This window comes from Spermophilus citellus (assembly GCF_964194105.1).
Source record: "Spermophilus citellus genome assembly, chromosome: 18".
NCBI lineage: Eukaryota > Metazoa > Chordata > Mammalia > Rodentia > Sciuridae > Spermophilus > Spermophilus citellus.
In genome coordinates, this window is record NC_138200.1 from 7848440 (window position 1) to 8091830 (window position 243391).

Below are 243391 nucleotides of genomic sequence, written 5' to 3' on the forward strand. Positions count from 1 at the left end.
TCAGTCTCGCCCCCCCATCCTACCCTCTCCCCCCTACCCCAGCAACCCGGCTCCCCAGCTCCTCTCCTCTGTCCGCATCTCCATCCCTTCATCTGTCTGTCCCTTCAAAGAGGGGGAGGGGGGTACCTGAGTCAGAAAGCAACCCCTCCCTCCCCCGTCCTGCGTCTCCTGCCCCACTCCTGGGCTGGGGGGAGGCCAGGGTCGCGCGGGTCCCCATGGCTGGGGGCTGAGGGCCCGCCCCCCCTCCTCCCCAGCCGCCACCACCTCCACCTCCCTTCCATCCTCGACAAGATGCCTGCCCCTGGCGCCCTCATCCTCCTCGCGGCCGTCTCCGCCTCTGGCTGCCTGGCGTCCCCGGCCCATCCCGGTGAGTCTGTGCGGCCATCCGCCTGTCCAGCGGCCCCCACCCCCACCGCGGCCTCACTGCCTGCCCCGGGCCTGTCTGCGGGGCTCCGGCCGCATCACCTGTGCGTGTCTCTGCAGCCAAACTGGGCCTGGAACTGCCGCGGGGACGGTGTCTCTGTCAACAGGGCCTGGGGGAGGCAGGCTGGGGGCTGGGTGGGGAGAGGGGTCTGTTGGGCAACATGTGAGTATGTGTGCACGCATGTGTGTGTGCGGGTGTGTGCAGGGAGCTGGGAAGGACGGAGGCTCCGGGAGAATTGGGGCAGAGGGGACGAATACTATTTCGAAGGCGGACACAACACCGGAGGCTGTCTCTGGCTTTGGGGAGGACCCAGGTCTTGCGGAGTTCCCTTCTCGGGGGTTTGGTTTGGGGCTAGAGGACAAGTCTGTACTCCAAGCGTCCTTAAAAGAGACAGGTCTCAGCCCCCTTGACCGGGGCGGGGGTTATTCAGAATGGGGCAAGAATCTTCCACCAGCCTGCAGTTGGGGCTCATCCTCTTCCTTCAATGGGGGCTGGGGGGGGTGAAGCTGTCCGTAGGAGCGTATTTTAAATTCTGAGCATTCCAGGCCTCACTACTACTACTGCTTCCTTGAGTCCTCACTGTAATTCGCTCAAGTATGGGGTGAGGGGATGCGGTCGGGGGTCCCAGCTTGGGGCGAGAGGAAAGACCCCACCCCCAGCTCAACCACCTGGGAAGGCCTCAAACTACAATTCCCACAATGCCCTGGGTCATCCGGCTCCTCTGCCAAGGGACCCTAGTTGCAGAGCATCGTGGGAGTTGTAGTCCAAGACTGGCCGGGACGGGAGGGGCTTGGAATCCAGGAGCAAGAGGCTGGAAGCCGGAACCCCAGCCCAGACCTGTGCCCACAGATGGATTCGCCCTGGGCCGGGCCCCTCTGGCTCCTCCCTACGCCGTGGTCCTCATTTCCTGCTCCGGCCTGCTGGCCTTCATCTTCCTCCTCCTCACCTGTCTGTGCTGCAAAAGGGGCGATGTCGGTTTCAAGGTGAGGTGCCTGAAGGGATCAACCTGGGGAGGAAGGCCCAAGCCAAGCCTTTCCCCTCAAGCCAGATGACTGGTGGAGAAGGGATAGAAGTCCAACAGCCCACCCTGGCCTGAAGTTATGGCAAGACCTGGAACCCTGGGATCTGGAAATTGGGCTGGGATGGAGGATGGTTAAGAGAAGCCGGGAGACATACTGAGGAGAATGATTATGGTGCATCTCTCAGTCCTGCGTTCTCCTTCTCACCTCTCCTGGCTACAGGAGTTTGAGAACCCTGAAGGAGAGGACTGCTCTGGGGAGTACACTCCCCCAGCAGAGGAGACCTCCTCATCACAGTCGCTGCCTGATGTCTACATTCTCCCGCTGGCTGAGGTCTCCTTGCCAATGCCTGCCCCGCAGCCTTCACACTCAGGTACTGCTTCAGACCCAGACCAGGATGCCATGGTCCCAGAGGGCAGGGCCGAAGGCCCTGAGTGTCTTCCCTTCAGGGAAGCTAAGACTGGGAAGGCAGAGGTGAGAGCCCTAGGTTCTTGGAAGTAGCCTGTGGGGAGACAGATCATCCTGGTGGAAATCAGTGCTTACTCTAAAACCAGATTTGCAGATTCTTGTGGGACACTGGATGGTGAGATCAGCCTAGATCTCAACCTCAGAGGCAGCCAATGAGAGGCTGCCATCAAGTCATTGGAGCTTGGGATGCCAATGAAAAGGCTGATTGGATGCTGGAATCTTGTGGGCAGCCAATGAGGAGGCTGAGATCCTGTTATGGAATGTTAGAAGCAGCCAATGAAAAGAGATTGGTGTCTGCTATGACCCCAGTCCCCACTAAGTGTTTGGGGGGCGGGGAGGTGGCACCTGGGAGAGAAGAGAGGCTCAGGGGCCTCCCCATCCTACTCCTTCCCCAGACATGACCACCCCTTTGAGTCTTAGCCGCCAGCACCTCAGCTACCTGCAAGAGATTGGGAGTGGCTGGTTTGGGAAGGTGAGTGGGGCTTGGGTGGGAGGTAGGGTGTCCATACAGTCTTAGCCTGGCCTCTGTTCTGTGTCCATCCCCCTGCTCTCACCACTTCTCATCTGCCTCTTGCCTCCCCACCCTTCGCCCCCCAGCCTATCCATGCCCCTCCGTCCACCTCTCACCTGCATCCTCCTTCCCCATCGTCCACATCTGTCGGTCAGCGCCTCCCTCCTCACTCCATTGACCACTCTGCCTCACCACCTGGCTCTCCACGCGTCCGTCCGTCTGTCCATCCTTCCATCTATCCCTGCGTCCATCGGACCTTGGGCCCGTGAGTCTCTCACTCCGAATTGGGTAGGGGAGGGGCGGTGGATATGAAGTGGGGGCTGGACAGGAGTAGGGAATTGGGAGCCGTGGAGAGGCGTGCAGCCGCTGACTCGTGGTGCCCCTGGCCAGGTGATCCTGGGAGAGCTCTTCTCTGACTACACCCCAGCCCAGGTGGTGGTGAAGGAGCTCCGAGCCAGCGCAGGGCCGCTGGAGCAGCGCAAGTTCATCTCGGAAGCTCAACCTTACAGGTAGGGGAGGCTTCTCAGGATGGGGTTCTGGGAGCCCAGACTCTAGGTTTGCCCCTCAGAGAGGTCACATTTAGGAGTGGTGTTGCGATGGCAAAAGGTGCGACTTATGCAGTTGAGGGGCAGAAATAAAGAATGTTCATGCACTTCTGCCCTTTTCAATGCTTTACTCAAATCACTCAATACAATTTCACTCTGTATGTTCTTAATCAAGAAAATGATAATCCTTAATGCTGGGCACTGCAATAGACGTAGTCAATTCACAGCAATCAGTTCTAGATTAGTTCTAAGCACTGCAAACAGCACCTCAGCTACCTGCAAGGCTCAGGACAGACATTCCCTCTGAGTGCTAAGTTCAGGTGTCATCAGATCAGAAGTCCCAAGCCTTAGGCTTTAAGTCCAGCAGATGCCCACCACTCAGACTGCAGTGATCAGGTCGGGAACCAAGGCCGGCTTCTCCTGGGTGGAGCTGACGGCCAGCTGGGGAGCCGGTCATAGTCAAGAGGCTGCTGCAGAGTTTGAGAGCGGTGAGAACAACGCAGAGGATCAGGCAGATGAGAAGAGTGGGGTGTCAGCCCAGGTCCCCCTCAGGCTCTCAGGCTCATGTGCATCAGGGTCGGCTGGCTGAATGTCTCTGTTTGCTCCATCATTTATACTAAATTTGGGGGCTTCTGACCACTCCTCCAATCCCTATCAGCTGCTACTGGGTTTCTCAGTGACATCCTTAGTCCTGAGGTTAAAGCATCTGGTCTGGTGGCCCCGCCCTGATTTTCTTGCCTGTCCCTCTTATCAGGGTGAGGGCAATGTGACAGACACTTCACTCCGAGTTTGTCAGGGTGGGGAGAGGTGACTTGTTTGTGCCTGAGAGCCCTACTGGAGGGCCCCGTAGGTGTGCCTGGTGAGACTGCAGGTTTCAAACTGGAGTTTTAAAATGGAGTTGCTTAGGCTCAGGCCTAAGACCATCCTTACAAGCGGAAGGAACACAGTGTAGGGTCAAACTGGGTTCAGATCTCAGATCGAGTTCTTTCTGGCTGTGCAACTCCGAAAACTTCCCTCCAAAGCCTCAGGTTTTTCCTTGGACAGAGCTGGGGATATGAAGTATGATGGAGGTCAGGAGAGCATTGAAGCTTACCTAGAGGCCAACTCCTCCCCACTCTGAACCTCGGTATCTTCATCTGGCAAGGGAACCCAGGAACCCCTTATATCCTCATGAAGAGATCAGATGGGAAGACGTAAGATGACCTGTATTAAGTGCTGGGTACTTGACAGTGGTTCCCTTCCTAAGGCCCCTGCATGGGTAAGGAAGGACAGAGCCAGAATCACAGACCCCCAGCCCTGGGAAGGCCCCCATGTATCCACTGAGCAGCTCTGCCCTGCCCCCTTTTCCCCTGTTACTGTGAGGTCTGGGAAGAGAGACTCGGTGCCTCTCCTCTTTACCCCCCCCCCACTCTAAGGGCTCCTAGGATGAAGTCTGGGTAAACATTTGCCAGATAATTGTATTGTGAGGTACCAAGTTTCCTGTCACGGAAAGGGTGTGTGACAGAGATCACTTGGGAGGACGGCTGTAAAAGTGGGACTTACCCGGAGAGACACAGACCTTGGACTTTGGCTCTCCCTTGCTTCAAAACTGCTCATGATTGCCTGTTGCCCACAGGACAAGTCCCAGTCTTCCCTACAACCCCCAGGTCCTGCACAGTCTGAGCCTGTCCCCTTCCTGCCATCATCCCCTTGCCCAAGCCACTCCCTCCTCTTTACCAAGCCTCCCCCACAGCAGCCCCTTTCCCTGCGGCAGGAACATGGCTCCTTGCTCATGCACTCCCGACTTTGAACTGGGGGCTCCCTTTCCCTTCTCAGATCTCAGCTCTCAGAATCCTTCCCTCACTCTCCACAGGGACAGCCCTGGGGCGTCCCATCAAGTCACGTCAGGTGTATCCCACTTGGTCGTTAGTTTCTTTACTTGCTTATCACCCACCAGCCAAACGTGGCTGTTTACATTTAAGCTAAAGACAATGAAATCAAATCAGAAGCTCACTTTCCCAGCCACACTCAAGTTTCAAGTGCTCTATGAACATTTTGTCACATGAGCCTTCAACTAATTGGAGAGAAGGCACTATTCTCTAAGGTGGAGGAGGTGACAGGACACAGAGCTGCTTTTAGAATACAGGTGGTGGATGGCTGGGGCTTGGCCTCTGGCCCCAACAGCACCAAGTGACCCTTGCCCCCCACCAGGCCTTTCCATGTTTGTACCCCTGGCGGGACCCGGCTGCTAACCTGAAATACTTCACCCCCCCCCCCAGTTGCAGACCTCTGTGAAGGCCAAGTCCTTCACCAAGCACGTTTTTATGGAGCACCTTATTGGTCTGTGACTGGGGTCACAGTTGTGAGCAAACTGCCCCCATGTTCTTGCCCTGGAAGAGCTTACCTCACCAAGTGGAGGAGACACAAAAATAAGAACTAAATTTTAAGAAGGAAATCAGAGAATAAGTGGCATGAGGAAATAAGACAGTATGTGACAGAGACAGGTTACTTTGGACGGGAGCATCTGAGAGCCAGGCTTGACCGGAGGTACCAGCCATGCACAGCACTGTGGGGAGTGTCCCAGGCAGAGGGAACAGTAGATGCCAAGGTCGGGAGCCAGTGGCCCAGGAGCCACAGCTAGGACAGAGGGTGAAACACAGCCCAACGGGTTGAGATAAAATAAAAACTGCAGAAACAGCTGGGACCTTGCAGCGCAGACCAGCTCCCTGACCTCGTGAAATTCCTCTCCACAACCAGATGAGGGAGCCCCATCTTATAGGTGAGACAAATGAAGGCAGGGACTGGTGACAGGACTTGGCTGAGATGATACCCCTGGGAAAGTTGGAATCAGGATCAAACCGAGAGTGTGAGGGTGGAGGAAGGGCACTGGCCCAGCATGGGGGAGGGCGGTGAGGCTCCCTGGGAGACCGTGGAGAAGCTGGGGCCTGCAGAGGACTTTGAGGAAGCGGGGCATTCTCCAGAATTCTTAAGTGCCAAGGCTGGGAGCCTAAGCAGGGTCTGCCACCAAGTTTGGGAAGATATACACTGGGTGAAGAGGGGACAGGCCAGCTCTAGAGACAGAGGACACCAAAGAGCAGGGCTCTCTCAAGGGCGCTGGGAAGCCACAAAGCACTGTGAGCAGGTGAATGGCAGGTCGGGGACAAACTGAAGGGGAGGGACTGGAGGCAGGCCTGGAGACAGAGAGGCCCAGGCAGGAGGGTAGAGGCAAGAGGAGGCTGGGACTGAGGAGGAATGGGTCACTTCGGGGTCTGGCTTGGGCACTGCAGGCCAGTGAGGGAGAGCAGAGGGACTCTGAGTGGGGAAATAGACCAAAAAGGTTGCCCATGGGCTGGGGATATACTCAGTTGGTGGAGTGTTCGCCTCGCATGCACAAAGTCCTGGGTTCGATCCCCAGCACCACAAAAGAAAAGAGGTTGACTAGGTTGGGTGCTGCGGGGGAGCTGCGGTGGGAGGGAGGGCAGCTCCTCACCCGCAGCCTCCCCCACAGGAGCCTGCAGCACCCCAACGTCCTCCAGTGCCTGGGCCTCTGTGTGGAGACGCTGCCCTTCCTGCTGATCATGGAGTTCTGTCAACTGGTGAGGGTCGGGGTGGGGGCAAGACTCGGGAGCTAGAGGAGGGAGAGGTGGGGCAAACCGAGGACCCCTCCCCCCACTCTGTATCACCATCCCGAGGCGCCCGTGTGGCGGCGCCCCATTCTTGAGCTCGCTGTACGCATGCCTGCCCTGAAGCGGGGACACTGAGGTCGAGGGGCCGACCAGCCTCCTCCTTCGCTTCAGTAGCTGCACTGTTAGTGTCCTGGAGGGGCTGCTGTGCTGACCTGTTCCTGTCTCCCTTTCAGGGGGACCTGAAGCGTTACCTCCGGGCCCAGCGACCCCCCGAGGGCCTGTCCCCAGAGCTGCCCCCTCGAGATCTGCGCACACTGCAGAGGATGGGCCTGGAGATCGCCCGCGGGCTGGCGCACCTGCACTCCCACAACTACGTGCACAGGTGGGCCACGGGGGAGGAGCTAAAGGAGGGAGGTGTCTTGAGTGACGGGCACCCGGGGAAAGCCCGGGAGGCACAGTAGAAAGGGGAGTTGGGGAAGAGAAGGGGCGGGGCCGAGGGGAATGGGGAGGAGGCAGGGGGATGAGGAGGAGAGGAAGAGCCAGGAGAGGAAAGAGGGTGGTCCAGGGGACGGAGGGGCCAGGAGAGGAGGGGAAGAGCCAAAGGGGGAGGAGCCAGGGAGGGGCGGGGGGAGCCAAAACAGGAGGAATTAGGAGAGGGCGGGGCTAGCAGAGGAGGGGAGAGGCCCGGAGGGGAGGAACCAGGAGAGGAAAAGGAGGAGTTAGGGGAGAGGAGTGTTCAGAGGCAAAGCAACCTGGGCGAGGGAGTAAGGGGCGGAGTCAGAGGGAGAGTGGGCGTGGTCCTGCGCTCACTGGTCTCGCCCCGCCCCCAGCGACCTGGCCTTGCGCAACTGCCTGCTGACCTCCGACCTCACCGTGCGCATCGGAGATTATGGGCTGGCCCACAGCAACTACAAGGTGGGGGCGGCCCTCTGCCCGGGCGGGGGGGGGGGCGGCTCTGGGGGTGCCTTGACCCTCCTAACCCTGTCCCGGCCCCTCCCCGCCAGGAGGACTACTACCTGACCCCCGAGCGCCTGTGGATCCCCCTGCGCTGGGCAGCGCCCGAGCTCCTCGGGGAGCTGCACGGGACCTTCATGGTGGTGGACCAGAGTCGAGAGAGCAACATCTGGTAAGGGGCCTGGCTTTGGAGGGCAGGGAAGATGGAAGATCACTGGATGCCTCCCCTGGGGGAGGACCCCTGAGGGGCAGGGCTGCGCTGAGCCCTCTGTGCCTTCTGCTCCCTACAGGTCCCTGGGGGTGACCCTGTGGGAGCTGTTTGAGTTTGGGGCACAGCCCTACCGCCACCTGTCAGACGAGGAGGTCCTTGCCTTTGTTGTCCGCCAGCAGCACGTCAAGCTAGCCCGCCCCAGGCTCAAGCTGCCCTATGCCGACTACTGGTGAGGACCAGGCCCTGACTCCAGGCCCCTAGCCTTGCCTATGCCACCCAGGATGGTCTCAGCCCCTCCACCTCCTCCACACACCACCTACAATCTCACTTGTTCCCAAGAACAGAGAAGTGACCTCCTCACCCCCCTCGAGCCAGCATTTGCCACTTGGAGTGGGTAAACTGAGGCAGGAGGTGGCAGAGCTGGGGTTTGAACTGTGAATTCACTAAGACTCCTTCATGCCCAATTCCAGACTCAGCCCAGATGGAGACAGTGTCTTGGCTCCTTCTTCCCATTGACTTCACTGTCCCTCACTCTCTGGGACCCTGACCCACCTGGAGGCTTCAGGCCCACTCTTGGGGTCTCCGTCCCTGTCTGGGGGTCCCCCTGCTTACGCTTGCCTCTCTCTTTCCCTCCAGGTATGACATCCTGCAGTCCTGCTGGCGGCCACCTGCCCAGCGCCCCTCAGCCTCTGATCTCCAACTGCAGCTCACGTACCTGCTCTCTGAGCGCCCCCCCAGACCCCCACCTCCTCCACCCCCACCCCGAGATGGTCCCTTCCCCTGGCCCTGGCCGCCATCGCACAGTGCACCCCGCCCAGGGACCCTGTCCTCGCCGTTCCCCCTTCTGGATGGCTTCCCTGGGGCTGACCCTGATGATGTGCTCACGGTCACTGAGAGTAGCCGTGGCCTCAACCTTGAGTGCCTGTGGGAGAAGGCGAGGCGTGGGGCAGGCCGGGGTGGGGGGGCACCTCCCTGGCAGCCGGCGTCTGCACCCCCAGCCCCCCATGCCAACCCCTCCAACCCTTTCTATGAGGCACTGTCCACACCCAGTGTGCTGCCGGTCATCAGCGCCCGCAGCCCCTCGGTGAGCAGCGAGTACTACATCCGCCTGGAGGAGCATGGCTCCCCACCCGAGCCCCTCTTCCCCAACGACTGGGACCCCCTGGACCCAGGCGTGCCTGCCCCTCAGGCCCCTCAGGCCCCCTCCGAGGTACCCCAGCTGGTGTCCGAGACCTGGGCGTCCCCCCTCTTCCCTGCGCCCCGGCCCTTCCCGGCCCAGTCCTCAGCATCAGGCAGTTTCCTGCTGAGTGGCTGGGACCCCGAGGGCCGGGGCGCTGGGGAGACCCTGGCCGGAGACCCTGCCGAGGTGCTGGGGGAGCGGGGCACTGCCCCATGGGCCGACGAGGAGGAGGAGGAAGAGGAGGGCAGCTCCCCCGGCGAAGACAGCAGCAGCCTCGGGGGTGGCCCCAGCCGCAGGGGCCCCCTGCCTTGCCCCCTGTGCAGCCGCGAGGGGGCCTGCTCCTGCCTGCCACTGGAGCGGGGAGACGCCGTGGCTGGCTGGGGGGGCCACCCTGCCCTTGGCTGTCCCCACCCCCCCGAGGACGACTCGTCCTTGCGGGCAGAGCGGGGTTCCCTGGCCGACCTGCCCCTGGCCCCCCCCACCTCAGCCCCCCCCGAGTTTCTGGACCCCCTCATGGGGGCCGCAGCACCCCAGTACCCCGGGCGGGGGCCACCTCCCGCTCCCCCCCCCCCACCGCCACCTCCCCGGGCCTCCACGGAACCGGCCCCGTCCCCCGACCCCCCGTCGGCCGTGGCCAGTCCAGGCTCAGGCCTGTCGTCTCCGGGCCCCAAGCCGGGGGACAGCGGCTACGAGACCGAGACCCCTTTTTCCCCCGAGGGAGCCTTCCCAGGTGGGGGGGCGGCCGAGGAGGAAGGGGTCCCTCGGCCGCGGGCTCCCCCCGAGCCACCCGACCCAGGAGCGCCCCGGCCACCCCCAGACCCGGGTCCCCACCCACCCCCAGGGAACCGGGAGAAGCCAACTTTCGTAGTTCAAGTGAGCACCGAGCAGCTACTGATGTCCCTGCGGGAGGATGTGACAAGGAACCTCCTAGGGGACAAGGGGGTGACATCCCGGGAGACAGGACCCAGGAAGGCGGGGAGAGGCCCCGGGAACAGAGAGAAAGTCCCAGGCCTGAACAGGGACCTGACAGTCCTGGGCGGCGGGAAGAAAGCCCCAAACCTGAGCCTCCCCGTGAACGGGGTGACAGTGTTGGAGAACGGGGATCAGAGAGCCCTGGGCATCGAGGAGAAGGCGGCGGAGAATGGGGGCCTGGAGTCCCCAGAGAGAGAAGAGAAAGTGCTGGAGAATGGGGACCTGACACCCCCAAGGAAGGAGGAGAAAGCCTTGGAGAATGGGGAGCTGAGGTCCCCAGAGGCCGGGGAGAAGCTGCTGGTGAATGGGGGACTGGTGTCCCCAAAGAGCGAGGAGATGATGTCAGAGAATGGGAGCCTGAGCTTCCCCAGGAACACGGAGAGACCACCAGAGACTGGGCCTTGGAGAGCCCCAGGGCCCTGGGAGAAGACGCTCGAGAGTGGGGGTCCAGCCTCCACGATCGGGGAGCCAGCCCCAGAGACCTCACTGGAGAAAGCCCTCATACCCGGCGAGGTGGCCTTGCCCCAGAACGGCTTGGAGACAGCCCCTGGCCCCCTTGGCCCAGCCCCCAAGAGCGGGACACTGGAACCCGGGACGGAGAGGAGAGCCCACGAGACTGGGGGGGTGCAGAGAGCCCCCGGGGCTGGGAGGCTGGACCTCGGGAGTGGGGGCCAAGCCCCAGTGGGCATGGGGATGGCCCCCGGCGGCGGCCCCGGAAGCGGCGCGGACGCAAAGGCCGGATGGGTAGACAGCACGAGGCCACAGCCATTGCCACCGCTGCCACTGGAGGCCCAGCTGAGGAGGCCGGAGCCAGCGCCCCAGAGATCCAAGCCGGAGGTGGCCCCCGAGGGAGAACTCGGGGTCCCAGACAGCAGGGCCGCCGGAGACACGGCACCCAGCGGAGACGGGGACCCCCCCAAGCCCGAGAGGAAGGGCCCCGAGATGCCACGACTGTTCTTGGACTTGGGACCCCCTCAGGGGAACAGCGAGCAGATCAAAGGTGAGGGGTTTGTGGGGAGTCTGAGGGCCACTCCTTCCAGGGTGCGAGGTGCAGGGGGCTCCTGGTCAGGAGCGGCAGGCCCGGCTGGCTTGGTGAACGCAGACCCTGGAGCCACTGCTGGGCTCAGATCCTGCTTGTTCCCTTGCTCGTGGCTGTCTTGGGCAAATGTCCAGACGGCGCTGCCCCGCCTCACTGTGTGGTTGTAAGGGCTGAGCCAGGAGTCCATAGCACTCATCCAGTGTCGGGACTCAGTCCCAGCTGTCACTGCAGTCCAGTTAGACCAGGGGTCTCAAGGTCAGATGCCCACAGGGCCCCATGCTTAGGGCAATGGCAAAGTGGGCTAGGGGACTGAAGAGGGGTTGGGAGCCAGTGCCTTGTCTCGAGGAGATGCCACCCTCAGGAAGCTTACCTGGGGTTGCTCCAGCTGCTACTCTCCCCTTTTAAACTAGAGCGCTGGGGTTTTATTAATGATGCTGACCAATCTCAAGGGGGACAGTCAGCCTGCACACACACACACACACACACACACACACACACACACACACGGCCTGTGATCTCTGACAGTAGGCTAAGTTGTCTCTGGGCATACCAGGACCTAGGGGCACTGTGAGCTGAGGGCAGGGAACACCTGAGTGGTGAATGTTGATGGGACACAGGAAGCTTCTTGTCACATGGAGGGCTGTTAAAAGAAGATAAACAGGAAAAATAAGCAGCCCTATCTAGATGTGGACATAGGGACAGTCTCAGCCTCTGGGAGGCCAGATTGCTGATGTGGGAGTTCTAAGGGCCTGGCCTGTTTTACACTGGTGGTCCCCCAGCCACACTGAAGAAGGGTCCCCTGTGGCTGCGTGGGCAAGGGTCTGGAGGGGGTAGCACACAGGCCTTTCCTTCCGCAAGGCCTGTGGTGTCACACACTGCCACCTCCTTGGGGTGGTTGTGAGCAGCATGAAAATGTTGGGGATTAGCAGCTGAGATTCCTCAGCGGATCTGGGTTGGGCTCAGTTGCTGGGTGAGGAGAAGCTGGAATTGGCTTCCTTTTCTCCACCAGTGAACTCTGTTCACCCTTCAAGACCCTACCCCAAATTCCCCTTCCCTGGGAAGGCTTCCTGATTTCTAAAGGCTGTCACCTGTCCTTCCTCTGGGTACCCATGGCCCCTTAGAGTGCTCTCTCTGCAGCAGCCCTCCCCCAACCCCATCACCCTGAGATGGTTGGTCATGGAAGACCTCAGTAAGATGACTTCTGGGCAGTTGTGAAGGAAGGAGGGAGTGAGCCAAGGGGACCCCTGAAGGAAGGGTGTCCAGGTAGAGGGCATCAAGCGGACACTAGTCGGGCATGTTTAGAGAACTGTAAAAGATCAGTGAAAGGTAACAGAGAGTAGGAAAGTAACTGAGTCCACACCCATCCTTCTCCCACCCCATTCCTGGCCCACCTCTTATCCCCAGCAGTGCCCACCCTACCCCCATCCCAGGGCCTGGCACATAGTTCATCTTTGGAGGAATGAGTTGCCCCTGTTCATTTGCTGGTGAGCAAACTCTGTTTGCTCAGAGAGGTGGACCTTCTTATTCAGGAAAACTGGCAAGGGAGCAAGTTAGGCTAAGTCTTCCCTCTCAGCAGACTGAGCCTGGAAAGTCTTAGAACAAAGGGCTTAGAGAAGGGACTTGTAGACACCCAGCTTTGGCAATCAAGGGCCACAGGGGGGAAGTACTTTGCTCACTGTCAAACAACAGGGAACATCATTCATTAATCCCACAAATATTGACTGAGTACTTCTATATGCTCAGGGCCTGGGGATGTGCCACAAATGAGCCCAGCTCAAGTGTCTGTCCGGTGGCGAGGCAAACACTGACCACAATGCTACAGAAACATAGTTACATGCTGAGAAAATCTGTTGGGAGGGAGAGGGGGCCCAGGTATGGGACCCAGCAGGTGTTTCTGACCCAAAGCCCAGAGCTGGAGGAGGAGCAGGATTTGAGCTAGAAAAGGGATTTCCAGGCAGGTGGCCCTGCACCTACAATGGCTCAGAGGTGGAAAGAAGGGGGCGGGCATGTGGCTGGACTAAGAATGAATGCGACAGAGGTGAGAGGTAAGCCAGACCAGGCATTCTAGCCTGCCTAGCCGTGGAGACAAGCTGGGGCTTTATGCTCTGGGTTCTGGGGGGCCATGGGGAGAGTAAGCAAAGGAGTGGGGTCGAGCTCTTTCTCACCCTGCGTGGAGACAGCCTCGGTGCACCCCTTCAGTTCAGGGCAGAGGCGGAAGACCAAGGCCTGCACTATGCCCAGGGCTTACCCCAGGACACAGCTGGGTGGGAGGGCCTGCCTCAGTTTACCTAGGACAGGCGCTTACCTGCTCTCTCCCCTCGCAGCCAAGCTCTCGCGGCTCTCGCTGGCGCTACCGCCGCTCACGCTCACGCCGTTCCCGGGGCCGGGCCCGCGTCGGCCCCCGTGGGAGGGCGCGGACGTCGGGGCGGCTGGCGGGGAGGCCGGCGGGGCGGGGGCGCCGGGGCCGGCGGAGGACGGGGAGGACGAGGACGAGGACGAGGAGGAGGACGAGGAGGCGGGCGCGGCGGCGGGGCAGCGGGGCTCCGGGAGGACGCGGGCAGCCCCGGTGCCCGTCGTGGTGAGCAGCGCCGACGCGGACGCGGCCCGCCCGCTGCGGGGGCTGCTCAAGTCTCCGCGCGGGGCCGACGAGTCCGAGGACAGCGAGCTGGAGAGGAAACGCAAGATGGTCTCCTTCCACGGGGACGTGACCGTCTACCTCTTCGACCAGGTGGGTATCCTCAAAGGTCGCGGGTAGCCTGGGACCGGTCTGCAGGGAGGCAGAACTCTGGTGGGGCGGTGCTGACCAGAGGGGGCGGGGCCTGAAGAGAGGCCCAGCCTCTGGGGCGGAGGCTGACCGTAGGGGGCATGGCTTATAGGATTATAGTATGGGGCGGAGCCTGGGGCTGGTCAAGGGATGGGGCAGGTCTAGAAAGGCAGGATGAGACCTAGCAATGGGGCGGGACTGTGAGGATGGGGCGGGATCTGAGTTGGGGGTGGGGTCAGCCTGAAGGGAGGCCAGACCTCGACTGGGGCGGGGTTAGAAGTGGTGGACCAGCGAGGGTGGAATCTGGAAGGAGGCCTGGTCTAGAGAGGGTCGTGGTGGGCGTGACCTAGATGGGACAGGGTTCGAGGGGGCGGGGCCTGGAGGGTGGGAAGGTACCTGAGAGCAACTGGTCAGGAAATGAGGTGAGACTGGGAAAATGAGACGTGGGAATGGGAAGGGGTTAAGGGGGTGGGCGAATTCTAGAGAGGGAGTTGGAACTGGACTGAGGGGGAGACCTGTGGTGTGGAGGGATATGGAGAGCTTAGAGAGGCCTGCAGAATGTGAGCGGATCTGGAAGAAAAGGGAAGAACTTGGTAGAGGAACCTGGAGAGGCTAAGCAGAAAGTATTGAGCAGATGGGGGCGTGGCCTAGGGGTGGGGACGGAGACTAGTGCAGTTTGGACTAGGCTGACTCAGGGTGGCTGAGATCTTAACCAGGTGGGACTTAAGATTTGGGGTAGGATCAGGAATGGGAGGAACTAATGACTGGCGGGTCATAGAGAGATGGGTTGAGGATCTTGTTAAAAGGAACAGAGGGGGCTGGGACTGGGGCTCAGCGGCAGCGCACTTGCCTGGCATGTGTGAGGTACAGGGTTCGATTCTCAGCACCGCCTATAAGTAAGTAAAATAAAAGTCCATCAACAACTAAAAAAAAATTTTTTTTTTTTAATAAGAAGCCTGTCTGTAATCCCAGTTGCTTGGGAGGCTGAGGCAGGAGCATTGCAAGTTCAAGGCTAGCCCAGCAACTTGGCGAGACCTGTCTCAAATTTTTTTTTTTTTTTTTTTAATTTAAAAGGGTTGGGGATGTAGCTCAGTTGTTCCTAGTTTAGAAGATAAAGAGGAAGGGCGTGGTGGTTGTGCTCATGGACTGAGGGCCTGTCTGGACAAACCTGGGTCAGGGCTGAGGTCATAAGATGAACGAGAACAGAGTCAAGAGCTGGAGCCAGCCCACTTTTTTATCCCCCCCCAAAAGACTGGAACTTGGAGGGCTGGGTTGGGGCCACTTCTGAAGGCGGGGCTTAGGGGCGGGATCATCACCTCCTGGAGCTGGATGTGAACAGGGTGGGGTAGTTCTGGGGTACAAAATTGGACGCCTGCGACCTAAATCTGGGAGATAGGTGGGCCGGGGAAGATGGAGTGGGGCTCACGGAGATGGTTTTGTGTTGGGGCCACGCGGGAAGCAGAGCCGTGAGAAGCAGGAGAGTTGTCCTGCGGAGGCTACGTAGATGTCCTGGGCGGGGCTTAGCTGTGGGCAGGGCTCGCAGGCAGGTAAGGCGCCTCGGGCAGACGGGGGTCCCAGCAGCCTTTTCATAGAGTACGAGTCGGTGACAACTCGGGACACCTGAAGCCCCGGAAACGTCAGCGGGGCTGGTGGCTGGTTAGGGATGCGGTGGGTGGGATGTGACGATCGTGCCCTCTCGGGTGCCCTCATCTGCCTCCTCAGGAGACGCCAACCAACGAGCTGAGCGTCCAGGGCCCCTCCGAGGGGGACACGGACCCGTCAACGCCCCCAGCGCCCCCGACGCCTCCCCACCCCGCCACCCCCGGAGATGGGTTTCCCAGCAACGACAGCGGCTTTGGTGAGGGGCGGGGCGCGGAGGGCGGGGTGGGGCGGGGCGCGGAGTGGGGCGGGGCGCGGAGGGCGGGGTCGGGCGGGGCGCGGAGGGCGGGGTCGGGCGGGGCGAGGGGCGGGAACCGGGGAGACCCCGCGGAGTCTGAGGGCTGGCGGCTCTCTCTCTTCCCCCAGGAGGCAGTTTCGAGTGGGCGGAGGATTTCCCCCTCCTCCCCCCACCAGGCCCCCCCCTGTGCTTCTCCCGCTTCTCCGTCTCGCCTGCGCTGGAGACCCCGGGGCCGCCCGCCCGGGCCCCCGACGCCCGGCCCGCAGGTACAGTGCTCCAGGCCCCGGCCTGCCCTCCGCGGTCTCTGTCCGCACGTTTCCCCGCACCTTGCTCATCCCTGGATTTACCTGCGTCTGTCTCTTCCTTAGTCCCTCTCAGTCACCACGACACCCACTCAGCTGTGGGACGAGTCAGACAGTCCGGCAGACGGTCTTGGGCACTCAAGCCCCCTCCCTGAGCCGGAGATTCCCTTTCTCTGAGGATCACTCACACACACACACACACACACACACACACACACACTCTTGCCCATCTTTGCCCCACCTCTTGGCTCCAACTCCTGCCTGGCACCTGCTGGATCTGGATTCCACTCCGCTGGTGGAGGCATGTTGGTCAGGCAGCGAGCTCCACGCTGGGTAGTAAGGACTGCAGCAGAGAGGAGGTGGCCAGGGAGGCCCACCGCAGTGATGGCAGCTGCTGCTGCAACTACTGTCATATAGACCTCATTGTGCATGCGGCGTTTAACCCACTAGTCCTCACCGTGATCCCATGGGGTCAATTCTATTCTTGTCCCCATTCTACAATAGGGAAAACTGAGGCACAGAAAGGAGTGAGGGTCTGGGATTCGAACCCCCATCGTTGGCCTGAGTCCACGCCTTCTCCAGTATGCATGATTTGTCAGGCTCTTTTCCTGGGCCATTTCACACATTCTATATCGCCCATTCTCAGACTGTCTTGGGAGAAGATGGGGCATCCTTAGTTGATAACTGCGGGAAGCCAAGGCTAGTGAGAGGGCACCCGCAAGTCTGGCTGGCAGGACGGATGCTGGACTGGTCTCTCTGCTGCCCTCTGCTGCCGATCCAGAGAACATCCCAGGATGCCCGTGGCCTGGTGTTCAAAAACAGCTGAGAATGTGCAAGATGAAACTGGGCCTTTTCAGAGAAGGTTCCATTACTGCTCCCCCAAATATTGCCCGAGTCCAAAAGTTGGCCCCACCATTTCTCAGCTGTAGAACTTAGGGCAAGTCACTTTCCCTCTCTGTGCTTTAGTTTCCTCATCTCTAGAATGCGGGTGATAATTAATAGCATCTCCTAAGGCAGTTGAGGGCGTTAAACGGTTTGATCCTGTGTGAGGAGCAGGAAGCCTGACTGTAGCAGTGGTCACTAACCGCCAGCTGTCATTGCCTTAACTAGGTGGACGTTCACTGAGTGCCCTGTGTGCGGGCTGTGTGGGCTGGGGGGACTCAGTGCAGACCAAGAACCTCAACACTGGCTGTGCACCTGGCTGTGCACCCCAACACTGCCTCAGAGTCACAGAGAAAGCAAATGACAAGAGGAAAGGGCTTTGTCTTCCCAGTAGCTGTGTCACTTGACCAGAGACTTGAAGGGCTGGTTGTCATTAACTGGGTGAAAGGGAAGGGGACAGCATGCTAGGGCCATGAGTCGGGGAACAGCTTGCAGAAAGGGCCAGAGGCAGGAGAGAGCTTGGCCGGTTCCTGGAACAGAAGGGAGGCCAGCATGGCCGAGGTGAGAGGGGCAGGGCAGACCACGGAGGCCTGCTGTGGACTGAGTCTGGGACCCCATCCTGGGGATGCTAGGGAGCCATGGAAGGCTGTAGGGAGGGGAGGGCTGGGCCAGCATTGGGTATAGGAAAGACTCTGGGGCCAGGAGGAGTCCACAGATGGGAGAGAGTGGAAACTAGGTGGAGGGGAGAGGCTGGGGCAGGCATCCAGGAGAGGAGCTGGTGAGCGGGGACCACAGGGAGGAGGGGCAGGGCAGAGTCAAGGGCAGAGCAGACAGGGCTGGGCTGACTCTTGGCTGCATTCGCAGGCCTCACCCCAAATGTCACTTCCTCCCTGATACCCCCATCTCAGGGCTCCCATGAGGAGAGGTGGGATAGGTCCAGGGCACAGGGACACCAGCCAAATGATGAGTCAGGGCTGAGGCCAGCAGGGCCAGTCAGCGAGGGTGACCTCACCTTTAGTCACTGGAAATCGAGACGGAGAGCCCAGTCGTGCAAAACCCCAAATCCCTGTACTCAGTTGACAGATATTCCCAGTGCAGCCTGGGCTGGGAAGCTGCTGAGCCCCGGGCCATGGCGGGGCCCACAGCGGGCACCCCCTCTGTGCTCAGTGCCACTCTGCCCACTTCGGCATTTCCTGGGTGCTGAGTGATGCCACATGCCCCAGGTCTCCCTACTCTTTTGTAAAGGAGCTAGAGCTGGGCATGGTGGCACACGCCTATGATCTCAGCAACTTGGCTGAGGCAGGAAAATCACAAGTTCAAAGCCAGCCTCAGTAACTTAGTGAGACCCTCAGCAACTTAGTGAGAACCTGTCTCAAGAAAGGGCTGGGGATATAATTCTGGTTAATTCCCCTGGGTTCGATTCCTAGTACCAAAGTAAAGGAGTGTGGGGCCGTATTTCCCATTTAAAGAAGAAAGCAGAGGACAGGGAGCGCAGAGTGGGAGTGAGTCCCCAGGGAGATGCCTGCAGTGGAGTGTGTGCGGGCTGGCAGTAGCCCTTGGTGAGACCCTTCACATGCTGGCCTTAGCTCTGTGGATCTGTGGGCCGGACAAGGCTTTTGTGTGGCTGGGAGTGACCAGAGGATTGGTATTGGGAAAGTTTGGCCGGAGGTTCCTGGGGAGAGACTTTTCCATGGGGAAGGAGGGAACTTTTGATAGGCTGGAGACACTGACCACTGTGGTGGTCTTCACTGGTCTTACTTCTGCTGTAGAGGGGCAAGGAGACAGAAAGTTCTTCCACAATGACTGGGATGGCCCTGGAGTGAGAAATGTGAAAAAAAAATATTCAGAGGGAAGCAAGTGACCAATTACCCCAGCGGGTAACTACTTGACCCAAAATGGATGGGCAAGGCCTCTGAGGGGCACATTGTGTGAGGGCCTGAGCTACATGGGAAGAGCGTTCAGAGCAGCAGGGACAGCAGAAGCAAAGGCCTTGGGGTCAAGGCTCTGCTTAGAACATCAGAGGAATAGCGAGGAGGCCAGTGTGTGGCACACAGGGGAAGTGGGGTAGTGAGGACAGAGGTGGGGACTCCCTCAGTTTTGTGTTCAATTTGAGTTGGAGGCCATGAGCCTGTCCTCCTGTAATTCCATTTCTCTTTCCTCTCTCTCTATCCTCAGGCCCCGTGGAGAACTGATTCCTCAAAGACCTGACCCCCCTGCACCCCCAGAAGAGGGTTTGAGAGTAGAATCCTCTGTGGACGAGGGAGCCACTGCCACCACGGCAGACGCCGACTCCGGGGAGGTCCCTGAGGTTGGGCCCTCCCCCTCCCCCACCATGTGCCAAACGGGAGGCCCCGGCCCCCCACCCCCCAGCCCTCCGGACGGCTCCCCTGACCCCCCAGACCCCCTCGGTGCCAAATGAGGCAGGAAGCCCCCATCCCTTCCTGGAGAGCCGCCTTTCTCGGAACTGAACTGAACTCTTTTGGGCCTGGCGCCCCTGGGCACAGCGAAGGTCCCACCTCGCCCACTCCCAGCCCCATGCAGGGGCCGCAGGCTTTGGGGACCTGGACCCCCCATCTCGCGCCTCCCTTCCCCTCCCCAGCCTGGCCCCTGGAGGGGCCTCTGGTTCCAACCTTCGCGTGGCATTTTCACATTATTTAAAAAAGATAAAAACAACTTTTTGGAGGAACGTGGAGCCTGTGTGTGCTTGGGAGGTGGACGTGGGGAGGGAGGACACGTGGAGCCGGTGCTGTAGAGGACACCGTTCTCGCGGCCCCCATCGGGCAGATGGGACACCGAAGCTCCCCGCAGCACCCAGGCCCATGCAGCAGAGGGGCCTCCTGTGCTTCTCTCCATCCCTGCCGGAGTCTGGTGGGTGCCAGGCCCAACTTCGGCTGCAGCCTCACCCGATCCATCATTCAAGAAGCCATGAGGAGTCAGCGAGGGTTGGGAGCCACATTTCCACCTTCCCCACCAGGTGGCCTGCAGGAGTGGCCAGAAGCTGCCCCAGGGCCAGGGCTGGGAAATGACCTGCTGACGCCCACACTGGACATGACCCAGATGACTTCTCAGATCACTGCTGCCTGTGCTTAAACATCAGAGTCAACCTCCCTCCCACAGAGGCTCTGCCTCAGTTCATCCTTTTTTTCTTTTTTTAATTTTGAGACAGGGTCTCACTCGGTTGCCCAGGCTGGCCTTGAACTTTGGATCCTCCTACCCCAGTCTCCAGAGTCCCTGGATTACAGGTGTGTGCCACCACACCGGGCCCAGTGTACCCATTTCTGCATGTGACTGTCCACTTCCCAGACACTCTTCTCCTGTCCAAGCACAGTTCCTGGGTTTTGGCCCAGTGCTCCCCACCCGCCTGGTGTTTTCCCATCTCTCCATCCGGGTCCTGCGCAGCCTCCCACTCACTCACTGTCTAATGCTGTTTGTTTCTTTGTCTGAGTTCCCGTCCCTGCCTTCTCCTCTCTGGGTCTCCCTGTCATCTCTCCCTGTGTCGATTATGTCTTTCTGTCTCCTTCCCTTCATTTCTCCTGTTTCTGCCTCCATCTCTGTCCGTTTCCCTGTGACTGGAGCTGTCTCTGTATCTCTGATCTCTTGGCCCCGGGCTGTCCCCCGTCACCTTGAGACCAGGTTTACTAGCATATTGAAGGGAGGTAATTTGGATGAGGGAAGAGAGAAGGGGCAAGGGTGGGTGCCATAGACACTGGCTTAGGAATGAAGGTGGTGAAGGTATTGGGGTCAAATGAAAGAAAGTCCTGGGGCTTGGAGGATGGAGAGGATGAGGGTTTTTCCTCTTCCCCTAACTGCTACTGCCTGTGCCCGTATGGTGTTGCTGGGGGGGGGGGGGGGGCGTGGCTGCATGGCCTCAACCATGGAGGCCCCAGGGAGGAAGGCTGGGCCCTGGAGCCCTGGGTCTGAGGGAGGAGGGACATATTAGTTCACTAGAACTAACATAACAAGTATCTCAAAATTTGGTGGCTTAAACCACAGAAATTCATCATCTCACAGTTTTGGAGGCTAGAGGTCCAAGATCAATGCCAGAGGGTTGTTTACTTCTGAGGACTGTGATGAAGATCTGCGGCATAACTTTCCAAACCTGGCTCTTGGTGGTCACTAGACATTTTTGGGTTCTGTTTGTAAATACCTTCCTCTCCACATGACAGTGTGTCCTTTCATCTAAATTGCTCTTTTCTATAAGGACACCATTCATATTGGATTAGGGCCCAAAGTAATGACTTCATCTTTAATTATATTTGCAATAACCCTATTTCCAAATAAGATCACATTCTGAGATTCCAGGGGATATCAACTTAGAATTTTTGGAAGGTCACAATTCATCCTATAAAAGGGGGGTTAGCAGTTTGGAGTCCTGAATGAGGAAGGAACTGGAACCCAGAGTCCTCAGTCCTTGGGAAAAGATGGATCTGGACAAAACTGAAGGACGATTTTTGGCCTGGCTTGAATGTTGCTCAGGCATCTCCAGCTTAATTCAGTCAAATCTGATGTATTGACCACCCCCACCTCCCGAAAAAAAAAATTCCCTTTGGACCCTCACAGCCAATGGTATTGCCATTCACTGATGACCAGCCTTCAAACGGTGCTGGTGGCTTGTCTTCCAAAACCTCTGTCCTGGTCCACTTTTCCACCTCCACAGCCACACTGGCTGGCACTTGGGAACCTCACTGCTTTTCTCTCACCTCCCTGTTGAACTCCAGATTATTCTCCGTGCAGCAGCCAGGGGGCCCTCCACAACCTCAATCACACTCCTGCCCAGGTCCTTGGGTGGCTTACCATCCTGTTAAGAAGGCATTCAAAGTCCCCGTCTTGGCTGACAAGGGCCCACATGGCCAGCCCACACCTTCCCTCTGCCTTCCTCCCACAGTCGCCAACTTCCAGACACACCTTCCTGCCATCAATCACCCCAGCAAGCCAATCCCCTGCGGACCTCTGCGCATGTCCTCCCATCTCTAGGGCCACCGATTCTCCACACGGTAGCACACGGTACCCATGGGTTCATGCTACAACAGGGGGCACCATGAATGACAGTGATGGGACCCTCTGTTTACTCAGGGAACTCATTTCTCAGGACATGCTTGTGTCGATAACCCCATTTCCCTGGAACCTTTGGAAGAACTTGGGGATTCCATTGAGCATCAGCTCTTAGGGTGGGATTGTAAAACGGTCAGGGCTTTCCCCACCAGATAGGTAACCACACAGCAGCCTGGATCTCCGCCAGGGGCGGGCAGCACATAGCTCACTGGGAAGGGGCCGCCTTCTTGGGTAGCCTTGTAGTTACATCGCTCCGGAGCCCTTGGCGCTGGCGGGTGCCAGTAGCCAAGGGCGGGGCCGGGACCGACCAGAGATTCGGTACATTCCCCATCCAAGCACTCCACCATTGGGGGACCGGAGCTTCCAGCTCAGCGTACATTAGGAACTACAACTCCCAGCAGGCCCCGCGGCGGCAGCCTCGCTCCCAGGGGAAAACACTACGGAGGGCCTGCGGGGAGTGGTAGTTTCCTACGCTAAGGAACACTCAGCTCCCCGGGCGGGTGTGGGCGGGACAATGGAGTCTCCCGCCAGCCCACCAGTCTTGGGACCCGTGATAATTTCCATCGTTGGAGGTACACTTGTTCTTTGAGGTCTCACCTCCTGGGCCCCTGCCTTTTAAACACCACCCCCTGGGATCAAACCATTCTAACTGGCCCAACTATAGGGCAAGAAGGTGGCAATCCAAATCCTGGCTCCAGGCATCTCAAACAAGACCTTCACCTTCAGACCGTCACATTCCCAGCACAGACGTTTGAATTGCATGTTGTCAGCCCTTTGACATTACGTGTCCTCCAAAGGAGGCTAAATGTTGGCAAAGCCTGGCTCAGTGCACAGCCCAGCAACAACGCCTGCCTCGCACACTTCAGCGACGACCCTCGCCACCCTCCACTTGCTGACCCAGGCCTCCTTGCAGTCATCCGGAGAGGTCTCTTAGTGTCCCTGGGCACTCCACATGGTTCCCAGCCCCCACAGGTATTTACTGCCCCTCAACCACAGGTCCTATAGAAGCCATGAACCCTGGCTCTCGCCCCTAGATTTCTGCTCCCACCCACCTTGTAGACCCCATGGGGAGTGGAGGTCAACTCAGTCTAACAGCAAGAACTGCCTCTACGGGAAACCTCCCTTTGCTCCACCTATGAAAATTGGGGTGAAACCAGAAGTGACCCCCTCCAGGGTAGCTCCTTCCTAGGCGCTTGACTGGCTTGGTTCCTGGACCTTGTCAAGGTGGACGGGATGGAGCACCTAGCTCTGCCAACACCAAGAAATGAGGGGGTCTGCAGGCACGAGTGGTTAAATAATTAATAAGATTACCAACAGCATGTTAATTACAAATAATGAGAGAGGAGCTAAAGGTGGTCAATTTTCCAGACAGGAAACCAGGATCCACAGCCCCAGGGCCCAGGGGTCCGGCCACCTGGGCGGGGCAGCTCTGAAATAAATAATGGATTTGGGGGCAGGGGGTCAGGGCTGCTCCTGCTTCTTCTTGACGGAAATCCGCTTCTTCCTTGCTGCCAGCATCTCATAGAAGGGGTCTACACTCACTGCGGCTCTGCAGAGGGGAGGGTCCCGGATGAGAGCCAAGTCCAGGCCCCAGCCTCCTGATCCCTCAGACCCAGGGGTCCAGGACCCACCCTCCCTCAGACCCAGGGGCCCGGCCTCCAGTCCCCTTCCTCAGGAGTCAGCCCAGGCTCACTGGATGGACTTGATCCACTCATCCTTCTCCTCCTGTGTGGGCGCCGAGATCCGGTACACCATGTGGTTCCCTTCAACCACTCGGCCATCTGCCTCCGTTTTGCAGGCTTTGATGAGCTGCCCCTTGTTGTTGGGGATGTAAAGCTCAAAGCAATTCTGAGGAAATGCACGAGGACAGCAGGTAAGAGCCAGCCCTGGGGCCTCTACAGGCCCTCGTGTGAGCAGGAAGGGGCAGAGAGGGTCTCACCGGTTTCCGGGGGTCATCCACCTCACGGATGCTCAGGTTCTCCAGGGGGATGATTCCTCGGGGCTCCTTGTCCTGAACGAGCAAGTCAGACAAAACTCAGACCTGCAAACCTTCCCTGCAGCCCGCTCCTGCTCCCACTCCCCAGAGCCCAGCCGGGCCCTCACCGTTGTGTACTCAAAGTAGTAGAGACAGTTGTCCGTGAGGATGAACCAGCGCCGCTTCCAGGTCTTCACCCGGCCCCCTGAAAGGGAAGGGGCAGGAGGGGGCCTGGGCTCAACGGGGGACAGGGCCTCTGGGAGGGGGAGGGAGAGGCAGAGCAGGAGAGGCGGGACTCTCGGGGGCCTAGGACAAAGCAGGCGGGAAGAAACAGACAAGCAGGGACAGGTGTGCTCGGGCCTAGGAACAGGTCCACACCCAGCTCAGGCTCTGCCCTCTCTAGACCCATCGCCAGCTCAGGCCCAGCAGCCTTAGGGAAGGCACTGGGAGCTGAGGCCAGGCCACCCCCACCCCTCGTCTAGTGTGGGGGACAAGGACGGGCCATGTACCTACCTCCTGGGGCAGACAGCGAGAAAGCAGGCAGGACCAGGTGCAGGAGGAGGGAAGGCGGAAGGGTGGGATGCCCCCAAGAGCCGCGACAGAAATAGCGGGAAGGGAAGGGATGCGTAGGGGTGGGGCAGAGAGACAGACACAGGGAGAGGAACACGCAGAGGGAGACAGGGAGGGAGAGAGAGGAAGACAACCAGTTACATCCACATGGGAGAGGAACGGCCAGACTTCTCCCTCCCAGGGAGCCTGAGGGCTCTGAGCCCAGCATGGCAGCCACTGAGTACCCCCTCACCTCCCTGCTCAGCTCCAGCCCACCCAGGACATGTCTTTGGCCAATTTACCTCCATTGCCATGGTGACCACCCCCACTAGGAAGAATACAACTTCCCTGCTTGGCCTGATGGGGACCTGGGGTCTCAGCTTAGCCCTCAGCTCCAGCACAAACGTGCTGTGTGACCTTAAGGCACTCTCTTGCTCTCTCTGGACTCCCACCTGGAGATTCTGATGGGCCCACACCATCCTGTAGCAAAACGGCCTACTTCTGAGCCCAGAAGGATGCACTACTGACAGTGACAAGGGCATCACAGAAAGTAATGACCACAGAGCACCGAACTGCAGCAGGGTACAGGTGTGCTCTGGACTAATGCCCAGCAGCTGTGGGCCATGGCTGAGCCTCAGTTTCCTCAACTGGAAAATGGAATGCCTGCTGCTGGGAGCAGCCGGGAGGGGCCAACTCCTGGAGGAGCTGCTGTCCTGCCTCTCTCTGGCAGTGCAGGCAGGGCCACACTCTGGAGGAAACTGCCCCAGCCCAGTGGCCTGCCTCCCCTACAGGCAGCAGCGACCAACACTGGCTGCAAAGAGCAGTTTACATCTTTAGTGTTTGTCCTGCTGAGAGGTGATGCCCTGGGTGGAGAGCACAGTTCCACATGGGGGGATGCGGAGGGAAGCCACAGCCACCGTCCCAGCCCCCCAGGAGGCGGGGCCCACTGTGATCCCTCCTCCTTCCCCTGGGGCGCCATTCACAGCCTCTCCACCTCCAGCTCAAGTGCCAGCTGCTGGGTCCCAGGCACAGCTCCAAGCTGTGGCTCTCGACCTTGGCTTTGTTTGTAGGCACCTGGGGAGCTTTAGAAATGACTGACAGGCCCTCCTGCACCCCAAGTCCCCACTTCAGGGTTTCCAAAGTGCTGAGGTGAATCTCACCCACAGCCAAGTTTAAGATGGCTCCAGCCAGGGGCAGTGGTACAGGCCTGTAACCCCTGTGGCTCTGGAGGCTGAGGCAGGAGGATAGAGAATTCACAGCCAGGCTCAGCAATTTAGTGAGGCATGAAGCTACTTATATAAAATATAAAAAGGGCTGGGGACATGGCTCAGTGGTTAAGCAAGCCCCTGAGTTCAATCCTGGTACCAATAAATAAAGGAAGCAATGACTCCAGTCCTCACAATGGCCGTCTCTAGCCCCGATTTTGCTATTATCTATGTTTCTTTTTTTTTTTTTTTGTATCTAGCATTTCAAGGAAGACTGAACCCCATCCCTCCCAGCTGAGGACTCGGGGTTCATATACGCCAGTCCAGGTTGTTCCCTCTGGCCAGGCATCAATCAAACCAGACAGGAAGTCACCTGCAGACTCAGGACAGCATCCTCACTGTGTTAGCCCTCTTCTGCCTATGAGTGCTGTTCTGGGGACAGCAGGACACTAGGAACAGCCAGTGCCCCATTGATGATGAGGCCATCAGACTGTGAGCAAGGGAACAGGTTCCCAGGGGCAGCTGTGTCCCGAGGGACCACTTTTGTACCAGATGTGGGCTGAGCCGCTCATGCTCACAGCATCCTCAGTGCTGAGACCAGACCTGGCTCAGAGAAGGGATCCACAGACACCGGTGGGGAAAAAGGGCCCAGAGTGTTTTCTACACAGCAGACCTGGCTGAGGGCCCCACGCACAGGAATCATCCTGTTTGCAGCCCCATTTTTCAAGTGTGGAAACTGAGGTTCAGAAGGGTCGAATCACTTGCCTCAGGTCACACAGTGGGCATGTGTGGAAGCTGAGTCCTGGGCTTGTGCCCAACAACTTCCCCCTGCAGAGGCAGCCAGCAGGGTCGGGAGGGGACGTACCCAGCTTCAGGAGCCAGCCCTCCCGGTCCGGGTTGAAGAAGGTGTGGGTCAGATCATTCCCATCATCCTCGGGAATCTTGAAGGGCTCATTCCGGATGCTGTCGTAGAGGTTCTGTGGGGTGAAGACTGGGTGAGCAATTCTGGGCACCGGGGCCCTGCTGGGGCTACTCAGGGCAGTGAGACCATGGGAGGTGACCCATCCTGGGAAGAAGAGGAACAAGCTGGGGAGGACAGTAAAGCAGAGGGCAGAGGAATTCAGGGAGGAAAGAAAAGAACTGTGAGAACAGTCAGAAGAGCTTTGTAAGTTCTCAGAAAAACCGACAAATGGAGAATGAGATGACCGAGACCCTGGTGGAGCCAGAGAAGAGAAACCGGCACCGAACCGAGGGCTGGCCCCTGAGAGAGACAGGAGAAAGAGAGCATGGAAACAAGCCAGGTGGGATCACAGGACCTGTGGGAGGGGAGCAGGGCAGCAGGACGGGCCTGGGCAAGGGGCTGTCTGTGGCAGGAAGAGGGCTATGGGCAGGGAACAGTGGGACTGACCCTCAACAGCTCCTCTGGCAGGTCCCCGCCCTCATTGATGCCCCGATTCATGGCCACAAAACGCTCCAAGCCCGGCTTATCCCTGACGTTGGGGTTGTGAAGGCTGGTGTTCAGCATGATCACGGCAAAGGATAGCACATAGCACGTGTCTGCAGACAGAACAGGGGTGACCACATTTTGCGGACCCAGGCCCCCTGCAAGGGATTCAGGGGCCAGCTTCCAACCCTCCTCCCCCAGACCCAGAGGCACAGAACCCAGCCCTCCTCCCCCAGGCCCAGAGGCACAGAACCCAGCCCTTGTCCCTCAAATCCACAGATCCAGCCACCTCCCAGGAGAATGGGCCCCACCTGTGGACTGGAAAACCCCCGGGTTGCACAGGCAGTATCGCTGAGCAAAGGCCTCCATCATCCGGTCAATTTTCTGGGCCTCTCCAGGGAGGCGAAAGCTCCACAGAAATTGCCTGGTTTAGGGAGGAGCCAGGATGGATGTCAGGGCTGAGAGAACACCCTCCTCATACTGTGTCTCTGTTAGGAACTGGCCAAAACGAAATCTAAACCTTCTGGTCTCAGTGGTTGGTTCAAGTATGGACACATGACCCAATCTGACAAATCATTGGCCTCGGGACTCCTGGTGGATCTATACAGCAATAGCCTTTCTTTCTGCAAAAGTTGCTAAACAGGCCTGGCAAAATTTAATTTTGGGTCTACAAAATGTAATTCTAACATGAATTTTGGCAAACAAAACCAAGAGAGTGAGCTGACTCTCTCATACTCCACTTGGGTACCTGGATCCAGCTATGCCTGATGAAGGCCCTATACTTGGACTTCTGTGTTACAGGACTCAACCAATTCCTTGGTTTTGCTTGTTTGTTCTGAGTAGGGTTTGCAGCTCCCAACTAAGAAAGTCCTGACAGGTACATTCCTGCCCTTCCAACACCATCCCCTCACCTGAGGGCCTGCACCAGATTGAGGTCGGTGAACTCATGCAGATCCACAAAAGCATGCAGCACTGCCAGGTTCAGCTCCTCCCTGGGTGGAGAGAGACACAGTCGCACACAGGAAAGGAGAAAGAGGAAGTCAGAGTAGACGAGGACGGGGGCAAGGTGCAGAGGCAGCCACACCACATCTTGTGCACAGCAGCTGCCCCTCTGAGGCGGGTGCAGCTTTCTTCCTGGCCCCATTCCAGGCCTGGACCCAGTGTGGGGAAGCTCAGAACACACTCCTGGAGGAATATGTGCCTTAGGGACCCAGGACGGTTAGATATTTCAACAGGTGAGAGAAATGCACTAAACAGGGCTGGGGATATGGTTCAAGTGGTAGCGCGCTCGCCTGGCATGCGTGCGGCCCGGGTTCGATCCTCAGCACCACATACAAACAAGATGTTGTGTCCACCGATAACTAAAATATAAATATTAAAATTCTCTTCTCTCTCTCTCCCTCTCTCTTTAAAAAAAAAAAAAAAAGAAATGCACTAAACAGGCAGTACATCTACTGTCACCTCTCTCAGATGTTCCCCATACTCCGCTGTGTCTAGACGCAGTCCTACTCCCCAGACATTCACAGACAATTCCCACACACCCAGGTGTCCATAAAACCCTATGATCCTAGACATCAACAGAGGGTCCTCAATACCTAATGACCCAGCCCATGCCCCCCAGGCCTCCAGACAGCCCTCACAACTCCTAGATGTCACAAGGGCCCTAGATCCCCAGAGAGCTGCCAGTGGTCCCCATACATGCCCACAAATAACCTCCCATTGTACAGTACTCAGGTTCACCACTGCCCCCAGACATAAATGGATGCCCCCCCATATCCACAAAGTCCCCACACCCCGACATGCTCTCAGCTCCCCCAGATCCAAGCCAGTTCATCCTGTCAGCCCAGGTGGAAGGCGGGTGTACCAAGGGCCACCCTCATGGAGGCTGCAGAGCAGTTCCATCACTGAGCTGCCAGGGTGAGAGCAGCACCCAGGCAGGTGGGTCACAGAGATGAGTCCCAGCAGGTGCCAAGCAGGTATCTCACCTTTCTCCCAGGTAGTCCCCAATAGCGGTCTTGTTCAGTCCCTCGCCCTTGTATAGGAAGCGGGCAATCTCTTCTGGTGTGTTCTGCAGGAGTTCATTCTCTACCAAGAACTGGATACCCTGGTAGGTGGGGGCCAGGTCTCAGTGTGGAGGGCTAGAAAGCTCCTGTACCTCCCCATGAACCTCAGTGCCCCACCCTCAACAGGGTAGGACCTGGTCCACCTCTCCCACCTCCTGACCTGTTCCCCCTTTCCCTGCCTAGTTAATTCCAGCACCAAGAACAGGGTCTAGCAAGGAATAGGTGCTTAATAAATATTTGCTGGATGACTGAACAAACTCTACCTGCTTTCAGCAAGAATAAAGTAAGAAACTGTTAACAAATAGCAGTCTGTGAACTCAAAGTCCCAGGCTGGATCAGAGTCTCTTTGGCTCTCTCTGAGCCATGAAGACCTCTCCACTACAAACACATTTCACTTTGGATTGTGGCACCTATGTCTAGGTACCCGTCCTGCAGGTAGGACAGGGTCTGACTCTACTCTGGATCTCCAGCATTGCCTAATACAGGGTCAGGCCTTCTGGAGGCCTCAGCAAATGTGTGTGGACAACTGAACATATGTCTTTGCTCCACCTGGTGAACACCTACTCAACTTTCACACCTGACTGAACGTCCCATCCTCAGGGAAGCGCTCCTGACACCACCAGGATCCTTCTTATGGGTGCACAGCAGCCTGGTATCTCCCTCTGCCATGCACTGACTCTCTCCTTTGGGCATATCTCTTTGTTTATAATTCCTATCAGACTTAAGCCCCTCTTAAGATCATAAGTACATTAAAAAATACACGTAGAAAGGGGAAGAAGACCTTCCAGGCAAGGGACACAATATACTCCAGGGTCAGGAGGCTGGAAGACTTGGTCGGTAGTCTCAGAACACATGGGCAGACTGTATCTGAATCCAGGGATCAGGATCCAAGTCTGTCTACCTAGAGAAGACCTGTACCCATAACATTCCTGGAACCTGGAGGTGCCAGAACCCAAAGCCTGGATGTCTACTGGCTGGTCCTAACCCTGTGACCCCAAGCACCTTCTTGGGGTCCATGTTGAATTTCTTCCTGCCCATTGCCATCTTCCGGTTCCGCTGCAAGGTCTTACTGCAGGGGCAGAAAGCGGGGTGGGGGTGGGGAGCCATGGGTCAATGCCTGGGTCTTCTGGCCCTGGCCAAGTCCCATGCTCCCAAGTCCCCTGCCCCAGCCCTCACCTGCCCTCGTTGGCCTCCAGACCCTCCACCTCACTCATAGCTTCACTGAGCTCCTCCCGCAGGCGCTGGATTTCTACCAATAACTCCTGTTTTCGCCTCCTGATGTTTTCCAGCTCCATCCGCTCCTCCGGAGTCAGGTCCGGGGGCTCTGTGGGCCAGGATCAGAGTTTGCAGATAAGTTCTGGGTCTAGAAGCCTAGATTCCTGCAATCTAGGGCTGGGGACCTGGACTCCTTCCCATGTCTGATGGAAGAAGGGGCTGGGGGCCTGGATTCCTCTGTCCAGCATTGGAAGGGCTGGGCCAGGAGTCTAGGGGAGAAGGAACCCAGGCTCCTGAGTCTGAGGGAGAAGGGGGAGCCTGAGTGCTTCCGACTGGGGGAAGAAAAAGGATGCAAGTCAGAACTCATGGATCCATTACTTGGAAAGGGTCTGAAGCCTTGGTTTTCTGACTCCATTACTGGTGGGCTGGCTGGGGCTCTGGAGTGGAGACAGGCCTAGACGTCGGGACTCCAGAGTCCATGTAAAGTAACTATGGCAAGGGAAGCCGCTGTCAACTTGTAAGAGTTGGGAAACCGGAATGGGGCATCGGAGGCCTTCGCCCCCGCCTTAGCGGGATCTCCGTCGCCCGCAAGATTTTTCTCCACCCCCCACCCCACCAGCCCCTCTCCCCGCCCCAGGCAGGCAGTGGGTACTCCGGGCCGCTCCAGCGGGAATGGTTCCGCCCGGGCCTCGCCACCGCCGCTCCATCCCGCCCCCTCCCGCCGCCACCGGAAACAGGCTCAGCCCAAACAATGGCCTGGAACGCCCCGCTCGCGGGCCCCGCCGGAAGCCCGTCCCGCGCCGCACAAAAGCGAGGCGACGATGGGGCAGAAAGGCTTCACGCGTCGCGCGTCGGGAGGGGACTTTCGCCGCGGAACGTTCAGGAGGAAACGCTCGATCCGCTCGCAGCCGGCCCCGCCCCTCCTCGACCTACCATAGACGCCGTCCTCCATGGCGGCTAGGAAGGCCCGCGGGGAGTCCGGGGCAGTCCCGCCGGTCGGGCCTGGATCCGCGTTGGCCCGCGGGCTCGGGTGAGCCCGCTCAAACGCCCCGGGAGCCACCGCCGCCTCCTCAGCGCCAGTCCTCAGCGCTGAAAAGACTCTCCCTTCACAGCCCAACCGCCCGGCCAGTAGGGACCGCCCCTCGTTTTGACACCGTCCAATCCACGGCGGGTCCCCTCGTCTGCTCCGCCCCCGACGCTAACGGATCGTTCTCCAGGACCAATAGACGCACAAGAAGCAGATGTAGCAGTGTCCGGGTGGAGGTAGACGGCCTGTGAGGCCAATCGGAATGAGGGCAGGGCGCCAGGTCCCGCCTCCGAAACAAAAGAAAGCTCTTGGCAGGCTTGTCCTCCAATGAGAAGCCTCAGAAAGGAGTTGCAAGGAGGTAGGGCTCTGTGGTGCAGAGAGGACTGCGTCTGCGCTAGGACTCCGCACTAGGAGACTAGGTCAATTAGACCCCGCCTCCCGCAATACGTTGTTAGGGGGCAGTACTTTGTTAGTCTTGTTGCCTGGGGCGGAGCCTCAACGGTGGGTTGTTCCCGTGAGCCACACCTCCTCACAGGCCACGCTTGCTTTTGACTGCAGCTGTTGCCATGCAACCGCTAGCCTTTCTTTTTGCCTGCTTCTGCGGGTACTTCCCTCTCCTCTCAATCTCTTCTACAGTCTAAACCCCCTTTCCTTACCACCTCCTATGACCTCCCCATCCACCTCAGCCTCTTCAGAGTCAAGGGATGGTGAAATGACTTTGTTTTTTCCAAATGCTGCTTTGCTATTTGGTAATTATCGGAGTGGCACAGTAGTGGAAGGCCAAATATAGTGAAAGCACCGGCTCCGCCTTCCCGGCGCCTTCCTCCCTCTCCCGTAAACTCCTCCCCTTAGCATCTCCCTCCTAAGACTCCTCTCTTCCTCGAGCGTCCTCCCTGACAAGTCCCCTTCCCTTAGCATCCTCCCACCTCTCTGATCTCTTCCCTTCCCTTGGTACCTCTCCAGCTCTCCTTATTTCTGGCCTATCCTTCACCCCTCCCCCGCCTGTCCTCACACTCTTCTTCCAAACTCCTCCCTCCTTCCAGAATCCGCCCACATCTGAGGCCCTTTGGGTTCTTCCCAGCCTCTTTGGGTTCCATGCAGGGAAAGCGGATGCAGGGTCCCAGTTGGGATGGGGAACATGAGCACTTTTGTAAAAGGGACTGAAGTAGCTCCTAGGCCTCGTCCTTGTTTGTGGTCCCTGGGCTGCACAGGTGGGGATTCAGGGCCAGGACCTGGTTAAACTGTCGGATTAGACACGGAGCCTCCTAATCTCTTCACTGACCTTTATAAGTGGCTCTGGTCCTGCCTTCCCCAGTAGAGTCTCAGGCTGTGCGCCAGCCTGCTCCCAGTCTCTCCTTCCAAATGGAACCACCCTCCTACTCCTTTACCCCTAACTTAACCTTCCTCCCCACCTATTTTCTATTGTTCCCCACTGGGTTTCCATTGTCCCCAGTCCCTGTCCCAGGCACTCTGTGCTGGGAGAGCAGCCAGCTAATTAATCCCATCCGGTCATTACCTAGGGATTCTGAAGGATAAAGAGAGTTGGGGAAGCCAGAAGTGGAGACCTGAGTCGCTGCAGCATTTGGGCAGGCTGAGGGCCAGTGACAGTGCCTGACCTGTCTGGAACAGGATTGGGAACATAGCCTTCTCTTGGCACTGCCTCCATCTGCGGCTGGCTCCCACCCTGTTGGGCATTTAGGTGAATGGCAGCATGGACAGAGGCCAGCCCCAAGGGCCCATGCCCTTGAAACACTCAAGACACACCCACCAGGGCTCCCAGGTCTTTAATCTGGGGACAGGTCTCCCCTAAAACACCCACTTTGCCCACAGTAGGAAGATCCCCAGTCCTCTGAGTGGCTTGAGGGAAGTGGGGCCTCTGGCCCTTAGCCACAGCTGCTTGCTGGCTCTGTGATTCAGACACTGAAGTTCAGAGCCAGCCTTTAAGATCATCTCCTATCCCAGCCGCCCTGGAAGGGCACGTGTTCCAGCACCAGAAGGAGTCAGAAAATCTCCAGAACCTACTCCCCTGTTCCATGAAGGAAAGAGTCATCCTGCTGGAAAGGCTCTTGGAGGACTTCAGGTTCCAATGCCCCATTTTCACAGATGGGGAAACTGAGGAAAAGAGGGATATGATTTGCCCAAAATCACACAATAAATTGGGATTTACAGGGAAACTTCCTGGATCCTTGAAAAGGATTCCATTCTAATTAACTTGGCCTCAATTTCTAACCTTGCCATAGAAACCAGGGGGAAACTAGATTGATATCTGTGTTTATATTATTTATATATATATATATATATGTACATATATAATACACATATGTATAACATCTTTAAGAAACAGAGACACATCATTAGGTGTAGTATCCCAGAGCCTTGGACTTTCCCCTTCCCTTGACCACTAATTAGGCCTGCGACATCCAGGTCTCACCCAAACCCTCACCTGCTGGGAGATACCAGAAATGCTACTTAGCAAGTCCTGAGTCCTCTTCCTAGAAGTACCAGCAGCCTGTCTGGAGGTAATTAGAACCTCCAGGCTTTGGGGAAGGATACTCTGGATCCCCGGAACTTCCTTTTTGGCACTACAGAACCACAAGAAGTTAACTAGGATCATCGAGGTTCTCAACTATATTAGGCAATCTTGGACCAGCAAATGGCAAACATCTAGACCACCACTCCTTCTTTGACTCCGTGATCAACTGAGAGCCACAGAATCCCAACTCCTTTGGACATTCTAGAAGGGCACTTCAAACAGAAACAACATTTACAAGTAGTGCTTATCCCTCAGCTGAATGCTCTAAAACCAGCGGTCTAGAGTTTTATAACACCAAGAACTCCCAGTCAGTCACTTTGGTCCTTCTAAAGCCACAGACTCATCATTGTTTCATGCATTCTAGACACATCACTCTGCATCTGGAGTAGTTCAACTCTCTAGGTCAACTTGTTCTAGAATCACCAGTTTTTGCCTCTATGGTCAACAGATTCACAGAACCTTAACTCCCAGGCTTTCTCGAATCATAGGGTCTTTTCTTGACATGAAGTTGCCTTCTTTTCCTTTGGTCAATGGAGATTGAATACCTGGAGGATCCCGCAACCTTCCCTCCTGAAGTGATCCAGAAAAATGACTTGCTTCTCAGTTGGCTGAGTTAAGAAGCAGTAGTCTCTTGACTCTTAGTTCACCCCAGACCTACAGCTCTTGAACTGCCAACTTCCCAGAGGCAGTCTATCCCATTGACTTCTGACCCTGTTCAACAACTAGCCCAATCTCGTAGAGGACTCTAGAACCACCAGTCCTTGCCCTTTGGGTTCAGAATTTCTGGATCCTTCAGCTCTGGTAAGACTCAAGAATTGGGCTCATGAAGGGGTCCCTGGAGGGAGCACAGAAGCAGAGGAATTAAGGTCCAGTAGCATGTCTGTGGTGGGCCCACTAGACATGGCAAAACCTCACCAGCTAATGATTTAACCAGTAGGCCTGTTGGTCTTGGGAAACACGTGCCCACATCCCAGTAGAGGGCCCAACCTCTCCACGGAAAGGGGGCGCAAGTGGGGAAAGGGACATCAGCTTGTATCATGGGGGCAGGGTCAGTGCCAGGGTTGGTGTAAGAACTCGGGGGCTGGCAGCTCCATCTTCTGTCTCTTCCCCAGGCCCCTCCTTGGCCTCCTCTTCCTCCTCCTGGCAGCAGCTCAGAGCAAGTTCATTTTCATAACAAAATGCAGCCAGAGAGCCAGGGAAGCTAGACTTGGGGCTGTGGGAAGCCTGTTCTGCCCGTTCGTCCAGCTCCTTGGCGCTGCAGACAGGTGTCCCTGGGACCTCATAAGTGCGATGGAAGTGGCGATAGTCGACCTCATACTGGGAGCCACGCTGGAAGAGGACTGGCTCAAAACGATGGCCCCAGAGTAGCTCACCAGGGAGGTAAGATGAGCGACACTGTGTGGTCATGGCTGTGGCCTCAACCATGCCCTCGAGGATGACCACTAGCTCGAAGTCGGCCCGGGCCAGCTCGGCCCGTCCCAGCTCATACAGAGGACTAGCAGAGTCGATCTCATGCACGATGGTGATGGGGGACACGAGGAAGATGCGATCGGTGCCTCCGTCAAAGCCCACATCCACATCCTGGTGGTCCAGCGGGATGTACTCACCCTCCGGGGTCACTCGGGGCTGCAGGAAAAGGCAAGGAGCCAAAGACAGAGGGCAGGATCAGGGAGACAGAGAGCAAAGAGCAAAGCCCAGCAGGGGCAAGAAACAGGGGGCGAACATGGATCCAGAGGGAGGGGGACGAAGCCTCAGAGGAGTCCAGAGACCCAGGGAGAGAAGGATGAGGGTTCAGAAAAAGGGGAGAGGGGACAGAGACCCAGAGTAAGAGAGGACAGACACTCAAAGAGGGAGGACGACAGAGGAAGAGAAAGGGAGAAAGGGAGAGAGCGACAGTGGCAGAACAGAAATTAGCCAGACAGCCAAAACCAGAGACATCCAACCAGGGATTGGAGGAGGAGGAGAATAGAAAAAAAAAATGGCTTCAATATGTGACCAGATAAAGATAAACCGCTATCACAGGAGAGGGATAGGACAATCTGGGTCCAACATTCTATATGCCACTGTTGCTTCGGGGAGCCCCCAGGCTGTCCTTATTACCAACTGTCTAACACCACTATTGTGGGGTCAATATTGGTAATTTACTCATCTACCACTGGGTTCTCACCACCTCCCCCGACACGTCACTGTCCTACAGATTTCTGAAGAGGCAGTGTTCCTCCTGGTCATGAATCCTAGTGTCTCAAACTGCCAGGCAGGACACCCAGAAGGGAGGTGGGAACCTCTTTTCTTGCAACTACCTGAGAACACCAGAGGCCTCTGGGAATTACAGTTCCCTTCAACATGTATCCCTGCTCTCACCCTAAGTCCAGCCTCAGTCCAGAATTCTTCAGTGTCTCTATGTGGGCTGGGCGCAATGGTGTACAGCTGTAATCCCAGTGACTGGGAAGGTGGCAGCAGGAGGATGGGAAGTTTGAAGATGGCCTCATCAATTTAGTGAGATTGTTGAACTTTTTAAAAAAAGGGCTTGGGGGGCTGGGGATGTGGCTCAAGCGGTAGCGCGCTCGCCTGGCATGCGTGCGGCCCGGGTACGATCCTCAGCACCACATACCAACAAAGATGTTGTGTCCGCCGATAACTAAAAATAAATATTATAAAATTAAAAAAAAAAAAAAAGGGCTTGGGATGTAGCTCAGTGGGAAGTTGCCCCTGGGTTCAATCCCTAATACCATAGGGGAAAATATTAAGTATCCCTAGTGGGGCAAAGGCATAGTTTATGAGGAACAGGGATGTTTGAGCAACTTGACCACAATTCTGGAAACACAAAGGCCCTGTGAGAAAGCTGCCACCCAGGGGCTGATGTGAGTGGTAACTGTCTTGTTGCAGATTCAAGAGGGCTTCCTGAGAATCATGTCCCACAACTCCACAGCTGTCAGTTGCAGGTAACCTGCATACCACTGCACAACCCCAGGGGACTTGCCCTAAGTCATAAACCACCCATGCTACTGTCTACTGGGAATTGTAACCTGAACCATGGAATCCCCACCACCCACAGAAAAGAGACTTCTCCTCAGACCACTCTATCGGGGAATTTCCCCTGCCCCAAGGCTTCTGGGAACTGGAGTCCTGAGCCTGGATGCTCAGGGATAGACTTCCCACAGTTGGCCTGTCCTGAGCTCTTTTTTGGTGGTACTGGGGTTGACCCAAGGTTGCTCTACTACTGAGCTACCAGCCCTTTTGAAACAGGGTCTCTCAAGGTTGCCCAGATTGGCTTTGAACCCGCGGTACTCCTGCTTCGGCCTCCAGAGTGGCTGGGATTACAGGCGCGTGCCCCTGACTTGGCTCTCCAGCAGCTCTTTGTGTCTCAGGTTCTGTCTGGTTTTCCTAGAACTTTAGGAAAAGCTATCACCACTGGGCACCGCAGTCCCCGCCCCTGCAGGCCCTGGCATCCCTGTTCCTGGGGCCTCAGACTCTGCAACCCCCAGGGCCCTCATCTTCCAGGGCGCACCTGCAGCAGCTGGGCCCGCACATGGGCTTCCACCAGGTGGCTGCGGCGCAGGTTGCCCACGCGCCACATGAGGCAGAGGCGGTGGTCCCGAAGCGCCACCACCGCGTTCTCGCTGAAGACGAGGGTCTCGTTGCGCTTCTTGGGCTTGGCCATCTTGGCCATGACGGCACCCACGACAAACGCGTCGAGCACGCAGCCGGCGATGCACTGCAGCACCACTGCGGCCACAGCAGCCGGGCACTCCTCGGTGACGCTGCGCACGCCGTAGCCGATGGATGTCTGTGTTTCCAGCGCAAAGAGGAAGGCGGCCAGGAAGCTAGCCACCTGCGAGAAGCAGGGGGCCGGGGGCGGAGGGGCAGCCAGGTCACCATGCAGTGATGCGATGAGCCAGAAGGCCAGGCCGAAGAGCAGCCAGGAGCCCAGGAAGGAGCAGGAGAAGAGCAGACACATCCAGCGCCAGCGCACGTCCACGCACGTGGTGAACAGGTCGCTCAGGTAGCGCGCGCCCTGGCCGCCCAGGTTCACGAAGCGCACGTTGCAGTGCCCGTCCTTTTTGACGAAGCGGCCACGGCGTGGGCCCACTGGGGACTGTGCCGGCGCCCACCCGTTGCCACACAGCGCTGGCCCGGCCTCCTCTTCATCAGCTGCCCGGCTGTCCCCCGACTCCTGGACGCCGCTGAGGCGGCGCAGGGCCCTGGCCAGGCCCATTGGGCGGGGGGACCCCCTCCACTTGGCCTAGTGCGGGGCGGGCGTTCCAAATCTGCGGGGATAAGAAACAGGCAAGAACGTCAGGGTGCCAGGAATCGGTTGGCTCGTGGGCCGGCATGCACTCTGTTGGGCCTCCGAGGCCTCGCCTGGCAAAGCGGAACGCAATGTCCATGTTTGAAAAGTTCAGCAACAAAGATGACGGTGATGCTGTAGGAGATACTTGTGTGGTGACAACAGCAACAACCACAATTGTAGCAGACATTTATTCCATACTGAATTTATATAATTTTGTTATAAGAATCATACTAAAATGACTTAGACACTGTTGTAAGCACTTTATGTATATACTTAGCCCCACAGAAAACTTTTGAAGTAGATATTATGCCCATTTTTACAGAGAGGAAACTGGGTACAGGAAGCTGAAATAACTTGCCCATAATCTCACCAGAGTGAGCTGGGATTTGAATGCAGCAGACTAGCTCCCCAGTCTGCACCCCTCAGAGGCTGAGCTCTATTCTCAGCATGAAGAGATGAGCTGGGCTCTGAGGTCAGCTGTTGCTCAAAAACAGTCTGGGAAAGCACAAGCAACAAAGGGAAAAATAGATACATGAGAAACTTGTGCTTTAAAGAACACTTCAAGAAAGTGAAACAAACCACCAATGGGAGAAAATAGTTGCAAATCATGTATCTGCTTTAAAATGTCCAGCACTGAGTTGCAATATTTGCAGAGACAAATTATCCAGTATAAAAGTGGGCAAAGGATCTGTATAATTTCTCCAATGACATATGAATGCCAAAAAGCACAGGGAAAGTTACTTAGCCATTAGAGAAGCACAAATTACCACAGCAAGTAATCCTATTGACTCAGGCAGGAGGAGACTGAGGCAGGAGGATCATAACTTCCAAACCTGCCTCAGCAACTTAGGGAGACCCTAAGCAACTCAGTGAGACCCTGTCTCTCAAATTGCAAAAAAAAAAAAAAAGAGCTAGAATGTGGCTCAAGGTTAAGCACCCCTGGGTTCAATCCCCAGTACCAAAACAAAACACAAACCCCCCACAATGAAGCCAGGAATGTAATTAACCCAGTGGGAAAATGTGTGCTTCACATTCTTGAGACCCTGGGTTCAATCCTCAGCATTAAAAAATAAAAATTAAAAAGTAAGTAGAAACAGCTTCCCACACAATGAGATACTCCATAAATCTAAGATGGTTATTAAAAAAACTAAAATGAAATAACAAGTGTTGGTGAGAATGTAGACAAACTGTCACCCTCATACGCTGCTGGTGGGAATGTCAAGTTGTGCAGCTCCTGTGGAAACCCGTCTGGCAGATCCTTAAGTGACTGAACAAAGAGTTATGTTGTGACCCAACAATGCCACTCCTAGGTATCTGTGTACCCAAGAAAAATGAAAACAAATGTTCACACAAAAGCTTGCACACAAATGCTCCTAGTAGCACCATTCATAAAAGCATCTCATGAATGGATTAAAAATGTGGTATGTTCCTCCAAAGAACAGTACTTGACAATAAAAAGAAATGAGATACATGCAACAATAAGGATGAACCTTGAGAACATTCTAAGGGAGAGGAGCCAACTGCCAAGGCCATGTATGGTATGATTCCATTTATAGTCAGCCCTCTGTAACCACGGCTTCTGCATCCATGAATTCAATCAAAATTAGAGAGAATATATCAGGAAAAACATTTCCTCTGTACTGAATACATACAGACAAAAATTTTCTCTTCCTTGTCATTATTCTCTACGCAATACCATATAACATTGTGAACCTAGAGATGATTTTAAGTACCCGGGAGGATGTGTGTAGGTTGTATGCAGATAGTACACCATTTTATACAAGGTACTTGGGCATCTGAGGACGATGGTATCAGAGGGAATCCTGGAACAAATCCCGTGGATGCCGAGGATGGCTGTATTTAAGATGTCCAAAACAGACAAGGCTGTAAATTAATAAAGCACACTGAGGGGCTGGGGTTGTGGCTCAGTGGTAAACAACTTGCCTGGTACACGTGGGGCACTGGGTTGGATTATCAGCACCACATTAAAAAATATAATAAAGGTATTGTGTTCATCTACAACAAAAATAAATAAATAGATGATAAGTGCCTCATTCTGGGGAAATGGGAGATTAGGACATGACAGAGGACATGGGATTTCTTTGGGGGTGATGAAAATATTCTAAAAATTACTTAGGGGTGACAGCTGTGCACCTGTGAATCTACTAAGCACACCACACAAGTGTGGGGCAAGGTGTGGCATGTGAGTCACATACCAGTGGAGCTGTTCCCACATGAACAGACTAGCGCAGCTATGACTTTCTGATCTGGGGCAAATCTCTCTGGGTTTGTTGAGTTCATTGTAAAATAGAGAAATTTGGACTTCATCCGCCAGAAAGTACCTCCCCATCCTAAAGATCCAAGGCCTGATACCGGGTCAGTTGCTGACCCCTCATGTACCTCAAATCCCTGGCTTCTTTTCTCAAGTTCTTTGTCTGTGGAATGGACTCTCGGCTGAAAGGAAGAGGGGTCTAAAGACCTGGGACTTTTGAAAAGACAGCTGCACGTCAGCCCCAGCTCTTTCCTCCAGGAAATGAAGGGAATCCCCACAGCCCAGCAGGGCAGAGGGCAGGAGAGGCGGGCTGAGCACAGGCAGGCATACCTCACACCCTTCAGCAACTGCAAGGTTAACTAGTAGCTGGTGTGGCTGGGACAAGGGCTACCAGGGGCTAGACAATTCCTACACATTTCCACAAACATTTATCCAGCACCCCTGTACCGAGCTGTGGGCCAAAAGGGCCAGTCTCTGGGGATCCCCATGGGTGTCTTAGCCTGGGACACTCCATCTGAGGACTGTCTGTTTGCTAGCAAGATCCCCCTGCCTCCCAGAGCTCTGCATGGCCTCATTAGGACACCACGTCCCCCTCCTCCTGGCCTCCAGGATCCACCTGGTCAGCCAGAGTGGATGGGGCTGGGCTGCCTCCAGTGCCCACAATGTGTCCCAACCTGTCGCCGCCTCAGCATCCTGGGTGTTAGAGACTGCTCTCCTGGAAAGGGGAAGCAGACTCACAGAGTTGCCTAAAACGCAGATCTGCAGGGTCCACGACATGCCATGCCATCTCCATGTGCAGCGATCTCAAGCCCAGAAAATCCTCCCTGCACTAGTCCCCCTCCGGCTTTTTTTTTTTTTTTTTTTTTTTTAGTCCTTGTCTCAGGTCCCTCGGCCAGGAGGGGGCCAAAATCTAGATTCCCACCCAGGCCTCTGAAGTGCCCAAGTCCCAGCCACACACCATGGCCAGCTTCCTGGGCACTTACAAGGGATGTCTACAGCCCGCCCACTGACAGCCCCCATGGCTCACCTTGACTGCTCAGGATGCTGGGAGGTCAAGTTCATTATCTCATTTCACAGCCAAGGAGCAGAGTGAGGACCAAGGCTCTGCTGGGCCACAGGCTGCAGGGGTGGGAAGCTGCTTTGGGTCCTGAGTCTTTCTGCCCAAGAGTCTGTTCTTCAATCCTGTGATGCCACCTCACCCTGTGGGGCAGATCTGACTATGTCCATCTCACAGGGACGCTGGGGACCTTCACCTCCAGGGGGCCCTGTCTGCAGCCAACATGGCCCAGCTCCCAGGCTGGTGAATGCCACTCAGGCTCAGGACACCACATTCCCCTCCTCCCCCTGCAAAGGCAGGATGGGAGAAAGAAATCCTGAGCCCAAAGCTCCCCCCGAATCCTCCACCTGACCCGTGAGAGCAGCTTAATGTTTCCATATAAAGGAGACAGGGCTTAAGGTGCTTCAACTTCGTGTCAAAGTCACTGTTTAATCTGGGGCTAAGAGGCCCCGCCCTTGGGTACTAGCTTGTCCCCCACAAATGTACACACACCTTCAGCCTTCCCCTGAAACCAAGGAGTCTCCCCCCATTTCCCCCAATGAATGGGGTCTGGACAGCAAGTTGACGAGCAGAGACTGACAGCGAGGAGTGTGGGGCTGAGGGCAGACAGAGCAGCAGAATCAGAGCCGGGCAGGAAAGAGCGTTGAGAAGGAGCCCTGAGACAGACCGACCCAGAGAAGGTGCAGAAACTCAAAGAGGGGGCTGAGTCGGAGAGGGACAGAGAGAGGGTCAGAGACCCAAAGGGAGCAGGGACAGAAAGAGGCAGGCAGACAACAGCAATTGGGGAAAAGAGTATGGAGATCATGTCTTAAGAAACAGAGAGAGATGGGCAAGGAGGGGCTGCCTGACAGGACGGAGTGGTGAGAAGGCAGGAACCAAGGGTGGACTATAGGGTGGGGAGGTTCTCCTGGGCTGGAGCACCCTTGAGATGGTGGGGAGGCATGGGGCGTGGAGGAGGGGTGGGGGTGTTGGCTCTCAGGCCCAACATTGCATGGAGGCACATACCTGGGAAGGCGGCCCACCCCCATGCCCTGTGCTGGGGGCTCCTCTGCCTGGGCTGAGGGGCTGCGGTCTGTTCTCAGCCTCCAGGGCCTGAGCTGGGCACCCAACCTGAGTCCACAGCAGATCAGAGGACTGAGTAGAGGGGGCGGGAGCGAGGCCAGCTCAGAGCTGCAGAGGGGAGGGCAGGGAGGCTGGCCAGGCAGGGTAGCTGGGCTGCAGCCCAGGCAGGCTGGAAAGGAGACGGTAGCCAAGAATGGGTGGGGGGCAGGGAGGCAGCAGTTGGAGCAAGGAGACATGGAAAGACGGAGAGGGAGTACAGCAGTTTAGAGAACACAAAGAAGTAATGAGGTGAAGGAGACAGAGAAGTGGTGGCTTCCTTGCCCCCCTCCTCCCAGGATGAAGCTATAGTAAGTGGCAAAGCATTTATAAGACCTTTCACCCATCCAGAGTGAGTTGCAGATTAATAAAACTCAGGGGAAGCAGAACTGAACAGCACCCAGGGGTGAGGGTAGGACTGCAGGGAGCAGTGTCATCCTACGGCCTCCTCCAGCAGCTGCTGGGCGGGGGGCAGGAAGACCAGCACAGCAGCCTAGGAAAACTGGGTGCCACCTTTGGCCTCTCCAGCAACTTCAGTCTCCTCACAGGGATGGGGCTGGAAGGACCAGATTCTCAACAGCACTTCAGTCCTAATTTGGGTCCTTTATTGCCTCTTTGATCTTCCTCCCCCAACAGTACCAGCCCTCAGCTCAGGGAGGAGAGGGCTCCCTACAGACCCCCTCACTGGAAATTCCGGGCCAAACCCAGCTGGCTGGAAGACACGGTGAAGAAGACAAGGCGCAGAACCAAATTCCACCAGAGGAGCCCATACCTCAAAGTTGGTCCAGCCAAGGTAAAGCCCTTGAAGTCCCTGGGGGAGACCAATAGTCAAAACTAGGTCCTGGGGCAGAGGTCAAAGGGTCAAGCCAGGTGACAAAGCTGACAAGAATTCCATATTCAAGCCATAGTTGGCTAATCAAGTGCTCTGATTGGTGGAAGTCTTTGCTGGAATCATCTTTGGTGGCATGGCTTCACAGAGCCAGGGTCAAACCAAGTCCTTCAAGGGAGCAGAATCCATCTTTTCTGCTCTCCATGGGCCAGTTAAACTAAGCCCTTCTTTTGGGAGGCTACTCAAGAGACCTGAATGAACCCCTTCCAGGCAAACCAACTTCAGCTTCAGTTCCCAGGCAAAAGGCAGGGCTGGAGGCCGTGGGGTTGCCTCAGACGCTGATGGTGCGGAATACGGTGAAGCCAGACAGAGCAGTGCTGACCAGGACCCCCGGGCACTGCGGGTGCCAGTGCAGCTCCTTTAGGTCTGTCTCACCCTGGTGTACGAACAGCAGCTGCTGCGGGAGGGACGCCAGCCCAGGGTCAGCCTCCACGTCGCCTGCCTCAGGGTCCCGCTCCACAGCCAGGTCCCACTGTGTGATCTGGTTGTCTGCACCTGAGGCTGCGAAGACCCCGCTGTCCTGGGGGTGCCACTCAACAGAGGTCACAGGGGCCACATGCTGCTTGAAAGTGGCCACTGGGGAGCCAGACTGCGAGAAAAGATGGGAGTCAAGGGCTTTGAACACTTCAGCCTGAGCATCAGAGTTCACACACGGTGTTTACCCTTAAGCCCCAAGCCCACAAAAGGTAGATGGCACAAAGGACAGCAGCAGTCCCAGGGGCTGTGGCTTCATCTGCAAAGCATTTCTCAGCTCTGGGATACCAGAGCACTGGCCCTGCCCACCCCTCGACTGCCTCATTTTCCCTTCCCATAAAGGAGGGGTGTTTCCTAGTGCTGTCCTCACTGGTCAAGGCCAAGGCCTCAATAGGGCAGTAGCACAGCTCTCCAAAGCTCCAGGCAGTCATCAAAGGATGACAGCACCTGTGTTGGGCAGAGGTGCTACTGGAATGGGCATCTCACTAGCTGGGACTGGTCCATTAATGGCTCTGGGCCTGCTGGCCTGGAAGCTTCCCTAGAGTGATTCTACAGAGTTGATTAAGTTGAAGGGGAAAAAGAATTACGATGTGGTGGTGCAGGAAGGACAGACAGGTGACGCCCTGGCTCCATCTAGAGGGACAGCAGATGCTGCGGTTTCTCCTGCCTAGGGGGCCTCTTAGATCTACAAAGTCAACGCTTAGCTGTGACATCACTTCTGCTCCTGTCCTTTCATTGCCCAGTTTCCTCTCCTGCAATGAGTGAGGCGGACCCCAATTCTTACTTGGCCAATGCTGTAAAATCTGCTAAAACGCAACCCACCACTCCTGAAAGCCCTCACCCATGTGGCCAGCAAAGGTAAAGATAGGCTTCACTCGGGCCTGCTCATCCTGGAGGAAGACTGCCATGGCCTGGGGGTCATCTACTACCTACAGAAACCTGGGAACTTGGGGAGACTGTGTCTCTAAGTAAAAAATAAAAAGATGGGCTGGGGATGTGGCTCAGTGGTTAAGAGCTGCTGGGTTCAGTCTGGTACATCCTGCCCCTGCCAAAAGAGGCTGGACTGGACTATTTTAGGAGGGAAAAACCTACAGATCCTGGTGATTTCTGGGAAAATACCTTGAACTGCCGCAGGTCCCAGACCTTGAGGGCCCCATCATCCCCACCACTGAGCAGAAAGGGCTCCCGGCGACTCCAGCTGATGACGTTGACATCCCCATCATGGGCACTCGCTGTGGTGAGCATGCAGGCCTTGCCAGGGGCAGCCCGGATGTCCCAAATGCGAATGGAGGCATCAGCGGAGCAGGAGGCAAACACCTGAACAAGTAGAATAATTCTGAGTGCTCAGATGTACCTCCAACCCTTCCTGAAGACAGGAACTCATCTACCAGCTACTGTCTTTCCATACGCCCCTGATTAGGGCTTAGCCTACAAACAGAATCTCTCAGACCCCAGTTCAGACCCCTCCTCCCAAGGACTCCAGGTCCCTATCCTGCCCCATATCATCCCAGGCATGTAAGCCCCCAAGTCCTCCCTCACCGTATCCTCAGTTGGGGACCATTGCAGGTCCTCCACGGAGCGTGTGTGGCCCACAAATGGCCGCTGGTCCACATGCCAGGAACCACCATCTGAAGGTGTCCAGAGGTGAATATTCTTCTGACAGTCACCAGTCAGCAAGCGACCTGGGGGAGTCAGGAAACTACCTCACCCCACCTGTCCACAGCTCCCTGCCCTCATTGGAGTCTAACTACCCCCTCCTGCTGTGGACCTTGTTCCCTCACACCTCCCCAAACCATGTGAAAACCCCAGGACTCACCAGGTACCCGGGAAGACCAGTCCAGGGCAAAGCCCTCACCCATGTGGCCAGCAAAGGTAAAGATAGGCTTCACTCGGGCCTGCTCATCCCGGAGGAAGACTGCCATGGCCTGGGGGTCATCTACTACCTGCAGAAGCCGCCGCAGTGCAAACACCTCCACCTGGCCCTTCTCTGACCACACTCCAGCCACAGGTTCTTCACCCAGCCACGATACCTGCGGGAGAGGGGTGCATGAAATAGAGAATAGGAGGCTCAGGGTGGGACCACAAGCTCCCAGCAGCCCTGAGATTCAGAACTACAGTTCCCCAGATACCCCAGGGTTGGCACTACTAACTCCCCAAAACCTTTGTGGGAAAGAGATCACAACCTGCAAGACCAGTTTGTAACTGGATCAACTCCCCAGACTATAGCAGAGGTAGGTAGTGTGGGTGAGAGCACAAAGCTCTGAGACGCCTGGGAATTGTGGCTGGCTAACTCCCGCCCGCTCTAGGAGCGCGATCAGATCTGCTGGGGCCACAATGGACCCAAACTAGGTTGATGCTGCCACCGTGAGGCACCATGGCCAGCTCCAGCTGAGGCTTCCACTCTTCTTCATCTTCCAAATGCTGAGGGATCACAGGGGTCAGTCCTCAGATCATTTTGACCCTGTGTGTTTGCTCACTGGGAGATATCATCCAGCCTCAAGGCTTCCAGCACCCCCTAACCCTGACCTCTTTCCTCTTCCACCAGCTGCAGCCTACTCCCCCAAGTGCTCTCCATCTCAGGCCCAAAGCTTCAGGACTCCTGGCTTCTTCTTTCTCATATCCAATACTCATGCTGGCTACACTAAAAAAGCACACTCCCAACCTGTTCTCTTGACCTCTATTGTTGACACTCACTCTCTAGTGATTTCATGTTTCCCTTGAATTACTCTAACAGCTTTCTCTAGCCCTCAACCTTTAGATTCTACAGCAGTCAGAGGGAGCCTTTTAAAACAAATGTGAGATTCTGTCATTCTCTGCTCTAAGCCTCCAATGGTTTCCAATTTTTCCCAAGTAGAAGCCTAAGTCCTCTTTTTCTTTTTTTTTTTTAAATCATTTGGGTGGTACTAGGGATTGAATCCAGGCCTGCTCTACCAGAGCTATACTTCTAGCCCTTGTTATTTTGAGAAAGAGCCTCACTAAGTTGCCAAGGCTGACTTCAAACCATCCTTCTATTTCACCCCCCAGAGTTACTGGGATTACAGGTATGTGCCCCTGTGCCCAGCCTGAAATCCAAGTCCTATTAATGGCCTAAACCATCTTTATCCTCCGTGCCCCTCCTCCAGATCTTGCAACCATCTCCCAACCACTCTATTCCAGATATCCTGGTCTCCCCAGCTTCCCTTGAAAGCTATCAAACATGACAAAACCAAGTTCTTTTGCACCTGATTTCCAGCACCCCCTAACCCTGACCTCTTTCCTCTTCCACCAACTGCAGCCTACTCCCCCAAGTGCTCTCCATCCCAGGCCCAAAGCTTCAGGACTCCTGGCTTCTTTCTCATATCCAATACTCATGCAGGCTACACTAAAAAAGCACATTCCCAACCTGTTCTCTTGGCCTCTCCTGCTGACACTCCACTGCAAATTTTGCTTGCAAATCTGTTGTAACAGACATCATGGGCTCACTCCTTTACTTCCTGGGGGTCTATTCAAAGGGTACCTGCTCATTAAATGCTCTTAATTATGCTCTTTAAAATAGCAACACTACACCAGAAACACTACCCTCCTTATCCTGCTTAACTGAAATTCTTCTCCACAAAACTTAGCACCTTATGACAAACTACACAGGTATCAATTTCTTCTTATTCCTTTCCCCACTGGCATATAAGTTCACAGGGCCAGAGATGCTCAACATTTATGGGTTGAGGGAGGTGGGAGGGAAGAAGTTGCAAAAGGTGTTTAACATTGTTAGAGTGTACTAGAAAACTTCAGCTTACCCATTAAAAAAAAAAAAAAAAAAAAAAAAAAACACACCTCAACATTTAGGATAGTACCTGAAGCATAGCAATAACTTACTGGAAACACACAGGACAAGTTATGGGTTGATACTGTTCTAAGTGCTCTTCATAGTGTACTATCTCATTTTATTTGTGCACCTATTTGATCACAAGATTTTTAACGGTGAAGCAAACAAACTTCTAAATCCCAAAACCACATCTAGGTAATCACTTAACAAAAAATATCACACATTAAAAACAGATGCTCTTCCAGGGCACTATACATTATTTCATTTTATCCTCACATCAGTTCAATAGGCTAAATTTTATAATTCTTACCATTTTACATATAAGGAAAGCAAAAGATATAATAAATAATACCATAATATAAAACAGTACCTAGCACATGACAATTACAAAGTCACATGCCAAGTACTTTTCTAAAAGTTGAAGGGCATGAGGAGGTGCCCAAAAAATCTGTGCACATGGTGGGGTTTGACATCCTCAGAGAACGCAAAGTAGATTACTGGGACTATCCGTACCCGAACTCGGTTGATGCCACCATAGTGAGGTACCATGGCCAGCTCCAGCTGAGGCTTCCGCTCTTCTTCATCCTCTTCATCTTCCTCATCATCATCATCACTGTCCTCTGAGGATGGGGATTTAGTCCCATGCAGATTGTGCATTCGAAGTATCATCAGTCTGGAGGAGGTATGGGATGAGTCAGGCAGTCAATATCAAGATGTTAGTGAATGTCAAGAATTACAGCAAAGGGCTGGAAGCCTGTCATGCCAGCAGGAAAGGTGAGGCAGGGGGACCATGAATTGAAAGCCAGTCTCAGCAATTCAGTGAAACCCTGTCTCTAAATAAGATGAAGAAAAAAAAAAAAAAATGCTGGGATGTGGCTCAGTGGTTAAGTGCCTCTGGGTTCAATCCCTGGTACAAAAACAAACAAACAAACAAACAAACAAAAAACAAAACAAAGAGGGCAAAAAGGAAGCTGGAAACTCAAGACTCTTGGGTCCCAGTGAGGCAGAAACCCTAACTCCTTGGTCCTGAGGAAGGAAGCTGTATGTGGAAGCTCAGACCCTTGCTCCCAGTAAAGAAAGTCACGGATCTCACTCACCTGTTGCTCTGGGAAGTCTCTGCCTGGGTCCCCGCACACAGGTAAAGTGTAAGAGGAAGCTCTGTCCGGTTGTCTCCCAGGTGATCTCGGACTATGTCGAAGCTGAGACAGGGGGCACCTGGGAATAGAAGGAAAGAGGATTTAGGATGGGACAATCTCAGCCTCCACCTTCCTCAGGGACCAACCATCTCCTGTGTGACATAACCTCTCCTAAACCCAGCTTACTTTGTTTTTTCTTTTTTTTTTTTTTTGTACCAGGGATTGAACTCAAGAGCACTCAACCACTGAGCCACATCCCCAGCCTATTTTTTTGTATTTTATTTAGAGAGAGGGTCCCATTGAGTTGTTTAGCACGGTTGCTGACGCTGGCTTTGAATTGGCGGTCTTCCTGTCTCAGCCTCCCGACCAGCTTTCTTTTTCTGGGCATCTATTCTAGGTTTTTTTTTTTTTTGGTGGTGCTGAAGTTCGAACCTGGAGACTTGTGCATGCAAGGCAAGCACTCTACCAAATGAGCTATCTCCCCAGCCCCCTTTTTAAAAAAATATTTTTATTAGTTGTTGATGAATTTTTTTACTTATTTGTATGTGGAGCTGAGAATCGAACCTATGGCGTCACACATGCTAGGCAAGCGTTCTACCGCTGAGCCACAATCCCAGACCTCTTTTAAGTTTAATGCTCAGGAACAGTCCCTTCCTCAAGACCCAGGAGTCCGAGCCCTCAGTCCTACCAGTCTGCGCACGGTGGTACAGCACATAAGCCTCCTCATCCATGACCAGCTCCTCTCCTTCGCGCAGCGGCGGTCCCCGGCCGGGCAGGTAGACCTGGGGCGGTCCCTCAGAACCTGCGTCCCGGGATTCAGCCTCCATGGGTTCCCCAGTCTCACACGTGCGACGCCTTCCCTTGCGCGCAGCCATCTTCCACCCTTCTCGCTGCCGTCGCGAGGTAAGAGCGTCACTTCCGGGTCTCGCTTCCTACCTTCTAAGATCCGCCCACTGCGCGGTTGCCCTGGAAACCTCGCGGACCACCAATTAGAGGGAGCGGAGCTTTGAGAGACCCATAACTAACACGCAGAGTCCGAGCCCCAGGAGAGGACTCCGCGGCTAAGGAAAAACTGTGTTCCGCGTGACCTAGGGCGCCTTTCCCGTGGCGATGGCAAAGGCTCGTGGGAGTTGTAGTTTTACAGGAGGCCGCCCCCGACCCCCATTTACTAGAGTTCCGAACCCGCCTCCATCTTCCACCTTTCATTCCCAGGGCTGTCTTTCCACTTAATTAATTATTCATCTATGCAAACTCGAGCACTTACTGGCAGGGTGACTGAGTTTCTGCTCCCTGAGGACCCATAAAGCCGGTTTCTTCTTCTCTCCCCGTTATGATGGCTGTAATTTATTTCAAAAGTCTCTAGTATAGACAGGCTGGAAATTATGTGTAAGTTAGTCGGTTAAATCTACCCTCTAGGGACAGTCAATTGCCTAACCAGGCGTTTACACTGCAGCTCTGGTCAGCGAGCACTTACTAAAAAAGTCCACCCTCTGGAGGCAGCTATGACAAGTGCGTTGGCTCTCTTTATTGCCTATCGGTACCAGCAGTTTGGTTAATTGGCGTAATGAAATGTTAGAAATAGATTCTCATTGGTGAGATTAACGGCATCCAAGGGTGGGGATTGGCTGGGATGTGATAAGACTCTCCGTGCTTGCCTGAGCAGGGCATTATGAATCTAGCAAGCCTTGTTGCTTGTGGCCATAGGAAATGGGACCCTGAGTTTGATCCTGAAATGTTTCTCTATACCGGATTTTTCTCACCACTCTTTTGAGGGCTCTCTCTGCCCTGGCCCACTCTCGACCTCTTTCTCCTCAGTACTTTTCCCACCTCCTTTTCCTGGGTTTTTCTCCACGTCCCTTCAGAGTCTGTTCTGATTCTGTCTCCTCTTCCCCTGTGGGACATTTCTCAGTTTGTTTTCTCCAGAGAAGTTAAGGGGAACTAAGGGACAGATACAGAGCTCAGGCTTGGACTGAGGTGGCATAAAAACATGGTTTATTCCAAACACTGCGATGTGGAACAGGAGCGTGGAAGGAAGGTTGGTGGTGAAGTGTGAAGATCCTCCCCTCCACAACCCAGCCCCAGACCCTGCTGGAGATCTGGGAAGAGGAGGCTTTGGTGGGGGGTCTGCTGGGTCATCACTGAAGGATCACAAGGGTTGGGTTTAGAGAGGATGTGGTTGGTGACACTTGGAGTGGTAGGGAGATGGGAAGGGTGGAAGTTTGGGCTTGAGGGGGTTTGGGATCACTGAGGGACAGGGGAAGGTGGGGCTTCCGTTGGAAACAGGTCGTAGGTCAAAGTAGGGAAAAAGCCAACGAGAATGGAAAACAAGGAGGGGTGGGGTGTCAAGGTTTGACATCAAGGGTCACAGTCTGGTTGGGGCACAGTCTGGGGTTCCGGTCACAGTCTGGGGTCGGATGACCATTTTAGGTGTCGGAAGTCACAGTCTGGGGTCAGGGGTTTCTGTGTGGCGGGGCCAAGGTCTGGGGTCACAGTTTGGCGAACGCGTCTCACAGTTTTGAGTCCCGATGGATGAAAGGTTAAAAACGGGCTTCCCCGGAGGCGTGGCTGGGCCGGGGAGCTGCACAGTGATGTGGGGACCACGGCCCCGGGCGTGGGGGCGGGGCGCGGGCGTGGAGTGACCCCCCCACCTCCCGCCCCATCTGGTGACATTAAAAAGCCCTTGTCGGGTTTTAAAAAAAGTCGGGTGGGCTCCATGACCCCCCGCCCCCTCCCGCTCCCTCGCTCTCAGGCTGGGTGAGATCTGGGCAACCAAATCCCCTCTGGCTCGTGGTTCCCCCAATGCAAGAGAGCGCTACTCCAGGCGGGGTACGGTCAGTTCCATTCCTTCCTTCCCAACCCACGCGGGTCCTCTCTCTTGAGCGCGCCCCCTCGGGCCGTGGCCTGCGCTGACCGAGGGGGCAGTGGGGCCCCCTGGGCCGCGTCATACTTCGGACTCGAGGCTGGAGAAGTGCGCCGAGCCTCTGCGGGTGCCCAGATCCCCGCCCCGGTGTCTCCGGTGAGGCGCGGCAGCCAGCGGTGGCCCCCAGTGCGCGGCGTGCGGGCACCGGCGCGCGTGGCGGGAGGGCCCCGTGAGCCTACGCGCGGGGGCCGCGCGGGGACAGGAACTGAGGTCCTCGAGTGAGCGCGAGGTGGGCCCGGGTGGAGGGAGGTCCCAGCCCCCCGCGGTGCGCCGGTGCCGATGGTGATGTGGCGCGGGGGCTGGCGCTCGGTGAGAGGCCCGCGGGCGGTGAGGGTGCGGCCGCGGGCATCCGCAGCGGGCCCGGCGCCGTGGCGGGGGCCCAGCGGCCCAAGGCGGAGGTGGCGGCGCCCACCAACCGCCGTCCAGGCCGTCGTGCGAGCAGCTGAGATGGCGCGGCGGCGGCAGCAGCTCCAGGCTGGCGCAGTGGCGACAGTGCCAGGCAGCTGGACCGCTGCGTGGGGGCAGGTAGTCCCAGCTGCCGGCGCGCCAGCCCCCAAGCTTGTCGACCGACCAGTAGCGGCCGGGTGGCGGCCCCAGACGTTCGGCGTAGGGATAAGGGAAGTCGGCAAACCACCACGGCTCCAAGCCGCCCAGCGATGCGCCGCCCAGGCTCTCCGAGTCCTCCGAGTCCGACGGCGACGGCTCGAGGTCTAGGTAAGGGCAGGGGGGCGGCGCGGCGCGACACGGGGGCGGTGCGGCTGGAGCCCCGCCCGCCGCACCCCCAGCTCCCCCAGTGCCGCCCGCGCCAGGCCCCAGCAGGGGCTGGCTCTCGGGGTCGGAACGCGGCCAGCGCGCCGGCGCCGGCGGGCTCTCGTCCTCGAAGGCCAGGCGGCAGAGCGGTGGCCCGACGCCGGTAGCCGCGGCGGCGGGGGGCGCGGGCGGCGACGGGAAGCCAGGAAAGGAGCCCGCGGGTGGCTCGGCCGGGTCCTTGTCGCGCACGATGGCAAAGTAGGAGGGCGGTGGCTTCTGTGGGGGCTGCGCAGCCGGAGGGGACATCGGGCGCCCGGCCGCACCCCGGGGCGCGGAGCGCGCCTCGCTCAAGCCTAGGCCCTGTGGTTCGATGGGGCCGTAGTACCGGTGGAAGCCGTCGGCCAGGCCCACGCCTCCCGGCGGCCCTGCGCCCTTGGCCCGGCGCCAGCGGTCCACGGCAGCGCGCTCTCGGGGCACGAATGGCGCGGGGCCCGGAGCCTGCCGCGCAGTGGGGTACGCGGGGCTGGGCAGAGGCTGAGGAGGCGGAGGGGGCTTGGCTGGCGGAGGAGCGGCCTCGGCACTGCAGCAGCTGTACATGCCCTGTGTGGCGGGTGAGAGAATGGGGTCAGCGCAGGATGCAAGGACATCTGCCCTCCCTTGGGGGTGCTTCCCTCCTCTCCAGGCCTCTGCCTGGGACCCTTCCACTACCATTAGTCCCTGTCTTTCTTCCCACATCTACGCCTGCGTCACCACGTTCTTCCCTTCCTTCCTCAACTCTGCCGGTACCTCCCGGTCTCCGCGGGTCTCCTCCCGCTGCATACCCTGGAGAAGGCCAACAGGAAGTCCATGCGGTGGGTGGGCCCCAGACAGTGCCTCAGGCGCCAGTAGACCAGGTGTTCCCAGGCGAAGACCAGCAGGGAGAGGCCCATGGCCACTAGGAGCATGTAGAATACACCCGCCATGTTGTCGATGTCCAGCTTACTGCTCATCACCTCGATTTTGTCATTGTGGCAGATCCCAGAGAGCCACAGCCTCTCCAGCATCTCGATCTCATCTGGGGAAGGTGGGGTCAGAGGTCACCTGCTATGAATACCCTCTCAGGATCCTCCCCCCTCTGTTATGGGAGTCCACGCCCCCCAGCCCTTCATCTAGCAGACCCTGGTGTCAAGGTCCCCAATCTCTCCTTCCCCAGGTCCCAGGGGTCCCATTCTCCCGCCTCCCATGTGAAAATGGAAGTCCCTGCAGGCAGTCCCACCATCCCCCAGGAACTGCAGCAGTGCCAGGTCGATGGGCCGTTTCCAGCGGGAGCCCTTGTGCAGGGCGATGCCATAGCCTGTGGTGGCGAAGACCTTGCCGGAGCCTATGGTGACAAGCTTGCAGCCCTCATCCTTGCGGGCCATGTAGTTGAGCACTGCTGCATCATAAATGAAAGCGTCCAGCTTCCTGAGGACAGGGGGCATGAAGGCAGCGTGAGTCCCATTCCTTTGCCATCATGACCCAGCCCAGAAGCTCTCTCACCCCTAACCACCAGTCCCTCCAAATCTTAACGACCTGGAGCTCTTGAGCAAAGACAAAGCTCTCTTGTGCTTTAGTTTCAACCTCTGTAAAATGGGCATAATTGCAATATCTCCAGTCCAGAGTTTTTGCAAAGGCTGGATGATGCTTGATGCAAAGGAGGCGCTGGAGAAATGTTAACTGTGACTTTTGATGAAATAATGAACTGTTTTTAATTTTCACTGTAGCCCTCCTGAGAAAATCCTATATATATATATATATATATATATATATATATATATATATATATATATATTTTTTTTTTTTTTTTTTAAGTAGAAAACCTATTTTTCAAAATGGTTCTAGGGGCTGGGGGTGTAGATCAGGAATAGAGTACTTGTCTAACATGAGTGAGGCCCTGAATTCAACCCCTAGTACCCCTAGAATTTTACAATAAAATAAAATGAATAAGAATTTTAAAATACATAAATAAAAGGGTCCTGCACTTTAAAGAGGAGGATTGAGGCTTCAAAGAGAGAATGATAATAATAATGTGAATGACTGCTTATGTTGCACATAGACTACACCAGGCATGATCTATCTAACCTGGAAATCCAGCTAATCCTCACAACATCCCTCTGAGATAGAAACTATGATGTCCATTTGTTTTCAGATGAGGAAACACAGGCCCAGAAACATACCTTAACATACTTGGGTCCTCCCCCCAGGCCCTATTTTCTAAAACTTGGGGGGATGAGAAGCAGGGGTATGGGATTGGTTCTCATGGATGAGACACTGTGGCCCACACCAAGCATCACTCTTCCACAACTGTGGCCAGTCTGTACTAATCTCCATGATTACTGAACTCATCTCAACCTCTCCCAGGAGACTGAAGCCCCAGGGAGCAGGGTCCCAGTGGGTCTCATTCCCACATGGCCAGGGCACAGTTCCTGACACATACAAGGCAGCTGATAAATATCATCAGAATAAATGAATGAGTGAATAAATGAGTCCAGGCCAGGGAACACTGTGTAACGATTCTGTGATATCAGATAAATGTTTATGATCTGTCCAATGAAGGCATCCAGGATGTATTAACACAAAACTAGCCCTGGAATTCCATTTAGAATATGACCTCATATTTATTTATTTTTTAATGACAGGCAGTGGGGTGAAATTCTGGTCATTTCCTCTGCAGACACCAGACAAGTCCTGAGAGGGAGGTACCCGTCTGTCTAGCCTAGCATTGTCCGAAAGAACCGTCTGCCATTTTGGGATATTCCAGTGTGACTGCCCGACAGGGCAGCCACTAGCCACATATACCTCTTCAGCACCTGAAGTGTGACCAGTGGGATGAAAAGATGGAATTTTAAGTTTATTTAATTTAAAATGAAACAGTGTTGGAGAGTGCAAGGGCCCAGGGAGTACAAGGTAGGCAATGACACAAGCCTGGAGCCTGGGTTGCAGAGAAAGGAAAGGGTCTTCCAGGGAAGAATGCTTAACCTTGACTTTTGAATTGCTAGCCTGTTTTTTCTGTTTTCAGTGGTGCTGGGGGTTGAACCTGGGGCCTCTGAGTATACACACACACACACACAGTTAGGCAGGCTTTCTACCAGAACCCTTAGCCTATCAGCTGGTGTAAATCCCTGTGACCAAAAACTCAGAAAAGCTCTGACCGCACACTAACATGGTCACACATAAATGCCTGAAGTGTGTGGGAATGAGGAAAAAAGGCTGAATTAGTCCATGCCCCCGACCCGGACAGGGGAGACAGACTGGGAGCAGCTGCCCCAAATTGAATGGACAGAGCAGAAGCAGAGTTGGGGTGGAGCAAAGAACACAGAGTTTGAGAATTAGCAGGGTCTCGGGGAGAGCAGTCACTGTCCAGTCCCGAGGCTGGAGAGTGGGGTCTGGGTTGGTTTTCTGTAGATCCAAAAGGGCAGGAGATCCCTGCTGGCATCAGAAATGGACGTGCAGGCAAGAAAAATACCGCCACTGCCTGTGGGCGCTTTTGCCTTGCAGGGAAACTATAATTTCTCTCTAGGTTTCTCTTTGTTTAGGAAAATGCCCTTGGGGGCGAAAGGTGAATTGCACTCCACTTTTGAGTGGGAAGAATTTGGAGTTTCCAGAGTCAGCCTGAAGAGGAGGAAGGGAGGGGCTATGGACTAGAATGAGATGGAAGGAGATCGTCAAGGGTCCTTAAGGAAATGGGGGCAGAGGGAGAGCCTGAAGAGCCTTTAGAGAAAACTAAAAGTTAAGGCTTTCAGTGGTGGAAATAACTGAGGGAATTTTAGGAAGGTGGAATCAAATGATGTTCACTTGTTTTTTGTGTTTTGTTTTTGCTTTGGGGATGGAACTCAGGACCTTGAATATGCCAGGCACGCACTCCACCACTGAGCTGCACCTCAGCCCAGCATTCATTTTAAATTGTTTGCTCAGTTGTTCTGGGATCTAGTGCCTAGCCCCTACCACCTCCCAAACCTAAATCGGTATTAAAACTCAGCTATTTGCCAGGTGTGGTGGTGGCATGCCTGCATCCCAGTGACTCAGGAGGCTGAAGCAGGAGGATTGCAAATTTGAGGCCAGCCTCAGCAATTTAGAGAGGCCCTAAGCAACTTGTCTCAAAAAATAATCTCTGGGGATGTGGCTCCGTGGTTAAGTGCCCCTGGATTCAATCCCCAGCACCAAAAAACTAACCCTCAGCTGTTTCCTACAGCTTTGGTTGGGGTACAAGTTTGGAGAAAAATAAAAATTCCCTGCCTCTCTCTTCTTCAGTGTTTATTTCCACTCTGTCATCTTCGATCTAGTGCCTGTCCCTCCTCAGCTCACCACCCTCCCCTGACTCTCTACCCAGTATGACTTGAGTTATTTGGGCTTCAAGGCCCAGGCCATTGGACATCTCCTCACCCCTCCTTACCCCTCTGCCCCCATGCCCCTCCATTGCTTTGGGCGAGGCACACTGGTCTTCCTGCTGTACCTGGAACAGGTACAGCTTCCTGCTGCTTGAGGGCCTTAGCACGGGCTGTTCCCCCTGCTGGAACATTCTTCTCCCAGATAGCCACTGCCTCAACCCCTCACTCCTTCAAAGGTCTGTTCAAAAGACACCTTCTCAAGCCCCTTACCTAATACTGCAGCCCGTAGCCCCCTCCCAGGTCTTGCAAACGCTTTCACCCTGCCCTGACTTGGTGATAAGCACTTAACCCCTATGCCTCAGAACACGCCAGCCAACGTTTTTATCTGTTCACTGTACTGCCTGTCTCTCCCCACTGGATTTTCATCCCACGAGGGCAGAGACTTTGCCTTTCTGGTTTAAAACTGCATCCACAGGGTCTAGAACAGCATCTGGTATACATGAAGTACTTAATAAAGACTGGCTGAGTAAGCTGGGCATGGTGTGCTGTCGGTCCCAGCTACGGGAGACTGGCAGAAGGATCTCTTGAGCCCAGGAATTTGAGGCCAGCCTGGGCAACAGAGAGATCCTGTCTCAAGGAAAAAAAAAAAGCGGCTGAGTGAATGAATTCAGGCTGGACGGTGGGCTGGGCCCTGGAGCGGAGAGGTAAGACCTCATTCCATGGAAAAGTGGCCAAGAGGAGTCCTCCTCAGAAAAAAGCAAGAGGAAAACAAGAGACACTTTCAAGGAGTGTACAGGGAAGGTGTGTGTGTGTGTGTGTGTGTGTGTGTGTGTGTGTGTGTGTGTGTATTTGTGTCTTTCCTATTTTAAAAGAAATAAAAATAATGCCTGCTTTAGGGAAAGGGGACTTGAGGTTTGTGCAGCTCCTTTGTGAGTGGGGAACTGAACATGGCTCATGGATGGGCCCCGGGACAGGCTGGGTGCTTTATTTCCTGGTAGGAGATGCACATCCTTCCTCTCTTGTGAGGTCACGCGCCCTCCCAGCAGCCAGAGCCCTTGTGCCTTGCTGGGAGGGTGGCACTTTCCAGTGCTGTCCACTGGGGTAACCACTTGCCACATCTGGCTATTTACATCAGAATTTTAATTAAAAATCACATTCCTTTGTCACACCAAGCACATTCAATAGCTGGGGACTGCCCGTGGGGCTGCACAAGTCTAGAACCTTCCCATGGTTGCAGAAATGTTCTGTCTGTTGGAGATACCTGCCTGTCACTGGAGTCTGCTCGGGGCACACACGTGCCTGTCTCCTAGTCTGGAATGAAAGCTCCAGGGACTTTGATCTGTTCACTGCTAGACCCCAGCACTCTGGCTTAAGAAGACCTTAATGAATATTTACTGGGTGCACGAATGAATGCCTTTTAACTTCCATGTCATTAAGGGTTATCTTGTCAAGGAGATCATGGCTTATTATTTTCTTCTTTGTTCCTCTCTATATTAAAAAAATATATATCCCAAGGGCCGGGGTTGTGGCTCAGTGGTAGAGCACTTGCCTAGCATGTATGAGGCACTGGGTTCAATTCTCAGCACTGCATATAAATGAATAAAATAAAGTCCACCGACAACAAAGAATATACCAAAAACTGTGGGGAGCCATTCTGACACGTGATTGGGTGACTCCCGTTAAGGGCCTGAGGCGCTCTGGCTGTGTCGGAGCTATCCCGACCCTTTCCTGATGAGAGAGTGTGGGGGTGTGCCTGACCACTGACCCTGGGGACCCAATCACTGACCCTGACCTTGGAGTGCAGCCCCCCCTCAACCTTCATTGGATGGAATTCTCCCCTGAATCTCTTGTCCCCCAAATAAAAGGCTCTCTCTCTCTCCTGCTAGCCCTGAGTAATCCTCGCTGCCCTGCTGGGCGGCTAGAGGCGGGAACCAGGGAGGCGAGCCGTCTCGGACCTAGCAATGTAAAATAAGGTACTGGTTTGTGTGTTTTATTTTGATCTCTTCTAACTAACTTAATGCCTAGAACCTCATTAATGAAACCACTGCGCAGGCTGCGTGGTAGAAAAAACTACGTGTGTGTGTGTGTATCCCAAGAAAAGACAACAAAAAAATTCCCCCCAAAACACCATCATTGGAATTCCAGGAAAAATATGGTTTAGATCACCCTACAGTAAAGTTCAGCAACCCTGCTCAGCACTCATAAGCTTACCACTTCCAGAATTCTAGACCTCCATTCCCAAATGGGAACAGATACAGAGGATTACTGGACATCAGATAAAGATACAAAATGGATAAATGGGGGAGGGGGAGGGAGCTTTGGTGGAAACAGTGAAGATGAGAAAATATCTTAAAAGTAAAAAACTATAATGTCAGAAAAATAAGATACTACAACTTTGAACCATGATAGGATTCTGTAAAATAGCATAATATGAAATTCACAAAATACTATAAAAGTCCAGAGACCAAAAAAAGAGTTGTTAAAAATTAATAATATACTTGACTGAGGATGTTGCTTAGCAGTAGAGTGCTTGCCTAGTATGTGTGAGGCCCTGGGTTCAATCCTTAAGCCCCACCACAAAATGTGTGTGTGTGTGTGTTGTATGAAATAGTAGAAATGAAAAGCTTAATAAAAGGGTAAAAGAAAAATGAAAATCTTGTAGGAAGGATCAGAGAAAAATAAGAAAAAGGATAAAAGAAATGGACATTCTGAGAATTTAATATCAAATTAATATGAACCAAAAAAAAAAAAAACAGGGAAATGAATGAGAAGGAAGAAACCGTTCATAAAAGAATTCAAGAAAAACAAATTTCCTCAAAACAAATGGCATGAGAATACAACTGAAATGCAAACAGATCAAGGCATGTTGTTAATAAATGTCAGTATCTGAGGACAAGGGAAAGAACGAACAGACCATACACAAAGGCTTGGAAGTCTGAATAATTTGGGGTTCCTCTCCAGTAATACTGGACAGTAGAACACAATGGAGTCATACTTCCAAATCCTTAGAGGAAATGATCTCTACTGCAGAATTCTATACCTAGCCAGGCTGTCTACTCAGTATGAGGACAAAGACTTTTCAGATATGCAATATCTCCAAAAATATTTCTCCTATATGCCTTTTGTCTGGATGTTTAAAAGCACAAGGGAGCAAAACCCAGGTAAAGTAACAATCTGTGATTCCACAGAATCCAAACTAGGAGCAGGCTAGAAGGCCAAGAGAGACCTCTTCAGTAAAAGGAAATTAAGAGAGCATTTGATGCTTCTGAACATAAAAAGAGATTCAGGTAGTTAACAGAGAATTTGGGTTTGAATTAATTAAGCACAAAGAAAACTCAGCCACTAAGCAACTGAAGGGGGAAAAAAAAAGACAATTATTAACTCCAGAAAAAAAAAAATCAAAGAATTGTGTAGGAGAGGAATGTAATCATGGTTTACTACTTGTGGCAGCTGGGAGAGCATTTACATAGTCATAACATGTAAACACTGAATATTCATCTAGTCAGAATCACAATGTGGGAGGCTGGAAGGATTTAAATAAGAGCATGAGTATGTGCCTTCCATAGTGAGAAGTGGATGGAAAATGCCTAAAACTGAAAAAAAAAAAAAATCTAGAGGTAGCAGTACAAAAATGGTATTTAGAGAAATAGCAAAATGTTACAATGAAAAAGGTGAAAGCAAATTCTTCCAGGTGGGGGACATGGGAGGTAAGCAGATGGGGGCCTGTTGTTTTTCATTTCAAAAAATCTTATATTTTACTTTCTAAACTGTGTGGATGGACAACTGATAAAAATAGAACTAAAAATTAGAAAAAATGTAAAAGGGATACTGGGGGAAAAAAAAGAACTCAGCAGAAGCAGGAAATCAGAGCAAGAGGTGACAATGAGAAACACAGAGGTGTCCTTTGTGAATTGGGAGGGGGCAGGGGAGCAGCTCTGGGTTTCTCACTGTGTACACAAGGCAGTGCAGCCCAGAGGCTGGGAGCCTGGGCTGCAGAAGCAGCTTAGGGTTCAAGTCCCAGCCCTGGTGATTAGCAGCCGTGGGAATCTTGCTGTGCTTGTTTCTAATAATATTAATCTAAAATGGTCATGAAAGAGGCAATCAAATTAAAATGAGGGGCTGGGGTTGTGGCTCAGAGGAAGAGCACTTGCCTAGCATGTGTGAGGCACTGGGTTCGATCCTCACCACCACATAAAACTAAAATAAAGGTATTGTGTCCACACACAACAAAAAAAATGTTTAAAAATTATTTTTAATTAAAAAAAAATAAAATGAGGTCACAGGGTGGGCCCTAAATCAATAAGACTGGTGTCCTGATAAAAAGGGGAAGTTTGGACACAGAAGCACTTAAAAGGAAAATAATCTGAAGAGACACAGAGAGGACACAGCCACCTGTGAGCCAAGGAGAGAGAGGCTTGGAGGGATCCTTCTCTCCCAACCCCCCACGATACCAGGACTTCCAGCCTCCAGAATGACAGGCCAAAAAATATGCCATCACAGTAGCCCCAGCAAACTAATCATGAGCTAAAATGAGTTAGAGCAGACTTGGAATATAATAAACACTATAGTAAATTAAAAAGACAGTGGGAATGAGACCAAGGGTTGGCAAGGATGTGGAACAGGTGGAACACTTGTACTGCCCATGAGAGTGTGAGCTGCCACAAGCACTCTGGAAAACACCTGGCAGAATCCATCACAGCTGAGCATGTCCCTCCCTTGACCCAGCTGATCCATCGATGGGAGCAACCCCCCCCCACACAAAAAAAATGAAGGTATACATCCTCCCAATACTTACTATAGTAGCCTGTTCATAATGGCCAAACTCTAGAAATGACCCAAATGTCCTCTAACAGCAGAATGGAAGAGTTTGTGGTATATTCACTTAAGGGTATACACAATGGCACACACAGCAAAAAGCCAGCGACCAGGTAACAATGTTGAGAAAAAGACACAAAAGACATTATGTACCCTGTTTGATTCTGTTAAGATGATGTTCAAGCCAGGCGCAGTACTGTGCCTGAAATCCCAGTGGCTTGGGAGGCTGAGACAGGAAGATCAAGAGTTCAAAGCCAGCTTCAGCAACTCAGTGAGACCCTATCTCTGGTAAAATATAAAATACAAAAAGGGCGTGGGGGTGGGGGGGCTCCATGGTTGAGTGCCCAGTTCTGGTACTGGTTCAATTCCCAGTAAGAAAGGAAGGAAGGAAGGAAGGAAGGAAGGAAGGAAGGAGGGAGGGAGGGAAGGAGGGGAGGAAGGAAGGGCAAAGGAGAGCTTTTCCGGGAGCTGGAAAGATTTCCATACCTTCCTCTGGTCCCATGGGTGCATGTGCATGTATAAACAATCAATGGGTGGTCCACTTTTTTGTAGTTTGCTCTTCCTCACTGTATGTATACTATATCTCAATTTTAAAAAAGGATGATGATAATCTATAAAAAGACATGGAATGAGGTCTCCAAGCTATTTTTACTCAGTAAAAGCCGGGAATGTGGTTGACATTTGTATGGGGACAGAGGCATACAGGTATCCTTGGTTCTCCAAAGTCAGAGAGGGGGACAGATTCATTTTGTGAGATGGGCAGTTTCCCTGGCTAGTCACTTTCTCACTCTTGCTACCCAAAACTCAGGAACCAAGTGGATTTGGAAAGTGGGGTCTGAATTCTTGCTCCCTAAGGCCAAGGACAAAGTGTGAGGCATCCCTGTGGATGAGAGGAGGCTGTTTGTAACCAAGCCTCCCCCTGGCAGGTGCTAGTGAGGTCAGGGTGGCTCCGTGAGCAGAGCTGGGAAAAACAGTCTCTGCTTTGCCCAAGAGAGGATCTGGGATTCCCAGGAGCCTTCCAGGAGGGAGGAGCTGGGGAAGGAAACGGTAGAAGTGGGAAGCAGGGAGATGAGCAATGAGTCAGCGCTGGCTGGGGAGAATACTCTGGGGGGTGAGTAAGGAAGTGAAAAAGTCTCCCAGGGGCCGGGGGTGGTCAGATGCCTCTCATGTCTTCTGTTTGTGATGACCACTATGACACTTTTCATTTAGGTAATGCAGACCTGGGCTGTCTGATGCGGTGACCTCACACTGCCCGTGGCTCTGAGCACTTGAGACGGGAGGTTCTGGACTGGTGGGTGCTGTGGGTATGAAATGCACACTGCATTTCAAAGACTGCATGTGAGAAAAGCTTGGGTAAAAGGTCTCAACCATGTTGCATTGATTATGTGTCAAAGTAATATACTGGACATATTGGGACAAGTAAAATATATTATGAAAATTAATTTCACCTGCTTCTTTTTATGTCTCTTAATGTGGCCACTGGAAAACAGCACTACCCGAGGCTTGTGGCATATCTATTGGCCAGTGCGGGCAGAGCTTGGCCAGTCTTCAGGCCCCTCCCTGTCTCCCCACCACACACAGTGGAGGCCTTCTGGGTTCCAGTTCTGGTTCATAGATTCTGAACTTGGGATGACACACTAGGACCAGTCAGATGGTCTAAGGAAGTGAATTAAATCAGCAAAGAGGAGCTTAAAGCCAGGGTGAACCTGAGAAACCCAGGAACTTACAGAATTCCCAGAAGCGGGCACTGGAGACAATGTTATATAGGTCCTGAGGAGCTTGGAAAAACTTTGGATGAAATCTGAGGTTGGGGAAGGAAAAGGAAGGAAAGAGGAAGAAGTACAAGTAAGAGAAAGAGCAAGAGAGGGTGGGGGAGATGAGAAGAGGAAGGAAAGTAAAGAGAAAAAAACAATTCTAAATGGGTACTGTCCAACATGACAGCCACAGACCAGATGGAGCTATTGAGCACCTGCACTATGGTAAGTCCAAGTTGAAGTGGGCCTTGAGCATAAAATACATACTGAATGCACTCCCCCAACATCATCTCAATGTTCATACCAATTGCACGTTGAAATGATAACATTTTGAAAATACTGGAGTAAATAAAATATATTATGAAAATTACGGGCTGGGGCTGTGGCTCAGCGGCAGTGCACTTGCCTGGCACGTGTGAGGCACTGGGTTCAATTCTCAGCACCACATATAAATAAATACAATAAAGGTCTATCAACAACTAAAAATATATTTTAAAAATATTAAGAAAATTAATATCATCTATTTCTTTCAGTGTGTTTCCAAGAAAATTTTAAATTGCAAACCGCTCCTCAGCTCTGTTCTAGAAAAAAGAATGGAAGGAAACAACACAGACATTAAGAAGGAAAGAGCGATTTTCACTTTAACCACAAGCAAGGGCAACCAAAGGAATCATTTAGTGAGAGGGGAAAAGAGAAATTTAAGAAGGGAAACTTGGTTCCCAGGCAGCCGAACGTGAAGGCTAAGAGCCCTGGACAGAAACAAACGTGTTCTCGCTGCACCCCTCCATCCTTCTGTTCACTAGGTTTGGAAACAGAAGAAAAGGCAGAAACCAGCGTAGGAAGAGTGTTCTGGAAGGAAAGCTAGGCTTTTCCCCAACGCAGGTGGCCGCACACCTGGGAGAACCTGCCCTGACGTGGAAAGGGCAACGGGACAACCACGTGACCAGGTCCACCCTGGGTGTTGCTGATTGGGCCTGATGTGGGCACCTGACCCTAGCTGGACCAATCAGATCCTTCCTAGTGGGAACGTGAAATTGAACTGGTTTCCCAGAGCCGCTTGACCCCCGCGAGGGATCCTTGACCCATTTTATGGTGGCAAAAATTAATGTTCAGGACCTGAATTGTGTGCTCCAGGGTCGGCAGCAAGTAAGGGGGATAGCTCTTTCAAACCCAGGACTACGTGGTTCTGAAACCACTGCTGTTAGGTGTCCCCAGGATACTGCGGGACTCCCGGGCCTTGGAGGAGCGCTGAACGGGGAAGGTGTAGGAATGCGGTCTCCAGGGAGAAAGGAAGCCGCTGGGAGCAACATGGAAGCAAGCACAGCTGCGGAGGAAGATGGCCAGAGAGAAAGTTCCTGTGACCAGAGGCTCAACGCTGAGGCACTTTAGAGGCCTTGGGTTTTAGACATCTGTGGGTTTGCAGCCTACCCCACTCCAGCAGAAGCTTCAAGTCTACGGGAGGCAGGCATCTGGCAGAGCGCCTGACACATCAGAGGCTCTCCACGAGTACTTGGCGAATGAATGGATGGATGCACTATGGAAAAAAACTTTTTCCTCATTCTGTGCTGTTTTTTTTTTTTTCTTTAAGAAAGTGAGAGAGAGGGAGAGAGTGGGAGAGAGAGAGAGAGAATTTTAATATTTATTTTTTAGTATTTGGCGCACACAACATCTTTGTTGGTATGTGGTGCTGAGGATCGAACCCGGGCCGCACGCATGCTAGGCGAGCACGCTACCGCTTGAGCCACATCCCCAGCCCCTGTGCTGTGTTTTGATACCTGATTCCCTACACTCTATACTTCCCTGAGAATTTGGGGAAAGGGGGGTGATGTTCTGGGTTCTTTTTTTTTTTCTCCACGTATGGGGGGATTGAACCCAGATGTTTTTATTTTATTTTGAGTCAGTCTCACTAAGTTGCTTAGAGCCTCCCTTAGTCGCTGAGCAGGCCTCAGACTTGTGATCCTCTTGCCTCAGTCTTTTGAGTTGCTGGGATTACTGGTGGGTGCCTCTGCACCTGGCCTGGGTTCCTTTTTTTGAAGACTTCCCCTGGGGGCGGTGCCCACCCAGGATCCACACCTCACTTCAAGAATATGCCCTGGGAAGGTGTGGTAGATGGAATGGTGCCCCCCACAAAGGTATCCATTCTCTAGTATCTGGAACCTCTGAATATATTACTTCACTTGGCAAGACACTTTGCAGATCGAGCAGTGAAGGATCCTGAGGTAGGGAGCTTATCCTGCACCATATGGGTGGCCCAGGCAGTCATGTGGGACCTTAGAAGAGGAGGGCAAGAGGGTTGGTCAGAGGAGGAGATGAGCTGATGCAAAAGGAGGTCAGAATGATTTGGGGCCATGAGCCAAGAGTGCAGGCAGCCAGGAAAGGCAGGGACTATGATGCAGTGGAAAGACAGTGAGTCAGGTTCTCTCCTGCGACCCTGAGAGACTTTCTTTTTTCTTCTTCTTTGACAATCAAACTGGGGATGGAAACCAGGGGGTGCACCACAACTCAGCCTTTTTTATTATAAATTTTGAGATAGCCTCACCAAGTTGCCCAGGCTGGCTTCGCACTTGTGATCCTCCTGCCTTGGCCTCCCTAGGATTACAGATGAGCACCACTGCACCAGCTGATCCGGGCTTAACTTGAACTTAGTAGCTTTTCTGATGGTTAAGAAGGTATATGTGTCCAGGCAGGAGGCCTCAATACTAGCTTGATTCACAAGGTTTAAATAGTTACATATGGATCCAGTCTCCACTGTACTCTTGACCAGGCCCTAGAAAGGTTTGCAGTGCATCTCCCAAAGCCTTAGTAACAAAGAAAAGTCTGTCCCCAACAACATCTTGTCAACGGACCTTCAAGAAGGAAGGACAAGAAGAAAGGGATGCCCTAAAGGGCTGAAGTGGGGCTGCAGGTGTGATGAAGAGAAGCCTAGAGAGAAAGCGCTGGGCTGGGGTACAGCTCAGCTGGCAGAGTGCTCGACTCACATGCACAAGGCCATGGGTTCAAACCCCAGCACCCCGCCCCCCCCGGAAAAAAAAATGTTGCTGAAGTTAGTATCAGAACTGAAGAGGCTTGCAGGTTTGCACAGAGCAGACAGGCAGAGTTTAGGAGCCAAGAACCCATGTGACTCCCAGAAATTGAGAGAAAGGTTGAGAAGAAAAGTGCAAGAGAGAACTTGCTTGGTGGCAAAACGCAAACTCCACACAGGCTGGGTTCATGTCTCCATTTCTGACCTCCTCCCTCCACCATTTTCTACAAGAGAGGCTGGGTGGCTAACACAGTTAACTTCCCAGCTTCCCTGGCAGCAAGCAGTGGCCATCTGATAGGTTCTGGGAAATAGCCAGAAGTCCTCGTGATCAGCTTCCCCAACATAAAAGCAAAGCCTTCCCAGAAGCAAAACCTCCTGTCTTTCACCTTTTCTCTTCCTTGCCTGGAACTAGGTAGGATGTGCCCCATGTAGGGGCAGCAGCCTTCTTGAGACCATGAGACAATCAAAAAGAGCATGAAGGTCTATGCTGCAAGCTTGGGAGAACAAAAAAAGAGGAAGAGTTCAGCCTGTTGGCCGTCTCTTTGAGCTACCCTGCTGCCCTGGTAGCAGGAGAAAGAAACCTCTGTCTGTTTCGAAACTCCTGACCAAGGCTTGGGTTATGGCTCAGTGGCAGAGCCACATAAAAAGAAGTAGATAATATAAAGGTCCATGGACAACTAAAACATTTATTAAAAAAAAAAAAGAAAAACGAAAAGAAAACTCGTGACCCATCTGGGAAGCTCCTTATTTTGCTGTTGTCTATTGTGATCCAGGAACTGTACCTGGCGCAGAGTTGGTCTCTTTATTAAGTTCTAAATGAATGGCTGCCTTCTCTGCTGAAGACTGGTTCCGAGACCACCTGAGCTTTGTGCTGAGCCGCCCCTTTTACTTAACATGCACTGGCTGGTTCCTTTTCTTGCAGCCCCAATTCTAATCAAGACAGAAGGGTAACAAAGATCCAGAGGGGTGAGCAGAGGATGGGCCTCAGGGAAGATTCTAGATGCCGTGATGGTTTCCCCACTTACTTAGGGTCCCCTCTGTCCTTTTTCCACACGGGAGCAGACAATTTAGAGACAAATCAGATCTTGTCCTTCCCTACTCAAATTCAGGTCCACCCTGATTGCCCCCTTCCCTCCTTCAGCATTCTGCTCAAATGCCACCTCCTCTGAGAAGCCCTCCCTGAACATCAGGTAAAACTATTCCCACCCAGCCATGCTGCACCCTTCCCTTCTGAAAGCATCTTGGTGCACCCCCTCCATTCTTCTGTTTGCTTATTTAATGTTCTGTTTCCTACCTCTAGATGTTAAGCCCCCTGAGGGCAAGAATTGCTGCTCACTGACTGGCATAGGTGGGGTAAGAAAATAAATGCCTGCTATGAGGGCTCAGTGGCTATGTCTGTGATCCCAGTGACTTGGGAGGCTGAGGCAGGAGGATGGCAGATTCAAGGCCAGCTTCAGCAACTTAGGGAGGCCCTGTTTCAAAATAAAAAATAAAAAGGACTGGGGATATAGTTTGACGGCAGAGCACCCCTGGGTTCAAACTCTAAAAATTTTTTAACAATGCATGTTGAAAGGCTAAATACTTAAGGGATAGGGACAGGGACAGGGACAAGTTGCTGTTCTCTCGGCTCTTTTTATTCTTTTTTTTTTTTTAAGTAGTACTGGAGATTGAACCCAGGGCCTCGCCCATGCTGCCAAGTGCTCTAACCCTGAGCTGTATCCCTAGCCCTTTTTATTATTTATTTTTTTGAGACAGGCTTCGCTAAGTCGCCCAGGCTGGCCTGGAACCTGCATTCCTCTGGCGTCCTCCCAAGGAGCTGGGACTGGATGGGTGACGTCACACCTGGCCGGCACTCAGCTTTGTTGTGCTTGTGGGCTGTACTTCAGGGACTGAATTTAACTGTATCATGTGGGAAACTGATGTAAAGATGATTAAAAATAACAACCCAAGTATTGCTTCTGTTGTTCAGATCTAATAATGATGATAACAATGATGGTATCAGCAAACACCTATAGGATGCAGGACAGGGTTCTGCATGGATTAACTAACTAACTTACAATGACCTAATGGTCGTCATAATGGGGATGCTCTTGTTATCTGTATTTTACAGAGGAGGAAACAGGTTCAGAGAGGTTGAGTAAGTTGCCCAAGATCACAGAGTCAAAGAAAGGGTAGAACCAAGATTTGAGTCCCAGGAGTTGGGTCCTAGAATCCATAATACTGCATTTCTGAAAACATCCCAGGAACCCTCCTAGAAGAGGGAGTCCATGGGAGCCCTCCAAGACCTCCGCCCTCCAAGTTGGCCCACCCAGTCTGACTGAAGAGTGAGCCCTGACCCCAGGCATCTCTGAGCATTCCCAGCCCCGCTCCCTGCCCCAGCCCCAGTCTGAGCTGACCCTGCCTTGAGCTGCGTGAGTGCTTCTTCCACGCGGGGCTGGTTGTAGCGCACCATGTAGCTGTGCATGTCGGGATAGTTGCTGCGGATATTCTTCTCCGTGGACCCGTTAGGCACGGTCCCAAATTTCAAGGGTGGGTACTGCTCCTGTGGCCGCTGGAACTGGGGCAGAATGCAGAGTTATTAGGATGCCCCCTACCCAGAGACATCCCCAACCCAAGTGCCCCATTCTGGGGGACACCTGCCAATTGGCAAATACCCCAGTCTCAGAAGCGTTTTTCAGATTTGCTCACCACAGCAGGTAACACGGTCTCAGTCCTGTCCAGCAAGCATGGCTGCAGACAGGTAAACTGAGGCCACTGGCCACAGAGTTTGAGAAGCTAGAAGCTTCTAGAGGTCCCTGATGTGCCAGGCATTAACCCTTAACTTGCTGGGTCAGGGGTAGTCCCAGTGCTGGGGCTGAGGGCAGTTGCTATTTACCAATCTATTCAGAAATTTTTCACTGTTTTAACAACAGATGTAGCCAGATGGGTGTGGGCTGGCTCAATGGCAGGTGTGTTTATGACTAAAAGTTTCATAAAACCATATTCCCCTTTGCGACATAAGGTAGAGTCAACACATTCTCCTATGCTATTCTAGTCCATTCCGCTGGGGGAAAATGCTTAGAGTTGATTTATCAACCTTCTAATAGGTCATGACACCGGTTAACCACCTTGGTCTTAAAGTGTGCCCTGCAGACTGCCTGTCCCTGGTCACACTGTGGCTACAGTGAGGTAAGTGCAGCATCAAGAGACCATTTGGAATGAATTGATAAAATAATTTTTGTCTATTGAGTCTAATACATAAAAATCTGGGGTTAACTTTAGAATGTCTTGGTTTTATTTATTTATTTATTTTTGGTACCAGGGATTTGAACCTAGGGGCGCTTAACCATTGAGCCATGTCCCCAGCCCTTTTTTATATTTTATTTAGAGACAGGGTCTCACTGAGTTGCTTAGGACCTTGCTAAGTTGCTGAGGCTGGCCTCAGCCTCCCGAGTGCCACTGTGCTTAGCTAGAATGTCTGGGTTTTAAATTTTATTTTACTTTCCTAGTAATCTGTTGCTATTGTATTTTACAAAAGCATTGCCCCCGATGGATTAGAAGTTTCAAAACCTAGTCCTTCACTATAGTCTGAGAGATGCTCTGCTCTGGAAAATTCCATTCGGTGCTGCTGCCCCTAGAACACTGGGGGACAGACACCCTCCCCAGGAAGACTTAAATAGTCCATTGAACAGACATGTCCTTTCTCTTTCCAAAACATCCCATTCTGCCATTCTGAAATTCTCCTTGGGAAGAGATTCCCCTGGGACTCCTCACTGCCGTGCCAACTCTGCCCTCCAACCCAACGGCTCCCTTCCGCACCCACACACCTTGCGGTCACTGAGTCCAGACACAGTGTCCACGTATTCTTCCTGGATCATGAAGGCGGCCAGGTTGGCTGTGTAGCTGGCGAGGAAGATGACGGCAAAGAAGGCCCACACCAGCACCATGATTTTGCTGGTGGTTCCCCGGGGGTTTTCCACGGGCACCGAGTTATTGAACACCAGGGCCCAGAGCAGCCAGATGGATTTCCCAATGGTGAAGGTTGAGCCACCAGGGCCTGCAGGGCGCCAGGACAGGCTCATGGACCCCAAGTCCCTTCTGCTCAATGAGGGAGCATAAAAAACCTACAAGCCCCCAGGACCTCGGGCATGCCCCCCAAGACCTCGTTCCACCCCCATGGGCTGCTGGGAAACTTAATTGCGTGCAGTCAAGGCAGGTAGGGTAACGGAGGGAGGGGACTCACGCTTGCCCGTGGCCAGGCTGCGGTTGTAGCCTACGGGACTGAGGTACTCAAAGATGAAAACGGTGACAGCGACCACAGTGAGGCACATGACGAACATCATCACCCACACAGCGGGGCTGTAGGGCTCTGGGGACAAGGGAGGTGTGGTCATGGCTCTGACAGGCAAAGGACTGTGGGGACCACAGACATGTGCACATGTTCCCTTCCATTCTGTTCCTCAGGCGAGGTGCACTGCTCACACTGAGCCCTGGAGGCGGGCGCCCCTCAAACAGCCATCGCAACCCCTCCTAGATGCTGCCTGAGCCCAGACCCGCCTCCACTCACCCTCCAGGCCATTTATCATGTCCCACGCTATGCCCACACCAGCTCCAGGCTTCCCATTTGGGGAGTCCCACACCAAACAGTCCCCCTTTGCCATGCCTGCCCTCCCTCCCTCCCTCTCCTCCTCCTGCCACAGCCTGAAGCACAGCCTGCTCCTGCTCCTGCCCTGATGTCACTCCTGTCCTCTCCCTTCTCACGCCAACACAACTCAGGCCTCCTCCCCTCCCCGGCATCATCTCCCTGGCCTCCTGACACCGGCTGTCTGGCTCCAGCCCACCCCCAACGTGGCCAGAGATGACCCTGTCCCTCTCTTGTTCGTCGCCTCCCATAGCTTCCCAGCACCCCCAGGACACTGTCCTGTGGCTCAGCCTTGTCCCACCCTCCTCTTTGGCCTGCTCGTCTCTCAGTTACCCTTCTTTGACCAGCTGGTGCTCACAGCACCGCCCCATCAAGTCACAGCCTCTCTGCCTTGTCTCCTCAGCTCCCTGCCAGAGGCGCCACCTGACCTGTCCATCAGCTGGCCTCCCATTCACGTGTCCCCTCCTTACATTCCATAACTGTTGCCTCCGGTGTTCACTGACAGTGAGCCAATGAGTATCAAGTGTACCTCTCAGGGCCAACGGAGTAGAGCTGCCAGGACTGTCCCTGTTGCAGCAAGGTCACTACCCTGGACTGTCACTGCAGCATCTGGGGACATGCCTGTTGCCTCTGCTGGGTAACTGGAGGAGACCTTGTCACTCCCCTGCTATGTACCGCTTGAGGCAGGGGTCCCACGCAGTGCTCCCCGTGTGCCCTGCAGAGACCCTGGTGCAAGGAGGACACTGTGGACACTCGGGTGTGGAAAATACACAGAAAATAAATCAGAGGCCTGTGTACACTTCTGTCTTCTCCATCTCAGGAAATGGAATTTCTACCTGGTCTACCACAAAGCCACCAGCCCAGCTGGAGGCAGCTTCCTAACCACACCTTGAATCTGTCCCCGTATCCCACCCCTGCCACCTCCCGGCTGCACACCTCCATCCTTTCTCTGGATTAACTTTTGCAGTAGCCTCCTTGCCAGCCTCTAGCTTCCGCAGAGCCCCGGGGGCTCCCTTCTGGAGGAGAAGTCTCGCCTCTGCTGTACATGAAACCCGCATCTCCTACCATAGCACCCAGGGCTCTGAGAGATTCGCCCCCTCCCCATCAGCCCACTCCTTCCACCTCACCCACCCTCGCGGCCCCTCCAGTCACACAGGCCTCTGGCAGGTTCACAAATATACCCCGACCTCTGCCCCTGCTCTTCCCCCACCTGGCCAGCTGCCTGCAGGCCTGGCCTCTCCTCTGCACCCACACCAGCACAGGCTCAGCTCCTCCCACCTCCTTCACCCTGGCTTCATTTTTCATGGTATCTACCACTACATGAAGTGCTCTTGTCTGTGTATCCCTAGAAGTTTATTTTGTCTCCCCATGAGGCTCAGAGCTCCTGGCAGGCCGGGACTTGTCTGTCTTGTCCACCACTGCGTTTCCATCAAGCCCAAGGCCTGGCACATATAGGTGCTCCATAACACTGACAGGTATCTGGAGCTAATCTTTCCTCTTCATCTCACATCTACAAACCTGGAAAAACTATAGTGTCTTGCTTTTTTTTTTTTTTTGATACAGAGTGTCCCTATTTTACCCAGGCTGGTCTTGAACTGTTGGGCTCAAGTGACCCTCCCACCTCAACCTTCTGAGTAGGAGGGGCTAAAGGAACCTGTGCCATTCTCAGGTTTTGTGGGGCCTGAAGCGTATACAATTTGGAGGTCTCTCTTAAAGAAAAAAGAATAGGGCTGGGGATGTGGCTCAAGCGGTAGCGCGCTCGCCTGGCATGCGTGCGGCCCGGGTTCGATCCTCAGCACCACATACCAACAAAGATGTTGTGTCCGCCGAGAACTAAAAAATAAATATTAAAAATTCTCTCTCTCTCTCTCTCTCTCTCTCCTCTCTCACTCTCTCTTTAAAAAAAAAAAAAAAAAAAGAATACAACTCTGAATACACAACTGGGAGCTGAGCATACTGGGAAGGCTGGGGCAGGAGGATGGAGAGTTGGAGGAAAGCCTTGGCAACCTAGACCCGGTCTCAAAAAACAAAACTGGGTTCCCAGCCTTGGAAAGGCCACTATAAGGAAGGGCCACTATAAGGAAAGGCTCCTGAGCTCGGATTCTAGCTTCCCGGTAAAAGCCTGATATGGGGAAATTCTTTCTCCCATTTTACAGATAGGGAACTGAGGCTCAGAAGTGACTGCCACTTCACCAGGGTCACACAGACAGTACAGATGGTCCCAGGATAGGAACCCAGGTTTCGTGACCCCAGGGCTCCAGCCTTGCCTAGGTCTGGCTCTCTATCCTGGGAACCCAGCTCACCTAGGAAGGCAGAGGGGGACACAGTGCCATTGCTGCGCGCCACCATGACGCTGATGCCCGTCTCCACGAAGGGGACGGAGAAGTCCACGATTTCGGAGCGCTCCTCGTTGATGGTGAGGGAACCGATGGCCATGTCCGCGCGCTGGTAGAATACCTAGGGCGGGCGAGGGGTGGGCAAGCTAAGCCCGCTCAGGCGGATAGGGACTAGGGACGAGGCAAACAAAGACGACCCCGGGAGACTGGAGGGATGGCGAGGAGGCTGAGAAAGGACTCAGAGTGTGGCAGGGAAAAGTGGAGGAGAAAGGGGACAGGAAGGAAGCGCTAGCCCCCACCCTGGCCCACCGCCCCCAAGACTCTTCAGGCTTTGGATTCCATCCTCCCGGCCCCGCCCCCCTCTCCTAGGGGTTCCACCCTCCTACCCCGCCTCCTCCAGCTCCAAAGTCCGACCCCCACCCAGATAGTCCCCACCCCCGTGCTATCTCCTCATGGCCCGTCCCCGAGCTTCCTGACCCCGCCCCTCCATGAAGGCGAGGCCACTCTGGGTCCAGCTCCAGGCCCCGCCTTCCGAGCCTGATCACGCCTCCTTTAGGCCACGCCCCATATGAGTTCCGCCTCTTGGCCCCGCCCCGTCCCCTCACCTCCCCTATCATGCCGTTCCAGACGCCGTCGATCTTCTTCCCGTGCTTGCCGTTAGTGACCAGGTAGAGATCGTAGCTGAAGCCTATGGTGTGCGCCAGCCTCTTCAAAATGTCGATGCAGAAGCCCTTGCAGCATCGCTTTTCCGGGCGGGGGGCGTCCGGTGGAGGACTGCGGGAAGCAACCAGGCTTGGGAGGTTGGGGACTCCTCACCCTTAGGCCCTCCCATTAGGTGAGAGTATGAAGAAAGGGACAGGCAGCAGCTAAAACTATGGCTGGCGCCTTCTGGGGTCACTGAGGCTTGAAGAAGCCTGTCAGCTTGCTCAAGTACCAAGCTGGAGAGCTCTGTGGGCTGGGAGCGGGGACTGACTGCTGGGCTTGGAGGGAGGAGACTTGCCAAGCTGGAACTCCTGGATCCCGGGATGTCACCTGTGGGTTCGGTTGAGCTGGCTTCTGCAGGGGACAGAGTCTCTGATGCAAGTGCCGCTGATGGGGTCAGCAGGCTCCACAATGACAAAGGGTCTCTCCTCCAGTGTAGCCACCGTGAGGTGCTGTGTGTCGTCCACTGGCTGTAGGAAGCGGCCATAGCGGGACCAGAGCGGGTACTTGAGACGGAGAGTCTGCTGCTCCCAGCTGCCCACCTGGGTCAAAGAGAAGGATGGTCAGACTACTTGGGGTGACTTTTCAGGATGTCTTGGCCTCCCTGCTCTTCCTCTCTCAGGTCTAAGAGTGTAAGCCCCATCTCCCTCCAGGACAGGGTAGCCCCTTTCTCCCTGCCCAGGCCCCAGCCCTCCTCTCTCATACCCAGAGATCCAGACCCTAACCCTCCTAAGACCAAGGGTCCAGGCCCCAGTCTTCCTCCCTGAGACGCAGGGGTCTAGGCCAAGCCCTCCTTCCTCAGACCCAGCAAGCTGGGCCCCAGCTCCTGAATCCTCAGAGTCCAGGACCTTGGACCCCCCTCTGCCAGGACCCAGGATTCCAGGACTTCTCCCACTCCTGAGTTCTGGGATGCAACTTACCACCTCCCAAGTCCTGTCTCTGGTGAGAGAGATGACCACCAGGGAGGGGTTCACCAAGAAGCCATCCTCATTGAAGGAGTAATCCCGGTTATCCCAGGTAATGTTCATGAAGTACCTGCCCAGGAGGAAGGGCACCAGGATTGGGCCAAGCCTCCTACCCACCAGTCCCAGCTGGTGATTGAAATCTCTCCTCCTTCACCTCCAAAATCTTGAAATCACACCCTCTCCTTGGACTGATGGTGCCCTCAGAACAGGGTCCCAGACCCTCAATTTGGTGGCCCCACCTGCCTCTGAGGCCCCATCTCCGATAGCTTCTAGCTCAAAACCCCTTTTTCACTCTATCAACGCTGGACGCAAAGTGTCTTTGGAACATGTCAAACGATTTCCTTTTTGTTTTGGTTTTGGTACTAGGCATTGAACCAGGGTCACTCCACCCCTGAACTGCAGCCCCATAACCCTCTTGACTTAAACTTGCCATCTTCCTACCTCTGCCTTCGGGGTCACTTGAGATTCCAGGCGTGTGCCACTGCATCAGGCTGGTTTGCTCTCTAGGATTTGCAGGTCTGTTCTCTGTCTGGAAAACCCTTCCACCACCCTCTCACCTGGACCAACCAACATGTCACAAAGACAGCTCAAGTGTCCCTTCACTGAACTCTGATGGCCTCTCCCATCACCCATCCAGTCACTGGGCGAGACTCTCATCACAGGGGCTGCCCCCTCAGTCCCTTCATCCAGGCCATAATTCCCAAACCCTATCCTTCCTGAGCCATCCCCTCCTCCATCCCCCACAACCCTCCTGGATCCTTACCCCTTATCCTGCCTGACCTACAGCCTCTGATCTCTCCTCTAGTCTGTATCTCACCTGGCCCCAAGGGGTCTTTCTATACCCAAAACTGAGTCCCCCTCCCCTACTCATGGCTTGCCCATAGCTGCAGAACTTTGAAACAGACTCCTCCCAATCTGGCATCCAAGGCAAGGACTTGGCCCCATCTACATCTCTAGCCTCATCACTCCCAGCCCCTAATCCTGCTGCTGCAACTGCTCTGAACTAGTGTGGCCTCACCAATCTGCCCAAGTTGCTCTCCTTCCAGACCTTTGAACATGCTATTTCTTCCCTCTGGAATACTCCATGTCTGGTGAACTCCCTGACCACCATTAGAATGGAGCCCAAACTCCTCCCCCAGCCTAAAGGCATCTGCATGAGTCAGGCCCCTGTGTCTGTCCATCTCTGTTCATCCATTTCTCCCTCTGGTGCACTGTGCTCCAGCTACACTGGTGTTTTAAACTCCCAAACAGTTCCAACCCCAGGTCCTTTGCATCTGCTCTTCCCTCTCTCTTCATTGAGATCTTCCAGTGCTTGGGTTTTTATCCATTTTTAAAAATCTCTAAATTTTACTTACTCAGGGCTTTCCTGACCACCCCACTTAGCCTAGCTCCCTAGGCTGTTCTTGTCATTTTTCCTCTGATTTATTTTCATCTCAGAAATTATCATCTGCTGATATTTTCTTTTGTTGTTTGTTCACTGCTTGTCTTGGTGACAGCAGAGACAACAGTTTATACCACGCTATTCTTTTGTGCTTAAACGGTGTTTGGCACATAGTCGATTCTCAGTAAAGAGCTTTTCAATGAATGATTGGATGGATGGATGAACAGTTCATCCTTTGGGTCTCCTCCTCCTGGAAACATCCCTGACTCCAGAGATTGACCCCAGATGTGTGTTTAGAAGGTTCTCTGGGGGCAATTAATTTTCTCTCTTGCAATGACATTTCACTATGGATGTGGAAGTTTGGGTGGTGGCCAGGAAGGGCTAAAATTATGAGGGAGAAGAATTCTGGGTAAAGGCCAGGTATGGTGGTGCATACAAATCAGGAGGCTGAGGCAGGAAGATGGCAAGTTTGAGGACAGCCTCAGCAACTAAACAAATCCCTAAGTTCCCCAAATATAAAGGACTGGGGGGATGTAGCTCAGAGATAGACAGCCCCCGAGTTCAATCTCTAGTACAAAAAAAAAAAAGAGGTGGGGTGGAGAGAGAGAGAGAGAGAGAAGTGCTGGTAAAACACAACAGCCTCTGGGAGAGACAAGCCTGAAAGAGAAAGAGAGGCAGGAGCAAAGAAGCAGAAAGAGATGAAAGAATAGCTGGCCCCAGGCTTGGCCTCGATTCCTGATGTCTGTGTTTCTATGCATGTTTATCTTTCCAATAAACCCCCTTTTCCCTAAGGAAACTTAAACGAGACTCTGCTTCTTGCAACCAAAAATGTCCTGGCTTAGGCAGTTCTCCTCCCCCATGCTCCCGCAAGGCCAATGCTACCTCCATTACTGCAAGCATCATGCTGTGCTGTCATTATTCCCATCCCTGTCTGCCACCCCTTCCGGACCCTGTGTTCTTTGAAGAAGTCCATGGTCTTTTTCATCTCTGTGTTCCCAGTGCCCAGCATGAGCCCTAGTTCCTAGCAGGTGCTCAGTATTTATGAACAAGGGATGCTTTTCTCACCCTCTTGTTCCAGGATGCGGATTCCCAACTCACCTCTTCTCAATTCTCCTCCCTTAGGTCTTCTTTCACACCCACCACCTCCTCCCAAACTCAGCTCATTTAAAGATCAGTGGCCTCTCCTTCACTGTTCTGTCACCTAACATATCAGTTTCCCCACTCCCAACTCTTCCCATGATGAAGATGCTGTTTTCCACCAAACTCAGTTCTCCTCTTCTGAAATAATAACCTGTAAGATGGTCATATGGCCGTCCAGCTAAAGTCCACATTGCTCAGCCTTCTTTGCAGCTAACTTAGGCCATGTGCAGAGATGACATTCAAAACAGAAGAGTTAGTACAGGCACTAACCAATCAGAATGGATGTCTAGCCTATCAGAATGGACCTTGCTGTAAACAACTGGTAACTCAGTCCTGACCATGTGACTACCTTCTCACAACAGGATGTGAGACCTGTTCCTTTCCCCTCACTTGGAAGGAAATGGTTTGCTCTCTACTTGCTCCATCCCTCTTCTGGGGAGCTCTACCTGGCACTCAGGCCCACCATCTGGCTTGCACTATTTGGAGATTCCAGAGCAGCAAGGAGGGTGGACCTTGAGTCCCTGAATGATCACATGGAGCAGCAGCCTACTAATAACTGGACTGCTTATCTCTGGGTTGTGACTTGACAAAGGAACAAACTTCTTCCTTGTACGGGCCATGAGGTGGTTGGGTGTTTTTGTTTGGAGCTCAGTTCCTAGTCTAACTAGGATATTTAATTCTATCTAAGAGGCTATCAGTTGTAAAATGTACTACTATTTTATACCTACCACCAAGAAAACACTACCAATTAAACCATGATAAGCCACCAATTATAAAACATATCTTGATTTGAAAGACATTAAAATGGGAAAAATTAGGCATTTAGAGTCATAAAATATAGTAATACACTCACTGTATATCAGGTGATTTCCAAATTACCTGATTTAATTCTAGAAAAGAGACCCAGTTACACCCATTTTATAGAAAAGGGCACTGAATCTGAGAGAGGGCACATGGTTGCATGGAGGCCACTCGGCTAGTGAGCACTACAGGTAGTCAGGCTGCGGAAGCTTCCCCACAGGCCTTCCATCCCAGCCCCACTCACCTATGCAGACTCTCCCCGCGGTGGGTGCGGTTCTGGGCGCGGCAGTCATGGCCAAGCTCAGGCAGGAAGCCGTAGTCACGCAGCAGGGCCTGGGCACCTCTGGCCACCACAGCCACACCAGCCGCCACACGCCTGGCTAAGTCATCACGCCAGCCAGCTGAGCGCACTGCAAAGAGCCCCGCGGGAAGCGGGGCACCTCCTGGCAGAAGAAGAGGCTCCCCAGGGGCTCCAGAGCCCCCACCTCCAGCCAGCTGGGGTCCCACCATGAACCAGACATAGCCAGGTCCAGTGAGGCCAGCCTCCTCAGCTGCCCGGAACACAGGTTCAGCCTCCTCACGGGCACAGAAGAGCAGGCGGATCTGTGCACTGACACTGCGGAGCTGGGCGCCCAGGACAGCCTCGCCTGCCCCAGGGTCCAGTGTCAGGGCCCCACGATGTTCCCAGCCCACCAGGCTGCCATCAGTCAGCACCTCGATGTAGGACAGGAAGGCCCGGTGGCCGGGGGCACGCGTGGTCACCGCTACAAAAGATGTCCAGTCATACTCCTCCAGCACCTCAAAGATGACCTGAAGCTGCTGCTCTGTGGAGGAGCCCAGCTGAAGGAAGGTGGAGCCCTTCTCCTGTGGGGCATGGGAAGGATGTCAGGCCTCCTGATGTGGGGACCTCATCTCCCAGCAACAGACAAGCAGATCACAGTTCCCAGTGCCAGCGGTGGGTCATAGCTCTCAATATGGCAGACTGACTGGCTGTTCACCAAAATCCTTTACTTTTCTTCCTGGGACAAATGCTAGTCCTAGGTTAGATTTAAATATATGACTGAGTTCTGAGCATACCCTTAAAAACTATGTCCCGAGACCCTCATTTTCCACCCTATCTGAGGGTGGATGAAGAGGCCCCAGAAAAGAACTCTGAAGTCCTCAGGAATTACAGAGCCACAAGAAGAATCAATCCTGTGGCCCCAATCAGGACCACGTGTTTGCATTTTATATGAATGAGAAGCAACCTATTTCCTTGAGCCACTGAGATCTGAGGGTTTATCTCTTTCAGCAACTAACATCACTGTTATTATTATACCTACCATCCACAGGGGAACTACAACTCCCAACATCCACTGGGAAAGATTGCAATGAGGGAGACTACATCTCCCAGCATACAGCAAAGGTGGTAAAGATACTGTATTTCAACAATGGAGTAGACTTTCCTGTTTTGAATTTTCCTCCTACTTCTCTGCCCCCTCCTTCCTTGTCTCTACTGGTGCCTTTTCCTCAGCCAGAATTCTAAACATAGGTGTACCCCCGTGGTATACTCTTCTCTGTCCTCGCTTGCTAGCTAGGTCATTCAGACCCATGTATTTATTTATTGTATTTTTTCAGTACTGGGTACTTTACCAATAGGTTACATTCCCAGCCCTTTTAATTTATTTTTTTTTTAAATTGAGACAGGGTCTCCTTAAATTGCCCAGGCTGGTCTTGAATTTGTAGTTCTCTTGTCTTGGCCTCCTAACTTGCTGAGATTATAAGTGTGTGTCACCATGCTTGGTTCAGACCCATGGGTTTAAACACTACCTCCCACAATGTTTTGCTATTCAAATTTAAGTTAATTAAAATTAAATAAAACTTAAAATTTAGTTCTCTACTTGCACTAACCACATGTCAAGTGCTCAATAGCCACACATGGCCTATGGCTAGCCTACTGGACACATCAGATATAGACCATCTCCACCAGTGCAGAAAGCTTTACTGAGTATGGCTGGAAATGGCTCATGTCCTGTCTCAATGGCTCCCATGAGCTCCAGGAAACCTATCCTCCTTTCTGATCAATTTCTTCCCTTGGAGTTCCAAGAGTTTCTTAAAATCATCATGTCAAACACATAATTCTTGACCCCTGAACCCTTCTCCCCCGACCTGCTTCCTGTCTTCCTTTCTCACCCTAAGGCTCAGGCCCAAACGTGAGCCACCTTTCCCCTGTCTCTTCCTCATGCCCACATCCAGGCCATCTCCCAGTCTCCTTGGCTCTGTGTCCACACCATAAGCCCAGGTGTCTACTCCTCACTGCTGCCACCGTCACAATCCTCATTGACATCACTTTCTCTCTTGCCTAGACATCTATAGCTTTCGAGCCCATCTCTGTTCCATTCTTGCATCTTCCAGTTCATTCTTCAAACAGCAGCCAGAGTTATCATTTCAAAATATTAATTGGATCACATCCCTTCTCTGTTGAAAACCTTCCAATGATTCTTCTTTAGAATCAAAGCCAAAGTCCTTTCTGTGGCCCACAAGGCCCTGCATGAACTGACCCTTACTGCCTCTCTCACCTCATCTCCTGCCCTCCTAATCCTCCAATTGGCTCCAGCCACACTCCCTCCTTGCTCTTCCTCAAACACACCAAGCTTCTTTTGAATTCAAGAGCTTTGCTCCAGCTGTTGTTCCTCTCAGGGTCACTTTCCCCACCTCCTCAGCCCACCCCTTCTCATCCCTCAGGTCCAGCTCAGATGTCACCTCCTTAGCAAGGCCCTTCCAGCCTGCCAGCCTCAGTCATTACAACATCCTGTTAGTCTCCTCCAGGACAGATTTTACTATTGTGGTTGGTTTTGTCTGTTTCCTTCATAAGAATCCAAGCTCCATAAGGCAGGGACCTGCCCCCCCTCCAATTTTATTCTCCATAACCTAAAATGGCCCTGGCACAGAATCAGCTCTCAATGAACCTTATTATGCAATGAGAACGGCAAGTGGACTTTCTCCTGAGGCATGTGCCAGTGGTTATGAGTGGAGAGGACAGGGCAGCTGTCCTGAGGAGCTGAGGTCTCTCAGCATGTGATGGACACCTAAGAAGTCAGGGTGGAGCGGCTACCCATCAGTAGGTGGCATGTGGCAAGGAAACCATGTTCCCAGCATTCACTAGGGTATGGATGGCACTGTGATGACCACTCTTTCTTCTGTCCAGAGACAATGAGGAAACATGCCCCTGAAGGCAATAGATGTGCACTGAGCTGGCCACAGTGCCCAACAGACAGTGAAACAGAGTGGGCCACATGTAGCAGCAATGGAGGAACCAGGGACCACCACTCTGGGTATTTCACAAAGATGGCAGCCAGGAAAAAAAAAGGTCTACAAATCTGCCTGGAAATCTCTGGAAACCATCATGCCAAGGAGAACAAGAAAGTTGGACAGAGGTCCTTCCCAGAAAGCTCTGGACAGGAGAATGAGTCCCAGAATGCAAAAGAGATCCAGTCACAAAGCCAAATGTTCTCACCTCTGGGAATTGGCCAATTTAGGTTTCATACACTCAGGTGGCTCCATCACCCTTAAATGCCCCACCCCTTGTTGGGCTCCACCTTTTCAGTTCACAGACCATTCTTGGTCCGTTTTCCTTCTTTGCTACCAGAAGTACACTACAAATGGCCACTCCTGTGCTTCTCTGGAGAGAGGGAGGCCTCTCCTCTCCTCTCCCCTCCTGTGCCGGCTCTGCCCTTGACCCTTCACTGTCTGTACCCACCTCTATGCAAGGCCTTCATTCTCCAAGACCCAACTTCTGGATTCCTATTTTCCACACCTCGCCTGGTCTGAGCCTTCTCAAACCCAACTTCCAGAACCTTCTTCTAGTCTAGGACCTGCCCTTTTACAAAGAGCTTAGGCCCCACGTTCTCCCTGACTGTTCCTCCCCAACACTCACTTCCTTGAGGTCTGGCTCTACTCTTCGTCAGCCTACCTCTAATGACCACTTCATTTCTCAGACTCCTCCATTCGCTGGATGGCTCTGTCCTCCTTCACAGACTTCTAGTCTCAGCTCATCTGGCCTATCTCCTTCCAAGACCCTGTCCATGTTGCCCTTCTCTCTTCTTCCCTCTTCTTGCCTTCTTGGCTCCTCCTCCTCACTATCTTTTACCCTTTTCTGAACCCCGTTCCTTTCCACTGACTCCACCCCTGGCTCATGCCAGATCTACCCCCTCCTTTCATTCTTAGTCCCTGCTTCTCGCTGGCTAGTTGCTCTCCTGCAGTGACTGGGCCCATGTCCTCCCCATGACCTGCTCATTGTTGACTGTCCTTTCTGACCCTTCTTCTAGGTGACTCCTTTGGAAGGCCCTGCTCACCTTGCAGAACCCATCCCTCCAAATCAGCCCCATCTCTGTCCTACAGCTCCCACCACCACCCTGGATGCTGACCTCCAGGACTGTCCCCGCCTTCCTAAGCCCCACCCAACCATCCTACGCCCCGCCCATCGCGACTGGCCCCGCCCCTCCGGTCGCGCGCACCTTGGGCGTGAGCACGAGCGCGGCGCCGCCGTGCACGGCCACGATGGGCAGCGAGGTCTGGGCTGACAGGAAGTCGAGGATGGGCGCGACGGCGGGCGCGCGCGAGTCGTCCTCGAAGACAACACCGTGCACGCGCAGCCCCGACAGCAGGTCGCAGAGCTGCAGCACGAGGCTGCGCGGGTCCGAGCCGTTGAGCACCAGCGCCACCGGTCGCACGTCCAGGCCCGGGCTGCGCACTGCCGCCGCCACGGCGGGGCCCAAGCGTGCCGCCTCGGCCGCGTACGCGGGCCCCGAGAACACGAGCGCCACGTTGAGCGGCCGCGCCCCGCCGAGGCCCCCGCCGGGCCCGCTGGCCCCGCCCGGCCCCGGCGCCTCCTCCGGGAACGGGCTGGCGCAGGCCAGCGCCAGCAGCAGCAGCATCTTAGCGGGGCCCCGAGGGCCGCGGGGGCCACCGGCGCCGCGCATCGCCTGCGGGCCCCGCCGGGCGGCCTCTGAACGCACGGGCCAGGGAGGGACACAAGAGGAGAGGGGCAGGCGCAGAGAAGGGACACAAGATAGAGCCACAGAAGAGAAGTTACGGAGAGGGAGAGACGCAGAGACAGCGAGGAGAGGGAAGGAGAGAGACAGAGATGAGGATAAGGACAGAGAAAGAGGAAGGGACAGACAGAAGGAGAGACACAGAAGTAGGAGGAGGGAGACAGAGACGCAGAGACCAAGGGAGAGACACAGAAGGAGAGGGTCAGAGGGAAAGAGAGTGGAGGGAGGTGGAAGGGAGATATGGGGAAGGGAGCCCCAAAACAGAGGGAGAGTGGTTCAGTTGGAATGTGGCAGCGGGGAGACACGCGGAGAGTGGGGTGGTAATGGGGTCAGGGGAAGATAGGTAAGGAAAGAGAAAGAGAAGGCAGGGATGGAGGGGACCCCAGAAATGGGACCAAAATAGGATCGAAGAGAGATCCAGGGACAGAGGAAAAGAGATGGAGATGGCCACAGAAAAAATGGTCAGGGAGAGAGTGGCAGGAGAAACAGGGTGGAGATGCTCAGAGTGACAGAGAGAAGAGAGGAATGACAGAAATAGGGAGTGATCAAGACCCAGGGAGAGGGTGTTGGAGATGCAGGGGAGATGCACAGATAGATGTGGGAAGGCGGGAGAGATGAGAAGCAAGAAAGTTGGACAGGGGGGAAGACAGAAACAAGCCAGGAAGCCATAGACAGAGACCCCACAGCCACCAAGAGACATGCACACGAGTGACAGGGACGCAGAATGGAGATGGAGGAGGCAGGCAGAGCAGAGAGTACACAGGAAGACAGAAATAGCGGAGCCCAGCAAAGACCGAGACCCCCACCAGGAAGGTGCCCGGCACAAACATAAAAGGAAGGCCAGGAAGGCGAGAGGCAGGAGGGAACAAAAATAAAAGGAAGAAAAGTGAGGGAAAAATGAGCGAGGGAAAAGGGGTCAGGTGTGTGGGGGGAGAGAAGGAGGGGAAAGATTAGTGGGGCGTCCCAAGGAAAGGGACTGCCCCATGACCTTTCCCCTCACCCAGATCATGACCCCCAGTCCATTTTTGCCCCCTACTCCTGTCCCTGTACCCCCATTCTCAGAGTGACAGTCACAGGCCAGGCTAGGATTTGGGGTTGGGGGGAGGACACAGCTGTGGAGAGTTGGGGAGGGGGTCCCTGGCTCCCATCCTGGAGCAATTTAATAAATTAGAGGAAACACAGCGTTGCCTCAGGAGCTCCCTGTTGAATACGAGCTGCCTGGAGTGGATGGGCTGGGAGCCCAGACTCCTGGGTCCTGGGTCTGAGGAAGGAGGGCACTGGAGACTGGACTCCTAGCTCCCAGAGTGGTGCTGGAGTTTGCACTAGGGGCTTCCTGGAGGGGTGGAGGTCCAGACAGGTAAGGGCTCTCTCTGCTGTCAATCAGTCTCCTGTCCGGTTACCATGGTAGCACAGGCCTCATCCACCCTACAGCCACCCAGCTAGCCAGCCTGGTTGGGGGAAAGGCCCATACCTCCACTCCTGCCTGGAGGCCTCTGCCCCTCCCCTCTGCCCACTACCCCACCTTTCCAGAGATACCAGGCCACTGTCTTCCCAGGGAAAGGGGTGGGTGCTCCTTGCTGGCATCCCTCCCAAATCCTGGCTCCTCCTCGCCCCTCCTCTCCATTGCCCTTCCCCAAGCAGCTGGCTTAATCAGTGCTCAGAATAGCCCCCCTTCCACCCCAAAATAACCCACAGCTGTGGCCTGGCCCCCTCCGGGTTAACACTGGCTCTCCCCTCCCTTCCTGATGGCTGCTCACCCCTGGCCCCCTCCTCTGCCTCTCAGACCCACTCTTGCCTGCCTTCTGCCTTTGGGGACCTCAGGGTCCTGCTCCCTTCTGAGGCTCAGGAGGGTAACCCCCAGCCCCACCCTTCTTAGGAGGCTGGAGGCGCAGTCATTTCCTATAAGGGGTTTGGGAGGGCAAATCCCAACCGTCAGGGACTGTGGGGTGGCATTCTCAGCCATCCAGTTCCCTGGAAGTCTGATTCCCAGAGCCCACACCCCCAAGAATGAAAGCAACCAAGCTCCCAATTTCTACCTCCTCATGAATCTTGGCCCCATACAGAGGCTGAAGAGGCTGGGCCCTCACCCCGGCTCTGCCAGGAGCTTGAACCACTGGCCCTCCTCAGACACAGGAGCACTGCCCTGCAACTTCTCCTGAAAGACTCCTGGTCTTGGCTGTCAGCCCCCGCCTCCCCCAGGACTCCAGTTCTACTCTGTTCTTTCCCAGGACCCAGGAATCCTGTCTCTCCTGCTTCCAGACCCAGGAATCTGTTTCCAGCCCTGCTCTCCCTGAAGGACCCCTTTTTATTTCAAACCCAATCAGTTCCAACATCCTGGGCACCCCCTCCCAGCTATGGCCTCCCCAGTGGCCCCACTCAGACTGTACACGGCACAAGTCTGTCCCCAAGCTGAGGAGGAGGAGGGTGCCAGAGATTCCTGGGGCGTCCCTGTCTCTGTTGCTCCCCCATCCATCACATAAGAGAGTCCACTTTGATTAACAGCTCCCCCCCCAAGCTGTGCTGCAGACGGCATCCCGTCCCCCCTCCCAATCATACAAACACAGCCCTGCGTCTCCCCACCCCAATCGTGGTGCTTGCAAGAGGCTAGAAGGGCATTCCAGAACCTTGAGGAAGGGGTGGTGGCTTGGGGTGAAGGGTGAGGGGGGCCTGGATGCCCGCAAGGTCCTTGGCAGGAGTATTAATAGCAGACTCATAGCTCCAAGATGGGAGGGGAAAGGAGAGGAGAGAAGGAGAGGGCTGGACGGCAATGGGGAGACTGATGCTGGGAGGGGGATGCAGAGGTGAGCTGGAGAGTCAGAGATGGGGTGTCAGGTAGGTGCAGCTGGCTAGAGGAGCAGTGTAAGAGAAAGGGGGGGGGTGTAGGAGGTCTGAGGTATAGAGACCCAGGAAAAAGGGGCTCAGGGAGAAAGGGGGTGGAGGAGAGTCCCCAAGAGGCAAGGGAGCTGAGGGTACAGACTTCTGCCTGCCATTTGAGCCCCCTCCCTCCATGAGGCCCTTGGGCAACTTTCCCTGCCCTAGATTTTGGGGGTCCACATCCCCACCCCCACCTTGAATCCCCTTGCCCCGACCTTACCTTTTCATGACCCTGTTCTGTTGGGGGGATTGCGGGGGTGCCAGGACCGGAGCCGGCGTCCAGCGACCCAAAGATTCCGCGCAGGGCTCAGGGAGCCGATGGGGTGGGGGGGGTCAGGCCCCGGGGCGGCGGCAGCAACAGCAGCGGCAGTAGCGGTAGCTGCGGCGGTGGGGACCTCTTGCCTGTTCCTGGCTCCGTCTCTCCCTCCTCTTCCTTGGTCCTGACCTGCCCTGTCTGTTCCCCAAGGTTGCGGCCACCAGGACTAGGCGAGGACGAGGCTACACATGTTGCGCTGGAAGTTGGGCCCCGGACATTGCGGAGGCTGTCGGGGTGTCCTCTTGCGGCCCCGACCCCGCGGGGATCCCCCCTCCACCCACCCGGGTGCCCCCCTCTGCTGCTTCAGCCCCGGCTCCTCCCCCAGTTCATGTGTCCCATCCCGCCTCTCCCTGGCTTATTCGCACCCCTCTGCTTTATGCCCTCTGCGCCCCCCTCCCTCCAGCGTCTGTGTCTGTCTGTCTGTCTGTCTGGGTCACCTCTGAAGCGGGTGTTTGGTGTGCGTGTTAGCGTGAGAAGCGGGAGATTGCCTGTCTGGGGACCGCTTGCCCCTTCCTCGCTTGGTCACCTCCAGACCCCTCCCCCGGCGCCCCCACTCTCAAACACAGCCAGAAACACACATACACACGCGCACACACGCACAGCCTCACTTCCCTGGGATTCCCCCTCAACACCCCCGGAGCTCAAGGAGGGAGACACACACACACACACACACACACACAGGGGTCCAATGGGGGCCGAGCTGCGGCTGCCGTCAGGGGCTGTTCGGACAGACAGGAGGACACAGGCAGCCGGGGATACTCAGACACCCAGCCGGACGCAGGCAGGAGGCACAGAACCCAGGTATACACCATTCATCCAGGTTTGGGGGCTCAGGGGAAGGACTGGGAGGCCCGCGACGTGCCAGCAGGCGGCTCAGGGTCGGTACAGACAGACAGACCCCTCCTCCCTCGGCCGCCGCAGCCCTAACACAGACACACCCCCCCACAGCCAGCCCTGATACCCAGACACACATTCTCACCGGGCAGATGGCAGTCACACGAGAGACCCCTGGGGGCCGGGCGGACCCACCCAGGCCGACACCCCCCAACTGGGCGCCGGTGGCCGAGAAGGCTGCGGGCGGAGGGTGGCGGCGGCGGCGGCGGCGGCGGCGGCGGCCGCGGCTTGGAGGAGCCGAGCGGGAGGGACTCGCACACACACTCTGTTCTCGCACACACACACTCACTTGGGATGCGATTAACATTCAGTCCCCGTCCGTCCCTGCCGGGAGACCCACAGCCCCCCCTCCTGGCCTCCCTGGGGACCCCTCCTCCTGCCAGGGTTGGGGAAGGGGGCCGCCCCCCACCTTGCTCCCAGCTTCTCCCTTTCTCCTGGGACAAGGCAGTGAGGGGCTGCAGATAAAAAGGGAGGAAGAAGGGGGAGGGTAGGCAAGGACTCGCCTGTTACGGAGACACGAGCTAGATTCCCAGGCCAGGGGTTGCTGACTCTCACTTTGAGGGGTGGGAAGCACCAGTCCTTTCTCTGACTTCAAAATCTACCATGCTAAGAGCCATCATTTGGCTTCTATTGCTCCATGAGGCCAGGCTTGTGAACTAGGTCTCCATGGTAGAGCCAGTTGTCCAAACCCCCAGGCCCTCCTTCCTCAGACCCAGGGGTCCAGGCCCCAGCCCCTCACCTCCATGACCCCCTTCCTTGGAACTTAGGGTCTCATCCCAACCATTTTATGGCTCAAGCATCTTAATCCCAGGAATCTGGATCCACAATCCTTTTCTTCCTCTAACATTCAAACTCTAGTCCCCAAGTTTCTTCCTTTTCAGGAATGGGTACCTTCAGCCCTGCCCTCCCAGACCTTGGCAATGAAGGAAACAAGAGTCTCACTTAATGGGCTCAAGGGCAAAACTTACACTCGGACTATCTCAGGAGTTCCTGAGCCAGGTTCCAGCTCTTGCTCCAGTTACCTCTACCTTCTCTCTCTCTCTTTCTTTCACTCTCCCTTTCTCGGCCTCCACTCTCAGGCCCAGGTGTCCTGCACCACACAACTTCCCAGAACAGTCTGGGCAGCTTTATAGAAACACCAGGAACACCCCAATTGGAAGGATAAGATGAGAATGTGGTCTTGTGGAACCTCGGGGACCAGGCTGTGGTCTGGACTGCTGTGTCTATGATGGAGCAGACACTGCTTTCCTTCTGGATATTGGAGATTGTGGTCCATCAGTAAAAAAGAAGTGATATGAAGGTATTTCCTCAGAGGCTTGAGCAGACTGCCTTCCCCAGGGTTATATCCATGGGTCTCAGGTTCCTGAGGGTGTTTCATCAAGGAGAGTGTCAAAATGCCTGAGCACTTAAAAGGTTTGAAGGAGGGGCCCCAGATTCCTGGGTCCCAGTGGAGAAGGAACTCTGGACTCCTGGGTCTGAGGAAGGAGGGCTGGGGCCTGGACTCCTGGGTCTGAGGGAGGAGGGCTGGGGCCTGGACTCTTGGATTTAAGGAAGGAGGCATGAGGAAGGAGAGGATGGGGGCGGGTCACCTTTTTTCTTTTGGGTGGATTGGAGAGGGCCCTTGAGAAGGTCAGAAACTACCGCCCAGCCTCTTGGTCTTGGTCAAGGATTTGTTGTTATTGTTTTGGGCCCTGGGTTTTTAAAGTTCAGAGGCCAGCCTCCAAATCCCTGTGAAGGGCAGAGGCTTGGCTGGTGTAGTCTGTCCTTTACCGTGGCACAGATTGCCTAGGGGATCAAGTGCGGGATTTGGGAGTGTCAGATCCCAGCGACCCTGCAAGTTCATAGGACACAGCCTTGGGCGCTTTTCCGGCGCCGGCTCTGTAAGGCTGGAGGTGGGCGACAGGGGGAGCCCGAGAGACAGGAGCCCGCCCTCAGGGGCGGAGCTCTCACTCCGGACTCCTCCCCCTCCCTCCCTCCTCCCTTTTCCCCGCTCTAGCTCGGCCGCCAGCTCCAGCCTCGGCTCCCCCTCATAGAACCCCCTCCCCGGAGTGGAGCCCACCGGAGGGTCCCTCTCCCGCCCCTCTGCCCGCCGCCCGCCAGAACAGCAGCCCCGGGGGGCAGCCCCCACCAGCCTGCCTCCCTCCAGCTCAGCCCTGCCAGAGCCCCCCCAGCCATGAATCTCTTCCGATTCCTGGGAGACCTCTCCCACCTCCTAGCCATCATCTTGCTACTGCTTAAAATCTGGAAGTCCCGCTCGTGTGCCGGTGAGAGGCCCACCCGGGCAGAGGGGACAGACTGCGGGGCGCGTCCCAGGACAGGGGGAAGGCTTTGGGAGCACTAGGGGAACAAGTTCCAGCCCCCGCTGCTTGCTGGGGATCCCTCTTCATGTCCGGGGTCAGCAGGGGGTCAACTCCCTTCCCCTGACCGCGGGTGGAGGTGCATACATGTTAGGGTGTTTCCAGGCCTCCAGTTTAGCCTCCTACAGCCCCAGTCTGGGCAGCTGTGGGGTTCCGGGCTGGGAACAGGGAACCACGGAAGGCGGGGAGGTGGCTGTGAGTTGGTGACGTGGACCGCGGTGGCGGGGAAGGGAGCAGAGGGAGGTGACTGGTTCCGGGGGCTGAGGTCAGGCAGGGTCCTCCTTAGGCCCCACCTTCGGTCCAGATGGTGGGAGGACCCTGAGGGGGCCAGAGGTGGCAGTGAGGCCTAGACTGGGACTGAAGCCTCGGGCTAGAGTAGCTTTGGGACTGGCTGCCCCCTGGCTGTGGGCCGTGGGAAAGGGCCCTGCTGAAGCAAAGGAGGTTGGGGAGGCCTCCTGGGACTGTTGCACTCCAGAGCGGTTTCCAGGCTCTTCCCAAGCACCAGTGCTTTAGTTTACTGCCCATGCAACCTGCTTCAGCCTCCTTCTCCTCCTCCTCTCTCTGTCTGGACCACAGGGATTTCAGGGAAGAGCCAGGTCTTGTTTGCTGTGGTGTTCACTGCCCGCTACCTGGACCTCTTCACTAACTACATCTCACTTTACAACACGTGCATGAAGGTAAAGTCTCCACACGACCTCCCTAGGCCCCCTGAGGCAGGGGAGCCAAGCGAGGATCCCAGGGAAGAGTGGGCAAGAGTGGGTGTGGGGCCTGAGGCTGGGGCTCCTGGGCCTGAGGGTCTGGACTCTTACGGGGCAGGGGCTGGGGACTTGAATTTCTGCCTCCGAGCAGGAAGGGGGCTGTGCTTCCATCCTGCTCTGTGAGTTGAGACACCCTGTCATGCCCCTCATCAGGTGGTCTACATAGCCTGCTCTTTCACCACGGTCTGGATGATTTACAGTAAGTTCAAAGCCACTTACGATGGGAACCACGATACGTTCCGGGTGGAGTTCCTTGTTGTCCCCACAGCCATCCTGGCCTTCCTGGTCAACCACGACTTCACTCCTCTGGAGGTAGGCCCCTGGTGTGTCCTGCAATGGTCAGATGGTTGTGGCCGAAGGACTGCTGATAGCAGGGAGTCTCCAATGCTTCCTTCCATGGGGGTTGCTGAAACTTCCTTATTTTAGGACCTGCATGCCCCTCGCACAGGCTCTGGAATCTGATGGTGTTAAGGGTAGCAGCAGCAGTCACTATGAACCAGACATTTTCTATGCAGTTAACAGATATGGACTCACTTTGCAACAATCCCATTTTGGAGGTAGGGAAACTGAAATCTAGGGAGTCTAAATGTCCAAGGTCATCAACCTAGATAGTACCCAACTGAATAGCTCAGGACTTGGGAACATGGGGCACGCACGGATGCTTGGACTTGTATCCTAGGTCTGCTGTTTTCTACTAGCATGAACCTGGGCCTGTGATTTGACTTCTCCATAACTTAGTTTCCCCATTTGTAAAGTTGAATCGGGTCACTGTGAGGATTTATTGAGATGTGACAACATTGCCTCTGGTTAAATACATTGAGACCCTAGAACCAGTGTGCAGGAGAAGCTTTCCCCTTCCACTTAGCAGCAGTGGACTTTGGGCAAGTCATGCAAACCTCTCTGTGCTTGTTTCCTCGTCTGTAAAATGGGGATAATCTGTTCCTACCTTATAGGTTCTTTCTTTTGTGTGTGTGCAGGGATGGAACCCAGTGTTCCAGGCATGCTAAGCATGTAGTCTGGCGTTGAGCTGCATGCAGCCCCAGCCCTCAAAGAGTTTAGTAAGGGTTGATGTTTGTAAGGCCCAGTGTCTGGCATGAGGCGGGAATGCCATGACAGTAAGTGTTTGGTGACTTAAGTGTTTTGTGCTGTGCCTGATACTTTTTCTTTGAAATGTTAACTGCCGTGATCTTTATTCCATGGCATTTTGGTGGGGCCTGTACAAACTCCTGGGAGGGATTTTGGGAGGGCCCGTGCTAGGTCTGCCATTTCAGGCCTCCTGGAGTCTGGCGGGAGTTATAAATTTGGGGCAACCCTTCCTTCCCTACTCCTGCCCTGTAGGAAACTGGCCCTGGGTGGCTGGACACGCTGATGTTTTTGACAGAAGGTGTAATTCAGGAGTTTTCAGGCAAGATGTCATTGTAAAATTTTAGCCACAGATTCAGAATAATGAAAGCACTGTGTAGGGTAGAGATAAATCTAACAGGGGTGACTATCCATTAGGTCTCCAGAAATGCTACAGGGGATCAGATCATGCCATGGTGGGAATCCTGGTCTTGATTTCAGATGCTGACTTTGCAAATATACTGTGGTCACCTTGCAGAGGGCACTTAGCCATACCCTTGACTAAATCATAGCCACCCTGCCAAGTAGAGGTTACTGGACCCATTTTGCAGATGGAGAGGCTGGCAGGCTGCAGGAGACAAGGGGGCTTTCTCAAGGTGGGAGCCAGACCAGAACCCTAGCCTCTTGACAGTAGCCTTTGTGTTTCCCATGTTCACAAAGAAAGGTCACTTGTGCAAAGTTTCATCGCTCACTGTGCGCCTGGCCTGAGTGGACTATTCTAGTCTTCATCGCATCTGATCTCTTGGTCATTATGGGGAGATGTACTTATTCTGATTTCTCAGAGGACTAAGATGAGACTCAGAGGGAGAATTTGTAAGATTTGAACTCAGGTCTGCCTGTTTCCAAAGCCTGTGCTACTTGATGATGCTTTTAATCATAGAAGGAAGATACCCTTTAAAAATTCAGGTATCATGTTGGGATGGTGGGCATACCTGCAATCCTGTGCTTTAGGAGGCTAAGGCAAGAAGTTGGCAAGCTCAAGGCCAGAATCAGCAAATAAGCAAAACCCTGACTCAAGTGAAAAAATTAAAAGTGCTAGGGTATAGCTCAGTGGTAGAGCACCTCTGGATTCAATCCCCAGTACCAGGGGGAAAATCAGATCTCATGAAATAGATAAATGCAGCAGAACTTCCATCTCCTCCTATGCTGTGATTGTACATCAATTTAATGGGTACATTTCTCAAGAACCTCAACCAAACCTGGTTGCTAAGAGCCTCTTTGAGGATTTTGGGTAGTTAAGGGAGCAGGCCCTGGAGTCCAGCTGCCTGGGTGGGAATCTGGTGTGACCTTGGACAAGTTACTTAGCCCTTGGGTCTGAGTTTGCTCATTTATGTAACAGGGATAATAATGGACTTACCTCACAGGGTAAGATTGAAGCCTGAGGTGCACACCACAGCGCCTTGGAGGCACCTAGGAGCACAGGTTGCTATGAATACGTCCTCGTGTTTTCCACTTCCTCCCCACAAACCAAAACAGCTGAGGAGGAGCCACACCTGCCACCTGGCTTTGTTCTCTGAGGACAGGTTTCGAGTATCTTGCAGATCATGAATCACCCCAGGTGGGACTTTCAGAGAGCTGGGGACTGACAAGGGACTGGCAGATGTCTGTAGTCTCTGCCTCCTGTCTTGTGAAACCATTGCCCTGCTCATGAAGATGGTTTTCACTACTCTTAAATGGTGGCTTATGCCACATGGAAGGGGGGTCCTTTTCAACTCACTCTCTTATTCATTCAGGAACTGTGCTAGGTGCTGGGCCCCAGGGTAAGCAAGATGCAGGACACCATGGAGTTCAGTTCTGGTGAGAGGGACAGGAAGAAGATAAGACAGTGATTTGACAGGTGTACACCCAATTCTCACCCATAGGGTTACCCTTGAGGAATAGAATCACAGCACAGGAAGAGACAGAAGTTCTATTGCCAGGGAAGAGGTAGGCATATGACCACTGGGAAGAGATTTCCCTGCTGGGGCAACAGCAAGTGCAAAAGCCCTGTGGCAGGAAGGAGCATGGTATGTTGGAAGACCAGAGAGGTGGCCCAGATGGCTGCGGCCCAGAGTGAAGGGGGAGTGGGAGAGGAGGTTGGGTTGACAGGTGCCGAAGGCCAACGCACTAGGATTTAATTCTTGTTGTGATAGGAAGAAGCTACTGGAGGATTTTAAGCCAGGGTCAACATTGCCTAATTGAGGTCTCTAAAGATTGAATGATGATCCTCGGGGAGCAAAAAAACAGCCCTGTTGTAGAGAGGTGGAAGCAGAGGATTGTGGAGTCTGGCGTCTTACCTAAGGTCTTAGAAGGGAATCTCCAAGCCAAGTTTCCAACCCAGTCCACCTTTAGAGAGGCCAGTTGCAGAGAGCTCATGGGTACTGAGTCCAGTTCAAGCCCCTGCTTCTGCTGCTTACTAGCTACTAGCAAGTATCCTAGCAACCTTCTCTGAGCCTCAGTTTCCACATCTGTAGAAGGGTGGTTTGATAATTATGATTCTGCCACGGGGCAGTGGTGAGGATTAAAGGAGCTGCATTGAAACAGGGCAGGATGGCATGGGGCATGTGCTAAGCACCAGGATGGAGTTCACTGTGCCTGTGACTGCAGCGCATTCTCTGCGTCCTCCCCTGCCCCACCCCCTCATCCCAGCCTCTCACCCCGGCCTCTGCTCTCACTCCCTGGCCTTTCGGCAGATCCTCTGGACCTTCTCCATCTACCTGGAGTCAGTGGCCATCTTGCCGCAACTGTTCATGGTGAGCAAGACTGGCGAGGCGGAGACCATCACGAGCCACTACCTGTTTGCCCTGGGCGTCTACCGCACCCTGTATCTCTTCAACTGGATCTGGCGCTACCACTTTGAGGGCTTCTTCGATCTCATCGCCATCGTGGCTGGCCTGGTCCAGACTGTCCTCTACTGTGATTTCTTCTACCTCTATATCACCAAAGGTAGCCAGGATGCAGGGCCGGCTGGAGGGGGCCTGCCTTGCCTTGTCCCCAACCCTCCCCGTGGCCTGGTGTCCATCTGCTCAAGGGAGGGAGGGCTTTGTCTCCTGGCTTCTGGGGTCCCGCACCCTCTGTCCCCTAGGAATTCATGCCTCCAGCCCTTTTCTCCCCGAGGACCAAGGAGTTCCTGTCTTCACACTGTATTGATTGCTTCAAGTATAGCTTAGGTCAGGCAGGGACTTGGGCACACTGAGATCCATCCGTTCATCTATCCATCTATCCATCCATCCATCTATCTGTCCAACAAATTCATCAAGCACTAGGCTCTGGGGATGTAGCAGGAGAAAAGGTGGTCAAGGCCCTTCCCTCCCTTTATACTCTCCTGGGGAGACTGTGTGAATAAAGAAAGAGAATTACCAATATTGAGAAGAGCTATGGAAGAAAGGAACCAGGATGCTCATGGAGAACTGTGAAGGGTGGGGGCTACCCCACGTGGGCAGGTCGGTCTCTTGGAGGAGGTGGTGTTTAAGCAGAGACCTCGAATCCCAGGAGTTAGTGTGTGAAGGAAAGAGAGGTGGTGAGCAGAGGCTTAGAGACAGTGCCCAGCCCCCAGGAGTAAGTCTTGAGGGTGGGAGAGGGAGGTTTCACCTGGCCAGCCCTGACAGAGAGGGAGAAAGAGAAACAGCCAGCACTGGAAGAAATGGGGCCTCCTCTTGGCCCCCATTGCTCAGTCCCTGGGATGAGAACAAGGTTCCAGACCTCACCCCTCTGTGGTCTCTGCCAGTCCCCTCAGTTCTTGATCCTCAGTCCTGGGAGCTGTCCCTCCCTGCATGTCTGCCCAGCCCAATGCACAAGCCCCTGCTCTGGGGGCAGGACATGGTCCCCTTTCTGCAGGCCTCCAGGCTAACCACCACCCCATCTCTCTCTACAGTCCTCAAGGGGAAGAAGCTAAGCTTGCCGGCATAGCCCTGGTCCTCACCAGCCCTCTCCTCGGCAGTGTCGGGAGGCAGAGGAAGGTGACAGAAGACGAGCCTTCCCGTCCAGGGGTGACTTTTTAAAGAATCCATCTCTCCCTGCTCCCCATACCCACTCCTACCGGGCTGGGGTGGGGGGCAATGGAGGACCCAAGTCTTGGGGAGCTCAGGACCTGGGCTATTTGTAGTTTTTTGCCTTTTAGAGAAGAAAAAAAAAATCTTTCCACTATTTAGTTTTTGATTCTGATGACTCCTTTCTCTTCTACTCTCTGGCCCCAATTTTTATAAACTGTTTTCGAGTGTACTATGGGCCAAGGCCGGGCCAGGGGTCTCTTCCCGTCCTCGAGCCCCTCAGGCCTTTCCAGGTTCTGCCCACAGCCCCACTGGTTGCCAAACACTAAACTGCCCACTGCCTGCCCCACTTCTCACCGTGGCCAGGACCACAGCGCCTCCACCCAAGTTCCTGGGTTGGGGATAGGGAAGAAGGGGGGCCCAGGAAGGTTTCCCCTGATTTTTCATAATAACCCCCCCAGAATTTGAGTTTTTGTTTTTTTCCTGTTTTTTTCACAAATGAGGGGGGCTCTGGGCTCAGGCATGGGAAGGGGCTGGCATAAGGGTTGCCACAGCTCTGATGCCATGTTTTTGTACAGAATTTGATGGTTAATTCTTTGTTCTCTTGAAATAAACAGAGGAAAATGATACCTCTTTTGCTACTCCTTGCCCTCTCTCTGGCATATGTGGGGTCCTACCCCAACCCCTCTCTGCTTCTGCTTTTTCCTTATGGACTGTCCCTGGTGACCAGAGGCCTGGGAGGAGCAGGAAGATGAGAAATGGGGTTTTCCAAGACTCAGCTGCACCCTGATTCTTACGGCTCTGCTGGGGAAGAGGTTTTGGAGAAAATCTTGAAGATTGTAAGAATCTTGCCGTAGAAACTGCCTGATGGCCCTCCAGACCCTCAGGGCTGCGGAGGATTCTCCAGAACACGTATGTCAGAGGCCACAAGTGGACAGCCCCTGGCCCGCCCTCGAATGGCACTGTGATGCATTTTTGTTGAGCCACATGGTGTTTTTTTCTGAAAAAGAAAGAAAGGAAAAAAGAATGGGTCACCAGCCTTTCAAAACCAGATTTTCACTTTGAAGTCTGGATTTCTGGCTTCTCTTAAAAAGAGAGCTGTCAGCCTGACGGTGCTGGGCCTGCACTTCTGGACTGCAGCAGATGGCAGGCACTGAATGGAGGGGATGTGAGCATTTCACCACAGTCCCCAAGACTTGGCTGTGGAGCTGCTGTAGTTTATTATTGGACTGACACCATGTGTCTTGTTTGTTTTGTTTTGATTGTGTAGCGTTAAAAGGCAAATGAAATATTTTCTAAGTCTCTCTCTGGATTGGCTTCACACCTGGCCTGTTTCCTGCCCTTAGGTAACCTGTCTGGCTCTTGCAAACATTTAGATTTGACCCTTGTTTTAGTCAGACTTCTGTATGAGAACTTCCTAACTCTGCTCAGCTGCCTCCAGATCTTCTGCAGGATAACCATGGAAGCTTCAGGAGGCAGGGAGCTGGCATCTCCTGAGTCCTTAATAGGTACCAGGCCCTGTGCATCACCGGGATAAGCTCATTTGACCCTTATCCTCCCTAAGAGGGGGCTCTTTATAGATGAAGAAACTGGCTTGGTGGGGTAAGGGCAAAGATGGAGTTTGCATATGCAGTTCCTGACACCAGAGCCTTTGTGTTTAACTGCTTCTGTGTGTTTTTAGCACCCCGCCCCCCTGCCCGTGCCCTTTTAAGCCAAGGGACCTCTGTTTAGAAGCCTGGTATTGGAAACACAGGAGCAGGGCCGCCTGAGTGAACTGTGGGGTAAGGGCGGTATCCTTGCCTGTTCAGCCCTAGGCACCTCTTTGAACCCAGTCTGAAAACTGCCTGTCTAAATCAGATCCAATTCTTTAGTTGTAAGCCAATATAACTCAGCCCAGAGAAGTTAAGTGACACACCTGAGACCATCCAGCTGGTGACAGAATGAGGAGCAAAGGCTCAGAACCCTCCCATTTCCCAGGCCAGAGTACTTCCTGTCCCACTGCACTGTGGCCATTTTCTGTAGATGCCCATGGGGACCGTGTTGTATTTATTTCTGTACCTCCAGAACCAAGTACAGGGCCTGGTACACATGAAGCCTCAAAAAAGAGACCAATGGAACCCAAACTTGACTCCCCACAACCCACATCCCTTTGTCCAGTTTGGAAACAAATGTTCTGCAGCTGCAGTGGCCCCCTGTGTAGGTGTGTTTTGTTTGGCCTGCACACAGTGATCACTTTTTTTTTTTTGTATCTGTTGCCCCTAATTTCACACTAAAACACATACACACACACACACACACACACAAATGGATGTCCAGTTGTTCTTGAAAAAACAGGTTCTAGAGCCGCACTGTCCAATATGGTAGCCATCAGTTACATATGACCATTGAGCACTTGAAATGTGGCAAATCCAAAATGAGGTGAGATGTTAATGTAAGATACATGTGGATTTCAAAACTCAGTATAAAAAATGTAAAATACCTCACTGACAATTTTTATATTGATTACATGTTGAAATGATATTTTGAACATATTGGGTTGAATAAAATATATTAAAATGAACTTCACTGTTTTGCTTTGTTAATGTGGTGGGCTACTAGCCAATTTCAATTGGACAGCGCTGCTCTAGTATCTCCAGGCCACGTGGCTGAATGGTGGGTGGAGGCTGCCCCTCCCAGAGAGCCCCCCCCCCCCCCCGTCCTTGCTACTATGTTGACAGGTGCTTCTCCCTTTGGGGTTACCTGCTGGACCCCAGAGGCAGGAGCATTTGTGGCCTGTGCACAAGTGCCCTATTACCCCTGGGGTTCCACTAGAGCAGAAATCCCTCCCTTCCAAAGATGGACTTTGGAATATTTGAAGACAAGAATCTCCCCTGAACCTCATTCATGGACCAGTGTCCCCTGTCCCTTCACTGCCTCCTCAGACAGCATGGTTTTGTGTTGGGTCCCTTGTCACTGTAAGTAGTGGAAGGCCATGGGCTTTGACATCAGCACTGGATGGGTCTCGTCATTGCCCTGATTCTTGGTGCTCTCTCCATGGGTGGAAACAGTTTCTCTGAACTTGAGCTTCCTCACCTGTATGATGGGACAGCTTGTGCTTCCCTCCATGGCAGTGTGGGAGGGGCTTGAGCAGCAGATGATAGGATAGGACTTGGTACTTAATAGGCATGAAAATAGCTTCCTGCCCGCTGCCAGGAAGAGGGTACCTGGAGGTGCTACAGTAATGTGACCTACTGCAGAGACCTCTGTGACCCAGTGGGATTTCTCCCCCTCACCCCCAGCCACTCATGGGATAAGTAGAACAGACATGAGAAGGACAGGGCTGTTTTCAGAAACCCTTCTGGAGGGAGGAGTATCTCTTTACTGATGTGGATAAGAATGTTCAGTTGTCAGGCATCATAGCAAGGCGAGGGGCCTTTGGAGTGGTCAGATAGGGGGACAGGGCAGAGCTGGAGTAACTCAGGCTGTTTGGGCCGGTGGGCATATTGACAGGGCTGGCGGCAGAGGGTGGGGAGAGGGTGGTCAGCACCACGCCACCCTCATCCAGGGAGCGTTTGTAGGGGACTGGAACATCATTTCGGAGGTCCTGGATCGCCAGATAAGCCTGGAATATCTGTGGGCAGAAAAGGGTGACTGAAGGCTGGCTTGGGATGGGCAGGGGAGGAGCGGGCAGGCTAGGGACTAGCCTGGGAGGGAGGGAGGGGCAGGGACCAGTTGTGCCAACTGCTCACTGCCCATGGACACTCAGCCAAGGCACCACTCCTGATGTTGGGCTCTGGCTGCTCAGAGGAAGGTGAGCCTGGAAGAGGTCAACAGAGGCCCGGGGAGAGCCCCCAACCCCTGACCACCAGGGGAGCAACACAGAGCTGGAATGTTCTATCCCTCCCACCCCATTCTGCAGAGGGTCCCGGGGGTGTGGTGAGGGCTGGGGCTCGACCTCACCCAGACAGGGATGGAGAAGAAAGAGAAAGCGATGGCCGCCTTGGCGCTGCTGCTCCCCAGGAGGAACTCTTTGGGCTGTGAATGCTGCCACTGGTTGGCCAGGAAGCAGAACCCCACGAACCAGATGCCTGCCCAGAGGACTGTGGTGTGGGGAGAGAATAGGGACCAGGGATGTGCAAAGATGGGGTTAGGGGTCTTGCATGACTTCCCACTTGTTGTACCCAATCCCTCTGACCCCTCCTAAGAGTAAGCTGCTGCAAAAGGCTTTGCTGTCCAAAATGGCCAACACAGGAGCCACGGGCCTCGTGGGTCTGCTTCCACTTCAATTCATTCAAGTAGATCTGAAAAGAATTCAGTTCCTCTGTTGCCCTGGCCACATTTCAAATGCTCAGTGACCAAGTGTAGTCAGCGGCTCCTGCGCCGAACAGCACAGGTACAGAACCTTCCCCTCTCGCGGGAAGCTCTCAGCAGATTCATTGACTTGTGAGGACTCCCTGAACCCTGCAGGAAGGAGGAGGGGGGAGAAGAGATCCGACAGAGGAGGTGGCCAGGGTGTAAGTTTAAGGAATGTGCATTTATTTAGTGCTTACTGTGTGCCAGGCTCTATGGAGAGTATTTGGCAGTGGTGAGGAGTGTCACTGCCACTCTCTCTGCAGCAGCGGCCCATTAAAGAGCCTCCTCAAGCCTCAGTTTCCTTCTCTGTAAAACAGGAAAATGAGCAGGACTCACCTCCTAGGGTGGTTCTGAGGACTTTAAAGGACAGGATTTGTGTGCCTGCCTGGGGAAGCACTCCGTGAATGTGTGCGGTACTACAGGCCCCGCTTATTTCATCCTCAGAAACCCCTGCAAGGTGGGGTCTTGGTCCCAGCTTTTACTGATGGTAAAAGAAGGGAAGAGACATGAGCCTGCAGAGCCAGGAGGTGCTGGGATCCATCTGGCTCCAAGCTCCAAACTCCACTTCTAGCCACGGAGTGGCTTTTCAAGAAAGGAGATGAATGGGGAGGTGGGGGGAAGCTGGGCAGAAGGGGTGAGCCTGGGGGCAGGCCATGTGCTGGCTCTTGAGGATGCTTATTTGTCCCCGAGGAGGAAACAGCAAGCGCCAACTAGCAGCAAGAAACGTGGGGCCATGTGTGGTCAGATCCACAGGATGAGAGGACTGTCAGGTATGGGGCCAGCTGGGTGGCTAAGGGCTGTGCCCCATGGGCCATTGCAGGAGTGGGTGGCTCTGGGCGGGGGGTCCCGGGGGCTCACCATCCAGGATGAAGTCCAGGAGCTGGAAGGCCGTCCTGAAGCGGGTGCTGGCGATGCGGCTCTCCTGGGCATCCAGGGCCAGGAAGGTCAGGCAGCTGAGGAAGGCCGTGAAGCCGGCGCCCACAGCAAAGCTGCAGGCCACACTGTTGCTATTGAGGACACAGTGGAGCTGGGGAGACTCTGTCTTGTTCTGGTAGCCATCGGTCAGTAAGGAGGAGAAGACGATGAGGGAGAAGATCTGTGGACCCCCAAGGACCAGGGTGAAGCTCAGCAACTCCCCTGAGCTGTTCTTGCTCCCTGGCTGGGACAGTCCTGCTGCACGTTGGGTCACTCTTGCCCTCTCCCTCCCTGTCACACCCTCAGAGCTCTCAACCTCTGCCCTTCCTCCCCTCTTCTCCGTCCCTTTCCTCCTCCATTGCCCCCCTGCCTCTAGACTTGTCTCCTCGGACCATCCCCCACAAACTCTTAGGGGTCCTTTCACATCATGTCCCTCTCTGCTCACAGTCTCCCCCATGGTCCCCAGGCCCCCAGGAGTGAGTCCTAGCCCCTCAGTTTGGTCTTTGGGGCCTTATGTGGTCTCCACCCTCCTCCTTCTCCTCATTCCCTCTTTCCCCACTCAGCCCTGCCTTTTGCCACCAAACCCAAGTCCCCTGCTCTTAGCACAGTGGAGCTGACAGAGGTGTGTGTTCTCTGCCTTCAGCTCTTCCCTCTACTTGTAACTTCTCTCTCTCCCTACTTCCCTATCAATTCCCATTTCCCCCCTCTTTTGTGTGGAATTGGGGGATCAAATGCAGGGCCTTGCACATGCTGGCACGTGACCCACCACTCCCAGTTCCCTATTCAACTCTTAAAAATAAATTCGTAAAATATTCCAAGTATACAGAAAAGTATGGAGAGAAATATAACAGATACCCAGTACTGACTACCCAGAAGTAGCAGATATTAAATTATGCTTTTTTGATTTGGTTTCAGAAGTTTTTTAAAAAACAAAATACAAAGCTGGGCACGGTGGTGCTCGCCTATAATCCCAGCAACTTTCGAGGCCAAGGCAGGAGGATCATAAATCTGAGGCCAGCCTGAGAAATATTTAAAAAGGGTTAGGGATGTAGCTCAGTGCTTAAGTGCCCCTGACTTCAATCCCCAGTAACCAAACCCCCAAATCAACAAAATCCCACAAATACAATATTCCTGTCCCCTTGGATATACATGGAACATATAGTTCATGTCTGTGACCGTCTTCTGTAACGTTCATTTGTTATTCTACAAATATTCTTGCAACCACCCTATGACAGGGCACTATTAATGGTCCTGTTCTTCAGATAATGACACTGAGACAAAGAGGATGAGGAATTGGCTGAACTTGGTGACACTGGGAAGCAGCAGAGCCTGGAGTTGAACCCTCGCAGTCTGGCTCCTCAGTCTGCTCTTAACCCCTCACTACACTACTTCACGCTGGACCAAATGCCTTGAGGCATAATGAGTGAAAAGTTGAAGCCCCGGTCCTCTGTCTCAGATGACCACAGGGCCTATGCCAGACACAGAAGGAGCAGGTGTGTACCTGGAGTAGAGGGTTGAGCTGGTTGGAGGATGATGTTTGCTTTGGATGATGTTTTTATAAGGAGTGTTAAAGGCTGAAGAATGGGAACATAGTTTGGAGGGTAACAGGGATCCCTGGGGCGCTGCAGGATCAGCTCTGGGTGTACAAGGAGCTCTTCTACCTGAGTGGAGAAGGCTGGAGGGCATGCGTGCCAAGGTCAGGAGAAGTGCCAAGGTCAGGGAAGAGAGTCAAGGTCTGAGTGGGATCCTGGGCCTGCACTTAGGAGATCATGAGTAGACATCTGAACTGGACCTGAAAGGGGAGTATTTTTCCAGGCAGAGAAGAGGATGGCATTTTTTCCCTTTTTCTTTCTTTTCTTTGTGGGGCTGGGGCTCGAACCCAGGCCCTCTCATATACTCAGAAAGCACTCTACCCCTGGGCTATATCCCCAGCTTGGAGGAAGGCACTCTGGGAAGGGTTAGTAGCAGGAAAAAAAGTCAGATGCAGGGGTTCTAAAGGGACAAAAGAGAAATCTCATTTGAGGGATCTGGTGTGAGATGAGGCTGAAAAAGTGGGCAGGAGCTAGACTCTCAGAGATCTTGAACACCAGGCCTAGAGTAGAGGGTGGAGCTGGTTGGAGGATGATGGTTGCTTTGGGGTGATGTTTTTATAAGGAGGAGGGGAGCCATGGAAAGTTAAACTTCTTATTTGAACTTAATTTTATGTATGGAAGGGTTCTGAGCAGAGGAGGGCCAGGGTCAGACCTGAGGGTTAGAGAAATCCTCTGGGGTCACATGGCTGATGGACTGGAGAAGGATAAAACAAGATGCCTACAGACCTGAGAGCAGGTTGGTGGCAGGGACCAGGTCAGAAACACTGAGTTGGGAGCTCTGGGGAATCCAGGAATATTTAGGACGTAAAATTGGACCTGGTGATTGATTGGATATGGCAGTGTTGGCTATTGGAGTTGGTGGGGGGTGGGTAGGCTGAGGGAAAGGGCATGTTGAAAATGACCCCTTCAGGGCTGGGGATGTGGCTCAAGCGGTAGCGCGCTCGCCTGGCATGCGTGCGGCCCGGGTTCGATCCTCAGCACCACATACAAACAAAGATGTTGTGTCTGCCGAGAACTAAGAAAAAATAAATAAATATTAAAATTCTCTCTCTCTCTCTCTGTCCCCCTCTCTCTTAAAAAAAAAAAAAAAGAAAATGACCCCTTCATTAGAATTTTTTAATTAATTGTTTTTTTTTTTTTTGGTACCTGGGATTGAACCCAGGGGCCCTTTACCACTGAGCCACATCCCCAGCCCTATTTTTAATATTTTAGTCAGGGCTGCACTAAGTTGCTTAGGGCCTTGCTAAATTGCTAAGGCTGGCCTTGAACTTATGATATGATCCTCTTGCCTCAGCCTCCAGAGCAGCTGGGATTACAGGCATGCACCACTGCAAATGGCCCTTCATTAGAATTTGAAGTCCTGCAGGACAAGCCCCATGGTGGACCCTTCTAGGCCCAGCACCCAGTACCAGACTGGACTTCTGTAAATATGTGTAAAGAGGGAGTGGCTTTGGCTCCTTCCAGCTCTCGCTTGTCCTTAGGAGCAAGGTGGAGGAGGCAAAGGACGGATCCCTAAGCTCCTCAGCATTCGTCCTGCCCATCCTCCTTTCTCTGTCCTTTGTCTTAACAGCTTTACAACCACGACAACAACGACAACGACGACTGTAGACAAGGAGTCTCTCTCTTTTTGCCAAGCACTGTGCCTTCATGGCATTGTCTCATTTGACCCACAGCTACCCTTACAGGGAGGCTGCAGGATGAGCCCCAGCTGACTGGTCCAGGCAGAGCCAGGTCTGGGATGGGAAAGCGCATCAATCATTTTTGAGCCCATATCCATTTTAGCTGCACCACCTCCCAGAACCTAGCACCAGCCCACGCGGGAGGTGTTATTAATTCATTTCTGTTTCACAGGTGATAAATCGAAGCCATTACAGTGGAGTGGAAAGAACCAGACGCGTCCTACTCTGCCAGCTGTGTGGCCTTGGGCATAGCACGAGCTCTTGGAGCCTCAGTTTCCCAGTCTGTCACTATGGTCTGAAGAGGGGAAATGCAGGGGTGGGCGCTCAGCCCTAGTAGGTGCTCAGGAAAATGGTGGTTCTCAGGATTCAACCAAAGCGGGAATCCTCTGTTCAAGGTCAGATGACGTGGGGTGGGATTGGACTCCAGCTCTCTTGAGGGTTATTGAGGCCTCTGGGTTATTTGCCCACCAGTCCCAGAAGATCTTGGCTTTGTTAGAGCCCAGGGCACTGGAGACTCTGGGAGGGGGCTCAGCTGGGCCAAGAGACCCTAGTCAACTGGAGCCTGAGTCCAACCTCCTTCCACACCCTTGCTGGCCTATCCCCAGGGAGGGAGCAAAGATTCATCAGTTAACGCACCAGCTGGCAGGCGGCGGTGAGAAGGACAAGAGCACCAGCTGCCCAGAGGCTCCCTACTGAGGAGCCAGGCCAGGGGGGAAGGCGGAGAGGGCGGGGAGGAGGGAGGATGGAAACAGCGGGCAAAGTCCGTGACCAGACGGTCTGGCACAGCCAGCAGCCCTTCCCCCGCTGCCCGCACCCCTCCACACCAGCTGGGCCTCCTCCCTTGCTGCGCCCTTCCTCCCCAGGCTTTGGAAACAGGCGGGCAAATCCCAGTTTGACTTGCCCACCAGCTGGGTGCCGTCCCTGGGCAAGTCACTCAACCTCTGGGAGCCTCAGTTTCCCCTTGGGTTAGACAGGGCAGAAACGTCCATCATACGGCTACGGTGAGGAGGACAGGAGCCTCCACCAGCAGGGACGTAGCACATTCATATTCACAATTCTCCTCTTTCCCTGGGGAAAAGGACAATGCGGCACAAATCCCTATCACCCTGGGCGCTGAAACCCATCTCTCCTCCCTCACAAGTCATGATTTGTTCCACTAATAATCGCTATTTAAGGAAAGCCTACCACTTGCCAGGCCCATGCTCATCACTGTATAGGCATTAACTTGTCTCATTTCCACAACAGACCTTCCTCTGAGCAGGGTAGGGGACACTCTCTTTATAGATGAAGGGAGAGAGGTTCAGAGGAGGCAAGTAACATGCTTCAGGTCACACAGACATATGGTGACCACATAAGCTATGGAACAAAATGGCACTTCTGGGAATGAAAAGTAGTACTAGTAATAGTTATGCCAGGACCAGCTGAGCAACCTGGGGAGTATACCCCTCTAACAGATGGCACATGGCTAGACTAGAATTCATTCAGGCCTGTGTGGCCCCTTTGTTCCAGAAGGGGCAGGGAGACAGAAATCTGGCAGGAAACCCTAAGTTCTGACATAAGGCACCCCACCTACTCCTCAGACTTGCATGAGATTTATCATCTCCCTGGGCTGTGTCCGGCTATGTCAAGAGTGAGCAGTAAAGGTGGCATAGTTAAAGCCAATGAGAAGTGACTGGTCCAAGGTCACACAGCAGAGTCTGAGCTGAATGATGTTATTTTTTTTTTTTCAGTACTGAGAATTGTACAGGGCCACTGTACCACTGAGCTCTATTCCCAGCCCTGTTTATTTTTTGAGATAGGATCTCAAAGTTGCTATCTTGAATTTGTGATCCTCCTGCCTCAGCCTCTCCAGTAGCCAGGATTACAGGTGATTCACCAAACGAGGATTTGACTCCAGTGTACAGATTCTATGGGGATGTAGTGATGACTAAAAGATGTATATAGCTGGGCTTGGTGGTGCAGCCTATAATCCCAGCCACTCAGGAGGCTGAGGCAGAAGGACTACAAGTTTTAGACAAGCCTTAGCAAATTAGGCCCTAAGCAACTGAGCAAAACCCTGTCTCAAAATAAAAATAAAAAGGGCTAAGAGTATGGTGCAGTGGTTAAGCACCCCTGGGTTCAATCCAACCCCCAGTACCCTCCCCCTACAAGATGCATATAAAGCCTCAGCACAGTGCTTGACACACAAATGGCCACTGGACAGCTGGTATCTTAGGTCTGTCTTACATATTCTCTTCCCACCACCCCAACCTAAGAGAAGGAAAATAAACTGGGTCTAGTATCTTACAGACCTAAGTTTGAACCCTGGCACTGTTTCTTATTATGTGACCTTAGTCAATGCTGTCCAATAGAACTTTCTGGCATCACAAAAATGTGATGGCTGCTGAGTACCTGAAATGTGGCCTTGGTGACTGAGAAATAGCCTATGCTATTTAAAATTGAAATAGCTATCTGTGCCTTATTGCTACCCCATTGGACAGCAGTCTTCAAGATAGGAAATTAGTTCACTTTGTTGATTCTTAGTTTTCTTAGCTCAAAATGGGGCTTGCAGTACCTCCTTTGAAGGTTTTTTTTTTCTTGCAAAGAGTCAATAAGGGGTCTTGGGTTATGGCTCAGTGGTAGAGCGCCCGCCCAGCACTTGCAGGGCACTGGGTTCGATCCTTAGCACCACATAAAAATAAAGGTGTTGTGATCAATTACAACAAAAACAAAATATTAAAAAAAAAAAGAGAGAGACAATCAGTGCTAGGAACAGCTGGGTGCTCAAAGGTGGCTTCAGTTATTAGCTCCCTTTTGCTCCATTTCCTCATCTGACCCTTCTTGCCCCCTCCCTCTGATCCTAGGACTGAAAGTTGACCATTCCCATCTTGTGGGCCACAATCCCACATCCCACAGGTGGGCCATAGGGGCCTCACCCCTTCTAAGATCCGTGCAATGCTCTTTGGCTTCCTCAGAAAATGCACAGCCTCACTGTCAGCCAGGTCCTGCAGGCTTTCTGGGAGGTGCATAGTGGCTGTTCTCCTTCTGAGGTCCCTGGAGGTGGGGGGAGAGGTTCTGTGCACTGCCTGCTGGGTACTGCCACCTGACTGCTCCAAGCTCACGCTGAGGCTTGCTGCTGCAAGACAACACAGACATAGAACATCAGAGTCAGGGCATAGGGTTCCAGGAGTGGGGGTGTGTGAAATGCAGGCCTACCAGAGCTCTTGGGAGTTGGAGTCTGGGTGAAGGGGCTCCTGGGGGATGAAAAGTTGTTAAGGGTCCTCTGAATTGGGGTATAGGATAATGGGGCTACTGAGGTTTCCAGAGGTTGGGGATGGGGTGAGGGGCTTCTGGGAGTCCTGGGAATGGGGCATGTGGAGTAAAAAACCTGCTTCAGGGTCCCAGGAGCTCTGGATAAGGGGTGAGGAATTGGATGGCAGGTGAAGGGTTGGTTTCAGGCCCCAGGAGTTGGAAATGCAGGAGAGGGGACTTCAGGTGCCCCCAAGAGTCAGGTATGGGATGAGGGGGATGTGGGGTGACATCCTGTGTAAGTCCTAGGAGTGGGGGGCATAGGGAAACCCAGGAACTGGGGACAGGGATATTTTTGGAGATCCTAAAAATGGGGCACAGAGTTACAGGGCTGCTGGGGATCCTAAGAGTGGGCCCATAAGTGAAGTGGCTGCTTGAGGTCCCAGAAGTCAGCATGTGGGTGAGGGGACTGTGGGCCAGGGGTTCCAGAGTGGGATGGCAGGGTGAGGAGCCCCAGGCCAAGGTGCTGGGGCCTGGAGAGGGCTGGGGCATTTGGGGGCCATGTCCTTGACAGGAGCTTGAGGGCCCAGCTTAAAGGTGGCCTTCTCTGAGAGGACGCAGGTGGGCATTCCTGGAAAGTATGGGCTCTACGGGGTGGTGCGGAGGACCTCTGGGATGTCTGAAGCCCAGGAGTCCCTTTCAGGCTGGGGTGACAAACCCATAATGGAGGACGCAGGCCTTCAGGGTATATTTTAGGCTGTCCTTGTGATTTGGGGTTATTTCCTCTTAGAACTAGGCGACAGCTTCATCGTCTTCATAAATGTGCATTTCCTCAAGTTGGGGTCCTGCCCTCGATGTGTGGAGCTCAGCTCGGAATGGAGCGGTCCCATTGGATGAGGCCACACACCCGAGGCTAGGCCACCTTCGTAGAATTAGGGTCCTCCCTTTAAAGACATGGGATGGGACTGCTGGGGCTGGCGGGGGTGACGCTGCTTGACAAAGGGTCACCCCTGCTCTGGAGGACCGAAATACGTCACCTGGAGTCTGGCTCTTCCTTCTGCCCGCCCTCCCCTCCGGGTCCCAGGCGCCACCTCAGCCTTCTTTTGGTTCCTCTTTTTCCCGCCTTTTTGCTCCTCCACAGCTGATTGGCTGTACCCAAGTCCCGCCCTCCTCCATTTCCGCCAACTCTGGAGCTAGCTTGCGCAAGGGCGTGGCCTCAGCGGACGTTGGTCAGCTCGCCGTTGGCTGGCTGCGCGCGGGAGCCCTGCCCCGGGAGTCTCGCGCCCACCCCGCCCCTTCCCTTTGAAGCCGGACGACAAGGAGACACTTCTGTGGCGCATGCGCGTCACACAAACGAACTGGCGGGGAAGTTTATGGGTTGCGCACGCGCAGTTGAGATCAGGAGGAGGGGAAAAATGGGCTCTTTTAAATGACCCGGGATTTGCGCATGCGTTTTACTGCTCTCTGAAGCCGACCCCCGGGGACTAGGGCTCCTCCTTGCACATGCGCAGGAGATTCAATGACAGTCGAACGTTGATTTAAGGTGAGGGAAGGCCGGGGGGTTGCATGGCCGGGGGAGGGCGGCCCTGCACCCCCTGCGTAGCCTTTCCGAGCATTTCCTGTGTTCTTAAGATGCATCTTGCCATCTAGACCCGCAGAAACCAGTTGTACCACTATAGGGTCTCTGGGCCTTCAAAACACCCTTGGCCCTAAGACCCCTGACCCCGGTCTAGGAGTCACACCAGCTGAGCAGTGTGGGAGGGGACGGGCAAGAGGGGTCTCGAAGTGGGCAGATGAGTTCTGCGCTCAGGCTGGGGTAGGGACGTTCCCTGAAGGGCGGGAAACGGAGGAAGAGGGCTTTTCCTACAGGTGTCATTTGACCCCAGCTCATTTCCCTCTGTTTAGGCTCCAGGGAAAAGGTCTGGTCATGCTGCATGTGACCCGAGGGGTCTGGGGGTCCACGGTCCGAGTATGGCCCCTGTTGCCCGCACTCCTCGGGACTCCCCGGGCCCTGTCGTCCCTGGCGGACAAGATGGGGGTGTACCGCAAGATGTGGAACCCCACGGAGCCCCGCGATTGGGCCCAGCAGTACCGCGAGCGCTTCATTCCGTTCTCCAAAGAGCAGTTGCTCCGCCTTCTAATACAGGTACCGCCCGTCCCGGGTCCAAGAGCTTGGGGACTACGATTCCCGGCAGGCCTCGCGGCTGTGGGGGCCCTGCACGCCGTGAAGGACGGCCCTGTTGACTCCTGGGAATTGTGGTTCCGGGTCTCGTTAGAGTCCCAAGTGGGTTGTGGGTTGTGTAGGGGCCAGAACTCTTTTGAGATGCAGGTGCAGCATAGATTCTGGACTTGGGCTGTCTTCTGGGCTTAACAGGCATTCGCTTAAAGGAGCATGGGTTTCTCTCTGTAAAATGGGCATAATAATTATTCTCTCAATATTATTTATACTATCTAATAAAAATTGTATCTACAAATTCACAAAGCTATAAGCATAATTATTATTTTTTGGGGGGGTGGTACTAAGGATTGAACTCAGGGCTCTCGACCACTGAGCCACATCCCCAGCTCTATTTTGTATTTTATTTAGAGAGAGGGTCTCACTGAATTGCTTAGCACCTTGCTTTTGCTGAGGCTGGCTTTGAACTCTTGATCCTCCTTCCTCAGCCCCCCGAGCCACTAGGATTATAGGCATTCACCATCATACCAGGCTTATAATCATAATTATTATCACACTATTTGAATTCTTACTCTGTGGCACAATGCTAAGAATTTTTCATATGTTTAATTATAAGAGATCACCCCCATTTTATAGATGAAGTATGCAGAAGGAAAATGACTCAACTAAGGCCACAAATAAAGTGGCCCAGATTTTTTTTTTTTTTTGGGTATCGGGATGAACCCAGGGTGCTTAACCACTAAGCCACATCCCCCAGCCCTTTTTAATATTTTATTTAGAGACAGAATCTTGCTGAGTTGCTTAGGGTCTCGCTAGGTTGCTGAGGTTGGCTTTGAACTTATGATCCTCCTGCCTCAGTCTCCTGAACTACTGAGATTATAGGCGTGCACCATTGTGCTGGCCTTGTGGCCCAGATTTGAACCTAAATGCCTTAATTCCAGAACTGAGCCTGGATTAGGCTGGGCATTTACTTGACCTTAACAGTGAGTACCTTCTTTCTTTTATATCCTTGGATGCTTTCTTTCTTTTTTTTTAAAATATTTATTTAGTTGTAGACGGACATACAGTATCTTTATTTATTTATTTATTTATTTATTTTTTAAAGAGAGAGTGAGAGAGAGAGGGGGACAGAGAGAGAGAGAATTTTAATTTTATTTATTTTTTCTTAGTTCTCGGTAGACACAACATCTTTGTTGGTATGTGGTGCTGAGGATCGAACCCGGGCCGCACGCACGCCAGGCGAGCACGCTACCGCTTGAGCCACATCCCCAGCCCCTCTTTATTTATTTTTATGTGGTGCTGAGGATCGAACCCAGTGCCTCACACATGTGAGGCAAACACTTTACTACTGAGCTACAGCCCCAGCCCCTCCTTGGATGCTTTCTTGACCCCACCCCAGTCTTAGTACTGCTCCAGAGCTTGAGCTCTTCCACCCACCACTATCATCATACCTGTCATTATTGAGAATCAGCCCTCATTTTAACAATGATTTACTGAACACCTGCTGAATGTACAAAGTCTTTTACTAGACTACACACACACACATACACACACACACACGTAAATATATGGACACATAAACCTCATCAAATTCTCCCCATAGTCCTCTGAAAGAGGCTGTGATCCTCTGCTGCCTATGAGGGAACCGAGGCCCCGAGAGTGAAGATGTTTACCCAGGGCACTGAAAAAGGATGTATATCAAGGAAGTTCAATACTTGTGCTCTGGAGTCATACAGGCATGGATTGGGATCACTTCACACAGACATGACCTCGTTGGGGTCACATCACACAGACAAGAAAATTACTTCCACAGGGCCTCAGTTTCCCTCTGGAAAAACGGAGGTTATAATTTTACCACCCCCTGTGCTCTGGAGGATGACATTATGCCATCAGACAGCAGGTGGCACACAAGAAGCCCTGTGTGAATGTTGGTAAGTAAGTGTCAAAATGGGAGTTCCAGCCTCCCGGTCCTCAAGCCATCTGGTTTTCACTGTATTGGGCTGCCTTGGCTTTTTGGTCCAAAAAAATGGGTCAAACTCCTTCCTCAACCCCAAGTAAACAGTTTTTGAAAAGCCTAGAGTTCTGCTGGGCTGGTGGTACACTCCTGTAATCCCAGCAGCTCAGGAGGCCGAGACAAGAGGATCCCAAGTTTGAGACCAGCCTGGGCAATTTAGCAAGTCCCGAAGAAACTTAGTGAGACCCTATCTCAAAATAAAAAAATAAAAAGGGCTGGGGATGTAGCTCAGTGGTAAAGAGCCCCTGGTTCAATCTCCAGTACAAAAAAGAAAAAAGCCTAGAGTTCTGATTGCGTTATGGGCGTCCACGGGGAAGAGGAAAGAGGCCTAAAGAGGTTTTCCTTCCCGAGGTGACAGGAATTCCACTCCAGCCCGGCAGAGAAGGTGGCTCTGAAGGAGTTCTCAGCCCACGTGGACTTCTGCACCCTGTTCCACTACCATCACATCCTGGCCAGGCTGCAGGTGAGGACGGGCCTCTCCCTCCCTGTCGTGCTGTTTGCTCTGCAGTTCAGCTGGTCACTGACACCTGCTTCCTCTAAGCACTGGAGATGCAGCCATGAACTGGTCAGGTGTGGCCACTCCTTCATGGAGCTGGGGTTCCCGATGGGGAGGCAAAGAAATAAAATGAATGTAAATCTGATGCCTGGTAGGGGTAAGTGCCACTAAGAACAACGTGGCCATGTGGGGTAGAGGGACGAGCTGGGGGCTCTCTAGACAGGGTGCTTGGGAAAGGGCTCCCCAAGGAGGTGACAGGTAGGCTAAGACCTCAGTAAGGAGAGGGAGCAAGACTGAGGTCTCTGGGGAGGGTGCTCCAGAGAGAGGAGCCAATGCAAAGGCCCTGAGGGCGAGGAGGCCTGGAGGGAGACTGCCCAGGGGACAGAGGGCATGGGACATATCGTCCTGGGCCTGAGGGCCAGTTCTCTGCTGGGACTCTGAGTGGGCTGGGAAACACAGAGGGCTTGGAGCAGAGATCTGAGCTGACTTAGGTGTTGACAGGATCCCTCTGACTTTCTGTTGGGAACAACCTATTAAAGAGCCTGTTATGCTTGTCCAGGGAGAGATAATGGAAGCTCCGGAAAGAGTAATAGCAGCGGAAGTGGTGAAAAGTGGTCAGATGCTGTTGATGGTTGGAAAGCATCGGTGTTTTCTGTTGGGGGGGCTGCTGAGGGAGGGAGACAAGGCAGGGCTGCCTCCAGTGTCCCTGACCTGAGCCTCTGGGAGGACGGAGCTGCCATTAACTGAGATGCAGAAGACTGCACTGGGGGCGGGGCAGGGGGAAAGAGAGCTCCTTTAGACTTAGGAATTTGAGCTGCCTGTGGAACAGGCAGGTAGGAAGGTGACTGGGATATATGGGCCTGGGCTAAGAAAGCTCTGGAAGGATCTAGACTGTACTAAGTGAGACCACCAAGGAATACCTGTTGTCTTAGGCTAGGCTTCTTTAAGAAAAACACCAAGAAATGGGAGCTTAAACAACAAAGATTGACTTCTCAAAGTTCCTAAGGCTGGAAGTCCAGGACGCAGGGGCCAGTAGCTTGGTGTCTAATGAGGGCTGCGTCCTAGTTCATAGACAGTGCCCTCTGCTGTGACCTCACGTGGTGGAAGAGGGTGAGAGAGGTATTGATCCCATTCATGCCTTAATCAGCTCCCAGAGGCCCTCCCTCCTCACATCACCTCGGGATTAGGATTCCCACTTGTGAATCCTGGGGACACTTGACATTCAGTCCACTGCAGGTATGTGACGGTGCACCAGAGGACTGCCAGCCAGGGAGCTCACCCAGCCTTGGTGCCCAGGGTTTTTCTTGGTTCCGTTATGTAGGCATGGTGACTGACCTGGGCCTCCAGCTCCTCCAGAGGTTAAACTGATGCTGAGTGGCCCAGGGCCCGGCCATAGGTCAGTGTTAGCATAGATTCTGGGGTGGCTGTGGCCTCAGGCAAACTGAGGCAATCTTATTGTGCAGGACCCTGCAGGGGCTTGGTGTTTCCATCGCTGGAGCTGGTCAAGGGCCAGGCCTTTGTTAGGAATGTGCAGGACACCTCAGGCCTGCGAGCCCACCCTCTCTACGCCCTGCTACTGTGTTCCATGGCCCCCCTCCTTGCTTTGATAGTAGCACGGCCCTCTTGGCTGAGTACCCTGGGTCAGGCTCTTGACTCCTTCCTGCAGCCCCGAGAGGCAGCTGCCAGGCAGAAATGGAGGCCCTGGGAGGCCTGGAAGTGCCCACGACCACAGTTCACAGTGGGGGAGACACAGCGCGAGCCCCTGTACCCTCTCTCTTCATGAGGCACCTCTGGCCTCAAGAGGCAGTGTTGTTGTTGTTTTTCTTTGTCTTGCAAAATATTTTCTTATATAAACATTGAAACAGAGAGAGGCAGACAGAATATGAATGAGTATGCCTGTATTTCGAGGCAGGAGATTGTACACACGGGTGCTGGGGGCAGGGTGGGAGGGGCCGAGGCAGGACCAGCGGGGGTGGTCACTGCTGATGATCTGTCTCTCAAGGAAGCCTGGGTCTGACCAGGCAGGGAAGGAGTCAGAGCGGCCCTGGTCCAGACACTAGTTTGGTTGTCCAGTAGTGATGCCAGTGACCTTGGCAGGTGACCTTCTTTCCCTTATTCATTCATTCATTGATTTCCCTTGATGAATATTTATTGAGCTCCTACAGTGTCCTCTGAATGGTTCCAGGTCCCAGGGCACAGCAGTCAGCACCAAATGTGTGTGTTTGCCTCATGGGGACTCTCATGCCAGAGAGGCAGAGAGAAGCCCCACACCCCTGAAGGTGCTAAGGACTAAGGATCAGGGTCGCCAGATGAAGCACAGGACAGCCAGTTTATTCATTTCCAAGGGCGGCTGTGTCACATTTCTGTAAACGAGGTGGCTTTAAAACAACAGACATTTAATCCCTGTTCAGGAGACCAGAAGTCCAGAGGTCAGGGGTGGCAGAGTTGGGTCCCCTACTGGCTTCACGGGAGGAACACGGAGGAATGTCCCATGCCCGTCTCTAGCCTGCCGCAGTGGTATCAGTCATGGTGTCCCTTGGCTTGTGGATCCTCCTTCCAGCCCCTATCTCCAGCATCACATGCCTTTCTCTGTCTCTTATGAGGGCATTCATTCTCCAACCCAGTGTGATCTTATCCTGATCTTCACCTTCTATTTCTCTGAAAAGACCCTTTTTCCAAATGAGGTTATATTTTGAGATTCTGAGGGGGTGTGAATTTTTTTCCCTGTACTGGGGAGTGAACCCAGGGGTACTCTACCACAAAGGTATACCCCCAGCCCTTTTAAAAAAAATTTTGTTTTGAGTCAGAATCTGACTAAGTTGCCCAGGCTGGTCTTGAACTTGCCATCCTCCTGTCTCAGCCTCTGGAGTTCAGTGGGGATTGCAGGCATGAGCCACTGCACTTAGTTGGGGGTGGGGGGAATGGGAATTATTTTAAATTCATTTTTTTTCCTTTGTGGGGAATATGAATTTTTAGGCAATACTCTTCAGCCCACTATGCTCCATTAAATTTGAATTTCAGATAAACTATAAAGAACTTTTTTAGTGTAAGTATGCCTTAGCAACATGGTCCTCAAATATTGCACAGGATGGACCTCAGAGTTCTTTCTATCTATCCATCCATCAACCAATTAATATTTTTTCCCCTAGATCTGGCAGCCATAGTTGAGGAGAAAAAGAAAGCCATGTTTTCCAATTTTAGGAAAGGTAGTCAGAAAGGGCCTCCCTGAGGAGGTGACATTTGAGTAGTGATCTGAAGGAGGCCAAGAGGCAGCCATGAGATCTGAGGAAATAGTGAATGCAAAGGCCCTGAGGCAGGGGTGCCTTTGGTGTGTAGGGGGAAGAACAAGCAGACCCCTGAGGCTAGAGCCGAATGAGACAAGGGTCCAGGGCTGGGGATGAGGGCAGAGAAGAAGCCAGGACAGGTACTGCAGAGTGACTTGTGCGAAGGACACAGCCAGGGAGCCCTGGGAGCCCAGGGAGGGTTCTGAGCAGGGAGGGACCATGAGCCGGGACAGGCGCCCTCTGGCGGCTGGTGGGAGAACAGACGGAGTGAGGGCGGGACCGAGAGCCAGGCCGCAGGGTGGGGGTGGGGGAGTGCAGTGGTCCAGCAAAGGTGGCCAGGAGTTGGTGCGTCCCCAGTGAATGGATGCGTTCAGGCTGTGCAGGCCAGGGGCACAGGGTTCTGTGCGGATGGGGAACAAAGCTGACTGTCCCATCTGTGTCTCAGACCAGGGGGCTAGGAGCTTCCTGTCCTGGGTCTGTTTCAGCTGGGGTACCGTGGGGATTGACAGATGGGCTGGACGTCCCAGGAAGGGAGCATCCCTGACGACCCTCCGGCCCTGGGCCTTGGCGCTGGGAAGGGTGGAGTTGGCATCTCCTGAGATGGGCAGATGGTGAGAGGCGCAGGTTTGGGGTCCGAGCTGGGCCTTGATGTGAGACCGGGGTTGGGAGGTGCCCTGCAGGAGGCACAGGGAGGCCTGCTGATGTCTGCAGGGGCTTGTTGGGGTGGCCCTCAGGCGAGGTGTCAGAAACCTGGAGTCCTCAGTAGGCCACGGTGTTGAGGTCCCCAGGTCCCCAAGTCCCCAAGGGAAGGCTCCAGGATAGAAAGGGCAGCAGCAGCCCTCACCAGCCCTCACCAGGACCAGGTGAGTCTCTCATTCTGGGTGAGGCCTGGTGCCAGGGGCTGGGCTTCGCTGAGGAGCCATGCCAGGCCTGCCCCTTCCCACGGAGAGCTGCCCACGGGTGGTGGGACAGTTGTGAACCAGGTGCTGTCCCCCGTGAAGGGACAGGGATGATGGGCGCAGCGGGGCAGGGCCGAGGGCAGGGTTCTGTGTGGCCGAGGACAGGTGGCCTTGGGTCTGTTCTTGGGTCCGAGAGCAGAATGGAGCCAGCCTGCCCTTTCCTTAGCATGGAGCTTGCTCTTCAGTCTGAGGCTGCCAGCGTCATGTGGCTCTTACATTTAAAATACTTAGGATGAAATGAATTTTAGACATTGCATCCTCAGTTGCTTTCATCGTGTTTCAGTGTTTAGCAGCCACCCGTGGCCAGCGGTGACTCATGGGACAGCACAGGTCTGGACTGTTCAGGAGATCCTACTGGGCAGCGCTGCTCTGGGCTCCTTATTGTCATCCTAAGGGTGACTATGTCCATGGTGTCCATGACAGTACTCCTCAGACCTGGCTGCTTTTGCCCGGCCAGGGTCCTCAGCCTGGGGCCGGGGGCTTTCTGAGAGTTGCGGGCGGAGCTGCCTATGACAGAGGAGGTGAGATCGGCAGTGAAGGGAAGGAGGCCCGAGGGGACAGAGTCTCCCAGCAGGGGCCTGTGCAGGGCGCCTGAGATGGAGGAGCCACAGCCCGCATGGCTGGTGCCCAGCCACCAGGGGTCTGCAGTGCTGGTGCCTATGGGCCTTGCTGTGCGGCCGTGGTCCCTGAGGGCAGCAGGAGGCCCTGAAGGGCTTAGTAGGTGGGTTTACTTCCTGGCTGTATGACCTTGGGTGCTTCTTGGCCTCTCTGTGCCTCAGTTTCCACGCCTGTAAATGAGGATGACAGTGGTGCTGCTCTCCTACTGTGGGAGTGCACCCTCAGCCCTTCCAATGTCCTGGCATCAGACTGCGCGCTTTTCATCTGTTGTTGTGGCTGTTTGCCAAGCTCTCCCTGGCAGCTGTGTGGAGAGTGGGTCAGCAGTGGGCGCCCCTGGGATTTTGAGGACACCACCAAGAGGGCCATTGGCTGCATGGGGACAGGAGGAAGCGGTGGTGATGTGGCGGGCAAGCTGGTGGGGGGAGGGAGCTGCTGAAGTGCTGACCTGCTCTGGAGCAGGATTTGTGGGAGAGGGCGGGAGCGTGGCCAGGTTCCTGGCTAGAAGCCCTGGGTGACTCTGCGGCTCCCCCAGGAGAGCCTGGCTGCCGAGCCTGATGAGTGCAGAGTTCTTTCCCCGCCAGCTCTGAGGTCCTCTGTCTCAGTCTGCAGCTCAGCCCCAGAACTGGAATTTCTCAAGGTCACAGCGTGCCTGAGAAGGTGGCCCAAGGGACCCACTGTCAGCCTGGGAAGTGGGAGCCAGGCGCTAGACTCCTGTGCTCAGCCAGCACATCCAGCCTGGCCTTCACTCAGATGAGCACCTGTCCCCTGGCCTTCCGCCTCTGCCCTGGCTCCCTGGCCGCCTAGGCCTGGCTCTCCACCACCAGCCTTTGGGCAGCCACTCTGCCCACTTGGAAGACCTGCCCCTCTTTCCTTCCAACCAGGTTGCTCCTGAAGGCTCCTGTCCTGGGGGTCACGCTGGGGCTGAGTGTGGGCTGGCTCTGTGAGAGGCACTTTCCCTCTACAGGGGCTCGGTGCAGCCTGGGACCAGTCGTGTGTCCTCCTGAGGCCCATCTCTCCACCAACCGAGCAGGCTGGGCAGCTGGAAATGCACTTTCTTCATCCGTTCAATGGTTTTCGGGGGCAGGGGGCGTAGGTACCTAAGATGAGGTAGACCAGGCCAATTGGGGAGGGGTCTGCCAAGTCACAGGAAGGTTCGGCCTTCTGTTCCAATGTGGGAAGCTGTTGGGGTGGGGGTGGGAGAGCTGTGGGCGACCCAGGTGTGTCCTGTGGAGACCAAGAGTCATGCAGGGCCAGCAGCAGCCCCAGGTCGTGGCTGAGGTGAAAGACAAGCTGTCTGTGGGGAGGAAGGGGGGACACAGGGCGGGGGGTCAGCAAGTGGACTGGTAAAGAGGGCACATGGGGGTGAGGAGAGGGGAATCGGGTGCCCAAGGTCTCTGATGTACCATCTGCACTGAAACCCGGAGGAGGCAGGTCTGGGCAGGTCCTCTCTGGGCCAGGTTAGGTTGGACACCCGCTGGGAAAGTCAGGAGGTGCTGAACACAGGGGTCTGGCCTTGGGGCACAGGTCTAGGGTGTCTGGGGAGTGGATGTGGCTGAGGGAATCTGGATGCCTGTTTTTCTGGGAGGCTGAGGATGGCGGGGTGATTTGGTGGTGGGCTCTATGTGTCGGGTTTGGTGACTGTGACCTCCGTAAAGAAGTACCGCGTAGGGAGTTGGTGTTGGTGCAGCAGCTCAGCGGCTAGCTCAGGAGGCAGAGGGCCAGGGTATCGGTGTCTCTGCACCACGGAGATGACGCTGAGCACAACTTCCTGCCATCCTGTGGCTCTGCGCCCCCTAGGCCTCAAGGGCCAGGTGGCAGGGCAGTCAGGGCCCTCACAGGGGTCTCCACGGGAGGCAGCGCAGGTGAAGCTGAGGGCTCCTGGGCCCTGGGCTCTACGTGGCCTGTCCCTGTCGCCTGGGGTTTGGCCCTGGATGGTGCCCGTGGAGGAAGATGTGTCCTGGGGTGTGGGCCCAGGAGGAGGTCTGGCTTGGCGTGGTGGTGCGTAGGCAGGACGAGCTCCCCTGGCCAGTTCTGGGAGGGATGTTCCCCCGGGAAAGGTCTTTTGAGGTCTCGAAATGTCAGAATGTGCAGAAAACGGAGACCTGCTCCTCCTGCACTGGGCAGACAGGGTCCAGACGGGTCCTAAGCCAGCGGACGGGCAGGAGTGGAGACCAGGGAGCAGGTGCCACTTCTGCTCGGGGACCCTGGGTGGAACTTGAGTTTCCTGGCCATCTGCTCCGTGGCCTCCACCTGGGCGCCCATGCTCACAGCAGAGCCGGGCAGCGGGAGCCCGTGGTGGAGAAGAGGCCAAGCTTAAGTGGGCGGGTGGTGGCCTGCGGTGGCGTTTCAAGGAGGTGGACGGCAGGCCATGTAGGGTCCTCCTGAAGAGAGCATGGACACGGGGCACCCAGCCCCAGGGACCCCAGGGCACAGCACTGCACCTCCTCCTGTGTGTCCTGACTCAGTGCCCTTAAATGTCTTCACATCCTAAGTGTCCCCATGGTCCCTTGTGCCATGACCCAGGCCATGTTTTCCTCTGACTCTCTCCTAGGCCTTATATGACCCCATCAACCCCGACAGGGAGACCCTCGACCAGCCGTCACTCACAGACCCCCAGCGGCTGTCCAATGAGCAGGAGGTGCTCCGAGCCCTGGAGCCCCTGCTGGCCCAGGCCAACTTCTCTCCGCTCTCTGAGGACGCCCTGGCCTACGCGCTGGTGGTCCATCACCCTCAGGATGAGGTCCAGGTACTGTCTTCCAGAGGACTGACCCCTGGAGCCTGGGGCAGGGGCTGCTGGGGGCTGTGCTCCCGAACACAGGGCCCATGCCGCACGCTTGGCGACAGACCAAGGTCGCTTCAGTGCCACCTGTTAGGAAGGTCTCCTGACCCAGGGCTGGTGGGCTCGGTGGCAGAGCGCTTCCTCGCACGCAGGAGGCTGGGATCCATCCCGGCACTGGGAAGAGAAGGAAGAGAACAGGAGTGTGATGGGGGGATCTTCTCAGGACCGGATCCTGCCGCCACCTTCAGTAAAATTATAAAAATACACAATACAAAGTGCTCGTCCTTACGGTCAGTGACATTGTAATAAACACTAAAATATTCCCAAATCCCACATTTTCATGACTTCTAAAATGAACATCTTCCAGAGTCATGTTTTGTCACCTCTGAAACTGGAATGTGACTCAGGCAGTGGTGAGATGTGGCCTAATTGTAGCGCATTTTATTTTGTGTTTGCTTCATAAAACAATGGCATATCTTAAAATCAGTGGCACCTTCAGCTGGATGTGGTGGCACCCGCCTGTGATCCCAGCTACTGACTTTGGCGGAAGGGCCACAAGTTCCAGGCCAGCCTGGGCGGCTTAGTGAAGCCCTATCTCAAAATAAAAAATAAAAAGGGCTGGGGATGCAGCTCAGTGGTTAAGTGCCTCTGGGTTCAATCTCCAGTACCAAAAAACTAAAAAATATCAGCAGCATCTTAGATTCCAGGAAAGACTGTGGTAAAGATGGCTGCTGTGTGCAGGGTGCCATCTTAGATGATGTACTGGTGTGCAGTGCACAACCTGAACAACCACACGTGGCCCAGACACTGACTGATGAGTGGTGACAGGGAGAGCATTTCTGGGGAGAGGGGGATCTAGTTCTGGTCCCCCTCCCTCCATCCCCAGCCTGTGTGCAGCTGCCTCTGCTTCCTTCATCCCCTTTGGCAGGTGACAATAAATTTGGATCAGTACATCTACATGCAGTTCTGGGCCCTGGGCCAGCGAATTGGGCAGATGCCTCGATTGTCCAGTGTGGGCTCCAAGTGGGGCTTCTTCACCAAGTTGCCCCCTGCAGAGAGGTGAGGCGGCCCTTGTTCCCCAGCTGGAGCCAGAGGTAACAAGGTTAGAGCGAGAGGGGACTGACAGGTCAGTGTCTGGGTTTCGGTGTCTGGGGCCTGGGGGGGAAGGCGAGATAGGGGCCGACGAGCGTCGGTCAGATGTCGCCTGTTCTTCCCACGGGAGAGCCAGTTACAGCAGTCAGCCCAGAGGAGGAGACAGGGTAGGACCAGTTCTTCCCATTTTCCCGGGGAGGGAGGGAGATTGAGGTTCCCGGGAGGGCCACATTCTGAAGAGGGAGGCGCGGGTCCTGGCCAGGGAGGCCTTGGCTGGCCGGGCCCCTGACCCGCCGTCCCTCTGGCTGTCGGTCAGGAGGTACTTCAAGCGGGTGGTGCTGGCCGCGCGGACCAAGCGGGGCCACCTGGTGCTGAAGAGCTTCAAGGACACGCCCCTGGAGGGCCTGGAGCAGCTGCTGCCCGAGCTCAAGGTGCGCACGCCCACGCTGCAGCGCGCGCTGCTCAACCTCACGCTGCTGGTCTCGGGCGTGGTCTTCTTCGTCAACGTGGGCATGGTGGTGCTCTCGGACCTCAAGATGGCCACCTCCCTGCTGTTCCTGCTCTTTGCCATCTTCATGGGCCTGCGGGCCTCCAAGGTATGTGGTGGCCGCTTCCCGCGCTCCCGCAGCCGGCCAGCGTGCTTCGCGGGCCTCCCTCCGGGTCTGCTCCACAGGTCTTGGGCAGGTGCCCTAATGGGAATCACGGGGGACCTGCCTTGCAGGGATGTTGTGAGGGTTCAATGAGCGAGTCTGGGAAAGGCCCTGGGCTGGCACCTGCCCGGGATAGTGAGATGCCCTCCAGGCTCTCCACCCCTCCTGGAGCACCTGCTGTAAAGAAGCTCTGTGTGTGGATCTGGTGGAGGGCGTGCGTTTTGGACCCAGACTGCCTGACTTTGAATCTGACTCTACCATCTGTACCTGTGTGCTCTTGAGCACATTGCTTAACCTCTCTATTTCAACTGTCACATCTGCAAAGTGGGGATGATAATAGGATCTAACTAATAGGTTGGAGTGGGGATTAAGTGAATAAATATGCATATAGGGCTGAGAACAGAGCCTGGCACACAGAACAGGAAGTTCCATGTGAGAGTTAGCTATTAAGATGATGATTATTATTACTGATTGGACTATTTGTTCCATGAGTTTTTACCCTGGCTGAGTATCATTATCACTGGGAGAGATGGTTTACAAATGCAGCCTTCTGGGCTCTGGCCCAAATGAACTGAATTGGAAACTCTGGGACTAGGGCCTAGGAAATTGTATTTTAATAAGCTCCCTTCCAGATTCTGCTTCATGTGAGTACAGGACAGCCTCATACAGTTGCTCAGGTAGTTCACCATCTAAGGGTTTATGGCTGGAGGGGCCAATGAAGACTGACACCCCAGCAGCTGCTCTGCTTGCTGAGCTGTGTGTCTCAGTTGGCCTGAAGGACTGTCTTACTGATTCTCCCCGGGGTTGGCACTGGCTCCAGGGAGTATAGATGGGTGTGAGGTGTCCCTTGTCCCTGATCATTCACTTGCTGGCTCACTAGTTTTCAAGCTGTCTTCGGCCATCCTGATGAGCTCTCAGGGAGGCTGGTCATAAATCCCACGGATAATACCACGCTGTCCTGGCCCAGAGGCTGCTGGCCGCCTGGACCTACAGGAGGGCTGGTAGGGAGAGCTTCCTGCTGCGGGCTCTCAGGTTCTCAGGGGCCAGTTTAAAACTCAGTCTCTGGTTAATTTAGGCACTGTTAAGCCCTCCCCCTCCCAGTCGCCTGCTTTCCACAAGTGGGGCCTTCATCCCCTCCTGCTGCTCCTGGACCCCGTCCCCTCCTCAGGCCTCTTTTCCAGGCCTCTCCCGTTCCCTGGATGCACCAGGTACACAGCAGATCCCCTGTCAGAATCCCCTGTCCCTCCCCCTCCAGGGGGCGCCTCTGTAGAGCCCCTCCCTCCCTCCAGGGGGCGCCTCTGCTCCTCCAGTGTTCACAGCCACTTCTCCACCACAGCCCCAGCTGGGTTTCTGAGTCAGTCTGGGGCAGCTGGCTCCAGGCAGCCCTCCCCACAGGGCCCCTTACACTGGGCACCGTGGCAGGCTGAGCACTGCATCTCCTGATGCCTCCACTCGGGCTTTCCATCTGTGGATGGGCCTCTGCCCTGCAACTTCCTGCCCTCTTCCCGCCTCCGCTCAGCCCAGAGGACCCAGAGCCGGCCTTGCCCTTGCCCCAACACCAGCCTCAGCTGACTGAGCCTCACTCGTGCTTCTTGCTGGGCACACTGGGCATTCCTGTGGCAGTGTGCCCGCCTCTGCCCTGCTTCCTCTCCTCTGCCCTGCTTCCTCTCCTCTGCCTTTGCATATGCTGTTCCTGTAGACCCAAATTCCTTTCCCACCTCATTGCGCTGGCCAACTCCTGCTCACCCCTGCCAGAGACCCAGAAGCTGCCTGCCCTGGGAAGCCTTTGTGGGCAGCTCAGAGCAGGATGCTGCTCCTGGGGGCCTGCTGCACCCTGGCTCCCTGTGAGCCCCCGGAGCTCCTCAAAGAGCAGGCCCCTGGGCAGCCTGCGGGGGTTGAACTGCTGCCCCAGAGATGTGTGGGCCCAATCTTGCCCTGAGGGAGAGGGGCCGAGCACATGGGCACTGATGGCCACCCCGGGGGAGGTGGAAGCGGGGTGCAGGAGCCCAGGATGCAGTGCCGTCTGCTCTGTCTGCCCCTTGAGGAGGAGGCAGTGAGGATTCTCCAAGAACAGAGCAGGGGCAGCCTGGCCCCACTCCCCATGGGCTGCACTTGGAGGGGACAGGCAGGAAGGGAGTGGGTCCAAATCTCTAGGGAGCCATGGGAGAGCCTTGAGCAGGGGCAGCGCGGCAGGGACAGCTTTGAACTGTGTAGGGACAGACCACAGCAGGAGACTGAGCCCAGGGAGGGGCTGGGATGCTGCCCTTGCAGGAGAGGATCAGGCCTGAGTGGGGGCTGGGGCTGAAGCTGGCGAGGAGTGGGCCAGGACAGGGTTGGGGGTCTGGCCTTGGCTTAGTAGGCAGTGGGGCCTCTCCGGATGCCACTCCAGGGGAGGAGGAGCTGGTGGGTGGGGGGAGATGCTGTCAGCGTGGGTGGTGCTGTGTTGAAAGGACACAGGGGAACTTTGGGTCCATGTGCCTGCGGTGGAGTGGCAGGACCCCCTCCTTCCACGTGGGAGGAGCCAACTCCATAGGCTGGAGAGAAGAAGACACAAACCTGCCTCTCGTCCTCCATTAATGGCGATTGACCCCTTGCAGGACAGAAGCCAGGGTGCTGGGCTGGCAAGAAGTCACCGCCCCTACATAGCTGAGTCCTTGGCATAACGTGGGCCACTGAGCCATGTTATGGGCTGTGTTCCTGCAGAAGCATGTCACCTTAGACCTCTCTAGGAGACAGGTGGCACTCTGTAGGCACCCCCACCAGGCTGTCTCATGGTAGCTGATGTTTGAGTGCTCGGGTGTGGCCAGGCTCTGCCCCGGCTCTGCCCCGGGCCTTCCATGATCCCTGGGTTGACTTCTGGGCCCTCCTGGGCATCAGTTCACCTCGCTGCACAGACAGTGCTACCCCAGGACTGAGGTTTTAGCCAGGGGCTTGCAGCTGGCAGGGGCATGGTGGGGACAGGCATGGTGGCTGCAGCACTTAGTGGCCTCAAACTCCTTTTGTGGATGAATGGAGGAATCTGAGCACAGGTTTCCTGCGTGAGTCCAGAGGGCTGGGGCGGGCTCTCCCCTCTGCTCCTCAGGGACATGAAACAAGGAGGTGCCAGGAGGGAGGGGATGCGAGGGACACGTGGGCTCAGGTCTGCCTCTTCTTCCCTCACTGCTCTTCACAATTTAATAGGTAAAACCTTTGTTCATTATGCAAAAATTCACACAAGGCAGAAATAGAATAGCGGGATGAACCTCCAAGTAGGCAGCACCCAACACCAAGAGCAAGTGTGATTTCATCCAGAGACCCACCACTGCGTCACTTTGGAGCAGACCCTAGACGTCTCATCTAGAAGTAAGGAAGTCTGTCAGCCACAGACGAGGACTTACTGTAATAGGCACTTCTGAGGCTGAAACTCACGCAGCTTAGAAATCCACCAGGCAGACTCATTAGCCTGGGGCCAGAGGAACCAGCCAGTGCAGGCTGGTATAAGTTGGTCTTCCTAAGGGCTGCCTGGGAGCCTCTGGGGCCCAGAGAATGTGTGTTAAAGTTCTCCTCCCCAGGCTCAGCCTTGGGGACTAGTAGGTTTTCCACACCATCCTCTACCTCCCTGTGGTGAGTCTGCTGGAGGGACAGGTGTGCAGGGCTGGGCGGGGCGAGGCTGGTTGCCCGGCTGACCCTGCAGCTGTCCTGGGCAGATGTTCGGGCAGCGGCGCAGCGTGCAGGCCCTGGAGCTGGCACACATGCTGTACTACCGCAGCACCTCCAACAACTCGGAGCTGCTCAGCGCCCTGGCCCTGCGCGCGCAGGTCGAGCACACCAAGGAGGCGCTGCTGGCACACAGCTTCCTGGCCCGGCGGCCAGAGGGCATGTGTGGCCCACCAGAAGGTAGGCCTTGTTCTGTCCTGTCTAGCCAGGCCATGTCCCCGTCCCTCTGTAGCCCCTGTCCCAGGGAGACACCATCTGCTTGCCATCCACTCCCTCCAGCGCCCAGTGCTGGTAAACCTGACAGATTTTCAAGGAGACCCTGTCCTTGAGCAGACAGGACCCTGAGCCCAACCCTGACCTGCCTCTCTTGACCTCCGTCTGCACGAGGGTCCTGGACCAGTGGCCCCTCTTCTGCACTCTTTACTGAACATGAGCCCACACTCCTGCAGACTTGGTCCCCACCCTGTGTTGGCCCCAGGTGGTCCCCGACAGGACATCAGGACACCTGCACTCGTCTTCCTTGCATGAGGCCCTGGCTTCTCTCCAGATGAGGGTGGAATGGAACCTTCTGTGCCTGTTCCACTCCCCTTCCAGTGTACCCCTAGGCGATCCCAGACCTGGGCTCCCCCTGCTGGCCCCTCCTAGCCCTTGCTGGTCCCAGTCTGACCTCACACCTGCCTGTTCCCCTGCAGAGACCTCCAGGTGGCTCCAGTTAGAGGTGGAGAAATGGCTTCTGGCCCAGTCAGGCTATGAAGTGGCCTTCAACGGATCTAGGGCCCTGGCCCACCTGCAAGTCCTGACCCCCAGTATGGGGCTGTACCCTCCCCCAGGTTTCCCCAAACTAGATCCGTTAGCTCCAGTCACTTCTGAGTCCTCCCAGGCCGCACCCAGTAGTAGCAACAACTGACTGCACCCTCCCCGCCCTGTCCTGCCTGCCACCTGGCTAGGAACCAAGACCCGCCTCCTCCATGCCAAGCTGTCAGTCACGGACACTGTGTCATTCTCCAACTTCCAGTTACTGACAGGCTATTATTTTTGCTACTCTATATACTTAAATCAGCCAACCAAGGCAGCTGCAGTTGCTAGGCAGCCCGGCTTCTCGTGAACAGCCTATCACAGCTATTTAGCTCCCTTCAGTTCCATTTCTTAGTCCCACCCCCGGAACATCCAAATGTGGTGAGGCTGAGGAGATGAGGTGTCGGCCAATCACAGCTGTGGAAGCCGTGCCCTCCCGAGGCTATATATCGCTGTCTTCTTAGCCTCCCTGGGGGGAACTGCCCACCAAATACACCTGGGCGGGGCTCCAGGCCACAGCCAGTGACGGCCGTTTGGCCCCGCCCCCTGGCAAACAGCCAATGACAGCTGCTGGGCACCATCAGTTTTGCGCAGCCAGTTGTCTGCAGAGAACCAACCAATCAGAATTTCCAGAGGAACCTGGTCTTTGTGTCCATTGCTGCTGTGTGGTGGGCCATCTGGTCAACTGCTGACCAGGGTGTCCTGGCTGAAGGGGTTGGGAACCTTGGTGCCAGGCAGAAGCTGTGGGCCTGGAAGACCACCCCCACCCCAAGCTTAGGCTCCCAACAGCCTCAGGTGCCTTCCTCACCTGGGTCCTTCACCCTTTCTATAGAAACTACCTCTGCCTGGATTTCCCCACCGTCAATGCCCAGTGCAATATTTATTATCTGTCAGTTTCTCTCCTGTCTCCCAGAGGAATAAATCATGTTTAATACATCTGGCTGAGTAGGGTGGCTGCAGAGTTGGGAACGAGGGGTGGTATTAGAATCCTGGAAAGGATGGACTCTGGGTCTTGGAGGGATACTAGTGCGTGCGGATGGTTCCTGGACAGAGGAAGCTGTAGTTGTAGAGACTGGATTTGTGGGTGACAGAAGAGGATCTTAGAAAGACCGGTTCCTGGGGAGAAGCCATGGGTTGCGTCTGGGTCTCATGAACAGGGAGATAGGGTGGTCAAGTGCAGTTGTGCAGATTGTTCCCACAGCCAGGAGAAAGGTGGCTGTGGAGTCCAGTCCATGCCAGTGTCCGACTGTGGGACCAGGTCAGCCAGAAGGAGGGGTGTGCCCTCTGATATTTACTAAGATGTTAACAACTAGGTAGTCTTTGGGGAAAGGGGGGAAAGAGGAAGGGTTGGGTCCTAGAGAGGAGAGGGAGGCTGGTTTCTAACAGGGAAAACGAAAAACTCCTCCCAGAGGGAGCGTTAGAGAGAAAGTTTAAAAAGGATCCACAGGGCGCTGGGTTGTGGCTCAGTGGTAGAGTGCTTGCCCAGCATGTAGGAGGCACTGGGTTCCATCTCCAGCACGACAAAAAACAAAAACAAAAAACTAACTAAATAAAGGTATTCTGACCATCTACAACTTAAAAAATAAATAAATAAAATTTAAAAATTCAACAGTTTAGAAGGAGCGTGGTGGGCCCCAGAGAGTGAGCACCCAGACGTAAGCTTGGGCCAGCACAGAGGACAGTCGCTCCAGGCTTGTGATTCCTGACAGGATTTGCTGGGGACTCAGATTGCGGGTTCTTCCTGGACGTGCCTAAAGGTCTAAACTCGGGTGCCCGTTACGGGTTCTGGGACCCAGAGGGGAGGACCTGGCTCTTGAATCTGGGAGCAAAAGGGCGCTGGTTCCCAGGAGGCAAGGAGCTGTGGGCTGGGAGACTGGCATTCGGAGGGTGGAGCGGCTGGAGGTGGGTCCGCCTGGTACAGGAGGGCAGGTGTGTGCACCCGGGGCCCTGAAGGCGCCAGGAAGAAGGAAGGAGGCAATGGCAGAAGCCGCGGTTAAACACTTTTATTACGCTGGGGGCTTCCGGGCGAGGCGAGGGGCCGGGGCTGGCGGTCACTCCCGCTTTCGCAGGTGGATGTAGATGATGCCGCTGACCAGGGCGAGGGGGAAGGCCACCCAGGCCAGGGCGAAGCAGTAGCCGAAGCTGCCTCCACGCGGGTGCTTTGCCAGGATCTCCTCCGCGTGAATGGCGTAGATCAGGGCCCCGGTGAACACTGCCACGCCTGTGGGAAAAGGGAAGGGGCATCACGTTGTGCCCGCAGACTTCCTGACTGCCAGGGGGTGGGTACACCGCCGCCTGCTGCTGCTGCTGAGGTCATGGCTCTCTCCGCCAGCGCCAGGCAATAGAGCTACTGAGGGGCCTTGGCAACTAATTTAATTTCTGGCTCCTATTTGCTTCTCCATAGAATGGGACGATCATATCCACCTGTCCATCCATCCATCCATGGAATTTTCTGAGAGTGTGTGTGTTTTACAACCCTAGCATGCAACAGTGAATTAAAAAAACAAGAGCGGGGCTTTGCAGGAACTCAGGAAGATAATACTTTGAAAGCCAGGGACTATGATTAATTTAGCTTTTTGCACCTTAAGTAAAAAAAAAAAAAAAAAAAAAAAAGGGAAATAAAACTCCCTTAAATGTCTGACACAGGGTAGTTATACCAGAAATAACAGCTGGCTGAAATTATGCAATTACCATTGTGATCTCCAGCTCCCCTTTGGGGTATTCATTAGCTATACCTCATCCCTAAGACCCAAATTATTTACCCATCCTCTGGCTCCTTGAACCTCTAAATTCACTCATACCAGCACCCCCCATGACTCAGGGCAAACCCAGCGCTGTCACTGAGAACTACAACTCCCATCAGCCCTGGGGGCAGAGAGGCAGTTCACTGAGACACTTCAGGTGGTTCTTGGAACGTTGGAAATTGTTCTTTCACCAGGTGTCCCTGGGCCCCAGGCATCCTGACACTCTCCATCTTTCCCCTCAGTGCCCCAAGTAGGGAGGGAAAATGGGGGATGCTCACTGGTACAAAGTTGACACAGGCCAGTGGCATAGAAGAGCCCTCCTCTCCGCATGGTGTAGAGCTGGAACATGAACAGGATGAAGGACAGACAGCAGAGGATGAGGGAAAGCACCATGAGCACCTGCACCGCCTTCAGCCAACCTGCAGGAAGGAGAAGGGAGAGGTGGAAATCACTGGTCCCACTTTCTGTTTGCTAATCATTTGCCCTGTCCCCTCCTCTGACCCCCTCTCCCATGTAGAGCCATGAGTTTAGATACTTAGTATACTTACATGACCTTGAGCCCTGTGACCTTACTAAATTCCTTATCAATTCTAGTGGTCACTTTGCAGATTTTAGAAGGATTTTTCTACACAAACAAACATGTCTGCTAGGAATAGAGATGCTTTTTACTACACAAGTGCTCTACCACTGAGCCACATTCCCAGTGAGATGCTTTTTACTAATTCCTTTCATTTCATTTTCTTGCCTTAGCTAACTCCAGTACAACACTGAATAGAAATGAGGGCAAACCATTTGCTTTGATCTTAGGGGAAAAGCCAGTCTCCACCATTGAGCCACATCCCAGCCCCACCTCTTTCACTTTTAGAAGGGTAAAGCTTTCAGGTTCTCGTGGCCCCACCCTTCAAGAAACTTAATGTTCCACCCCCTTCGAATCTGGACAAATTGGTCCCATGCTCCCTTCAGGACACCATCTCCATCTCCTTAAAACTTTGGAAACAGTATCTTCTCAGAATGAGGGGAACTGTCTCCCCGTTCCCTAAACCTATAGCATGTGGAGTCCACCCTTCCTGAATCATAAGGAGGGGGCTTTTAGCCCAACCTCTTTGGAACAGGAGCAACTCATCTCGCTTTCCAGACCAGTGGGCACGCTTCAACCCCACCCACTCAGCCGCAGGGCCTTGTCCCGCCCAATCCGACTTTAGGGGTTCTCAATCCTCTGTCCGAGAGTGGGGAGGAGGCTTGGGGCCCCCACCCCCTCAGTCCTTACCATTCTCACTAACATTACTGCAGGCCCATGTTTTGGTGCCGTTGTTCCACGTGCAGTCATACCAGAGATTCAGGGACTCCTTTCCCGGGAGAGTCCACCAAGACTGGGATGGAGAAAGGGCGGAGTTAGGAGGGGAGGATGGGCGGGGTCGGGAGGACCCTAGGAAGGATTAGGAAAAGAGCAAGGTGTGCGTGTGTGTGTGTGGGGGAAGGGCACGGGTAGAGTAGGAGAGCGCGTGGAGACGAAAAAGCGGGCAGCGCCAGAGTGGTTTTAGAGAAGGGGCGTGGCTTGTCTGCAGGAGAACGGGAGGCCCCGCCTCCAAGAAGGCTTACCTTGTCCAAAGTGGCCACAAAAAGTAGGATGAGAATGAGGATGTGAAGGGCAGAGACAACCAGCAGGAGGAGCGACATGGCTGTGGTGGAAGCCTGGGGAGTGGGTAGTCAGGAGATGGAAGCTTAAGAGGCTGGTACCCAGGCGGATGAGACACCCCAATCCTGAGGGAGAAGGTTAGGGTCTGGACCCCCGGGTCTGAGGGGGTAGGGCTGGGGTCTGGACTCCTCAGGGAGGAGGCAGTTGAGCTCTGGTCTCCTGCGTTTCCCAGGGGCTGGAGAATGCCAGCGTCAGGTCCTGGGTGCTGGAATGAGTAAGACTAGCAGTGTGGCCCCTGTCTCCTCAGATCCCTGTCCCTGTGGACATATGGGTCAGCTTATGAAAATTCAAGTTGACCCCCACTCCTCCATTTATCAGGAGCTAGGAGACAGGCATCCTTGACTCACACCACTCCCCTCCTGGGGTGGGGAGGAGGGGGACCGGGTGACTCATCTGGTGACTCATCCACCCCTCTGCCTCCAAGCACCAGGGAAACCCCAGCCCCTGGCTATGTCCACGAGGTCCTCACCCCACCCTGCTGCCAGACTGGTGCCTGCCAGACACCTCCTGGGGAAGATGGATGAGAAGGGCCGGGAGAGTGAGGCTGGAGAGGAAGGAACAGCCTCCCAGCACACTGGGGTGTCCAGAAATGGGGGCCTGGAGGTTCCGCAGACGGAGGTGTCCGCACGCACCCCTTGATCTCGGGCCCTCGGGGAGAGTGGACAGCCCTGGGGAGAAACTGCAGGATGCTTTCCTGTCGGGGACTCTCCCCAGCAGACCCCCAAATCCATGCCGGGCCCCACCCCTTCCTGAGTCTCTACCCCAAGTGCTGAGACCCCTTCTTAAATTACAAGAGTATCCACGGGGAGGCGAGAGTGGGGGGGTCTCTCGCAGTCTGGGGGTGTCTTTCCCAACCTGCTGCACTCCCAAGTAAATAAAGAAATCCCAGCTCGAATAACGGACTGGAAACTTACCGAGAGCCGCGGAAAAAGTCAAGAGTTGGAGTCTAGTCCCTCGCTCGGGCCTCCGTGCCCCGCCCTTCTCCTCCCTCCTTCCACCCTCTCGAGGCCCCCGCCTCCCTCGCCGCCTCCCTGCCTCCCTCCCTCGCTTTCTCCTCCGTCGGGTTCCCTCCTTCTCCCCACCTCTCTCTCTTTCTTTCTCTCCGTCTCCCTGCCTAACCCTCTTTCTCTCTCTTCTCTGCTCCTCTCAATATATACTGACCCTTTTATACCCACCCTCACCGCACTCAGCTGAGGTCTGCAGCCAGTGGGAGGAACCTCTGAGAGGGAATTCCCCGAGAGGAACCCCTGCCCAGTGTCCCCTTGACGGGCATCCTCTGGGGCTCCCTCCCAGGATTGAGATGTGAAGGCCCTTGGGGCAGACATCGGGGTGGGAGGGTCCGATCCTCAGGCCTGGGGTCCGTCGTCCTGTGTCATTGATGGACTTTGGGGCTGGATGATGGGAGGGCAGGAGACCCGGGAGGAGGCAGATTCCTATGACTGGGATTGGGCATGGGACTGGTGGACTTGGCTCTGTGGTGAGGGTCAGAGGAGGCCCTGTTAAACTCTGCAGGGGGAGGGGGGGAAGTTAAGAATCCCAGTGTCCTCATTTCCTGACTAGGTAATCTTGGCCACTTATTTCATTTCTCTGAGCCTCACTTTCCTAATCTGTGTAGTGGGAATCATCATGCTGACAGCAAGCTAATAAACTGATGACAGTAATTCTTCCAGTTCTGAATGAATAAAGTAATGCCAGTACACTGACACACTGGAGACGCGTCTTCCTTCACCAAACGTTTATTGAACATTTCCTGTGAAGCAGAAATCAATAATAAATAAATTAGACATGAATAGTGTGGAGCTTGTCTTCTAGTAGAGGGAGATGGGCAATAAAAAGAAACATACCAGTGAGGAAGACAAATTTGATAGTGATAAATGCTTTGAAGGAAATTGAGCAATGGAGATAATGACTGGATGAGGGGAGGCTCTCTGAAACAGGTAATCAGGGAAGGCATCTTGGAGGAGGTGACATTTACTCTGAGACCCAAAGACAGAAGTGGAAGTACAAAGGCTTTAAGAACAAGCTCCAGTTGTTTGGGCAACAGACAGAAGGGCCAGTGTGGCTGGAGCAAAGGGAGCCAGAGGGAATGGTGGGAAGGGAATCAAAGGGTACCCTTGAAGACCAAGGGAGGAATTTGTATTTTATTCTAAGTGCAGTGGGAAGCCACTAGAGGGCTTTAACAGAACTCTGGCACCAGGGACTTAATGTTAACTATTATTATTGTCTACTGTTCTGATACTGAATTAGGGTGTGTGTGGGTGATTGCTACTGTGGACCTGGATCTCTTTGAAGGGGACCAAGTGTCAGGGTCCTAATGAATTGAAAGTTGGGGAATGGATGCTGACATGTCTGGTATCAGATGGGGCCAGAGCTGGGTGTGTTGATTTGGGCTTCCTGAGGAGACAAGAGTCTTAAAATTCAGTGCTTGGGTGGGTATCTGAAGACCCAGAAGCTGGGGTACCATTATAACACAGACTTTAGAGCCAGAGTGGCTGGATCCAAATCCAAGCTGCTTTACTCATTGTGTGATTCTGAGCAGTTACTATAACCCCTCCATGCCTCAGTTTCTTCACCTGTAAATAGGGATGATAGTAAATACATCAAAGTATAGGTCTTAGAGAAATGCTGGGCATACAGTGAGCGCTGTTACTGTATGTCCTGCTACTTACATCAGGCCCTGGGTCCTGAGTGGATTCAGGCAGACCCTGAAAAATTCAGGGTCCAGCGACAGAGTAAATTGTTTTATTTTTATGGGTGCTTAACCACTGAGCTACATCCCAGCCCTTAAAAAAAAATTTTTTTTTTTTGAGACAGTTGCTTAGAGCCTTGCTGAGTTGCTGAGCTGGCTTTGAACTTGTGATCTTTCTGCCTCAGTCTCCAAGTCGCTGGATTATAGGTGTGCGCCACCACGCCCAGTGAAAGAGCAAATTTTGGGGTCCATTGGGTCCCAAGGCTAAAGTCTGGAATCCAAAATTGAGAATCTTTTGGGGAGGAAAATAAGGAATCCCAAACTAAAATTCCTGAGGATGGAGACTGGGACTGAATTCTCAAGGAAGCTTAAAAGTCTAGGTCACTGAGGGAAAACTTATGGGTTGGAGGAGAGTGTCATGTGCTCCTCTGGGAGTACAGCCCCGCCCCAGGTCTTGGGAGGAGTAGGGCTTCACGGAGGAGGCAGACGTAAATTGAAAAGGGCCCTGAGAAACAGCCCTCGCACTCCAAGTCAGGTTCCCTGGGTTGGATCAGAGCTGGACTTAGGTACTCTGGAGGGTGTTTTTGGGGTGAGGGTAGGTGGGCCTCTGTGGAAGGCGAGAATTGGGAAGCGAGAGAGGTGGCGGGATCTCCCCCTTCCGTGCCTCTGAGGATACAAGCTGAGCTGAGCGTCCGCGAGCCGTTTCCTCCCACAGGAAACCGCAGGCGTCGGGCACACCCTGCCTGCAGGAGAGGCGCCCACTGGCCGCCTGCGAGGGAGGCCCCTGTGGGCAGCAGCTGGCTGCGGAGGGGGCATGTCCTGCAGAAAGAGGGTGTGATCAAGAGGGGCGTGGCCAGAGGATGCAAAGGCGGCAGCGCTGGCAGCGCTGAGGTCCCGCCCACTTCCGCCTCCCAATGCGCAGACGCGGTAGGTGGCCAAGGGCTTTTGGCGGCTTCTTTGGAAGCCGTTGGCCGCGCATGCGTAGCGAGTTTCTGCGAGGACCAAAGGCAGCGGGTGAGCGCTCGCCCCTGCCACAATTCCCGGCTTTGGCACCGCCTCCTTGCTAATGAAGTCTCAAAATAACGTGGCCTTAATCAGCCTGAGGCGCGTGTTTCTGGGACCGGCCCCAAAGGACCTCAGTCTAGCCCTAAAGCCTTCCAGACGTTTCTCTCTAGGATCTTTCAACTACTGCCTCTCCTTCCCGGAAACACAGTCCGCGGCTCACAGGCCCGCGACATTCCTCAGACCCTCACAACCCCAAGGTCCCTTCCCCACACGGACCGTCCTGACCTCCCAAGGGCCCTCCGGGTTCTAGCGCCTCCCGGGTAGCCCGCCCCTCCCTCGTTTTCGCAGGACATTTGGCAGCCGCTCGCGGCTCCGCCCCTTAAATACTCAGCTCCTCGGAACACCCTTAACGCCCCGCCCTTTAAATACCGCCCTGTCCCCGCCCACCGCAGGCCCTGGCCCCGCCCCCGCCCCGCCCTTTACAGGCCCCGGTCTTCCCTGTGGGCACTGACAGCCCCACCTTTGACAAGTGCCGGTGCTCCTCCCCTCACCCTGGACCTTCTCAGTCCCACTGCTCCCTGACTCTCCCAGCCCCGCCCTCGCAGGCCCTGAAGCCGTCAGTCTAAGCCCCGGGGAGCCCCACGAGTGGCTCACTCACCACCTCCTCCGCTCCTTCTCCGCCCTTCCTCCCCACCTAGATTCTACCCCGCTACCTTGGTCCCTCCCAGGACGCTGTCCTCTGGCCTCATTGGTCCCTTATCTCCCCAGTAACCAGATCACAACAGTGATCACAACAGTGAGCTTAGAGCACTAAGGACACAGGTCGGGCGCTCCCGCAGGTAGGGCTGGGGCCTTATATCCTGTCCCCACCGCGGACCCGGGCTCCCCCTCCTTTGACCATGCAGCTCTGTCCTCGGAGATACGGAGAGCTCACGGGACCTGTCCCCTTGCGCTAGTGAGCCCCGGCACGCAAGTCCAAGAATGTGAGAGATGGGGAGGTCAGGAGTGGTGTGGGGTCCCAGCCTGAGAGATATACCCATATATATCCTCAGTTCCTCCCTGGGAGGAACTGAGACTCAGAGAAAGGTCAGAGCGGTTCTAGTATCTTCCTCTTCCAGTCCCTAGCAATTCGCCCCCCGCCCCCTTCCCGGCACTTGACTGCCTGCTTTCTGAAGGATGTGGTGTTAATTCCGACAGGAGCCCGCCTTCTTTGGCCAAGATGCCTTTGGAACTCTCTGCAAAGAGCAACCGCTCCGAGGATGGAAGCGAGTCCTTCCTGGAGGGAATGAGTAATTCATACATTCTTTCTTTTTCCCACTCATCCTTTTCCTGGCCTTAGCTTCCCCAAGCTCCAGGTCCCGGGTCGAGCTCCAGGAGCGCCCTCTAGTGGGAAAACAGGCATGCTTGCGACTGGAAGTAGCACCCGGCAGATGGGGGGTGGGCAGGCCCGAGCAGCGGGGTGCGCCAGGAAGATTGGCAGCTGCAGAAATTTGAGTGAGGCCCAGAACATCTCCCAAGGATTGCTCAGGGGAGAAGGCAGGGAAGGGCGTTTCTGCAGAGAGAACAACGGGGTGCCCCGAGAAGAATTTCTCTTGAAACTGTTGACACCTCTAGTAGGAGAGTTCTTTGTAGTTAGGAATATCCTGTGCATTATAGAATACCAAAAGCCATCTCTGGCTTCTATACATGAGATGTCAGTAGCATACCCAGCCCAAGTTGTAGCAACAAAAAAATGTCTCCAGATATTGTCAAATATCTGTGGGGACAGAAGTGCTCCTGGTGGAGAAGCATTGGGTCTTGGGAGGTGGGAGGTGGTGGAAAAGACTGGAGAGATGGGCAGAGTCAGGTCATATGGGACCTCGAGTGCCAGACAGAGGAGCTGGGACTTTGTCCTGTACATACTGTGCCTTGGGAGGCCCTTGAGCATGGGAGGGCCAGGGTCTACTCTGGGTGTTAAAAGACCCTGAGGACTGTAAATGGAGGTTGTGAAGGAGACCGATGATGATTCAAGCAGGAAGGGATGAAGCGGAGCCTAAGGGACCAGCGGACAGCGTGAGGCGCCAGGAGAGTGGGGCGGAGGGCTACTGTGGTTCCTGCTGGAAGCGAGGATGGAGCCCGAGCTTTCCCAAGTCCCTTGTAGGGTGCCTCAGGTTCCAGAGGTCCAAGAGGTGTTCTAGGAGCGCCCTCTAGTGGGAAAACAGATAAGTGCCCAAACTTCCGGTGGAGTGGGTTCAGGGGAAAGAAGGAGTATAGCTTGGATACAGGGAGTATGAATGGACCTGGAAGCCTGAGGGTACAGGAACTGAGATGTAGTCCTAGTAGAGGGTTGGCGGCTGGGTCTGCAGTTCATTTGCAGTTTGTGAGACCCCAGAGAGACCACGATTCCAGGTCCTGGGGAGAAGGGGGCTGCTGGCTCAGGTCCATGTTGAGTCCCTTGCTTGGTCCCACCCTCAGTGGATTGGGAGCTGAGCAGGTTGCAGCGACAGTGCAAGGTGATGGAAGGGGAAAGGCGGACCTACAGCAAGGAAGTCCACCAGCGCATCAACAAGCAACTGTGAGCTGAGAGCCTGGGCCCTGGTCTGGGGAGAGGGTATAAAAAGGGCTGGTCTGAGTGGGGAGGACTGGAGCTCGGGATTGCCTTAGAGAGACTGAGCTTTGCCCCCTCGCTGGCCTCTCCTCCACCTCCCTGCCTGGGCAGCGAGGAGATACAGCGCCTGGAGCAGGTGCGGGCCAAGCTCCAGATGCAGATCAGCGTGGCCCAGAGCCAAGTCAAGAGGCTGCGGGACAATGAGCGGCTGGAGAACATGGACCACCTGCTTAAGTGCAAGGCTCGGGCTCAGGCCAAGGTGGAGGAGCTGCAGGAGCAGATGAAGGCCCTGGACAAGCAGGTGGGTGTGGAGGGCAGGCTCTGTGGATCCTACTCAGGGCACAGTTGTAACCTCCTGAACCTTAGCTTCCTCATCTGAAAAATGGGGCCTTCAAAAGCATCCACCTGATGGAGTTTTGGTCATTGGGAATATGGGGGTTTGGTGCTTTGCACAATCCTAGATATTCAAGGTGGGAGGAGGGGCTGGTGCTGTTCACTGGGACAGGCTCTCCTGAGCCAGCAGACCTGCATGGGAATCCCAGTTCTGCCACATCAGGGCTGTGTGGCCATGGAAAGTCTTCACCTCTCAGGGCCCCCATTTTTTCATTTGCAAAAATAGGATGATGGAATATAGTAGAATTTAGTTACATTTCTAATCTGTCACCCCAAGTCCTTGCTACTTGTCCTCCCAAACAATGTGATTTTTCTAGGCTAGCGTCCTTTCAAGTTTTTAAGACCGTGACTCATTGTGATACAGTTTGTACGCACCCAGATGTACACAGATAAAAACACACACATACATATCTGAAACGGAAGTGTCACCAAGGAATATTTACTTTATTCTACAAGGGATTCATTCTGGTATTTCTCACCTACTTTTGATTAAAGAGCACTGTTTGTCTAGAACAAATGTTTTCTTGCACCTCATTGACTCACAAATGGGAGTTTGGAAGTTGCTCCTGTGTGGTGGTCTGTATTAGTTTCTTATTGCTGCTGTAACAATGACCACAGAACATGGCAGCCCTGGACATCTGAAGTCTGAAGGGGTCTTACTGGTCTAAAAGCAGGGTGTTGTCAGGGCTGATTTTCTGCGGGCTTCAGGGTTAATCTGTTTCCATACTTTTTAAAGCTCCTGGAGTCCACTGTATCCTTTGGTTCATGACCCCTTCCTCCTCCTTCAAAGCTGGCAGTGGCGGGTTGAGTCTTTTTCTGGGCTGTATCACCCCAGCCCTGCTTTTCTTAACCACTCTCTTTCTCTGACTCTCATGCCTCTCCTTTTCATGTTTTTGGATCCTCTGATCAAATTGCTCCACCCAGATCAGCTACTTGTCCTTGCAAACAACGTGATTTTTCTAGGCTAATTTCCCCATGTCCAGATCCTCAACTTTATCACATCCACAAAGTCCTTTTGGCTGTTGAAGGTAACATCGTATTCACAGGTTACAGGAATTAGGACACGGATGCCTTCAGTGATCCTGACTGTGTCTATCACATGGTTCATGGTTTGATTCCATTTGAATTTCAGTTGGTCTGTTTGGACAGCCCTTGATACCACTGACTGCCTTTTGGAAGCTGAATTCTGGTTTTCACTTTAGGCTTGTGGCTGTTTCATGAAGTTCAGGGGCTCAGTGGGTGTGTCTGCTTCAGTTGCTTTCTTTAGTTGTCCATGGAAACTCAGCAGAGTCAGGTCCAAGCAGGATGATCTGCTTATTTTGATCCCATGGATTCTTTTGCCCTAAGAAACTTGATTATGGAGAACTGCAGGTCAGATAGGGGTTAGGGTCCCACAGTAGAGAACTGGCCAGTACACACACAAGGTCAAGAAAGGATGTAAAAGTAGCCAGAAAACAACTTTTTCAGAGGAACCATAGCTAGACCTATAGCTGATTCCTTCCTTCCTTCCTTCCTTCCTTCCTTCCTTCCTTCCTTCCTTCCTTCCTTCCTTCCTTCCTTCTTTCTATGGTACTGGGGAATGAACCCACATCCCCAGCCCCTTTTGTTCTTCATTTTGAGAAAGAATCTTGCTAAGTTCCTTAGGGTCTTCCATATTGCTGAGGCTGGGCTTGACCTTGTAATCCTCCTGCTTCAGCCTCCTGACTTGCTGGGATTACAGGCATTTACCCATGCTTAGCTAGACAGCTGATCCCTAAAAAAACAGTGGCAGAAAACAGTGAGTTCAGTCCTCAGAAACACACACGCACACATACACACAAAAAAAATGATAAGGAAAGAAAGATTATAATTTCACTGCCAAAGGAGAAAAGTGTCAACTTAAACTACTACACCAGTGAAAATATCATCAACAAGCAAATAGACGAGCTTTCCTCGCAAAGAAAAATGTAAAATTAGTCTCCAGTTAGATTTTTTTTAAGATGGACACAATACCTTTTTTTTTTATTTGTTTCTATTTTTAAGTGGTGCTGGGGATCGAACTCAGTGACTCACACATGCCAGGCAAGTGCTCTACCATTGTACCACAACCCCAGCCTCTCCAGTTAGATTTTTTACGAGTGGAGATTCTCAGAAATTCTCAAACTATGTGTTGAAGGGCCAATTGAAAAAGTTTTTAATTTATTACTGTAACTTTTATAAGACTTGTGTCTGCTCAATTTGCCATGTGAATTCAGCAACACTGTTTCTTGAGGGGGGCGGGTACTGAGGATTGACTCAGGGCACTCCACCATGGAGCCCCATCCCCAGCCCTATTTGTATTTTATAAGAGACAGGGTCTCACTGAGTTGCTTAGCACCTTGCTGTTGCTGAGGCCGGCTTTGAACTCATGATCCTCCTGTCTCAGCCCCCAGGCCTCTGGGATTATAGGTGTGTGCCACCCACTCAGCGAGCACCAACACTGTGATGCTTACTCTCATTTTCTAAATTTACCACATTATGCAGACAAAACATTCTGTGATAAAATTCAACAGACATTGAAGGTTAAAAATATTAAGCAAGGACTGTGGCCATGGCTCAGTACTGGCAGGGCATTTGCCCAGCATTTGTGAGGTAGTGGGTTCAATCCCCCGTGCTGGAAAAAAATGCAATAGAACTCTTAAGCAAACTAGGGAAAAAACATCGAAAGCATCTACAATAGATATCATATTTGACAGTAACACATGGAAAAATAAGAGGATCCCTTTGAGATTAGTAGCAATACCAGGCTGTCAGGAGGCACCAGTTGTGTTTAACATTGCACTCTAGGGAGGTCCTATCCAGTATAGAAGAAGAAAGAAAGAAAAGAAGAAGAAAAAAAAAAAAAGCAAGGAAAAGAAAATGGATAAAAAGATTGGGGAGAAAGACATAAAGCTGTCATTATTTATAGATGACATATTTATGTACATAGAAGATCCCAAGAATCTAGGGCTAACTTGTAATTAATGAGGTCTTTTAACAATGGGCTGGATATAAAGTTATTGATATGCAAAGGCAATTGTAATTCCCTGTAACAGCAATAACTATTAGAAAATAAAATAAGGCCAGATGTGGTGGTACACACCTTTGATCCCAGTGACTCTGGAGGCTGAGGCAGGAGGATCACAAGTTTGAGGTCAGCCTCAGCAATTTAGGGAGGCCCTCACCAACTTAGGAAGACCCTCTCTCAAAATAAAAAATAAAAAGGGCTGGAGATGTGGTTTAATGATGAAGCACCCCTGAGTTCAATCCCCAGTACCAAAAAAAAAAAAAAAAAAAAAAAGACATTTATAATAGCCAAAAGAAGTCCTTAGGAAGACATCTAATAAAAGTGTGCATGACCTCTATGGACTAAATTGTGAAATTGTATTGAAGGATATTAGAGAAACACTTAGTAAATGTAGAGGTATACCACATTCATGGATTGAAAGAGTGTGTTGTAAAATGTTAGTTCTTGCAAATTGATCTATAGATGTAATATGATCCCAATCAAAAAGATGATGGTGATAGTGGTGTGCAGTGCTGCAGTCAAACCCAGGCCTAATGCCTGCTGAGCACGTGCTCACTCAGTTACCCCCAGCCTGAGCGTTATTCTTTACGGGTGTGATTGACAAGTAGATTCTAAAGTCTATATGGAAGTGCAAAGGACAAGATAACTAAAGTTTACTTAGAAGAAGAGGAGGAATGTGGGAGGATTCGCCCCATCAGTTATCAAAATGGATCGTAAAGCTCTAGTAACCAGCTAATCCAACGGATCAATGAGACAAAATAGAGGTCCCTGAAAGAAGCCAGCCAGTGGCGCACTGTAATCCCAGTGACTCAGGAGGCTGAGGCAGGAGTTCAAGTTCAAGGACAGCCACAGCAATTTAGTGAGACCTTGTCTCAAAATCAAAAATAAAAAGGCTGGGGATGTGGCTCAGTGGCAAAGAGCCACTGGGTTCAATACCCACTCCCCGCTCAGAGGTCCCTGAAAGAGAGCTGTGCGTGTGTGAACGTTTGATCTATAACTTCAGAGAAATAGAACTCCAATAATGGTGCTGAAAAATTGAATATCCATAAAAATTATGAGATGAAATCAGACCCTGACCTCACATTTTCCTAATTAATTTCAGATGATCAGAGAGATATAATTGTGTGAGGGTGGGAAAGATTTCTTAAAGAAGTGACAGAAACCTCTACTTCTAAAGGGAAAGATGGATACATTCCATGACATTAAAATGGATAAATTCTGTTTATCCAGAGAAACCATAAAGAGCAGGCCCAGGAAGTCCGGGGGTAGGAGCGGTTATCTGCAGCTCACAGCTAACCAAGGACTAGCACCAAGGACCTGTGAGGGACTTCTTCATGTCATTAAGAATCAGTGCAGTTACAAAAACAGTCAAAGCTGACACATCACAAAATAAGAAATGTGGATGCTCAGTAAACATGGGGATTATAAGTAATCAGAGGAAGCTCGTTAAGACCACAGTGAGGCATCCTGAAACACACCAGGCCTTCAAACACTGACGTCTGAATAAAAGCATCATTTTGGGGTGAAGGAGCAGTGGGGACACTTGCTAATCAGTGGGGGTGTAAGTTGTCACAACCCTCCCCCGTTATCTATGAAATTTGAAGATGGACTCTGACCCAGGGCCATCCTCTTGGCCTGATCACCACGAGGGGCTTGGGCTCAGCCTGGCGTTCACATCATGGGGCCACTAGGTTCTAGTGTGGCCCTTGGAACTTAGCTGCCTGGAGGGGTGGAGGACAGGAGGCAGTGCGTCCTGTGAGGGCCTCTCAGCTGGCAGCAGGAGCATGGCCAGTTGGTGATGCTGTGTGGTGGCTGGGTGTTGTTAAGTTGTAGGTGGACATGATACCTTTATCTTACTTATTTTTATGTGGTGCTGAGAATCGAACCCAGTGCCTCACACATGCTAGGCAAGTGCTCTGCCACTGAGCCACATCCCCAGCCCCCTGGGTGTCATTTTTTATACTAAACATCATTACCTGGGGACCCAGCTAGCCTTAGCCCCGTCTGACTCCATAGGAGCAGTGTTGGGAGAGAGTCAACCAGTCATTCGCCCACAGAAAAGGGGTTTAGATCTGTTGTTGACCTTCCTCCTCATCACCCATAATCACCCATAATCACCCATAAATTCCACATCTGAGTCCTGTAGCCAGGACTCATATAAGAGAATGTTGGTAGGAGCATTCCCATACTGGCCAGCCTGGGTCCATCAGCCTTTAGATGAGTAAAGAAATGTGGTATGTTTGTGTAATGAAATAGTATACAACCATGAAAAACGAATGGATTTTGATTAGGGACAGTAACATGGATGAATGTAAATAACAATTGAATGAAGGAAGTAAGACACCAAACATACATGCAGCATTATTTCATCTTACATACAATTCAGAAACAGGCCACACTGCTCTTGAAAAAAAGTGATACACTAGGAAGGAAATGAATTTCACTGAACCCATTGCCCCAGAAGTGGAGCATCTATAAAAACTAAAATACAGTATATGATACATAATTATATAAATATGTAAATATAACGATCATGAGGACTTTAGTGTTCTAATACCTAAGCTCTGGAGCGTGGGAAGTTCCCACCAATTGAATGCTCCTGTGTGGATTTTGTTGCAGTATCTGCAGAATCGAGGACTTGGGACTTAAGGATTGAGGCAGCGTGGTGAGCAGGGTGATGCCTCAAGGGGACCGGGCTCTCACACTCTGCTCTGAGGACACACAGGGTGCAACCATGGGAAAGGAGTTTGGCAGTTTTTTTTAAAGCTATCATAAGATTCAGGGGTTCCACTCCTCAGTATTTTCCCAAGAGAAAAGGAAGCCCATGTCCACACAAGAAATTGTACATGAATATTGATAATGACTCAACTTGATTTGTAAACTCCCAAACTGAATTTTGGAAATAACCTAAACGTCTATCAGGGGGTGAAAGGACAAACACATCGTGGGACCTGCAAAAAGTGGAATCGCGTTCACCAGGGCAAAGAATGCACTGTGGACCCCATAACAGGGTGGGGAATTCAGATCCATCACCCTGAGTGGGAAAAGCCAGACCCTGTCCTTCTAAAAGAGTATGCACTATATGGTTCCATTAAAATAAGTGGAAATGGTGCAGAAAACAGGGGTGACAGCTGGGGGCAGGGGCCGTGGAGAACGTGGGGAGAACTGTGAGAGGGTGGGGAGGCCTGGGGGTAGTGGATATAGTCACTATCTTGATTATGTCAAAACTCATCCAGTTGTACACCTTACATCTTTTTTCCCCCCATGTGGTACTGAGGATTGAACTTGGGGGCTCTTTTCTACTGAGATACATTCCCAGCCCACCCCCACCCTTTTTAAAATCTTGAGGCAGGGTCTAGCTCAGTTTCTTAGGCCCCCCACCCTCAAATTTGCTGATTCTGGCTTTGAACTCGGGATCGAACAGTCTCAGCTTCCCGAGCCACTGGGATTACAGGTGTGGCCACTGTATCCAGCTTGTATACCTCAGATCTGGGCAGTTACACTATATGTCAGCTACACCTCAATAAAACTGTTAAAAAATTCCTACCTCCCACTGTATAAAAACCATATGAATATTTTTAAAAATTGTAAGAGTTTTTTTCTAATGTTGGGGAGAATTTCCTGAGCTGGTGGGTCCTAAGCTCTGTTGATTCCTGGAGCCCTTAATTTCTTAGTAATTTTTTTAGCCCCCAGAGAAATCCCTACTGGCCAGAGGTGTGCTGGGAAGTAGCCGTTAGGGTAAAAAGCACCTTAGCTTGTGGCATTTGTTAATTCTCACAAGGTTGGCCTCCCATCTTGGCTGTGATGAATATACTGACACCTTTGCATATCCCCTTCCTTTGGGGTGTGCCCTTGAGGGGATTGTGGTACCTTGGCCTCCGTCTCTTGCTGTGCCTCCTGGCTCAAGATGGACTGGTTTGGTCCAACATGTGCCCTTTGTTATTGTCATATAATGTCCTCACCAGAGGCCCAGAGCAATGGGACCACCAGATCTTGGAATAGAATCTCTAGAAGTGTGAGCTAAACAAAGCTTTTTTTCTTAAGTTAATTTTCCCAGGCATTTCATTATAGTAATGGAAAGTTGACTAATATGGTCTGTAGCAGACCAATACAGGGGGCAGTTTTATATGACCAACATTTAACAACTGGCTCACAGAATTCCTGAAAAGATACTACTCAGCTCTCCAAGTGGTCTCCGGTGATCCCATAGTGCACTGCTGACAGTTGTATTTATTAACTAGTTTAAAATAATCTTATAAATGCGCAAGGATGACACGCAAATTCGTGAAGCGTTCCATGTTTTTAACCAAGAAAAAAAAGGGTTTAAAAAAAAAAGAAAATAATAATGCTGATGTTGGAAATCTAATGTATCACAAAACAAGATAAAGTTTAATCTTGATGACAGATTAAAAAAAATCTTATAAATGATTGTGTTCTGACAGGTTAGAAACCTTTTTATGTAAACCATTTGTAAGAACAATATGCATAAATTTTAAAAATCTATATTTCATTCTTGGGCTGGGAATATGGCTCAGTGGTAGAGCACTTGCCTGGAAGGCACATGCAAGGATCTGGGCTCAATTCCCAGCCCCCCACCCCCCCAAAAAAGTCAGGATCCTTACCAGCTGGATGGTGTACAGGCCCTGAACAGTCTTTCCAACTCTTGAAGTCAGATTGAGCATGGCTGCCTTCATTCCCAGGTGATTATGTGGAACTCTGTATTGTTCCTGTACCGTGCGTTACTTGCTTTTTTTCTTATTGGACCATGACAGTCACACAGAGTGGTCGGGTCCATCCTGACAACATCATACCTGTGTGGGACTTGGTTTCAGTTCGCGATCCCCCCACTTTTCCTTCCTGTCCTCCCCCCACCCCTGGTCTAGACTTCCTTTCGCTTGTCTACTTATTAGTTTTTGGTTGTTTCTTTTCACTTATACGCAAGGTGAAGTTCCCTGAGGGGTATCTATTTATGCACATAACATTGGTTTCTGAGAATTTGTTCCTCGTTTCCTCCCCTGTCCTGCCCCTCCATGCTGCCTCCACACTGGTCTTCCCGCATCTTCACGTCTTCGGCCTTCCCTCCTTTCCTTGGTATACTCTAGTTGCTACATATGAGAGGAAGCGTCTCACCTTTGAGTTTCTGGGTCTGGCTTGTTTCACGTGGCGCGATGGTCTCCATTTCCATCCATTCACCAGCAAATGCCACCACCCCGTCCTCCTTCATAGCTGAGCAGAACCCCAGTGTGTGTGCACCACAGTTTCTCAATCCGTTCCTCTATTGATGGACTTGCTTTTTTTTTTTTTTAATGGAACATTTAAAGAAGTTTTTAGTAGAAAATTTAGTTGGGGATAGTTGTGGATTCACAGCAGCTGCAAGAACTAACGCAGAGATGACCCATACCCTTTGCTCAGTTTCCCCCAAGGGTAAAACTTTGGGGTTTTAATTTTATTTTTATCACACCAGCTGTTGAAACCCTGGTCACACAGGTGTGACGTCCCTGGAAGGAAAGTGGCCCCAGCTGGCGCTGAGCCTGTGCACTGTCCCCAGTGGTGCGTTGGGGTCTGATCCATGTCTTCCTCAAGCAGCCGAACACCCCTGGGGGAGTCGGGTGGCGGCTGCGGTGCTCTGAGGTGTCCCGTGCAGGCCCAGGTTGCTGGTGGTGGCAGGCTTCCTGTGTTGGGGACTCTTACAGCAGACAGGGGTTGTCTCATGCGCTGGAGTCCACAAGTCCAGGCCCGACGTGTTGGCGGAGCTGGTTCCCTGGCAGTGAGGGCAAGTGTCCCCGCCTCTCCTCTCCACTGGCACCTGTGGGTTCAGTGGCTTGTGGATGCGTCCCTCAGCATCGTCCTCATATGATGCCCTTCCTGGGCGCTCATCCATGTTCACATGTCCCCTTTCCATAAAGACCAGTGGGTGGGGTTGGCCCCCACCTAAGGACCTTGATTTAACTTGTTGATCTCTGTAAAGTTCCTGCCTCCAAATAAGGTCACAGCCTTAGCTACTGGGGGTTGGGACTTGGGTTGAGTTTTTGATACCGTCCACCCACAACAGCACAGGTCAGGAGACAGTGTTAAGCAAGTCACTGGTGTGGGCTGCACAGAGGCGTCACCCTCCCCTGAAGAGACACAGACAAAGAAAGATCTGCCCCAATGAGGCCTCCTTCGGAGCCCAGTGAGCTAAGCAAAGACAGCACAGAAGGGAGGCAACTGGGTGGGAGCTGGCTCTAGGCACAAACTGACCCACTGGGTCTCGCGTCATCAGGCTCCTGTTGTCCCCTCTGGGGTTCCTCTTCACCCTGTTTGGCCTCATTCTCCCGGCCTCTTTCTGGCAGGGGTGGTGATGGCAGCCATCCTTTCCTTCAGTCTCGTCTCGTGCACTTCCCCCAACGCCAGGGCAGGAGCCGGCTGGCTCAGCTTCCACCATGGCGCCCCCCCCCAGCCAGCCCCAGCCGTCGTCCAGAGCTGGGCCACGGGGCTGGCAGGGGGGTGGGTCATGGTTGGATATGGAGCCCCAGAACCACAGGAGGGTTAGGGACTGTGGGAGGTGGGAGGGACAGTGGATGTCGGCCGTCTGCCTGGCCATTCAAGGTCTCCCACGCAACGGACAGACACCATCCTGTCTTCCAGATCGATGAGTGGGAGACCCGCATCTTCACCCAGGGCAAGAGCGCCAAGGCTCCCGGCTTCATCCAGAAAGAGAAGGCCAAGGTCCAGCGAAGGATCAAGATCCTGGAAGACCAGTTGAACAGGGTGAGGGCGGTGTCTCTGCTCTCCAGACCCCAACTCTGGGGTGGGGAAGCACTGCACATAGGAGTGGGGTTCCGAAATGGTGAAGGGAGCAGTATCAGGAGAAAGGACCCCAGGGGGTCGGAGGATCCCAAGTTAGGGAGACCGAAGAGCCCTGCAAGTGGGGCAGTACACTCTCAGGGTCCCCAGAGGGGACAGGCTGGTTTCTGTGCCCCCTCCTTGGCTGGGTCTGGAGGAGGGAGGCAGGCCAGGCCTCAGAGACTACTGCTCCCCCTACCCCAGGTCACCTGTCACTTTGACATCCAGCTGGTGCGGAATGCGGCCCTGCGGGAGGAACTGGACCTGCTGCGCATTGAAAGGCGCCGCCATCTGAACGTGGACCGCAAGATGAAGAAGGTCAGTGTGGAGCTCCAGTGGCAATCGGTTAGCGCGTGGTACCGATAAGAAGGTCAGTGGGGGGGCAGCCCTGGCCTGGTCCTGCCGGCCCCTCGCTCCTCCCCTGCCTGCACCAGCGCTCCAGCCTCGCTTGGAATTGCTCAGAGCCACAGGTTTGCTGTAGTCCCAGGGATGGGGACCTGGCACCTGCAGGTCAGTCAGTGACACTTCAGAGTCCTTTGAAGAATCTGCCCACCTTCGTCCCCTTCGTCCCCTACTCCTTTCACTTTTACTTTGAAATAACTTTGATCCTTCAGAAAAGATGCAAGAATCGTACAAAGCACTCCTTCACCAGGATGATGAGCCGCCCCCGCTCGGCGCTCACTGTCCGCTGGGAGGGGTTTAGTGTCACGGATGTCCTTCAGTTAGACAGTATGTCGCAGGCATTGTGCTCCTCAGTACTTCTGTGCATTTCCTAAGAACAGCCATTTTTATAAACAAACAGGGTGCGGTTATCCAAGCTAGGAACTTTGACATTGCTCGAATCCTAACGGGTCCACGTTGCAAGACTGCCCCGCGCCATCCTTTGTAGCTAATTTGATTTTCCGGCTCCAGGCTCCGGTCCAGGATCCCAGGTCGCATTTGATTGTCCTGGCTCCGTTCACGGTTCCTTTGGAATGCTGCCTTTGCTCTCCTGTCTCCACGACCTTGGCATTTTGGAAGCATCCAGGCCAGCCGTGTTGTGCATGTCCCTCTCTAGGAGCTCGTCTGGCCTTTCTTCATGTTCTGATTCTGAGGCTGCTCAGTGCCCTGCGCGAGGTCCTGAGCTGTGCGTTCCAGCAGGAGGCCTCTGATCCCTTTTGGCCCCTGACTAGTGAGGCTGCCTTTGACCCTTGGGTTCCCCCAGGTGGGCTTCTCTTTGTAATGGGTACATCACAAGGGTCTCAGGGAGATTCTTCGTCTTTGAAACCTCCTGCCTCCCGCGTTCGCTCACTGGCCTGGTCAGCCCCCTTCCTGATTTGCCTGCATCCTGAGGGCCGCGGCTGCAGAGGAGCTTTCTACTTCTCCGTGTCTTTTACTATTCTCAGGAAAAGCCCCTTCTCCCCCCGAGTGTTGGTGTCATCAGTGAGCATTCTGACTTTGTCTTTCTAGTGGTGATAGCCCATGGTATCATCATTGATTTTGATGCTCGGATACTCCCAGATTTGGCGACTCAGTGCCCTTTCAAGTTGGTTCTGTGACCTTGGGGCAAGCCCCACCACTTTTTTTTTTTTGAGCACTTTCTGGCCAGACAGTAAAAGTGACCTTGTACTTCTTCTGCCCTAACCTTGGAGTTCACCATCCTCCTAGGAGTCCTGTTCTTTCCTAGTGGGGAGCAGGTATTGAGAATCCAGGAATCAGACACCGAGCCTTCACTGCTATGGATCGTCACGACTTTGAAGCCCTTCCTCTGGAGACAGCCAGGAATTTCTGTTAACACCTTGAATTCCAATCCAGCACCACTGGTGTTTGACTGGACGTGCCCCCTTCATCTCGCTTCTCCACGGTGGTAATCCTGGCTCCCAAAAGCAACAATCTTATTAGTTTATTACTTGGCAGCTCAATCATGTGTATACTCAAAAGAGTTTCAGAATTGCTACAGCTGTGCTACTCCCCGCCCCAATATAGGGGTCAAGGTTGGCTTCTAGTTTGTTTTCTCCTCAGCATTTATGTATCTACTCAAATCATTGTGTTCAGAAGTTTTTTGGGGTAGTTCTATTTTTTGGTCTTCTGTATTATTATTATTATTATTATTATTATTATTAGTGGTGTTGGGGTTTGAACCCAGGGCCTTGTGCATGCAAGGAAAGCACTCTACCAACTGAGCCATATCCCCAGACTGTGATTATGTTCTTCATGTGTGATACAGTGAGGTTCATGACTTCTGTTTATATTCAGGGTTAGTTTCCTTTTCTCTCTGTTGATTTCTTTTATGAATAAGTAAAACATTAACAAGTCTCCCAAATCAAAAATATTCCATTTAGGAGGCCAAGGCAGGAGAATCACAAGTTCAAAGCTAGCCTCAGAAACTTAGTGAGGGTCTAAGCAACTTAGTGAGACCCTGTCTCAAAATTAAAAATAAATAAATAAGTAAAGGCTGGGATGTGGCTCAGTGGCAAAGCGCCCTCTTCTGAAAGGTATCCCAAGGAAAAATCATTGCCTTCCCATCTCTTCTACCTGGTTCCCACCCAGCTCCTGTAAGTCATACATTTCTTAGTTCTCTACCCTAACGTAGGTTGTTGTGTATGCCCACCTGTTTATGTATCTGTGTATCTATACATGTTTTATGTATGTGTATGTATATCAAATTTCTTGCCTTCCTTCCTTTTTTTTTTGTACCAAGGATTGAACCCAGGGGCCTTAACCACTGAGCCACATCCCTAAACCCTTCTTGTATTTTATTTAGAGAAAGGATCTTGCTGAGTTGCTTAGGATCTTGCTAAGTTGCTGAGGCTGGCTTTGAATTCGTGATCCTCCTGCCTCAGCCTCCCAAGCCACTGAGATTACAGGCATGTGCCACTGCACCTGGCTCTTTCTTCCTTTTGAAAGAGTAATTTTTACCCATAACACTGTAGAAATATCTGTGGAACTAGAAAATAGAAAATAGAAGTGTGGTCACAGGGTATATTATTTCATTTTCTGTTGCTATGACAAATACCTGAGGCTTCATACTTTATTATAAAGAAAAGAGGTTTATTCAGTTCATAGTTTTGAAGGCTGAAAGTCTACATGGCACAATGTTGGCTCTTGTAAGGCCCCCTTGACTGTGTCACATCATAGTAGATGGCATCATGGTGGAGCACGGGCAAGAGGAAGACATTATATGATGAGACAGGAAGACCAAGAGACAGGGAAGGAGCCAGATTTGCTCTCAAAAGAATGTACTCAGGGTCCTTCTGAGGGCAGCACCTCCAGTGACCTTATCACCTAGCACTAGGTTCTGCTTCTTAAAGGTAACCCCATCTCCCAGTGACCTGATGCTGGGAGCAGGCTTTCCCCATGTGGACCTCTGTGTGTGGGGGGGACCTGCACCCCCGTTGCAGCACAGTGATAGGGTCGGCGTGGATCTCCCTGACCACCACTCTCAGGAACAGTCCTGGTTAGGCGTTTTCCCTGGAGAGCGGCTCTGAGCCATCTCTGCCCCTCATCCATTCCATGTTCCTCTGTCCCACACTTCTTCTTTTAAAATTTTTTTTGTAGTTGCAGATGAACACAATGCCTTTGTTTATTTGTTTATTTATGTGGTGCCTCTCACGTGCCAGGCAAGTGCTCTGCCGCTGAGCCCCGCCCAGCCCTGTCCCATATTTCTTTAGGGCCCTTTCACAGGCAGCTGCTCACGTCGCAGCTTGGGCATTTCTCTGCTGGCGGGGCAGTGCGACGGGTTTGGCAGAAGCAGCGCTCATTTCCTGCTCCTCTCCGCAGGAGATCCACCACCTGCAGCACATGGTCAGCTCGCTCATCGTCTCCTCCACCTCCGCCTACACCGTCAGGTGGGGCCCCGGGCTCGCGGCTGGGGCGGGGCGGGTGCGGCTTAGACTCACAAGGCAAGGGCGGGAGGGCTCTAGACTCAAGAAACGACCGAGCCAGCTCCCCAGTGACGTGTCTCTTTGCCTCTCGGGCACGTGGTTAGATTGAGGGTTCAGGTCACCCTGTCGGTTAATGCTTCTAGCTCCTAGATGGAGAGAGAGTTCAGGTGACGCACGTAGCTGGGGGCCTGGGACTCGCGGAGGCACCCAGCAGCGAGGCTCATCAGTGCTGGTTGAAAGGGACGCGGTTCTCCCAGGTTGCTTCCCAGTGGAGCCCTGGAAGCTGGGTGCTGGCTTCCTTCCTGTGCGGGGCTCCAGGCTGCACCTCTCCCGCTCCCTGCACTTCTCCCGCTCCCCGGCTGCACCTCTCCCAGCTCCCCGGGTACCTCTCCCGCTCCCCTGCCACCTCTCCCGCTCCCCGGGCACCTCTCCCAGCTCCCCGGGTACCTCTCCCGCTCCCTGGGCACCTCTCCCAGCTCCCTGGGTACCTCTCCCAGCTCCCCGGTTACCTCTCCCACTCCCTGCTTGGCGTCTTACCTTCTCCTCTGCGTCTGCTGTCCACCCCCTGACTTCTGCTTCGTGGGGGCGCCTGACACCACGGGTCCCTTGAAGACCAGGAGTGCCTCATGGTTTCTGTGATTTCTTCCCTTCCTCTTCCTTTCTTTGTAATGCACATAACAAGATTCACCATCTCCAAGTGTGCAGCCCACGGCATCTAGAATGCCCCAGTGTTGTACCCACTTCTCCTCTCCAACACATTCGGTCACCCCAAAAGAAACTCCTGCTCACTCTCCTGCCCCTGGTGCCCTCCAGGCTCCCTCTGTCTCTGGGCCTGGCCTGTTCTGCCATTTCATATAGGTGGAATCGGGCAGCCTGGGACCTTTCGTGTTGGGCTTTTCCCTCAGGGTGAAGCTTCTGAGGCTCAGCCACTGTGGTTTCTCAGCTTTGTCCTGCCCTGACCCTTCAGGGCCTGACCGTACCTAGTTGGTGGCTTCTGTTCCCTCGCAGCTGGGCTTCTTCATAGCCTGGCCCTGCCATGGCCCAGGTCTTTCTCGCTGTACACCCTTCTAGCTTTGGCTTCCTGTTCTCTCATGCTTAGCATTTCCTAATTCAAGTTCTGAGGGAGGGAATCTGATTGTCGTGTTTCATACTTTCTGCCCAGTCCTTGTGGCCCATCCGCGCATTGCCAGAAACAAGCCTGTGCCACTCTCCTCCAGCCTCCTGAAGTGGGCACCTGCCTGGGCGCCGCACAGGGCAGTTTCAGCAGGGGCAGGTGTCATCGCCCACACTTTCTGTCACAGCAGCTTGTGTCTCCAGTGCTTCCTTGCTGGATGACCTGGGCATGGTCCTTGTCCCTCTCTGAGCCTGTTTCCTTCACTGTGACATGATTGTCATGATGGTTTCTGCTTCCCCGAGCTACTGTTGTAAGGCAGACCCCTGAAGGTCCTAGCTGCCTGGAAGCTGGGTTTCTTTCCCCTGTCCCTGGGCTCCATGGAGTCCCAGGAACAGAAAGATCTGCAAGTCCTGACTGCGAGGCTGGAGCTGTCACTGGGGACCAGGTTGTCGGGAGGCTGCCCACCCATGAGGCCTGGCCATAACTAGCCTTGAAGGAATCGAATTTCAGCAAGAAGCTGGGATCTGGGTGGAGGAACCAAGACTAGCCAGGGTATGGAGGTGGGAACTAGAATGGCAGTGGGCAGAGAGCCTCAGGAACTGGCCCTCGTTATGTCCTACCCCCTGACCCTGTGACCTTGCAGTAGGCTAGGTGTGGTGAACTTACAGTTGGTCACACCAGGCCAAAAGCAGAAAAGCTGCGTTCAGAGCTGAGCACGGCAGGGGATGTGCATGAGAGAGGCTTCTAGGGAGTCCTAATGGGGTGACACCTCCTCCCTGGCTTTACCAGGCCCTGAGCTGTACAAGCCTCTAAATTTCCAACAACACAATCTCACAGCTCTGGTACAGTCACCTTATCACCTGGGCCCACGTTTGGGCATCCTGGTATAATCTCCCACTGGCCCTCATCACCACCTTTGTTCTTGTTCCAGGGTCACGGGGGCATTTGGCCTCCCAGATGCCCTGTGTACAGTAGCAGTGCCTGTCAGTGGGCGATGCTGTCAGTCCTCACAAGATCCTGGCTGCCCCATAGCCCTATCTTGATCTGTCTCCGGGAGCCTAGAAAGCTCTGTGCTCTTTGTGGTTACAGGGTGACTGCTCTGTCCCAGGCCTGCCTGGCCCCATCCCAGTGACCCCAGCTAACTTCCCCCCATCCGTACGACCCCCAGCTGACAGTGCTTATACCAGGATCCCAGACCTCTACCCCATCCTGACCTCCTGGTCCTTGCTGATCTCCCCCCACAGGGAGGAGGCAAAGACCAAAATGGGCGTGCTTCGGGAGCGGACAGAGAAGGAGGTGGCCCAGAACGACACGGAGGTGCAGATCTTGCAGCGGCAGATATCACACTTGGACCAGCTGCACCGTTTCCTCAAGCTCAAGAACAACGACCGCGGGGATCTCACCGGGGAGAAGCGTGAGCAGCCGGGTGACGCCCACCCGGGAGGCCTGGTTGCCACTCCAGGGCGGGCTCCGGGTGTCGGTGGAAGCGGGTGCCCTGGGCTCCGAGCCCCTGGTGCCACCTCGCAGCTGTGGCTTCTTCAGCTGGGGAGGCGGCGGAAGGACTCCGAAAGAGCTCCCAGGAGAAGCTGGTGATGCGCTATGAGGACACCATGAGTAAACTGTCCCAGCTGACCGGCGAGAGCAACCCGGATCTGTTGGTACAGAAGTACCTGGACAGTGAGTGGCGCTGGGCAGAGGGAGGGGGGCTCTTGGCCCAGCACCCCCACATCCCGCGTGGACCATCCTGGGTCAGCGCTATGCATCTCTGGGCCTGGGGACTTTCACCGGCGCAGGAACAAGGAACCAGGCCTGGGATGCGCGGCCTCTGTCCATTTGCTGGGACTATGGCCTGTCTCTGTCCCCCTTTGCTGTCCCCATCCCGTTGTTCTCCACCCCCCGACCCTGCAGTGTTTCCCACCTGCCTGGGGGTCTGTACCCTTCCCTCGGGGTTCGGCTTCGGTAGCCCTCTTGCATCTGCCTTCTGTCTCCCCACCTCCCCTGCCCCGCGCCTGGGCCGCCTATGGAGTCTTTCCGTCCACTCCATGTCCCTCATTTCTCTCCCGTCCCTGCTGCTGTTTCTCGGATTGGTCTCCCTCTTTTCTCACACCTCGCCTTTCTCTGAGCCCCTGCATCTCTCCTGCTCTGTGCCTCCTTGAGACTTTCTCTCTGTCGCGGACTCTTTCACTCTGATTAACTCTGGATTTCTGTGTCACTCTGCTGATACCTTTTCTTTCTACTGGTCTCTACTTTTGTCTGTGTGTGGTCTTGTTTTCAATTTTATTTTATTTTTCTGTGTGATCTTTCTGAATATTTCTTTCTCTTCTCTTCTGTGATCTCTGTTTTTCTGTCTCTCTCTCTCTGTACCCCACCTTAATTTCCCCCAGTTGAGGAACGCAACTTCGCGGAGTTTAACTTCATCAATGAGCAGAACTGGGAACTGCAGCATCTTCTAGAAGAGATCAAAGAGGTGGGTGAGCTCTTCGCGCCTTCTCCCCTCCCCCTCCTCCCCCATTCTCCTCCCTCCTCCTCCTCATCCTCCTCCCCCTCCTCCCCATCCTCCTCCCCTATCCTCCTCCCTTTCCTCCCCTCCTCCTCCCCATCCTCCTCCCCCATTCTCCTCCTCCTCCTCCCCCCTCCTCCTCCCCATCCCCCCTCCTCCCCTCCCCCTCCCTCCTCCCCCTTCCCCCTTCTCTGGCCCCTGAACTTTCCTCCCCTGCTCCTGAAGCCCCGCCCAGTGTCCAGTCCTTGCCCCGCAGATGCAGGAGGCCTTGGTGAACGAGCGCGCCAGCGGGAGCACCAAGCAGGAGCAGGAGTCGCAGCGGCAGGCCGCCTTGCAGCAGCACCTGGATAAGGCGCGCTCTGAGTCGGATCAGCTCGAGGCCCGCTTGAAGGACTTTCGAGGTCAGGTGGAAACGCTCAAGGCCGGTGAGCGCCTGTGGCAGCCCCTCCTCCAGCCCCAGCTTCTTGATCTGGAGGGGTGCAGTGAGCCGGCCGAGGGTCCAGTTGGGCTGGCCCCTTGGAGGTATACCGTGGCTGCTTTGTGCACTTGCTTATCAGTCCAGACCACATCCATCTCTGTTCATCAAGGGCATCAGTCATCCAGCATTCCTGGATGAATATGTTCACACTGATTGGTCTAGCCCTCTGTCCACCAATGCCTGCCGGGTGGTGGTATTGTTGAGTCACAGGGCAGGTAGGTACTGAGATTTATTAGAAAATCCACATGAGGGCACCAGAGTGTTCCAGATGCCCTGCGCCCTGGCTGGCCCCTCTTACCGTCAGAGGTTGGGAATGCATGTATTGCTATAGTTAAAATGACTTTAATTCTTTAGAATAAATACTGAGGAGTGTTCTAGCTGGGTCATGTGGTGGTTCCAGGCCTAGTCTTTTGAGGAACCTCCATACTGATTTCCGTAGCAGTTGTACTAATTTACAATCTCACCAATAGTGGAAAAGTGTTTCTTTTTCATGTTTTCTTCCATATAGTTGACCTTTTCATTTTCTTGTGATAAACCTAAATTTATTTTTTAGTTTTGATGGTATCCAATTTACCAACTTTTCTTTTTGTTGTTAGTGACTCTGTGGCCTTCCCTAGAAGTCTTGGCTTGCTCTAAGGTGACAAAGGCACTCTCCTCTGTTTTCTGCTGGAACTTTATTGTTTTTGCTCCATATTGCAAATTAATCTGTATGTATTGTATGAGGCGGGAGCCTAGAGTTTCTTTTGCTAAAATCACCCCTCCAGGGTGTCCTCCTTTCCATCTTATTCTGGGGGAAGGAGCCATTCAGAGCACTCAGGAGCCAGGCCACCCTGGCTTGGAACCACTGCCACCATTTGTAAGCCTTGGTATGGTTCCTCTTTCTGAGCCACTCTGGAAATGGAGGTGCAGTTGTCAGATGTGATGGTGATGAGCACTACAGCAGGAGAGGAGCAGAGGGCCGTGGTGAGGTGGTGGGTGTGCAGTAGAACTCAATCATGTCGCCTTTTCTTGGGATTTACAAACACACACACATACACTCAGGCATTTTATACATTTTTGGTTGGTCATTTTTGCGTAAATAACATGTTCCTCCATTTAGAAGTGTGCTATTTTGCTTTTTTCAATTCACCAATATCTTGGTGCCATTTCAGTAATCAAAATATATTAACATAGAGTGATGTGGTAATATGATAAAAACAGAATGGAATAGTAGTGCTATCTCATTCTTGGTCTTGGTGAGTTTCATTCTGTAATATTATGAGATTTATTCTCCTGCTGGGGCTGCCGTAGCAAAATACCACAAATGGGATGGCTTAAACACAGAAGTGTGTTGTCTGACAGTCGGAGGCAGAAGCTGGAAATCGAATTCTCTGCAGGATCGGTTCTCCCTGAGGGCTAGGGAGGAAGGATCTGTTCTAGGCATCTGTCCTCAGCTTGTAGATGGCTCTGCTCTCTGGGTCCCATCTCTGCATTTCCCCTTTTATTTTATAAGGACTCCAGTCATGTTGGGCGGGGGCCACTATACTCCCTTCTGACCTCATCTTATCATGAGTTCATCTTCAATGACCCTATTTCCAAATAAAGTCATATTCTGAGGCGTTGGGGAGTTAGGACTCCAACACGTGCATTTTTCGGGGGCACAATTCAACCCTTAACATTATGGCTGTCCCAGAGTTATCCACTTAGGTCACTTCCAATTGTTTGCTGCTATCAATAATGCCATGAGACCCCTCTTATGAAGTTAAACACAACTGAAATAGAGGCATGTTATATATATATTTAAAGAACATGCAGGAATGCCATGAAACTGTATGAAACAGCAAGCAGGGGACTGATGGGCCAGGGTCCGGGAGGATGGTGTTTTTTTGTGAGAGATCCCGGGACTGCGGGAGGATAGGATGCAGGTTTCTGTCGAGGTCCCTGTGCCTTCTTAATAACTCAGCACAAGTGGGCCGTGACCCTGTCTAGTGGGTCCAGGGAAGACTGAATGCAACCGGGACTGAGGTTAGAAAAACACAAAGGCAGCAGCCCCGAGGCTGCTGGGTGCCCTCCAGCCCTGGGAGGGCCCAGGGAGAGGGTCTTGGAGCCCAGGAGGCTGGGGATGCTGGGTTTGTTTCTGGCTAAGGTGTCAGACAGAGGCAAGGCCCATGTTAGCTCTGTCCTCTTGAGCCCTCAGGTGGGGCTACTGAGCTGAGCTGAGCCCCTTTCAATCTTTGAGCCTGGACTACTATCTCCACAGAATGCACAGCAGGGACCTGAGTAGGGAGAGGGCTAGCGTCCAGTGGGCTGTGCTGGATCAATGACAGTAGCCCCCCCGCCCCCAGATATCCAGCTGCTCTTCACCAAGGCTAACTGTGACAGCAGCGTCATCGACGACCTCCTCGGTGTCAAGACCCACATGCGGGATCGGGACATGAGCCTCTTCCTGAGCCTCATTGAGAAGCGACTGGTGTACCTTTTGACAGTGCAGGCCTTTCTAGAAGTCCAGGTGGGCCAGAGCAGGGACGGGCCCTGGGGGCTGACCTGTGGCCAGGCCTGAGCTGAGCCCTGGTTCTCGCATTCTCAGAACCAAGCCCCCTTGACGGACACTGCCCTCCTGCTGCTGGGCCAGAGCTATGAGGATCCTCCCAAGAAGATGGCCCCTCTGCAGCCACCTGACAGCATGTGAGCCGGGCTGGGGCAGGCATTGGTGGGGCTAGGGAACAAGTGGGCTGGGTTCTGGGACTAGGTGGTGGGCCTGGCTCAGGGAGGATGGAGGATGATGCAGGGGCTAGAGAGAGCCAGAGTTAGGACTCCAGGGGACTGTGTGAGAGGAGATCACGGGTATTGCAAAGGGGAGAGGGCTGGCCCAAGAACAGCTCAGGGCCTCTGGTAAAGGCAGGAGGTGCCATTGGCCTTTTGTGGGCATGAGTCTAGACTTTTCTGCCTTCCCCCAACCCTAGAGAGGATCCCCCCGGTTTTGTGGCCAAAGACGACCATCCCATGAGCAGGGAGGAGCTGCTGAGCCAAGTGATGCAGGCGGTGAGCTGGCTGGCGGCTGCAGGTGGTGGCCGGGGCTGGCAGTGCTGTGGGAAGGGCCTTGGCTATTCTCTGGGGCCCTGACTGTCCTCCCTGCCCCAGGTGGAGGTCCAGGAGCTGGCCCAGGAGCAGCGCCAGAAGGAGCTGGCGGAAGCAGTGGGGAAGATAGACAGCACCCCGGCCGGGGCCTTCTCAAGCACCAGAGTGGCCAGTGCGGGGCCCTCCCTGGGGGCCACCAGCAGGATCCCTGGGATTCCTGGGTCCATCCTGAGCCACAGAGCCAGCAAGGATCAGGGCACAGGCTCCATCAGCCGTGTCACTTTTGGCATCCCCAGCTCCAGTGTAGGCCAGCTGTCCAGGGGTCACCACTCCAGTACGGGCCAGACCACCTTTGGCCCCATGAGCGCCAGTGGGGTCCCAGGTTCCAGTCGGACCTCGAGCGCCGGCCGTGTGACCTTTAGACCCATTAGTTCGGGCAGCAACCTGGTGTCCACTGGCTATGTGGATTCCAGCAGAGGCCAGGAGAGCTCTGCAGGTGGCATGGCGAGCAGAGGCATGGGGTCAGAATCAAGCCGGGGCCCCAGCTCCAGCAGAGGGGCTCCCTCCAGCACCAGGCCTGCCTCCTCCAGCAGCAAGGACTCCCGCTGCTTCTAGGGCGTCCAGCCCTGCCCTGCCCTGCGCCCTGCAGGTTCCCCGTCTCTGCCTCCCTCTTTGCCCTGGGAGTCTCCATCTCTCAGCGTGGGCCTTGTCTCTCTGCCCCTCTATCTCTTTCCTCCTGCCTGTCGTGGCTCAGCCCTAAGGGCTCATTTCCCCCACTCCTGCCTCCTCTCCCTCTCCCGCTCACTCCTCCTCTCCGTCTCCCAGGCTCTCCTGGCACCTCACGTTCTCATCTTTACAGCTCCTCGTTCCTCACTCCCTAAGAGCCTCCCCCATACTGACTAGATGAGCTGTGACCCCAGGAAATAAAGGTCTGGAGTTCAACTCTCACCCCAGCCCGGGTACATGTGTGTGAGACAGCCAGCTCGAGACAGGGCTCTTCCCTCGACCACTAGTCCAGGGAGAATTTGTGAACCTGTCCTTATTCTCTGCCATCCACTCACTCATTCATTTTTTGAGACTTGCACGTTTCTGGCTCTGCTGGGGCGCTGTCAGCTGGGGTAGGCTGCGTTACCTGTGGTAACAGTTATGCTCCAGAATCAGTAACCCCCCGAGTGCAGCAAAGGTTTCTTTCTTTCCATTGCTGCTGCTGTGTGTGGGTCAGCCAAGAGCTCTGCTCCCTGTGCCCCAGGCTGTTGGAACAGCCTCCCTCTGGAGAGATGCCAGTCTCCTTTGACACTGGGAAAGGGAAAGTGAAAAAGTAGGCTCCTAGAACTTTTACCTGGGTCAGGTGCTCAGGAGGCTGAGACAGGAGGATCCAAAGCTTAAGACCTGCCTCAGCAACTTAGTGAGGCCCTGAGCAACTTAGCAAGGCCCCGTCTTAAAAAAAGGGCTGGGGATATGGCTCAGTGGTTAAGTGCCCCTGGGTTCAATCCCCAGTGTGTGTGTGTGTGGGCGGGGGGGGGGGAGAACTTTCCCCTGGATATGACACAGTTGCCTTAATTCAAATTTATCATCCAAGGCAGGTCACCTGACCATGCCTCGATTCAAGGGCAGGGTGGGGTGGGGGGAGTACAGTGGCCTGTGTCTGAAAGGGGAGGACGGGGGGACATCTGCAGGCTTCACACCAGCTGCGGGCCACCGAGTTGGAGCAGAGAGATCAGAGACCTAGGCCACTGTGGGTGACCCCTGCCTGTCTCATGCTTGGTGCCCTGTTAAAACCTCATCCTACCAAGTTCAAGCAGGTGACCTGTCACTTACCCTTGTGACCCAGGTAGGCAGAATGTGTGACAACAGAATGTGCTGCGGAGGGGTGTGTGTGTGTGTGTGTGTGTGTGTGTGTGTGTGTGTGTGTATAAAGCCTGGCAGAGCAAATACTCGAATGCATCTGTGATTATAAGTACCGTCGTCTCTTGGCATCCATAGGAGATTGGTTCCAGGAGCCCCACAAATACCAAGGTCCACAGACGTTTGAGTCCTTTATGTGACATGGCATAGTTATGACTGACCTACACACATCCCCCACACACTCCAGACAGGTCCAGACAGGTCTGGAGCACGGTGCCTGCTATAATGGAAATGCTCTGTGAAGAGCTACACTGGATTTAGGAGATGATGACAGGAAAAAAGTCTGAATACGTTCAGTACAGGCACAATTTTCTTTTTTCATACCAGATATAAGCTCAGGAGCACTTAACCACTGAGCCACATCCCTGGCCCTTTTTATTTTTTATTTTTGAGAAAGGGTCTCGCTCCCTTGCTTAGGGCCTTACTAAATTGCTGATGCTTGCCCTTGAACTTGGGATCCTCTTGCCTCAACCTCCTGAGTCACTGGGATTATAGGTACTGTGTCTGGCTGGCACCATTAAAAAAATTTTTTTTAGATGTGCTGTTGGTTGAGTCTTCAGATGCAGAACCCGTGGATGCACAGGCTGGCTGGACAATGACGAGGATGAAGATGAGTGGGGGGCTGGGCCGGACTCAGTGGTACGGTGCTTGGGCAGCAGGGGCCAGGCCAGTGTGCAATCCCGAGCACTTAGCACAGAGACAATCCAATCAACTCTTTCCTCATCTGATCCCAGGATCTGGTAAAGGCTCCCAGCAATCTCCCAGCTTTCTCCCGATCAGCGTTCAACAGTGATTCTTTGTGGAGAGTTTGCTCGTTCTGGGTGCCAATACTCTCTCCCACTATGGCTGTTTCAGAGTTGGAAGAGGTGGGTGAGGTCAGGCCTGTCCACTGGTGCCCCAGGCTCCCTGTACCTCCCACAGAGCACACCCCCAGCACAACTGCCTTCAATTCTAAAAACACTGAGAGCTGTCCAGAATGGAAGCTGCCTTACATGTTTAGGACACAAAGACTCCATTTCCAGTGTACAAAGCTAAAGCTGCAACACTTCTAAACCTTTACCAAGAAACAGAACAAGGAGCTGCAGCCTGCTTGGTGCCGGGATGAGATCTTGACTTAAGAGGAAGGTGCTCTGAGTGGCAGATGGACGGGCTCCAGGTAATCCAGGGTGTGCTCTTGTTGACGCCACGCCCCCCCCCCCCCCACGGGAGGCATCTTGCCTTGGGGCTCCAATCTTCTCTCTCACTGGGCTGTGGGGAGCAGAGCATGGCTAGCTCTTTCCCCATTAATTGGACAAACATGTATTGAGTTCCTCCTGTGTGCTGTGGGTCATGCTAGGTTCTGGGGCATAGAAGAAGGAACGAGAAATTAAAAGAAGGTGTTTTGGAAGGAGGTAGAACAGGCAGCTCCCTTGGGATGTGGCTGCTGGAGGGAAGCTGCTTCCCCTCTTGCTCCTCTGGGGCCCAGCAAATCTCATTGTGGTGTGCAGCAGAGCCGTGACCACTAACCCTATCTATCACCCAGAGGGACTTCCTCCTCCTCCCCAAACAGGAAGGTGTGCACAGCAGGCCCAGGACCTCAGATCCTATCCCTGCCTCCAAAGTGTCCTCGTCAACTAGGACAGCTGCACCTAGCAACGGTAACCCCAGCAGCTAACCGCCTGAGGTCCTAGACCCTCCTCTGCCTTCCCCTGGTCTGTTTGTAGTTGGCCAATCCTGAGGCTGCAAGCCCAGGTTCATCAGAGACCATGTTAGAGGAGCCAGGGTCAAAGCGAGATTCCTCTTGGTTCCCAGGCTCTGCAGCACCTCCTTCCCCTTTGCCCGGTGGTGTGCAGAGCGGGATGGAGGATGAAAAAGGGTGGTGGTGCCGAGGTGGTGGTGAGGGTGTTGCCTATGGTGACACTGGTGCCCACGTTGAAGACGGCGACACTGCTGGTGACAGGTGGGAATGGGAGGTGGGAATGGAGGTGGCAATGTGATGGTGTTGTCTCCTCTACACAGGCTCTTCATTTCTTGCTCGGATAATTTTGTTAGTTGCAATGAAATTAGGAACATTTTGTGTTTTGTGATTTTTCTCCTCCAGGAGTGAAGCAGAAACTTGTATTGTGGCATCTGAACTGTGTGGCCTTGGGCAAGTGTCTTAATTTCTCTGAGCCCCATTCCCCATTCTGAAATCAGAGCTGGCCGCGAGGAGGTGGGGGACAATCACTGGGGCGGTGGTCTGGGTGCCATCAGGGTCTTTGTCAGCTGAAAATAGTGGAGATAATGCAGAACAGTGGGGACACAGCGTGGGTCATCAGTGGAGACTCAGAAGACAGGAAGTCACTTAAGGAGAGCTCAAGGTTCGGTCCTGCTGCTGCCCAATGGAGTCAATGACTGGAGAGGCAGAGTGATGGGGAAGGGCAGAGCTTTATAAGCAATAGGCTGGCAGGTGACAGATGGCATGTTACGGCCTTCAGTGACCATCTCTTGAAATAGGGGTGTCTTTCATATGATTCTCCAAGGGAAGGCGTGTATGGTATATGGGTCTCAGACAGGTGGGCACCTGGGTTGTCAATGTTATGAAAAATAGCGTCGTGTGGAGTGTGTTCCCAGTACCTCTGATCTGCGGTCCAGCGGGTCGAAAAGAGAGAAATGATTGAAGTTTCTGTCTCGTGCGGCGCTGCCTTAGCATAGCTGTGCCGCCAGGTGGCGCCCGTGCCCCGTCCGAGTGGGTTTTGCTCTTTCCCACTGTCAGAGCCTCGGTCTGGCGATCTTGTTTTTCGGGATAAAAGCCCTGGTCTTGAATATAGTTCCCGGAGCCCAGTCCTGCAAAAACGGGATATGGCTCTCTGAACACATCTATTCATCCTTCCTTCTTTTCACGATGTCTATTAAATTGGTGAAAATGGAACTAAATTTTTTTGAACTAAATTTTACCCAGTTGCAGTGAAACAGGAACATTTTGTGACTTTTCTCTTCCAGGAGTGAGGCAGAAACTGGCATTGACGAATCTGAGCTGTGTGGCCTTGGGCAACTGTCTTAATTTCTCTGAGCCCCATACCCCATTCTGAAATGTTCCAGACGAGGTCAGTCTCCTAGTGGGGAGGACAAACACCTCCCAAATGCACGAGCCAGTCTGTACAGGGAGGCTCCGGCAGGGGAACTAAGAGCCAAGTTTCTGGTGCCCACAGCCGAGCCACCCGCCAGCTGACCTTGGACAGCTTGCTTAGCCTGCCCCAGTTTCCCCTGCTGTAAAATGGAGCAATAATACACCCACCTGACAGGGTTATTGTGAGGGCTTCCTTAGTAAATATTTGCAAAGTACCTGGTAGATTTGCTAAATCTATTTCATTTAACAGCCCTGTGGGAATTGAGGGCCTATGTGGGTGGGTGGGGGAACCCTAAGATGGCATCACCTCCTCTCTCTGAATTGAGTCCAGGGCTCTGACTTCTGGCCTGTGTCTATCCCTGTGCCCAACCTTACTTTAGGGGTAAGAGTAGATCCAGACCCATTTACATGGTCTGGGGCTGCATCTGGGCTAACAGCTTGCAGATCATCCTTTTCCTTCCTAGATGGGAGGGGGTCCCAATGTACCCCAACTCTAGGAGAAAGCAGCAGGCCCCTAGGAAAAGCAGGCCACAGGGGCCAGGCTGCAGAGTCCCCTTCTTCTGGGAGAGTCCTTAGCAGACAGGTCTTCCCCAAACACCAAAGACTAAACTTGGCAGAACTTTAGGGTTCTCTTTCCTTTCCCCCTATCCTCACCTTCCGCTTTTCTTTCTCTTTTCCTGCAGAGGTTCATTAAAGTTTTTACAGACTGAAATCCACCCAGGGTCCGTGTACAATTCAGAGTTTTGATACATTTGCAGAGTTGTACAGTCATCACCCCAACCCAGTTTAAAAGCTCCTCCACTACTAAGTTCCTCATCACCAGCTTGCAGTCAATTCCCTGTCCCAACCTCCCACCCCAGGCCACCGCAAGTCCACTTTCAGTCTCTCCAGATTTGCTTCCTCTGGATATACCAAATAAATGAAACCAGACAGTCCTGCTGTGTCTAAAATAATTTTGCTTCTAACATATGTGAATCGCAGAACCCAGAGAGTCACTCTGTTCAAGAATGACTTTTGCAAAGTTTGTTGTGAGGCCTGTGCAAGAATTGATTTCAGCAGCCGTGTCGATAAGGTCTGCAGTGAGATAAAGAATAAATCTCTCTGAAACCAGGCTAAGAAATAACCGATAGGGCAGTGAAAATGAAAGGATACATTCTTCCTGCTTCCTGTCTGGCTGAATCTTTCTCTGAAAGAAGAGATACTAAGAGATATTCAATGGATACCACCGTATGTATTATTAAAAGAATCAGAAGTAGGAAAGAGAACACTGGGGATTTATTCATAGGCATAAAAATAAAATTGAGCAGGAAATGATCCAAAATGTGCCATAGGGTTTCCGCTCTGCACTGGGGGAGGCTGCCGGTAAGGTGCAGCCATGAATTGTTTAATGATGAACTGCTTCTGGGCCTGGATACTGGTATGTGGGTGGTCATTTTACTGACTTTGAACTGCATGTGTACATTTTCCTTCCCTCCTTCCTCCCTAGCTTCTTTTCTTCCTCTTTTTTATATTGGGATTCAACCTAGGGCTGCTCTACCACTGAGCTACATCCCCGGGCCTTTTTATTCATTATTTTAAGACAGGGTCTTGCTAGGTTTCTGAGGCTGGCCTCCACCTTGCGGTCATTCTGTCTCAGCCTCCCCAGTTGCTTGGATTATAGATGTTCACCATCACACCGGGTAGTGGGTAGACATTTTCAAATGCATGTGGGTATCCATATTTCCCGATTAAAAAAAATTGAAAAAAAATTGAATTTTGAGAGAGCTGAGTCTTTCCTTATCTCTGTTCTCTCCACTGGAAAGCAGGGACAGTGGTGTTTTATTCTTTCTTTTAGTTGGAGGTCAGGAAACTGGTCCATGGGTCAAATCAAGCTGAGCTGAGAAGGAGTTCATCATGTGATATGTGAAAATGACATGAAGTGCAGATTGTAATGTTCTTAAGTAGTCTTATGGGATCTAGTCTGCCCAGCTGTTTATACACTGCTACTGGATTAAAATCATACTTGGGATTTAGTGGATGGAGGTGTGGAGCCGACATAGCATGTGACGAGCATTTGCTTCCCCTGCTGGTCAGCTGAGGCACTGCCGGTCACACGTGATCTGATTGCTTTTAAGTAACCTAAGATGGTAGCCCCGATCTTGAGGGTAGAGAAAATACAAATGTGTCTTCATGCGTAGGCTTCCTGCAGCCCCAGGGGTCAAGCTATGCTCACCGGTTCCTTTGTGATATTACCCCCTTGCCCCATTTGGGATAGAATGTTCCATGGAAACGCCTTTTGTGTGTCCCCTTCTCTTGCTCTGCCCTTGGGTGTGGCCTTCCTAGATGTCAGTCGACCTGCTGACAATGGACATCAGGAAGCTAGACTCAACCCCTGAAACATGAACCCTTGACTCATTTGAATGGCTTCTCCTCAATAAAAAGGGTCAGTGCGCACCCGCTGTCTCTTCCTGTGGACCCTTAAGGTCAGAGGAGCCGTCACAGGACCCCAAAGAAAAAGGTATCTCTGTCTCTTGTGTGGTTATTTCATGCAGCCCAGTTCCCCTGGAGTGACCCTGAGTGTTTTAGTCATGAGGAATGCGACTTGGAGGTGTGACAGAGAGGACACTGAAAGGTTGATGTCACAGACCTCCCTTGGTGTCCATGGGGGTCACTTCCAGGACCTCTCTGGGATACCAAAATCCATACTAGAGACCCTTCTCTACCATGGCATGGTATTTACACTCAGCCTGCGCATGTCTGCCTGTTCATTTTAGGTCTGCTCTAGAGTAGGTGTGGCATCTTACAGTGCAGGTGCTTGTGCCCACCCAGTACAGACACAATTGTTTTAAAGACTATTTTTGATACACGGTTGGTTCAACCTGCAGATGCAGAGCCCCTGGATACAGGAGGGCGACTGTTTTCATCTTTCCTGGAGGAGCCCCAGCGCCAAGCCACCAGACAGGGCCACGGGGGAAGCGCTCAAAGAGGCAGAAGCAGGGATGAAGGGAAGCCCCGGCTTGCACTGGGGTTTCCTTGGGAACGGCCAGGAAGGCAGGCAGACAGCTTGGGACTGACAGGTGTAATTCTGGTGAGCTTGTGGTAGGGGTTGTCCCTTGTAGCTGGCCCCAGGGTGATTTAGGCTGGGGGGAGGGGTTTAGGTGTATGTGGGGGTACTGGTGTGTGTGAGAATTAGATGAGCAGGGGGTTGGCTCAGGTACAGATTGGGTGTTCCTATGTAAGCAGAGAAAACATCTTATTATGCAAGTAGAAAGAAGCAGCAGAGCTGGTGCATGGCACACGTCTGTGATCCCAGTGGCTCAGGAGGCCAAAGCAGAAGGATCGTGAGTTCAAGGCCAACCTCTGCAATTTAAGAGAAAACCTGTCTCAAAATAAAAATAAAAAATTGCTAGGGGATGTAGCTCAGCGGTACACCATCTCTGGATTCAATCTCCAGTACCACCAAAAACAAAACAAAGCAACCAAAACAAAAACAAAAAACCCCAAATCAAAAAACCCTCCATTCTTGGGGGTGGAGTATTTGATAAGTGCACTTTTATTTATAGAACATGGGTTTCTTTATGGTGTATTCCTATGTGCAAATAACATACTTTGATCACAGAGCTGGGACAGGGCACACTCATGTAATCCCCAAGATGGCAGCGGTGGAGACAGGAGAACTGCAAGTTTAAGGCCAGTCTCAGCAATTTAGCGAGACCCTGTCCCCAAAGAAAATAAAATTTAAAAAGGTCTGGGTATGTAGCTCCGAGGCAGAGCAGGCTTGGATTTAGTCTCTGGTACCACAGCGCGTGCACACACACACACACACACACACACACACGTGCACACACGCGTGCACACACACACATGCAGTTGGAGGAACACAGTAGAGGCAAATGGAGTCTGCTGTGGCCAGAAGGTGTACCCCAAAGCTCCAGTACTGGAGACTGAATCCCCAATGCCGTGGTGTGGAGGGTCGAGACTTTTAAGGAGGTGATCAGGCCTGAGGCTTCCACCTTGGTGACTGGATTGATGCGGTCATCTTGGGGTGGAGTCATCTAAGTGCATTTTTATTAACAGAATATGGTTTTAAGGTATATTAATACATGCAAATAACACACTTGGTTCACATCCCCCAGCCTGTGGCGCTATGGGGAGGAGGTGGAGCCTTTGGGAGGGGCTTTTCACTGGAGAGTTCTGGAACGATGTGCCCCTGCAGGTTAACTCACTGAGCTTCCTGCCAGTCTGTCCTCCTGGCCTGTCCAGGACAGCAAGACCCTTCATGAAGCCGACCCCACCCTCCTTCCATCTGCAGGGGGCCTCTCATCTGTGAGTCTTGAGATGCCTCTGGAGCCCTGAAGACTTAGTAAAGGTTTTCCCACACTCCTCACACGCATGGGGCCTCTCCGCCGTGTGTGTCCTGATGTGCGCGGTGAGTTTTGAGGACTTGGGGAAGGCTTTCCCACACTCCGGGCAGGCGTAGTTCTTGCTCACAATGTGCTTTGTCAGGTGCTTATTGAGGTGCAGGGAGTACCTGAAGGCTTTCCCACACTGCTCGCATTCGTAGGGCTGCTCGCCTGTGTGAATGTCCATGTGTCTCCTGAGAAAGGACTGGTAGACAAAAGCTCGGCCACACTCGCGACACCTGTAGCTTTTCACTCCAGTATTGGTTCTCTTGCGTGGACTGGAATGGTGAGCGTGGGCAGAGGTTTTCCCACTTGGTTTCTTAGCTTCTGTCTTCACACGGGAGGATCCTCCCTGCAAGGTCCAGGCTGGGTTGTGACTGAAGTTGCTTCCACACTGGTTGGAAATGAGCATTCTCCCTGCACTGGGAATCCTGGGTGCCTTGGGGACTCTGTCTCCACTGAAGGCTTTTCCAGACGCATCCCACAGCTGAATATCCACTCCCGTGTCAATTTTATCATGTCCACGACGCACGTGGTTCTGACTGTCCATCCACGGGTGTGATCTCGGCTCTGTGCATGTTCTCATTTGCGGGACCAGCCGCCCGTTCTGCCACCAGATGCCATCACAGCCATCATTTTTAGGTAATTCTTGATGACTGTTTAAGATGGGACAATATGTCACGATATTCCAGGAACACGGCGGGATGTATTTTATTGTGGACTCTCTCTGCGAAGGCACAAGCCTCAAGCTGTCCCTCACTTGGTGACACCCACAGGAAACAGCTGGAGATACGCCTTTGCCCTGGGCAGCTGCAGCTTGGGTTGCATTTTGCTCCCCTGGCTTCTGTGGCTCCTCTGTGCTGTGGCACTTCTGGTCTTCTAACGGGGAAGGCCACCACGTGTTGCCAGTGAGACAGCCGGTGGCTTCACGAAATGTTCTTGTAGCAAGAACATCTGGCTGAGAGGTTCGGTCTTTGGTTTTACATTGAGTCACCCAATCTGAAATAAAGTGGCACAAGGGTTACATTCTTCCTCCCAAGCAAAGGTGGGTGAAAGGAAAAATGGCGGCACCCATGTGGATTTCTTTACACATGACCATCCAACATATGTGACAAAAAGATGGGAAAGGGAAGAACCCAAGACTAAGTGAGCTTAGTGCCTTAGAGTAACCCTGTTCCTGGGCTCCATTTACACCCACTTGTGGACCCCACAAAGGCTTGTTCATCATGAAAGGCATGAAAATGTCATGTCATTGACAGGCTTCCAGGTTCTTGGGGAAAACCAATGTCCACTACTTGGGGGGCAGAGGCTGTGTCTGTCACTTAACAACCCCGTTCCCATCTCTCACATACCTCTCAGGACATAGGAGGTACCGAACCAGCACTGGTCCCATTGTTGACTAAATACAGGAGGAGCATCCTCGGCTGTGGATGCCATGTTTTCCCGCATCATGTCCTCGAGGAGATTCCTCTGAAAAGGGTCCACGTGTCCTTGGTGAAGTTCACAACCACATCCACGAAGGTCACCATGTCCTAAAACAACATTCCCATTTTGGCTCTGTGAGGTCCTATTATAGTTGACTTGTGCCTCTCCACCCAAATACATGTTGATGTCCTGACCCTTGGGACCTTTAAAGGTGATCTGATTTGGAATTCAGGTCTTTGTAGATGTCAGGAGTTAGGATGAGGTCATAATGGAATAGGTTGGCCCTGTCCAATGGCTGGTGTCCTCATAAGAGGAGGAAATCTGGACACAGATGCACAGAAGGGAGGATACCATATGACAATGACAACAGAAATTGGAGGGAGGGGTCTACAAGTCAAGAGTGCCAAGGACTGCAGGCAGCCACCAGAAGCTAGGTGAGCGACTGACCACCAGAGCCTCAGAAGGAACTGCCTGCCGCCATTTCGATTTTGGATTTCAACTCCAGAACTGTAAGAGAATACATTTCTGCCATTGGGAGGTGGCCAGTGGGGGGCACTCTGCTGCAGCCACAGGCAGTCTGACCCCCCCCAGAGGGAGGGTGGCTCAGGGCCTAGGAACACTCCATTCACAGGAGGTTCATTCAAGGTCTGGTTCTCTGCCATCAGACTCTTCTCCCCTCTGTCCACATTCACCCCCAAGATGACCATAAGATGGCTTGTGGGGTTGGGCGCGGTATCACACACCTGTAATCCCAGCAGCTCAGGAGGCTGAGGCAGGAGGATTGTGAGTTCAAAACCAGCTTCAGCAATTTAGTGAGGCCCTAAGCAACCCAGTGAGACCCTGTCTCTGAGTAAAGTACAAAATAGGGCTGGGATATGGCTCAGTGGTTAAGTGCCCTTGGGTTCAATCTCCAGTAACCCCCAACCCCTGGCGGGGGGCCGGGGAGGGGGATGGCTTATGGCTTCTTGGGCTGTGCTGCTGCCTCTGTCTGTCTTCATTCCCTAAATTCTTTCATCCTGACTCACAGCTTTGGGGATGTGCCAGTCTCCCCTGGTGGACAGTGCTCTCTCAGTGTACTGGGGGCCGTAACCAGACACCACCCACAGGGACATGTCGGTGACCACAGGGGTTGTCTCACAGTCCTGAAGGCCAGAAGTCCAGGTTCGAGGTGCCGGCAGGCTTGCTTTCACCTGGGGCCTCTCTCCACGACTAGCAGAGGGCCGTCTTCTGTGTTCTCACACATCCCAGGTGTGTCCTCACAATGGGCCAGGGCCCCACCCTTCTGACCTCATCTGACTTCCGTGACTTCTTTCAAGGACTGTGTCTCAGTAGAGTCACGTCGGGGACCAGGGCCTCACTATGAATTTTAGGGTCACACAGTTCAGTATACAGCACCTGTGTATTCCCTGTGATTTCCGGATCCACCTCAGTCTTGGGGACTACCTTTGCTGGAGAGCCAGGCTTGATTCGGAAATGACTAGCACCACAGTGAGACCTGGGGTTCCTCAGACAACGCTCTGTGACCTCATTTGACCCCCAGGCCCTGATGAGGAGTGGAAAGGATCTGTCACTGCAGCAGGGGGACCCGGCAGAATCCCCTGTGCATAGTCTCTTTAACCAGAGGTGCAGACCTCGGAGGGCACATCTGAGGACAGGCCCTGCCTGGCCCCATGTGCTCTGGCCACCCCAGCCTTAGGCAGAGCCACCCTCAGTCGCTGGGAACCACTGTGCCCTTTGGTGGGGGGGGGGTCCACTGCAGACTTTTCCTAGACAAAGTGTCACCAATAGAGCAGCCAGTCTGAGCTTTTCTGTGTCCCTTGAAGGAGGTCGACAAGGAGAGCTTAGGGGGAAGAAAAGGGCCATGAAGATCCAGGCTCACTGCACCTCCTAAACACTAATCTGAGCAAGCATATGCTCGCAGGAATGCTCCTGCCTCGTGCGCCCCTCCCACATTTAGTTCTGTTTTCTTTTGTTTTTGGTACCTGGGATTGAACCCAAGGTCACTTAACCACTGTGCCACATTCTGAGCCCTTTTTTATATTTTAGAGACAGGGTCTTGCTGAGTGGCTTAGCGCCTCACTGAGTTGCTGAGGCTGGCTTTGAACTCACAATCCTCCTGCTTCAGCCTCCAGAGCTGCTGGGATTACAGGCACCCACCACTGTGACAGGCCATGTTAGTTCCATGCTCTGAGCACAGACTCCCACCTGAATGCTTATTCCATGCAGGGGCTGATCTGAGGCCACCTGCCATTCATTCAGTCTTAGGTGAAATTGGCAGTTGTGGGGTCAGGACGGTCTGCCAGGCCATTAGGATGCCTTGTAACCACAATGGCTATTTGGTTCTCAGTCCCCTGGGTTCCGGGGTATCTGGCATTCTGTACCCCATGAGTCATCAGCAATACCAATCAACAGAGAAGCATAAGACCTTGGCCGACAATCTGCAGTGGATCAATTTCCACACAGCAGGCCATTCAGAGCTGTAACGCTCGGTCCCCTTGCACAGTAAAGGGTCAGCCCTTCGAGTCTGGTTTGTTTGCATTCTGCATATTAACTTGAAGGAACATTAGGCACAATACCAAAATCTTATATGCATCTGTCTCTTGGCCACCCTGCATTTGTCCTTTGTGGGGTGATATTCCAAAAATACCCCTGCTAGGGCTGGGGCTGTGGCTCAGTGGTAGAGCACTTGCCTTGCATGTGTGATGCCCTGGGTTCAATCCTCAGCACCACATAAAAATAAATAAAATAAAGGTATTGTGTCCATCTACAACTAAAAAATATATCCTGGCTAAAATGCCAAATGATATATGCATATTATTGGAGATTATTTATCATTGCAAATGATTGAAAACCACCTCTAAATATTCAACAATGGGAAGTGATTTAAAGTGACAAATCCACATTACCAACTATATGATCATAGATAAGAATGAGTAAAATCGTTCTCATATTGATATAAAGTAAGATTATGTGGTTCCAGGTTATATTTCATATTTTAAGTAAAAAGAAGAAAAAAGCTGTGTAGAGTGGTGCCTGCCTGTCGTTCCAGCAGCTTGGGAGGCTGAGCAGGAGGACAGCAAGTTCAAGGCCAATCTCAAAACTTAGGGTCTTGCTAAGTTGCTTCGATCCTCAGCACCACATACCAACAAAGATGTTGTGTCCGCGGATAACTAAAAAAATAAATATTAAAATTCTCTAAAAAAAATAAAAATAAAACTTGTTTGGATGTAAATTGGTACAATCACTTTATGATTTTTTTTCTTTTTTTTTTTGGTGTTGGAAGGGAACCCAGGGCCTGGCACCTGCTAGGCAAGTGCTCTAATACCAGGCTACACCCCCAGGACAAGTTTTCTCATGTATGGAAAATGTGAATGTCCTCAGACCTACCTACTACCCAGCAATTCTACTCTGAGGTCTGTATTGTGGAACTGCCCTTCAAAAATATAGCTAGCATAGGGATCCTCTGGGATGTCCTCAAACACAGAGTGTGATCTAGTTCTGGGAGGAGCCCCTCAGCTGAAACTTTTGACAAGTTCTGGGCTGATGCCCACTTTGCTGAACTGTAGGACATCCTGATGCAATTTTTTTTTTTTTTTTTGTGAGTGTGTGGTTTCCACAGAACTTATTTAAAACTTATTTAATCAGACTTTCATGGGGCTCTAGAAACCTGCATTTCTTAAACGCACCTCTGATTAAAAGTGTGCTTTGGAGAAGCAATGTTAACCTTCATTTTGTGTCAGATTACATAATGTAATAAAATAGAAGTCACAATTAGACAAAAGATTTTTTTATACAAACTATTAACAGATGCTTACGTACAATCTGGTTTGGAAATCATATTGTTACTGAAAGCTTGGTCCTTGCCCATGATGCCAATTCAATAATGAGGATGCGGTTTTGAGAAAAAGGAAAAAGGTTTATTGCTTTGCTAGCAAAGGAGAAACACAGGGGACCCTTGTCCCAGAGGCTGTGATTCTGCTCATCTGGGGTTTTTAAAAAAGGTGATTCAAAGGCTACATCCCAGGTGTTCTCTGTTGGGGTGTGATTTACTTATTAATTTGGAAGACAGTCATTTCTGAGATCTTCTAGTACCGTCCTCAAAGTCTGGATTACTTCTTTCCTGTGGTGGGTGTGAAAGGCGAGTGACTCACCCAAGACAGAGATGCAACCAAGAGATTTTATTGGGGGGCTGCCTGAAGGAGAGGTAGAGAGTAGAGAGAAGAGGAGGAGGGCAGAAAGAGAGAGAAAGGGTAGAGAGAGGAGAGAAAGAAGAGGAAGAGGGCAGAGGGCAGAGAGAAGAGAGAAGAGAGAAGAGTGTGCTTACAAGCTTTGGCTTAAGAAGGGTTGTGTGGGGACATGGTGGTTGCTGATTGGCAGGGTGACTCAGGAACAGCGAGCGGACACTGTATCCTGCAGGGATTGGTCGAGGAAACTTGAATTTGGAAACTTTTGAATTTGGAAACTTTTGAATTTGGCGCTCTTTGGAGAGGAGGGGGAGGGGTAAGGGATTCCATGATGTTCTCAAGAAGGGGGGGGGGGAGTCTCCCACACACCCAACAGGTGTGTGCTCAGGGACAGAGAACTCTGCCTGGGATGGGGAGAGTTAAATAAATCTGTTTACTCTTCCCTTCTGTGATTTCTGTGGATTTTATTCTTCAAAATTTGTGAGACAAGAACCCAGAGGAAATTGGCAAAGCAGGGAATCTAGTCTCACCTCAAAACTTTTGTTTCCATACCAATTCTTTCTATTCTAGAGTTTTGACAGCTTTTATTGAAAGGAAAGCAAGGAACCAGGAGATGGGTGAGCGAGGAATGAAAGACGGAGACCAGGCAGAGCTACACAGGAGAGTTCATTTGTCAGAGCTGACAAATGAAGGCCATCTAATACTGGGGCTAACTGAAGTCTCCCTTGTTGCTCTCCGCTCAGAGACGGTGGTGCTCGCTCGCTCTCTTTCCCTGTGCGCTCCACTGAAGCCTCACTTTGCTTTTACTTCACCTTCACTATAATAAAATCCTCTTGCATGGCTTTTGTGTCTGACTTTAAATTTTCTTTATTGGAACATAAGAACGGAGGTTTGGAGTTTTAGCTCCCTGCTTTCCTGTGACTTATGTATCAAAAAACTCAAAACTTTAGATAGGGTTCCAAGATCTCCTTGTACTCACTACCCCAGAGGCCACATAAACTTTTTTTTCACAAAACAGAAGAGCGATGGTTATGTAATTATAAAGCTATTAAGTGCTTGGGCAAACCAGAGGTTACATGCTTCGTGCTCTTGTGTGAAAATCTGCCCATCCACCACTGAGCCACATCCCCAAGCCCTTTTTATTTTTTATTTTGAGACAGGCTCTCCCTAAGTTGCTAAGGCTTTTCTTGAACTTGCCACATCTTCCCTCAACCTCCCCAGTGGCTGGGATGCAGTGTGCGCCACCTCTGCGCTGTGACAGGGCTGGCGCCCCCTGGGAAAGTGGGGTAGCACGAAGGGCCTCCTTCAAAGCTCAATGCTTGGGATCAAGTGAGAAAGATTTCAGAGACATCACTCAGAGCAACAGGCATGAGTTTATCAGGGATAGGAAACAGGAAAGGGGGACATGCTCAAGGGAGAGAGTGGGTCCTCTCAAAGAGGAGAGAGATGACATGCCTCTTCTGCCCTCCAGTTTTATTGGGGGGGGGCCCAGGGAATTTTTCAGACAGTCCCCCCAGGTCCACTTCTTGACTTTTGACTGACAGCAGAGGACATTAGACTTTTAAGTCCCCATTGCCATGACAACTCTAGGTCGCTTTGGCCCACACTGCACATTTTATGGCTAGGGGGAAGTATGCTTATCTCCTTGAGTTCCCCTGGTCTGTGGTAGGGTTTATAAAAGTCCCCACCTTCAGAATAACTTGTGCTCTTATCTACATTTGGGCCTGCATCTCTCCTGCAGGTAGTTTGCTGAGGAATGTTAACATCCTGTCAACTTAAGCCAGGCAGAGCTGCAGGTAAATTGCTTTTCAAAAGAGAAAGCATGTAGGGCTCAGCACAGTGGGCCGTTTATAGATTTATTCCCTCAACATCACATTCCCTCCACTAAGTCTATCAGTCCCCTATCAGCACCACATTGATCTTGACCTTGAAGTTTCCAAGGTCAGGACCTGATAATAACCCCATTCTACCCACCTCGGCTGTGAGCCTGTCTAAGAAGAGGAACCTATCTACACATACTTTCCCCGCTCCTCCAATAACTCCAGGTTCCCCTTCACAATTAACCAGTAGAACTGGGGCTCCTGCCCCTCCCAGGTCCCAGGTGCATTAGCTTGGGACAATAGGAAAATCAATCAATCATCATTCTGGGTCAGCTCAGGTGAGTGCGTGGAGGTGGGGGCTGGCTTTCACCTGGTTTTCTTGGAGGAAAGCAGGAAACATATGCGTCTGGCCAATGAAATAAATACAGCCACTTCTGCCCTGAGTTTCCAGTGAACTGGACCTCACCTGAGTCTGTTAAAGACAAAACCGCCACTTGTCACAGTCATGGATTTGATCCTGACAACTCTGCTTAGAACTTCTCCTTTATATTAACCTCCTTTACTGAGGTCTCAGTTCACACGAAGGAAGCATCCAGCACTCAGCGGACCCAGCTCAAACCCCCTAAGCCCCTTCTCTAGAGGGAAACCCGGTGGGTACCTTTAGGAGAGGCTGTACCCAGGTAATTTTTCCGTTCACCCCAATCGCAGCGGGCTCCAACACTTTTATGGAAGCGGTAACACAATCCCTGCCAGATCTCCCCTGGCACCCAGCACCTGAGAGCTGGGAGGATGGAGGACCCTCTCAGATGCAGGAGTGTTCTGCATCTGCATGAAGACCAAGCTCATGCTTGGGGGTGGAAAGCGTGCCCCTTCTCCACGGTCTCCACCCAAACTTCTGATTTTACTGTTTCACCTTGTCTCCCCTGGTCTGTGTCCCAGGAGGGGGAGCTGCAGGGTCCGCATTGCCGGGATCTCCTTGCCCTCTGCAGGCTCCACACAGAGAGAGTATTTCAGTTTAACACCCCAACCTCCACGCCACTCAGGATGTGGGGAGACAGCCAGCAGCCCTGACCACTGAGGCCGGAAGCCTCCCCGGCCTCACCAGCAACAGCCAGGGAAGGACTTCTTTTCTGTTCTGCATCTTGATTCTTGATTCTAGAGACCTTTGGACAAACCGATTCACACTGTTTCAATGCAGGCAAGTAGAAAAGTCTAGTTCTGCAGGTTCATAGTCAGAAGACTAGCTTTGCTGGCCAGTGGGTGGAGAGAATTGGATGTGGCCTCGGGGTTACTTGGAGCTGAAAGGGTTTGGAAATCAACAGGTGCAGGAAGAGTCCTCCACCCTCCTCTCCTCTATCTGAAAGCAGGGCATTGGTTTTCTTTGTTTTTTTGTTTTTATAATTTTTTTTCCCCTTTGGAACTGAGGATGGAACTCAGGGGCACTCAACCACGGAGCCCCATCCCCAGCCCTATTTTGTATTTTATTAAGAGACAGGGTCTCACTGAGTTGCTTAGTGCCTCGCTGTTGCTGAGGTTGGCTTTGAACCTTCGATCCTCCTGTTTCAGCCTCCCAAGCTGCTGGGATTACTGACATGTGCCACTGTGCCCAGCACATTGGTTTCCACGGAACAGGTATCTTTCCCCCTCTCTGGACCTGAGAGAAAAATGTCTCATCATCAAAGACAGGGAGTCAACACCAGGAGGTGTTTGCACAAGCGAATCTTACTGAGATATCTTCATCTTCCATTAACAACCCCCTTATATTTCCTAGTCATTTCCCCACAATTCATCATTCTTCTGCTTAAAGAGAAAATCTTCTTTCCTTTGTTTAAAAAGCACACAAACACCCAAGTCTAATTGCTTATTTGAGTTTTCCTTCCTTTCTGGGTACACACACACACATCAATATTGTTTGCCTTTTCTCCTGTTAATGGATCCTTGTTGGTTTTATTCACAGACCCCCAGGCATAGCAAGTAAGAGTGTAGAGAAAGAGATTTTTACCCCCAGCATGGGAAATGGTGCCAGAAGTCACAAACGCTACCAATTGTAATTGTAATTCTGTTTGGTAATCACTGAGTTAGGGTTTTCTTTAAAAAATGGAAAATGATCTTGTGTGGCCACATGATTCTATTTCTTTATTTGAAAGTGATCCACTGTGTTTCGGGGAGGTGGGGGGAGACAACCCTGCAAAACAAGAGAGAGTTTCATTGTGATGGCTCAGCATTTTCTCCTTCATCGTGACATTCAAAAGGTTTTGCTCTTTTCATGTTGGTATTAATGGATCTTGCTTTCTACACAGAATTGAGGGTTTTAATAATGATACAAAACAACAACAACAACAACACAAACACACACACATACAAACTAACAAACCACCATAAACTTAGTGACTTGAAATGACACAAATCTATCTTGTGCTTCTGGAGATCGGAGGTCTGACAGGGGGGTCTCTTCTGGCTGGTTCCTTCTGAAGTCTCCAGGAGAGTATTGTTTTTTTTGCTTTTTACGACCATGGCTCCAGCCTCTGCCTCTTCTCCTCTGACTCCAACCCCTCTGCTCCCTCTTCTGCTTATGAAACCCCTTGTGATTCCACTGGGCCCATCTGGGTGCTTCAGGCCCATCTTTCCCACTCAAGATCCCTAGCCTGACGATGCCAGTCCCTTTGCCATGTTCGAGAACACAGGCACCGATTTGGGGAATTAGGACATGGACATCTTTAGGTTTGTTATTCTGCCGGTAACAAGATTACAGTAGCCTTCAAGGACATTTATATTAAGTAATTTTATTTAATTTTTTCCCCCTGGGGATTGAATTCAGGACTTCACCCAAGTGTGGGTTCAACCACTGAGTTACTTCCCCAACCAACCCCTGAATAGAGGTTGAAAAATCTAAGAGGAAGAAACAAGCTAGGGACTCCCTTGGGAGAAGGATGTGGCCCTGGGATGAGCTTGTCACTTTGAAAGCAAGGGCAGACTTCTCTTGGTGGGTGGATCTGGTGGTGTGGAGTTCTGGATGGAGGGGGAAGTTTGGATCTTTGAAATGCAGAAAGCGTTGAGCTGACTTGACCTGGGGAAGGACAGAGGGTCCCAGAACAGAAAGGGGCAGCTGCGGGGCCAAAAGGCAGATCAGTGAGTGCATTCGGGCACCTCAAGGGGTTGTTCGTTTGCATATCAATGGCCAGAAAAATCACAGAAATGGCTCTTTTATTATTCCCCTCCCCTCCCCTCCTTTTCTCCCTCCCTCCCTCCCTTCCTCTTTCTTTCTTCTTTCACTGGGCAGAGTGTTCTACTTGAATTGCGTCTCCAGCCCTTTTTATTTTGTGTTTTGAGACAGACAAGTTGCTGAGGCTGACCTGGAACTTGGGATCCTCCTGCCTCAGCCTCCTGAGTAGCTGAGATCAGAGAGGTAGGCCGCCAGGCTCAGCTATTATCCTCTATTCCTTTGACCTCTCTCTGCCCTAAAGAAGTTCTAGAAATTATTTATGTCCTAGATCCAGCAGTCATGTGCTTACCAATTGTTCATGAGTTGAAAGTTTTCTTTCCAATTTCGTCCCCAAACATGATTTTAAAATTTAAAACATTTTAACTGACATAATATTTGTGCTTATTTATGATACAGGGTATTATAATTTAATACATGTATACAGTGGGTAATGATTAAATCAGGATAATTAATCCAGTAGAATGGCTGTGTGGGGAATTCTTCTAACTCTTCTACTCTAGTTATTTAAAATGTACAATTATTTTTGTTGTAGATGGTATTTGGTTTGATGTGCTATAGAACACTAGAACTTCTTTACCTCCCTCCTCCAAAACAAGGTTTAAAATTTGTGTCGGGATATGTCGAAAGCTAACATCTCAAGAAACACCATTATTTTGTAGAATTTAGAAAGTCTCAGTGGCAGGGGAGATACTTTGGAGAAACTGTTGACTTTGCATTTATTTCATTTAGATGGGTGCTGACCAATAGAGCAGCCACGGGGCCCATGTGGCTATTTAAGCTAATTAAAGTAAAATGAAACGCATTTAAATAAAATTAAATTCAAATGCCTCAGTGGTGCGAGACACTTTTCTAATGTTCCAGAGTCACCCATGGCTGGTGGATTCCCAACTGGATAGTGCAGAGGTCAAACCTTTAAATCACTGTAGAAAAATTCGACTGTACTATTTGAGGTCCCCAGCCAGGAGCTGGCAGAGTCTTGAGGACAATCGGGCAAGTGACAGCAGTAGCAGGTGTTGCCTTTGGTGCCCCAGTCCCCCCAGAACACCGTGAAGCTCAGTGTTCTCCAGGGCAGCCGGAGGCAGGGTCAGTACCCCGCTGGGGTGTCCCGTGTCGGGGCACACCACCCCTGGCTCCCTTTTTAAAAATTAGATATGCACCACTGTGCACAACATAATGTATCAATAAAAAATGTGGAAAAAAAAGATATTCCCTTTATCACTGGTTTCTAGCAACTTCATTACGATGCACCCATGTATGCTTTAAAAAAAAATTAGGTGTGTATTAAAGTCTTTTCAATTCATCGACTTCCCCTTCCTTCCTTTTGCCACTCTATAATTCTTTGCAAAAAAAAGTTTGTTCCTAAGTATAAAACAGGCTCCAAGACAACACCTCATTCTTGTTCTTGGTGGCCAAAGGGGCGATGGCAGGGAATCTGGATGTTCAAATAGGAATGGAATCAAGGGTCCCCTTGGCGGCAGGCAGGGAACGGCTTCCTCCTTTGCTGGATTTCTTCACTGCCCCTGTTGGCCAGGTGCCTTCCCCGCAGCCTCTGCTTTGAGCTCCTCAAAATGTTTCTTCCCCGCTTTGGTACTGGGGATTGAATCCAGGGGCAATGGACCTGAGCCCCATCCGCAGCCCCTTTTATATTTTATTTAGAGACAGGGTCTCACTGAGTTGCTGAGGGCCTCTCTGAGTTGCTGAGGCTGGCTTTGAACTCAGGATCCTCCTGCCTTGGCCTCCCGAGCTGCTGGGATTGCAGGCGTGCACCACCACACCTGGGTCTCCTTGAGTTTTTTCTGCTACTCTTTGAGTTCTGTTTGGAGGCCTTATGTTCCCTGTCCATCTCCGTGGCCAGCTTCTGTGGCTTCTTTGGCCTGACATGATGTCTGTGGTCCCTTCCCTAGACTCTGCTCCTGAATTGCTGACTTTCTTAACTCATCATGAATAAACAATGGCATCTGATTTATAGTTAGACTCTCTTTCTCTCTCTCTCTCTCTCTCTCTCTCTCTCTCTCTCTCTCTCTACCTACCTACCTAACCTACCTACCATCTAGCCACCCATATATCTATTCATCTATACTATACGCTGGAACAAGTAGTGATGTTTACTAGATCCTCAAAAAATAAAAATAAGAGTAAGATGATCTGTCTGTAGTTTCCTTCATGAACACCTGTCCCAAAGCCATGGACAAAGAAGAGACAGGGAGCAGTCCCAGCTGAACTCTGAAGATCCAGCCCCACATACTTGGATAAATTCAGACAATTTCAACTCTCTCCTAGGCTCCCATTATATGCACGATCCTCAGAGATCTGCTGCACTCCTAGCACATGGCTTTAGAAACAGGAACTTGGAGACCGAAATAAACTCAAGAACCAAAGGAATTCTCCGAATGGTAAATATCCAGTTGTTGGGTAAGGGGTAAACAATAACTTTTGGAAAGGACAGTGCAGTAGCATTGAAGGTTTGAGAATCCACAGATTGACCCTTGATCACCAGACATCTCTACCGACTAACAAAATCCAGGAACCGTCTGTTAAATTGGTGTCCACTTACCTAACTGTTGTCACGGGGACAGGTGTCTGCAAAGAGAGATGGCCAGATTAATGCTTTTCTCCTACTTAAGAACTTAATGGGAAATATATTTCTGAAGTAAGGTCAATTTATATCTATCTATCTATCTATCTATCTATCTATCTATCTATCTATCTATCTATCTATTTTTGGGGGGATTATTGGGGATTGAACTCAGGGCCACTCGATCACTGAGCTCAACCTCAGCCCTATTTTGTATTTTATTTACAGACAGGGGACAGGGTCTCACTGAGTTGCTTAGTGCCTCACCTTTGCTGAAGGTGGCTTTGAACTCTGGGTCTCTTCCCTCACCCTCCCAAATCGCTGGGATTATAGGCGTGTGCCACCGTGCCCGGCCTCGATTTATATTTTAACATTATATTTTCTGATTTCATGAGCAATACCCTGAAAGAAAGACAGGGACTTACCAGTGTCACTGATTTTGATGATGTTTTTGAGTGGAACTTTCATTTCCTTTATGTTGTCCTCGAAACGCTTATAGTCTTCAGGGATCAGATCCTGCTCCGGGACTGGGACTTGGGAAAGGACAAAATTAAAAGGACATTTTAAAGGACAAAATTCCAAATGGTTATTTATTAGAGATGACATGCAAAGAGGTTTTCCAGGGAAAAGCATTTTCAAGAGAGTGATCGGGCTTTTCTGAGTCCTCCTTTGCAACAGAAGGAACCCTCCCCCGTTTCCCTTTCCAGAAACTCGTCAGGTTCTTAAGGGGCTCTGAACTCCAGCCATGGGTTGAGGAAAGGGGAGGACCCCATAACTCGCGGGCGTGGAGGTCAGAACACCAAAATGGGCATCATTTCCTCTCCCTGTAGCCAAACCCAGGGGACTGATCCCTGGCTCTTTGCTCTCAGCTGGAAAAGATGAGCTGGACACTGGACAGGGTCACTGGAAACACCCCTTGAGGAGACCACTCATGGATGAAGACACCTGTGATACCAGTACTCTCCCATTTTTCCCCCCAAATCTGATCCTTACTACTGGAAACACTAAAGAGAATCTCTCCTCTGTCCTGTGGGTGATTTGGAGATCTGAAAGTCATTCACAGACCCAGCCATCCCACCATCAGGTTTGTATCCAAAAGAAAGGAAATCGGGATGTCAAGGAGACATCCGCACTCTCCTGCTGACGGCAGCACGATCCGTAATAGCCATGACGCAGAATCAACCAGTGTCCAAAGGTGGATGCCGGGATCAAGAAAATGTGGGGTCCATATACAGGGTGGAAGGTTATCCAGCCACAAGAAGGACAAAATCCTGCATTTCTGGTGACATGGGTGAGCTTGGAGTGCAGCAGGCCCGTGAGATGAGCCAGGCACTGAGACACAAGCACAGCTTGTTCTCACTTATATGTGGAAGCTAAAAAAGCTGGTCTCATAGAAGTTGAGAGCAGAATAATGGTTGCCAGACCTGGGAAGGGGTGGAGAAGCCGGGAGATGAGGACCGAAGGGTCAGTGCGTTCGAGGATACAGCTGGACAGAAGGAATAACACGTAAGGTCTCACAGCAGGATAAAAACTGTGGTTGACAATAATTAATTGAATATTTCAAAGTAGCTGATGTGAATGTTCTCAGGAAAAAGAAATGATAAAAGTTTCTGGCATCACCTCAAAATTATCCTAATTAATAATTAATTAATAATAATTGGGCTGGGGTTGTAGCCTGCACATGTGAGACCCTGGGTTCCATCCTCGGCACCACATAAAAATAAATAAGTGAAATAAAAGTACTGTGTCCAACTACAACTAATAAATATTAAAAATAAATATTGAAAATAATAATAATAATAATCAACGGTAAGCACCCTGATCTGCTCATTACACCTTGTGGATATTTATTGAATGATCACATTTATTGAATATGTGTACCCTGTAAATTATGTGCCAATTAAAAAGTAAAAAAAATAAAAATAAATCATTCACAGTCTTGGATCTTACTATAGCTGCCTTCATTCCCATCTGCTTTTTTCCAAATGTGGATCCCTCTCTGTGGAACACTGACCGATGTCTCTCAGATGCACCGATGTCTCTCAGATGCCCTGTGGGACACTTTGGAGATCTGCTCTATGGAGTGATTGCTGAGCACTAGGAAAACCTGGGTTACGCTCTGGGGGTGAGACATAGGTACCAGGTATCCCCAGTGAGTGAAACTTGGAGTCACCACAGGGCCCAGCAATTCCACTCCCAGGCGTATACCCCCAAGATCAAACAGCAACTCACACACCAGAGCTCACTCCTCACAATAGCCCAAAGATGGGAGCCACTCAGAGTGTCCATCAACGGACAGATGGATGAACAGGATGTGGTTATGGGTCAGTGAAGTATTCAGTGGTAGTTAGGAATGGACCATCCATACAGATGGATCATGGATCAACCAGGACGACATTTTGCCAAGCGAGAAACAGAAGACCACACAGCCTACGATTCCATTTATATGAAAGACAGCAGATTAGCGGTTGCCAAGACCTGGGATAGGGGGTGGCAAGGGGGAGTGACTGCGTCAGGGGTGTGAAAGGTCCTGGAAATTGTCGCTGGACAACAGAGTGTGCGAAAAGCCACTAAATTGGGCACTTTCAAATGGTCAAAATGGTAAATTTTATGTTATGTATATTTTACCACAATTAAAAAAAAAGTCCTGCCCAGGAGATGCATTGTGGGGACAAGTTTGGGAACCACCGAATTAGAGAATCATGTCACTGAGTTCTTTACTCTGCTGGGGAAACTCCAAAGAAATGACAAATTCTGGTTTGAGGCAATCATATGACCCTCAGGAGCCAAAGAGTCTGCTGTATCTTGTCATTTTCTCAACTTCCTTAACATTCATTTTTGAATTTACAGACGGTGAAATCCACCCTTTTGAAGATGCATTTCTACAAGTTTCAGCAAGTGTAGGGTCTGTCACTCACCAGCACTGAGACAGAAGTTGCTCGTGCGGATCCCAGCCCTCCCAGCTCCCACAGCTGCCCCAGGGCCGTACACTCCCCTGACACCAAGCTTTGTCAACCTCCAATCATTCTCTGTGCCTGGGGTTTTGCCTTTCCCAGACTGTCACCTGACTGGGGACCACACATGGACAGCCTTTTTGCATCTGCCTTCTTTCTGTAGGTGTGATGCATTTGAGACTTGTCCCTGTGGACGGGCATTTCAGTCGTTCATTTCTGGGTCATCTGGACCTCTTTGTCCCCTTTCCAGAGCTTGCTTCCCTAAGTTAAGTGGCTGTGTTAGGAGAGGGCGGGGCAGGGTGGGGAGGATGGAGGGTTTTATCTCCTCAGATGCCAGAATCTCCAGAACAGAGGAGGACTGACTGCACCTTTCCTCCTACATCCTTTCAGAGGGTTCGCAGGCGCCCCCCCCAGATCTCCTGACACAGCGAGTTCAAGAGCTGCCTCCTCATCACACACAGGGCTGGCAACAGCAGATTCGAGAAGGGTACCTACTGCCACCACCTCCTTACTCCCAAGAGGCGGGGATGTCACACCTACCGAAGGCAGACAGCATGGAGGTCACGTGGCCTTCCTTGCTTATGTTGACCAGAAAAATCGCACACGCTCTCTTGAGATCTTCTATGAAATAGAAGTAGCTTATCCCTGAGTCTGTAGTGAAACAGAGATGGACAGTCTTGCCTTAGTGATGGAGGAAGTTCATCTGCAACACTGAAGAAATCGTCATGACTCATCTTTAGCCTGTCACAGGCAGGACATCCCAGGACAGCAAGGTCATCTGCTCCTGAAGGATGCATCAGGGACCTTTCTTGGTACCCGGGGCACTCAACCATTGAGCCACATCCCTAGACCTTTTTATTTCTTAATTTGAGACAGGGTCTCGCTAAGTTGCTGAGGCTGGCTTTCAACTTGTGATCCTCTTGCCTCAGTCTCCCAAGCCGCTGGGATTACAGGTATTTTTCTTTCTATCTTTTTTTAAAAAAAAAAAAACATTTTTAGTAGTTGTTGATGGACCTTTATTTATTTATTTTTAGGTGATGCTGAGAATCGAACCCAGTGTTTCACATATGCCAGGCAAGTACTCTACCACTGAGCTACAACCCTAACCTGGTATTTTTCTTAGTTTAGAAATTTATACATGTATTGGCATATGCATTACATTTTATAGTTTAAAATTCAAATTATATATTAGAGCTTAATTAGCAGTTGAGAAGTGAGGTGATACACCTTTGAATTGTACTCATATTGAGCATCCTAGCAACCAACAGGAAAATTATTCAAATTTTCCAAATAATATTTCTGACCATACATCAGTGAAACCTTCCTTCTGTGGATTCCTGATTTAACGTGGGGGAATCAGGCTGTTTACATATCTTACTGCCAAAATTCTTTTAATCTCTCTCTCTCTCCTTTTTAAAGGAAAACTGAAGGTGGGTGCTGTGGCTCACACTTTAATCCCAGTTACTTGGGAGGCAGAGGCAAGATGCACAATTTAGTGAGATCCCGCCTTCAAAAAACAAAACCGGCTTGCAGGTGTGTTGGAGTGCAGCCCAGAGATAGGGTGCTTGCCCAGCAGGCATGGTGAGGCCCTGAGTTTAATCTCCAGTGCTTCAAACAAACAAACAAAACCAAACAAAAAAAACCTGTGTGTGTGTGTGTGTGTGTGTGTGTGTGTGTGTGTGTGTGGGTGGGTGCAGGGCTGGGGTTGTGGTTCAGTGTAGAGCGCTCCCCTAGCATGATGTGCAAGGCCCTGGGTTTGATCCTCAGCACCACATAAAATAAATAAATAAAATAAAAGTATTGTGTCCAACTACAACTAAAAGAAATTAAAACAACAACAACAACAACAACAACTGAGTCTCCAAGAAGGGTCACAAGTGGCTGAGGGTCTGAGAGCCATTTGCTGATAGTATGGTCACAGGTGCTCTGTGCTCTTGGAAGAACCACCAATTGAGGTTGATCTTGGTGGTCCTCTCTGAAGTCGGCTCTTGTTTAAGCCTCCTAGATAAAACAGATACCTCAACCCAGCCACACCCCCACTAAATTTCTGTGGCCCAGGTCTGACCAATGTTGTACGTAAATATCAACCAATCAGGAATAGTCATGGTTGCACATCTCCCGCATTTCATGAAACCAATCAATCAGGATTGTTGTGATCATCAGACGACAGCAAAATCACCTGAAGACACCTTTCTCAGGAGAAGTGTCCTTAAGCAAGGCGCGATTGCAGAAGTATGTATAAATGTTATACTGCTTTGTTAATACCCACAATGGTGAGGACGATGACCACTAAAAAGAGACTGGATTCCTAGGAGGCTCTGAAACGCCTTGCATGCGTCCTTTGCATAATCAGAGGGAACAGGAACCTGGCGCATAGGGGTGGAGGGAGCATGGGAGGTGGGGGGTATATGGGGAGGGGGGCTTCCATGTGTAAACTGGCCCCTCCCTCTGTTCCTTCAATTTCCTTGGTGTTGAATACTGCCTCTTCCGTGTTTGCAAACTGTTTTCTTCTTGCAATGAAGCCTTTCGTTTTCCTTGAATTCTTTTCTGTGAATTTTGCAGATTTATTTAGATATTTTGCCTGATAATCCATTTCTTGCATGTGATTGACAGCTGTACCAGAGGGCATGATGGAAGCATTCATATCTGGTTGCTGCAGATATGATTGTGAACTCGCGGGCTGCAGATGGCATTATACACAACACAGAGACTCAGATGCAAATCATTATTTTTGTCTAAAGAAAAGCACACCCAAGGCATGAACTTGAGAACTTTTATGCTGGAAGGGTCAAGAATAGCATCATTTAGATGCTATTTCCAATTACTGGGTCCATGAATCAGAGCTCATGTCCTTCTGGTCTTAAAGAATGTCAGTGTAATACAAATATTTTGGTATTACTTCTCTATAATAATGGTGATGAAAATGCTGCTTTATTGTTATTTTATTTATTTATTTTTAATATTTATTATTTAGTTTTCGGCGGACACAACATCTTTGTTTGTATGTGGTGCTGAGGATGGAACCCAGGACGCACACATGCCAGGCGAGCGAGCTACCACTTGAGCCACATCCCCAGCCCCTTTATTGTTATTTTAGAATTTCAATATAAACACATATCTTAAGCAAGATTGTCTAAGGAACAATGTATACATGAATCATTTTCTCTCTAGATTGCAAAAAAAAAAAAAAAACACCAAAACTCTTTTGCATTGCTCATGATCCTATTTGACAATTATTCAAGGATTTTACTCTTACACAGCTTATTTTTTTTTCTTTTTTGGTACCAGGGATTGAACTCAGAGGCACTTAACTACTGAGTCACATTTCTAGCCCTTTCTTGTACTTTATTTAGAGACAGGGTTTTGCTGAATAGCTCAGGGCCTCGCTAAATTGCTGAGGCTTGCTTTGAACATGTGCTTTGTACATTTTAAAAAACATAGACCCAAGCTGGATGCAGTGGTGCACACCTGTAATCCCAGAGCCTTGGGAAGCTGAAGCAGGAGGATTGCAAGTTCAAAGCCAGCCTCAGCAATTTAGTGAGGCCCTAAGCAACTTAGTGAGATCCTGTCTCAAACAAACAAACAAATAACAACAAAACCCACCAAAACAAAAACACCTCAAACCACAGACCCAATGATGAGGCTACTGTCATTGACATTAATTCTTTTTTTATATGAAAAAACGAAGAGCTGAGTGATCACGAGGCTAGTTTGCTGCACAAAGCAGATGCAGACTGGCCCATCGTTGGCCACCAGTAAATACCCTGGATATTAAGGAAAACGATTTCAGAGCCAGATATTCAGGGTGGAATTCCTGCTCTGCCACCTTGTATGTCTTTGGGAAGATTTACGAACCTTGGCGTATGTGCCTGTTTCTTATTTCTCTAAACAGGGACTTGTGAGAAGCAGAGAGAGTAAGTCTTGCAAACCCCTCCACAGCGCCGGGTTCCTGGGAGCCTCCTAGGAATCCCAGTCTCTTTTTAGTGGTCATCGTCCTCACCATTGTGGATATTAACAAAGCAGTATAACATTTATACATACTTCTGCAATCGCTCCTTGCTTAAGGACACTTCTCCTGAGAAAGGTGTCTTCAGGTGATTTTGCTGTCGTCTGATGATCACAGCATGCACTTACACAAACTCACGGTTACGACATCATGGGCCAATAGAGTCTCACGGGATCTGTCATGTTTGGTCAGTCCTAGACTGAAATGCTGTTGTGCAAGCCATGAACATATTTTAAAACAAAAGCACCACAGATGACCGGTCATACTCACAGGACATGCTGTACCACATATCTTCAGTTTTTGATGCTTGGAGGCTGAAATTTTGGCATGTACAATTAACCCTTGAAAACAAAGCAATTTTGAATTAGTGAAAAGGTCACAAAATTCATCAATTAAAAGAAATACTTAATGAATAGCTGCAAGGGTCATTCTGCCAGGACAAGTGATCCATTTATTTGGTTACATTCCCTAAGAGTTCTTTGGTCTGTGAAAAATGTGTATCTGAAGAAAATACCATTCACAGTGCAGAGGTGACCGGCCCAGGCTCTGTCCCTGGTACCGCAGTGCTCAAGCACAGGGGGCTTTTATTGCCTTTTTTTGATTGAGACCTAAGAAACATTCATTAAAGTGTGCAAATGTGAATAGAAAGATTAGTTTTTACATATGTGTACAGCCATGTGTCATCAGATTGAGAACAGAGCATTTCCAGAAATTTAGGAGACTCTTCTGCATCCTCCCAGTTTAAAGTGCAGTTTTCTCAAAACTAACCCGCATTCTGATTTCTACCCCCCAACACTTTGATCCATCTGCTTTTGATTTACTCAAATGGAGTGCAATGTATGAGCTCTTCTCTGTCTAGCTTCCTTTTATTTTCCCCTTTGTTCCCCGCCCCTCTCCTCCACTGGGAATTAAACCCAGGGGCACTCTACCACTGAGCTACATCTCAGACCTTTATTTTTAATTTTGAGACAGGGCCTCACTAAGTTGCAGAGCCTGGCCTCAAACCTGCAATTCTCCTGACTCAGCCTCCTGAGTTGCTGGAATTGAAGGTGGGCCGACTGCACCTGGCCTCTGTCTAGCTTTTTTCTCTCCATCTCATGGTTGTGAGCTTAACCCATGTCTATATATGTAGCCTTCATTTGCTCTCTTTCATTGCTATGTCTATAAAAACATAAAATGTGCCACCTTATGAGAACACCACCATTTATTCATGTATTTTAAAGTTGATGCACATTGGGTTGTTTCTAGTTTGTGTACTGTGGAGGATGCTATGACTTTTCTTGTACATACATCTACTTGTTAAGATTTTTAAATTTAATTTAATTTAATTTATTTATTTGTATGTGGTGCTGAGAATCGTACCCAGTGCCTCACACATGCTAGGCATGTGCTGAGCCTCAACCCCAGCCCTTCCTCTGGGTTTTTAAGATGTTAACCTTGCACTATCTGCGACTGGGCACCCACCTGAGATAAAAGGTGAGGTTGATGTCGCCGTTGAACAGCTTTTCAGTGCTACGGAGGTAAATTCTTAGTGGTCCATTTTCATTTATCATTTTCGGTTTGTTGGCCACCAAGTAAACAGTATTCCATCTTTTTATAAACTAAAAAGAACATTCATGGGAGATGTGTTAGGATGCCCTTTGCTCTATGTGCGACTTTTAAAAAATGAAAAACAAAACAAAGCAAATCCAACTGTTGGATAATAAAATCTTCTGATGGGCTGGGCGGGGTGGTGCACATCTGTAATCCCAGTGTCTGGGGAGGCTGAGGCAGGAGGACAGCAAGTTTAGAGCCAGCCTCAGCAACTTAGTGAGGCCCTGTCTCTAAATAAAACATAAAAAGGGCCGGGGATGTGGCTCCGTGGTTAAGTGCCCCTGGGTTCAGTCCCTAGTACCAAAAAACCAAACCAAACCAAACCAAACCAAACCAAACCAAACTAAACCAAACCAAACCAAACAATACAAAAACCTTCTAATGGTGCTGCATTACTCAGAGGCAAAACTGAAAACACAGAAGACTTGTGAAATCAGGCTCATGTCTGTGTTTGTGAACAACATGAAGAATTTTGGCTTATGGGCTTGTAGTTTGAACATGGCCACGGATTATTGTGACAAGCACTGTCATAATTTTAGTGATTTTTGTTATTGAGGCAAGTCAAGGTAAAATTCTGAATTCTGAACCCAACATCACACACACACATGCACACACACACACATCTGCATACATACACACACACACACAAGCACAGGCTCAGGCACAGACAGTCTCATGGATAATTCAACAGCTCTGAATCAGGCCTCCATATTGGTACCTTTCTCTGCTGACCTGAAGCCATTTCTCCATTCAAATTCTGGGCAACATAGGCCAGTCCCAGAGCAAAAGTCAGAAGGAGCCCATTCATCCTGATGCAAGGCCTCACTCTTCGGCAGCTCTTGTGAGTTCTTGCTGGCTGGCAGGAGAGCTTGGCTGCTTTTATAGAGGCTGTGTGTTGATGTGGCACTTACAGATGACTTGCTTGAATTTGCTGACAATCATCTAATGCCATCAACACAGCATTGAGCACACAGGTGTGAACTTTAAAATGGCATTTTAGAAAGGGATCAGGTTTTGGCATTTGATCCTTATGCAAACAGTGCTTTCTGATTAATCAGTGAGAGTCAAAGACAATGGTGTTTTCAGTCCCCTTCTTAATATTCAGCCTGGAAAAAGAGTAGGAAGGGCGTGGCTAGCCATGCCTGCGTTCCTCCTTTGGTCTGGTCAGGGGTATGTTGCATTTCCTGTCTATGTTGGGTCTTCCTACCTCTGCCCCAACTGCTCCAAGCCTGGGTCTGAGGAAGTGTGCCTTTGGATGGCATCCAGCATTAATAAAGTCATCTTCACATAGCTTTGGCGAGTTTACATGTTAAGCTTTGTAAACATTTTAGTAAAGTTAATAAATAATAATAAGAGAATGAGAGATATGAAGGCAAAGGCTTACGACAGCTCTCTATGGATGTTTCATGCACATCTTGGTTGTTATTTGATACATTCGGTGTTTCTCAGAGCCGAATACCACATCATTCCTCTCCACTGAAGACACAAGCCTAGTGTTAATTTTTGCAAACATATTCCAAAGGCCATATATAAACATGATACTATAATTAATGCTTAAGGGACTCTTTCTCTTTTTGTATTTTGATTGGTTCTTTTTAGTTATACATAACATTAGGATTCATTCTTAAATAATTATAAAAACATGGAATATGATTTGTTCTAATTCAGTCCCTGGTAATTCCTCTTTCCCTCCCTCCTCTCCTCGCCCCCTTCCTTTCCCTTTGTTCTAATGATCTTTAATTATACTTTTTTTTTTTTTAGGGGGCTGAGGATATGGCTCAGTGGTAGAGCGCTTGCCTAGCATGTACAAGGCCCTGGATTTGATCTCTAGTACTGAAAAAAAAAAAAAGAAAAAAAAAAAAAGAAGAATTTTCTTCTTTGTAGGCTTTTTTTTTTTTTTCAAATCAGTGTCTTATGGATATTCATAAGGTGAGACACATTGTGGGATAGTCATGTATGTACATAGGAAAGTTAGGTCAGATTCATTCCACGGTTCTTTCTTTATCCCACCCCTCCTTCCCCGCCAGCTCTCTTCCTTTCCTCCACTGATCTTTCTTCTATTTTGATGGAATTTTCCCCACCCCCTTAAGGGAGTCTTTTAACTCTAACTCTCTGCCCGCCAAACTTGCTGGGGTTCAGTTTCTGGTATTCAATGGGTATCCCTTCACAGTGCATTCAGTAGAGTTGTAACTGAAGAATTCAGGAAAATGAAGTTGAATATCTTATAAATCAACCTAGGAGTAATCATTTTGCAAACCAGATTTTTTTGTTTGTTTGTTTTAAAATCGGAATTCCCTTTGGTTCATTTGGGCTGAAGACATGAAGCAAACACAGTGGTTTCCACCACTTAAATATTGATGCAACCATCTTCAGGTCCGTTTAATGGGAGCTCCTTTGCCTTACAAATAGAAAGTTTAGCAGATTATGATGAGTTTAATTCCACGTTATAAATCAGTGTGATGGAAGATTAAGACTGCTTGTAGTTCACTGTTCAAGAAACACTTTATGACACCTGATGCTCCGTTTCCTCCCATGTTGAGCGGGTGCTGTGTTATGTCTTGTCTATATAAAAGTGTACAACTCACAGTACATATTTGTACAAATAACTAATAGCAGTGGAAGTGTGACCAGCGCTGCTAGACAGACAGGCACAACAGTCGCACATATTTATGGGCATCGTGATGTTTCAACACTTGTACACACTGTGTAAAACTCCCATCAGGTAAGCATGTCTACAACTCCAATGTTTGTCATTGCCTGATAGTTAAAACATTAAAAATACTTCTTTCTCTATTTTTTGAAGTATATAACACGTCATCTATAGTCACTCTATTGTGCTGTAGGATGCCTGAATGTATTTCTCCTGTTGAACTATTGCTGAGCAACCACTGACCATGTCTCCAACCCTCCCAGCTCCCATTCCTTCCAGCCTCTGGGAACCACTAATTTGCTCCTGATGTCTATGATATAAGAGAAAATCGATCAAGTATCTCTAGGAGGAAAGGATGTGTTTCATAAAGTAGTGGACAGCTAAATGGGCTTTAAAGATTGAACAAAAATTATGATGAAGAAATGACATGTTAAAGGTTCTTATATGAGGAGAGGATACCATTCAAGGTATGAGGCCTTGTCATATTAGAGAACTGGCCAGAGTAAGGAATTTATTACATCAAATGAAGGTGGTTCAGTTATGGATCTTAAGTTGCATCTAAGTTTGTTTTAGAGATCATCTTCTGGTATTGTTTTATACTATGGATGGGGGTTAAAACCCAGTACCTGGAAAACACTTAGATTCAACAACAAATATTCATGCGACTCTGAAAAAAAAGCACCCACAGTGAAATTGGGGATGGAGCGCTCTGGTGTGGTGGTGCATGAAGGGTGTTAAATATTTAAATTAAGAATAAGCTGTCCCTTGGAACTCTCTTGCCATCCTGTGGTTAAACAGAACCTACACTGCAATTAGCTTGAAGTTCTGCAAAGCAGCTAGCAGCAGGATGCAGGTTCATGGCCTTGAAGGGCTGAATCACTCTCATGTGAAACACTAGGCTTTTCTGCATTGGGTCAGGAACTCGTCCTTGAACACATGCCGTGTGTGTGCCCTCTTTGAAAATGCCTTTGAGTCATTCTACCTTCACCATGGCCATCAATGCAACAAGAGCATTTCAATGAATCGTCATTGTTCCCAAACCCTGTGACACATGCAAAACAAACCATGAGTCATTCTTGGTCCATGGCACTTCAGCTACTACTCTGAAGCAATTATAATGCTTAAGACAGACAGGATCATTGATCATCTCAGGAAGATAAAGATTCTGCCTGTTGGTTGTTCACTCAACATCTACCTTCTCTTTTTGCCTGGCTATATGAAAATTGAAATTTTGGAGGTGTTTAATTCCTTTTAAGCAACATGCCAGGCTTTGAAAATGAACTCTTCTAAGTCTCCCTTAGGGGGAAAGTTTGTGTAATCAGGCTATGGCATGTGACACATATTATGTAAACCAACACTATTGTGTTTCTTTTTTTTCTTTTTTGTTTTTAAAGAGAGAGTGAGAGAATAATAATAAAAAAAGAATAACCATTTAGGGGAAATAAAGGAGTACAAACAATGCAGGACAGCCTAAATATTCAGGAGGACCTAGAGTCATCAGAAAAATGGTCATATAAAGAACTCAAGGAACACCTTAGACAGATGGAATGGAACCTTAAAGAGGATGTGAGACAGCAAATTCAAACAGCGAAAGAACACATTGAAAACGAATTACATAAACAGATAAAAGAAGAAGTTAAGCATCGTTATCAGGAGATAGAGATTATAAAAAATAATCAAACAATAATTCTAGAAATGAAGGAAACGATAAACCAAATTAAAAACTCAATCGAGAGTATCACTAACAGAATGGAGCAAGTAGAAGCCAGAACGTCAGATAATGAAGACAAAATATATTATCTTGAAAAGAGTCTAGCCAACTCAGAAACGCTGGTAAAAAATCACGAGAAAAACATCCAAGAGTTATGGGATAACATAAAAAACCCAAACTTACGAGTCATCAGGATAGAAGAAGGTACAGAGATTCAAACCAAGGGAATGAGTAACCTGCTGAATGAAATAATTACAGAAAACTTTCCAGAAATAAAAAAGGAAACAGATATACAAATTGAAGATGCATACAGGACACCAAGCATACAAAATCACAGTAGACCAACACCAAGACACATTGTTATGAAGATATCCAATATACAGAACAAAGAGAAAATATTAAAAGCTACAAGAGAAAGGAGACAGATTACATTCAGGGGTAAACCAATAAGGTTAACAACGGATTTTTCATCACAGACACTGAAAGCAAGAAGGTCATGGAACAATGTATTTCAAACACTGAAAGACAATGGATGCCAACCAAGAATTCTGTATCCAGCAAAATTAAGCTTCAGGTATGACAACGAAATAAAAATCTTTCATGATAAACAAAAGTTAAAAGAATTTGCAGCCAGAAAACCAGCATTGCAAAGCATCTTGAGCAAAACACTACACGAGGAAGAAATGAAAAACAATAACCAAAACCATCAGTGGGAAGTGCCTCAGTAAAGACAGAGGACGAGGGGAAAGATAATCATGGAGAAACAAACTAAATTTTTTTAAAAAAGGATAAATTATCAAACATGGATGGAAGTACAAACCATATATCAATAGTAACTCTGAATGTTAATGGCTTAAACTCTCCAATAAAGCGACATAGGCTGGTATCATGGATAAAAAAACAAATCCAACAATATGCTGCCTCCAGGAGACACATCTGATTGGAAAAGACATACACAGGCTGAAGGTGAAAGGATGGGAAAAAATATACCACACACACAGTCCTCGTAAGCAAGCAGGGGTGGCCATCCTCATATCGAATAAAATCGACTTCAAGACTAAGTTAATCAAAAAGGATAAAGAAGGACATTATATACTGTTAAAAGGAACCATTCACCAACAAGACATAACAATTATCAATATTTATGCACCAAATAATGGTGCTGCGACGTTCATAAAACAAACTCTCCTCAAGTTCAAGAATCAAATAGACCACAACACAATAATTATGGGTGACTTCAACACACCTCTCTCGCCACTGGACAGATCCTCCAAACAAAAGTTGAATAAAGAAACTATAGAACTCAATACCACAATCAATAACCTAGACTTAACTGACATATATAGAATTTATCAACCATCATCAAGTAGATATACTTTTTTCTCAGCAGCACATGGATCCTTCTCAAAAATATACCATATATTATGCCATAGGGCAACCCTCAGTAAATATAAAGGGGTGGAGATAATACCATGCATTTTATCTGATCATACGGGAATGAAACTGGAAATCAATGATAAAAGAAGGAAGGAAAAATCCTACATCACATGGAAAATGAACAATATGTTACTGAATGATCAATGGGTTACAGAAGACATAAAGGAGGAAATCAAAAAATTCTTAGAGATTAATGAAAATGCAGACACAACATATCGGAATCTATGGGACACAATGAAAGCAGTTTTAAGAGGGAAATTCATCGCCTGGTGGTCGTTCCTCAAAAAAAGAAAAAAAACCAACAAATACATGAGCTCACACTTCATCTCAAAGCCCTAGAAAAGAAAGAGCAAAACAACAGCAAATGTAGCAGAAGGCAAGAAATAATTAAAATCAGAGCAGAAATCAATGAAATTGAAACAAAAGAAACTATTGAAAAAATTAACAAAACTAAAAGTTGGTTCTTCGAAAAAAAAAATAAGATCGACAGACCTTTAGCCATGCTAATGAAGAGAAGAAGAGAGAGATCTCAAATTACTAACATACGGGATGAAAAAGGCAATATCACAACAGATGCTACAGAAATACAGAAGACAATTAGAAATTATTTTGAAAACCTATATTCCAATAAAATAGAAGATAGTGAAGACATCGATAAATTTCTTAAGTCATATGATTTGCCCAGACTGAGTCAGGAGGATACACACAATTTGAACAGACCAATATCAATGGATGAAATTGAAGAAGCCATCAAAAGACTACCAACCAAGAAAAGCCCAGGACCGGATGGGTATACAGCGGAGTTTTACAAAACCTTTAAAGAAGAATTAATACCAATACTTTTCAAGTTATTTCAGGAAATAGAAAAAGAGGGAGCTCTTCCAAATTCATTCTATGAGGCCAACATCACCCTGATTCCGAAACCAGACAAAGACACCTCAAAGAAAGAAAACTACAGACCAATATCTCTGATGAACCTAGATGCAAAAATCCTCAATAAAATTCTGGCGAATCGAATACAAAAACACATCAAAAAAATTGTGCACCATGATCAAGTAGGATTCATCCCTGGGATGCAAGGATGGTTCAATATACGGAAATCAATAAATGTTATTCACCACATCAATAGACTTAAAGATAAGAATCATATGATCATCTCGATAGACGCAGAGAAAGCATTCGACAAAGTACAGCATCCCTTTATGTTCAAAACATTAGAAAAACTAGGGCTAACAGGAACTTACCTTGACATTGTAAAAGCTATCTATGCTAAGCCTCAGGCTAGCATCATTCTGAATGGAGAAAAGTTGAAGGCATTCCCTCTAAAATCTGGAACAAGACAGGGATGCCCTCTATCACCACTTCTGTTCAATATAGTTCTCGAAACACTGGCCAGAGCAATTAGACAGACGAAAGAAATTAAAGGCATAAAAATAGGAAAAGAAGAACTTAAATTATCACTATTTGCAGATGACATGATTCTATACCTAGAAGACCCAAAAGGGTCTACAAAGAAACTACTAGAACTAATAAATGAATTCAGCAAAGTGGCAGGATATAAAATCAACACGCATAAATCAAAGGCATTTCTGTATATCAGCGACAAAACTTCTGAAACGGAAATGAGGAAAAACACTCCATTCACAATATCCTCAAAAAAAATAAAATACTTGGGAATCAACCTAACAAAAGAGGTGAAAGATTTATACAATGAAAACTACAGAACCCTAAAGAGAGAAGTAGAAGAAGATCTTAGAAGATGGAAAAATATACCCTGTTCATGGATAGGCAGAACTAACATTATCAAAATGGCGATATTACCAAAAGTTCTCTATAGGTTTAATGCAATGCCAATCAAAATCCCAACGGCATTTCTTGTAGAAATAGATAAAGCAATCATGAAATTCATATGGAAAAATAAAAGACCCAGAATAGCAAAAGCAATTCTAAGCAGGAAGTGTGAATCAGGCGGTATAGCGATACCAGATTTCAAACTATATTACAGAGCAATAGTGACAAAAACAGCATGGTACTGGTACCAAAACAGGCGGGTGGACCAATGGTATAGAATAGAGGACACAGAGACTAATCCACAAAGTTACAACTATCTTATATTTGATAAAGGAGCTAAAAGCATGCAATGGAGGAAGGATAGCATCTTCAACAAATGGTGTTGGGAAAACTGGAAATCCATATGCAACAAAATGAAACTGAATCCCTTTCTCTCGCCATGCACAAAAGTTAACTCAAAATGGATCAAGGAGCTTGATATCAAATCAGACACTCTGCGTCTGATAGAAGAAAAAGTTGGCTCTGATCTACATATTGTGGGGTGGGGCTCCAAATTCCTTAGTAGGACACCCATAGCACAAGAGTTAATAACAAGAATCAACAAATGGGACTTACTTAAACTAAGAAGTTTTTTCTCAGCAAGAGAAACAATAAGAGAGGTAAATAGGGAGCCTACATCATGGGAACAAATCTTTACTCCTCACACTTCAGATAGAGCCCTAATATCCAGAGTATATAAAGAACTCAAAAAATTAGACAATAAGATAACAAATAACCCAATCAACAAATGGGCCAAGGACCTGAACAGACACTTCTCAGAGGAGGATATACAATCAATCAACAAGTACATGAAAAAATGCTCACCATCTCTAGCAGTCAGAGAAATGCAAATCAAAACCACCCTAAGATACCATCTCACTCCAGTAAGATTGGCAGCCACTATGAAGTCAAACAACAACAAGTGCTGGCGAGGATGTGGAGAAAAGGGTACACTTGTACATTGCTGGTGGGACTGCAAATTGGTGCGGCCAATTTGGAAAGCAGTTTGGAGATTCCTGGGAAAGTTGGGAATGGAACCACCATTTGACCCTGCTATTGCCCTTCTCGGACTATTCCCTGAAGACCTTAAAAGAGCGTGCTATAGGGATACTGCCACATCAATGTTCATAGCAGCACAATTCACAATAGCTAGACTGTGGAACCAACCCAGATGCACTTCAATAGCTGAATGGATAAAAAAAATGTGGCATCTATACACAATGGAGTACTATGCAGCAATAAAAAATGACAAAATCATAGAATTTGCAGGGAAATGGATGGCACTAGAGCAGGTTATGCTTAGTGAAGCTAGCCAATCCCTAAAAAATACCAAATGTCTTCTTTGATATAATGAGAGCAACTAAGAACACAGCAGGGAGGAAGAGCAGGAAGAAAAGATTAACATTAAATGGAGACATGAGATGGGAGGGAAAGGGAGAGAAAAGGGAAATTGCATGGAAATGAAGGGAGACCCTCATTGCTATACAAAATTACATATAAGAGGTTGTGAGGGGAATGGGAAAATAAACAAGGAGAGAAATGAATTACAGTAGATGGGGTAGAGAGAGAAGATGGGAGGGGAGGGGAGGGGGGATAGTAGGGGATAGGAAAGGTAGCAGAATACAACAATTACTAATAGGGCATTATGTAAAATTGTGGATGTGTAACCGACGTGATTCTGCAATCTGCATTTGGGGTAAAATTGGGGGTTCACAACCCACTTCAATCTAATGTATGAAATATGATATGTCAAGAGCTTTGTAATGTTGTGAACAACCAATAAAAAAAAATAGAGAGTGAGAGAGAGAGAGAATTTTTTTTCTTTATTTTTTAGTTCTTGGCGGACACAACATCTCTGTTGGTATGTGGTGCTGAGGATCAAACCCGGGCTGCATGCATGCCAGGCGAGCGCGCCACCGCTTGAGCCACATCCCTAGCCCCACTATTGCGTTTCTTGAAAAGAGAACTTAGTGGGCACGTGGCTGCCTTTCTTGACTTTTCCTCCCTGCTAATTGAAATGTAGACATCTTTGTTGGCACTCCAACAATAACATGACTTTCAGTTATTCTGGGCATAGCAATAATAGGGGTACCCCATTGAATCTTCTGGCTCCCAAACAGTACACCATTCTTGCTTCCACTGGGACAGCAAGCCCATTTCCTCTTGGTGATCATGCTCAGGTCTCTTCACCAGTACAGTAACCTCCCTCTCTGTTATTTTAGTGGCAGACGGAGCACAAAATGGCTAGTGAGGAGCAGCTTTCTGCAGTGTTTCCTTATCTACTTGACCAGATCTACCCAAAGAGGAGCCCAATCGCACTGACTCTTCCTACTGAATTTCATTAGCCAGAGAAATCAGGCTCAGATTGCAGGAGGGGAGAGTGAGGTAGGTCAACACACCTGGACCAAGTTTTGTCCATACACCATTCTCTCTCTCTCTTTTTTTAAAATGTTGCTGGGGATTGAACCCAGGGCCTTCTGCATGCAAGAAGGCAAGCACTCTACCAATTGAGCTGTATCCCCAGCCCAGCATTGTCTTTTATTTCAGTCCTATCCAGTATTCCAAAGAGAACCATAAATCCATTTATAAACCGTCATCTCTTCTTTAGCCAACAGACTTTGGCCCAGGTCATTTTATGTTCTCCAGGCCTGGTGAATTCCGAGTCTCTTACTACCCACTAAACAGTAATCTACATTCCTTGTCCTCCTCCTCCCAGGGAACCACTGGAAGGCAAAGGGGGGGAGTTTCCTTTTTGCCCCTACACTATTTTTTTTCTTACTGGTTGACAAATTTAAAAATTTGCCATTTTGGGGTGGGCTGACAATGGCCTCCAAGCAGATATCTACCTAAAATTCCTGGAAGCTGTGAATATTAGTTAGCTTACACGCAAAAAGATGTAGTTGAAGTCAGGCAGAGGAACTCACATGGATTACTCATGTGGGCCCCCATGCATTCACCTGTATCCTTAAAAGAGAGGGGGAGATTTAAAGATGGATGCAGGTTAGGAACACCTGTGGTTACTTGAAGAGGCCAGGAAGGACCCCCTCCCGGGGGTCGGCAGCTCTGCCGACACCACACCTTGACTTCAGACTTCTGGCCTCCAAATCTGTGGGAGAATAGATTTCTGTTGCCTTAAGCTTGTCCAGCAGCTGGAGGACAGGAATCCATCATTTATCTAAATACATCTGAGCCCATATTAAATATAAGGAAAGGCATCTGGAGGAGGAATAGTGGGTTCCATAGTTAAATAATCAAAATTGCAATGTAGAAAAAGAGAAGCTGATAGCCTTCTGTAGTCAGTCGAAATGAACCCTGAAGAATGATCCCTGTTGAGCTTGCTCTTGATGGACAGTTCAGTTACAAAATTTTCATTCAACTCCCTGCGTCAGTTCTTTAGAGGGACCGGGAGTGTCTTCATTGAAACGGCTGATCAATTTATTAAGATTATAGACACACACAGTTGATTGGTTTTATTTTCCTGACATTTGCATGAAAGTGTATGATTTATAAAGTAGTAGATCCACAGAGCCGTTTGTTTCTCAAAATAATGCAATAAAAAGAAAATGATGCATAAAAGTTGATAGCGTCTCCAGTAATGTCTCAGTAGATCAAACAACACAGTTCTTCTCAGTCTCTGCGTATCCCAGGTGTGAGGAAAAATTGACCTTTGGCTTGATTTATTTTTCTGTGGGTTATTCAGTTGCTCGCCTTGTCATTAAAAGAGTGAATGCCCTGAAGATATTTTCTGTTCCTCTCTGAGAAGAAAGAGCATGCATGTGGTGTAAAATTTTCACATCAGATGACTGTAATTAACCTTGGTGTGGACACAAGAGGCTCTGCTCCAGGGCTTATGTATTTTGGAATCAATTTCATCCAGAGAGGGCTCTGACCTTTCAGACTCAGTGAAATGTCTAACCTGATTCTCTTTTGAAGGTAGAAGTTGCTAAGAACAGAATGCTGTGGCATATTTAAAGATGGCTATTTCCCCTCCTCCTGATGGAAGGAGGAGGGTTTTTCGGTTCTTCACTGTGAGAACCTGGCAGGGTCGCTGGAGATGGCATTCCCAAGAGTTTGGCACCGCCCCCTAAGACTGGCCCCTCACCTGGACTTCCCAACTCTCCAACTTGTCCACAGGGAGCCTCCTGCTGGTGCCCAAACTTCTGCGCCTGGGTCTCTGCTCTGTCAACTTGTGGCTCTCTGTTGTGGCTCTGTGTAGCTGCCTGTTTATCTCTCAAACTTTGGGGGCAGTGATCAGCCCTCGACCTGAGTTCTCTGATGATTCTGAGAATAATGATTGATTTTTCACTCTATTCAGTTTTGTTTTGTTTTTGTGGTGCTGGGGTTTGAACCTCAGGCCTTGTGCATGGAAGACAAGCACTTTACCCACTGAGCTATGTCCCCAGCCCTGTTCAGCTTGTTTTTTTTTTCTTGTTGTATGGAAGGGACAGGCTACTTCCACATTCCTTATGTGCATGACCAGAAACCAGAAATCCAAACTGTCTGAAGAAGGGCTGGCTTGCTTTCCCTGTTTTAAAACTCAAGAAAGGGTCAGTGTAGGCTCTGGAATCAAACGGTCTCTGTCACCATCGATGGACTCTTCCCCAGAATCTCGCAGTGGGTAGAACTGGGTCCCATCCCCAAATAAAGTCCTAAGGCCTGATAGCTGTGTTACTTTGTTTGGAAATAGGGCCTTAAAGATCATGTACAAAGGTCAAGGCTCCTGTGTTTTCTCTCTTATGTGGAAGCTAGAGAGGAAAAGGGAAAAGAGAGCTCTGGGGGACATCTTGTGAAAATCGAAATCAGTAGAGTAGGGGAAAGAACCAGGGGAGGGGAGGAGGAGAGGGAAAGGGGCAACACTGGGGAGTGGTATTGGCCAAATTACATGGTTATACTGTGTGTAGGTATGAATATCTAACAACAAGTCCCACCATTGCGTACAGCTGTGTAAGGCACCAATAAAAATACGGAAAAAAGACATTGTTTCATCATTGAATGATTTCCTCCATTTGCTCCTTTATAACCTTCTGGAATTTTCCCTTTTTTGGCCTACATGGGAAGCCTCCTAGATAGCTCCCACCTCCTTTCTCTGCCCTCCGTCCCATTGTGGTTTCATCCTCTTGATAAATCAATTAAAATTTTTTTCTTTTCCCCAGTGGCTCCGGAGGCTGAGGCAGGAGGATTTCAAGTTCAAAGCCAGCCTCAGCAACTTAGTGAGGCACTTAGCAACTCAGCGAGACCCTGTCCCTAATAAAATATTTAAAAAGGGTCTGGGGATGTGGCTCAGTGGTTAAGCACCTCTGGGTTCAATCCTGAGTACCAAAAAAAAAAAAAAAAAAACCTAATAATTTTTTTCCCCTTAATCTTTCAAGCTCAACATTAGCCCACCTGCCCTTCAGACATAACCAACGGCTTTTTCATGGACCTTTAAAAAATAAAGCATACCAAATACACAGAAATTGATGTTGCCTCGTGAATGTTCACAGTGGACATGCCCTGGTTCAGCACCCAGATCAGGGAACAAAATAAGCAGCTTCTCTGAAGTCCCCTCTCCCCCCCACTCCCAGTGTCCCCCAAAAGGTGTCCACGAACTGGACTCGCAACACCACCTGTTGTCACAGGGCATTTTTTCATCTACAAACAGTGCTTGAAAGAATATCACTGTATATTTTATATATATATTTTTTGCATATAGGTGCTTTTGTTTTTGTTTTTTTTTAAAGAGAGAAGGAGAGAGGGAGATAGAGAGAGAGAATTTTTAATATTTATTTTTAGTTATCCGCGGACACAACATCTTTGTTGGTATGTGGTGCTGAGGATCGAACCCAGGCCGCACGCATGCCAGGCGAGCGCGCTACCGCTGGAGCCACATCCCCAGCCCCTGGGTGCTTTTGTTTTGTGGTGTAAATTTCTAAAAGTGGCTTTTTGTTCAAGGGATGATTTGGTAAATTAGTGTATATCCATGTTACTATTTTAGCAATTTACAGGAGCTATGCAAACTCCACTTTAATGCCTCCTCCTCATGCAGCTTACTGACTTTTTTCCTGTCGGGCTGCTCAGGGCAATGATTGACTTCCCTTAGACTCCAATTTTTGCATCATTATAGATATTTAAGTAGAAGGTGGCCTTTGTGAGGAACGTGATCCAGAGACTCAGGAGCCTGTAAGCAGACTTACGGCAAGCTTTCTGGGAGTTTTTAAATGTCGTGAAATCAAGTTTATGATCTTGAGTTTATATGAATAGATAAAACCTTTTACAGGGTTTTCTGCCAGATTGTCTAATGGAAGTGACGCTCCACAATTAAGAAAGGTAGAGTAAGGGGGAACCACTGAATTGTGCATAAATGACATGAAGTAGTCTTTATGCTCCTCTGACTTTTATAATTGGAGTCTCCTATTATTTGCCCCCCAGATCTGAGAGGTGCCCATTCTCAGCACCAATATCCAGCTCCACTCTCTGGTCATGGAGCCTGTATTCTCTAGACATGAACCAAGGACACCACCTTTCATGCTGCACAGAAACTGAGAGTAGCTTTCCTTCCTTCTCTGAGATGGAACAAGTAACAAATTTTCACTGAAACTCCGTGGTAGAGGCTCATGGTTTTTTCTCTCTCCAAAAATGTCAGCCTCACATTTTTATCCATGTGGTTTCACCAAAGTCTCCAGACCAAAGTCGTGTGTGTGTGTGTGTGTGTGTGTGTGTGTGTGTTCAGTAATTCAATTTATATCGATTCCTTCATCCATCTAGCATGTAATTTAGGGAAGGTCTGGATTTCACCAGGGCTCTCGTAGCACAATTTCAGCTCCTAGAGGAAACAAGCCCTTGACTTGAAGTGATGTGGGGTGGCAAGGTCTGAGTTCCGAGTCACCTGGCCAGGAGTTCAGCCCCTGCCTTCTGCACAATCTCATGGATAGTTGAATTAAAAAAGGAGGTAGATAGTTCAGCATGTTGTTAAATTTACTATTCTAGGAAGTATTTATATTCCATGGAGAAGAGTAACCTAGGTCTTAATACCACATTGCTGGAAAAATACACAAGGCTTAGCTTCCTTTTTTTTTTTTTTTAAATTGATACTAGGGATTGAACCCAGGGATGCTTAACCACTGAACTATATCCACAGCCTTTAAAATTTCTTGTTTCTGTTTTGAGACAGGGTCTCTCTAAATTGCTTAGGGTCCCTGAAGACAGAACTAAGCCTGAGGTGGATAGAGAACCATGGTTACTTGGTTACTTGGTTACTGGAGGCTGAGTGGGTGGGGACAGGAAGTGGAGGGGGGCTTGACACAGGTGCCAAAATAGTCAGGTGGAGAAATAAACTCTGGTCCTCTGAGGCCAGGCATGACATGGTGACTATAGTTCACAGCAACTTAGAATACAATGTATAAAAGACTGGAAGAGAGGAGTTCAAACATTTCCAACACAAAGACCTGATGAAGATTTAAGGAGGGGCTGGGATTGTGGCTCAGTGGTAGAGTGCTCGCCTAGCACGGGCGGGACCCGGTTCGATTCTTAGCACCACGAACCACATAAAAATAAAGGCACTGTGTTGTGTCCATCTACAAAAAAGATATTCTCTCTCTCTCTCTCCTTAAAAAAAAAAAAAATTTAAGGAGATGAGAATGCTAAGTATCCTGATTTGACCATTCCCTATTATACACATGTATTAAATGATCACATTGTAGCTCCTCAATATATACAATTATTATGGAAATTAACAATATGAAAAATAAAATCGGGATATTATAATTTACTAAATATGGCCATTTGAAGCATAAAGTGAGCTCATGCTTATTTTAAGAATAAAACCACTGAAAATAATTTTTATTTTTATTTTTTGAACTAAACAGAATTTATCTCCAAGCTTTCTGAAGATTATCACAAACATGAAGTATCCTTTTAAAAGTATCCCAAATTAAATCAAAGGCACATCGTCTAAGTAAAACACTTGTGATGTGAATAATTCTTTTAGGTCACGATGTTTTCACATTACTTTGTATTTAACCATTTGTAATGTTCTGTATGTAGGCCACATTTAAACATTTTTTAAAGACATAAAATAATGTAGTATCTTTTACAAAGTGCAATCACAACTATAGAGTAAAGGAACTTAAAAAAGAGATCAAATTTGCTTCATACATAAGATGGGGTAACCTAATATACTTCATAACACGAATCTTTCCAAACAAGTTTACTAAGGAATGTCTCCTGTATTTGGGGTTAAAGATAAAACAATCTTCTCATTTAGAAAAATCAAGGCATCATTTGATTAGTAAAGTCTATTCTTTTCCCCCAATTTTATACTTTCTTGTCTTCATTTAGTGATTGTCAATTTATGAAAAGAAGTATAAAAATCTTAGGAGCAAAAAATTACAAATATTCCATTTTTTTAATAAACAAAAGTGTTTTCCTTCCTAAAATCTAAACACCCAGCAAATCAAACATACATGATATTCTAGGTTTAGCAACATCCTTAACTCACGTATTAAAGAGGTGTAGTTAGGTATGTTTGGTGGTAAGGTGTTTGTTTATCTTAATACAAAGCACTTCACCAGGACAGCCAGACCATTATTATTTAAAACAATTCTATTTCTTCACTCAGTTTCCTTACTTGAGTAGAAAAACATAAATTTCTGTAGAATTTTGGCTGTCAGACCAGGCCACAGGAGAGGTCTGAGATATCTCAGTCATTTGACTAGAGGAAGGTGTTTTCTTGTGACTTGGAGGCAGTCAGGCATTACTTGGTGCTCATAGGCACCGACCCGCAGAGCATCCTTGCTGGCATTCGGCAGGCAGTGCCGGGGCAGCTGAGCTGCAGCTGGAGAGACCCCATCCCCTCCACAGGCCTCCAGCTACAGCGGCTCCCCCAGGCACTGCAGGGACGAAGAAGCTGCAAAGAATTGAAAAAATGCCCATCTCCAGCTCCTTTAGGGAATAAGAACCACAACTCTTGGGAAATAATAATTAAAGGAATTTTAATAGGTGAGATTGTTGGTTCTAGATCTTTTTGAATGCAAGATGACTCTGAGGAGCAGTTGCACCTCATTTTACAATTGCCATTTCTTATCTCACAATTATGGCATTCTTGTTGAAGGGGCACATTGTGCCTTATTTTCGGTATCACCCATGGTTACCGAAGGTCCTGCCTGCAATAGCCAGGAATGGATCCTGTCTGAAGGACAACAGCCTCTTGGGGAGGCCCCTTGCTGAGCATCGATTGGTTTGGAGTTGAGGGAGGGAACTGGGCACTATAAGCAGAGTAAGGCCTACACTCTGACATACTTAGAAAGAGTGCGAAATTGATATTTACAGTTGGCTTTTACATGTTGTTGGTGTGATTTTGGAAAGATCCTTTTTCCTCCTTTAACCTTAGTGTCAGAATAGAGGACACAGAGACTAATCCACAAAATTACAATTATCATATATTAGACAAAGGTGCCAAAAACATGCATTGGAGAAAAGATAGGCTCTTCAACAAATGGTGCTGGGAAAACTGGAAATCCATATGCAACAAAAGGAAGTTAAATCTCTATATCTCATCATGCACAAAACTCTACTCAAAATGGATCAAGGACCTAGGAATAAAACTAGAGACCCTGCGTTTAATAGAAGAAAAAGTAGGCCCTAATCTCCATCATATGGAATTAGGCCCCCAACTTCCTTAATAAGACTCCTATAACGCAAGAATTAAAACCAAGAATCAATAAATGGGATGGATTCAAACTAAAAAGTTTCTTTTCAGCAGAAAAAACAATCTCTGAGGTGAATATACTTTGTATACAATCAGAGATATGAAAAATTTGTGCTCTATATGTGTAATATAAATTGTAATGCATTCTGCTGTCAATATATAAATAAAAAATAATAAAAAAAGGAATAGAAATACTGGCACCTAAACTCCCTTGCTTTTTTCCACCTTTAGTCTTTCATTCTTGGTCTCCCTTGGCTCTCAAATATGAAAACAAACAAACAACAAAACAAACAAACCAGATCTTTCCAAACACATTAACATCATAAATCATCAACCTTGCTTTTAACTAAAGAACTGAAAATTGAGATTTGTTTTCCCATAAATTGGAAAACAAGTTTTGATTCTTTATTCTAGAGATAGTAAAACATGCCAGACTATCTTATTCTTTACTTTTTATTTTGCACAATGTGATTTGTGCAAAAAACTTTGAAAATTCATTTGGAAACACTCTAGCTGTAAATTGGCTAATTCTCTTTGAATCCATAATTTCACGTAGGGTTCTCTAACCCCACAGGTAAAATATAAAACCATATAAATGGAAATATTTATTCAGGACCTATGAGAAATTGCCAGGAACTCTGTGCTGGGTAACCATGGTGTGGTTAAAGAACCTTTAGGGTCTTGGCTACATGGCATGTTATGTCCCATTTAAAGAATGATAGGAATAATTTTAGTTGCACCGAAATATACAGTAATCTCCAGTCAAAAATATGAAAAGAAACATATAAAATTAGCTCTGCAACCACTTTAACAGATAGTAAATATCTTTCTGAGGCAAGATGTCAGGCCTAGACACCACTGTCAGGAAAATGCAAAATTTCATTACTAAAAGAAATCTAAATCTTGATTTTTTTTGTTTTTTAGTTGTAGGTAGTCACAGTATCTTTATAGTATTTATGTGGTGCTGAGGACTGAACCCAGGCCCTCACACATGCAAGTCGAGCGCTCTACCGCTGAGCCACAGTCCCAGCCCTAAATCTTAATTTTAACCACAGATGATTAAGGAAATGCCTGAAGGTTACCTCAACCTGTTAAGCATCTTGGAAATATGTAAAATGATTAATACAAATTTTCCGTATTTTTGATTTTTTTTATAATCTCTATGATGATAAAAAAAAATGTTGCAATTTTCCAAGATTCTTCCACTTGTTTCAAAAGTACAAACTATTCTGTAATCTTTTGAGTTAGATTCAAATTCTACCAGGGCATCATTTCCAGGCGAGCAGAATATAACGGAACCAAAGTTCCGGGGTTCGGCTGGGGACGAGTTCCGCAGACGCACAGTATGGAGCCTAGCTTCCTCCTCACCTGTTACCTGAGGGAGAAGAGGGACGAAACTTGAAAACAAACGGAAAGCGAGGAAGCAAAAGTAAGGGGCTGGCAGTTTTCCACTGAGAGTGTTAATCGGCCCGCCGAAGCGGCTCCCCTGACACAGCGTGGACGAGCCCTGTCCCCGGCGCCCGGGCTCTCAGGGCGGCCGGCTCCAGCAGGCCATTCCCTGTAGGTCCCAGGGTCGTCTGATTTCTTTCTACGTGTGGGCGGATGGGCCGGCTGTTCCTGACGCCGGGGCTGAGAGGCTTCCTTCCGGTGTCTGGGGGAGGGTTGGTGGCTGATTGCGTCACCAGCTAGGTTATGATGGATGCCGTGGAGATTTCCTTTCCCTGAGTTCTTTTTCTTTTTTTCCCCTTTGGTTCCGGGGATTGAGCCCCCGGCGCTTCACCCCGACCCACATCCCGGCCTTGTTTTATAGTTTATTTTGAGACAAGGTCTCGCTGAGTTGCTGATCCTGGCTTTGAACTCGAGATCCTCCTGCCTCAGCCTCGCGAGCCTCTGGGATTACATTCGAGAGCCACCGCGCCCGGCTGTCCCTGGGTTCTTGCGGTGTCTTCCTCCTGGGATGCTCTGCACCTGAGCACCAGCAAGCAGATAGGGAAGAGTGATGTCACCTCTGAGAGGTCCAGAAGCCAGAACTAGGACTATCTGAGCAGCCACCAGAGACACAGGATAGAACTCAATTAAGCAGAACAATTAAACAGTAATAACCATTGAGAATTCCCAGATAAAAGCACAATAGAGACTTTATGAAATGAATGAGCAAGAATTTAGACTAAAAACAATAGTGATGGGGTGGTATTAGTCCAGTTAGTGGATACTTTTGAGGATGGTTAGAAGGGGAAAAGAGAGAGTTTGGGGGGGGGGGAAACTAGTGATGTTCTCTTTCTTTTTTTAAAAAAAATTTATTTGTTCTAATAGTTATACACGACAGAGGAATGTATTTCGATTCATAGTATACATACGGAGCCTGAGTTTTCATTTCTCTGGTTGGACAGGAAGTAGAGTCACACTATTCGTGTCATCATACATGTACCTAGGGGAATGATGCCCATCTTATTCCACTGTCTTTCCTACCCCCATGCCCCCTTCCTTCCTGTCCCTTCCCTTTGCCTTATCCAAAGTCCCTCCCTTCCTCCCATCCCCTACCCCCATTATGGTTCAGCATCCACAAATCAGAGAAAACATTCCGTCTTTGTTTTTTTCGGATTGGCTTACCTAGCATGATATTCTCCAGCTCCATCCATTTATATATATAGTTTCTTTATCTGTTCATCTATTGAAGGGCACCTAGGTTGGTTCCACAGTTTAGCTATTGTGAGTTGTGCTGCTGTAAACATTGATGTGGCTGTCCCTGTGGCATGCTGTTTTTAAGTCCTTTGGGTATAGACTGAGGAGTGGGATACCTGGGTCAAATGGTGGTTCTAATCCAAGTTTTCTAAGGAATTTCATACTGCTTTCCAGATTGGTTGCACCAATTTGCAGTCCCACCAGCAGTGTATGAATGTGCCTTTTCCCCCACATCCTCGCCAACCCTTGTTGCTTGTATTCTTGATAAATGCCATTCTGACTGGAGTGAGATGTAATCTTGGGGTAGTTTTGATTTGCATTTCTCTCACCGCTAGAAATGTCGAACATTTTCTCATATATTTTTTGATCAATTGTATATCTTCTTCTAAGATGTGTCTGTTCAGTTCCTTGGTCTATTTATTGATTGGGTTATTTGTTTTTCAGTGTTAAGTTTTTGATATATCCTAGAGATTAGTGCTCTATCTGATGTGTGTGTGATAAAAATTTGCTCCCATTCTGTAGGCCTCTGTTTACCTCACTTATTGTTTCTTTTGCTGAGAAGAAGCGTTTTAGTTTGAATCCATCCCATTTATTGATTCTTGCTGTTTTTGTTACTGTAGCTCTGTGGTATGGTTTAAGGTCTGGTAATGTGATGACTCCTGCTTCATTGTTCTTGCTAAGTATTGCTTTGACTCTTCTGGGTCTCTTATTTTTCCAAATGAATTTCATCATGAGTTTTTATTTCTATGAGGAATGTCATTGGGATTTTAATTGGAATTACATTAAGTCTGTATAATGCTTTTTTGTTATGGCCATTTTGACAATATTAATTCTGCCTATCCAGGAGCATGGATATCTGTCCATCTTCTAAGGTCTTCTTCAGTTTCTTTCTTTAGTGTTCTGTAGTTTTCATCATAGAGGTCTTTCACCTCTTTTGTTGATTCCCAAGTATTTTTTTTTGAGGCTATTGTGAATGGGGTAGTTTTTCTAATTTCTTTTTCAGAGATTCATCACTGATGTATAGAAATGCATTTTATTTACGGGTGTTGGTTTTATATCCTGCTACTTTTCCAAATTCATTTATTAATTCTAGAAGTTTTCTGGTGGAATTTTTTGGATTCTCTAAGTATAGAATCATGTTGCCGGCAAATAGCGATAGTTTGAGTTCTTCTTTTCCTATTTGTATCCCTTTAATTTCTTTCATCTAATTGCTCTGGCTAAAGTTTTAAGGACTGGTGAATGCGTTCCTGCACCCGCTGTCTGACAGGGTCACAGCGTGGGGGATGCTGCGGCAAGGCCGTACCATCTGGAAACCGGAACCATTAGGAATGTTAAGTTTATGATCCTCATGATATGGATAACAGGGCATACGTCAATCAATAATAAAAGTACATATTGCCTGAGATTGCAGGAAAATTTCCAGAATGAGACTAAGGATACAATGGAGACATGCCATAAGGTATGCTTTAAAGTTAGAAGTGAATAATAGGTCAGGAGTCATGTAGTCTAGTTGGGTCACCTAGCACTTAGTGATTGAGGTGAAAACGTAAAAGCTTCATTGTGTTGTCTAAGGTTACAGAAAAATATTTTGAACAATGTATTTAATATTTTAGGTAATCAATATATCAGAAAAGATTGTAACTCTTGAAAATTATGTAAATCAAAAAAATTTAGGGCTTTGAAGCTATCCATTAACTACCTGAAAGAACACCTGGTAAAAAAAGTATAAAAATAAAGATCCCTCCAGGGGCAATTAGATGTCTTCTGGAGGTTGCTCATAACTTGCAACCTGTTGTCCCGACTCTTCTTCTTTCACCAACGCCACTCCTCCTTCAGGACCACCCTGGACCCTCTCTCCCCCCGCTAGGGCTGGACCTCTGCAAAGGACTATGTTGAACAGAAGTGGTGAGAGAGGGCACCCTGTCTTGTTCCAGTTCTTAGAGGTAATGCCTCCAGTTTTCTCCATTTAGAATAATGGTGGCCTTGGCTTAGCATAGATAGCTTTTACAATGTTGAGGTATGTTCCTACTATCCCTAGTTTTTCTAGTGTTCTGAACATGAAATGGTGTTTGACTTTGTTTTTCCTATTTAGGGTTGTTGATATTATTCTACACTTTTTCATGGAAATTCTCTTCTTTATTTTAGGACTCATTCTGCTATTCCTGTTCTAATGCCATCACTCCTTCAATGTTCTTATGTGGCCTCCACATTTCCTTCCAGAAGACACATTCCACAATGCTTTACATAATAGAGTTTCATTCACCATTTGGTAAGTAAGGAGTGCTCGTGTTTTGAACATTTTGAGAGATCATGTTTTTCTTATTTGTCTTTTGTGGGTTGTTGAGGTCTCATCTGGGCCATTCGTGGAGTGGCAAGACAAGAATATCACTTGCACCAATACATCTCTTGAAGAGAGCTGAGTAGTGCAATTTGACTGTACAATGAGTTTGATTTCTGGCCCTATTTTAGGGTTAAGGGTTACTCTCACAGCTGGCCATAACTGTCACGTCTGTGTGGAGTCAGCTGGTAGTAGTGACGAGCCCACATAGCCAGCCCTAATGACATAGGAGTCTGTGACTCCTCTTCCCGCTTACACTGTAACCCCCTACTGTTTGAGGGGCCATGCAGGCCCTGCCCTGGTTTCCCAGCAGCAGAGAAGTAGGAAGTTAGACATGGTGGCCAGCTGCCCCCACCATATCTATCGGAGTTTTCCCACGCCAAGTGGTCATCTCTCCAGTAGCGACATCTACGCGAACCAGGAGAGGTCTCTGCCCTGTTGCATAGGGACTCACAGTCCTGAGCCATGTGCCTAGTTCTACCACAGTTGAAACACCACCTGTGAGAATGACTGTCCAAGACTGAGGTTGTTCAGAGTCTCAGCAAGTGTTAAGCCCTGTATCTGTGTGGGACCCACATCCGCACAAAGGTGAATAAATTCAGAAACAGTCCCCCCTTTTCGATTGGGTTGGAGGATCTCCTGACAAAGTTTATTAGCATTTTCAAATGCTAGCTGCTTGACCAGGGACTCAGAGGCATTCCAGTCTCTTTTTGATCTGTTGGCTGCCTCGTAGAGACGTGCCACAAAATCTGAGAATGGCTCCTCTGATCCTTGTCAGATTTGACTAAAATCCAAAGCTGATTCACCTCTATTAGGCAATTCCCTCCACACCTTTTGACACATGCAGTAATTTGATCATAAATTGCTAGATTATAATTTATCTGCCTTTCCAAATCTGCAGATTCTCCACTTCCAGTTAACATCTCCAAAGGGGCATCAAAGACTTGTCTCTGGTTTCTCTCAGCCTGTTCAGTGCAATTATCAGTCCAGTGAGATCACCAAAGCAGATTATCACCCCCCAATAAATAAGCTTTGGCCAGAGAAATCCAATCATGTGGGGGCTCAATGCATAAAGAATCAAGCATGTCCCGACCGGCAGGACACATCAACGTGGGCAGCGAACCTAGATGGGGAGGAATGAAGGGACAAGAGACACGAAAGGTGACAGCAAGACAGGAGTCTGAACAAGCTGCAAACTTTTACTGTTCACACAGGTAGGGGATGGGGAAGCTCTCTTATCAGCAGTTGCTGGATGTCTTCACAAGGTGAGATAACCTCAGGATGTCTCAGGGAGATAGATGGCAGAAGGATGTCTCAGGGAGATAGATGGCTGCAGGATGTCTCCCAGGCAGGATGTCTCTCAGGGGGCTGTTTCTTGTAACTGTCAGGCTATTCTTTGAAGGAGAACTTCCTTCTAGCCCCTGGCAAAGCAGACTTTGAATGAAGGCTGATTTTGGACCATTAAGTACAGCAAGCATTTTTGAGCTCCTTTAGAGTCTGAAGAAACTGCAGCCTGCATGTGGCCACCCTGGTTTTGCTTGTTAACCTGCTCAAACTCTGGAAAAAGCTGAAAACCTGTAATATTGTCCCCGCTTCCAGTGCTGTCCTAAGGCCATATTGGAGGGGTATAAGTGTGGCTACTGGCAGGTCTGTGCTCTTATTGCACTGTATGCCCTGGGAATTAGGTATTATTCCCCTTCAATATACAGAGCACATCTGTGTTTGAAACTCTGTACTCACCTTGTGAAACTCATTACTCATTTTTTTTTGTGGGCTTTTTTTTTATTGGTTATTCAAAACATTACAAAGATTGCAGAATCACATCGGTTACACATCCACATTTTTACATAATGCCATAATAGTAACTGTTGTATTCTGCTACCTTTCCTATCCTCTACTATCCCCCCTCCCCTCCCCTCCCATCTTCTCTCTCTACTCCATCTACTGTAATTCATTTCTCACCTTATTTTTTCCCATTTCCCTCACAACCTCTTATATGTAATGTTGTATAACAATGAGGGTCTCCTTCCATTTCCATGCAATTTCCCTTTTCTCTCTCTTTCCCTCCCACCTCATGACTCTGTTTAATGTTAATCTTTTCCTCCTGCTCTTCCTCCCTGCTCTGTTCTTAGTTGCTCTCATTATATCAAAGAAGACATTTGGCATTTGTTTTTTAGAGATTGGCTAGCTTCACTTAGCATAATCTGCTCTAATGCCATCCATTTCCCTGCAAATTCCATGATTTTGTCATTTCTTAGTGCTGCGTAGTACTCCATGGTGTATAGATGCCACATTTTTTTTATCCATTCATCTATTGAGGGGCATCGGGGTTGGTTCCACAGTCTAGCTATTGTGAATTGTGCTGCTATGAACATCGATGTGGCAGTATCCCTGTAGTACGCTCTTTTAAGGTCTTCAGGGAATAGTCCGAGAAGGGCAATAGCTGGGTCAAATGGTGGTTCCATTCCCAACTTTCCCAGGAATCTCCATACTGCTTTCCACATTGGCCGCACCAATTTGCAGTCCCACCAGCAATGTACAAGTGTACCCTTTTCTCCATATCCTCGCCAGCACTTGTTGTTGTTTGACTTCATAGTGGCTGCCAATCTTACTGGAGTGAGATGGTATCTTAGGGTGGTTTTGATTTGCATTTCTCTGATTGCTAGAGATGGTGAGCATTTTTTCATGTACTTGTTGATTGATTGTATATCCTCCTCTGAGAAGTGTCTGTTCAGGTCCTTGGCCCATTTGTTGATTGGGTTATTTGTTATCTTATTGTCTAATTTTTTGAGATCTTTGTATTAGGGCTCTATCTGAAGTGTGAGGAGTAAAAATTTGTTCCCATGATGTAGGCTCCCTATTTACCTCTCTTATTGTTTCTCTTGCTGAGAAAAAACTTTTTAGTTTAAGTAAGTCCCATTTGTTGATTCTTGTTATTAACTCTTGTGCTATGGGTGTCCTATTAAGGAATTTGGAGCCCGACCCCACAATATGTAGATCGGAGCCAACTTTTTCTTCTATCAGACGCAGAGTGTCTGATTTGATATCAAGCTCCTTGATCCATTTTGAGTTAACTTTTGTGCATGGCAAGAGAAAGGGATTCAGTTTCATTTTGTTGCATATGGATTTCCAGTTTTCCCAACACCATTTGTTGAAGATGCTATCCTTCCTCCATTGCATGCTTTTAGCCCCTTTATCAAATATAAGATAGTTGTAACTTGTGGATTAGTCTCTGTGTCCTCTATTCTATACCATTGGTCCACCCGCCTGTTTTGGTACCAGTACCATGCTGTTTTTGTCACTATTGCTCTGTAATATAGTTTGAAATCTGGTATCGCTACACCGCCTGATTCACACTTCCTGCTTAGAATTGTTTTTGCTATTCTGGGTCTTTTATTTTTCCATATGAATTTCATGATTGCTTTATCTATTTCTACAAGAAATGCCGTTGGGATTTTGATTGGCATTGCATTAAACCTATAGAGAACTTTTGGTAATATCGCCATTTTGATAATGTTAGTTCTGCCTATCCATGAACAGGGTATATTTTTCCATCTTCTAAGATCTTCTTCTACTTCTCTCTTTAGGGTTCTGTAGTTTTCATTGTATAAATCTTTCACCTCTTTTGTTAGGTTGATTCCCAAGTATTTTATTTTTTTTGAGGATATTGTGAATGGAGTGTTTTTCCTCATTTCCGTTTCAGAAGTTTTGTCACTGATATACAGAAATGCCTTTGATTTATGCGTGTTGATTTTATATCCTGCCACTTTGCTGAATTCATTTATTAGTTCTAGTAGTTTCTTTGTAGACCCTTTTGGGTCTTCTAGGTATAGAATCATGTTGTCCGCAAATAGTGATAATTTAAGTTCTTCTTTTCCTATTTTTATGCGTTTAATTTCTTTCGTCTGTCTAATTGCTCTGGCCAGTATTTCGAGAACTATATTGAAGAGAAGTGGCAATAGAGGGCATCCCTGTCTTGTTCCAGATTTTAGAGGGAATGCCTTCAACTTTTCTCCATTCAGAATGATGCTAGCCTGAGGCTTAGCATAGATAGCTTTTACAATGTTGAGGTAAGTTCCTGTTATCCCTAGTTTTTCTAATATTTTGAACATAAAGGGATGCTATACTTTGTCGAATGCTTTTTCTGCGTCTATCGAGATGATCATATGATTCTTATCTTTAAGTCTATTGATGTGGTGAATAACATTTATTGATTTCCGTATATTGCATCCCAGGGATGAATCCTACTTGATCATGGTGCACAATTTTTTTGATGTGTTTTTGTATTCGATTCGCCAGAATTTTATTGAGGATTTTTGCATCTAGGTTCATTAGAGATATTGGTCTGTAGTTTTCTTTCTTTGAGGTGTCTTTGTCTGGTTTCAGAATCAGGGTGATGTTGGCCTCATAGAATGAATTTGGAAGAGCTCCCTCTTTTTCTATTTCCTGAAATAACTTGAAAAGTATTGGTATTAATTCTTCTTTAAAGGTTTTGTAAAACTCCGCTGTATACCCATCCGGTCCTGGGCTTTTCTTGGTTGGTAGTCTTTTGATGGCTTCTTCAATTTCATCCATTGATATTGGTCTGTTCAAATTGTGTGTATCCTCCTGACTCAGTCTGGGCAAATCATATGACTTAAGAAATTTATCAATGTCTTCACTATCTTCTATTTTATTGTAATATAGGTTTTCAAAATAATTTCTAATTGTCTTCTGTATTTCTGTAGCATCTGTAGTGATATTGCCTTTTTCATCCTGTGTGTTAGTAATTTGAGTTCTCTCTCTTCTTCTCTTCGTTAGCATGGCTAAAGGTCTGTCGATCTTATTTATTTTTTGAAGAACCAACTTTTAGTTTTGTTAATTTTTTCAATAGTTTCTTTTGTTTCAATTTCATTGATTTCCGCTCTGATTTTAATTATTTCTTGCCTTCTGCTACATTTGCTGTTGTTTTGCTCTTCCTTTTCTAGCGCTTTGAGATGAAGTGTGAGCTCATTTATTTGTTGGTTTTTTCTTTTTTTGAGGAACGACCACCAGGCGATGAATTTCCCTCTTAAAACTGCTTTCATTGTGTCTCATAGATTCCGATATGTTGTGTCTGCATTTTCATTAATCTCTAAGAATTTTTTTATTTCCTCCTTTATATCTTCTGTAACCCATTGATCATTCAGTAACATATTGTTCATTTTCCATGTGATGTAGGATTTTTCCTTCCTTCTTTTATCATTGATTTCCAGTTTCATTCCATTATGATCAGATAAAATGCAAGGTATTATCTCTACCCCTTTATATTTACTGAGGGTTGCCCTATGGCATAATATATGGTCTATTTTTGAGAAGGATCCATGTGCTTCTGAGAAAAAAGTATATCTACTTGATGATGGTTGATAAATTCTATATATGTCAGTTAAGTCTAGGTTATTGATTGTGGTATTGAGTTCTATAGTTTCTTTATTCAACTTTTGTTTGGAGGATCTGTCCAGTGGCGAGAGAGGTGTGTTGAAGTCACCCATAATTATTTTGTTGTTGTCTATTTGATTCTTGAACTTGAGGAGAATTTGTTTTATGAATGTCGCAGCACCATTATTTGGTGCATAAATATTGATAATTGTTATGTCTTGTTGGTGAATGGTTCTTTTTAACAGTATATAATGTCCTTCCTTATTCCTTTTGATTAACTTGGTCTTGAAGTCGATTTTATTCGATATGAGGATGGCCTCCCCTGCTTGCTTACGAGGACCGTGTGCGTGGTATATTTTTTCCCATCCTTTCACCTTCAGCCTGTGTATGTCTTTTCCAATCATATGTGTCTCCTGGAGGCAGCATATTGTTGAATTTGTTTTCTTAATCCATGATACCAGCCTATGTCGCTTTATTGGAGAGTTTAAGCCATTAACATTTAGAGTTACTATTGATATATGGTTTGTACTTCCAGCCATGTTTGATTATTTATCCTTTTTTTTAAAATTTAGTTTGTTTCTCCATGATTATCTTTCCCCCTGCCCTCTGACTTTACCGAGGTACTTCCCACTGATGGTTTTGGTTATTGTTTTTCATTTCTTCCTCGTGTAGTGTTTTGCTCAAGATGCTTTGCAATGCTGGTTTTCTGGCTGCAAATTCTTTTAACTTTTGTTTATCATGAAAGATTTTTATTTCGTTGTGATACCTGAAGCTTAATTTTGCTGGATACAGAATTCTTGGTTGGCATCCATTGTCTTTCAGTGTTTGAAATACATTGTTCCAGGACTTTCTTGCTTTCAGCGTCTGTGATGAAAAATCCGTTGTTAACCTTATTGGTTTACCCCTGAATGTAATCTGTCTCCTTTCTCTTGTAGCTTTTAATATTTTCTCTTTGTTCTGTGTATTGGATATCTTCATAACAATGTGTCTTGGCGTTGGTCTACTGTGATTTTGTGTGCTTGGTGTCCTGTATGCATCTACAATTTGTATATCCATTTCCTTTTTTATTTCTGGAAAGTTTTCTGTAATTATTTCATTCAGCAGGTTACTCATTCCCTTGGTTTGAACCTCTATACCTTCCTCTATCCCGATGACTCTTAGGTTTGGTTTTTTTATGTTATCCCATAACTCTTGGATGTTTTTCTCGTGATTTTTTTACCAGCCTTTCTGAGTTGGCTAGACTCTTTTCAAGATGATATATTTTGTCTTCATTATCTGACGTTCTGGCTTCTACTTGCTCCACTCTGTTAGTGATACTCTCATTTGAGTTTTTAATTTGGTTTATAGTTTCCTTCATTTCTAGAATTATTGTTTGATTATTTTTTATAATCTCTATCTCCTGATAAAGATGCTTAACTTCTTCTTTTATCTGTTTATGTAGTTCATTCTCAATGTGTTCTTTCACTGTTTGAATTTGCTGTCTCATATCCTCTTTAAGATTCCATTCCATCTGTCTAAGGTGTTCCTTGAGTTCTTTATATGACCATTTTTCTGATGACTCTAGGTCCTCCTGAATATTTAGGCTGTCCTGCATTGTTTGTACTCCTTTTCTTCCTTGCTTTTTGAAGCTGCTCATGTTACTTCTTGTTCTGTTTGACTGCTGAGTTACTGTTTACTCCTATAAATTTAATTGATGCTTGGGAGGAAAGATGTTAGAAGGGAAGGGAAGAAGTCACTAAAGAGAATGAGAGTAAGCAGGTAGAAATCAAGGAAGGGGGAATAAGAAAATTGAAAAGAAATGAAAAGACAAAAGAAGAAAAAAAATAGGAAATAAAAAAGAAAGAAAAAAATTTTTTAAATATATAAGAATAATAAAAAAATAAAAATTAGAAGAAAAGAATTTAAAAAAATTAAACAAAAAAATTGTGAAAAACAACAAGAAAGAAAAATGAAAATGAAAAACAAAACCCAAATCAAAAAAACCAAAAAACTAATAAATGCAGTCTTAGAGTTTGATTAACTTCTCTTCCAGTAGGTGGAGCTGTGCCCACCAGGCCAAGCTTCTCCTGTCAATACGCGGGAACAAATCACTGTGCAGCAGCTCCTCCTCCCAGACTGGGCAACTCTCCAATCCTGAGTGCCTAGGGCCTCCTCTTGTGTCTAGTTACTTCCCCACTTTTCCTCTAGCCAGGCCCCTCTCACGGGTGCCGCTCACCTCAATACTGGCTACACGCCAGGTCTGCTGCTCCCGGGAGCCCTGTTTTCATGAATGACTGGGCACACTTTCCCTGTTTGCCATTCCCTCAGACCCTAAGTTTGTAGAGTTTGGGGCTGAGAACCCTCAGCGAATTTTGCTTGCCCTCCGGTAGCCACGCCCCCGGTAGCTGGTGCAAGAGACCTCAGTTGTCAGCACTGGTGGGAGCCGTAGCCGGGAATTCCACGCCGCGTGTCCCGTGCCACTTCTGATTCCCTCTGTCTGGCTATCGGGCTCACGGGAGAGCTGGGAGGGGCCCTTAAGGTTTCCCCGATGTGTGGAGAGGGGAAAGGCTAGGGGATTACACACCTGTAGCCGCACGTTTCAATGAAGTTATCTCCTCCGCCGCAGTCAGATGACGTCAGTTCTCTGCCATGGTGGTATCTCTTGCAAATGGCGACAGTTCGTTTCCTTTTGCTGGGTGAGCAATGCAACGGGTGGGTCCTGACTGTTTCCCCCAAGCCCCGTTTAAATCCTGTGGCCACTGCCTATGAAGGCTCAGTTGGCATTTACGTCCGTAGGAACAGAAGGGCCTACCAGTTGTTTCAGTGGGATGGATTAGTGCTGAGTCACAGCTGTTTGTCTGCAGGGAGCAGGAGAATGGGAGCTTGAATTCAGCCGATCCGGGCTCAGTGTGTGTTGTGAGAGGCTCAGACTGTTCACCCCAGCCAGATCCACGTCAGCTCAGCATTGCCTAGTGATCCTGAGCAAACAGCATTTAGACTGTTTACGACTCCCTATGCCCGCACAGCTGAAGAGGTCAGAGACTTGATCTCTCCGCGCCTGCCGCCATGTTGGATCTGACTCTCATTACTCATTTTGTTTGTGTGGCCTGCAGATGACGATTGGCTTGAGGATCCAAGACCTATGATTACCAGCCTGAGGCCAGCATATCTCCTTAGTTAGAATGTTTAGGGTAAAGCTGCTGAAAGTTATTTTTATTCATATTAAAAGGGTTTAGCCTGGTCACATAATGCATTTAGAAGCTCTTATTGGCCACTATAGATTCCTTGATTAAAAACCTACATTAAATAATTATATTCGGGACAGTCTTTCAATGATAAAGTTGTCTTTAGTGAAAAGATTGAAACAATTCAACTTGATGTTTAGCGAATAGATTTTAGATTATTGTGTATATTAGTTATTGTCATTTCTTTTACATTAACTAGTAGCTATATGTCAAATAAATAACAATTTTATCAATATTAAAGAGATGTATTAAAACATCTTAGTGAATACCTCAAACCATGGGATTTCTTATGAATATTAACTTTAAAAATTTTCCTACACCATGAAGAGCCTATGTAGTCCCTTTGCTCTCAGAACCCTGGGTACATTGAAGCCCTAAAGTGGTGTCTGAAAATGAATGGTTGGAAGTGTGCATTTGTGGGATACACCGAAGCAGTTTCATAGGCCAGCACACTTTAATAGAAGTATCATGGGAACCCAAATTTGAATTTTACATTTTCCCATGGCTGTTTAAAAAAAATAAGCCTGCATATGAAATATTTTTTATTATCTTTTTCTTTTTATTCTTTTTTTAATTTTTATTATTGGTTGTTCAAAACATTACATAGTTCTTGATATATCATATTTCATACATTTGATTCAAGTGGGTTATGAACTCCCATTTTTACCCCGTATAGAGATTGCAGAATCACATTGGTTACACATCCACATTTTTACATACTGCCATACTAGTGTATGTTGAATTCTGCTGCCTTTCCTCTCCTCTACTATCCCCCCCATATGAAATATTTTGAAGAGTATAAATGAATTCATTTTATTCAAATTATAATTTAAACACTAAATAAAAGTTGAAATCATCAATGTTGTCTCTGTACATTTGTTCACACTATGTCTTCTAATTTTGAGTGCACTTTACACTTATAGAATATCTGAGCTCACACTTCTGCCATTTGAAGTATTCAAGGGCAGCATGGCCTTTCTTTTCCCATGTAAACATTAGGGACCCTGCCCTGCTGCAAATTGTATCTTCGGGCCTCAGATCTGCCATTATTTGTCCTTTGGAAACCTGTCACATTCATTTTCAGAAGAATGATGTAAACTGAGAAACCATTCTATTATTTTTCATCAGCAAAAATGGGCAGATGGTGGGGTAGCATGATGATAAAGCTCCACTAATCCCCTCTGATCTTGGAATTTTATAGCGTGCATTATAGGAATAAAGAGAGAAGCAGTTGTTTGAGAAATAAAAGAACACAAAGCAACCTACAAGCAAGAGGATGGTGTGGGTGGCTTTGTGTTCAGGAGATGTCTGGGAGGAGACACGGGGGCTGTGGACATGCTGGGCTCTCCTGTGGTGTCTGTAGAGGAGATTCACCATGTACAGGCTGGTGCCGGTCATAAGGAGCACAAACAGCAGGTCTCGAGCCAGCATGGCAATAAACAGTGACGGTGATTTATGTTTTCCAAAGTGTGTATTTTGGCAGTAGGCATGAGCATACCCAGGACCAATCAGAGTGAAGTTGCTAATGGCTGTAATGGTTTCAATGACATGGAAGTAGACAACCATGTTGAGGACCCAGAATAAAAGGAACAAGGGATACTTCCATTTAGGGAGCTTAAATTTAAGCCATGCCCACTTAGAGTTACTGGGACTGACAGTGATGGCTTGAAATGCACTCAGCAGAGAGGTGGTACAGATAGAAACACCCCGCGTCACTCTGTATAAAAATAAAACTGTCTGACAACCAACCTTGTTCAAAAACTGCCTTACTCCAAAGGTGGATGCTATATCTGGTATCAAGGTGAACATGATGGTCAAAGCATTGGCCGACATCAGGTGCATAACTATGGGATCGATGTGCTTCTTCAGATGGGGTTTAACTAAGAAGGTGTAGGCATATAACAGGAAGAGCAGTGAGTTCCCCAGGACACCAATGCACAGCTGAGAGATGAGGAAAACTCCAAATATTGTGTCGCTTGGAATCATCATCTTGTTATTATTATTATTTTGCAGTGCTGGGGAAGGAATCCAGGTCTTCATGCATTTTGGGCAGGTGCAGTACTACTGAGCTTATACCCACAGCCCCAAAACATTATCTTGATGATGGCTTAGTAGTTGTAATGAGGTAAACTAGGCCTGCAAGGAAAAATCAAATAATCACTTAAAATTATTTATAAGACACAGCTTCTGCAAGAATAGTGACATTGCAGGAGGAGAAAGAGGTGATGAAATGTCCATTTTTCTTTCATATCAGGGTCTCCTTAGACACTTCCTGGGCCTGGATTCCAAGGATTCCTGGGAACAAGATATCAAAAGAGTAGGTGGAGAAAGAAGGTGGAATTCAATCCATATCACAGCGTTTTAGGGTACTGAGCAGGGACAAGTGGCCTGTGTGAAAGACAAATATGCAGGTTATAAGGCAAGTTTTCTTCTGAGCCCCAGACTGGGTTTCATCTTCAACCTACATTTCAGTAGTCTGATATCTATGAAAAGCATGATCCTTCTCGTAGGCATGCTACCTTGTGTTCTCAAACTTCTGTCTTGAAGTACTCATGGCACACCTCCTTCCTCCAAGTCATTGCCTGCTAAACACTCATCCAACACAGGTTTTCACTGCTCTCCCTACCCATGGGTCAAACAGCAGTGATCTGAGACATCTGTGGCTCTCACAACTTTTGCAGAGCTGCTGACATGCAAGAGGTAGAGGTCAAGGTTGCTGCTCCATATCCCACAGTGCTCAGGAAAACACCCATGTATCCTGAGGACTGCAACATGTATAAAATACAACTTTTGATTGAATGTTTATAAATGTTTTCTTATGGAAAGAGAATGAATGGATTAACCAATGGTATTTCACCAGAAATGACCTATATTTTCACGTTAATATTGGGATTGATGTGGTTAATGTCTCAACTGCACTTCTTGGATTTTGGAGTTTATTTCACTATTTCATTTGCTTGGGAATACTTTCTCCCACGGACCCAGTTGTTCCTTCATTCCCTCCTGGACCTTTGGTCAATTGCATGTGTGTCTCCACACTGAGGAAGTTCATGAGAACATTCTCAGGTCACTTTCACCGCCCAGGCTACACTTTCACCACCATCCCTGCTTGGGCATGATCTGTACTGCAATGATCCCCCACTCATTATCCTGTTAATAATCCTGAGAAGCACTCAAATTATTTATTGATCCCCCACAGTGTTGGAGTCCTGTTCCTCCACAGACTTATTTGGGCTTTCCAGCAACTTTGAAATTTAGGTTTATGAGTTAGAATTGTTTGAAATCATGACTCTTAACATATTTGGCCATGGTAAACATACTCTGATTTTTGAAAGCACATATCTTTAATATGTGCTCTGATGGTTGCAGGTGAAACCTCAAATGTTTTGATCATTTGTAATTTTCCAATTTCACTAAGGCGGGGCTAACCCCCTCCTCACTCTTAGCAGAGATCTTTCTTCAGCCATCTTCTCTCCTTCCTAGACACCTGCCCTTAGCAATCCTGTGTCTTTCATAACTTCATCATCCAGTTATAATCCTAATATTCCTTTCAGTATCATGAAGGTCAGATTCCCTCCTGCCAGGGGTAGGAGGCCAGGAATGGTTCCCAGGCTTTCATCTAGACATAACACCCCAAAGTCTGCACAGCTTGGATGGATAAGCTGGATCAGCTCCACTGCAGGGGAGCAGAGGAAAGGGGACCCTTGCAGAGAGGAGAACATCCTGCTGGACCTGAGGAGGTCCACGCCCACTACTCTTGGTCTCTCAGGAGGGAAAATCAAGAGGGAAATGGACGAACATCAACCTAAAACCAGGATAGGACACAGACGTGTTGCAAAGCGTGGTAAAAGGGTAGGCAGCGTGGAAACAGCCTGAAGGGATTTTCAACACCCAGGCTGAGATGCTTCTGTCCCACCAGTTCACAGAGAGGGGATAGCAGGAACTTGTGTCAGATGTTTCAATTTAACTAAGAGCATGAAATTAAAATATTTTTGGTAGAACATTCTGTAAATAGTTGAAGTTATGGGTGTAATAATTACCTCATTTCAGCATTTCACCACACTGTGTTTATAATCATAATGCACTCTCTACACTTGCATAATCTACTCTGTACATCTGCATAATGCAATTACAATTGTCCAAATTAATAAATATCCATCCAAATAGGACCAATTATGAGAAACACTTTCATTTCTGGGAAGTCTAGCAAGTAAATTCAGACAGAGATTGTCACTAATCACCATTACCAGGAGCACAGTTTTAAAATTTTGAGCTCGATACACATATTATCAACATATGAAATAAAAACATGGTTAATTAATAGGTCACAGTGGGAGATTTTAAATACACATTTTCAAACTAGGGAATCTAAAAAAGAATGACAGGATAGAACAAATTAATCAAATTAAATCACACTCTCTACTAATGTTTAAAAAGCATTATACCTGCAGTCACTGGAAATACTCACCAATCCCCCTGGGGCACTTGTGAAGCAAGGAAGGAGTGTTCTGAATGATACCATTCAGACAGCATAAAATAAGAGGAACCACAGATGTAAGATAGAATAAAAGGATGTTAAGCTGCCAATTAGAAAATATGTGATGAATTAATCTCAGTTTAGTATTTTAATGCAATACATGTCCATTAATATTTGAAAAGTTTTTAGAAGTTTGCTATGAAAACACATAAGACTGAGAGTAGAAAAGAGGTGAATAAAATGAAATTGGATGTACATTATTTCAAATGTAAATAAATATCAATCGAGCCATTGAAATAGAAGATAAGAGCATGAGAAAAATCACAGTATACAGGAGACCTAGGATTGTCATGGAACTGAATGGAAATGTTATCTATCTATATGTTAAGAGAAAAGTCAAGATTTGCACATCGAGTATGTGTGTCAGGTTCTTTAAATAAAATTCAAATGATTTATACAGGGACAGATATGCAGAGCTGTAACAGATTCTAATGTACCCAAGAAAGGAAAGAATGGAGACAGCACAGGCATAAATGAAAGAAAAGAGAATTAGAGTTAGAAACTAAAAGAGAAGAACATATAGGTACATTGTAGCAAGAATGTCAGAAAGAAAAATCAGAAATGACCCAAGTCTGTGCAGAAGCTCAGACAGGATAAAGGGAATACAGAGGAGGGCTTCCCACTCCTGCTCACCTAATCCTGAGGGCTGCAGGGCCCCTGATCTAGGCGGGTGGCCTCCCAAACACAGTGAGGCTTCTTGGAAAGGCTGCATGTGGCCAGTAGAGACTGTATTTCAGAGACAGAATGACAGGAACTCTCCTCCCAGGGGTCGTCCATCACCCTGTCACCTGATGCCTCAAGGTCCTTGTTTAGGATGAATCATTGGATGCACCCAGAGGAGCAGCAGATCCTCTCCCAGAGGCACAGTGAGTCTCTGGGTGTAACTGTTAGGTTGATTAACTAGGAGTGCTACGTCACCCCTGAGGCTGTGTTTTCCCTGGTTGGACTGCCTCAGAAAGTAAACTTGAGGAGTCTAAAAAGCCACTAAACGGGCTGGGGTTGTGGCTCAGCGGTAGAGCACTCGCCTAGCACTCAGGCAAGGCCCTGAGTTCAATCCTCAGCACCACATAAAAGTAAAATAAAGGTATGTGTCCAACTACAACCAAAAAATAAATATTTAAAAGAAAAAAAATAAAAAGCCACTAATTGTTTCCAGGCAACTAATGTAGAAGACCATAGCCCTCAATCCAAGCTGACCCCTGAGCAGAACCCCAGAGAACATGCTGGGTGCTCCACAGGAGGCCTCTGTGCCTCCGGTACTCACAGTATATCTGGGCTTCCTCCAGGCTCTGTGCAGTACAGGCCTGGCGCAGGGCAGAGGGCACATTTGAACTCCAAAAAACCTAATTAGTCCATCTAACTCTTCCTTATTTGTACATCTGCATTGTTTTAAATCATTAGAAAATGTTCTGAATTTCTCAAAATAGTGTCATTCTATCTTTAATTTAAAATTTGCTTCTACTGGGGCTAGGATTGTGGCTCAGCAGTAGAACGCTCATGTTCTAGCACGTGAGGATCAAGGCCCTGGGTTTGATCCTCAGCACCACATAAAAATAAATAAATAAAAGAAAAGAATTGTGTCCAACTACTTCTTGGGCTGGGGATGTGTCTCAAACAGTAGCACGCTTGCCCAGCATGTGTGTGGCGCTGGGTTCGTTCATCAGCACCACATACAAATAAAGATGTTGTGTCCTTTGAAAACTGAAAAATAAATATTAAAAAATTCTCTCTCTCTCTGAAAAAAAAACCAAAAAATATGCTTCTCCTTCAAGATGGGATACACAAAGTCACAAAGTGCCATCGTTCCACCCTAACACTCATGGAGATGGAGGGGTTACAAATTAGGATCCCATGAAGTCCTGATGAACTCTTAACCTTAACCCTACCTGTGCATGCATGCATCTGGTGCTAAGGAACATAGGGGACCTCTCCAAAATCCCATATGTTCATTGTAGGGCTGGACCTGAATAGCTCCGCTAAGGCTATGAATCAACACTGGAACCCTGAATTCACAGATGATGTGAATAAAGAGGGAAATAAAACACATTCTCTATTGAATATAAATAGGATCCTCAGTCAGATGTGGCCTGCTACTGAGATTCCTTTGTCCCACCCCAGTCTTTGAATTCTGGTGAGACTGTGTTCAGAAGAGGCCACCTGCTGGGCCTCTGCAGCAGAGAGGGGCTAGTAGGCTGAATTCTGTGGTCATGGGGTTGAAGTTTGAGCTGAGAAATCTCCCCTTGCAGGGAGAACAGCAATCAATACACACCCAACAATGAGTCAACAAATAAGTTCAGATTATTACAAAAATGTTCAAAGGAGCAAACAAAACTTTCAACTTAGCAATACTGATACTTGCTGATATTTGAAAAGAGAAAGTAAGCCAAGGAATAGAAGATATAATGAATAACCAAATGGAAGTTACAGAGTTTAAAAACACAGAAACCAAAATTGAAATTGTCAGTGGAGGAATGGATGGCAGTCGAGAAAGTCAGTGTACTAGTGGATAGATCAGTAAGTAGTACCCAGTGGGAACAGCACAGGAGAAAGGGCTTGAAGAGAAATGAAGAAAGCTTCACTCCAGTGGACAAAACCAAAAGTGTCACATTTATACATCAGAGTAGCAGAAGGAAAGAGAAATAAATGTGGGGGTTAGAAAATTATGACAAAATAATAGTTGAATACTTGAAAGTTTGCTGAGACATATAAATCAACTATTAAGAAGCTGAGCTGGTGAACAGGATGAATTGAAAAACATTCCTACTTAGGTATAACATTATTATTGGTGAAGTATAATTTTATGAATTGGTGGAATTCATTCTGATATATTTGCAAATGCACATAATATAATAAAAGCAAATAGGATCTTGGGTAATTGGAATGAAATCAACCCTGGACAACACTGGAGGATACACCCTGTCTAGTAAACATGGGTGCTTCATCTGAAGGTGAGTAAGAGGACCAAGACACCCACTCCCAGCTCTTCTACTCGCTGCTAAAAAGGAAGCTGAGGTCCTTGTAGGAAGGCCAGGAAAGCCCATGAGAGAAATGAAGTGATAGAGCAGTGAGTCCCAACCAAGGAAGCATTGTGTACAAATAAATGTCAAGTGAGCCATCAGACTGAAAAGACTCCATACTTTCAGGCATCAAATAACAGAGACCAGATTTATCCTCCCAACTGACTCATCTAGAAAATGGCACCTACAGGAAACTGGTATAAACCATAGACCACGGGCAGCACAAGCACAGTGATCCTGTTAGACCACGACGCAAGAAAAGACCACTGACACTAATTAAAATCAAAGTAAAGCAAGCTTATTATTTTGGCTGGCCGGGCTGCCTCTCCCAACAAAATCCTGGGAGCCAAGGACAGTGGCTTTCTAGAAGCCCAGCTTTATAGCCCAGAAAGTTACACAGAAGGGGGTTCGAGGATATTACAGGTAACAAAATTATGACAAGCATAACAAAAAGGCTAGTTCATATTTTTTTGCTGGCCCCGACATCAGAATTTATGAAGGAAGGCCATTAGAGTCTCAGAGAGGGTCGTTATCTGGCCATGGAAAGCCAAGATTTACGAGACACCATTAAGGTTTTGGAGAGGGTTGTTATCTGGTCAGGGAAAACCAGGCATGGGTGAGTTCAAGGCACGGGCAGGCCTTCCAAGCAGCTTTACAATATCAAATTCTGGCCAGGCTATACAGACATCCTAATATTTTTACAGAAAACAGAAATGAATCCTTCATAATTTGTGATAAGCTGGCTTCTGACCTAAATAGAAAAATAGGCTAGGTATATCAGTCCTGAGAGAAGACAACAGCAAGAGCTCCACAGTTGCCACCTTCCTGCACAGGGAAGGGCTCCAGGCCACAGTGCAGAAGGGGCAATGCCCACCGAGCCTGGAGGGCCCAGAACTGAGGGAGTGGCTCACAGTGTGGCCGCCCAGGATGGCTGAGCTGGGAGGTGAAACCACCAGAGATGTAACACAGTGTGTGATCTACCTGACGGAGAGTCACCAGCAAGGGACTCATTATGTGTCTGCGTGGATAGGGATGCCTGGTGTAAAGAGGGACCTGTGTGACATCGGCACCACCAGGGGGAGAATGGCAGTTATGGGGTGGAGGATTTGCAGGCGGTGGACACTGAGTGGTAACAACCCAAACAAAACCAGTATCAATGCAGATGCCAACTGCCACCTCCATGGTCATGGCAGAGACAACATCTAGCAGGGAATGCACAGCTGTAATTTTGTACATCACACCCACACTCGGGACTCGAGTATGACTTGAATAGTGGAGGACACCTGTAATCCCAGCCATGGAGGAGCCTGAGTCAGGAGGGTTACAGGTTCAAGGCCAGCCTCAGTAATTAAGTGACACTCTGTCTCAAAATAAAATTTTGCAAAATGGTTGCTGATGCAGCTCAGAAAAACAATGGTTTTGGGTTCAATCTCTCCCTCCTACCCCTGTTCACACACTGAGTCACAGAATGATCAATGCCAAGAGTGAACCCAGGTGCATACAACAGGATTGGATGATAATAATGTGACAATATGTGCTCTTCATGAAGTATGAAGGATTCCACCACAATGGGGGCTATTGAGAGAGGGATGCTGTGCTCCCATGTGAACAGGGGTGAATGGAAGTCTACATTTCACAAAGCCTGTGAACCTAAAACTGGTCCTACCAATAAATCTTACTAAAAAAAGAACTAAATCCTAAATCACAACTCTGTGTGTGCACTGCCTTGAAAATGTCATATCCTTAACCTTTTTTTTCTGCACTCCCCAATATTAAAGGCTGTACATTAGTAAAGAAAAATACAGCAACTTACAATAATTCTTCCATCAGCTCTAAAAAACACAACATATTGTGAAATCTGCCTCTCAGATTGCGTTGTGTCACCCTTGAATATCATCAAGAGGAACAAAATCAGATTCCACAAAACAAAAACCTAATTTTCAGGGATTCATGGAGGAGGGGAAGAGACTCACAGGCACTCCATGGAAGTCAGCTTCCTGGTCACTTACTGCCTGAGAAAGGCAGACACAAGACGGAATAGAAGATAAAGAAAAAACAATGCAGGAACCCTAACAAAAGTAAGAGTTACCCAAGACTTTTAACATATCGTTCAATGCAGGCAAGTGTTATGTAGAGATGAGGCACGTGTACACACACAGGTACTTACAGACACATATACTTATTTATATGTAAGATATAAAACAAGGCTGATTAGGACTCTTGCCCAGGCAGGCCCCAACCAGCTTGCTCAGCGGACCTGCTGAGGCTGAGGCCCTGCCTCTCACACCACCTCTTGCTGTTACCTAAAAAGCAACTTCCCTGCACAGAGACCCAGTTGTGACCTTCAGTAACCCAATGAAGCCCAAATTAGAGAGCCCATACATGTTATCTGCATCCCATACATCTAAAACAGGCCAAGGAGCTCCTCCCCAATAAATATGGTGGGCAAATATGAATCTGTCAGTCACCCCTTGTTGAGCAAAACCCACTCCTAGCACAAGTTCCCCAAAGCACATGTGGTGGCATTTGGAAATGGGGTTGGAAATAATGAAGGTTACGTGAGGTGAAGGTAAGGTCCTGTACCAGAGGGATTATTGTCCTTATCAGAAGAGACGGCAGCCTCTCTCTCCAGGGGCACAGGAGACAACAGTGAGGAGGTGGCCTTCTGTGAGCCAGAGACAGTGCTCCCTGGAGCCCCAGACAAGGACTCCTGAGCTCAGACTAGCCAGCAGAGGAGGAAAGCAAATTTCTTTCCAAGGACCCCGTTCGTGGGGTGTTTCGTGCTGGTGGCCGCTGGAGAATATGTCTTTGACGTGAAGAGATGTGTTAAGATTCCGGACTTGGGTCTCTGCGGGGTGCTGTGTTCTGGTGTCTGCAGTAAATTCTCAGAGGCTGTCTCAGAACTCAGGAATGAGCTGCAGTGAGAGACACGCTGGAGTAGGAGCAAGTGACAAAGCAGGGCCCTGGCAACAGGGGCTGCAGGAGTCAATGGGGCACACAGAGCCCAGATGTACCTTGGGCCCCTGGGCCCACCTGGAGCCAGCAACTGCTAATGTTGCTGCCCCTTGGAAGAAGCCCTGAGGGTCTGGCCTGTAGATGACTCCATAGGTACTTTTGCCCAACATCCCTCTGTGTGGCGTTTTAGAACTGTTTCCTGAGCATCAGTTGGTGTTAGTTTTATTTCCACCTAAAATTCCCCCCACCCCTGTTTTCGTGAGCTGTGAATGTCCTGGGTGCTTTATGAAGTGCCTGTAGCTGGGTGAACCAGCTGGTTCTCTCCTCTGCAGCCAAGGGTAGACTGTTAGTGTGATCACACAGATTCTCTCTTGGTTTTTTGACCGTTTTTAATTTTTTTTTCATTGTGTAGGACTTCATCTCTTTGTTTCTAGTTATTAGTTTGTTATGATCTAAGGGTGGGGGCAATCACAATAGTCTGAGAATCAGGGGAGAAGGAGTTTGGGTGTGGGCCTTCCATGACAGTTACCCATCCATGTGAGTGTAGACACTGTGACATTTGCTGTTTTACACTAGGAACTGCCTCACCAAGAGGAACCTAATGCATGTGTGAAACTGGGTGAGAAGAGGGCTCACCTGTGCTAGGTTACTGTGAAGGATGCTGCCTCTGCTTGGGGTGAGTTTCTATTTGGACTGGTGTTTACTGCTTTCTGAGGGGAGCTGGGTCCGGAGCATGAAGTGCTCAGTGCCCTGCAGTAGTGAGCCAGGGTGAGCCACCAAGCAGACCTGTCTGGCTACTGTAGCAGCTGGGACACCAGGGCTGAAGCTTACTCTTTTTCTTTTCAGTCTTGTTTGCTTGGCTTGCATTTTTGTTTTAAGTTTTGGAAAAGCCACCGTTTACATTAGGGAAGATTCTGCTCACGGATTTGAAAACAGGGACCAGGTCCTCGGGGCAGAGGGTGACCTGCAGAGTGATCCTCAGCTTCTTTATCTCCACAGGGAGCAGGTGGAGCTGCACTGGGGAAGGTGTTTTGCCCTCCTTTTGGAGGGGTTTCCCTTCTGTTCCCTGTGTCCCTGGCTGGGTTACATTTCGTCACCCAGATCAAGCCCTCCACTGTCTTCTGAGAAGTCAGAAGGTCTGTGCCTCAGTGCCTTGGTTTGTTTTGTCCTGTCTGCCTGAAGATCGCTCCCTTAGCGTGGCTACCCACTGCTGTTCCTGGTCTGATCTGGATGCTACCTGGTTTCTAAAGCCAGAAAATACCCTTCCCACTTCCTCCCAGAGCACAAGGCTTTTTATTTCTTTCACTGCTCTTGTTTGGTTTTCCTTCCTGGGTTTCTGAATTGTGCCTGATTCTGTCCTCTTACTGCACTGTATACCCTGGGAATTAGGCATTATTCCCCTTCCATATACAGAGCACATCTGTGTTTGATACTCTGTTCTCACTTTGTGAAACTCATTACTCATTTTGTTTGTGTGGCCTGCGGATGACGATTGGCTTGAGGATCTAAGACCTGTGATTACCAGCCTGAGGCCAGCATATCCCCTTAGTTAGAATATATAGGGTAAAGATGCTGAAAGTTATCTTTATTCATATTAAAAGGTTTAATCTAGTCACAGCATGCTAGTTAGAAGCTCTTATTGGCCACTATAGATTTCTTGTTTAAAAACCTACATAAAATAATTAAATTTGCATCAGTCTTTTTTCAGCAAAAAGATTGAAACAATTCAACTTGATGTTTAGTGAACATATTTTATATTAGTGTATAAATTAGTTATGTTCTTTTTTTACATCCATTGGTAGTTATATGTCAAATAAACAACAATTTTTTCAATATTAAAAAGATGTATTAAAACATTTTAGTGATTACCTCAAATCATGGGCTTTCATTTTTGGTTTTGAAAAGTTTTTAGTTGTAGATGGACACAATACCTTTATTTTTTTGTTTATTTCTATGTGGTGCCAGGGATGGAACCCAGTGTCTCATGCCTGGTAGGCAAGCTCTCTACCACTGAGCTTCAATCCCAGCCCCCATGGGATTTCTTATGAATAGTAACTTTGAAAATTTTCCTACACCATGAAGAACCTATGTAGTCTCTTTGGTTATCAAGTCCTATTGCTCTCAGGACACTAGAGTAAATCCAAGGCCAAAGTGTTACCTTGAAAATGTAAGGTGGGCAATGAGAGTAAGAAGGTAGATTTCAAAGAAGCAGTTTCTTAGGCCAGCACACGTTAACAGATATGATGCGATCCCCAATTTGAATTTACATTTTCCCATGGCTATTTTGAAACTTCCATAAGGATGCATGTAAAATTTGAATAGTAAGTAGAAATAAATACATTTTGTCCAAAGTATGAGTAGAACATGTAATCTGTTTGAAAATTATCAGTGTGATCTTCACATACATTTTTTCACAGTAAGTCTTCTGAGTGCATTTCAACCTCGTAGAATGTCTGAACTCAGACTCGTGTAGTTTGACGTGCTCAAGGGAAAATGGCCTTTCTTGACCCCTCTAAATCATTATGGACCCTGCCCTGTTGCAAATTAAAGCCTGGGACATCACACCAGGCATCAGCTGCCCTATGGGAACCTGTCGTTCTCATAACTGAAAAGAATGAATTAGGAAACAGTTCTTTTATTTTTCATCAGCAAAAATGGGCAGATGGTTGGGTAGCAGGATGACAAAGCACTAGTAAGCCCACCCAGACTTGGGATTTTCTTGCGTGCATAAAAGGAATAAAGAGTCAAACAGTTGTCTGAGAAATAAAAGAACACAAAGCAACTTACAAGCAAGAGGATGGTGCAGGTGGCTTTGTGTTCATGGGATGTCTGGGAGGAGACATGGGAGCTGCGGACATGCTGGGCTCTCCTGTGGTGTCTGTAGAGGAGACTCACCATGTACAGGCTGGTGCAGATCATGAGGAACACAAACACCAGATCTCGAACCAGCAAGGGAATAAAAAATGATGATGAATTGTGTTTTCCAAAATTTCTATTTCTACAGTATGCATGAGCATAGCCAGGACCTTCCATGGTGAAATTTCCAATGGCTGTGATGGTTTCAATGACGTGGAAGTAGATGATCATGTTAAGGACCCAGAAGGAAAGGAACAAAGGACAAGTCCATGTAGGAAGCTTAAATTTAAGCCATGCCCACTTAGAGTTACTGGGACCAACAGTGATGGCTTGAAATGCACTCAGGAGAGAGGTGGTGCAGATAGAAACACCCCGCGTCACTCTGTATAAAAATAAAACTGTCTGACAACCAACCTCGTTCAAAAACTGCCTTACTCCAAAGGTGGATGCTATATCTGGTATCAAGGTGAACATGATGGTCAAAGCATTGGCCAACATCAGGTGCATAACTATGGGATCGATGTGCTTCTTCAGATGGGGTTTAACTAAGAAGGTGTAGGCATATAACAGGAAGAGCAGTGAGTTCCCCAGGACACCAATGCACAGCTGAGAGATGAGGAAAGCCCCAAAGATTATGTTGCTTGGAATCATCATCTTGTTATTATTATTTTTCAGTGTCTGGGATGGAATCCAGGTCTTCGTGTAAGCTGGGTAAGTGAAGTACCATTGAGCTACCCTCCTGTCCCAGGATCATAATGTTCTGATGTATTTGAACTTTTATGAAGGAAACTAAGCCTGCAATAAGAAATGAGTAATTACTTAGAGTTATTTTCAAATAGAGCTTTGCAAGAATATTGACTGTTCCGGAGAAGAGGATGATGAAATGTCTGACTCTCTAGTGTTTCAAGGCTTGGCTTCCAGAAATTCATGGGAACAACAGAAGACAGAAGGAGGAGAGAAAGAAGGTGGATTTTGAGCCATATTGCCTCATTCTAGGATAGTGAGCAGGGGATGTGTGTCCTGTGAGAAAGGTGTGTGTGCAGTTTATCTGGCAAGTTTTGTTCTGCACTCAGACTGGGTTTCATCTTCAGCCTGTGTTCTGTAGTCTCACCTCTCTGAAGAGCATGGTCCTTCCAACAGACAGATGACCCTGTGTACTTGAGCTTGTGTCTTGGAGTTTTCACAGCACACGCCCTTCCTGCAAGTCAGTGACTGCTAAGCACTCTCCCAACACAGTGTTCCCCACGTGGGGACTTTTCACCTCCCTCCCAAATCATGAGCCAAACTGCAATGATCTGAGTCATTTGTGGTTCTCACAACTTGTGCAGAGCTACTGACATGCAGGAAGTCGAGGCCAAGATTGCTGCTCAATGTCCTACAGTGCTCAGGACAAACAACATAGAAGGGAATACCCAGCAGAACCAGCCCTCATACCATGGTGGATAAATGCAGTCCAACAAACGTCCCTGTATCCTGAGGCCTGAAACTTGTGGAATATCCATCCTTTTATCTGAATGTTTCTTATCCTTTTTATGAAAAAAGAATTAGTAGGGGCTGGGGTTAGGGTTAGAGTAGTAGAGTGCTTGCCTAGCACATGTGAGGCCCTGAGTTTGATCCTCGGCACCACATAAAGATAATAAAATAAAGGTATCCCTGTACAACTACAAAAAAATATTTTAAAAAGAAAAGAAAAAAGAATTAGTTTTTTTCACAAATGTAACTGCAGCAAAAATGATATGACATTCATTCAGGTTAATATTAAAATTTATGATTTTTACATCTCAGTTGCTCTTATTGGATTCTGGAGTTTATTTCAGTATTTCATTTGCTTAGGGATACTTAAGTCTACCATGCGGCCTGCGCAGTGGTTTCATTAATGAGGTTCTGGCATTAAGTTAGTTAGAAGAGATCAAAATAAAACACACAGACAGTACCTTATTTTATATTGGTAGGTCCGAGACGGCTTGCCTCCCTGGTCCCCGCCTCAAGCCGCCCAGCAGGGCAGCGAGGATTACTCTGGGCTAGCAGGAGAGAGAGAGAGCGAACACGCCGGGGAGTAGCCTTTTATTTGGGGGGACAAGAGATTCAGGGGAGAATTCCATCCAATGAAGGTTGAGGGGGGGCTGCACTCCAAGGTCAGGGTCAGTGATTGGGTCTCCGGGGTCAGTGGTCACGCACACCCCCACACGGATGGGCTCTCTCATCAGGAAAGGGTCGGGATAACTCCGACACAGCCAGAGTGCCTCAGGCCCTTAACGGGAGTCACCCAATCTCGTGTCAGAATGGCTCCCCACATATTCCCCCTTTCTATTCTTAACAATGAGGTGGCGGTTTACTCTCTGGAGTCCCCGGATTCTTGATTGGAAGAATTGCCATCCTATAGTTACAATACAAAAGAGAATTAACAGCAAAGAGAATAATCCAATAAGGTACCAAGCGGAGTGTTTGAGAAAATTTCCAGGGTTGAATCCATTTAACTCTTTTAATATTTGGTTAGCCAAAGAAGAAGGATCTGAAAAATCAGCTCTATTATTTTGAATGTCTTGGATATGGTGATGAAGTTCCAGAATATCCAAGCTATTATTACTATTTTGCCAAATACCTAATAAATGGTTTTTAATCTTCTCCCAATCCCAGAGAGAAGCATTGTACTTGGCAGCTGTAACACATACATACTTATAATTAGCATGGCATTTAAGCCTTTCCTTAAATTTTAAGGCTGAAAGTTCATTACCAATGTTTATAACAGTCGCCTCTAAGGCGTTTAACTTAGTTTCAATCCTTTCATCAATATTTACTTGATTACGCAGAGCCTTGGAAGTATTTTGAGCTAAATTATTAAGAAATTTTGCATGCTGAATATTTTGAGACAATGTCAGAGATGCAGAGACAGTTGAGGCAATAAATGAGACCAGTGCTAAGACACCAACAATTATGACTCCAATAGCACGTTTAGGTCTTGTTAGCTGGTCATGAATTTGCTGCAGGACTTGTAAACCAGCATCAGTATACCATGGCTCTGAAATATTAGCAGGTAATAAAACAAAAGAGGGCTGATGAAGTATCAGCACTCCTTTTCCTCCATTATACCTAGAAATACAATTGGTTAGGTTGCACTTATTACAAGTAACAAAATATCTGTCATCTATCCATTTAACTTTTACATTTCCAATAATTAAAACATAAGGAGATTGGACACAGGCTCTTAAGCCATAGCAAGATCCCTCTTTACAGTTCTTGCCAACAAATTTTGGTAAAGGTTTATCTGAAAAATGTAAATATTCTGAGGCAGCAATTAAACGCCAAATATCTTTTTGAATACCTCCTTCACTATAAGTCAAAATATTACTAACAAATCCTGCAGGTGTCATAGCAGAATTTCTTCGTAATTGTCTCTTATCAATTTTTGGAGACCAGTCTAAAATATACCCACTAGTTTTAGACACCTTATGTTGTACAGGAAAGGTATTTACATAATCCATCCATTTAGGAAAGGTGCCAATTTCAATTGTAGAACTATTTGGACAGTGGGGTACCGGTGGAGGTTTTGCAGAAATGACTGGCTTGTTATGGGAAAGTCCCATCTTAATTACTGATCTAGTATTAGGTTTCAAGTCTCCATAAATAGAATTATTTGTCAGTCTAGGTTTACCAATTGCTGTCTTTTCTTCGAATGATACTTTCAGACAGCCAGCATGTTTATCATGTGACCAACATAAAGGCAATTGGGCACTGTAGCCAGAATAATTAAATCTAGTCACATGACTGGGAGTAATATGAGTATCTGTAAATCCTCCCATCATGAATGAGTCATTAGTAAATACTGGAATAGATTCTCCAGTCCACACAGCTGGATGTACCAGAGGTGGATCTGGGAAATATGTCCAATAAGTGTCTACTTGATTCCCTTTTACCTGACAGCCCAGTAGGGCAATTACTGTCACTACCATCAAGACTGGTGTCCTGTTCTTTCCTAGGCGTTGAAGTATTTGGGAAGCCTGGGTTGTCAGCTTCTTCACATCTTTCCACGAAATCAGCTTCTCGGCTGGTTCAATCTAGTTTTTCTTTATCTTTTTTCGATATTTCCTCCTTCTTGGTTGTGGCTCCTCCGGGTCGATCCTTAGTCGCTTGAGTCTGGGTTCTATTTCCTCCATGTCTGATAGCACGTTCAGGCACCCAGATAGGACGAAAAGCACTTTCTGGAAAAATACAAGCATGCCCTCGGCCCCATGATATTACCGGATCCGGGCCCTTTCATTGACCAGTCTGTAAATCTTTCCACAGAACTCTGCCTAAGGGGCCTGTCACTGAGGGAGACATTTGCCTCTCAGCAGCAGTGTGACCTTCTGTGTCACAGTTTAAAAAATTTAAAACAAATAAGGCATGATTAAGGCTATTTTGGGGAGTCACAATCTTATCCCCCCTTTTTAATTTTTGTAATTGAAGCTTAATAGATAAATGAGCTCGTTCTACAATGGCTTGACCTTGGAGGTTATAAGGAATTCCTGTTTTATGATTAATTTAAACTCTTGGCAAAATTGTTGAAAAGAAGAGCTTACATAAGCTGGAGCATTATCTGTTTTAATCTGTATAGGACACCCTAAAACGGAAAAAGCTGCTAAGCAATGAGAAATTACATGTTGAGTATTTTCTTTAGTACGTGCTGTGGCAAAAATAAATCTAGAATAAGTGTCCACTATGACATGTACATAACATTGCTTACCAAATTGAGGAATATGAGTTACATCCATTTGCCATATCTGATTTGGTTTTAATCCACGGGGATTTACCCCTGATGGCAGAGATGGAGTGTGAATAACACACTTAGGGCATTGGCTTACAATCTGACGAGCTTGTTCTCTGGTAATACTAAATTTTTTACGTAAGCTAGAAGCATTTTGATGATGTAAGGAATGGGAAGCTAGTGCACAGTCATATGAAGACATCTGTTGACAAAAAGCTACTAATTTATCAATTTTATCATTACCTGTAGCTAAAGGTCCAGGAAGGCCAGTATGTGCTCGGATGTGTCCAATAAAACATGGGTACTTCCTCATTAACACTGTCTTTTGTAAATTATGAAATAATTCAAATAACTCCTGTGATGAAGTAAACTCAATAACTGAGGTTTCAATATTTTTGGTAACTCCGACTGCATATAAGCTGTCAGAATAGACATTAATAGGCTCATTTGAAAAATAATCTAAGGCCAAAATCAGGGCTTGAAGCTCTGCCCTTTGAGCAGAAGTATAAGAAGTTTGTATTACCTCTGTGTGAACACGGCTGAAGAAACTTGCCTTACCAGAGTTGGAACCATCCGTGAACACTGATAAAGTTTCCTCTATTGGATGAGAACGTACAATCTTTGGAAAAATAAGTGATGTTAATGATGCAAATTGTACAATCTTATCATGAGGATAATGGCTATCTATTTGTCCAGGAAAATCTGCAAAAGCTATCTGCCATGAACTAGAGGTTTGAAAAAGCCAATTAGTCTGTTGAACAGAAAATGGAATAATTATGATATCAGGCTCAGATCCAATTAATTGTAAAATCCTAGTTTTACCCTTAATTACTAATTGAGCTATAGAATCATGAAAAGGAATTAATGTTTTTTGAGGGGAGTGAGATAAATAGATCCATTCAATAACTCCTAATCTTTGTCATATGGCTCCTGTTGGGGTATGCTCAGTTGGAAATATTAATAAATACATTATTTTTTTAGGATCTATTTTAGTAAGCTGTGCATTTTTAATTGCAATTTCCACTTTCCTTAAGGCTGCCTTGGCCTCCAAAGTTAGTTGACGTGGAGAGGTTGGAGAAGGATTTCCTTGTAATATCTGAAATAAAGGACTTAACTCAGAAGTAGTTAACTTTAAGGATGGTCTTAGCCAGTTAATATCTCCTAATAATTTTTGAAAATCATTAAGGGTATGTAACTCTTTAACTCTTATCTGAAGATTTTGAGGACGGATTGTACTCCCTTGAATTATCTGACCTAGATATTGAAAAGGAGATACCTTTTGAATTTTTTGAGGAGCTATACACAAACCCATTGCAGTAAGTGAGGTCTCTAACTGAGTAAAAATTTCTGAAAGTACTTCTGGATTAATATGAGCCAATAGTATATCATCCATAAAATGAATAATATATGCATCAGGGAAGCTATTTCTAATGGGATCTATTGCCTGGTCAACATATTTTTGGCACAGTGTAGGGCTATTATGCATTCCCTGAGGAAGAACCTTCCAGCAGTATCTTTTAACAGGTTCCTTAAAATTAATTGTTGGGACAGTGAAAGCAAATTTTTCACAATCTTTAGGATGTAACCTTATAGAGAAAAAACAGTCTTTTAAATCTATTACCATTAAGCTATAATCTAAAGGAATGGCTGTGGGGGAGGGAAGTCCTGGCTGTAATGATCCCATAGGCTGAAATATCTCTCTTAAAAGCCTTGAAAATCATTAGGGGTTTGTACGGAAACTGTGGTTCCGCTCCGGTAAAATTAAAGATGGCGGCCCCCATGGTCGGCATGGAAACTGTTTGTTTTGCTCCGGTAAATCTAAAGATGGCGGCCCCCATGGCCGGCGCGATGACGTCACACTGTGCGACCGTTCTTGGAATTCCCGGGCTCCCGCCAGGAGGAAATGCCAGCGGCGGCGGTGGTGAGAAAGCGGGCTGATCCCAGCCCGCGCCATCTGAATTCTCCACAATGGGTCGGAGAACATTTTGACAGATTTTATTTGCGTTCTCAAAAGCCAATTGCCTAACTATAAATTCGCTAGCTCCTGGGTCCCCGATGGACCTGTTTGCAGCCTGATACAGTCGGGCTACGAAATCTGAATAAGTCTCACTGGCACCTTGTCTGATTTTGGTAAGAACTAAATTGGACTGGTCCTTGGGGACAATTTGCCTCCAGGCACGTTTTGCACAATCAGTTATTTGATTGTACACTACAAAATCATAATTTAACTGTCTTTCTAAATCAGCAAAATCTTCAGTCCCTAAAAACATCGTTACTGGCGTTTCTATGCCTTGTCTCCTGTTCCTTTCTGCTTGTTCATTACAAAAATTAGTCCAGTAAGTTTTCCAAAGCAGGTAATCTCCCCCGCTCAGACAAGATCTGGCTAAAAAAATCCAATCATTAGGAGGAAGGGGTTGTGAGCAAATATTTTCTATTAGACTCTGAACAAAAGGCCAATTTGGGCCGTACGTTTCACATGCATTTTTCAATTCCTTGATAGTTTTAAATGGAATTACAGCATGAACTCTAACTCTCTGATCTTGTTCATTAGTTTGCTCAAAAACTGGAAAGAGGTGAAAACCAGTAGTATCCTCTCCCATTTCTTGAGCCTTCCTAATACCTTGCTGAACTGGGGTAAGAAAAGTCATCTTTAATTCAGCACACCTGTTAAATTTGGTCCTTCTAGCAGGTACTGGCCGAATTTTAAAAGCTTGGGCAGGTGGTGCTAAATGCAGTCTATTAAAATTTCTCTCTAAGTCCTGAGTTTCTATGTCTAATTCTTCTTCCTCAGACTGTGAGCTGCTATCAGACTCTGTACTATCACCATTTGGAATTTGGGTTTCTAACTCACGTGGCTGAGAAGAAACCTGAGCCCCTCTAGGAGTTTCCTCTGTATTTTCCTCTCCAGGAAGATTGTTTACCACTTCCGGAGGGCTCTCCAAGATTAGAGATGCTTCTTCTTTATCATGCTGTTCTGTACAATCTGTCTGCGGGCTAGCTTGCATAATTTTAACCTTTGTTTTAGCTCCTAGTGCTTTTGTTTTAAAACGGCTCAAAGGAAAGGAAATTAACTTAGCTTCAGGCTGATTTTCCATTTGAATAGACCTAATGGCTCTTTGAATACCTTTCAGAAGGTCTTCTGGCGGCCACGGACTTTGGTCCATGTATTCAAAGAGACAGACTTCTAGGGCTGTCCAAGTTTTCTGTATATTCTCTATACCTCCAGGTATTTCAGTAGAAAGACAAACTCTCTGTAATTTTCTTCGTAATTTCTCCCAAGTAAGTAAATTTGGAGACTCTTGGTCACAAAACCAAGGACAATATTCACCTACAATCTTTAAGAATTGCAATAAGTGAGTTTTTTTAATCTGTTTTCCTTTCTGATTAATTATACTGTCTAAAATAGTTAGATACATTTCCTTATCCGAAGAAGTAGAATTTCCCATTTTAAGTAAATTAACGTCTCTTTCCTTCAATATCTCTCGGTACTTTTGTGACCCAAATGTCACTTCTTCCTTTCTCTTATCTTATTTCTTATTTTCCTTATCCTCTTTATTACTTTTGTGACCCAAATGTCACCTCTTCCTTTTCTTTATTCTTTATTCCTTACTTTCTTTTATTTTCTCTTTATTTCTTTTCCTTATCTTCCTTTTTATTTTTTCCCTTAATCTTTTTAGCGCGCGCTCCCACTCAATCTAACTAATTCAGAATGCCCCACGTTGGGCGCCAATTCTACCACGCGGCCTGCGCAGTGGTTTCATTAATGAGGTTCTGGCATTAAGTTAGTTAGAAGAGATCAAAATAAAACACACAGACAGTACCTTATTTTATATTGCTAGGTCCGAGACGGCTCGCCTCCCTGGTCCCCGCCTCAAGCCGCCCAGCAGGGCAGCGAGGATTACTCTGGGCTAGCAGGAGAGAGAGAGAGCGAACACGCCGGGGAGTAGCCTTTTATTTGGGGGGACAAGAGATTCAGGGGAGAATTCCATCCAATGAAGGTTGAGGGGGGGCTGCACTCCAAGGTCAGGGTCAGTGATTGGGTCTCCGGGGTCAGTGGTCACACACACCCCCACACGGATGGGCTCTCTCATCAGGAAAGGGTCAGGATAACTCCGACACAGCCAGAGTGCCTCAGGCCCTTAACGGGAGTCACCCAATCTCGTGTCAGAATGGCTCCCCACACTTAAGAATTTGGGAATACTTAAGAACTTAGGGGTACTTAAGAATATTTGGTCAGTCTCACTCTGAGCCAGTTCTTCTTTCACCTGAACCATAGTCCTTTATTCTCTCCTGGGTATTTGGTCAATTCCACATGTGTCTGTACAAGTCCATGAGAACATTCTCAGGTCACTTTCACCACCCAGGCTACACCATCCCTGCTTGGGCATGATCTGTACTGCAATGACTGTACTCTCATTATCCTGTTAAGGAAGCAGCAGTCAAATTATCTATTGAGCCCCCACAGTGATGGAGTCCTGTTCCTCCACAGGCTCATTTGTGCCTCCCACCAACTATGCAATTCAGGATTATGAGTTAGAATTGTTTAAAAATCATGACTCTTGATTTTTACTGTGGTGAACATACTCTGACTTTTGAAAGTGCACCATATCTTTAACACATACACTGATGGTTGCAGGTGAAACCTCAAATGTATGATCATTTGCAATTTTCCAGTTTCACTAAGGTGTGGCCTACCCCTTCCTCACTCTTAGCAGAGATCTTTCTTCAGCCATCTTCTCTCCTTCCCAGGACACCTGCCCTTAGCAATCCCAAATCGTTCATAACTTCATCATTTAGATCTATTCACAACATTCCCTTCAGTATCAATGAAGACAAGATTCCCCCTGCAGGGGCTAGGAGCCCAGGGGTGATTCCCAGGCTCTCATCTGGACATTATGCCCCCAAGTCTGCACAGCCTGGATGGATGGGTGGGATCAGCCCCACTGCAGGGGAGCAGAGGAAAAAGGACCCCTGCAGAGAGGAGAACACCCTGGGACCTGAGGAGTCCAAACACACTACTCTTGTCCTCCCAGGAGGGAAAATCAAGAGGGAAATGAAGGAACATAAGCTAAACCCACGATAGGACACAGAACAACAGAGTGGGCAGCATGTAAACAGCAGAAGGGGATGTCAGCACCCAGGCTGAGATGGTGTCTGTCCCA

The 243391-nt window shown here is 50.1% G+C and overlaps 13 protein-coding genes and 1 long non-coding RNA gene across 19 annotated transcripts; 5 read left to right on the forward strand and 9 right to left on the reverse strand.

Moving 5' to 3' along the window:
- Positions 1–291: 291 nt before the first annotated feature.
- On the forward strand, positions 292–16119 carry LMTK3 (lemur tyrosine kinase 3; the record flags this gene model as incomplete). Its single annotated transcript, XM_081273677.1, has 15 exons — positions 292–367; positions 1274–1407; positions 1666–1816; positions 2307–2383; positions 2661–2687; positions 2813–2931; positions 6455–6542; positions 6806–6954; positions 7403–7487; positions 7577–7698; positions 7817–7966; positions 8374–10889; positions 13253–13656; positions 15415–15550; positions 15718–16119. The coding sequence occupies 15 exons, from the start codon at positions 292–294 to the stop codon at positions 16044–16046; spliced, it is 4563 nt and encodes a 1520-aa protein (XP_081129803.1). The 3' UTR covers positions 16047–16119.
- A 6987-nt stretch (positions 16120–23106) lies between these two features.
- CYTH2 (cytohesin 2) lies at positions 23107–31437 on the reverse strand. Of its 2 annotated transcripts, none has more exons than XM_081274906.1 (12): positions 31210–31437; positions 30238–30385; positions 30064–30130; positions 28984–29102; positions 27910–27990; positions 27310–27422; positions 26963–27111; positions 26420–26531; positions 23929–24005; positions 23765–23836; positions 23519–23673; positions 23107–23374 (listed from the first exon to the last, which is right to left on the reverse strand). In XM_081274906.1, exons 1-12 carry the CDS (start codon positions 31226–31228, stop codon positions 23287–23289), a joined length of 1200 nt encoding a protein of 399 aa, XP_081131032.1. In that variant the 5' UTR covers positions 31229–31437; the 3' UTR covers positions 23107–23286. The 2 variants fall into 2 exon arrangements, with proteins under 2 accessions (XP_081131032.1, XP_081131031.1); XM_081274905.1 differs by lacking the exon at positions 31210–31437 and adding an exon at positions 30655–31130.
- Positions 31438–33562: 2125 nt separating this feature from the next.
- On the reverse strand, positions 33563–43004 carry KCNJ14 (potassium inwardly rectifying channel subfamily J member 14). Of its 2 annotated transcripts, none has more exons than XM_081274903.1 (3): positions 42462–43004; positions 37345–38104; positions 33563–35462 (listed from the first exon to the last, which is right to left on the reverse strand). In XM_081274903.1, exons 2-3 carry the CDS (start codon positions 38050–38052, stop codon positions 34872–34874), a joined length of 1299 nt encoding a protein of 432 aa, XP_081131029.1. In that variant the 5' UTR covers positions 38053–38104; positions 42462–43004; the 3' UTR covers positions 33563–34871. The 2 variants fall into 2 exon arrangements, with proteins under 2 accessions (XP_081131029.1, XP_081131030.1); XM_081274904.1 differs by lacking the exon at positions 42462–43004 and adding an exon at positions 41427–41740.
- Positions 43005–43137: 133 nt separating this feature from the next.
- Positions 43138–49813, reverse strand: GRWD1 (glutamate rich WD repeat containing 1). The gene is made up of 7 exons (XM_081274902.1): positions 49544–49813; positions 48817–48934; positions 48233–48392; positions 45734–45947; positions 45457–45599; positions 45037–45234; positions 43138–44032 (listed from the first exon to the last, which is right to left on the reverse strand). The coding sequence occupies exons 1-7, from the start codon at positions 49728–49730 to the stop codon at positions 43715–43717; spliced, it is 1338 nt and encodes a 445-aa protein (XP_081131028.1). The 5' UTR covers positions 49731–49813; the 3' UTR covers positions 43138–43714.
- Positions 49814–50841: 1028 nt separating this feature from the next.
- GRIN2D (glutamate ionotropic receptor NMDA type subunit 2D) lies at positions 50842–87794 on the reverse strand. Its single transcript, XM_081275207.1, has 14 exons — positions 87611–87794; positions 86536–86827; positions 82905–83395; positions 78653–79272; positions 75042–75156; positions 74452–74663; positions 74025–74193; positions 73387–73540; positions 70685–70810; positions 70269–70498; positions 68859–69019; positions 53781–53968; positions 53347–53579; positions 50842–53125 (listed from the first exon to the last, which is right to left on the reverse strand). Exons 3-14 carry the CDS (start codon positions 83367–83369, stop codon positions 51797–51799), a joined length of 4002 nt encoding a protein of 1333 aa, XP_081131333.1. The 5' UTR covers positions 83370–83395; positions 86536–86827; positions 87611–87794; the 3' UTR covers positions 50842–51796.
- Positions 87795–89484: 1690 nt separating this feature from the next.
- Positions 89485–96357, forward strand: KDELR1 (KDEL endoplasmic reticulum protein retention receptor 1). Its single transcript, XM_081273187.1, has 5 exons — positions 89485–89789; positions 90459–90559; positions 90794–90952; positions 94435–94687; positions 95616–96357. Exons 1-5 carry the CDS (start codon positions 89699–89701, stop codon positions 95648–95650), a joined length of 639 nt encoding a protein of 212 aa, XP_081129313.1. The 5' UTR covers positions 89485–89698; the 3' UTR covers positions 95651–96357.
- A 2752-nt stretch (positions 96358–99109) lies between these two features.
- Positions 99110–108751, reverse strand: SYNGR4 (synaptogyrin 4; the record flags this gene model as incomplete). 2 transcript variants are annotated; one of them, XM_081275645.1, is made up of 5 exons in its annotated part: positions 108514–108751; positions 107164–107360; positions 100921–101158; positions 99670–99809; positions 99110–99340 (listed from the first exon to the last, which is right to left on the reverse strand). In XM_081275645.1, exons 2-5 carry the CDS (start codon positions 107254–107256, stop codon positions 99110–99112), a joined length of 702 nt encoding a protein of 233 aa, XP_081131771.1. In that variant the 5' UTR covers positions 107257–107360; positions 108514–108751. The 2 variants fall into 2 exon arrangements, with proteins under 2 accessions (XP_081131771.1, XP_081131772.1); XM_081275646.1 differs by having other exon boundaries at positions 107164–107363; positions 108632–108651.
- A 229-nt stretch (positions 108752–108980) lies between these two features.
- Positions 108981–126451, forward strand: TMEM143 (transmembrane protein 143). Its single transcript, XM_081275860.1, is given in 9 exon segments — positions 108981–109010; positions 109012–109019; positions 109382–109622; positions 112025–112129; positions 119575–119769; positions 120731–120861; positions 121211–121490; positions 125231–125420; positions 125933–126451. Coding segments are annotated over 9 exon segments (1380 nt in total). The 5' UTR covers positions 108981–108995; the 3' UTR covers positions 126148–126451.
- A 1572-nt stretch (positions 126452–128023) lies between these two features.
- Positions 128024–131753, reverse strand: EMP3 (epithelial membrane protein 3 (MAM blood group)). Its single transcript, XM_081275861.1, has 5 exons — positions 131390–131753; positions 130379–130471; positions 130047–130149; positions 129058–129198; positions 128024–128256 (listed from the first exon to the last, which is right to left on the reverse strand). Exons 2-5 carry the CDS (start codon positions 130454–130456, stop codon positions 128087–128089), a joined length of 492 nt encoding a protein of 163 aa, XP_081131987.1. The 5' UTR covers positions 130457–130471; positions 131390–131753; the 3' UTR covers positions 128024–128086.
- A 2163-nt stretch (positions 131754–133916) lies between these two features.
- Positions 133917–163958, forward strand: ODAD1 (outer dynein arm docking complex subunit 1). Of its 3 annotated transcripts, XM_081275857.1 has the most exons (20): positions 134037–134091; positions 135075–135152; positions 135367–135458; positions 136624–136723; positions 136868–137057; positions 146802–146924; positions 147204–147317; positions 150759–150826; positions 153221–153390; positions 153519–153653; positions 154361–154443; positions 154733–154901; positions 157279–157442; positions 157521–157618; positions 157897–157975; positions 158075–161072; positions 161466–161553; positions 161997–162044; positions 162878–162981; positions 163688–163958. In XM_081275857.1, coding segments are annotated over exons 2-16 (2139 nt in total). In that variant the 5' UTR covers positions 134037–134091; positions 135075–135150; the 3' UTR covers positions 158627–161072; positions 161466–161553; positions 161997–162044; positions 162878–162981; positions 163688–163958. The 3 variants fall into 3 exon arrangements, with proteins under 3 accessions (XP_081131985.1, XP_081131984.1, XP_081131983.1); XM_081275858.1 differs by lacking the exon at positions 135075–135152 and having other exon boundaries at positions 133962–134091; XM_081275859.1 differs by lacking the exons at positions 135075–135152; positions 135367–135458 and having other exon boundaries at positions 133917–134091.
- Positions 163959–167167: 3209 nt separating this feature from the next.
- On the reverse strand, positions 167168–168401 carry ZNF114 (zinc finger protein 114; the record flags this gene model as incomplete). Its single annotated transcript, XM_081273678.1, has 1 exon — positions 167168–168401. A coding segment is annotated over one exon (1098 nt), but the record flags the coding sequence as incomplete, so codon positions are not given.
- A 39403-nt stretch (positions 168402–207804) lies between these two features.
- LOC308638150 lies at positions 207805–235120 on the forward strand. Its single transcript, XR_014019761.1, has 3 exons — positions 207805–207908; positions 211307–211430; positions 234161–235120. It is a non-coding gene; the product is annotated as an uncharacterized lncRNA (long non-coding RNA).
- On the reverse strand, positions 221201–222109 carry LOC308637267 (vomeronasal type-1 receptor 4-like; the record flags this gene model as incomplete). Its single annotated transcript, XM_081273590.1, has 1 exon — positions 221201–222109. One exon carries the CDS (start codon positions 222107–222109, stop codon positions 221201–221203), a length of 909 nt encoding a protein of 302 aa, XP_081129716.1.
- Positions 233249–234139, reverse strand: LOC308637268 (vomeronasal type-1 receptor 4-like; the record flags this gene model as incomplete). The annotated part of the gene is made up of 1 exon (XM_081273591.1): positions 233249–234139. The coding sequence occupies one exon, from the start codon at positions 234137–234139 to the stop codon at positions 233249–233251; it is 891 nt and encodes a 296-aa protein (XP_081129717.1).
- Positions 235121–243391: the final 8271 nt, after the last annotated feature.

What these genes read in the sequence shown, in the direction of transcription:
- CYTH2 (XM_081274905.1), bottom strand. Translation starts at nt 30,691, where the DNA reads ATGGAGTCAGAAAACCAAGGCTTCAGACCCTTTCCAA. An exon ending in AGGCTTCAGACCCTTTCCAA is followed by an intron (nt 30,386 to 30,654) that starts GTAATGGATCCA and finishes CCTGGCCCACAG; the next exon opens with AGCCCCCGGACCTGACTCCG. An exon ending in CTGGAGGCCAACGAGGGCAG is followed by an intron (nt 30,131 to 30,237) that starts GTGAGGGCTGGG and finishes CTGCCCCTGCAG; the next exon opens with TAAGACCTTGCAGCGGAACC.
- KCNJ14 (XM_081274903.1), bottom strand. Translation starts at nt 38,052, where the DNA reads ATGGGCCTGGCCAGGGCCCTGCGCCGCCTCAGCGGCGTCCAGGAGTCG. An exon ending in TGCGGGCCCAGCTGCTGCAG is followed by an intron (nt 35,463 to 37,344) that starts GTGCGCCCTGGA and finishes CTTTTCCTGCAG; the next exon opens with CCCCGAGTGACCCCGGAGGG.
- GRWD1 (XM_081274902.1), bottom strand. Translation starts at nt 49,730, where the DNA reads ATGGCTGCGCGCAAGGGAAGGCGTCGCACGTGTGAGACTGGGGAACCC. An exon ending in GTACCACCGTGCGCAGACTG is followed by an intron (nt 48,935 to 49,543) that starts GTAGGACTGAGG and finishes TTCTATTCCCAG; the next exon opens with GTGCCCCCTGTCTCAGCTTC. An exon ending in CTGGTCTTCCCGGGTACCTG is followed by an intron (nt 45,600 to 45,733) that starts GTGAGTCCTGGG and finishes TGACTCCCCCAG; the next exon opens with GTCGCTTGCTGACTGGTGAC.
- GRIN2D (XM_081275207.1), bottom strand. Translation starts at nt 83,369, where the DNA reads ATGCGCGGCGCCGGTGGCCCCCGCGGCCCTCGGGGCCCCGCTAAGATG. An exon ending in GTCCCCCTCTGCCTTCCTAG is followed by an intron (nt 70,811 to 73,386) that starts GTGAGCTGGGTT and finishes CCTTGTCCCCAG; the next exon opens with AGCCCTACAGCCCCGCTGTG. An exon ending in CAGCCTGGCCACGGGCAAGC is followed by an intron (nt 70,499 to 70,684) that starts GTGAGTCCCCTC and finishes GGCGCCCTGCAG; the next exon opens with GCCCTGGTGGCTCAACCTTC.
- KDELR1 (XM_081273187.1), top strand. Translation starts at nt 89,699, where the DNA reads ATGAATCTCTTCCGATTCCTGGGAGACCTCTCCCACCTCCTAGCCATC. An exon ending in GAAGTCCCGCTCGTGTGCCG is followed by an intron (nt 89,790 to 90,458) that starts GTGAGAGGCCCA and finishes TCTGGACCACAG; the next exon opens with GGATTTCAGGGAAGAGCCAG. An exon ending in CTACCTCTATATCACCAAAG is followed by an intron (nt 94,688 to 95,615) that starts GTAGCCAGGATG and finishes CTCTCTCTACAG; the next exon opens with TCCTCAAGGGGAAGAAGCTA.
- EMP3 (XM_081275861.1), bottom strand. Translation starts at nt 130,456, where the DNA reads ATGTCGCTCCTCCTGCTGGTTGTCTCTGCCCTTCACATCCTCATTCTC. An exon ending in TTGTGGCCACTTTGGACAAG is followed by an intron (nt 130,150 to 130,378) that starts GTAAGCCTTCTT and finishes TCTCCATCCCAG; the next exon opens with TCTTGGTGGACTCTCCCGGG. An exon ending in CCTGTGTCAACTTTGTACCA is followed by an intron (nt 128,257 to 129,057) that starts GTGAGCATCCCC and finishes CTTTTCCCACAG; the next exon opens with GCGTGGCAGTGTTCACCGGG.
- ODAD1 (XM_081275857.1), top strand. An exon ending in TGGAAGACCAGTTGAACAGG is followed by an intron (nt 146,925 to 147,203) that starts GTGAGGGCGGTG and finishes CCCCTACCCCAG; the next exon opens with GTCACCTGTCACTTTGACAT. An exon ending in GGTACAGAAGTACCTGGACA is followed by an intron (nt 153,654 to 154,360) that starts GTGAGTGGCGCT and finishes AATTTCCCCCAG; the next exon opens with TTGAGGAACGCAACTTCGCG.